At 39.0% G+C, this 243,793-nt stretch overlaps 2 protein-coding genes and 1 pseudogene across 2 annotated transcripts; 1 reads left to right on the top strand and 2 right to left on the bottom strand.

The window, feature by feature from the left end:
• The first annotated feature begins 277 nt into the window (after positions 1 to 277).
• On the top strand, positions 278 to 127,969 carry MYH15 (myosin heavy chain 15). Its single transcript, XM_033124141.1, is given in 53 exon segments — positions 278 to 335; positions 3,486 to 3,664; positions 9,540 to 9,638; positions 13,408 to 13,426; positions 13,429 to 13,550; positions 14,990 to 15,077; positions 15,080 to 15,145; positions 15,783 to 15,805; positions 18,012 to 18,251; positions 20,406 to 20,469; positions 20,562 to 20,654; positions 28,541 to 28,644; positions 30,081 to 30,218; positions 35,285 to 35,412; positions 39,914 to 40,055; positions 40,858 to 40,888; positions 40,891 to 41,027; positions 47,831 to 48,004; positions 49,230 to 49,362; positions 50,702 to 50,708; positions 52,030 to 52,090; positions 52,729 to 52,816; positions 55,669 to 55,786; positions 56,675 to 56,798; positions 58,383 to 58,519; positions 62,126 to 62,385; positions 65,695 to 65,936; positions 67,018 to 67,084; positions 67,087 to 67,189; positions 68,888 to 69,037; positions 71,721 to 71,832; positions 74,315 to 74,405; positions 74,408 to 74,533; positions 74,536 to 74,700; positions 80,763 to 80,890; positions 84,923 to 85,041; positions 87,466 to 87,535; positions 87,537 to 87,667; positions 90,841 to 91,187; positions 93,657 to 93,743; positions 93,746 to 93,771; positions 97,311 to 97,426; positions 103,032 to 103,163; positions 103,165 to 103,222; positions 103,761 to 103,787; positions 103,790 to 103,926; positions 103,928 to 103,964; positions 107,692 to 107,869; positions 110,015 to 110,184; positions 113,007 to 113,111; positions 123,849 to 123,944; positions 124,890 to 126,915; positions 127,146 to 127,969. Coding segments are annotated over 52 exon segments (6,051 nt in total). The 3' UTR covers positions 125,088 to 126,915; positions 127,146 to 127,969.
• A 7,573-nt stretch (positions 127,970 to 135,542) lies between these two features.
• On the bottom strand, positions 135,543 to 136,080 carry LOC117030990 (mediator of RNA polymerase II transcription subunit 28-like; annotated as a pseudogene).
• Positions 136,081 to 140,962: 4,882 nt separating this feature from the next.
• HHLA2 (HERV-H LTR-associating 2) lies at positions 140,963 to 147,741 on the bottom strand. The gene is given in 6 exon segments (XM_033124129.1): positions 140,963 to 141,214; positions 143,577 to 143,782; positions 143,785 to 143,934; positions 145,164 to 145,183; positions 145,185 to 145,250; positions 147,662 to 147,741. Coding segments are annotated over 6 exon segments (774 nt in total).
• Between the last annotated feature and the right edge of the window lie 96,052 nt (positions 147,742 to 243,793).

Here is a 243,793-nt window from a genome sequence, read left to right as displayed (position 1 = left end):
GGCTAAGATGAAAAGCTCACATCAGGCCTTCTCACCTCTTGTCTTTATCTTGTTAACAAGGTAACTAAACTACATTTACTTCTGGAAATTGCATCATATCAATGCAAATGGAAGAGTGGTGATTTATAGATTAATACTTATTCACCCAGTCCCTGAAAAAGTGAATGCTAGAACAGAACAGGAGGAGTTATTTGGCTGTACTACAGACATGAGTATCTAAGGCCTCTCCCTGAGTTCAACTTTCTGATGGTGATGCTCTCTCAGTACCCTGTGCATAATGGATGCAAGTAAGCTGGACGTTGTAGTTACCGAAAAGGTCCACCTTTATCGCCAATGTATGAATTATCATTCCAAGTCATGAATTCTCCTTTGAGTGGGTGTCCACCTGTCCCTATTTGCTTGGGAACAGTATCAGATTATGTCTGTTGCCCAGGTTTAATTGTTAATAACACCCCGTTTAACTCACAAAAGTGTCTAGGTATGAAAGAAATATGTCCAGGTTTGGATAATAAATAATACGGTCATCACACTTACGAGCTACGTGACTCCCAGAGTCTCATCATCCCAGTACAAGTTGACAAATCAAGCTCCTGAAGGCTCAGAGGGAGCCCTGGGCCCAGATGTGAGGCATTCACAGCAACGTGCCGTCAGTCCTCATCCTTATTCCTTCCTCTCCTCTGCCAGCATTTTAACCCTGCTCCCTTCTCTTTTCTGCCTCTTTAATATAGTATTTACCAGCAGATACAAGTTTACAGTAAGTCTCAGAATCTTTTGACAAAAAAAAGCCAAAATACCAGTCTCAAATTTAATTTCCTCTCAATATATAGATTCATTTTTTCCTTCTGAAAGAACTACCTTTAGGTCTGTATTCATGTATGTTTCTCTGTCATGATTAAAATATACTTCCTGTTTATTTTGCTTGCGAGGTTAATTTGTTTGCTTTTTTTTGGGAGTTTGGGCTCTTTCATTTCTATTTCAAGGTGTTGATATGACTGTGCTGTAAAAAGTATGTTATGCTATAAAGTTCTAAAGCCACGTGTGCAACTTGAAATGAAAGGGACCCAGAAGATGACAGGGGCCTTGAGTTAGGAGGCCACGGAGGAAGCAAAACTCTGATCCTTCCTTTGCTGTCAGGTGACTCATTCTCTTGGCCTCAGTTACCTTCCCAGACAATTTCCAGGTCCTCTGTACTCCTGGCATATGCAGTTTTCTCCCATCTAGTGCTGCTTTCTACATATACTATTTCCCGCATACCTTTAAATATGCTAAGTGGCCCAGACTAGCGAAGACATTTGCACAGCTGTGTGTTCGGTTTTGATGTGATCGTTCGTCCTTGAATGTTATAACAAGAACTACTTTTACAAATCTGTTAACTATGAAAACACATGTGCATGCCACACATTGTAATAGACCAGAATGGTACGAAGTGAAGGGTAACTGTCTCCTTCTCCCACGCGCATCCTGTTCCCACTCTCCAGGTCCCTGTTTCTTAGGGATTCTTCCAGAAAACTTGTACATGCACACGCGCACAGATGTGTATGAATATCTTCTATATCCAAAATCTACTTCCTGAGCCCTTCTGTCTACTGAGTGCAAGCCACCAGGAAGCCACATGTAGTGAAAGGAGAAGGATACAGCTTTGTTCTCCCCCAAATACAGACTCACAGCTTGTTTCCCTGACTACGGCTTCTCCCTGCTCCAATCCACCCCGAATTTGCTGTCAGAGACATTTTCCTAAAATACTGCTTTCTTCGGGTCGCTGCCCAGAGTCTACAATGTTTTCTGTAGAATGTTTCTAAATTTCTCTGCCTAAATTTCAGAACCTTCCTTTCTGTTGCTCCATTCTACCTATTCAAGTATAATTATTATTAGTAGTAGTAGTAGTGGTAGTAGTATTGTTATTCCTAACTCTGAATGCTCACCTTCAGGAATGTCCATTTTATCTTGTTCTCTAGGGAAATGCTACCCTCAGGGTCACGTCTGGGCTTTTGCTCCTGTGCTTCACTTGAGTAGTTTTCTTTCCCTTTCTACCTCGGGCAATGTCCCTATAGGTTATGACTAGTCCTTGCATTGTGTAGGTGAGGAAACTGAACATAGAGAGGTTAAGTGATTTCCTACAAGTCACATGCCTATTTTCTGGCAGAGCTAAAACTAACTCTTAGAATGGACCACTAGTCTTTGCTTTAAACCACACTCTTAAACCCCAGAGGTGGTATCACTGGACACACCCAAGTCACCATGAAGAAAAGAGTAGATTCAGTGCAGTAAAATACATTACTCTTTAGGTGTGTTCATTGTCACCCATGTGTGATACAGAAAGTGCTTACTGTTCATTTTGGAGGGGATATACCACGGTGCTGATCAGTCCTTGAGTGGGACACTGGAGCTAAGCAAACTTGGCAAGCCCTTCTCTACTTTCTTATCTGTAAAATGGGGCTAACAATATTTGCCATGCAAACTTAATCAGAGAGGAAAAGCCTAAGACTTTTTTTGTCAGTTAGAGTGAATGACCTCTCATTTTGGATCATGATGGCCCAGATGCTATTTCTTCTCCTCCATATTGTCTCAGGTAAAGTGTGAAGATTAAAGATGAAGTAAGTAAAGTTTTGGTATTGCGTGAATGCTCACTGAATTTAACCCTGATGATTTGCTCAAAAACCCAGTCCCTCCAAGACTGGAAACGTGTCCTGTTTGAGCTCAGGTTCTCCTTTACTCACACACCTGCTCACAACTTTCACCGCACAGCCTGCTTCCTGCCCCCAGCATGTGTTTCTGAACTGCTGTCCTAGGCCAGCTCCCTAAAGGTCTGTCTGGGGTTTGTATACCATCTGCTTCTAGACACTCGTCTCTGCCGAGATACTCACCTTTTTATTCCTTGACTCTCTAATGCTGAACATCTGTCTAAATAACTTCTCCCCCTGTCGCCGTCATCTGGCTATGATGTTCCATCTACCTGGAGGCACCCAGCTTTCTTCAAGCCCTTCCTCCATTCCTACCACGGTATATTGTGCCCACAACTCGACCTTTCCCCATCTGGACCATTCTCCTACCCGCCAAAGTCAGAACTCTGTGGTTTGGGGTTGCATTATGACTTTCATGGTTTCTAGGCACTTTTATATTGGTGGTCCCCATCCTTCACAAAAAATATTAAGGATCACATTTTATGAAAGTGTTGGTATAAAGACTAATTAGTATTACTCAGGCTTGATTCATTATCATATATATTCATGTTTTTCTTCTGATTTTAAAAGACAGTAAAATTAAAATATATTCCTGGGCCCTACTCACTGTGTATTCTGTGTCGAGTGGGTAAGTTGGCCCTTCCAGAGTCAGTTGTTCTTGAGTCCAATTTTGTCATAAATTTGAGACATGGCAGAGAGAAAGGAGGAATAGAGGTAGTTAAAAAGAAGACAACATTTTTCAGTCTACCTTGTATAGTCAATGGTTTCTCATTTTAGTGCCTGATGCCTCCTTTCCATTTTTAGTCCCTAAACCGATCTTCTGCAGAGTGAATCCTTTCAGCTCACTCCTAGGCCTAGGCCGATTTGGATGGATCACTTTAAGAAGGGTGGGTCTATCAGAGTTTGGAGAGGCTGCAGCCTTCCTCAGAACAAGTGAGGCTGAGCTGCTTTTGCTCCAGGTTTTGCCCTTGATGCTAAGACGTGTAGTGGCTGCTGGCTTCACTTTATTTTACTGCTTCCAGGTGGCAACTGAGATATTTGATTGGTTGAGAGGAGCCACCAGTTCTGGAGCCTAACTTATTTGCTTGGGGTATAACCCACCTCTAGGAACCTTTGACTGAGAGATTGAGGAATCAGAGTATCCAGGGTAGGGACGGAGGTTTGCAGAGAAGAGGAGGCGTGCGGGGAGGCATGCCAGGCTCAGGTCCTGCCTACTTGGCAGTGAGACAGGTTTTCTCTTCCAGGATGCGCTATTATAACACAGAAACCCCCAGGAGTAACCCAGATAAAGGCTTTCTCAGAAGCCTCTTAGTTGTCTGTCCGTGAATGCCAGAGCAGGGAGAGGAGGCTGCGATTTAGACTGCAGGTGTGGACTGCATGCTGTGAAGACGGAGAAAGGAAAGGACTCTGGAAGGCAGGACAAATAGAAGTTGCCTCTGGGCCTCTTCAGAATTGACTAATGTTGGAACTTTGCTCTCTGGCTGTCTTCTAGGTCAGCGGGGTCACTCAGCCAACACTAAACAAAAGATAATTGGGACACTAGCTCACCCTGTTTAATAATTTCTTGGTGGTTACAGGCAAAAACAAAGGTTAATGAGGATTTAGCCTTAAAATAATGGCTAAGTGCTATACAAAAAGCTCTAAATAAATGATATATTTTCCCTTCTCCCTTGACGTGTCTGGGCTGCATGGCCATCTTCTGAATTGCAGCCAGTTGGAGATTTGGAGTCAGAGTCGCCCTGTGATCTAGCATCAAGCCACCTACATATTTAATTTCAAAATTATTAAGCAATGCAACATAAATACTGAGTGAGTGTTGTTCTAGTTCTCAGAATTAGTCAACATTAGGCTTTAATATGACCAATTAGAATTCCAGCCAGTTATGTAGGATATTATATTTCCGTCACAGACCAGTCCTGGATCAGTTCCCAGTTTCTAGTCATTGGATTTCATTACTATGATTGCATTTTAGAGTAGCTAATTATAATCCATCAAATCAAATACAATAACAGAACTATCCCTGAGGCCAAAACTTGTCATGCAGAAGCTTATCGCAGGTAGTTCGATAACGAAGGACAAAACCATGGTAGTGCCAGGGAGAAAATGAAAATCGGGCCAAAGCATTAAAGATAATTGGATGATACATTTAGTAGACTCAGCACTGTAAATAATTACTTAAAATATAACAATCTCATAATTTTTAATTAATTTTTTTTTTTTTTTTGGCCAGACAATTTTTCCTCATAGAACTGCACTGGCAGCAAAAAGAAGAGAGTTTTAAATCCCCCTGGACTAGTAGACAATGGAGTTTGCTTTTTTGAACTCAGTCCAACTTAAAGCAGTGTGATTAGAGTATTTGGCATGTAGTCTTAGTTTCAAATTTTCTGTCCTTGACCCTCTCTAGCTGTGTAATTAGAGCAAATCACTTCTCCTTACTGTGCCTAGGTTTTCTCATCTGTCAAATGGGATAATAATTCTTCCTCTACCTAATCTTCCTCCATGAGAACCAAATGAGACAATAAATGTGGAAAACAAACACAACATATTATTATGATACTTGGGAAAGAAAACTAGAATTGTTGGGTGTCAGGGAGGAAATACGCTTTTCGAGATAAAGACAACACACCATTCAAATGTAAATGATTTTTATATAAGGACGTAAACGATCTACTTAAAAAAACTACAAAACTGAATATTTATTACTCCAATTTTGATCAATATCATAGAAAAAAGACTTGAAAGAGATGCTTCAGCTAGATAACAGTGGTCATGTCTGATATCCATCATGGGTGATTTAAAAAAATATTCTTTATACATTTCTCTACTTTTTAAGTTTTCTCCTTTATATTAGAAAAGATATGTAATTACCTAAAAATACATAATCATCTAGGCAAACCTCCTGAGTATACAGATGAGAAAACTAAAGCTCAAAGATGACACCATTCTTTACATCTTATTACTAGCACAGCCAGGACCAAAATCCTGGTGGCCTGACTCAAATCCATTTCTGTCTACATTTCCATCTCTGCAATTATTCATGAACTCAAAGAATTATAAGTTGACTGAGTTCATTTACTGCATCTTCAAAAACATCCTCATCAGGGACTGGGCCTCAGATAGGGAAAGGTTCCAAAAATTCTTCTCTCCCACTATTTCCAGGGATGATAAAAGAAGTCGCTTATCATGAGGTAGGTGATGAATCCAAACCTTGAGAGAAAAATTGGGGAAGAAAAAGCTAAGCATATAAGGTAGAGGAAGCATGTTGTAATTGAAGGGCTCTGATTTAGGAGGGAGGTGATTTAATTTCTAGAGTCATTATTCTAATGACTGCCACTAATTAGCTATGTGACTATGGACAACTCAATCTCTTTTCTTGGGTTGTTTTTCCAAACAAGCAAACAAAAAAATGTGGGGGGAGGAAATCTGTGCCAGGTGATATTTATGTTTTTTCAAATGATAATATTTGGTTTAAAATGCAGAGTATTTGCCTTAAATATACAAAGTAAATGTGAAATGGGTGCTTTTCATAAACAAACTTAGTTTCACAGATATAACACAAAGCAAATTCCATTTTTGCAAAAAGAGACCAAAAGAAGAAATACAATGTAAATACAGTATTTAAAAACACAAAAAACAAGTAGAAGCAAATGAAAAATCAAGTCAGATAGGAGTGGAAAAATCCTCTTCCCGAGCAATTTTAGTGGCAAATTGCAATCAGGGAAACGGGGCAACACTGTGTAGTTGGTGACGGCGAGAAAGTATTGAGCACCAGAATGCTTTGCAGAGACAAGCATGGTGGAAGAAGGGGTGAGTGCTGCCCAACTTCACCCCCTTCCTACACACTCTGTCCCCAAGTCTGCCTCTCCACCTCTGAGGAGAGCACCTGGTGAGGGCCCTGTCCTGAAGCAAGGAGGCCTCTCTAGCTTTTGTGAGTCCTGTGTTAGGGGCAGTGGTGGTGAAGGAGTTGGCATCACCACCAGTGGTATGGCTGCAGCGGGGTTTCACCAATGCACCCCCTAGCCAGGGTTTATATTCTTCCTCCTCCAGCAGAGGCTCTCCTCTTCCCTTCCCTCTATCTACTTGAGTTGCTTTGATGGGGGACTTTTGTGAGATTCTGGTAAGGCTCACTTTCCTTAGGATGGCCACGGGGTTTGAAAATTAATCTGGGGAACGTAATTTGGTGGTTACCAGAAGGTAAAGGGGTTGCGGGGGGGGATGAGGGTGAGGGGGATCAAATGTATGGTGATGGAAGGGGAGCTGACTCTGGGTGGTGAACACACAGTGTGACTTATGGATGATGTGATACAGAATTGCACACCTGAAATCTATGTAATTATACTAACAATTGTCACCCCAATAAATTAAAAATAAATTAAAAAAAAAAAAAAGTAGGTTTCTTATTCATCTTCCCTGGCTAGTTGCCTCAGGCAGGAGAGAACTTGAGAAGTTTCTGAGTGAGGCCAGAGAAGCGGCCTCAGGTATTCATATGAGTTCTAGCTCATTTCACCAGAAACCTCTCATTGGTTAATCACTTTGTGGAAGGCTGCTTTGCTTAGGGGTGGGTCATGGGCGTGAGGAGGCTGAGGAGAAAAAAATAACATATAGGGGAAAAAAGTATGAACCAGTTTTGCTGCATGACAAAAATAACTTATATATCTCTCTTCAATCCACCCCCATCCAATCCTACTATGTCATTCTCTGAGCAGGATTTCATTCCAAAATTTAAAATAAGGTCTAAAGAAACCCTGAGCGACAGACATGACCACTATCCTAAATTTTCACTTAGTTGTAACCAGACCTTTCTGAGTGAGGTGTTTTGGAAGGGAGCTGGGAAGGATCAGAGCGTCAGGACAACCACCCAGGACCTGGGGTAAGTAGGAGCTAAGTTTTGGGGTGAGGAGGAGTGGGTAAGGTTTGGGCAGGTAACTTTCTTGTAGTAAAATGGACTATGATGTTCCTAGCCTCTCCTTGCTGAAATATTTCTTGTTCCTACAGAGTCATTGTAGGATGACCTTGCGTGACGTTATCTAATTTTGCAATTACCTGTATTGGTGATCCCAAGTCAGCAAGTGATGTAGGATTTGCCAGCAGTTTCTGGGTGTAGGCTGGCATCATGTCTCTTGAGACAGAAGAATGGAAACCCTGACTCAGGCGAGGCAAAGAGTTGTAAAAGAAGATAGTTTATTAAAAGCAGGAGAAGAGGTTGCAGCTCCCAAGCGGGAAGGGGTACCCGAAACTGGGAAGCCCACTAGCTGAGGCAAAAGACTTTTACTTTTATACCTTCCCTTGCCTGCTTGGGGAAGGAGACTGGGGCCTTCTAATGGAATTCATCTATTAGGTTTGTCCTGTTTGCCCATGATGCTGAAGGGATTAACGAAATAACCTATTCCTACCTACTAGATCTGCTCCTTTGTTCTGCCAAAAGGGATTTGAGATAATTTATTAACCTCAAGGCGTATTCTCATATCTCTGTCCTGGAGTGAAGGAGACATTGCAGAACCTGGAGTTTCAGGATATGGCCGCTGTTTTGTTTATTCCACCAGGGACCCCCCATACACCCTGTCTACCTAACAACGTGCTAACTAACCTGTCTCAATCTCCCCTCTGAAAACGTAACCCTAACTGCTGTTAGGGGGTATGAGCGATGACCGCTCTGGCTACTTCAGGCTGAGGAGGGACGTAGAAAGAGACTGGCAGCTAGGGCTTGTCCAGAGGTCTATCTAAGGGTCCCCAGTAGAAGAGCAGATCCAGAGGAGGGTTTTGTTGCTTTGGAGGCCCTTGTAGCCAGCTAGCGAGTGGTGCACTAGCAGAGATGCACCGTAGGCAACAGCAAGCGGTGATTCCTATAATAATGAATAAGAGAAATACGAGAAAGGCTCCTGCTAAGCTAGCAAGCCAGGAAGTAAGGAAGGATAAATCTAAGCCAAAGACTTCTGTCTGTTGTTTAATATTGGAAACTATATTACGGATTTATTGTATCTTATCTTCTATTAAATGAGAATTATCAGAAAGATAGAAGCAGCATAATCCTTTACAATTTTCACATCCTTGATTGTGTTTGAGGAGTAGGTAGTCTATGGCAGCTCCGTTCTTGAGAACTGCTTCTTTGACTTGTCCTAACTCTTAGCCCAAGGCGTGTATAGCCTGTGAAGTAGCATTCAGGGCCTCTGCCATTGAACAAGCCATGTGGCTAGTTCCACATTTAAGGCTATGGTCATAGCAGGTACTGCAAAGAGCGATAAAGAAATATATTCAGCTGGACTAAATAAATGTATATCGCTGTCACAGCTGGGATCTAGAATGAGTTCTCTGCGATGTCTAACCCGACGAGGCTTTTGGGGTACGAAGACAGTTAACCTTCCGAGAGAGCAGGGTCCCCTGGTACTATAAGCTGGAACATAGGAGTAAGCCACCTTCCCACAGAGAAGGAACTATCCAGCGGGTAGTTTAACATGTGCATTGGCATAAATTGTAACAGTGATGGAGCTGCAGTTAGGGCCATCATCAGTCGAAAGAGCAGCACAATGGTTGGGGCAGCCGGTGAAAATAACACATTGATCAGCTGGAGTGACAGTTCTAACCTGTACAGAGAACACGCTCATGTTTTTTTGGATGATAGTGGGACCCCAGCTGTAGATATCGGAATAAGATATGGGCTTATCAATGTATTGAAGAGTGGTATAATTCTTTATACAACTTAAGGGGGTGCAGATTCCAACTAGACAAGAGGTAAAGGTTTGTTCAACACAAGCAGAATTAGCAGAAACCAGATCATATCTATCAGTATGAAAGTGTCCAATGTATATTGTGTACAACTATTATAGTTATAATCAATGTGTTTTCTCGATGGAGAAGAAGACATGCTGGACACGTGATGACAAGAACGCTTACGTTGAGGCCAAGGTTAAAGGGAGTGGCGATGATGGCAAAATAATTGTTGAGACAGCAGATGGACAGGTAAAGGAATCTTTATTTCATCTCAGGGATGACTAAGTTTTCAATTTAATCAAATAATTAAATGTTTTTTTCACTAATAGTTTAATTAAAGACCTGGGGTAGGAGATGCCACTGATATGCTCTGGAAATCTCATTCATCTATAAGAAACTCCTCCACTTGTTATCAAAGATTTAATGACCAACATTGAATAAATCAGTGTAAAATGATAGCCAGTGGTAAAGATCATTGAATCTAGAACTCACAACTTTTTCCACTGCTTTCATTAATGTTTCAGGTTTTTTTTTGAAAGGTCCCCCTGGAATGAACAATGACCTAAGGAGCAAATTGTTTGTAGGATCAACAAAGAGATGGATAATTTGAATAAGAATGGCACAGTGTCAGAGAAGCCAGGAGTTGAGGGAATGGCCAGTAAATGTCAAATGCTAGAGAAAAAGATTAAGGGCTTGGACAAAGCCTTGCATTTCATAATTAGGTCACTGATGACCTTTTAAGGAAAAGTTTAGGGCAAGTGTTGGGGCATAAGCTAGACTGTAAGGGGTCACAGAGGGACTGTGTACTGAGGTTGTAAAAGTCCCCAACCCCGACGCCCTGTCACCTAGGCATTCAGAGCAGCAGGGTGATACTGAGCAGAGGGCCCACTCTCAGAACCTTCACCTACATCACCGACCTCAGGTTGCCTGCCAGCCCCCGGCAGTGAGCTGGTTGTACTCCTGGCCTGGCTCGGATGAACACTTCCTTGTAGATTTCACAGATGATCCCCTGCCCATATTCACTTCTCCAGTCTCCTTCCAATTCTGTCCCAACTGCATAAGTTCCTACAGCATCCTATAACAGACAAGTAGAATCATTATCGGAAAGTTTGTCTTCTTCACACCCTTATCTTTGTATTTGGACAATTTATGATCTAAAGCTTTGCCACTTGAATTGTAAAATTCTGGAGGCCACTCATAAACTACTACTTATATAGTGTCTTGATATGCCTTCCTGGTAGTATCTGGACATAAAAACATCCCAAATTAGGTAGATTTTATATAACTGACTGATGGAATTAAGGGAGGAATTTGGGCCTTATCAGTAGGAACGTAAGTAGATAGGCAAGGGAAAATTCAGAATGTTCTACATAAGGAAAGAGAAGGACTTAGTTTGAGCCATTTAGTCTTGGGACAATCTCTTACTAAAAGGAAAAAAAAAGCAAAACAGATTTGAATGTCTCTTTTCCATCATTGTTCATACCAACTTTTTGAACAACTTTATTGAAATATACTTTAGATACCATATATCACCTCTTTAAAATATACAATTTAATGGTTTCTCAAATATTCAAAGAATTGTACAAATATCAGCATAATCTAATTTTAGAACATTTTCATCATCCCAAGAATAAATCTTACACCCATTAGCAGTCACTCCCCTATCTCTCCTCCCCGCGCCAGCCCCAGGCCACCACTGATCTACTTTCTTTCTCCACAGATTTGCCTATTCTGGCCTTTCAGATAAATGGGATCATACAGCATGTGATCTTTTGTGTCTGGCTTCTTTCCCTTAGTATATATAATGGTTTTGAGGTTCATTCATGTTGTACCATGTATCAGTGCTTCATTCTTTCTATAGCTGAATAATATTCCATAGTATGGATATACTATACTTGTTTATTCATTCATCAGTTAATAGGCATTGGGTGTTTTACATGTTTTGGCGATTATGAACAATGCTGCCGTGAACATTCATACGCAAGTTTTTGTGTGGACAAGTGTTTTAATTGATCTTAGGTATATATACCTAGGAGTGGAATTGCTGAGTCATATAGTAATTCATATGCGTAGCATTTTGAGGAACTGCCAAACTATTTTCTAAAGTAGCTGAATGATTTTACATTCCCCCCAGCAATGTCTAAGAGTTGTAATTTCTCTACATCCTCACCATCACATTATTATTTATCTTTCTAATAGCCATTCTAGTGGGTATGAAGTAGTATTTCAATGTGATTTTATTTGTATTTCACTAATAACAAATAATGTTGCATCTTTTCACATTCTTATTGGCCATTGGGTGTCTTCTCTAGAGAAATGTCTATTCAAACCCTTTTCCCATTTTTAATTGGTTTATTACTTTTTTGTTATTGAGTTGTAAGAATTCTTTATACATTCTGGACACAAATTCCTTTATCAGATATATGAGTTGCAAATATTTTCTCCCAGTCTGTGTGTTGTCTTTTCACTTTCTTGATGGTGTCCAACTCAATTTTATTAGACCTCCAGATGAGAGGCATGGTCTTCTGAGCACATCTCCAAAACAGCTACCCTGTTTCCCCGAAAATAAGACCTAGCCGGACAATCAGCTCTAATGCATCTTTTGGAGCAAAAATTAATATAAGACCCGGTCTTATATTTTATTATAAAAATAAGACCGGGTCTTATAAAAATAAGTAAAATAAGACTGGGTCTTACATTAATTTTTGCTCCAAAAGACGCATTAGAACTGATTGTCCGGCTAGGTCTTATTTTCGGGGAAACACGGTATCTTTCTACACTATTTAAGGTGATTTGTAAATATAATGTGGTTACAACTATGATTTTAAAAAGAAATCATAGGAAAAAGAGCATGAAAGCAAGAAGTTAATGATGTATAGAGGAGTCTAAAGGTGGTTTGTTTTGCCCTGTTTGGCCTTCCATCATATAATGGAGGTCCCGTGCCAGCAGCTCCACTCTGCATCTCCCTGGTTCCAGGCTTCCTCCTCCTGATATTAGAAGTGACTGTACTTCCAATCACTGTTGGTCCTTATAACATTAACAGAGGCAATCAAGCCAGTGGATGTAGAGTAATATTTATGGAAGAACATTGGTGATGTTCTACAGAAGAGAAGGAGTCCTTGAAATATGAAAATTGAAGGGACTCAAAAGAAAAGGGATTACTGTTGGAACAACAAGAATACAGAGAGTGTGAGAGCCTTGGAAGGAGAAGCCATCACCCACCAGGATTAAATGGAGCAACCAGTTGATGTCAATATTTATTAATTAAGGAAAAGGAGCTATAGGAAATGGTGTTAGGAAATTTTGAGAGGAACTCTAAGCTAAACTATTTGGTAGTAGTAATGCATCCACATTAATTAAGAGATCATATTTATTGAATACCCGCCATGATCCTAACATTGTGATAGGAGCTTTAATAAAGATAGAAGACAACATCAAAATTCCTTTTTAAGCTGCTTGTAATCTAGCTGGGAAACAGTGTAACATAGTCAATTATTAAAACATGCACGAGAACTAATAATGTCAAGATAGTACAGGTTGAATATATGGTAGAAGAATGTTAAAAATGAGCTGGGCAAGTTGGGGCAGATTTGGGAAAGAGGCTATGTTTGAACTAAGTCTACAAGGATGAGTCTGCCTCCTTGACCCTTCACTCCAGATTCCTTCTTCTAAACCTCCAGGATGTGTTGAGACATCGGGAGAGGGACCAGATCATGCATAAGAGGATGTGTATACTCTCAAAGGCAATCCGAGTCCGTGGGAAGCTACAAGATTAGGGCACTGCAATTTAGAAAATTTTGATTCAACAAATACACTGTTGTAAACATCATCTTCAGGCAGTGAGAAAACGTGGGCAGGAGGAACACCTGCTTCTTCCATTGAGGATGGTTTAACTTCTTCTGACTCCATCCTCTAATGGGCCATCTTTCTCTCAACTCGTTGAAAAATTCCCTTCAATGGCAAAATAAATGAGCATAGGAAAAATAGGGCAATAGATCTTATGTTTTTCTCTCTGCAGAGTCTGTGTGTCAAGGAGGAGGAATCCAGCAGAGGAATCCTCCAAAGTTTGAAGTGATTGAAGACGTGGCAATACTGACCCACCTCAACGAAGCACCTGTGCTGCAGACCCTGAAGAGGCGCTATGACCACTGGATAATCTATGTATCTATATATGCTATACTACTGAAATACCATGTTGGCACTCATGTCGGCGATGTCCCAGCCCTCTCCTGGGTGAAAAAGATATCATTGAATACAAGCATAGTCACATGGGGATAATCTTTGAAGAATGCCCCCTAGGAAGTGTCCTTATCTTAGCAATTTCCCCAGTTTTATTTTGTCAGTATTAATATCCCTTCCCACAAGTTGTCACACTAAAGTAAAGGCATGAAGTTTGGAGCCTGATAGACCAGTGTCTATATATCAGCTCTTGTCACTTACTAGCTAAGTTTTTTGTCTTCTTGAAGTCAGTTTATCAGTAAAGTGGGATACTAATGTCTGTCTCTCCAGTGTAGCTTGGAGGATTTAGTAAAAGAATCTAGATAAAGCACGTAGTTCAGTGCCTATTACCTAGTTAGTGCTCAACGAAAGGAATGTTTTTCCCCCATCATCGTTAAATTGGTGATGGTTGGTTGCTGAGACTTTGATTTATTCAGGACATATTCAGCAGAAGCAGCACTGAGTAGACTAGGATAAGATGATGGTATTTGGGACCCATGACAATAGAAACCTTGACGTGTAGCTAGCTTGCTCCTTGGCTCTCTGATTTACTGTGTGACCGTAGGAGTTTCTCTGGGATGGAGCAACACAATTACCACAAACTGGGAGGCTTAAAACAATAGAAATTTATTCTGTTACAGTTCTAGAGGTCAGAGTTTTAAGTCAAATCAGCAGAGTCAACCCCCCTCTGGAACCGCTAGGGGAGAATCCTTTCTGGCCCCTTTCAGTTTCTGGTGGCTATTAACACTACCTGTGTTTATAGCACTCCAACCTCTGCCTCCATCTTCACATCATCTTCTCCTCTGTGTGTTTCTTATGAGGACACTAGCCACTGGATTTAAGGCCCGCCCAGATGTCGTCTTGACATCCTTAACTTAATTACACCTGAAAAGATCCTTTCTCCAAATAAGATCATATTCACAGGGAATCTGGGAATTAGGACATAGACATATCTTTTGTGGCCCACCATTACGGTGACTGAGTGAGCCCACGTGAGTTATTCCCCTTCAGTGCCTTAAACGTCAGGTTTCTAATCTTACTGAGGCACAGATTCCCTCCTGGACTCAAATGCCCGATAGCTGGATCCTGAAATCTACAGGCCTACAGCTATCATCCTCTCTGTCTGAAAAGTGTGTGTATCAGACATGTCAGTAGTTAGCAGATCTCCCAGGGGAGAGGTAATCCCAAGTCCTGTTGTTCCTCTAACCTGGTTCTGTCTTTTCTTGTTAGAACTCCTTTGTCTGCAAGCATCCCAAATCTCTTCTCCTTTCAGTTCCTTTGTAAGTAAATATTCAAGCAAATGTTACCTGACAGTGAAAGAGCTGACACACCTAGAAGTATTTCTCACCAGTTTTCTGAAATCTTTTTGGAACTTCCCTCAGGCATATTTGGGTCTCTTTTGTGTGAGCATAAACCCTTACAAACGGCTTCCAGTGTATCAGAAAGAAGTCGTGGCTGCTTACAAAGGGAAGAGAGATCAGAGGCTCCCCCGCACATTTTCGCTGTTGCCAATACGGCCTTTCAGGATATGCTTCACAGCAAGTGGCTGCCCTACAAAATGAAAGGTAAAAATATCTGATCTACTTTTTCTCTGTGTCACTAAGTGGCACGTAGGTATTGTGAGCAGAGCTCGGCCTTTACAGTTACCTAATCACTTGAAGCCTCCTTTTCCTTCTGGATAAAACGTGAGCAAAATAGAGCCTTGCACTTAGGGTTATGAGGGTTATTAGCTCGTACATCAAATTAAGTGAGATAATGCTTTGAAACTGTTCAGCCCAGTGGCTGGCCCAGAGTAAGCCCCCTGTAGATGGCAGCTTTTATTATATAAAGTGCCCGCTAGACTTTCTGGCATAAAGTTTTTCTGTAGCTATTATGACACCATACTTTTTGAAAGATTTAGTATGGCAAAAATTGTCAACCATTAGCTGGTTGTTATTTGTATTTGGAGCAAGGAAATAGGCCTAGAATTTGTGTGTTCTTACGACTGGCACACATAGGGGCAGTAAAAATAATCTATTTTACTCTATTAAATGGTAATTTTTTCTAACTGTATACAGAGCAAATCCCGTCCTTGTGTATGACTTCAAATTGCAACAAAGAAATTTTGAATAAGTTCATGCCAATAGGTAGCAGCTTTGGCAGAAGAATAGCTGACATTTTCCTTTCTTTTTGTAGATCGAGAGAATCAGTCTATACTTTTCACATAAGTGTTTGCCTTGCTTTTTCTTTTTGGCCAGCAGTGAGAGTTTCAGTAGAAACAGACATCTACATTTCACTAGGAATAAAAGACAAATTCTCTGTCTATAAATCGTTTGATCTTTAGATATAGAATACATTCTAAGAAAGAATAAGTTACTCCAGAAATTTTCATAACATAAAGTGATTACTCCAAATATGGTGCCAGCTAGGCTGCCTCCACCATTTTAGGAGATACTTTAGAACGCACAAGTGCACAAGCTGGTCTTAATTACCTTCTTGATGGAGAGAGCTCCCTATCCAAATAATAATTTCCAAAGGTCTCTGGACTGGTTAATTAGGCAGATAGACTGAAAGTCCAATGGGGATGACCATGGAACAGATAACATGCTATTGTGCCAGCCAGATTGGGGCAGACTAAGGTATATTAAGTAGTGGGAACTCAAAAAATGGTGAGACTTAGAGGGACAGGACAGCGGGTGTAGAGGAAGGAAGGAAAAGTCTTCAATGATACCATCTTGTATATTAATTTTGATGGGAAAAGCATTGGCTGGCCAGGTGAACTGTCAGCATGGTGGCTGAGTGGATAGCTGAGACTCAAGAGTGAAGTGCTCAAGTCGTTGGTCTTCCTGTGCAATGGTGATGCCACCTCATGTGTTGAGCTCTCCACTGGCTTCAGACGTCCCAAGAAAAATAATAGGGCCTCAGAGTCTTAGAGCTTAGAACTCTTAGTTAGAGTTCAGCCCTTAGCAGAGGGGATAGACTATTTTTTGGAGTTTCATACAGGTTAAGGCAGGCCTTGATCCTATGATGCTTTGGGTGATGAGGCTATAAATTTACCACTGTGCTGTCCCCATTTTACAAAGTTAGCTTGTTATCAAAGTTAGAAAAGCCCATTTACCTGGTGAAATGATTGGTGGGCCCTCTGAGAATTAGTCACTTAAGGTCCAAACCACCTTCCCTAAAGGCTAGGGTCATCAGCACCTTGAATGGCCACTTTTAATATTTCCTAATCCCTTTGACTACCATGAGCTGGGAGACTCCCATAAATATGCACCAATAGAAGTCTGCTTCCTTTACCAATAATGTCTGGATCAAATTCCAAATGCCCGATGGATGTACCCTCAACCTTAATCACGTTTCAGGTTCTAAAGAACTTTATCTTCTCTCTATTTAATTATTTTTATCCTTGGTGATTTTAAATTTAGCTCACTTTGCTTAGCTCCATTAACAGGTTAATGGGTTTTATAATTTGAAGATAGCTAGACCATGAGAGTTTGTATGCAAAATAAAATTAGATAATCCGGAATGGAACTCAAAATCAGTGAGTTATTGGAGCTGTTAGAGCCTCTCATCTTTCCATGTCTGACATTGACATTTTGCTTTTTTCAATTCATTCCTGGATATTTCCTGCTGTTTTTGCAAAGTAAGAAGTGTAAAAAGCAATCTGGTCCGATTTTCAAAACATGGAAAGTTTCTTTTCCAATCATCATATTCCTGAATTTGATTGATTTCTTTAGATATCTGATGTGCATTTGTTTGTTTAATCTAGCCATTGAGCCTATGATAATGCATAACACAATACATAGTACATAAGACTTCTATAAAAATCTTTGCTCATATAGCCTTTTACTTATTTAAAGGAAAGTAGACCTATAATACTTACAAGCGATATAGTGTTTCTAAATCCATATAATTTTCTTCCATAAAAATGGGTTTTTGAGGCTGACTGGAAGACAAAAAGCCATGTTGCAAGTTGGGTGCTAAGTAGTCATTCAGACTCATGCTGCACAGATGACCTGCTGTGGTCCATGAACCTGAGCACACATGATTCAAATTCAAGACCAATACCATTGTAAGCCATTGCTTGATATGGATTTCTGGATTACTTAGGAATGATAGCAAACAAATATACAATTTAACAGTGCCAAGAGTCTGCTGTGTTATCTTAGGATAAAATTCAGATGTTAGGATTAGATGAGACGAGATGGTGATTAACAAGGGGGGAAAATAATATGGAATGAAGTTGAAAAATAGGCTGTGACATTTGTTGTTTATTTTGGTAACTATCCATTTTCTTTTCCCATTCAGGCCAATACCAACCAAAAGAGAAGCATTGCAAATAAGTGAGCTCTCACATATATTTATAGGGGCGTCATGTATTAAGTCAGTCTCTTGTCCATCTGTTTTTCTGAGTCCCCTTTCTAGAATAACATTTTATCACCAAATCTGGAAGCAGCTTTGGCTACTGGTTATCAAAGCAAAAATGGGTTTGACTTGGGGATGGAGGGCTTGCCACATTACAGAATTCTGCTAAAATCTTCATCAGCTGTACTTCTCTTACCTGTGTCTCCGGGGACTTTAGAAGAGCAAATCAAGCAAGTCAGTCTAATCCTGGAAGCATTTGGAAATGCCAAAACCCTGAGAAATGACAACTCCTCTTGTTTTGTAAGTGGTATGATTGAGCAGTCTCTCAGAGTCTTTATTTTTAAGCAAATGGTAAAATTCATGTCTGAACACATAGGTATGAAAAAATGTCTAGCACATCTAAGAAGGTCTTTGATTAAAGTATATAATATTCGATTCCTCAAAAAAAATTTTAACCAGTTTCATCATTAATACAATTAAAGATACATAAAAATATGTACCTGAGAATCTCCTATCTGTCAATTTTAGGAAGAACATATTTGTCATAATAATTCCAAATTCCTTTCCACTAATAATGTTTTATATTTTATTACATTTTAAATATTTGAAAGTACTTTCTCCTTTATAATTTTCTACACTCCTTACAACATGTCAATTTAATAAGCACTTCCTAATTCACTTATTACAATTATTGTTTCTATTCCTGCCTATGGCCCTCTCTACCCCTGTATAATTTTAACTGGGAATATTTTCTTATTGGGAGAAAGTATTTTTTAAAGTAGTTTTTCATAGCTAGCAATCCCATGATAGAGGAAGAATTTGGATTTCAAACCCTAGTTTCACAAATCCATTTTATGCCAAGAATGAGTGTGGCAGGGAGCCACTGTATAATTTATAACGAAATTTACAGAAGGTTTCCTGTTTGAATCTCTGGGCATAATTAAGTAATAGCCTCCTGCTGATTTGGCTAGTTTCCCTCTAAGGCTTTAGATGTACTTGCAATGTCTGGCTGCATAGCAGGTGCTAATGTTGGACCATAAAAACGACTGCTAGATTTGGATTTGTTAAAATGTGAAGGGATTTTTCTGCTGAAATATGAAAAAAAGAAAGCCAGAAAAAAAAAAAGAAAGAAAAACAATAGGAAAGAAAAGGAAGAAAGCAAGGAAGGGAGGGGGAGAAAGATGAGAAGGAAGAATAAAAGAAAGGAAAGAGAATAAAAGAAAAAGAAAGACTATCGAGATAAAGAAAGATAAATAAGAGGGAAAGAAAGCAATTGAAAAGAAGAACAAGAAAAATGTTGGAAGGATGGAAGGCAATAACGAAGTAGAGAAGAAAACTAAACAAAAATAGATGAATGCAAGAAGGAAGGGAGGAGAGAAAGGACAAGAGAGAAAAGGGGGTTCAAAAAATCCAGGTTAAATTTTTTCAATTAATACTGTGTGTGTGTGTGTGTGTGTGTGTGTGTGTCCTATTATCCTGCCTTTTTTTTAACTTACCGGCTCAATCCCCCCGAGCAGCCACTCTCCTTCCCTTGCCAGGCTGCTGTCCTGCTCTGATTCCTTCCTTGCAGGGGCAGGCCTCCTCCAGCCTGCCCTGCCCAGCACCCACGTGTCATCCACAGGCTCTAGCTGCCACTGGCCTGTCTTCTTGGCTGTGTCTGGCGTTCTGCTGCAGGCTCTTTCACCTCTGGGCAGTCTTTCTTCCCCACTAGATCCTGTCTTTGACTTTTCATTGAGAAGGAAGGAAGGGAGCCCCATCTATTATTTTTGCCAAAGTGGTGTTTCAAAACATAAATCATATCACATTACTCCTCTGTTTAAAACCACCCAGTGTTTCCTGAGCACACATATAACAGAACCCTTCTCCTGTCTGGGCCTACATGGCTTCCGTAATACAGTGCCTGGTGCCTGTCTCCTTCTCAGGCTCCGTTTTTCTGCCCTGCCCCCTTTTCTCTTACATGCTAAACTCAGGCACAATTGCCTTTTCTTTAAAGACATGCCTTATGTTCCTGTGTTAGAGCCCTTGCATTAGCTGCTTATACCTAGAATCTGGAAGAGTAGGGACCACATCTGTTTTCCTAATGTGGTATTTCTAATGCCTAGCAGGTTTCCTGGATCCTAGTAGATGCTCAATTAAAGTTTGTTGAATAAACGAAAGAATACGCTAAGCAGATATTATTTTCCTCATTTGGAGATAAGAACACTGAGGCCCAGAGAGAGTCAGTAGTGCACACAGGGACACACGGCTAGCAATTAGCAAGTCTGAGACTAGAATCCAGGACCCCTGCTAGTCCTGATGATTATTCTGGCTGTCTCGACATTGTTACCTCAGACCCATGTTGCCTATTTTTTTCTTAACTTTTAGGAAAGTAGTCACTTTGTGAGTGATGTGTATAGTGAAGCCATTGCAACTGTTTGGAATGTTTCAATAGCAGACTGTTCTGTGTCCCCTTAGAGCAAATTCATCAGGATGCACTTTTGTGCCAGAGGCAAGCTGTCATCTGCAGACACTGACATCTGAAAGTGGTCAATGCACTCACTGTCTGATCACTTTTCTTCTAGGTTTTGCAAGAACACCTAAGTATGTATCTATCCATTTCTCATTCAACAAATTTGCTTGAAAAGTCCCAGGTGATTTTCCAGAAACCTGGAGAGAGGAAATACTACATATTCTATCAAATTCTGTCTGGAAAGAAAGAACACGGTAAATGAATTATTCTGGAGCTGAGGGTCATTGTAAAACAGGAGACAGAAGTCAGATTGTCATACCTGGCAAATGCTATTTGATAAGTCTTTTCTTCTTTAGAGCTCAGTTTATTTACCCTAAAATGTAGGGAATTGAACCAATTATAGAACCGATGTTCTATAATTTTGTATAGGTAGAGAATAAATGATAACACTTTTTTTTCCCAATTTGGTAGTGTTTGGAGGTGAGTAGGATGCCTAGCAAAGTTAAATGAATGAGTGAGTGAGTGTGTGTGTGTGTGTGTGTGTGTGTGTGTGTGTGTTGTAGAGGTGGGGATGGGGTAATAGGAGATCATGATTTCTTGAAGGCAACGGTTGTTATGCTAGTATGAGGAGCAGGATGCACTGGAGGCAGAAATAGTGGAAGGAAGTAACTGTTATAGTCCTGGTATGAAATGACAAGACAGTTGTCTAAGGCAGTGTCTGTGGGAACGAGCGGGGGAGGGGGTAGGTTCATGGAGGACTGTAAAGGTCTTGTCAATGACTGAATATAGGAATGAGAGAGTGATGAGTCAAAAATACTCCCAAATTCTGTAATTTGACTAGAATAAAGGTAGTGCCATGAACAGAAATAGAAAAGAAACTTGTGGGGTGCAAGAATGAATTTCATGTATTCATTCAACATTTATTGTGACACTGACATAGGTATACCAGGCACTGCTTTTTTAAATATGGAGGACAGAAAAGTATCTAAGACAAACAGGTCCCTGCTCTCGTGAGCTTACATTCTACTATGGAAGACAGGTAGCAAATAAGTAAATAAACAAATATATAATTTCAGTGAATAGTAGGTCTACAAAGAAAAAAGTAGGGTGAGGGGACAGAGTGAACTGGAGTTTGGTAGGATAGTGGTGGTTATATTTTAGATAGAATGATTAGGCACAATCTTTCCGAGAAGGCAATATTTTTGCAAATACCTGAATGAGTGAGGGAGCAAGTAGACAAAGATTTTTCAGGAATAAAGTTCAAGGAGGAGGGAATGGTGAGTGCAAAGGCCCTGAGGCAGAGTGCATTTGGTTTACTTGTATTCTTGCAATAGCAAAATGGCCATTGTGGGCAGTGGAGTGGATAGGGTGATATAGGGGAAGATAGGCAGGGCCAGAACACACAGTATCTTGCAGGCTATGGCAGAGTTTACATTTTAAGTGATGTGGGGTGTCATTGGAAGGGCAGAATGACAAGCTGATTGTATTTCAAAGGGGTTGCATATGAGGTAAGCCATTGTAGACAACCGTGTTCCCCCAGGAGTGGATGTGGGGTGAAATCGAAAATCCAGGTGAGCAAATTGATGAGGAACCATTCCCCCAGCCCGTTATGCTTAGGTTAAGTATGGCATAAATCTGGCAATATTTTGACTGCACGGTCATGAACTCCAAAGTGCCCTTACCAGGTGGGAAAAGCTCTGCAAGCTGGACAATTATTTTCACCACGGGTGTAATTAGTGATATAAAACAACCAGCAGCTATTCTCCTTCCCACCTTCCTTCCCCCTAAACCCGGCACAGATTTGTTTTGGGCCTTCCTTTGATTAACCCTGCCAAATCAGAGATTCTTAACACACATTTCTATGTAGTGCAGGATGTTTGACACATAAGGTTCAATGTGAGTACCGGCAGTGACTGCAAGATATTTTGGTGTTTACTAAACTTTTCCTGTTTACTAATACAACCACCTGAAAACTGGGTTACTGTGGAAAATGCATACCTCCCCTGCATTCATCTGTCTTGTTGAATCTTCGCGGGCTGCTAGATTGATTACTGCACAAAGACTGACATCTGCTGGTCCAAACTGAGGATTGTCGATTCACCTGTTTTCAACATGAATTGTCATCGTGTGGGACATTTTTAAATTTAGAACACTTTCTACTTATGTATGCCAAAAGAAAAACTTCAGAGGGTCCTGAGGACTGATACAAGAGGGCACAACTTAGTAATATGAGCATTATGCCCAAATTTCCTAAAGAGTAGCATTTGTGTGCTACGAAAGAGGTAGGTACGGATAATCACAGCATAGAGGCTGGCCACCCATGGAAGGAGCAGAGGAAATGGGGTCATGTGTGACCCCAGAGCCAGCCTCCACCTAGTCTCTACATGACTTGGATCATCGCTTCCCTCCTTTCCTTTCAGTTAAGGTTGACTTCTGTTCTAGGCGTGGCTAAACCCACTTCCTCAGTCCCCTCAGATATGGCTTCTCAAAATCCTTTTCTTTTTAATGTCACCTGTACAGCCTGGTCCTGCACATATCTTCCTTCTTTCCTTTCTTTGGTTTTTTTCTTTCTATTTATTTATTGTACTCATTCTTGCTATTCAACCAGTATATACCCTTCAGGAGGAGAGGTCAGGAATCATGTCCTTGCCTCTTGGAATCCTTGACACTTTGCGTAGTGCCCCCTGAGTCCGTCTACTCATGGCCTGAATGCTCTGGAGAATGAAATTGTCAGCATCTGGACCTCCTATTCTGGAGCATATTCAATTGCACCCCCTTCACCCATTAGGTCTCTCTTCAACTTGTCTATCTTTACTCCCTTTCTCCCCACTGGTCATTAGGTGGCACAAGATGTGTGTACGGTTGTGCAGATGGTGCACTGCCCAACTCCAGAGAATGCTATTTGAACTGCAGACTATGGGAATGACTCTCTCTGGAGGTGAGCAGTGCACTACCTCTTCAGCTGTACACACACATGTAAGGAACAGGTAGTGATGGGAGATATGACATAGAGGCACTAGCTCCAGATGTTCGTTTGTTAATGATCCTAAATCGTTTGGGCCCAATATCGGCTTTGTTGCTTTTCATGGTGACCACAGCTGAGTCTCAGAGAACGTTCACCCATGTAGAAAGGAAAATGTAATGTCAGGATGACAAAACAAAACCTCAAATGATAAAATACTCTTAATGAACTCTCTGCATCTCCTACTGGAGAGTGGCGTCTCAAAATGAACCTGTACAAAGGTTGAGGCCTGCACTTTTAGAAATTATGAAGCAATCAACTTTTGCCTTTAGCGTTCTATCATCCCTTTTCTCTGTGCTATCCACCTCTACCCCTCCTGACAAGGTCCTCATTCCATGTGCCAATAGTCAATTCCATGGTCAACAGTCTTCTGTGTGGGCTCTCACTGGCCTACACAATCTCTCTGGCCCTCATGGTGTCTCATAAAAATGAATTCACTTTGTTTTTCATTCTCTCAGGGCCATTTCTCTTGGTAGAAAGGAAATTAATTAAATAAAGTAATTCCTGTTTACACGGTACTCCTTTGAGATGACCTCAATCCTCAATCCAATTAAAATTTATTTCTCCTTGAAAATAAAATTTTATAAGGCCCAGTGGGGACAATGGTTTCAGCTAAAGGCCTTTCCGAGTTTCTTAAACACTCAGGCATTTAGTCTGTACATTATTTAGAACAGCCACTGCCTACTGAGCGCAGCTGCTCCAGCGAATGGTTAGACTGGGACAGCAGCCATAGTTCTGGTGGTAAGGAAATGGAAGAAAAGTCCATTAGGTGTGCCTAATGACTTCTAGAAAGGATACAGCTGAGGCAGGCAGGTGCTCAGGGAGAAGTGTATAATAAACAGCACTTGGGCCCATCTTTCTGCCTTGCTACTATAACTGTAGGCCAGCTCCAACTGGTCCAACACCAGGGTCTTTAACAAGACCTGGAACCAAAATATACACAAGTCATGAGTAACACTTGTGAACCCTTGAACTGCTACCCCCTGAAAACCCCACCACCGACCCTAGGTCAGTAGGACAGATTTGAGCCTTGCCTCCTGGCTTCTTGCTAGTGGGCTTGCAAATAAAGCATCTTTCTTTTCTCAAAAACCGGTACACAGCATAGGCTTCTGTGCATGTGGGGTCGCAAGCCCTTGCTAGGTAACAATTTTGGTAACTAAAAGGGATTTCCTGCGTTAGTCACTGTAGCCCCTGACGGAATGTGGGCCCTTGCAGGTGACGCTGAGTGGCTACCTAAACCGGTTGGTGTAGATGCTGCTGCTGAGTTTCTGCCTCCCCAGACACCACCTTGGTGCTCCAGCCTCCTCTGTGTTTTCACTTCTGAGAAAACAAACAGCTCCTGGGTCACGTGTCTTGTCTTTTTGGATGAGTGACCTTGTTAAAATGCACTTGTATCTAAATTGTTGGAAAAATCTCTTGAGGACTGTGGATGCGAGTCCTACCCCCAGAGACTTGGGTTAGAGGCCCAGGGCTAGGATTGTGGGTTTGAGTCCCACCTTAGGGAGATAATTGGAGGAAAGGTAACAACCGCTGAGGTCCTTACAGGTCAGGTTTGAGTTTCGAACCTTGGGTTAGAGTCCTAGGGTGTTGGATTTCTTTGTCTGAAAGAATACTCAATCTACTGTATTATATATGTGTGTAGGTCTTGTTTTATGTGTGCTTTGTTTTAAATTAAAAGTACCGTACCCCCCGACACATTAATTGACTTAAACGTGTGACATAATTCACCAGGTCATCTTAACCTAAGTACTGCAGTTTTGCTAACATTAGGTAGCCTATCTTTTATTGTCACTGTGGGTAAATGAATCATAGTGATATATGATCTTTTTGGTCAAGTATGTTTGACAAACATCCCAGGGTTTAGGTTTTAAAAGGACACTTTTTGTTAACCCGGACATGGTTTTGGGTTATTTCAGTGGGCTCTGGAATGCCCCAAAGATTTGTTCTTTCTCTCCTTATAATAAGAGAAAGTTTAATTAGGAAATTAAAATTACATGGGAGGTTGTCAACTAGAGATAATTTTAGTTATCTTAAAATGTTAAATATTATTGTAATACATATTACAGAAAAACAAATTTCTTTGTCAATTGCATTATAATCAGATTTATAACCATGTAATATCATGAGGAATATTATACCTGACTGTATTCCTTTAGGATGTATTCTTCAAAATTGCTCAATATTTAGCAAAATGGTTTTCTTTTGTAACACTGCCTGGCCTGTATAAACCTAAATTCTTACTGTAGTTGCTATTGCTCCTCTTTGTGATATTCGCTTGTATAGTTCTAGTGTTCTACTTTCTAATGCTGCCTTGCATTTTTCCTTACTTTGTCTCTTTATCAGCAGGAAGTAACTAGAGTGGTCATCCCATATTCCCCAAGACTGAGAAATGAACAACCAAAAAGGTTGTTCAGTACAAACTGGTCCTATCCAGTTTAACAAGACCCGGAACCAAAGTTTGCACCGCTCATAAGTAACACTTGTGAACCCTTAAACCTCTACGCCTTACAGCCCTGCACCAAACCTAGGATCAGTACGACAGATTTGAATCTTACCTCCCGTATACTTGCCAGTCAATTTGCAAACCACGCTCTCTTTCTTCGAAAGCTGAAGCCACATTATTGGCTTCTATGGACATCAGATAGCGAGCCCTTGCTGGGTAACAAACACTACCAGCCCCCTCCTGAATTGTGACTCCTTCCTCTTCCTGGCCCTGTAGACCACAGCCACAGTGTGCTCCCCTCACCTGCTCTGTCTCCCTCAGTGGTTATCCAAATGAGCCTGTTTGGATGGAAGCAACACCCTCCTGTCTAGGACAAAGGAGGAAATGGAATCCTATTATAGTAGGAGGGTGGCGTAGTCTAACAAATACTAAAGACCATTTTAAATTCAATTCATCATTAACTGGTTCTGGCAAGTAGTGAGTCTTTCTAGTCTTCTATTTTCCTATATTTAACATAGAGAAAATGTCAAATATAGCACTTTGATTATTAGGACCAGAATGAAAATGATCAAAAATGACACAAAATGAAGAGTATTTAAAGGTCACAATTTAGAATGATCTAAAAGGTAATTCGTGGCAAAGTAATCTTGGAAAGTAGATTTTTTTTTTTTTTAAATGAATCAGCCAACTGATAGATGCCCCCACCCTAAAAACACACAGCAGCATTTCCTGCACTGTTTAGGCGTGTGATTCCTCTAGCCACCTTGAAGAAAAGGATTATATTATTTTTGTATCCTTACCTCCTCCCATAGCAAAGATGAAATCAGTGCATTGATTTGGAAGACATGGAAATGTTTGTATTTGAGCTATGATGGAAGTGAAGGGACAGGACATCATGGCACCAAGGTGTCTGGCCTGGGTAGGGTGGGGACATTCACTGACATAAGGAAACACTTGAGCTACTTATGGCTCTACACTGACATGTCCAATGGCAAGTTGGAGTTCTAGGTCTGGAGCTCAGAAAATAAATACATATTTGGGAGCCATCAGTAAAGCCACTATGAGTGAAGCTTGCAGAAGACTATATAGAGATATTCTTGACTTTTAGAGTGTTACAGTATTTGACATCACTGAGTAGTCCCTCCTTAAAAATCTCTCTCCTTAGCTTCCAGTAGACCTTCCTCCCTTGTTTCTTTCCTAAATCTCTGGGCATTTCTTTGTGAGTGGGTTCCTCTCTTTCATCTAGGCCATGACTTTAGAGTGTCCTGTGGCTCAATGCTTGAATCTATTCGTGGTGATAGAAATGATCTTTAATGCCATCAATCTAGATGATCTATCTGTTGGCTCCCAAACTTGGCTATGAGTCCAAACTTCTCTCCAGTATTCTCGATTTATAGCTAATTGATTCTTTTATATCTCCACTTGGTTTGGGGAAGGACCAAATTATATGAATGTTTTACAATGAAATTTACTTGTTAGTGTTTTTTTGTTGTTCTGTTGTATCACTATTTTTTTATGGTTTTGCACAAAGTAAAATGACATAGTCATAGATGGCTATGGTTTAGGCTGTACATACAGTAAAAACTATGAGTTTTAAATGGGGAAATTTCTCTGGACGAAGAGAGACATGAAGAAGAACTTCTAACAAGGTTCATGTGCATGCCCAAGATCTTTTGAGATTTCAGTGAGTAAATCTCCTTTAGCTTACACAAAAATAAAATAAAGAATTCTTTTCTAGAATTTTATAAGATGGTTTCCTACTCTTTTTTTGGTCTGGCTTAAATTTCACTCAGCATAACTATTTTGAGTAATAATCCATTATATGGATACACAATAGTTTAGCTATTGATGGACATTTGGGTTGTTTCCAAATAGAGCCTCTATGAACATTTGCATAGTAGCCCAATTTCTTTGTTTCTGAGATGTAAGGTTCAGGATAACAGAACTTCATTTTCATTGACTGATGAACAGAAATATCAGATCAGCTCAAAAAAACTTCCCTGTCAGAGAGTGTTAGGAATTAAGAGGTTAACGTGATGTGGTCAAGTCAGTTGCTGATACGCTCCCGACAGCCTGCCTTGGCTCTGGCCCCCATCATGTTTCCTGACTAAGTGAATCATGTCAGGAGTCTTAGACACATCAGAGGTGCAGCGATGAACACACTAGCTGATTATGGGTCCCTTGGAATATGGACTCAGCCTTCTCATGGGGAGGATGAGCTGTGACAGGATACTACTGCTAATGTTCCCTGAGCACTGACCCCGAGGTCTCCCTGCTTCCTAGCCTTTGAAGCTCAGGCCTATTATACTTATAATTTCGCAAAACATTTTTTGTTCTTCCATCCTCAACCACGCATCTAGTCCAAATTCCTGTTTTCAACTTTTTGCCAACACACATTATCTGTTTTCTTCCACACCAATTCAAGCGGCTACAATTGAATTTGCTTTCAGATTTGGCCTGCCTGGTCTTCTCTTGGGAGGCATGAATGCATGACTGACGAGTTAATAGAGGGAAGTAATTGATTGCAGAGGTTTGGGTATTGAATATGGATTTTATTTTGGCTTGTTTACAAATATGCTATCAGCTGTAAGAGTAAACTGTGAATATTGGTCAATTATTTTCCAAGGCTTTATGGGTTTCTTTAAGCTGTTTAACTGGTGGGTTTCCCACTGCAGATATGCTCCTGGTATCTGAAAATCCTTCTGACTTTCACTTTTGCTCTCATGGAGTAGGTGTTGTGGAGTGCTCGGATGGTGCTGAAGAATTGCTGGCCACAGATGTGAGGCTTGTTAGTTATCAAAGCAAAGTCTGGTAATGAGAATGAGAAAGGAAAGAAAGCATCTTAGATTTTCATTCTACCAAAGGGTCCTGGAGAAATGACCTTCCTTCCTGGAGGGTTGCGGGGAAGGGAAAAGAGTGGAAGGAGTCCCTCCAGGACTGCTTCTGTACAAAGTTTACTTATTGATTTTAAAAGTGCATGTTGTCAGTATAGTAATTTTGGGACATATGAAAAAATAGGAAGATGTTTCAATTCAATGGCAACCACTGTTTACTTTGGTATATACCGGGGATGACAAAAAAATGTGTACACATGACTTGTATTCATCTTTTGCTATTGGCATATATTGAGTATTACAATTTTAATACAGGTTTTTCCTTTCTTGAAATGTGTATACATTTTTTGACATATGTATGTATATATATATATATATATATATATATCTTTATAGTCTATTTTTTTCTCTCAGGTTGCTCTTATATAGTTTTTGTTTTTGTTTTTAGTAAAAACATACTGCATATACTATTTAGTAAAAACATACTGCATATACTATTTGATATATTCAGTTTGCTTTTCATGTAATGTTATAAACATTTTCAGTATTATTACAAACTCTTCATAAACATTTACATTGATACATAATATTTTATCAGGCGTTTGTTCTGTAGTTTATTTATCTATTCTCCTATTGTTAGACTCAAGGTTTTTTGTTTGTTTATTGTTTTGTTTTTCTAGTGTGGTGAATGCCTTTGTAGATAAATGCTTCTTCTGTATATCAGATTCACCTTATGTTAGCTTCCTAAAAGTGAAATGACTAGTGAAGGAATATAAATTTTTTATAGTTCGTACATATTCTAAATTCACCACAAGAAAGATTGTACCAATTTCCACCTTCTACTCTATTAACATCTTATTGTGTGCAGTGGCTTCTTAGGATGCAGTTCTTTGATGACATGATTTTTCTTAAACACTTCCTTTTGCTCGCCTTTGAAATGTATCTGCTCTGGAATAAAGTTGGGAGAACATATGGAATCCCAGAAATAAGCAACCCATCAGATATGGAGCTATTTTTTGCCATAACCATGAAAAGCAAAATAATTTACCTCATACAGACCGTTGATGATTGATTGCTGGAAGGGAGAGGAGGGACATAGGACATCATGGAAACATCTAAAATGACTTGGAATCAAATAAGCTAAGTCTGATGTCTTCCTAATTCTTTTTTAAAGGGATAAGTAGACATGGGTGACCAAGTGCCAACAGAGCCGATTTGCATTGCTTTAAACAGAGCTGTCACACCTCCTGGCTGTGGTGATCTGTCTCATTCCCTTCTGGAGCCCACAGAGTGTAGGGAGGTGTGACACATAGTGGGGGTGAGGTGCTTACTGCAGCCATTAGGCAAATGAAGACACTACCATCTGTTTCTCGTTTTATAGCAAGCCACGGACATCTTGGGCTTTTTTCCTGAAGAGAAGCATGGATCCTATAAACTCAATGCAGTGATCATGCACTTTGGAAACATGAAATTTAAACAGACACCCAGAGAAGAGCAAGTGGAAGCAGATGGCACAGAAAGTAAGAATTACTTTGATGACAAGGCATATATTCTCTTCAAATCCCTGATCCCAGACCGACTCCCCTTTTCTTTGCAGATGACCTCTCCTCTTGGTTTTTGGAAAGTGTTGAAATTAATCAGCAATCTCCCTCAATTGCTATTCCTCAAATTATTCTTTGAACCACCATTCTGATGTAGAATCCTTGTATGTCAGAATAAAAAGCATTTCTTAATTAATTATTGAGGATACCAGTGAATTTGCTCAACTGGGATGATGTAGGATTGACTAGAACATAGCCAGCCTTCAGCACATACGTAGTCTATTGAGAAAAACCAAGAAAGAAGCAGATGAAATGTATTAAGTGACATAATGGAGGTGTGAACAAAGATCTTTAGAATCCCAAAGGTGAAGTTTTCACTGGACTGAGACCACAATGACTTCATTTCCCTTTGTTTTTTATTCACATTTTACAAATCTATAGTCTTGCCTTATTACTAAAAAGATTTGAGGCATTTTACAATGAATGATCTGTCTAGAATCATTAAAATAGAAAATCACAGTTATGAAAAGAAGAAAGCATAGCTGTTATAGTTATTTAATATTAAAATTCCTGGCCACTGAAACAAAAAGAGAAAACATTCAAATCCTTCAACAAATATTTTATATTTTAAATTGTGGTAAAATATACATAACACAAAATTTGCCATTATAACCATTTTAAATTTAATGCCATTTTACAGTTTAGTGGTAGTAAGCACCTTCATATTGTTGTGCAACCGTCACCACTATGCATCTCCAGAAATGTTTCATCTTTCTAATCTGAAACTCTATACCTATTAAACAATAAATCCCCATTTCCCCCTTCCCCAGCCTCTCGCAACCATTATCCTACTTTCTGTGTCTATTCTAGGTACCTCGTGTAAGTGGAATCATACAATATTTGTTCTTTTGTATCTGACTTTTTCCACTTAGAGAAATGTCTTTAAGATTCATCCATGTTGTGTGTGTCAGAATTTTATTTCCTTTTAAGTGTGAGTAATATTCCATTATATGTATATACCACATTTTATTTCATCCATCGATGGACACTTGAGTTACTTCCACTTTTCACTACTGTGAGGGATCTCTCCCTATTTCAAACTTTTATAATACTTGATTTCTTTATTTCTTCTGTAGTTGTCTTCCTGACTTGCTTGCTATTTTTGCTTGTGTTCTATTTACTCTCCTAGATTATAAGCTCCTTGATGCTGAAGATTTTTTCCTTATCTCTCTTCTTACTATAGTGTCTAGAACCAGGCCTGGTACATATCAAGTGCGCAGTTCTATAAAGTAATGAAATGTGAACAGCATGGAAATCATATTCCAACCTCTCATTAGACTATTCAATGTCATTATCATAACCCCTCTTTCAGATTAGCCAGGTTGTGGATTGACAAAACTAGGTTTTGTTCCTTTCTTCATATCTGGTAATTTACATATTATACTCAACTGAAATAAAATTGTGAAGTTGGAAAGAACTGCCTTTTATTTTTCTCGACCTTCTTACCTATTTTTAGGTGAAATCAGACTTTGTTCTCTCTATCTTCTTGACTTCAAAATGTACCTATCTAACCCAGCTACCGTTCTCTAGACAGTACTTTTCAAACTTGGATTTATATCTGAATTAGCTGGGGAGTTTTTAAATTTTTGAAGTTCAGGCCTCACCCAGACCAAAGAAAACTGATCCCCTGGGGGTGGGTGCAGACATCAGTGTTTTTTTTACAACTTGCCAGATGACCCCAATGTGTAGTGAAGGTTGAGGACCACTGGGATAAGGACTTTGTTCTCCAGGCTTCATGTATATGAATTTGGAGAATGTAATACAAATAAGCCCAAACCCTAACCTCCTTCAGCGAGTCAGTCCTTTGTTTCTGTATTAACTCTCCATTATTCTGACTCACACCAGTGTTTGAGAACCCCTGCTATTTATATGTAACCCCTCCCAGGTAAGATTATACAACCTAATTCAAATCTGTGAGTTTATTTATAAGGTCCTGAGGGAATGTTTATTGGTGGGAATTTTATTAAGCCTCTTTTAGGACCCTGTCAGGTGACATGATGAAAATGTGTTTATAGACATTGCTATGTTTGCAATAGCATTTTCTGAATGTCATATGGACATTGATTCACAGATTTAAACTATTTTCATCTTGGTTGTAAAACTGTAAAATTTGAGTGAAGTACTTTATTTTTTGGAAAATGACAACCACTCTTTTCTGTCAAAAAAGAACATGTGTAATGTATAATGTACCCCTCTGGGATAAATCCAAGGCATGCTATTCCTCTGTTAATACTTGACTGTCTCTGGAGTGGGTGAGAAATAATCCTGAATTGTTGGATGGTATTTGTTAGAGTTTAAGGTGGGATACTGTACAGAAAATTGGGGCTTCCTTTGTTGGTGGATAAAATAAACTCAAAGGACTGTTCTTTTTTATTTATTTTTTTTCCCCTTCTTCCACCGCTCCCACCACACCCCACCCCCACTCCAGTTCAAGCTGTTGTTTCTCAGTCTAGTTGTGTAGGACACAGCTCCCTGGCCCAGGAAACTGTGTCCTTGAGGTCCCCCCGGGCTGAGGCAGTCAGTCACTGGCAGTAGGTCTGCTGCTCACAGCGGCTCACGACCTCCGGTTGCTCAGGGCAGCGCAGCTCCAGGGAGAGCCATTGTTCACAATCTTAGCTGTAGAGGGTGCAGCTCACTGGCCCATGTGGGAATCAAACCAGCAACCTTGGCGCTAGGAGCATGGCGTTCCAACCACCTGAGCCCCCGGGTCGGCCCTCAAAGGACTGTTCTTAACACTGGAAAATGGATATATGAACTTGAGACTATTATTACCTTTAATGTCCGTCTGAATGCTCCCAAAGCTTAGACCAAACTCCTGTCTTTATTTCCTGGACAGATAATTTGGAATTGTTCATTTTTCACATTGTCAGTTATTAGCCATCTCCCCTCAGATTCATCAGGCATGTTGCATTTTCCCCTTTCTTTTAACTATTTTCATGTTGGGTTAGATGGTCTCTAAAGTTTCTTCCAATCCAAACAACTTATGGTTCTGACCCACTGGAGTTTCACCTTGAAACAATCAGGCTTTTTTTTTTTTTTTAATCTTCAAACATGGCACTCTTCTAGCAGGCATATCTCGGCATAAGTAAGCATGTCTGCTCTACTTTTGATTTTTCCATTTATTTTCCCAAACAGTCTTTGCATTTTGAAAGGTTTCATAGCAACTGAGTACCTAGACTATTATCACTGACATAGAGTAGGTATATAGCTTGCAGAAATGTGTGCATAATGTATATTGAGTTTAGTTAACAAGCAAATCAAACATGTCAAGCTTTTTAAGCCTTTGTGAAAAATTTAAAGACCCACAAAAAGCAAAGGGATATTGTTAATACAAATAGCATATAGTTCTCTAATTGTTTTTTGTTTGTTTGTCTGTTTTTGTTTTTAACTTTACCCCGTTTGTGGTTATTGCTCATGAAATTTCGTACTTCTTAGTGAAGTAAGGAAAGACCGCGTTTCCTTCTATTGTAAGACAGTATTTTACAGAGTGACTACACCATATATACAAATATATCTCAGGATTCATTTAAAACGGAAGATGTAGCAGGGAGGTTTCAAATGAGTGAAATGTTCCTTTTGTTTGATAACTGAAGAAATCTACAATTTGAAATGTGCTTATAACTTCTTTCCTGTGGCATTCTTTTGTATTATTTTTTAACACCTAAAGTGGTATGTGCCTATTTACTTTTCTTCTGATAACACTATTCTTTTCCACTTCTTTCCTTAAAAAATGGAAGAACTGTTTTATGAGTGCAATTGTGTGGGTTGCAAGTATTCTTCAGGGGCAGCAGAGGGCACTATTGCACAAACAGACTTCACAGGAGAAGGAAAGGTTTTTGATAGATAGTGGGCAAGTGTCTGGGCTTCTGTTGATTGCTGGTTGTCTTGAATTAACAAATTACAAATCCATGTTTCATTGAAAGAAGCTACAATATATACAGAGAAGGGAAAAATAGGCAAATAATAAAAATGAGATATTCCATGTCTTTCAAATAAATATTTTTTAGAAAGAACCAATATCAAGAAATAGATTCTTTTTAAAATTAAGCTGTAATTCACACACCACAAAATTCACCCTTTAAAAGTATACAGTTCAGTGAGATTTAGTGTATTCATAGGTTGTATGACTGTCACCACTATCTAATTCCAGAACATTTCATTACTCCGAAAAGTAACCCTGTACCCTTCAGTAGTTACTCCCTGTTCCCGTCTCTCCCTAGCCCCTGGCAATCCACATCTACTTTTTGTCTCTGGATTTGCCTATTCTGGACAGTTCATATAAATGGAATCATATAATAAGTGGCCTTTTGTATCTGGCTTTTTCATGTACCATAACATTTTCAAGTTTCATCCATGTTGTAAGATGTATCAGTACTTTGTTTCTTTTTATGGCTGAAAAATATTCCATTGTATTTATATACCATGTTTTGTTTTTTCATCAGTTGATGAACATTTGGGTTTTTCCATTTTTTGACTATTATGAGCAATGCCGCTAGGAACATTTGTGTACTGTTTGGTTTTTTTTGTATGAACATATGTTTTCATTTCTATTGATTTTATACCTGGAGTAGAATTTCTGGGTACTAGAGTAACTCTGCTTAACTTTTGAGTAGCTACCAAATTATTTTTCACAGCAGTTGTGCTATGTACGTTCTAAGCAGCAATGTATGAGTGTTCCAATTTTTCCACCTCTTCACCAACACTTATTCTGTCTTTTTGATTATAGCCATTCTAGTAGGTGTGCAGTGGCATTTCATGTGGTTTTGATTTTGCATTTCCAAGAAATAGTCTTTAAACATTTAGGATTGAGGTATCTATTTCAAAACTACAATCTACCTTGCTACTTTGGTTCAAACATACCATCTTTCCATCCTTTGGGTAGTCTGTTTGGTTATAAAGGAATAAATTTTAACAGTGTTTTTTCTTCCTCTCTTCCCCTGTCTCTCCCTCCTTCCCTCCTCCTTTCCCTTCCTTCTTCTGACGCAGTGCTGACAAAGCTGCTTTCCTCCTGGGCATTAAATCCTCTGAGTGGGTGAAGGGCTTGATCCATCCTAGAATCAAAGTTGGTAATGAATATGTTACTAGAGCTCAAACTGTAGAACAGGTAAGGTGATATTTTCAGAGCATTATGATTCTATGAAGTTGTAATAATTGTATACACATTGTACTTGTATATTTTTCAATTTATGGTGTCTGCAAAGAGAGCTTCTATAAAAAAAGCGGAAAAAAAGGGGGAGGAGGACTACTGTGATGAATATTCCAAATCTTTTCACTTACAATGCACACCACAGTGAATGCTCTTGTGTTAAGAGTCTTTTTAGTCAGAAATATACCATTTTGTTAATTTTCCATCTGCAAAAAAAAAAAAAAAAAAAATCTCTTTGCAGATGCAGGCAAGCCCTTTACGTTTTGTGATCAACATCTTTGTTGTCCAGCTAAGAAGCTTTCAAAGCTGTTGATTTCTGACATGAATCAAATTTGCAAATTGGCATCCCTGATCTATTTGAAATATTGACTTTTTAGAGTAACAGACACATGGTGACACAGTTAAGAAAGGATTTCAGAATAATGCTGAAGTTAGTGTGTGAAGGCAGGGGAATTATGAACACAAATAAAAGATGAAAGGTCATGTAGGGTTTGTTCAGCATCCAGGAGAATGTTTTTCACGATAGAATAACAAGTGCTGTGAGGCTTTACCAGAATACAGTAGATACTCCCAGGGCTTCTGGCTAATAAGATCATCTAACTATACTAGTGCATTTCAAAATAATAATTTAATGTGTATTAGTTAGACAAGCATGTTGTAGTAACACATGCTAAAATTTCAGTGACAATACAATAAACATTTATTTCTTACTCTCACCACGTCCAATAAACATTGGATAGCCTTCTTCCATTTTGTAGTTAGGCCATCTGGAACACATGGCCTCCAAAGTTGCTGCATAAAGGAAAAGGATAATTTGTGGAGAAGGCACAACCCACCTTAACTGCTTGGGGCTAGAAGTGATATCACTTTCACTAATATTCTACTGGTGAGAATTAGTCATATTATCCACTTAGCTAAAGGAGGGCTGAGAAATGTAGTCTTCCTGGAAAGAGAAAATGATATAATCACATATAATATGTATTAAGCATTCATAGTTGTTATTTCCTCCCATTCTTACAATACTCAGAGATAAGGAAGGAGGACAGGAATACTTAATGTTTTTCCAGCAGAGTAAGCTAAGGATTAGGGAACATAAGTAACATTCCAAAGGACACATAGGTAGTATTCAGGTGACACTTGGATTGTTTTACTCCATGCAATCTGAAAATGAGAGATAAATGTACACATTTGTGATAGAATACCATTATTTTGACTGCAGTAAACTATATTTCTTTTGATATATTAAGGTATCTGGTATGACTCTGTTATGTAAAATATTTCAACAACTAGTCAAAATTAATTTCCTAGTTTCACTTAGCCTATAAATCAATAATTCTTCCTCTACCATAATACTAACTATACCGAAACAATTGGCTTATATTTTTGTCTGCCCTGGTAACCTGAGCTCCCTGAGGCCATGGACTGTGTCTAATTCATCTTAATATCCTCAGCATTTAGCACAGTCCCTGCAAGCAGTAGGTGCTCCATAAATATTAAACTAAATATTGAGCTGAACTTGAACCATGATCATCAGGACAAGTAGTTGAACTATTTTTTAGCAGTGAGTTTAGAGGCACTTGGCAGTTTCTTGCTTTTTAAGACATTCACCACAACCTGCCTGCATGCCATGCTATGATTACAGAACAAGTCCTCGCTCTGTATAAAACTAATAAGCCCATAGGAGGACTGAAATCAGCCCTGTGCCTCTTTAATATTGTGCTCTCAGGGACTGAGTTACCATACCAGCCTTTACTATAATAGAACCAGTGAAGCAAGCTAATTTATTATTCAACATTAAAAGAAAAAGAAAAAAAAAACCCTCATCCTCTACCCTCCTTCTGTCTCTTCCTTCCTCTCCTGGAGACAGAGTAAGAAAGCACACTGTAAGGCTTTTCCTAGGAATTTTACTGACTTTATAGAGACAATTGGCCACTGCTAAGAATAGAGATGTATGTATACGCTCAGTTGATGACAATTGCAAAAGATGGCAAAAATTCTTGCAGTGCTAACATTCTACAGAGTTTAGTTCTAGCGCACTACAAAATTTAGTTCTAGCTCTTATGCTAACTGACTCTGGGATACTGATCAAATATCATCATCTCTCTGAGCACCCCACAGAAGAGATTGAATTCCTTTGTGTGTTTCAATGGAGGAGTGATTGGCATCTAAATAGGACAATGAGAGTGTTCAGCAAATTGTAGGAGGTTTTACACTCCTGCTCCCAGGGGCTAATTGCCAGTAGCACACTCAATCATGACAATCAGAAAATGCCCTCCCTGTTCCCTCAAGCATTACTCCTTTGGGGGAGGTACCAGCCTGAGCTGAGAGCCACTCACTATACACGATTATCGAGAACTAAGGTTCCTCAGGACTAATATTTTGTTATTCTACGAGAGTTCTAACTATGCCTACTAGAAATAAGTTACTGTAACTGAACAAAGCTTGATGATGATAAAAATAATAAAAATCAGTAGCCACTGGGTGCTGACTGTGGGTGCTGCGCTAAGTGCTTTGTAGGGATAGATCATTCGATCGAATAACAAGCCCGCAAAGTTGGTCTTATTTATATTTCCATTTTATAGTGAAAGACAGTGAACCTTAGAAAGATTCGCTGCTCAAGGTGACACAAGTAAATACTGGAGTGAGGATGAGGAAGAGATAAAAGAGGAAAAGGGAGGGGAAAGGGGGAACTAACACTTATTGGACACTAAGTGCCAAGTATTGTGCTACGTATATTCACATCCTCTGTAACATTGACTTTCTCCCAACAACCTTGAGATATGCGCATTTTAATATTTTTATTTTACAGATGAGAAAGGCAGGGGTCAAGGTGATTAAAACTATGGCCGACGCCATCTTTTTTTGTTTTTGTTCTTGCTATCATGCATTATTGCCCCCCGTAATCAAAGTCTTCTGCAAGATTATTTTAAGAAGAGCTCATTTCGTCCATTTCATCCCTGAGAAGTGGAAGTGTAGGTTTAGCTGCCTAATTCCTCTGTCATCGGACAGAACACGATGAAATGATTGATTAATGTTCCACACGTCGGTTTATTGGTTTCATTAATTCATTCCGCAGACATCATACCACCTGTTTCTTCCTCTGCCAACACCTTCAGACTTTCTTCCAGTATTTTTCACTACTCCCTACGCCTGTCCAGCTTTTCTCCTACCCCCACTCCTCAAGTATTTATGGAATTAAAAGGAGGTGAGCAAGTTAGTCATGTTCTTTTTAGAGTTTCAAAGTGACTGCTGTAGACAGAGTGATTTCCTCAGTGCTCCAGAGGATAAAAATTATTCTTCATTCTTTATCTGTGAGGGTGTGCTCTTGACGCTGGTAATAAAAAAAGCTGTGATGCCATCCGGCGTATGGATTACTGTGGAAATGACTCAAGATAACTGATCAGAGAGTGGGTGACTCAGAACTAAATCACCACCAGACACCAACTGGCTCCTGTTGCGTGCTCTCTCCTGTGCAGCTGAAGGATGGATGTGATAGGCCTATTTTAAATGTTAAGTGGTTGAAGCACATTCTACTTCCAGGCTTGGAACACGTCCAGCTGAAATTCACTCCTACTTGGAATCTGTCAGAAACCTGCTACTGCACCAGTGCCTTTGCATCATGGAAGTAGGACCTGCATTTGCACAGCATCATCCAGGCACAGAGGTTGGAACTCTCCCCAGTAGGTTATGTTAGAGCCTTTGCCACACACTACAAGGGAGGGGAACACAGCCTGAGTTTTACAGTAGGAGACTATGAGTCAGAATGATACACTAAATTGCCGTTCTCCCTACGGGGAGTTGAGAGCAGTCCTGGGAACTAATATCATGAAGAAGGTGGAAGCAGAGGCTAGAAAGAACCTTCAAGAACATTATTCAGATGAAGATACTGCAGCCCAGAGAGGTTAGGTCACTTGCCAAAGGTTACACAATTCATTAGCAGCTACAACAGCAGCTGTAGGACAAGGGCTAGGGATTCCAGATTCTTCACCTACTCTACCAGTACTTTTCAAACGTATGAATCAGCAGTGAATTGCGTTTGAGTGCAAATTCTGATTCATAGGTCTGGGACTGGAGCTGTCATCTTTGACAAGCTCCCAGGTGGTGCTGATACTGCAAGTCTTGGGACAACACTTTGAACAGCAAGGCTTTAGAACTCATGGCCACCTCAGCCCAGGATATTTGGTTCTTCAGTAACAGGAGTATCATTTCTCTCACAGGAGTGTTGGGTAAAGAAGCACCAGGGTAACTCACCTTCTTCCCCCTTTCTTTCTTCCCTTTTCCCATTCCTTCCTTCCTTTTCTCCCACTATATTGTATTTCCTCTCAAGCATCATCTTAGCAGCATGCTAGAGAGTCAATAAATGTATCCTGATTTTACTAGAAGGCAGTTACTGATAGAGAATGCCCAGGATTAAAATGAACACTGCTCTCAGATGGAGAGCTTCCAATATGATCCCGGGATGACCTATGCTGTCGGTGCCCTGTCCAAGTCAATATATGAAAGGATGTTTAAGTGGCCGGTGGCACGTATCAACAGGGCCCTGGATGCCAAGCTGTCAGGGCAATTCTTCATTGGCATTCTTGACATCACTGGTTTTGAAATCCTCGATGTAAGTATATCTGGTAAGAATGAAGTCAATGCATATTTACAAGGAGGTTAGAAAACGTGACTAGAACATCAGCAAATTGAACATAGTCAAAGCATGATGAGATTCATTCTGTGCAAACCTTATAAGCTACTTTGGTTGGAAAAGAGCCATTGTTAATATTAAAAAATAATTATAATTAATAGGATTAAGAAATTAAGTCAACTTAAGTAAAGGTAAATAGAAATAAAGGAGTATTTTATGGTTTTGAATTGCAATATCATTAAGTATTATTGTCATAATCTTTAGTTTATGGGTATATCTGAACGAGGTAAGAATTTAATTGAACATTTGTTATTTACTGGGTCCATTTGCCACCATATACCATGTTTCCCTGAAAATAAGACCTAGCCGGACAATCAGCTCTAATGCGTCTTTTGGAGCAAAAATTAATACAATACAATATGATATAATACAATAAAATATAATATAATATAATACCGGGTCTTATATTAATTTTTGCTCCAAAAGACGCATTAGAGCTGATTGTCCGGCTAAGTCTTATTTTCGAGGAAACACGGTAATAGTGGTTATGGTTTTCTGTACAGTTCTCCAAGTGGATGTCAATTTTTATTTTTTTAATGAGGTATATTTGACAATTAAAACTATAGATATTTAAGTGTACAATTTGATGATTCGGTACCGGTATGCATTGTGAAATAATCACCACAGTCAAGTTAATCAACATATTCATTACCTCAAATAGATAACTATTTTATCAATTTTATTTTTATCTCTCTTTTCCTACCGAATCACATCTTTGAAGCATAACAGCCTTGAGCAACTTTGCATTAACTTTCCAATGAAAAACTACAACAGTTCTTCAATGAGCACGTGTTTGTTTTGGAGCAAGAGGAATACAGGAAAGAAGGCATTGACTGAGCGTCCCTTGACTTTGGTCTGGATCTGCAAGCCTGCATAGATCTTGTTGAGAAGGTAATGCATGTTTTTTCTCCTTGTTCATTTTTATTTAAGGAGAATTGTCCCTGCTTGCCATGTTGATCCATGTCAGGACTCAGGCTCTGTCAGGGGATGGGAAATGGGCCAGGAAAGCTCTGCACATTTTCCCTTAATGGTCTCTGTGTGCAGCACCCATGACATCCTAACTAAACTCTCACATCAGTTACCCTCTTCCATCATCTGCAACACAGACTGTCCTGTCACTATGCATTTGCTGCTTACTCATGGCCTCCACTGTTAATGTGTGAGCAAACTTGTCGAGATTAAAAATGGTCATGCTCTTGACTGGAAAAGCAGACCTGAAAATATGTGCACTGCAGGGCCTGACTGATTAACATAAGGTGAAGGAGGAGACCCAGAGCAGCTAAACGAAATTTGGCAAATTAGCATGCAAACAAACAACTGCCATAAATCCTCAAGGCCACTGCCTTGCAGGATGTAGTTTATTCATTTAATTGGACAAGTACCAGTTAGTTTAAGTAATTTATGACAATACTTCATGGCTTATTAGTAAATTAGAGGCAGTGTATGGTTTCTGAATTCAGTGGTGCTCCTGGACTCTGACTTTTTTCCATGTGCTCTGGGAAAGATTAAGCGGGTTTGCTCGAGGAGTTCGTGATGGCCTTTTTCTGTGGCTTTGTCCATGGGAGCAAGTGGCATGTTAGCAGTTACTTGCCCCTTATGTTTTGCTATAACTGTGGATCGCAGTGAATTCTGGAGACAGATCTGGGCGGGCCAAGGCCTAGTGATTTTAACTTTCTCAACTTTCTCTTTAGCTACGCTGTCACATTTGATTCTCAGCAACCCTGTCAGGAAGGGTCTAAGGTGACTGACTTATCACTGTTTTTTTGTGGGCCTCAGACTTTATCAATCAGTGTCCCATCAAGTTTATTTATTAGGCTTTAGATGAAACTAAATCGTCCTTGAAAATGGCCATTATTTCTAACAGGGGTGGACATCACATTGATTTTATTTCTTTTCTAACCCGTGAACTTCCTGGAGGGAGGATAGGTTGATTAAAAAAAAAAGGTAATGACCAACCTGTGAGCTGATTGAAAATAACAATAATAATAATAATAATTAATAATAACCCAATCATGGTCAGGTCAATGTTTGCTGGCATTATTAAAGCTGTAGTTTTCTGATTAGAAATGAAACAAAAGAACTGGAGCTTCTCAAAGGGATAGATTTAGCTTCTGGCAATTGTCACCTATAATATCTCCTTACTCTGATTATGTGAATTGAGCTGTTTTCAGGTAGGAAGATGGGACATACACATGATTCAGATCCTGATAGTCCTCATTTTCAGTTGATCTGAAGTCTATTGTCTCATGTATGCCAGTCTTAGTTATTCAAATAACACACTAGCAACATGGATGTAATTTCCTGTTGTATTTTCTACTGATACGATACATGAGAAAAAGAAAACTGACCAGGTGATAGAAGGAAAAGATAAGTCTTTGGCTTCCTATAAACAGTTTCAAAGGTATCCAGCTCAGGCAAATGAGGAATAAGAAAACCTTCTTAAATGATTCTATATTTTAAAAAGATTCATTGTGTTGGCTCAGGCTGTGTGGAGAAAATTTGTAGTAAATATTAATGATCAGACTTACTCCTTGAAACAGAATAAATGGTGGTGAGTTTTCAAAATTCAGAACTAAAATACATCAATATGTGCAAAATGTCTTATAGTATGCATCTGTGTATGTATATAAAGAAAACGGATTTTCATACATAAAAGTTTAAAATGTTTATGTTTACTAAAATGTTTATGTCAAACTAACAAAAATGTATTTTACTACCAGCTTTAATTGTTAATTTGGTTTTCAAACACACAATGATCTCCTTCTATATACATGCAGTGAAAAAAATCTATTATAGGATTTGCTCACACTTATTTCATTACTTGAAATATTCTAGTTTAAAATTTGAGCATCTATCATATATTAAAGTATTAACATATAATTACATATTTGGTTTTACACAGATATTGGTTTTACATAGGTATTGGTAAAGAGATTATTTCTATTATTTTTTAAACAAATAAATCCAAAATTATACATTTAAAAACATGTTGCCCCTTCATTGTAGTCACCTTGAGAGAGTACTTCCATCTTGCAATAATTAGCCCTTTTGGAAAAAGTCTGTCACAGAATGGCGATTAGGAGAACATTTTAGAATGTTACCGGCTTTGAGAGAAAATTAGCTTCAATACTAATCATCTTACCAGTTCTTGAGTCCAAACTGTATTACTTAGCCTGATCACATTATTCACCTTATTTGCCTGACTAGGCCTGTAGCTTTTGATTGTTTTTATAAAATGATACACTATCAGACAACAAGAAATGTCCATGTGCCAGTAGTTAATGGTGTCAGATATCCCAAAGAAATTTCTAAAATATTTTAAATCCCGGTAGTATCTTGGCGATAGTGTTGTTGCCTCCCAAGGGGAGGTTTTAGGGTGTGCAAATTCTCATGTTTTTATTATAAGAGGAATCACATTAACTCTAATTTTCTTTTGTATGCACAAGAATAATTTCTTTAAACATATAGCTTTATGCTTTTTTGTTTGCAACTCAGTTTATGCCTGTCTATTATCCACAGCAAAGCAGCCCAGCCCCCAAAGCTCAAACCTGTATATCTGAGTGTTCATCTGCTGATTAACAACTTAATTGGCTGAGGACTTAATATTTTTTAGTCACCTTGGAACTTCCTATGCTAAGGGTTCTGAGAAATGCAAACCAGAGGCGTCATCCTAGCACTCAAGAACATAGGGTGTAATCAGAATGATGTCTTAATACAAAAACTATTACTGTTTTTTGTTTGTTTGTTTTTAATTAAACAAGTAAATTTATTTAGTAACTAACTTGTTTGATCACTTCCTTGTCACCCCACTGGTGAGGGGATTTCTGCCCTAGAGTTATGGGGATGGCTAAACATAGGACACCTGACACTGGACAGATGAGATTGACAGCAGCTTATTAGTCACATATACTCACAGCCTGGGGGAGGAGGACTTTGCGTGCCAAGCAGGGCTACATGATGGTTGCACTTGGGAACAGAATGAATAAGCAGGGGTTGTGGAAGCCAGGCTTTATAGTAAGAACAGGGTGACGTGACCCTTGGTTCCTATTGGAGGATGTGATTGGCTCATTTGAATAATTCCATGGGCTGTCAGGGAACTGAAACCCATTTCTCAAAGACAAGCAGGCACTCTGCCTTGTCCCATGATGAGGAGGGTTGTTTCGATGGGGACCTTACGCACTGGAGCAAAATTGGGAGGGAAACTTGTGATTAGGTCATCTGAGGTCCTCCTGGTTTTCCCCTAATGTAAAGGCACACATAATGTTGGGCCTTAATTTTAGGCCTAATACCACGCTACTGTGTAGAAGACTGAATTAAATGCTAGAGAAAACTTAAGGGTTTGTTATAAATAGCACTTGCCCTTAGGAAGTATGCAGTCAAGTAGGAGGTTTGTAAGTCTAATAAATGTAAAAATATGTGTCATGTCAGTATAAATGCAGTAAAGGCACTGACAAAGATCCACAGAGCTCAGAAGAACAGGGGTCACCTCTATGTGCAGAAATCTAGGAAGGCCTGGTGGGAAGGGGGTACAATTTCAGCTGGTTCTTAAGGGATGGATATAATTTCAGCAGGTAAAGAGAGGAAGTTAGGAGGTGAAGGGACTGGCAAAAGCAAAGGCGTAGAGACATGATGTCTCTATGTTTCAAAATGTTAGGTGGTCTAATTAGAACTTCGAATACACAGACTGGAGTAGCTAGAAGTTAAAAAGGAGGGCAGTAGAGCTGCTTGTGTTTAATCGGGTGGGTTTGTGTATGGTGTTTGGAATGAAAGGAAAGGCTATAGTTATGACATTTAGGAAGCTGTTGTAGTAGTCCAGGTGAGTAATAGACAGGTCCTGAAATGGCAACAGTGACAGACATAAAAGAGAGGAAGGCAGAATTGATTATATTTGAAGTTGGAGAGGTTTAAGCACTAATCTTCTGAGTTAGGGCTCCTGGCTCAAACCCTTTACTGTGCAATACAGGACAACTGATGCTATGGGATGGAACATAAAGACTGATTTCTTTTGATCTGTTTGGAAATTATTTTGCTGGAGGACCTCATATTTATTAGAAGCTTTATACCTCCTGAGTCCTGGAGAAGTGGAGAAGACTCTGAAGAGTGTTTTTCCATCCTCAGTGGTTTAGTTCTTATGAGTTGTGACACCTACTTGTTTCATGTAAAACTTCCATCACCCCCAAATGGAAGTTGGCTTCAGCGGAGTCCCAGGGAAATGGCAGTTCTCATGCATGGAAGGTGACTCTGCGTGAAATAGGGGCTGCCACTTCTTGCGAGTTTGCCACCACCCTCTTGTTAAGAGTCACCGTCCCTGGAGATGCTTAAATATTTTAAGGACTAATTCCAGTTTTCACTGGGGATTGACTACAGGCATGAGGGGAAAATACATGGTACAAGATGGAGTCCATGCCTCCCAGAGCTTGTTACCAGTGAATCCACTGTTTCATTTATCATTCTCCCTTGTGTTTTCCTCCTCCTCTTCCTCCTCTTCCTCTTTCTCATTTCTCACTTTTCCAAGAACCCACAAAGTCAGTGCAACACCAAAGACAGGTGTTGGTTTCACTTAGAATACTTTGTCCCCACTTAGGACAGTTCATATATTCACTCGCTACATCACTCCCCACGTAGGTGCTTGAAATGAAGGACGATGTCCCAGGACTGTTCAGTACAAGAGTTATTGGTGGAATGTTGTTCAGTACATTTTCTATAAAATGTTGGTTCTATATCTATGAGAATAAACAAGAGATAGAGAAACATAGTCCATGTATTATTAGAATGACAGGTAGATCCAAAACATGTTCTTCAAATATCTGATGATCTACTGAAGAAGAATTAGTCCCATTTGTATCAGCTCCAGTGGATTAATTTCGAACAAAAGATTCTGAATTGCAAACAGGTTTTATCTTAGTATGTCACCCATCCAGAGTTTTGACTTGAAGTTGGTGTATTCTCTCTCTATGGAAATATTCAAGCATAAGCTAATCTTATTTTTAGAAGGGAATTCAAGTTGTTATTAGGTGATTGGGCTAGATCTTTAGTGTCTCTCCCAAACCTGACAGCCTATGATTCTTAGGTACAAAGGGTTGGTAGAGAATCATGAAATTTATGTTGTTGTGTCAAGATGTCATGTTCTGTCTTGGAATTATCATGACATTTTATCTGTACTTCTCTTTTGTCTACTTTGTAGTCTACACATTATGTATGTCTTGTCTTCTTGACTAAATGCTCTGGAACCAGAACCCATGTCTGATTCCTCCTTTAATAACCCAGAGTGTTTCGTACCGTGATTTGTTCATGAAGGGACTTAAAAATATTGATGGAGTAGACAAATGAATAAGCAAATATACAAAAACATATGCAAACATAAAAATCCTTGATTCCTCCCCCACACCCCAGTCCCCAAACCTGGCTTTCCCAATGGTTATGTACTCTATATTGGTTAACAGAAGCATCCATTACCCATTTGATCAAACCAAAAACCTGGTCATCCTTCTTCCCATCATGCTCTACATTCTATCCATTGGCAAGTTGTGACCCAGCTCTAATTTCAACTAATATCACATTTCAATGACTTATCACAACCTCCAACACTAACACTAGTCTAGACCAGGAGTCAGCAAAGTACAGCCTTGTAGGCCAAATCCAGCCTGCAGCCTGTTTTTGTAAATAGTTTTAAAGGGACATTGTCACACTCATTGTATTTACATATTGTCAATTTCTCCTTTCAGGGCTGAAAGGGCTGAGTCGATGGCAGAGGTGTACAGAGACTATATGGCCACAAAGTCTAAAATATTTACTATATGGCCCTATAGAGAGAAAGTTTGCTGACAGGAATTATCAGGTTTTCTATCACATATCCTGTTTTTGTTTTTATAACGCTTTAAAAATGCAAAAGTCATTATTAGCTGGCTTTCCAACACAGGCCACGTACCAAATTTGGCCCATAGGCTGTATGTCCTTCACCAACCTCTGTTCTAAGCAAACGATCCTTTTCAAACATAAATCAAATCATGTCATTTCATGTTAAAAATCTCCAAAGGTATCCAATTACATTTAAAATCCAAATATCTTACCACGGCCTGTAAGAACTTTGGGATCCAATACGATCCTCTCGGACTTGTAGTCACGTGCTCCATTCGATTAGCTTTGCTCTGTCCACTCTTGACTCTGGCAAGACCCCCACCTTGCCAAGTGTGCCACTGCCTGAGGACTGTGCACTCGTCGTCTCCCTGCCCAAAGTTTTCATATAGATCTTAGGATTCGCTCTGCTCATTCAGGTCACAAGGTTTTACCCCACTAGCCTACCAAAATAGCTCTTATTCAGCCCTCTCCTCCCCCTGGTCATTCTCTATCTCTTTACTTTGCATGATTTCTTCAGATCACTTGTGTAAAACTAAGTCATTAATCTTTTTGTGTACTTGTCTCTTGTCTGTCTGCTCCAGTAGAATGTGAACATCCTGAGGACAGAAACTTTGTGGATGTGGCTTAAGGCCACATGGCCAGCTCCTACTGGTGCCGGGCCCCTAACAGGTATCTAATCAATGTTTGTTGAATGAATGATTGTTGTTTATATGTAGTGACTATCTCTTCCCTTTGGCAACTGATTAGATTCCTGGAAAGAATTTACACCGACCTTCTACTGAAAGGACTGTGTACTGGTGTTTTTTTCATCTGCTGTTCATGTATATCTTCAAAAGCCAATGGGAATCTTTTCCATCCTTGAAGAGGAATGTATGTGTCCTCAGGCTACAGATGTGACTTTCGAGACCAAACTCTTTGACAACCATTTTGAAAGGTCAGTTTATTTCCAGAAGCCTAAGCCTGATAAGAAGGAATAGGAAGCTCACTTTGAACCTGGCCATTATGCAGGAGTGCTAAGTTACCTCTAGACCTTCACACACACACACACACACACACACACACACACACACACACACACATATACACATACACATATACGTATATATATTTCCCCCCTTTCTTCCGCTTCCCCTCCCCTCACCCCATCCCCCCAACTCCTGGCCCCTCCAGCTGCTCCTGGCAGCCCAGCTCCAGGGAAAGCCATTATTCACAATTTTAGCTGTAGAGGGTGCAGGTCACTGGGCCCATGTGGGAATTGAACTAGTGACCTCGGCATTAGGAGCATGGCACTCCAACCACCTGAGCCACTGGACTGGCCCTGAAATACCTACGTTATGATAGTATTTCATGTGCGCAGAGGTCAAAAATCTCAAAATAGACAGTCACCCAACTCAAAGTAAGAAATTCAGAACGTCATGGAGACCATGAAAGTTATGGGTTTTTCCTTATTTATCCTTTCTTTTAACTTAACATTGTATGAATGAGTGATTTCAATTGATCTTTTTATTGAAGTTTGTTTTTTTTTCTAATTCTCTCATAAAGAAGTAGTCACTGTGAAGTAATGGTCTCCAACCTATGGCCAACGAAGGTTTCTGATGACCCTCACTGCCTCTTCTCATTTCCCCACAGGGGTGTGTGTGTGTGTGTGTGTGTGTGTGTGTGTCCCTTTTTTTTTTTTCTCCTCCTTTTGTGTTTCTAGTCAGTGACTCTGGGTGGAACAGAAAGAGAACTGATAAAAGGTAAAATAATACTTCAACCGAAAAATGACCTGCCAACTGTACAGACATGCTTGTAATCCTCTTCTTTGATATTCTTGAATATTAATTATGACATTTACGGTAAAATGCCAGTATACTCGCGGATATTTCGTTCTCAGTGCTTACCGTGTGTCAGGCACAACTGGATTACTCCACCTGTCCTTGCCTATAAAGCAGTGCTGATGTGAGTTGTTTTCATTGGAAATACCATCCACTTCTTCCCCTCTAGCCTCCCTCCTCCTTTTCCCCCCTTCCTCCCTTCCCGTTCTCTTTCTTTCTTTCTGAAACGTAAAGCCAGAGAATCTCTTTGAGTTGAACAATGGACTTCTGGAGTATTATTCAGTATTGTTATATCAAACTGATTTAAAGTTAAAGGACCCATATAATTCGTGACTTTTTTTTTTAAGGAATGCACAATTTGCTATGTTAATTTATGTATTCCTTTCTTTTGTCACCTAACCTGCATGTCTTTCCAAAGGTGCCTTAGAGCATCAGTGGCTGGGTTGACAAGAACAAAGACCTTCTTAATGAAACAGGGGTGGCTGTATTTCAGAAGTCATCTAACAGACTCCTGGCAAACCTTTTTGAAAATTACATCAGTACAGACAGTGGTGAGTCAAAAAACCTTCCCTCATTTTTCAGCCTCAGAATGGAACCCATGGCTGCCTCAGCGTTTACAACAATCCTTGCTTCTTTCCTGTGATAGCTGTGTCTGCTCCCTGTGGTCTGACTCATCCTCTCTTATTAGCCTTCCTGTGCTCAGGCTGGTGGTTCTCCAGGGAAATGGTGCTCGAACATAGATTTATTTCAAGGAGGCTGCTCTGGCCTGCTTTTACTGTCTACTCTACCCAGCTGCAAAGAGAAAACAGCAAACCATATTTTGATAAGTGATTTTGGGGAAATAACAAGTCCCTTTAATATATATTACCCAAACATCTTGGAATTCTCTTTCACAGTGCTTTTATATTATAACAACATGGTGGCTATTCTAAGCTTCATGAAGGCAGGGATTATGTCTGATTTGTTCAATTGTAGCCTCCAATATGTAGGAAATGCCTGTTTAGCAGGTACTCCATAAATTTTATTGACTAACTAATAACTAATCTTGTTTAGTAGTTAGTGATTTACAAAGCCCTTCTGATGCATTATCTTACTCAATCCTTGCCATGACCGTTTCAGGTACATATAGAGAGAAATCTCTCCCTATTTTACAAGAACAAGTCTAGAAAAATTAAGCAGTGTCCCAGTTTCACAATTCTAAATGGAAAAGCCATTTCTGAAATGTAGAAAGCAGGACTTCTGCTACCTCATCAGGTGCCTATTCCACTCTCACTGTCTCCCGGTAACAAAACAGAGAGATGGACAGACTACTCATATTTAGTATGCAATTCAGACTTCTGCATCATGATACAAAGGATTTGAAGATACTGAGCCCAAGTTACTAACATCAGCTTCACAACTGGACTTAATGCTAGCTACAGAGGGAAACTCCATGATTCATATCAAAAGTCACAGACTGGCAGCCCCTGAGCAGAACCTGGCCTTCAAACATGGTTGTGTTTGGTCCACACAGGTTAAAAAAATCAGAAGATTTCACATACATATTTGGATTTCCTTTAAAAAAAATTTGTTTTTTGGTTTTTTTTTTTTGGAAATTATGAGAAAATGGAAAATCTGGCCAGCCTGGGTTCAGATGTCCCCATGGTAACCGGACAGAGTATACTAGCTGTTCTTTAAGTGGGGTGTGTATTCTCAGCTCCTAACATTCTCACCCTCCTATTATCTTACACCCAGCTTCAAGTTAACGCCCAACCCCCATCAGCTGATTGACCTGGTCAGGGAATGGAGAGAGAATTTACTTTTCCTGGTTTCATCACTACATAGTGACATAATTCAGGAGAGTACCGAAATCCTGTGGGACTGCTTCGAGAGGAAGTTGAGAAATGGAAGCTATTGTGTGTGGACCCTGATCATCTTCAGGCAGTGCATTTGCCCGATTCGAATAGCTTCTCAAGTACCACTGAGGGGTCTGTGAGATAGTGGTCACATTGCTTATGAGTAATTTTCTGATCAGAAGAGATCAGAGAGTGGTTTGGGCAGAGAATTAGAGAGGAAACCATCTTCTGACTCTTCAGGTTGTGCTATGTTCTTTGGAAATAGGAAAGAATCATCCAGAATGTCCTTTTTCATAATCCTTTAAGCACCCTCTGAAACTACTTGCCTCTAAGTTTCTGACCCCAAACATCAAATTACCTATTGTAACTTTACTGTTTCTAGGAAACCAAGTACTTGAAACCAGTTATAATTTAAAGCAGAAAAGTAATGGAAGGTAGTAGTGTTTCTTTTCCATGTATGGAGAAACTTAAGTACAAAGAAGTCAAGTGATTCACTTGGAGGGCCTGGGGCATGTCAATAGGACTATCCTAATTAAACTTTGTGACATCTGCCTCAGCACAGTTGCTACTCAGGCAGAAAGAATATTTTATTAGTTTTCCATACTGATAGCTGGTCTATTTTCTCCAGATTGCCTTTGGATTTTGTTGTTGTTCGTCTTTGTGAGTTAGTACTTACTATACAGATGTTTGTAAAACAATTTGGCTTAGCATAAGTTCTTTTGCTTCAAGAAAATGGAAATAGATTGTTTTTTATAAATTATAAAAGTAATATATGAGTGCTACCAAAAACACAGACAATACAGAAAAACTAAAATGAGGAACATAAAAATTATGTATATTCTCACATAGATAACAACTGCTAACATTTTTATGTATACTCTTCCCAACATTTTTTATGTATATAGCCACCCATAATACAAAGACTCTTGAAAACATGTGTATACACTCAGGATCATAATATACAAACTATTTGGTAACCTCCTTTTTCTCTTAAGGTAAATCCTAGAAATCTTTCCATGGCACTTATATGGATCCACATAATCATTTAAAAGGTTGAAGTGTTTCATTGTATGCCTACTCTTTCATAATTTAACCAATCTCCTATTGATGGACATTTGTTGATAATTTTATTTTTTGCATATTTCTTTTGTAATGACTAAACAATGCTGCATTGAGTGTCTTTATACAGTTGCCTCATTATTTCCTTAAGGAAAAGCTCTAGAAATAGACTTTTTGTTTTGAGACATAAGTATTTTTAAAGCTTCTGTAGATATTGCCATATTGCTTCTAGAACTTTGACAAATTTATGCTTTCATCAGCAGGGTATGGTAATGTGACAAAAAAGAGCTTTCTAAATGTTTTTTTCTTTTTTTAGCTCTACAGTTTGGGAAGAAAAAAACGCAAGAAAGTAGCTTCATTCCGAACGGTTGCATCTCTGCATAAAGTAATTTTTAATTGCATCTATTCATATATTACCTGCTTCACAATCTTCATGTTATTACTTATTTGAAATTTCACATCTTCAAATAAGAATATAAAGTCTCTGAAGTTAGTCATGTTGCAAAAGTTGAAGTTTATTTTAATATTGATTGGCTTTACTGGACACTGTTAACTTTAATGAGAATATTGGCTCCTAACAACTCACAGTTGCCAAAATTGCCGTTGGCCAAATGGAAAGCTAAGCTGTCTCCCTACCCTCAGCTACAGACTCTGGCCCCTCCCCTGCCTCAAAGTGGGACTAAGCAGAGTCTATGTGGTAAAGATTTTTCAGACAGAAAACTTGAGAAACAATTTCTTTCTTCAAGCCATTTTATTGCCCAGCCATAAATTATTGCTATCAAATTCAAAACAGGTAGATATGATTTACAGCAGAACCATGTCTGTCAGATAAATATTGACTTGCCACAGGAAAGAAATCATGTATTTTGGTAAACAGGGAAGAATCTTGAATTCATTGTTTTATTGTTGGTAAGCATCTTGGCTTTAAGATTAAGTTGATAGAATTGAAGACACTTGTGAGGTGCATTAATTTTTTTAGTGATTTACAAAGTGATTTTGTGTTTGTTACGATGTCTATTTTAGGAAAATCTAAGTAAATTGATGACTAACCTGAAATCAACAGCACCCCATTTTGTGAGATGCATAAATCCTAATGTAAACAAAATGCCAGGTAAGAACTAGACTTCTTTGTAATCCGTACTAGGGCATACATTTGATTTAAGCTTTGTGGAATGTCCTTTTAAGAAACATTTACCAGTCCCTTTATATAAGGGTTGATTTTCAGATTTAAAAAAAATGAAAGTTAGTTAAAAGTGAGGTCTTTAGAAACTCCACAAGATTGCCTTTGAATTGAGATTCAAGTGGATTTACAGAAGGATTTCACAAAGCAGGCTCAATTGCGTAACATTAGAATGCTGGATATTACCATTTAAATTTCTTCTTGAATTTCATGCTAAAATGTGGATGAGCTTCTGTGCCATTGTCTACAAGGGCAACATATAATAAAAAGGGTTTGAATAGTCAATTGGAGGATTAAGATAGATATATCAGCATTAAGAAAATTATTTGGTCTGAATTATCTAAATTGACCATAAAGACAGTTCCTAAATCCATTTCTAATTGTTAAGAACTCCCTCTAGTCTTCCTTCCCAGGGCTAATATCTTCCCTCTCCCTAATAGTACCCATCTCTTTAGGTATGTATTTCTGGGCAGTGGATACTTTTTTTTCGTTTTTGTTTTTTTGTGTTTCTTCCCCCACCCCCTGCCGTTTTATTAAGATATAATTGACAGGCAGCACTATATACGTTTAATGTGTATAGTGTAATGATTTGACTTATAGATATCATGGAATGATTGCCACAGCTTAGTTAACATCCATCATCTCATTTAGATACAAAAAAAAAAATAAGGAAAAAAGTTATTTTCTTATGATGAGAACTCTTAGAATTTACCCTCTTAATAATTTTCATATATACCATAGAAGAGTGTTAGCTATAGTCATTATGTTGTATATGTACCCCTAGTATTTATCTATTTTATAGCTGAAAGTTTGTACTTTTGGGCCACCTTCTTCCAGTTTTTCAGCATCCCAATCCCCACCAGTGGTAACTATAAATCTTGTCTCTTTTTTTATGAGTTTGGTGGTGTATTTTTTCTCTTTTTAAGATTCCACATATAAGTGATGTCATATGGTATTTGTCTTTCTCTGACTTATTTTACTTAGCACAATGCCCGTCCATGTTGTTATATATGGCAGGATTTCCTCCTTTTTATGGCTGAGTAATATTCCACTGAATATATATATATATATATATATATATATATATATATATATACACACATATATATATACTACAACTTCTTTATCCATTCATCTGTTGATGGACACTTAGGTTGTTCACATGTCGTGGCTTATTGTAGTGGATACTTTTTGATGAGTAGATTGTTTTTGATGAATAGAGGAATGATGAGATAGGTAGGTGGTGGTGAATTATTATTTGTATTTATGCCTTTAATTGTCAAAACAAAGTTTTTACTGACATTACTTACATGGCTTGCTTTTCCTATATCATGGGTTTAGACATTCCTAGCCTTCTGGCTGGAATTACAAGTTTCTGTTGAGCTTGGTTGGAGGTTGTCAGCCTCAAAGTTGTGTATTTGACAAGCACTTATGTCTTCAGAGCACTAATCACCCTTGAAATATATAGCCAGATGTTGCTGATTCTGATTCCCAAGGTTCTGTAGTATCTTGCATTTTTATTAACCTCCTATAATTAAGGCCCCCGATCTTGACAGTCTGTGACCTATTTTAGGAAAGTGTGATGCTAAACAATGATGCTGCAGTTTGAGGTTTCGCAAAGCAAACATTTCGTGCTCATTCATGCTGTATATTTTTGCCTCATTGTTTCTTATCAGCTGGGTTTCTGAATGCATCTAGGGACATTGTTTCCATCTAGCAAGGAATCTAATTAGCTGCCTCTATTTTGGAGTAATTCTGGTACCTATTAGAGTTGCCTCCCATGGAGTCAGCTCTGATTTCAGCAGGACTTTGTTTTCTGTTTTCTTAAGTCACAAGACAAAATTATAAGAAAAACTTCATGATCTAGTCAAAACAGCTCTTCACATGTACTTAAAGGGAATGAGTGTGCTTGATTTTTAAAGCGTCATAGGACCTCACTTTTGCCACTTCTTATGTATCATGTTTCTGTTTACGAAAGGGATTGGAGTACAGGAATATGTGTGTATGGCTTAGAGTTTATTGCTGGGACTCTGGGCACAGGCAGAGTCATCTTATTTCCGTTTTTCTTATAACACTAAAGTAGGGCTTTGTGTTAGGGAGAACGCTGCTTGAATTCTTCCAGAAACCTTGCTGACAGCCAGATTCAGTGGCTCCTTCGATGGTTTTTCAAAGGCTTCTATTAGAGATTACTGCTATAGTGGTGCTTCTTTTGATAAAAGAGGAGGTGATAGGAGGAAGCTTATACTATAGAATAAAACTTAGGTGCTGAATATAGGCTGGAACGTTGTCCAGTCCTTCCTAAGGCAATCGAGTAAATGGAATTTTGTTGTTGTGCCATCTTATTCTTCCTTTTAATTCCTCCTTTTTGTAATCCCTTTCCCCTACTTAGAGGTGGCAGTTTCCTTTTGAATTCTTATTTCTCTCTCTAGCTGGTGTTTGGCTGGTGAATAAATATGATACCAGCCATTTGCATTCTAGCAAAACTGTATTTTTTTTTCTTCTTCCAGGAGTATTTGCTTATAAAACCTTGACTAACAGTGAACTAAAGGGTTTGTTCCCTGTTGAAGGAATTTCAAGTACATTCTATTTGAAGACTCTCACATAAGATGACGGGTACTGTGAGTGCCGCCAGGCTGGGAATGAGTGGACTATTTAGTGCCTATCATGTAGAACACACAAATTCTAACTCTTTGAATCAAAAGATGCAGCAATTAGGACAAAATAAAAACCTTAAGGTAATAATTTTTTTCTGACACAGATTCAAAGTGACCTTTTTTCTTCAGGTATAATGGACCCTTACTTGGTTCTACAGCAACTGCACTGTAATGGTGCCTTGGAAGGGATTAGAATATGCCGTGAAGGTTTTCCAAACCAACTACTGTATGCTGATGTTAAACAAAGGTAAACACACATCTCGGGATCCATGAAGCCTGAGACACTCCATTCTGTTTTCCTCTCTTTCTGAGTGTTTAAGCATGTATTGTTTGGTTGATGTCCTCTAGAATACAAACCGATGTGATTTGGTGGTGATGATATATATGATGACAGAGTTCCATTATTATTTCCTCTTAAATTCAACATCCATGTAGCTGTAATATCTTTAAATCTCTACTAATGGATAATAGATCCACAAGTAGAAGAAATATATACAGAAGAAAGATATGGAGGCTGAATTGAATCTCTGAAATGGTGTATGTGTATACTTAATTGTAGCTGCCATCCAAGTACGCTTTTGCTTAACCAGCAAACATGTGAAAGGAAGGAAGCCAGCAGAGTTTGTGGCAGGAAAAAGGAGAGGCATCTTTGCTTTCTACTTCCTGAATTCTAAAAAGATAAATTATAGGTCATCAAGCAAATGTGAGCAAACTATGGTAGTGTAAATAGAGTACCTGTCCCAGAATTAAGAGGCATATTTCTAGTTTTCCACTGGCTTACCACTGGGTGAAGGAATCTTGGAATTTATAGTCTCTGCTTTTCATTTTCTTATCTGTACAATAGACACTTAAGCCTTCCTCTCCCTCTCTTGCAGCTCCCAATCTCTCCCTCCCTAAACGATCAGAGAGGCAAATGAGGTTGTTGCTAAAATACTATGAAAAGTGTAAATTATTTTTCCAAACTAAGAAATTACTGCATGTATCCTCATTATTATTGCCAAAAGTTTTGTGAAAATTGAACATTTGGTTGGAGATAGAAGTCTGTACCTTCTTTTACCTTATTTGACCAGATTACTCTTTATTTGAATCATATGACCCCGACCCAAGAATTTATTTGTTACCTATTTTAAATTAGGTACTGCATTCTGAACCTGAAGGCCTGTCCAAGGAGCAAGTTTATGAGCAGCAGAAAAGCAGCTGAAGAATTACTTGGCTCCTTGGAGATAGACCATACCCAGTACCGCTTGGGAATCACCAAGGTAACCAGAACACTACAAAGAACGCATGTGGAGAAGAGTGGGAAGAAAGAATGTGTATCTTAAAATACCTATGAAAAGTTCAATTATAAGGTATGTTACAGCCCTTGTGACCACAAACAATACAAAAGAGCTCAATTGAAAGTAGAAACTTCCACGCTATTTGAGAGAGAAAATTCAGTGCTTCTTAAACCTCAGTCTTGACTACATTTACATTTTTATAATTATTCATCTATGCAAGTTTCTGCCTAGATATAAAATACTGAATCAGCGTTAGTGTGCTAAAAAATGTTTATATATACCAGAGCTAGAAAAAGGTGAATCAATTTGCTGGAGTGAACTTGTCTGTATGTGATCTGATTCAGTCACAAGTACTATTTTAGGGCATTAATTCTAGAAAATTATCTGAGTAATTAAAAACTTTAAGGTCAACCTCACTGTCCAAAAATTAATCCACAGTGTGATTTATGGATGATGTGATACAGAATTGCACACCTGAAATCTATGTAATTTTACTAACAATTGTCACCCCAATAAATTAAAAATAAATTAATAAAAAAAAAATTAATCCAAAGTTAACTTCCTCAAATGGGATTCTGCTTCTTCTTTGATGATCTTGGTAGGAACCACGTATTTTGGGAAACTTCTGACTAATAGATTTGGTTTTATCAGGTTGTTCCTGATAACAATTTAAGAACTAAATGATTTGGAGAATTGGAAGGCCTTGGATGAAGAGCTTATAGGAAAAGAACTCTGTAGGATGCAATTACAACATGTTGTTTTTCTTCCACACAGTCCGTTTTCACTGTTTGTTGTTTCTGCTGATTTTCACTACTGGTGCCTTGCTTCCTTGTTTAGTTATTTTTGTGTATATTACTCATCTAGGTCAGGATTAGCACAAGGTGAATGAGTCTCCTCATGCACAAAATTTAAGAAGGCACTCTTAGCATTATGCAAGTGCTGACTTAACAGCCCCAAGAGTGATGGCCTTCTTAAAATTTGTGCCTTAGGTACTTCACTCACCTCATCTTGGCCATTCCTAATGATTATCAAATCCTTTAATGCCTAGCCAAAAATGTCTTTCTCTAGACCAGAGGTCAGCAAACTGTGGACTAAGGGCCATCTCTATGGCCTATTTTTTTTTTTATATGACCCACTTGCTGAAAATGGTTTTCCATTTTTAAAGGGCTGTTTAAGAAAAAGAAGAAGAGTCTATGAAGACTCTATGTGGCCCATAAAGTCTAAAAATATTTACTATCTGGTTATTTACAGAAAAAGTTTGTGGAACCCTGCCTGGGCCTATCTTAAAACTTAAACCAAATTCCCGAGACAACCTAGACATTATCAATAGATAAGGGAGCAGATAGTCTAAGTTCTTAAGGAACCAATAAAACCGAAGCATTAAATAAAATGTTTTGTAATCTTAAAACTTATGAAACCAAACTTTCTAAAATGTACATCTTACACATAATATTCAAAAAAAAGTAAGAAATAGAACTGATAAATCAATTGCTCATAGAATCATTCAACAGACATTTACTGAATACCCATTGTGACTGGAGCTAACATCTGACTTATTTCTTTTAGATGTTTTCAAAAGCTGGCTTTCTGGGCCAACTGGAAGCAATGAAAGATGAAAGACTATCTAAAGTCTTCCCATTGTTCCAAGCCAGAGGACCGGGCAAACTGATGCAAATCAAATTCCAGAGGATTCTGGCAGAGAGGTATGGTACCCCTTTCCTGCATCCCTTTGCTAGGTTAACGGTGCGCCTCAGTCAGTGTCATCTTACCTCATTGCCTCATCAAGGTAAAGAGCTGCCTCCTCTGCTTAGGCTCAGACTTAACTTAAAAAAGTTGAAATCATGGAACACCAGAGCACAAAGGGTTTTTATTGCCTTATCCAACCAAGTATAAGCATAATTCATATATTTCTTGCATTGTTTCTAAGCTTTCCCTTTGGAAGAATTCCTTACAATCAAAGAAGTCTGGATCTCTGAGGGTGACGTGACTCCCAACACCTAACAGAAGCAGACCTGGAAGGGTCTGCATGCATCCCCTAGCAACCTCTCTGTGGGAAAGTTTGCAGCCAAGTGCGGAGGTGTTCTGACCACTTCACAACTTCCCCTGGGTCAGAAACTGTGGCTCTTGGTGACATGTAACCATAATTCTCTCACTTCATTCGGGCAGGTTCTCTAGGGACATTTATCATCACATTTGGACACGTAGGTGTAGGTTTTGTTCTGTTCTTTAACAGATTCATTCAAAGCAAGCTAATAAAAGCTCCAAACAAAGGGGCTGTGAGCAAGAGACTCTGCAGTTATGATATGTACTTTTTCTGTAGCATAGTTTACCTTCAGGAGAGAGGTCCAGAGACCTTAGTATAACTTGCTTAATAAACAATCTGTTAATTCCTTCTGTTAATCTGAAGAAGAAAAAGATCATTACATGATGATGTCAGAGATATTAGAACAACATCTCTGAGTCTTCTGTGACTCTCACATAGTGCTCAGTGTGGTATGGGAGTTTATGGGAATTTGGGGATCAGGGGATATGGCTTCTAGCTTGGGTAAGCTATATAACTTGGATAAGACCCTTAATTTCTCCATACTTCACATTCTTTATCTGTAAACTATCCATTCTTTCTAAATCATATGATGACTTCTAAAAATTATTATGAAGTATTTCAAACACAAAAATACAGAAAATATTGTCACATGCACTCAAAGAGCTATCATCAAAGTATATTAATTCTTAACAATTTTTCTGTAATTGCTCACAACTTAAAAAAATAAATTAACAAAGGTGAAACCCCTTGCATATTTCTCCCTTGATCCAAGTTCTGTAAAGATATGGAGATATACAGCTATGCAGATATCCTTAAAAGGTGACTTGCTTTTTCATGTTTTTAGTTTTCACATACATAATATTCTCTATGTATTATCCTGAAATTTGTTCTTTACATTCAGTATTAGCTTTGAATTTTATTAATGCTAATAAATCTAGTGCTAGGTTATTGATTTTAACTGCTGTATTTTATTCCATTGCATGAATATATAGCAATTTCTCCAGTTTCCATTTCAAGTAAATTTGCAGTTTTTTTCTATTACAAACAGTTCTGCAGTGACAGTTTTGTAAATGTCTCCCCCTGAACATATGTAAGTTTCCTAAAGATACTGTTACTCAAAATGCTGGTCCATGCTGATACTTTGTGAATAGCAGTTTTAGGCTATACACACCTTCAATATTATGAAATATTATCAAAATGCTTTCCAATTTACTCTTCTCATTGCTCTGTTTCCCACCAACATGTGGTATTTCATACTTCAAAATCTTTTGCCAAACTTTGTCATATTTCTGACTTTGGGGAAAGCTATCATTTCCCTAAAATGATGTTTTCTATAGTTTGTTCTTTGTTTGTTTCTAGATACAATATATTATGTGGAGGACATTGCTTCCATCTTATTTTTACCAGGAAATGGTTGAATTTTTTTCTGCATCAACTGAAATAATCAATGTTTTTTTTTCCATTAACCTATAAATATGTTGAATTATATTAATGGATTTTTGTTTATGAAATGGCTACTTGTTTATGAAATATTATCTTTTCCATACACTGATAATATTATCATGAGGATGTTTACATCAATGTTTATGAGTAAGTTTGGCTTGTAATTTTCTTTTCTCTTGCTGTGTTATCTGACTTTGGATCAACGTTACCTTAACCTAGTAAAAGAGTTGAAGAATGTTTCATCTTTTCAAAACATGAAACAATTCATTGTGATTATTCTTTGAATGTTCGGTAAAATTTCTATAAAACAATCAAGACCTGGTGTTTCTTTTGTGATATTTTACAATTTTAATTCAATTTATTTAATAGTTCTAGATGTATAGAGATTTATTTATTCTTGAATGAGTTTAGATAGTTTCATTTTTTTTTAAAAAGGAACTTTACATTTTTTTTAACTTTCCAATTTACTAGAGTATGATTTTTAACCTCCAACGTACCTATGATTTTTTTCTAGAGCACAATTCTAGATTATTATAATCCTAGAGTATTATCATTTCTAGTATTGTTTATTTGTGCCTTCTTTTTATTCATCATTTACGTCAGATGTTTAGTATATTTAATAACGACTTTTTTCATTTTCTTTCTTTTTTTTTTTTGTTGTTTTCTACTTTGCTAGTTTCTGATCTCATTGTTATTCTTACCTTTCTTCCACTTTCTTTGGGTTTATTCTTTTCTCAATTCACAATTTTTTTTTTAGTGTGTCTAATCAGCTGCTTAATTCTTCTACTGAGTGTTTAATTTCAGTGACCATACTTTTCAGTTTAGACACTTTATTTGGTCCTCTTTCAAATCTATCGGCCCTTTTATCATTGTGGATTATTTTTTTCTTGCTTTTCAATTTTTTCCTTTATGCCTTTAATACTTTTTAACAATTATTTCATGGTTTCCACAAGATTGTTCCATTATCTGAAATTCTTGGGAATTTAATCACATTTTTATTATAGGTGCTCACCCTCACTGATGGATGATTTTTTAAATATGGTTTATAATTTTGAATTATACGCTCATCATCAGAGGGGATTTATCTAAGAGAATCTCTGGTGCTTGATATTAGGGTGTTTCCTTCAGTGCAATTTTATGTTGTCCCCCAAGGGCCCTAAGGGTATTTATTACCAGTGTAAAAAAAGATCATGCTAATTCCTTGTGTATTTCTGTACTAATCAGGTAATATAAACTTCAAACATTCCAGTGGTGCTGGTTCATGTTTCAAAAAACAAAAATTCCTACAGTAGGATGTTTTTCTTCACCCTAAGCTCAGAACAAATCAGATGTACTTCACTTTGACATTTCTCTGTGCCAGTGGGTGAATTTTTTAATTTTTATTTTCATTAAAGGTAAAATTCTTTGACGATCTCAGCCTGTCTCTTTATCCATGTGGATTTAAAAATGCAAACTCCTACAACACCAAGACTATCCTCTATTTTTCCATGAAGATGGCCAAGCTGTACATGCATTCACTTATTGCTCAGAATTTTAGCTCACTCATTATTTCTCACTCCTTTTCAGGCTCAGCTCTCATTTAAAGGCTATTTATGATGAGAGCGTTTTCAGGATATCTAATCCACAATGTTGCCAGCCTCAGAAGTCCCACATCGGGCTTTTGTCAGAATCAAATGAGAGCCCAGATGTAGAAGTGCTTTGAAGACTAATGGGAATTCATAAGGACTCCTAAAATGATGTGCTTATTAAGAATCTTAATTTGGAAAATAACTCTCTTATTGTCTGGGTTAACTTGCTTTTCTTTTTGTCTCTCTTGATGTAGGGACATACTTCTTTTGATCCAGTGGAATATAAGAGCTTTCATGGCTGTGAAGGACTGGCCCTGGATGAGGCTTTTCTTCAAGATCAAGCCTCTTGTTAAATCTGCCAGGATGGGAAAGGAGGTAGTTGGGCTGAAGGAAGAATGTGTGCAACTGCAAACAGCCTTGGAGAAATCCAAATCTAAGAAGGAGGAACTGAAAGCAAAGCAAGTCTCCCTTATTTGGGAAAAGAATGACCTGCTTCTTCAGCTGCAGGCTGTGAGTGGCCCCACCATTTGTTCTTCAAATCAAGTTTTTAATTAGATTCCCTGTTTTTCAGGCAGGGTTGACTTGAAAAAAATAGAACATGTGCTTTTCAAATACTATAGAATTTCATCAAGCATAGACAATGGAAACACTTAAAGGGACACCCTGTTTCACAGAGAAGTGATTTCATTGACAGGATGTCTTTGAAAAAGAGACAAATTCTTAGATGGCTTTAACTATATTAAAGCACCATAATCTATCATGGGTTCCAGGAAGCTCTGGGTTTTAATTTAAATTCTGTATCTAGCCCATGATGCGTTAGCAAATCAGAGCACAGGATTTTAATAAGTCCTGAGAAAAGCTTTACTGAGATCTTCAAGTTTATTGTAGTACTCTCCTGGTTGGTTTACCTGATTTTGGTTTCCCTACTTCCTCCTTCCCTTGTCCAAATCAACATTCCTAATCAGTTTAGTTCTCAAAACAGCAGTTCTCAACTTTGGATTTGCATCAAAATCATTTAGGAAGCATTAAAATAAACAGAAAGATTCCTAGATCCCACGCTCAGATACGTTGATTAAGCAGACTCTGTGTGGGTCCAAATAACCTGTAGGGCAGATTCGGACATCCAGTCCGTTTGGAGAACCATTGTCTCAGACAAACATCATGTTGCTGCCCTGCTAACAAGCTTCAGATCCTGCAGTATGTGCATTATAAGCTCCAAACCCTTGGCCTTCGTGTTCGAATCTCCATCTCCAATCTGATGCCAATGTACCATTTCTCACTCCTTTCCACATTCCTTCTCTCTAGTCACCAGGACTGCTGTTATCCCCAAACATCCCAAAGGCATGCATGGGATTGTATCTACCTTTATTTTGTTCTTCAACAACTTAGAACACTGCTAAGTTAAAAAATACTGGGCTCAAGTAAAATTATATAAATAAAACAGTTTTCCTGCTTTCTGAATGTATTGAAAACAGAAAATTTAGTAATTTCAGACTGGCCCAAGTTATTTTATTTTGGGTTGTGCTGTCCATCAGTGTTCCAGGAGGCCATATTTTACATAAGAATTTACACCCAGACACACATTTCTGACACATATTTAACATAGCAGTGATTCTAGAACTTTAGAATATGTAGAATGTTTAGACTATATCAGCTTTCTGGGATGCTTGTTAGAAATACAAATTTCTGGGCCCCCCTCCAAACCTACTTTAAGATCCATACTGTGAGAATCACAGTTTGTAATGTCATATGTTATGTGGCTTAGGGGAGAGATAGTTTTGGATGAGACCTGGCCTCCCAGTTTTCATCATTCTTTCTATTGACAGAGAGAGTGGCCAGTGCTACCTGGGGTGACATGGGAGACAGACGTGGACCCAACCTGTGCAGAGGGTGGTGGGTCAAAGCCTAGGATACAGGATCAAACATTAGTGTGGCGAACATGGGAAACATGCAGAAGCCAATCCCAGAGCAAACCCAGGAAGGGTGAGATGAGTTCAAACTGTAACAGTGATTTAAAATGTTGACAGAGCTATGAAATATTTTATCATTTATTTTTAAGGGACACAACACAGTAGGGATCAAGGAAACAGGATCCTTTTAAAATCATTCACTTAAAATACCAACAGAACTCAGAACCTATTCCAATTAACACTGTGAGTACATGAGAGAATAACTACCATTGAGGACAGGATGTTTCTTCAACTGCCACACCATTGCTCAATTGGTCCCCAAGTCCGGCCATCACATTTCATGAAGGGATCAAGGATTGTCAATTTGACTATCTATTCAGTGATGGGGACAAGTCCTGTACACATGCTGAATGGAATAGAGCAAATAACTGTTCTGCTTATCACCCTGGGGTGAACGAAGATCAGATGTGCCCATTATTTCCCAAACATTGGAAGTTTCTCTGATTTGTGTGGATCCTTCCTGCTTTGACATTTTTGTTTGTTTTTAATTTACTCCTTCTCTTTTAGTCCTCAGTGATGTTGGGGATTTCCTATACTATACCTCCCTTATCTCTGCCTTTCTGAGCCCCATTTGTTGGGCTACTCTTTGCCAGGAGTTAGCCATGAACAAACAGCCTGGAGTTTTGCCCTTTTCTGCTCTTAATCTAAGTAGCTAAAACAACTTAAACAAAGCAAATAGATACATAGTTAATAAATTGCCCAAACTAGTATATTTCAGATGATGAATAAGGTCTAGAGATGGAAGATGGAGCTGTGTGTGAAGCTGTGTTGTGACAAGACCTACAGTAATTAAGAACTTGCTCACAAATGAGAGGTCTCATTTACCGTGTTTCCTCAAAAATAAGGCCTAGCCAGATCATTAGCTCTAATGTTTCTTGTGGAGCAAAAATTAATATAAGACCCGGTCTTATTTTACTATAATATAAGACCAGGTATTATATAATATAAAATATAATATAATATAATACCTGGTCTTATATTAATTTTTTCTCCAAAAGACACATTAAAGCTGATGGTCCAGCTAGGTCTTATTTTAGGGGAAACATTGTAGCTTCTAGTGGAGACAAGTGAGAGGGGTTCAAAGTTATAAAAGGTGCTTCTGTAGCAAAAAAATAAATTGACCCCTTCATTTTTTACTTGACCCATAACACAGGAGCAATGGGTCACTCAGTGAAAGTTGGAGATAGTACATTTGAAAGGAGAAAAGGAAAGAGTATTTTATGCTCTTAGTGTATAACTTGTGGAATTTGCTGCTGGCAGAATCACTGAGGAAAAGATTTTAGATGGAAATAATAGTGAAATTTAGTTAGTGACTTGCAAGTAAACTTATGAATTCTAAATTCAGCCGATGAATAAAAAATCTACAGTTCAGCTCTCTTTATTAGAAGAGAGATATATATTAACCAAATACATCATGGTGATTATAATGTATTCTGTTGTCTGAGGGAACACTGCTTTCTTAAAAGACCATATTCCAAGCAGGTATAAACTTCAAACTCTATGCCCACGTGGATGCTTCCAGAAGCTGTGATTTAGCAGTGCAGGCCTGATTTTTGGAGGCCTGTTAGCTCTTTCAGGCCCCCAGGATTCTATTAAGTGCCTTAGAAGAGGTAATCTAATCTGCTGAATGGCCTGAAAGATCGAAAGCACCTCAAACACAAGTACCTCCTCTACTGATCAACAATAGGATCAGAGAACTGGGAATATTATTTCAACAGTTTAGGAAAGAAGGTAGGTGAAAGTGCTGGGCAAAGGGCAGACAATTATCTCTTTGCTAGTGTTAAGCAGCATTTTCGCCTAGCTGATAAATTACTTCCAGCTGTTGGCAACAATTTTCTCCTCATCATGGCAAGAGCAAGAGACCCTGGCAAATGTTGAAGAGCAGTGCGAATCGCTGATTAAATCCAAGATCCAGCTGGAGGCCAAAGTCAAGGCGCTGTCTGTGTGGGTGGAGGAAGAAGAGGAGATAAATTCTGAGCTGACTGCCAGGGGGCGGAAACTCGAAGATGAATGTTCTGAGTTGAAGAAAGAAATCGATGACCTGGAAACAATATTCGCGAAGTCAGAGAAGGAGAAGCATGCTGCAGAGCACAGGGTACTTCTTCTGTAATGTTAGGAAAGCCTAGATGTCTGAATGCTGCTCCCAATCTGGCTTCAGTACCAGACTGGCTCTTTTTAAATTTACTAACACAGTGGTCTGCAAACTTGACAGCACTGGGGAGTCAGAAATAGCCTGAAATGAAGGGTCTGATGAACTGTGCTGTCCCAATTCAAATTTCCAACTCGATTTATGCAACCCCACTTAATCTCCCAAATGAAACATTTTCATTTGTTCTAATCTTATCGCATTGGAAATCTAATAGAGCAAAATGGTTTCATTGGGCCTCTAAGTGTCCCTCTTTTGGAAGGAGAGTGAGCATGATGCAGTTTACCGAAAGGTAATTTGGGATGTGTCTGAATCTCCAGTTCTGTCATTGATGTGGAGTTTGACCTTGAAGATGTCACTTTAATTCCAGTGAAGGACTTTGACACTCTGCTCGTTTTAGCTGAGGGTGTTAACTTGCATTTCTGTGTATGGATTGAAGTTAGCTGAAGAGTCTGTATCAGACTTCTGATAAACAACTAGTCTCCAGAATAACACTAATTAATTTTGTAATTTTGGCAGATGATTAAATAGCCACTCTTGTGCCATTGGTTCCCTTTCAGGAAAAGCAAGGGGGCCTGAGATAGCCAGCTTTCATTTTTGCATATTTCATCAGCTGGAAGTCTTTAACCTCAAATTTCTTGGGATATGAGGCACAACATGATTAACAACATGTGCTCTCTGAATACTCAAAAGAAGGCTAAATTACCTTCAGTGGTAGTCTTGTTATATGATAATATGACACTCTACACATTGGCCATCCAATGAGCTATACTGATGATATTTGATTAACCGGAATATCCCATTCCCTGACCATGACAGATAACAGATCGCTTTGTGTGTGCGGAAGAAAAAGTGACTTCAGAGTTTTTAAAAATATATCAAGAATTTGGCTAAATTTGGTTCTTCATGACCAAATTGGATAGCTCATTCGATGTTTTCTGTGCTAGAAAAGAGAGATGATGGCCCATAGTGTTACACCCAATCTTCCAATGGTAGCTCTAATGAAGCTGCTGTTGTCTCCTTCCCACAGGTCAAGAACTTGACTGAGGAAGTAGAGTCTCTAAATCAGGATATCAGCAACCTGAACAGAACGGCCAGGCTTTGCAGGAGGCCCATCGGCAGACCCGAGATGACCTGAACACAGAGGAGGAGAAACTCAGCAACCTGAGCAAAGCCAAGTTGAAACTGGAACAGCATGTGGATTTGGTAAGTAATATGTTTAGGTGCTTAGCTATCAGTCTACACATGTACAAATCTCTAATTTTTATTTAGGTAATTTATCTTGACAGTTTCAGGAAAACTTAGTAACATGGTTTGTTTCCCTCATTACTTAGAAATAGAGAGTTTTTTTCCTTCAATGCACATTGAACCACTGTAGTATAGAGAAGCCTCAGCACATAATCTGTCAGATTTTAAATGCAACGTTCATACAACCCTGGGCAGTGGGAGGAGAACATTGGGAAGAATCATAAAGGGTTAGAGTTCTAAGTGGCTGACTCTTCCCCACAGAACCTGGTATTTGCCCCACGGAAATGTTGGTACTCTATCTGACTCTGCTGTTGGAAGATTGGTTTAGGGGCCTGTTGTGTCTCCACTGGTGAGCTGAGGTTCATTTATACTTGAAAGATATGAAAGTCGCATGCAGTGTTCTACATACACTATTGGGGAATACTTGTAAGAGTCTAAAGATGCTACCCCTGTTCTGCCTCCAAACACCCTGTGAAATAAAGACATTTCAGACCAGCCTCAATGGATAGCTTCATTGTTCTTCCTTTGCCCTCCCCAGCTGACATAGTACATGCATTCATTTTCTTATTAATCCCAAAAGCCCTTATAAAATTGCTGACAATGGTCATGCCTATCAGTTTCCCCTATTACCTATTATTTGCCTCAGTTTTCTTCTTATTTCCACTAATTAAGTACCTCACAAAGCCTCCATATGAGGACTTATTGGTGTATGTGTGTGTGTGTGTGTGTACACGTACACGAGCGCACACACATACTCTTTCTCTCTTGGAGTTCATCTACTTCTAGCTTTTTACATACACCTTCTAGAAATTCTCCCTATTCCCCCATTTAAATTTCATATATTTTGCTCTTTACTAGGAAATAGTTTCTATTGCTAAAAAGTAAACACAACAATGTGAAAAATAGCCACATTGTAACTGTTATCAAGCCTCCTGTTCAACTAACCTTGATATCATTGTTGGCAACAGTATGTCTAGGTGGTTAGCTATAGCTGTCTACATATGTACAAATCTCTAATTTTTATTTAGTTAATTCAGACAAAACTGGAATGTTCTGACCACCTTGGTGGGATACTAGAGTGTGACATGATGTTATAGACTAGAAAAGGTTACCAAAGGGATGAAGGAGAGATGCAAAACATGCCTTGTGAGATGTGTTTGTTGGAAAGGGTCCGTACTGAGTTGGGAGATTCAGGACAGCTGTGGAGACAGATTTGCGTGTTGCTACAGGGAACAGAGCTTGGACTTGTGGGAAGAATTTCCAGAGAACATCTCAGCTTCTTATGAAGAAGCACTCCCGAGTAAATGGATTTATCCACCCATGAAATGAGCTGCCATGTGAAAAGTGAGCGCCCCGTCACTGGAAAGCAATCAAATAAGGCCTCACTGGCCGTTTGTTATTGGTTTCTTCCCTAGGACAGAATGCGTATTCCTTAATCTCTAAAGTTTTCTTCCATCACTGTGATTTCTAGATTCATTTTTGTTACCCTATTTGTGCATACAATATTTATTTTAAAATACCTACATAGCTGGGCATCATTTACAGAACCTGTGCTTCTATTTTTCTTTATTTTTCCAGAAGGTAAGTAGTTAATAAACACATCTAGTGAAGTATAAACTTTCCCTATTTGTTTATCTAAATATCTCCTTTTGTCATCTGGAGGGTGCCCTTGAGCAGGAGAGAAAAGCGAAAATGAACTGTGAACGGGAAAAGCTCAAACTGGAGGGCGAGTTAAAGCTGAACCAGGAGAGTTTGGCATATCTGGAGAGCAGCCAGCTGCAGCTTGCTGAAAAGCTGAGAAAGTAAGCTACCTTTGCGTTGAAAGGAGATTCTCAGAGACCTTATATTGGAAGGAACAGCTTTCTCATGTTAATTGTCCCCATGATTCCAGGGCCAGATCTCAAAACCTGAAGGGGAGGATACCAACCCTAGAAAATGGAATTTTCTTTTTTCTTCTTCTTCTTCTTCTTTTTTTTTTTTTTTTTTGCTGGACTTTATTATATAGTTGTGAAAAGAGAGTGAATGCATATTCTAAGAATATAACTGAGAAGGCATCTGACTAGCGAATGAAAGCTGTAAGGCATATGAGATGTGAATTATTGGAATTTGAGGCTACAAGTCAAAAAATAAAAATGGCTCACTTCTTTTACTTATGACGAGACCAATGGTGTAAAAGTAAAAACGGCAAAATAAAAAATTGACCCTAATGTGAATGACGTTTGATACACTTTCTGATCACTTAAAAAAATACTTGATTGCCAGGTATAACTTTATTCACATTTATATAACTATTTTTGTCAAATAATTTCTATATAAATATTAAACCTTAAAATCTAAAGCAAAACATAACATAATCAAAATTAGTGGAACTTCAGTTCACATGGATGCCTAAGGAACTCAGGGCAAGGTGGCCCTCTCAGTTTAGTTTCACAACTCAGAGAAATGGATGTTTCTCACCTTGTCCATTTTGTCTTCCCCTGTTTAGCTAGAATTCCTTCTAACCATTAGGGATTTTCAAGTTATTTGGAATATATCAAATAAGAGGGAAACCAGTGAGGTCTAAGAATACCATAAGGAAAAGTTGAAGTTGGGAGAATATTGGTCATTTGGCCCCACAGTGAAAATGGAGAGAGTCAAGTGAGCTTCTGGTTTTCCTGTTTGTGCACGAGTTCCCATTATACATGCTTGTGGTCAGATTTGATTAATATTCTACTAATAAGTTTCTGAACTTGACAGGTGTTTGGAAAAGATGAAATAAGTAACCTTATGAACGTAATGGAACAGTGAAAGGCAAAATGATGATAGATTTTCCTTAGTCTTTAATTTTGAAGATTATGTTTAAGCTCAGCAAAGTGAAAATGATACTCCATATTCTTATAGGCCACAGGTCAAAGAGCTCTAGCGTTTCAGAGATCCATATTTTCAGGAAGTTATAACTTTATTGTAAAACCTTTTCTCTAAATCGGCCTATGTGTATATGGAAACTTAGGACATGATGAAGATGGCATTTCAAAATATTGATGACTAGACAGCATACACTTAATAAATGGTGCTGAGATTATTAGCTATTCGTTTTCTGAGGTAAAAGTTAAATTTCTACCTCACTCTATGCATACACACAAAATCCATTTGCATAAAGAAAAAACAAAGCTATAAAACCATTAGAAGCTGTAGCATTATTCACAATAGTCAAGATTTGTAAACAACTTAAATGCCCATTGATGGATGAATAGATAAAGAAAATGTGTTGTTTATATATAATGGAATATTATTTAGCCTCTAAAAAGGAAATCCTGCCATATGTGACAACATGGATGAACCTGGAGGACATTATGCTAAATAAAATAAGACAGTCACAGAAGGACAAAGACTACATGATTCCACTTATATGAGGCATCTGAAATATGAGTAGTCAAACTCACAGAGAGTAGAATGGGGGTAGCCAGGGGCTGGAGGGAGAGGAAAGTGGAGTTGCTGTTCAATGGGTATAGAATTTCATTTATGCAAGATGAGTAAGTTCTGGAGATCTGCTGTACAACGTTGTACCTGTAGTTAACGATGCTGTATTGTGGACTTACATATTTAAGAAGGTAGATGTGTTAACTGTTCTTACTGCAATAATAACACAAACCATTAAAAGACACTATACTAGGGGAAAAGTCTTAGGAAATTGGCAGGTCAAATCTTGAATAAGTCACAAAAAAGACATAAAGGGAATATCTTAATAAATTTGACTACATCAAAATTTTAAACATTTATGTGGCAAAAGCCAGCGTATATGAAATTGGGACAAATTATAAGTGGGAGAAATAGTTGCAACAGATATCAAAAATTACCAAGAATGTTAAAAGAAATCTATAATTCAATAGTTAGATAAACAACCTAATAGAAAAATGGGCAAGGGACACAGGCACCAGGCTTCTCATTTGGTTTATTGCACATTTTTAAATCCATAGGTGATAAGATGATGTCATCACTAATAAGCAAGAACATTCCAAATCAAATAGCGGCACACTAACCTATTCTCTCAGATTAGAAAAATGTAGAAGTATGCTAATATTAAGCATAAATGTAGAGAAATAATCTCATACGGCTATTGGAGGTCAAAGGGCAGGGTTGTATATTTTAAAGCACATACTGCCTTTACCTGACCCAGCAATTCGCTGCTCAGTATCCATTCTAGAGAAACACTCACTTGTACACAATGGGCCATGTGTATGAACAGCATTATTTGTAAAAGCAAAATATTGGGAAAACCTAAGTGCTTATTAAAGGGGAAATGGATAAATAAAACACCAGATGTCTAAATCATGGACTTGTATGTCACAATTAGTTTTTAAATGAAGCAATTTGGGAGAAGTTTCCAATGTATTATTGAGTAAAAAAAAAAGTTGTAGAACTGTTATACAAATGTATACAATATTATACCTGTCCCAGCAAAAAATAAAAAAATAAAAATTCCACTTGTTACCTTTTTCCAAATAGAAAAGAATTAGAAACAAGTCAGATGAACTCCAAGGGGGAGAAGGAGAAAGATCTGGTGGCTCAGCTTCAGAAGATGGTTAAAGAGTTTCAGATAATCATTTATCAAACACCTGTGAGTAGCTGTATTTACATGCATGGGTTGTATTGGTCCTTTAGTGACAAATGCTCTGCTGGGGCCTCCATACCCTGAGCCAATTACAGATGGAGGTAGAAAAGAGCAGTGGTTGAAAAGTTGTAGAACTGGCATTCCACAGATATGTAAATCTGGGGAAAATTACTTTTTTTAAGCTTAAGTTTTCTTATTATGAAGATAATAAAAACAAATAGCTGATTTGTTGAATGTTTGCCATGAATCAGGCATTGTGCTAAAACCCTGGACATATAGTTTTTCACTTGTTAATCCTCTTGACAACCTTTGAGCTGATATTATTAAGTGCAACAACAGTACATATAAGTGGTAAGCAAGGTGCCTGATCCATAGTAAGCATTCAGTGTTAACTATTTCATTTTTTATGATGATTAATCTTTGTACTTAGAAGGCAGTTATGCTGCAAATTTGTTTTGTAGATATGCGTAGCCTCCAAACATTGATAATGGGTAGCCATTTATAAGTTTTAGACTATGTGACTGTTTTACACTATATGACCATGTTATAAAATAATATAAATACTATACATGTATACTTTTAAATGCTCACATATGCATACAAATGGATGTTTTTCCTTTGGAACTACATATTTTTCTCAGTAATTAACCATTACTCAAAATAATTTTGCAACCATGTTCTGATAATTTCTTCTGAGACATTTTGAGCCAAATAAGAAAATCGCTACATGGGCACGCTTTCAGAAACAACATGTATCTCCAAGGAATTATGTATCCTATTCAGCAGGCTTGTCTTCAAATGACACTTGACTTTATCAAAAGTAAAAAGAAAAAAACACCCCAAATTTCAATTTATCCAAAAGACTGATTTTCTTACCTCGATGATAAAAACAAATGCTCTGAAGATTACTTCTGAAGAAATGTTTTAAAAATGTTTGGTCCAATAACAGCATTGTTTGGGATAAAGATTTCAGATCCCAAGATAACTACTTGGAAGAAGATCATGTTTACTTGGATGTGGAAATTATAAATTTTTTTAGTACTTACTCTGTCAGAACTCACTACAGATCTGATAGCCTACATATTTGGTATGATCGAGAAATTAACTTCCTTTAAGCCATGGTATTCTCATTTAATGGAAAGGAAACATGTTTTAAAATAGATTCTGCTTTTTCCCCTACTCTAATTTATGCCTAATTATTTAAAGTGATGCTAATGAACATCAGTGAGTTCAATGTAATACAATGATGCTATCAAGATTTGTAGAGCTATTTGCCCCTACACTAAAAGAATTTGGGGCTGTCTGTGTCCTTCTCACTACTTTGTCTAATAATTCTGCCTTTATTGGTATCAGATTATCATCCACTTTAGTAGTCCCTATTCCTCCACCAGTTCTAATTTGTCACTTCACATGTACTGCTACTTAAAATTGCCTGCAGAGGGGCTGGCAGGGTGGCTCAGGCAGTTAGAGCTCCATGCTCCTAACTCCGAAGGCTGCCGGTTCGATTCCCACATGGGCCAGTGGGCTCTCAACCACAAGGTTGCCAGTTCAACTCCTCGAGTCCCACAAGGGATGGTGGGCAGTGCCCCCTGCAACTAAGATTGAACACGGCACCTTGAGCTGAGCTGCTGCTGAGCTCCTGGATGGCTCAGTTGGTTAGAGTGCGTCCTCTCAACCACAAGGTTGCCGGTTCGACTCCCGCAAGGGATGGTGGGCTGTGCCCCCTGCAACTAGAAAATGGCCACTGGACCTGGAGCTGAGATGCATTCTCTATAACTAAGACTGAAAGGACAACAACTTGAAGCTGAACGGCACTCTCCACAACTAAGATTGAAAGGACAACTTGACTTGGAAAAAAGGCCTGGAAGTACACACTGTTCCCCAATAAAGTCCTGTTCCCCTTCCCCAATTAAAAATCTTAAAAAAAAAAAAAATTGCCTGCAGAGTAAGAAACCAAATATCCAAGTTTGCTAAAATTGTGTATAAAATTAAATTGATATTGTTTCTTACGAGTAAGTTGCTTGAACTCAGAGATATTTATTCCATTGATTAGATTTTTGCCCGAGTTCCCAATAGTTTAAATTGTCAGGTAAAGAAATTCCAGATGACTGAGGTATTATATATAAAATTCATCGTTATTTTTTATAAGCTCTCTTAAAATTTTTTTTCTTGTTAGGTGGAAGGTGTTTCTGATTCCTTTGGAAAACACTCTTTACTAAGAATTCCCCTTTATGTATATAACTTCAGTTGCTCGTCACCAAGGGCTGGGAGAGCTGGAGAAACTGCAGCTTGTAGTTCTGGTCTTGCTACTGATTTGGAGCAAATCACTTAATTTCTGGGTATTCTATCTTCTTTAACTATTAAATGGGAACCAAGGTGTTATGCTACCTTTCTTAGGGGTGAGAAATTTATGTATGTAGAGTAAAGCTCTTGAATATAAAATATACTACAAGTGGTTAGTAAAAGGCAACATTATTTATTGCTATAGACTCAAATACAATATTTGAAAGAGGAACTGGAAGCTGAAAGGACCACTCGAGCCAAGGTGGAGAGGGAGAGAGCTGACCTCACCCAAGAACTGAAGACTTGAATAAAAGGCTGGAGGAGACAGGAGGGGCTAGTTTGACTAAGCTGGAGATAACTAAGAAACAGGAAACAAAATTCCAGAAGCTTTGCTGAGATATGGAAGAGGCCACACTGCACTTTGAGCAACTTCTGCCTCTTTGAAGAAGAGACATGCAGACAGCCTGGCTGAGCTTGAAGGCCAGGTAGAAGATCTACAACAGGTCAAGCAGAAATTGGGAAAAGACAAGAGTGACTTGCAGCTAGAAATGGATGACCTTCTGAGCCATGTTGAGCAGATGACCCGAGCTAAGCTAATAAACATTCCCCAGACCTCCTTGTGACTTAGAACATGGAATTAGGTAAAGAAGGGAAAGGAAAAGAAAAATAAACCAGATTAGTGACTTGTGGTATTTGCTAATGGAGGCTATAGTTCTTCAGATTGACTAGACCAGGTCTAAATTCAGAGGTCATTATCATTGTTAAGGTCATATGGCTGTCACCTAAAGGTAGACTGACTGTGGGTTCCGGCTCTATTGAAATTCCCATTCACGTTCTCTGTGGTTGTTTCTGGTGATGGCATAAGTGAGTATGCTGGAAAAGTGAAACCACTAGCCATTCAAGGGGTACGTTTCTCTTGAAAAATTGCTTTGTGTCGGGAGCACTCTTGAGGGTGGCCCAGATATTTCTAGAGTCTGTCTGCACGAATGGTGGACATAAACAGCTTTGCTGAGAGGACAGAATTTTTTCTCTCTCATGTCCTTTAGCATCTCTTTAACTAGCCAGCAAGCTGTTCTTTCTTCACTGAACCTGTTAATCTATACACTGCAAGCTGTCATCTCAAATGACTCGAATCAGACAGATCACAGGTCACAACCACCCTACTTTCTGGCAGTTGAGAGGAGGCTTGTTTTAGGTCAAGCAGAGCAAAGAGCTAGTGCCAAATTCTTGGGAGCAGAATTTGTCAAGTAATCTGGGAAAGAGACAAACCGGCAGCAAGTCTTGATCTTCATGGATCATGGTCAGAAAAATATAGAAGAATTTCTTCATAGATATTGAGCCGCTCCTAAAATGCTTAGCATTAATTCCCTTTAAAGACCACACTGAGTAGAAAGAAACAGTCACTTTGCTTTCCCTCCACCTCTCTTTCTCTTCGCTATTCCTGCCATCCCACACCAACAATCTTAGAACATAAATGTAGTGAGCGCTTGGATCCCCTCTTTCTCCTCTGTCTCATGTATTTTGCATTTTACATGGATTCTATCTTTTACTTAGCAATGAAAACATTTTCTCTCCATGCACTGTGGGCTTTATTTACCTTCCTCAGATCAAATGAGGTCATAGAAGACCTTACTCTCACCATATTCTCTTGCTCCTATGCATCTTGTTTTTCTTCAGGAACACTTCTGTTTCTGCACAGGAACATGCAATCATAAAAGTATTGATAGGGTCACCATAAGTCATTAGGTATGAATTTTATACTTTCCAACTTCCTCTAAAATTTAATTGCTGTTTGGAAGTTTTTTTTTATTAAAATTTACTTTGTTTTATTTTAAAACAAAATCCTTCCTCAGATTCTAATCCTGCTTTTTTGAACACTTCTTTTCAATAAATGATAAGATCTAACTGATACCATCAAGATCATTTCGTAAAACTTCTTTCTCCACTGTGTAAGTTAGTTTTTCTTTTCACTTGTCGATTTCTTTCCTTCTTGTTCCAAAGAACAAAACATTCTTCCACATAACTATTATTCACACGTGCTCCCCACCAAAACAAAACAAACAAACAAAAAAACTAAAAATAAAGACCTTTCTTTGGGTACCAGTGATTAGATTTTGAGAGGAAAGCAAAGTCTTTCCATACCTACCTTAACATGTCTCTTTGACCAATGAATAGTATTCTACATATCTATTGCTGTTAACAAATCACCCCCAAATCTTATAGCTTAATACAACAATTTATGATTATGTCTCTTGTTTCTGGGGATAGACAGGCTTAGCTCAGATGGTGTTTGCGACTGGAGTCATTTGAAGGTTTATTCACCCACATGTCTGGCTCCTGGGCTGGGATAGCTAGAACAGCTGGGGGCTGGTTGGAAACCTCTCTCTCCATGTGACCTCTCCACGTGGCTAGCTTGGGGTTCCTTCAAGTTTGGCAGCCCCTGGGGAGTTGGACTTCTTCCATGGCAATTGAAGGCACTAAGACTAAGTACGTACTCCAAGAGACCAAGATAGAATCTGCAAAGATTCTTGTGAGGTAGATTTACAATGCAGTGAGTGACTCTGTATGACTCCCATTGGTTATGAGTCACAGGGTATGAATACCAGAGAGTGTGGCTCATTAAGGGGTCATCTTTGTAGACTAGCTCCCACAAGTAGGTATATACCTCTCTACCTCCTCACTCCTTTAACCCCTGCAAAGCCTTTTATTTCCCCTACTTTTCTTAATAGTATTCCCTTAAATTATTCAAAGACAAGTAATCATTTCTTTTTCTCAAAACAGCATGCCTGAAACCAAACTTACCACCTTCTCCTGAAGCTGGTGTTTCTTCCGGACATTTTTGTAACTGGCACTCTGATTCTTCCCATTACCCAGGCTCTAAGGCCATACTTGATTACTTGTTTCCTCTCTTGTTCTTTGCTTTTCAGTCCATTATTACAGCAGGTCAATTCTGCACTGGTTTATAGCTTTCCATTCCACTCCCACTCACATGTAGCCTTTTCATTACCTTTTAACTGGACTATTGCAGTGGTTTCCTAAATTATCTTTTTTGCTTCTGGTCTTCTTTTTTCCAATCCATCCTATACAGTATCCATATTAATATTCTTAGACATGGCTTTATTAAAGCATGTCCTGGCTTAAAAGTGAACTCTGAACTTCTGCCTTTTCCAAGGTAAATGTGCCTTTTCCAAACTAAATCTTCTCCATGGAATGCTCAATTTCAACTTCCCATATTAAAATTTATGTTTCTAAATTCCTGCAGCACTTCTGGGTTCCCTCTTGCCCTGCTGCATTATATAGTCTTTTAATTTTGCTTAAATAGAAAGCATCTCTAAGGCAGAAACTAGGTCTTATTTTACTCATGTTTACCACATGCTGTGCATAATCCGTGCATTCAGTTATCAGCATTAACTTTTTACACAAGCCTCTTGGGAATTCTGTGGCTCATAGGTTCAGTTACCTGCCCAATGTCACACAGTTATATGGCAGACATGGGACACAACTCCAAATCCTGTATGTATCTGTGGGTAACCACATTCTGCTGCTGTCTTAAATATTCGTTGGTGGGATAAATTGATTCTGTTCACTCTCATAGGCATATACATTATGCTGAACTTTTTTTTTTTGGATTGTTTACTTCATCTTTTCTCGAATTATGATGCCAGAAATGCCAATACTCAATGGTACATTGGAAACGGAAGCATTTTCAAAAGCATATTATGCTGACAGAGAGGCCCAGGGAAATTTAGAACTTACAGGCAATCTCACAATTATTTTGATTATTTTGAATTCCCATTGGTTCCTGCATTTCTGGGAGGCAGCATTTTTTTATGTATCATTTTAAGAACCAGCTTTAAAATGAATGTGCATTATTCCATTAACCTCTTCTTTCCTGGTGTTCATGTCTATATTTACATTTGAAGTTCTTTCAAAGCTACAACCTCTTTGAATGTCATATTCCTATACAGGCTACCTTTAAACAAACAATCCCGTGGCCCTTCACAGATCCTGCTTACAAAAACACTTTGTAAATTGAAAACACTTTACCAGTGGTTAGCAGTACCCATGGATACTTACCACTTAAAGCTATGTCTAAGGGCAAGTACCTTTTCTGTCTGCCCAGGTGGCTGCCTACTCTGCAGATATGAACAGCCCAGCTGGGCTTTACTACACAGTCTTCTCTTGAAAACTGGGGATTCTCTGGCTCTTTTTTTTTGCCATTTCCACACACCACTGACTAGGTTGTCTTATAGAGAGAGACCTGTGTTCTTTCACTCTCAGCAAACAGGTGCCTAGCATAGCATATTCAGGGCCATAAACAGAAGTGCCATTACTCACACCTGGATGTGTTCCTCCTGGCACAGTTAATGGGTCATTTATTATCGGAGACAACAAAAAATAAAGATGGTTCATATAGTCATCATATTTTTATCCAGTTTCCTCTATGACCCAGGATTCATGACAATTTGAGCCAACTAGGATATTAGGAATCTAGTATTTGATCTCTTTTTTTTTTTTTTTTTTTTTTTTTTTTGCATCTGAACAGGCAGTTATCAGTTCAAAGCTTAATTCCAACCCTTCCTAGCTATGTGAATTTGGGCAAGGTATTTAGCATCTCTAACTCTTTTCTCATTTATAAAACAATCTGAACTCGTGAGGGCTATTGTGAGGAAAACAATGAGTGTGCCAACTTTCAAAAGTGAGAACTAACATATTCAACATTCAAAATATGATTACAAATTTCAGACTATCTAAACACTGTTAGATTTATCACTAATATAACTTTCTTCTAGTGGCATCAAAGAGTATGGATAAATGAGTCTGCTTGGCATTTAACATCAGTGCTCTAACTTATGTGACGCTGATGGCATTGGATGAGTTCTGGGCACGGAATCTCTGCCAGGTCTGGTTTCACCACCACCAAGCCTGGGTGTCTTATGGAACATCTGTGAGCTAGAACTATATGAGTTTTCTCATCAGCCTCCAAATAGGCATGCACCTGATTTGGTTCTTCACTTGTTTGCTGATGTGTGAATAATATGCTGACCAACTTAAAAAAAAAAAAAAAAAACAAATTTAGGGTTTGGGGTTTATAAGGAAACTTGACTATGACCTCTAAGTAAACTTTAGTGGATATGATGGCCAGCCTCTCACTAAAGTCTGCAATCATTTGAGTGTCTTAGACACTTATTGTTTATTTTGTGTCAAGCATTGTATTTGGCCTTGGGGATATAAGAAGATGAAATCTAGTAGTCTTTCATAAGGAGGTTAGAATAGTCACTAGTGTAAGCTTAAGGAAAACAGTGTTCAACACAGAGTAGACTCCAGATGGAGATCTCCAAGACTTACTGATTCAGAAGTGTCCCAGAGGACCAAACCTGGCATCATCTTTTAAATGTTCCTGGTCCTTGGCCATTGTTATATCATAAGAATTAGGATAACATTGAGACAATTAGTTTTACCACCAAATTTCACCCTTTTCTTAACTGCCATTAATATGATCCCTTCTTTGCCTTGATATCCTTCCATTTCCACGGCACTATTTGTTTGTAGAGGCAAGTCTCACAAGGCTATTGTATGAATTGATATTTAATACATATAAAGAGGAAAACATGCATGAGATTTCAAGATGGCAGAATAGTTGACTTCCTTTAAGAAAAAAAGAGCAAAACACAAAACCAGCTATGTAAAATCTACAGAATTGTGGATCTGTAGAACCAATAATATCATATTACCATGTTTGACCATGTTAATGACAACAATACAAATTATAGCCAGGTAAAGAGGATACCAACATCTTACATTTGGCAGCTCTTGGTCCTGAGAAAATTGGGTTTCAAAGTCACTAGCATTAGTTTTCAGTGTGTGGCAAGAATCTATTGATCGGATTGGTTATCTAAACCAGGTAGAAGTGCAAAGGCTGAATGGTATCTCCTTTTTTCCAACCATGAAAAACCAAGTCTGAGATGTTGCAGTTTGGAATAGAGTTATCTTGAGCCTGAGACCTTAGTCATCAGAAGGATGATGTTGCTTTGACAGTTCAAATTTCTGTTATTAAATGATTGCTGCTCAGATCCATCTACTTTCTCCCATACTGGTTGGTCAGCCCTTTGGATATCCTTCCTTGTTCTCCTATTCCCTCCTGTCTTTCCCTCCCTTCCTTTTGCACCTACACCCTGTTTATTGAGCTCCTAGTATGTGCTAGGCACTATTATAGACACTGGAGGTATATCTGTGATCAAACAGAATCTTTACCCTTATGAAAAACAGCTAGTTTTTTTATTCTAGTGGTACATAAAGATGGTTAAATATATATAATTTCAGGAAGTGGTTATGTACTTCATCAGTGTTTGACATGTCCCCTTCTTCAGAAGAACAAAGAATTCTGAAGAGGTTCCCAATACACAAATAGTTGGGTTTCTCTATTGACACCTATAGCCTGAGAAGTTGTTTGAACCTCTTAGAGACCCAGACTCTGAGTTTACTATGTTTGCTTAAATTAGAAGATGTGCTTTCCCAATACTGGCTGTGGTCTTCAGGACAGAAGAGAGCACAAGGGTCCCAGGAACCATCCTTCCTCTACCCTCCCTCCTTATGAAGCTAATTCAGTATAGATTCTATGAGTCACATTCAGCCCTTTTTTCTCAATTCATAGGCTGATGCTGAGAAGCTCTGTAATCTGTATAAAGAGCACTTGAATGAAGCAAATGTAAAACTGGATGAAATGACTCAGTTGGCAAATGACCTGACAGCACAGAAGACAAAGCTATGGAGTGAGAATGATAAGTAAATATTCTCTTTCACTTATGAATGAATTTCAATCCCAGCAGACTGGTGGAGGGGACAGCTGAGATAATGAACGAACCACTGAGCCTGAGTGGGCATTTAGATTCTAGGGGATGAATGAGGCCTCTGATACACCCTTGTCTACAAACATAATCTTGTCTGAAAAGGATTACCTCTATGCCACGTTGGGAGGCCCTGCCTAGCTCTCTTCCATGAAAGGGAAAACCAATATGCAGTTGGCTGAAACAATACTCAAGATCAAAAGATGGTAGAGGCTGTTCCCACAGTCTACAAGACATGACATTTTATAATGTCTACCTCATTGAAATAGGCTTTTTTTTTTTTCTCTTTCTCAATCGTGAGCACTTCCCTTCTGGTTTTCTTTTTTTACACTCAGAAAAAGCCATAGTGTGTACAATGGCCTATAAGGGCCGTATTGTTGGGCCCCTGATTACCTCTCTGCCCTCTGCCACTACTTTCCCTTTTCTCATTCTCCCTTGGCCACATTGAGCTCCTTGCTGTTGTTTTCAGCACACCAGGCACAATCACACCCTAGAGTCTTGCCCTAGCTATTTCCTCTGTGTGGAATACCCTCTTCATTCTGCAGAGACTTGAAGATGAGGGTTAATCAGTTACCTGGGGGAAGTTAGGACATGCTGTACTGGGAAGGGGACATTTGAGCACTCTCAACCTGCTTTCTCCATGTGCTTCTTTTTCCCCACAGTATTTAATACCTTAAAGCAAACTACTTGCTTGACATAATAAATATGATTATTTGTCTCTCTCCATCTGCCAGAATGAAAGCTTTGTGAAGGTGGGGGGGTCTTTGTTTTGTTCACTGACGTGTGTCAATTATCTAGAACAATATGTACTCCTTGTTGGTGCTCCACAAACATTTGATAAATAAATTAAAAGTAGAAAAATATCCCATGGTTTACTCTCTACTATCAACCACTATTGATAGTTGTATGTTTTGGGGGTTGATTTTTTAAAAAATATTTTTTCCAATCTTTTACATTGTGGCAATTGTCAACATAAGAAACATTGAAACCTGTAGAGAATTTTATGAATTTACTTGAGTCAAACTGATGACAATTGCTAGGAAGCAAAATCTCAACAGATTGAGAAAATGCTCCAGAGAATGGCAGTTTTACAGCTTATTTTATGTATTACAATAAAAGGAGGAGACCTAAGGAGGGTTACATGAAATCCACTGGTGCTAGATTAAGAGGGTCGAAGAAAGCAAAGTGGGTGAATTTCTGGGACTGGATAGAAAGCAAAATGGAGAGACATTTATTTTACATTGGTATGGACAGGATAGTTAACCTTGTACAGCACAGAGATGGTATGCGGGCAACAAGGTAACAACAAGGGGTTCTGTGGTCTTATGCTCTGGTGGCTGTGCTTTGATGGGTCTGGAAAAGAAGATTACTGTGACATTCTGAGGGTATGTTATCTTAGATGCAAAAAGAAAACAGACAGGCTCAGTTAAGGTAACGATTGATCTTTGTCAAGAAAGCTTTGTCATGACTACCTGCCATGACTTTCTTTCAGTTAGGAATTTTAATTTTCATACCATCCTCTGTGGTTACTTTCAGTCTCTGAGTTTTTTTTTTTTTATTTAAATTTATTGGGGTGACAATTGTTAGTAAAATTACATAGATTTCAGGTGTGCAATTCTGTATCACATCATCTATAAATTACATTGTGTGTTCACCACCCAGAGTCAGTTCTCCTTCCATCACCGTATATTTGATCCCCCTTACCCTCATCTCCCACCCCCCAACCCCCTTACCCTCTGGTAACCACTAAATTACGTTCCCCAGATTAATTTTCATACCCCGTGGCCATCCTGTGGTCACCGACTGCCCTTCAATCCCTTCACCCGTTCCCCCACCCCCACCCCCACCCCCACCCCCCGCCCATCTAGCAATCCTCAGTTGAGTTTTTAAGGACGGCCATGCAGGCCTCCCCTGAGGTTGTCAGGTTTAGAATGTGGCCTCTTTTTCATTCACGTAATCTAATTGGAGTTCTTATTACATCTTGACCTGGAGTATATATCTTTTTAATATTCTGTATGACACAACCAGAAGTATGAATAAAGCACTTCTGTTTCATACTGAAGTACAACATGTGATTAAGTTCTGAGCTGAACTAAAGACTTTTTTCAGAGTATCACATTTACTTGAACAATTGAAAAACACACTATTCTTAGATATTTGGCAGATAGTTTTTAGAAAATAATGTTAGCCTGCACTTCATAGAAATAACTGTCAATATTCACTGCCAATCATAAAATTGGAGTTTTTAGGCAAAAATTTAGATTTTGGAACACATTATGTGCCATCATGAGCTTGATGGTTCTCAAGTCTTAAAGACTTTTCTGATGAGACCAGTGGTGATGTTAACAAATATGATTTTTTAATATTGTATAATGAAATCTCTCAACATTTGGAAGATCTGCATAAGGCAGTGAACATATATTTTTCAAATCACTATTGTATGATGTTACAAAATCGTGTGTGGGTAGAAGATACAATCAAAGTTTGAGATAAACCTATGAATTTTAATGTAACAGAAAACAAGTTCATTGATATGGTTTATTCTATATTGCAACTAAACCTTAAGAAACTTGTATTTCTTGACTTTTGGTGTAGTATCAAATAATGGTCACAAATTATCCGAAAAGACTATGAAAATATCTTTTTTGTTTTTAACTACATATCAATGACAGGCTGGATTTTTTTTCATATACTTCAACAAAAATGATATACAACAAAAGATTGAAATCAGAAGCAAATTTGAGAATCCAGCTGTATTTTATTAAGACAAATTTTTTAAAAATGTGAAACAATGCTATTTTTCGCCCTAATTTTTTTTTTTTTGGAGACTATAGTATTTTTTCCCTTAAAAAAGTGTTTTTTATGTTAGCATGTTAACACAGCATTAAAATTTTTATTACCATTTTTAAATTAACTAATACACACCTTAAATTCCTCTTTTACATTCTAATACATTATCTATTAATATAAAACCCACATAAACAAAATCTCCTTGGGGTCCTCAATCATTTTTAAGCATACGAAGTGTTCCTTAGACCAAAAAGTTTGGGAATTGCTACTTTAGCCCACACAGCTGCTTCCTTATAATGGTAAGAGTTTTAGAATTATTTTGTAGTAAGAGGGGTAAACATGGAGCTTCATTGTTACACTAAGTGTACTACAGAAGCAATGGCCTTTGCCCAGGATTGGCTCAGCTTTTAGTACCATTTCTAATAACCAAGGCATTTCTGTCCTATCATTAATGAAATAAGCTAATCAGAGAGGGTAGACTGGAGTGTAATAGAATTTCCCCTCTCATGGCCACATTCTCTACTATTTAATGACTACTTCTAACATTTATTTAGCAATTAGTCTACAAAATACATCCATACTCATTTAATTTTCATTAACAATCTTTTATTGTTATCTTCATTTTACAAGTGAAGCCAAGAAGTGTAATTATGTAAAAATTATATGGTCAGAAATTGGTAGCGCCACACATAATAAACAAGAGGGCAGGCATAGAAGAAAGAATGTGTTCTGCAGAGTTCAAAACTTAATTTGAATCTACCTTCACCAATTACTGGCTATGCATATTGATGTCTCAATCACATTTAAGTAAGCTGCCCTGTTTCTCCCTTCGCAAAATGGGTAATACAATACCTATGTTATCAAGGAGTTATGAGAATTAAACTAGATAATATGCATAAAATACCTATTGCATAGAACAGTCTCATAATTGGTAGCTAATATTATCTGTTATTAACTAATGCTATTAAAAATCAGTTCTTTATTAGGGCTCTCTTATGAGTCCTAGGAAGGATCATTGCCATAATTTTGCTGATAACTGGACTCCCAGACCCTTTCTAAATATCAGAATGTGTGGGTAGGAGTCATTTTATTTGCCCTTAAGGTCAACATGTTAAATCCGGGAGGCAGTATATGAGCGAGACCCTGATCAATTTACTTTGTGAACTTTTTCTGTAGGCGAGTTCCTAAGGAGGCTGGAAGAAAAGGAGGCTCTGATAAACCAAGTTTCCAGGGAGAAGAGCACTTTCACTCAGCAAACTGAAGAACTGAAAGGGCAGCTGGAAGAGAAGACCAAAGTAATGTATCTATTTTTTTCTCATCAGTAGCTTGACCATATGTTAGAAAAAAAATCCTTGATGGGTCAGCCTGAATATCTTCTCATATAAAAGAAGAAATGAAAGTGCCCTAGAAGTTATGGGAAAGCTTGTTGGACCTTCTATGTATCGGAAAGGACCCTGATCACTGAAGGATCTTCCTCAGTGATTCAAACTGCGTCTTTAGTTTGTCAGATTTAGAGCAAGCAAAGTATATGTTTCCATTTTACATTATTACTTGAACAGAAATTCAGCAAGGCTCTTTATGGATCTTTGATTTTGAATTGCAACAAGAAGTGGAATTAAATCAAAGACCAGAATGAAATCAATGGGCCTGGCTTAGCTCAAGATCACTTTTAAATTGTCAATAAATTATAGATATTAGTCATTTCCAAAGTGAATATATAATGTCGCTAGCAGGTGACCCCAGTGAAAGTGGTTCTTTAAAGTGAAAGCATAATGACTATCATGAGAGATGAATTCTATGAGCCCTGGTATTTCAAGCTAATTCTTAGTTCCCATTCAAGGGATCTTGTGTCTAAGACCCCGCAGTGCCTCACTGGTGTATGAGCTCCCTGCAAAGGCATCTCCTCTGAGGGTGAGGTCATCAAGTCTTCACACTTCTGTTTTTCAATATTTTATTCTCTTCCCCCTACTTTTCTTATTTTCTATATTCTCTATAAAGCTTGAAATGACTACCATGGTTTGTGCATCCGGCATTACGCTAGATACTTCACTCATGTTATCTCAATCTTCATAGAAGTCATATAAAGCAGGTAGGATTATATCTTTATATGTGCAGAAACCAAACTCTGAGATGACAAATAACTTGCCCAAGGTCGTACAGGCCGTAGTAGACTATGAGAGAATTTCAGCACGTAGTGAAGTGATTTGATTTATATTTTAGAACAGCGTTCTGGCTGCCTTCCCAGTGGCTTCCAATTGGCCTACAAAGCCCCCTTGCTCTGGCTCCAGCCTCCTTCTGCACCTTAGGTCGTACATCTGCTTCCCTCATTTACTCCCCTCCAGTCGCCCTGGCCTCCTCTTTGCCTCTTAAACAGCCACCATCTTTCCTGCCCTAGGACTTTTATAGCTGCTGTTCCCACTGCTTGAAGGCCCTTCCCCAAGGTCTTTGGAGATGACAAGGAGCCAAACACTCTACACCGTGTCAATCTGTTGTATTGCCTTAGTATGGTTAGCTATTTTATTTATAGTATATTATATTACTTGGGTTACATATTTCCTTTGTGTTTCCTCTCACTCCTTTTTGGCTCCTTAGTGCAAAGACTTTGTCTTTGTCCCATTTATTTCTGAAACATTAATGCCTAGACAGGTGCTCAATAAATATATATATTAAATAAGAGGGAGGGTCCCCATTTGAAGCCACGTTTACCAGGTTCCAAAGCCTGCGCCCTCTCAAGGCCACTAGGTATAGTTGTCCCTCATCCCCCACCCAAGGGTATCTGGCTGAGGCTGCTATTAACTAAGCTTGGGCTCACAGAGCTGTATCTAGCAAAGAATATGCCTTTTTCTAAGGTGCATAAAGGACACATGAGGACTGGCGGAGACCCCGGTTCTTCCCACTAGACTAGGTTATCTCCTGGGAACTAGGATGCTAGCTTAACCAGACTACCATGTTAGTGATAGAAATGTTCGCTAAACTCAGCTCTCTTGTCCAATAAGTACAGTAGCCATTACTCTACTACAGGGAGCTACTTAAATTTAAATCGATGCTACTTAAAATTTAATAAAATTAAAATTCAGTTTTGCCCACACATTGTACTGGGGATATTTTCAGTGTTCAGTAAGTACATGTGGCTAATGGTTACCATATCGGACAGTGTACACTATGTATAGAATATACTCATAACTATAGAAAGTTCTATTGGATAATGCTGTTTTAAAGTGATGCAATAAAGTTTTCCGAGATTTACTTGTGAAACAAAAGATTTTGTTTTTCTTATCAATGGAATGAAAAGGCTAGACTAAATCTCAGTGGTCCTTTCTCGTCCAAACAAGATCTGAGTCTTATATATTGCTAAATATAAATCCTATTGCCTAAATGAAGGGAATATTCTCCTTGCTCCTTTTTCACTCTCCACTATTTCCAGAACTCCACGTCTGTCTATTGTTGAAGCCCACATAGTCAGGCTGGCATTTTCCTGAATAGAGCGCTCTTTCTTGTTTTAACAGCAGCAATTAGATACTCTGTCCTTTCTCTTCTTGTCCCAAATTCTCTTCCTGATATTATCTTACTAGGTTCAGGTTCAGCTTAAATGTGTGGCAGGTTGTTATTAACCTTATCTGAAAAAAAGAAAAAAGAAAAAAAGATGATGTCACCTCCAGGCCTTTTGTTGTTAATGGTGGTGGAGCCTTTTTTTCCAATGTGTGTTGTGCCCCATATCGTCCCAGAGTGCCCTGGCCCAGGCCCTGCAGTCAGCCAAGTGTGACTGTGACCTTCTACAATCTGAGAGCAAATGAGGAAGAGTAAGAGGCCAAGGCTGAGCTGCACTGGGCCCTCCCCAAAGGCAATGCCGAAATGGTGCAGTGGAGAATGAAGTATGAAGACGATGCCATCCAGAGAGCTGAAGACGTGGGGGATGCCAAGTGCATGAGTCGGGCCAGGCTACCCTGGACCTGGAGTTAGTTACACAGAGGAGTATGAGAATAGCGACTGTGTCTTTAAGACCTCATGTGTGCATCTAACAAATACTTGCCAAGTGCATGAATAAGCCTGAGAGCAAAGCTAACACAGCCACCACTGGCAAGAAGCACATGCTCTAGAGTGGATAAAAAATAAATGTGATTATACAAAAGGATAAAGACTAGAGAGAGGTCCTGGGGAAAGAAAGGATGCTCTTTCCAGGGACACAAGGGAAGTCTTCACAGAAGATGTGACTATGAGCTACGGTTTAAGAACGGGCTAGCACTTAAAATTCTATATTTCACTTGTAACATCAAAGTAATTGAATCCATGCATGGAGGGGTCTCCATGCATGGAAGCCACTTGTCTCTGGCATACAATGTGTAGACTATGAAGTGGTCTGTGGACATGGACAGGGATACTTGGAAACATGGTAGGATCTGTCGTCATGCCTTATGGGGCAAAGGTTTCTTGAAACAAAATCATCCTCAGGTCACCTCTAGGGTTAGACTATCAAGTTCTTCTCAGGAACTACAGGAGTTTGGGAGCCCAAACGAATCAAGTCTTCGTATCAGGTTATAGTACTGGAGTGTTTTGCTCAGAAATCGAAGGACTGCGTATGTTGGAGAGAAAATGTCAAGCCAACCCCAGCTTGTAATCATTAAAGGTTTACTCAAAAGAATGTGTCCCAGGCTTGGTAGCCTGGCAAAAATCCAGGACAGATGAATACATTTCTTTTTAGCTTCAACCAAAAATATTGTTTCTCAGTTCTTCACTTAAATCTTTGAGATGTATTGCTATGCAGTTGTTGAACAGCTGCTGTGTTCTGTCCCAGAACGGGTACCAAGTAATCCATCTCTGTGGCCAAAGTAACTTAAAAAGGGCTTTGGGATGACAGACACTAAAAATACCTGTAGTAGATGTTTTACAAACTCTGGACCACAGAAAAGTGGAGCTTTCAAATGAAATGACTCTTTATATCTAAAATATGGCATTTGATTCTAAAGTAAGGATTTTTAGCCCTTCTAATGATTAAAGAATTTGGGTGAAAGTGCCTACCAGTCATTCTGTTTGATGGTCTTTTTTGAGGGGTAGAAAAAGTGCAAAAGTATATAGACTACTTTATGACCACAAGTATGTCTTGGAACTAACCAATTGTTGTTCTATTGTACATAGCAACTAAAGAAAAATAATTGCTAAGCATGGTAATAGCTGAAGACTATTTTCGCTTTAAACTTAAACATCAATTAAATTAAGCATTGTCTATATTATACTTTCCCTCTAAATCACCTCAAGGAGGCAGAGCCACACAAAAATTTCTAGGATTCTATTTATCTGTTGTTGTTGGAGGATTGAGGACTGGCGGCTTTGATTTCCATGATGAGTTAGTTTAGCAGAATGTAGCTCACCTGAGACCCAGTTTACTGCTTCTGAGTTCTAAGTGCCCCGAGGATAGAGATTTGGTTTCTTAATCTCCTGTGTCCCCTTGCATAGTTTATACAACTAAGTAGTTCCTTACAGTTGGTAAATTGAAGAGCAAACTGATAGTTGGTATTAAATGTAGCACATTATCAGTGAAATGAGGGTGACCAACTTGTCCAGTTTGCCCCAGATTATCCTGATTTTAGCACTGATAGTCCCATGCCCTGGTGAAACCCCTTAGTTCTGGACAAACCAGCCTGTTTAGTTACCCAAAGTAAAATTCCTATTCTCTGGTATCAATGGAGCATTTTTAAACTAGTTTAAATACATGTAATGATTTCACAAGACTCCTCTTTTAGGTGGGATACAACATCAGACTCTCCTCTTTTTTCCCCCAACTTTATTGAAATGTACTTGACCTAACATTGTGTAAGTTTAAGGTATACATGTGATGATTTGACACATGTACATATTGCAGAATCTTTGCTACAAAAGGTTAGGTAGCACATCCTCTACCCCCTATAATGACCTTTTTTGTTGTTGTTGTTATTGTTATGGTGAAAATATTAAAGCTCTATTCTCATAGCAACTTCCAAGTATATAATACAGTATTGTTAACTATGGCCAGCATGTGGTACATTAGAACCTCCTCTTAACAGATAAGGACATTGAAGCAAAGATGTGAAGTGACCAGGCTTAGAAAGCCAGGAAGCAAAAAAAAGTCGTTAGGGCACATTTCCTTCCTGGATGCTGAACACAGATTGGTTTTGGCAGGATTCCACCAAAAAGGGGCTTTGTGACCACATTGCTCTGTTGGGCTAGTTGTATGGCACATGTGAATTCCTGAGGACCTCCTTCTGTTTAATAACAGTGGCTCAGAATAAGTTTTGGTACACAGAGTGCCTTTCATCTAAGAAGTGCAATGAGTAAGAAGGGGACTGCCAGTGTCCCTGCAAGAGATGTGAGCACGAGACCTCATTTGATCCATTAGAAAGCTCCAAAGCACTGTATTGTGGGGGTGGAGGAAGAGGCACTTTAATAAACCACTCATCTGAGGGGATGCACGTGGGAGCTAAAGCACCCCCTTAAGGGCCAGGGGACCTGTTACGTGAGTGTAAGGATAGGATGGATTGGGGTATATATATTTGGGCAGAAGAGCTGAGGTGGAAAAAACATTCAGAGAAAAAAAAAAGAGTTTTGGCATGTTTAGGTGCCGCATGATAAGAGGAAGAGAGAACAAGCAGGAGAGAGCCAAAGAATGTTCCTTGGAAGCATGAAGCCAAGGAGCTCTTTAGAGAGTAGATGCGCCTAAGGATTTTTAACCGTTGCTTACTGTTGGTGGGGGGCTCAGTACAAACTTTCTCTTTCTCTCATTCCTTATGAAGTCATCAATTAAGTCTATATTGCTTATTTAAGGTAAGCAAATACTTACAGGAATTCAGAGATCCTGAGTTCCAAGCCCAGGTTGGCAAAGTGTAGGAGAAAATAAAGAGCCCATGGACACAGGAGCTAGAGTAAGGTGGTCAGTAGACATCTGGATTCTATAGGTACAAGGAGGTCATTTTCAGACACGCTGTACTTTTGCTGCATATTATTAAGACAACTTCAGGGGCCACCCTATTTTGTACCCAAGCACTATCTTTCATCAAGGACAAACTGCATGGACTCCCACAGGGCTGTGGCTTCACTCACCCTTTGTGTCTGCCCTCCTCAGGAAGAAGCTGGCAATTAGGTTGCAGGATGCTGCGGAAGCCATGGGGGTGGCCAATGTCAGAAATACCTCCCCAGAGAGGGCCAGGCACCAGCTGCAGCTTGAGCTGGGGGACGCCCTGTTGGACCTTGGAAAGGCCTGCTCTGTGGCAGCCGCACTGGAGCAGAAGCAGCGACACGTTGTTAAGAGCCTGGAGGACTGGAGGCAGAGGCTTGAGGAGTCCCAGGCGATGCTGGACGCCTCAGAAGGAGGCCGGGACCTCAGCACCCAGCTCCTCAGGCTCAGGCATGCCTATGAGGAGAGCACCAGGAGCCAGGAGACCCTCCAAAGGGGGAAAAAGAACCTTGAAGGTCCTCTGAGCCAGGCTGGGAGCCAGAGCTGGAGCAAGGAGCTCAGGGAGAGCCCAGATTCAAGGGCAAAGCTGCTGCCATGGCAGATGCCTCAACATGGGCATGGTCCCACTCAGGTTTTAACTTTTCCATTTCTAATACTTAAAAACAAAATTTTCACTACAAATATTACTTTTATTAAATTAATTCTAAACGTAAGACTACTTTTCTATCGTTAGCCCCAATTCCACTCTGTAAAGCAGGGGTGTCCAAACTGCGGCCCGCGGGCCAACTGCGGCCTGGGATCCACTGTTGATTGGCCCGCAGCAAATTCCAAAAATATATTTAGTTTACTTAAATAAACCAGGCGAGGCAATAGGTACTTCACCTCGAGTGAGTGGCCCGGCTGTTTGTGTATTTTACCGCATGTGGCCCTTGGTGAAAAACGTTGAAAAAAGTTTGGACACCCCTGCTGTAAAGGAAGCCACTATTAAGAATTGTTTTATATCCATAGCCTTACCAAGATATTCTATGCATAGATCCACGCGTGTATTTTTTAGTCAAATTATACATTATTCTACAGATTTTATTTTTTCATTTCTCAATGTATTTTCTAATTCAACAAATATTTCTATAGCCCATACTATGTGCCAGGCCCGGTTTTATCTACAACTAATCATTGTTTCATTCTCAGAACAGTCCTATGTGCTAGTTTCTTTATCTGTAAAATGCAGATTATATTGAGTCATGTAAGGTTAAGAACTTGTCTGAATTCACAGTCAATAGGTAGCAAATTTGAGATTTGACCCGAGCTACCTTGACTCCACCGGACACACTTAACTACCGGGCTTTGCCGCCTTCCCGTGTACCATGCACTTCTTTCATGGCTATCCATGGAGAACTCCACATTATTGTTAATAGCTACATAGTGTTTTATAATAAGGATGACTAACACTTATTTAAGTAAACCTTATTCATTTTAGATATGATTTTTCACAATTATAAATCTATATTATACATCCCCGTACATGTATTTGTGGACATGTAAAAAAATATTTCATTCAGTTAGAGTTCTAGAAATGAAATTGCTGGGTTAAAGGAATGCATTTTTAAATTTTGAGATACAGCCAAGCAGCCCTTCAAAGAGGCTGCCAACTTACACCAGCGCCAACAGTCATGTGCATTAAAACCCCGAGAGGCCCTGGGAGCAAGTTCATTACTGTTGGAGGCATAAATAAAACTTGCTTTCTATGTTGACCTACATACTCCATGATCAGGTCCCTAACTGGGCATGTGAGAGGTGCTATAAAAGTGGTTAGAAAACTTTAGTTGCATCTGAACCACGTGGAGGGCTGGCTAACATGCAGTTGGCTGTGCCCTACCCCCAGAGTTTCTGACTCAGTAGGTTTAGGAGGGGGCTCTGAGACTTTGCATTGCTAACAAGTTCCCACACAGGCCCGTGCTCTGGGTCTGCAGGTTAGGCCAGAGCTGCCAGTGTGGGGACCACGCTTGGCCTGGGATGGGATGTGGGCAGAGGTTTTTTCCCCCAAAAGCTCTCCAAGTGATTATAAGGTATGGTCAGATTAGAGAACCATTGTCCCGAGCTTTCTCTGGTGAACCCCTCTTCTGGAGAGGGCTTATCAGAGAAGGATTTGTTATTCACATGAGAATTGCCACCTAATGGGTTTGTTTCTGTAACTTTAAAAAAGTCTTGTCACATCACACTACAGCCTAGGGTCTCAGAGGTGCAGGCAAGCTCTTGAGCTCCTTCTACCACCTCTGGACTGTGGGTATGTCCCAGAGCTACTCGGCCCTCATCCACACCTTTTAGGTACTTGAGGTTTCCTTCATGAAGAGGCGTAACTGACGATAGCAATGTCAGGCGGTGGAGGTTTTCTCACTTCTGGATGCCCTATTCTGTCAAAGGTTTGTGCCCATGAGAGGCTAGACACAAACCCTCAGGTGCTTTGAGCGCCTTCTGATTCTTTGGGCTACCTGGGTGTGTTGTGTTGCCCTCGGGCAGACAATGACGCAGCTTATGGTTTAAGTTCCCATGCTGGTGTGGAGTGGACCCTGAGAACACAGCAGCCACTGCCATTGATAGCTAAGAATGTACACGGAATGTGTAAGGATTCCAGGTCTGTTTTTTAGAGTGCCCCCAGGTGAAATCTGTCCTGGCTCTTAGAAGCAGGACAACCAAGTACAGTTGTACAGATTGTTCATTGCACAATACTCTAAGAAATATCATCCTCACCAGTTGCTGTAGGCAACTTTCTGGCAGATGACAAAAGAATATTCATATATTGAAGAACAGATGCCTTTTTCTAATTCAAAGGTCCCATAGTGCCAGCAGTGGCCTTGCCATCAAGTTACCAGGAATGGCATGACCACAGTCCCAACGGGCTTCCGGAAATCGTCTGTTATGCCTGATAGCATAACAGGGCCTGACACTGATTCCTGTCACTAACCTTGCTTTTCTTCCCTTTCCAGAAGAGATTCCTAATCTGACAAATCAGGTGAGAGAAGGAAACAAGAACTTTGAAATGGAAAAGGTCGAGAAATGAATTGAACAAGAGAAGTCCAGGTGGCACTGGAAGAAGCAGAGGTAATACCTTCAGGGAGCAAGGAAGGTTTTTATCATTGTGACAAAGCAGAAGATCCGCATTCCAATAATAACAACAACTATAACCCAGTAATACTTATTCAAGTGTTACCTACATGCTCGGCACTATGCCCAGTGCTTCGTATGCATTATTTTACATAACCACCCGAGCAAACTATTGTCTCATTTTACAAATGAGGAAATCGAGGCTAAGAGAGCAGGCTACCAATACTAGATGCAAATCTCCTGATTGTAATGAAAACAGGAACCATGTCTACCTTGTTCACCGATTTATCCCCGGCACCTACACACTCACAGCTCCAAAGGTGGCCCAAGGACCATCCGCATGGGATCACCACGGAGCTTGTTAGAAATGTAGACTCTCAGGTCTTTTCCTAACTTCTTCCTCACTAAATAATCAGTCAAAACACTTTTTTTTTTTTTCCAAAAAATTGTAGGTAATTTGTTTCGGAAAGCTCATCTTTGTGTGGGTGTTTGACAGGAGTATTTTCAGTGTTATGGATTAAAAGTTCAGGGAAAATCTCTGATTTTATCCATTGGTGTGTGCTAGTGATGGACAGGACTACTGAAAAGACCTTTTGCCAGAGGGTGAGCTAAAATGTCATCATCCTGTCACAGTCAGTAAGTAGTTACCAAGCCCTTTAAAGCCTCTTTTCTCACAGCTGAGTTTCATTTTCTCGACCCACCCTTTGAATGAGTACCCAGTCACCTTAAAATACAGCCCCACCCATTTACCTTCCAATAGAGAAAATGATTTTTAGGAGGCACAGCAGTCAGTTGTAGGCCTTTTGGAAGTGTGATAATGGAAAATTAGATCCCAGAGGCCCACTTTGTACCAAGCAGTGTCTGTTAAATTTATCTCACTGCTGCATTTCTGTAAGAAGCCTGCCAGACATTAGCTGTGCCCATATTACCCTGCACGTAGAGTTGTCAAGTGGATAGCTCTTGACACCGGTCTTGCCTTTTTATGCATAATTGTTTTCCAAGGTGGAGAGGAGAAAAGGGCCACATACTAAACCTGACAAACTCAGGAGAGGCCTGCATAGCAGGCCCTACAAACTCAGAGACCAAAAGTAACCACAGAGGATGGTCTGAACATGAAAATTCCTAACTAAAAGCAAGTCATGGCGAGTAGTCACATCCTGGGCCTGTAGCTTCCTTGACAAAGGTCAGGTTTTACCTTATGTGAGCCTGTCTACTATCTTTAGCATCTAACATAACATACCTTTGAAATGTCAGAGTGATCTTCATTTCCAGACCCCTCAGGGCACAACCACCCCAGCAGAGCAGGAGACCACAGAACCCCTCATTGTTACCTTGTTTCCTACATACCATCTCTATGTGCTGTAAACCTTGTTTATTAACTATGCTGTACTCACCAATGTAAAAGAAGTATGTGTCTCTGTTTTACTTTTTATCCAATCCCAGAGATTTCCCCTTTGCTTTCTCTAACCCTCCTTACATCTCCTTTGATTATAATATAAAAATAAGCTGCAAAACTGCCATTCTCCCAAGCATTTTCTCAATCCATTGAGATTTTGCTTCCTGGTAATTGTCATCAGTTTGGCTCAAATAAACTCATAAAAATTCTCTACAGGTCTGGATGTTTCTTATGTTGACAAAGGTCTTCTACATTTTACATAGAATCCTTTTAATTAACAGTATGGTATCCCCTAGCAAGGCTTGTCACCTTGTTTGAGTTGGCAAACCTTGTCTCATTTACTTGTTTCCTTTTGGTCTCTGGCCATCCTAGCTGGGACTTTCTAAAGCTACCACCTTAACCCAATGAAGTAACTGCTGTGTTAGAAAATTTCAAGCACCATGACAATCCAATGTGAGATATGATTGGCCAGGGGTGATTTTAGACCTGTATAACATACCTGGGGTGCCAAAAAAATGTACAAAATTGGACACTTTGGTCAACGTTGCTCAAGCAGTAGTTTGCCCTAATCAGAAGTATCTGGACGCTCAATTTTCCATGGTAACCTCTTTGAGTACCTCTTGAATTGCAGAAGTCAAACATGACTTGTATTCATCTTTTGTTATCGGTATATATTGAGTATTACAATTTTAATACAATTTTCCTTTCTTAAAGTGTGTATACATTTTTTTGGCACCCTCTGCATAAGCATCTTTGTATATTAAGTTGACAGGCACTTACAATCAAAGGTGAGAATAAGCCCATAGCACTCATACTATTTAGTGCCACTAGATGGCATTCTATTCTATTTGAATTTTCTCAAGTTTTGTCTTCAGCCACATCCATAAATACTTCATCAACTTGGACATGTATTTGTAAAATTGGGTTATTTATTTTCCTGGGTGAGCCTTTATGAGAAACTTTATCAGATTATTTTTGAAGTCACAGAACTCAAATTATCCTAGGTCACCTTTTTCAAAGATTCACTTTCTCAATGCAATCTGGAGGGTGAGAGGTGACAGTTTCCCCCGAAGGGGAAGGAAGGGTACAATTCCCTAGGAGTAAATTGCTATCCAAGCATTTGGTTTTGATTTATTTTCGTTTATATTGAAGGGAGTGTTGAGAGAACAGCAGCAAAGCCTTAAGCCATATTAAAATTTCCGACATCTTTCTTATTTTTATTTTGAGATTGCTACTCAGTTTTACTTTTTACCTTTGGTGGTACGTGCTAAGCACTTCTCAGAAGAGGCTACTATAAAAATTACTCCTGCCCTCAGGACTGTCTGCCGATTGTTAACTGACCAATAGATTGTCATCACCCCTTGTTCCCTTTATAAACATCCTCTTCAGTATTCTCTAAATGTTTGTTTATTTAATTTCTTCTTCCATGTAAATTTTATCTTTGGAATAGGCTTTAAATATGTAATCAAACCTTCACTTTTAAACTTCAATGGCCTTTATAATGACCCTGGCAGTAATTGCCTTGCTTATTTTTAAATATTCAAAAAAGCAAGAAATCGTCCTTCCTGTCAAAGCAATCCATTTGAAGGAGTAGTAATAATCGTGATAATGGCTCTTACATGTTGAGTACATCCTAAATTCCTTTATTGTTTTTTTCATATGACAGTATTTGTCCTGTTTCTTGCTCTGAATGCTTTCAACTTTTTCTCTATCTCTCTGTGATATCCAGAATTAAAAGATTTCAGGTGGAATTATCATCTTCCTTGTTCTAGCTTTGACACTTTTATTGATTCCTCCCAAAGAAATTAATTGAAAAAAGTCAAGAGTAATAAATTTGAAAGTTTAGATATAGTCACAGACAAGATTGAAATTTTCTATTTCAAAAACGCTTTAGAACTATAGTTCTTGAACTATAGCTGAAAACCTTAAGCATGTCAAAACTATAAGTGATATGACAAACAAAAAGCAATCACTTATCTTCTCATTCTGTTCCAATCTTCAGGGAACTGATTTGAACTTAGATCTTTCCCAGCAAATCTAAAGAAAGCTACATTAGAGATATACATTTTGAAAAGAAGAAGAAAAAAAACTGTTGTCTAAAAGTGAACTTAATTTAGTGCTTTTCATTTATGTATTTCAGGGAGCTCTGGAACGTAATGAAAGCAAGATTCTTCGTTTCCAGTTTGAACTCTTGGAAACTAAAGCGGAACTTGAAAGAAAGCTTTCACAGAAAGATAAAGAAATAGAAACTTTTAGGTATTTAAGATTATTTTGATAAGAAACAGTTGCATGTTTCGCAACTCTTGACTAAACAGAACTTGATGTATTTGGCTATTTTTATGACCCCTGTTGGAACATTTGCAAACTTAGCCAGTCTAACCCTACTTTAGAATCTTTCTGGTACACTCACCACTGTTATTATCTAGGAATACCTCCACACAATTATGTTCAGCTTTTATGACTTTTTTTTTTTTTAACATTTGAGCAGCTTCTACTCTCATACAAAACTTTAAAAAAAAAACCTCACAAAAAGCACAATTAAGTGTGTAATTACTGTGTATACTGTCATGGTCGTTGTATAAAAAGTCTTTCTTGGGTATTCTAGAAACTGATAATGCTAAACAGTGGAGGAAAAGAGCTAAACATTTGATGCTGTGCATTCAAATTAATGTCAGATCAGAGTGAAAATTTCCCATACCCCCTGCCTGTACCTGTAGCCATTTGTTTGGAGAGGGGCAAGCCAAGAGCTAAGCGTGCTGATTGAATCCCTGTTGAAGCAGCTGAGTCCTAATAGTCAGGAAACTGAATTAGACAGGACTCATGGGTGGCAGGATCTTTTCTTAGCTTCATCATTACGAGCTGATGACTTTAGACATTCTACTTCTTAGCTTCTCAGTGAAGTGAGGGGATAAAAGCAGCCCTATCTATGTCACAGAAGGTGGTAAGGGAGATCAGTAAGCTGATGTTGGCAAAGCTTTCCCAGCCTATGGATCAAAGGCACAATTATAAACACATGGAATGAACCATGATTATATTATCTATCTGATCTCTTCCCTTAAGTCAATGCCATATGTCAGCAAAGAATATCATCGAACTCTGAGTTTCAATTGGCAACTTGCTTTCAATGTGTTTGTTAAGGAAAATTTTAAAACCTGTACAATTGGACTGGCCTCTTTCCCATAGCCCATTTTCAGACAAAACTCCCAGGGGGTCATTTTTTTTAATGAGGATGTCAAGCCAAATTTGGCCCTCTGTGTGCTTTGAGTTATCTTTGCTCTCACTCACAGGCACTTTTCCTCTCTAGGACTGACTGTGGTGATGCATTCTGGTCTACTTAAGAGGCTCTGAGTCAATGTCTAAAAGAATTTTTTTGATGAAGGGTGAAAACATTGGGCCTTGATATTTGCCCTACTTCTTCCACGAGGAACAAAAATGAATGTCTCCCTGTGCAGTTTAAAAAAAAGAAAAAAACTCATTTCAGGTAACGTCAAACTTGTGCCTATTAATAAACCTAGCTCAGGAAAAATGAATCCTCAGAGAATCTGCATCTCATCAGGTACATCTGAATGTCGTAGAGATGCTCACCAATTATAATAATCTTAGTGCAAAGGAAACTAGAGATCCAAACAGCTCGGGCTGGAGAAGAAAGAACGGAAGACTAGGCAGGAGCTGTGAAGGGGCTGAAAAAAGAAGGGGCTGGATGGAGGAGGGGTGAGCTATTCATGAGTTTTACAGTTAATGATTCATAATCACTATAATAGGTTTATCCGGAAAGGAAAGATGAGCATATCTTACAAAACATCACAAATAGCATCTCAGGCCCTTCCTGTGCAAGTGCTCTGTGTGAGTGCAGATTGTATCAGAACGCCTTGGTTTAATTTGATGGTTTCATCTGACTTCAGGGCTACGAGAAGAAGGGATGTTAAGGAAACTGAATAGAGTGCAAGGGGAAACTTCAAGCAAAGCATAAGATTTCAAGCAATCAAGGATAAGCCAGGTAAATCATGGAACTCAAGGGAAATATTGGACAAGATAAGGTTCAAGGTCCTATGTCCACATAAACCCTGGGAAACTCTACATAAATTAGAGGAGGCCCGTGAGACAGGACGTAGGAAGCAAAAGGGACCACAACAGGAGAGAGACTTGGAGGCAAAGGCAAAACCTTTTCCATGTTGCAAACTGGGTAACTCACTCAGCTCCTTCTCTGAGCTCGCTTTTCCACTCGGTGAGGACTAATCCTGAGTGAGCCGGGCCTGGAGGCCTATTGCTGGTGAAAAGGATGAGCAGCTGGTATGTGTGTCATGTTTCTCTTGTTCAATAGGTATTTGAGCACATAATGTTGGCCATACACTGTGCCTGATATTCTAGCCAAGGCTTTCTAAATTTTTGTGGATGATAGGGCCATTTTTTTTCTTTTAATTGCTCCAAATGTTATAATTAGCATAGTGTAGTCATTGATGGAAGGAGAGGAGGAGCTTTGGTGGCCGGCTTTGATCCTCTCCATCCTAGACTCAGGAAAGGAGGACTGACATCAGGGACCAGCTGAAACACCAGCTGGTGGCCGTAATTGCCATGTAAGTCCAGTCCTATCACAGGGCCCAAAACTGGGTAAAAAACAAGTTGGTCAGGTGTATCCTGAATCTTCAGGGATCACCAGCTCTATTCCTCCAACTCAGAGTATCCAAGGAAATGGTGAAATGTATGAGTCTTCTCACTGCCTAGGTCAGGGTGCACCTGGCCCATATTCTACTTTCCCAGACATACACAGAGAGATATTGTAGAAGGAGCTTTGGGGAATGAAGCACTGAAAGTCCTTACTCTATCAAAATGCATTTGTTTGCTTTGGTTTGATCACCTAGCAAACTTTCTCTGCCTCAGGTCAGGTAGGAAATATTTCTGGCATTGCAGGCCATAGGGGCTCTGTCACAACTACTCAGCTCGGCAGCTGTAGCTTGGAAGCAGCCATTGACGTTGGAGATCAAATGGGCACGGCTAGATTTGGTCCATAACCCATAGTGTGCCTTCCCCTGGCCTATAGCCTTAGGTATATAATAATGTTCCACCATCTTTTCCTTCCATATGGTCCACTCCTCTGAACTCAGTCATATCAAACTTTGCCACGTGGTCTTAGTTTATATGCACATCTGACTTAATTGTTTTTATTGTACGTACAAGTCTCCGCCAGAAGAATGTTTAAATCTCATTTCTAACTAAAATATTTTAGCATGTCTTCAAAAAGTAGTATCTCAAACTCAGACATGGTATTTAGTTAGTCAAATACCTTGTTAATCATTTTAAAGCTGAATCATGTGTACTGCAATTAGGGGCAATCTTACTTTTCTCTGATGCAGATGAGCAGTATTGCAAGAGGAAAAAAGAACCTATTGAATTGACAGTCCATAGCTTTTTCAAGTTTTACGTTTTTATTTATTTTTTTTCTTCTCACATTTGGTTTCTCAAAGTGTATTTCACATTTCAGGGGGGAAAAAAGGAACTTTTCACTATATTACTCTGGCCCTGAGTGCTTCATTTTTCTTAAAAAATGTACTTGGGGGAGTTTTCATTTTAAAGATATCTTGACTGTGCATGAATTGTGTTGACTGTCTAGCAGCCATTCTCTAGGTCGGTATCATATCCAAGCCTCTTAAACCACAGAACTTTCTACGTGTCTAGAGGCACTCATGAAGTTTCATAAACAACTGTGGGGAAAGGACAGTTTGAAACATTCAGTTTGTCTGCTTAAGTAGAATGTATTTCTCTGCAGAGGATTTTGACACCAGACTAGGCATGCTTTAGTGTTCCTGTGTAAGGAGAGTCAGCCGTGGCAAAAATGAGTTTTCCCTAATGGAAGACAGAGAAATGTCTTAAAGCTTTTAGTGATGTTGAGTGTGCATGTCCTTGTAAGAGTTATGGGTAGGATCGCTGTAACAAAATACATAGACTGGGAGGCTTAAACAACAGGAATTTATTTCCTCACAGTTTGGGAAGTTGCAAGTCCAAGGTCAAAGTGTAAGCAAATTAGTTTTCTCCTGCGGCCTCTTTCAGTGGCTTACAGATGGTCCCTCTCTTGCTGTGTCTTCACAGGGTCCTTTCTATGTGTGTACATCCCTGAGTCTCTGTGTGTCCAAATGTCCTCGTCTTATAAAAATACCAGTCAGATTAGACTTGGTCCTACCCTAATGGCCCCTTTTACCTTCATCACCTCTTCAAAAGGTTCTATCTCCAAGTACACTCACGTTCTGAGGTACTGGGGGTTAGGGCTTCAATATATGAATTGGGGTGTGGAAAGTGGGGCAGACGCATTCAGCCCATAACAGTCTCTATTAACTTTATTTACTGGCTTCCCTGTGGGATTCTGGTCTGGAACCTGAACAAAGGACCAGCACCCAAGAATGGGTATGAGAGGCTGACCTTAGCACTTCGGGGCCGGGGACATGGGGTTGGCAGAGGAGAGGTACTAGCTCTGGGCTCTGGAACCAGAAAGAGTTATTGCCATACATTTCCATCACTATTCTGAGACCTCCCCCCAACAATGGAGAGAAGAAGCGTGGTCGTGGAAAGTGATGCTTCCACCTGTCACCCAGTCAGAAACTCTGGCCACCGTCTTACTCCCTGGCAGGCTGTATGCTTTCCTGATTGGCTCAGAGCTCAGGACAAAGACTCAAAGACAATTCAGTGTGGAACCGAATTCTGACCCTAGATGAATATGTTTTCACTGTTTGACAGGCTCTGTGAGGAAGAGTATCTCTCTAGCACTAAGAATCTGTCTTATCTGTCCAGCGCTAGGCCCTGTTTCATAGCATGAGCTCAACAGGGCATGTATTAGTTATAGCATTTAAACTGTCCTGACTCACATTCACCAAATCTCGAGGACTTCAAAGTTGTTTTTGTTGTTGTTGTTTGCTCTAGTCAGAGTCCAATATGGGGTGGGATGGAGAGCAGGCCACTATTCTTCAAGATTATTCCCAGGTTTCTCCCATCTTGTGATGCCATAATCTTCCATATGTGGGCAGCAAGTTTGCCACAGATGGGGAAGAGAGAGTACAGAACCATACAAGAAAACAATTTGTTTTGGCAAGGCTTGTAGACTCTTCTGCCCATAGTCTATCAGCCAGAATTCAGCCACATCTTCCCAAACTCACAGCTCGAGGGCTGGGAAATGATTTCTGTGGGTTCCCCGAGTTTTTTCATTGCCTTCCTGAACACATTGTCCAAGCTTCTGTCACATTGCAAATGTGATTTCAGCATAGAGCTGTTATTGTTAGGAAGGAATATTGAAGTAGTTCAATATCACACAGCAGTTGGCTTCCTCAGCCAATCTTTGGTTGTGCTCTCAGTCTCCTGGAGAAACATAACCATGCTACTCTAGGAGAGTTACGTGTCTGCAGGCCATTGGAGTGTACTGCTGGAGCTCAGGACTTGTTCTAACCTGGGTGGCTCTTGCTTTATTCAGACATTTTTCATCATTGAAAGTGTTTTACATATTATGCCTGTCTGAAAGAGCATCCCTCCTTCAGCCTTCGCCTCTCTAGAAAATCCAGATATTTGCCCTAGACATTCCCATCAGAGGTCTCAAATAAGGCTAAGTCTGACCCACAAGAACCTCAGAAAGATTCTGATGCTTTCTTTGATTCTTCCGGGAAATCGTCCTGGGAATCTCAGTCTGTTATGATGGGCATATGCTCACTAACCTAACCCTTCAACATCTGTGTTTCTAAAATGAAAACCCTTTAGACTCATTTTGTTAATTACCCAGAATTTTAATGTTTTTCTGTTTCCTACAGTGTTATGTACACAGCAGGTAACCTTTCTTAATTTGGGTGCATGATATTTTCCCCGTTGAATGTTATTCTAAAATTAGGAGGAACCAGCAGTGTGCTATTGACTCCCTGCAGTGTCATCTGGATTCTGACACTAGGAGCGGGATTGAGGCTACCCAGCTGAAGAAGAACATGGAAGGGGACCCTAGTGAGATGGAACTCTGCTTAGCTTGCCAACCGGCAGGTGTCAGAGGTCACCAAATCCCTGGGTCAGCTTCAGACACAAATCAAGGTACAATTGACTCTTGCACAACAAAGGTTTGAACTGTGCAGATCCAACTACTTATACACTTTTTTTTCAATAAATACTGTAAGTGTATTTGATCTTATTATTTTCTTAATAACACTTTCTATTCTCTAACTTTATTGTAAGAATATAGTATATAATACATACAACATAAAAAAATAGTCAAAATTCTACCAATAACTTTTGACTCCCCCGAACGAAACTACCAATAGCCGACGGCTGACTGGAAGCCTTACTGATAACATAAATAGCTGACTAACACCATATTTTTTTTTTAATGTTGTATGTTGTTCAAGGGTAAAACTATAATATGGGGGTGGGGAATGCCTCTGCTTTTGGAAGCAAACCAAGCGACGGATCATATTGAGCTACAAAAGTGGGGACAACAAATCAAATCCTTCAAGAGAGCAGGAACATGCTTAAATTTAAACCGGTGGAGCTTTGTTCAGAGCATGTGTGAACAGCGGCACACCCCATTGAACTCAGAGGGATCTGTGCCCCAGGCCCATGTTTTCTCTTGCAGGACCTTCGGGTGCAGCTAGATGACAGCACACACACCTGAACAGTGAGCTGAAGGAGCAGGTGGCTATGGCTGAGCATCGCAACTCTCTGCTCCAGTCGGAACTAGAGGAACTGAGGTCCTTGCAAGAGCAGGCAGCACATGGGCGCAAGCTGGCGGAGGATGAGCTCTGAAGTCACAGAAAGAATCAATGTTTTCCATACCCAGGTGGGGCCCATAACTCTCCCCAGATGCATCAGCTGGTTGAAAGCAATGGTTTCCACACATGGGTCAGCCTGGGACCATACACAGTTGCCATGTCAAGCCTTGGGTGTGGCATGTGAAGGCAATAGGGGCAGCGCTTGGCAGCAGAGCTGTGATCACACTCCTCATTTATTCCCAAGTTTATTTGTTCCCGGGGACTGATGTCACAAAGTACCACGAGCTGGGTGGTTTCAAATAACAAATTTATTCTCTCACATTTTTGACAGCTGGAAGTCTGAAACCAAGGTGTTGGCAGGGCCACACTCTCTCTGAATCGCCTAGATAAATCCTTTCTTGCCTTTTCCTAGCTTCTGGTGATTTGCTGGCAATCTTTGGTCTTCCTTAGCTTACAGAAGCATCACTCCAGTCCTCGGCCTGTTCATGGCGTTCGCCCTGTGTGTCTTCGCGCCATCTTCCCTCTGTGAGTATGTCTCTCTCCAACGTTTTTCTTTTTATAAGGACACCAGTCATATTGGATTAGCACCTGCTCTAGTAACTTTGTATGACTTGATTGCCTCTGTGAAGACTCTGTTTCCAAAAAAGATAACACTCTGAAGTTTTGGAAAGTACGACTTCAACATATGTTTTTGGGTGAGAGACACAATTTGACTCAACGCGAAGCCTTCTGCCAGAAGAATGGACTGTCAGGGCATTCACAGCCAGGATGCTGGGGAGAAAGAGATGAACATTCCCTAGTGTTCCAGAACCACTTGCCTGCTTCTCCTGTGCCCTGTAAGCCACATGGTCCCCCCCAGCATTCCAGGATTAAAAACAAAAAACAGAAACAAACAAAAAAACTTATGCTTCAGAGCCAGAAGGTATCTAATAATTCTGAGTTGTTGCTGACAGCATGATCAGTTGTCAGGACTCGGGCTTCTCATGGAAGGTTACGCAAGTAACACAAAGCAAGAATTCTTAGAATCTTTGCTATTCTTATTCAGTAGAAACCATGGTGGTTAGGACAAATATGTAAATGGGTCATTCGACAAACATTTTTAGGGTCCTCACCATAACCTGGACAGTTATACATGGTATGGCTACAACATATCTCCATTGTCCTAAAAATGTGAAGATCTAAGTAAACAAATTGGAGCACTGCGGTGAGCATCATGGTAGTGCAAGCACACACTTTTGGATTCTCTGACAATCCTAGACGAGGTAGATGCACATATACTGACTCTGAGTCGTGAAGGACGTGTAAGAAGTCAGCCAGCTAGAAGAGTCAAGGACGGAGACATAGGGAGAAGAGGGAATTGGGAATGTTAAGGGAAATCGATATACTCGCTAGAGCATGAGGCTGGGGGTAGGAGAGATCAGCGGAAATGATGCTGAGTAAGAGCCAGGTCACCAGGGATCTTGAGTCTGGGACTGATGGAGTTTGCATGCTGTCTTGCAGCTAATGGGAGGTCTCCTGAAAATTTTCTGAAGGTGAACTTAAGAGATTTGCACTTTAGGAAGTTTACTCTCATGACTGTTATGGATGGATTAAAGCACTGGGGGCAGAACTGCCGTACTCTGGGATATTTAGAAAAGTCTTTGGGGTCATTTTGGTTGCCATGCTGACTGGCATGTGCCATTGACATTTATTGGGCACGGTCTAGAGATACTAATACTCCTGTAAGGGTTGGGATAATCCTACATCACAAAGAATTGTCCCACCCTGAATGCCAATTGTGTTCTCACTGAGAAAAAAAAGGACGTACAAACCAGAGCTGTACCAGCTGGAATGCATTGCAATTAGTTTGACTTTTGTGTCCATGTGCATGACACAATCCTATTTGAATACCATGTGATGTAGAACAAATGGGCGGCAGGTTATGTGCGATTCCCAGCAAGCTAACTCACATCAATGTTTTCTTTCTCAAGAAAGCTGATCTGAATACAATTAGTGGGATTCTTAGACAGTAGAATATTGAATTTTTAAAAAGCAAATCATTCACTATCTGCAGTACTTAATAGCTATCGGTACAAAATCATTTGCTATAAGTATCATAACTGATAATGCACCCATGGGTCTCAATATGACGAAACAACCATGAGCTGAGTGAGAGATGAGGCCATCAACCAGACATAGAGAGGAGATGGATCTGGGCGAAAAAATAAGCAGTTGAGACCTGGTCTCTAGGGCAGAGTTTCTGAAACGTTAGGTATATAAGAGAAACTTAACTCACACAAAAATGCATTCTCAGGTCTTGCCCCAGACCTGCTGAATCAGAACCTCTTCAGTAGGACCCAGGAATCAAGTGAGCTCTGAGGTGGAGCTGCTGGTCCAGAGACTACCCTTCGACCAGCTTATCTAGGACATATTATGTTGCTCCTAAGGACCTCTCCCCTACCTTAACCATACGGGGACACCTTGCAATTACTAAAAGACTTATCAATCTTTTGGTAACATAATGAATCTTTTATGGAACCTTCTTAGGCCCTTCTGAAGTCTCAGACTTCTAGCCCAGAATAAACAAATGAGGCCAAACTTAACCTTGGCTAATGACATGTGTCCTTTTTCAAACCTGAGCTGTGACAACCTAGATTACCCTTCCACACAATACCCCCTAACCCCTTTCTTCCCCAAAAGAACGAATTCAAGAGTCATTCAGCTTGAAAAAAGTTTTAACTATTATCTCCCTAACGGATTTTAAATGACTCTGTGTACAAACAAATCATTTGTATCTGTACCTTCCTTTACAAAGAGGAGTTTCTAAGGAGTTATGTGCAGTGAGCATCCAGAAAACACTCCAGGAAAATACTCTTAACCGCTCTCCCCCAGGCCATACCATGGCAGTGGAAAGCCTGGGGGTGCACAGAGCTTGGCTTTCCATAAGGGCAGAGGATGGCAGCCTTGAGGAAAATGCTTCATGCCATCAAGGAAGCAGGGTAGAACCTGTGAGGCTGAAATATCTTTCTGTTTCTAATGCTCAGTCCTGTCACCAAGGGAGGCACTAGCTACAGGAAACTGAAAGGACGATGAGGAGAAATAAAAAATAGAAAGCTCATGCCTTTTATACACACTCTCTATGCTCAGGTTTCACACCCTCAGAAAAGCTGTGCTTCAAACATGGACCAAATAGCAGTAAAAGGAGTGCCAGCCTCTTGTCACATCCCAGGAAGGAAAGAATTAGGGCAGCGCCAGCCACAGAACAAAGAATCCTCCAGCGTAGTGGGGTTTCTAAGGGCTAGGGGGGCAAGGCTCCTCTGAAGGACTCTTCCTACCCCCTCAATGCAAAGTTGGGTGGAAAAAAGATAAAAAGGAAGGGGTCTTTTTGTTGTTTTGTTTTTTATTTTTCCTGGAGCATCATGCTGGAAACTGATTTTTATTCACCAACCCCTGCTCCCCAAATGTCTACAGTTGACCCCAACTTATACTGTGGAACGTTTGCTTCTACCCTATCCAAAACAAAAAAAGGGGGGGGGCAGAAAAATCTATTGCTCAACAAACTGAACACCAAACACATGTTTGGGGCTTGTAGGTTATCTACATTCATCTCTCTGTTCTGATTCAGGCTACCATCTCTTTGATACTGAATGGTTGAAATCTCTTCCATTCAAATATGCCTTTGATGGAAAGGGGCTTTTCTAATGAAGTATTGCGTAGAATAAAACTCACTCCTGGCCATTGCATGTCCCAAACATACCAGCTTGTATTTGCACTGATGGTCTCAACTTACCTAACAAGACTGCTGCTTTTCCTTAGAATACAAGTCGGCTCAGCCAGAAGGAGAAACTGGAGGTTGACGTTGTCAGGATGCAGAAGGAAGTTGAAGACGCAGTGCAGGGGTTTCGAAATGCAGAAGAGAAGGCCAAGAAGACAGCCACTGAGGTGGGTCCATTGACTGCTTGCTCACTCCTGACCTCCAGAGTTGACTGGAGCAGTAGCCAAGGGGCAGAGGCCAATCTGCAGCCAAAAAGGATTCCATTGATTCTCCATACAGCCAGGAGGAGGTTCGCTCACCCCTCTGCTCTCTGTTCCTATTTTGAAAAATTAGGCCAATTAGCTCCTCTCCTCTAACCTCTTGAGGCAATGAAAAGGAGCAGTTAGATTTCTATAGGCAAAATCTTATAGATGCAAGATATTTTTTGTTTTAAAGTTAAGCCACTTTCCACTTGTGAATCAATATATCGTGTCTAGAAACAATTCTTCCTGTGTTTCCTTAAAATAGCTATTTTCCTAGAGTATGTAAATGGTTTGATGATGATGATCCGGAAATAATGCTTATTTCACTTACTTTTTCTAAGCCGTACAACTGCTCAGAGTAGCAGAATCAAGTTGGTCAAGAAGGGCTTCAAGGCTGGTGTGTACCTTCTTTATTTGCGCATTTAAAATTGTTGATAGAAGTATTTTTCCTAAATGACACTAAGCTCAGGGTTGGCCACCAGCCTTGACTGTACCTTTGTAGGAACTGGAGGAAGGCCATCTTCTAGGCACTCTCTGGGGGCAGATGCAGCACTTCGCTCAAAAGGTATGGCAAGCAGAAGGCAGTACTCAGAAAAACAACAACAACAACAACAAAAAAAAAACTTTGTGGAGGTGAAGGGAGTGAGGTGCAGGGAGACGGGTATGTGTGCAGAGGACCCAGCCTTGCTGAGGGGAGCTTGGGTTTGATTTTAGCCCCCATCCCCATCAAGTGATGTGTAGTCCACATGCACAACCATATGCAGCAGCCCTGACCTTGCTGTGTGAATGGAAGCTGATCGATCCTCTTGGTAAACAGGGTTTGGGAACTAGGGAGACAAGATATTTAGTTCAATTTCACATTAGTCATTTTGAAATTCAAAAGAAGGGAAGAGCTTGTGTCTATATTTCTCCAGGATATTTAGCACTTGGGAGCTAAACAAAACTTTTGCACCAAATCCTAGCTACTAGGTCACAGTAGAATCCAGAAGAATGGAGAAGCATGCTTATCCCTCAGCCATTTTGTATGAAGGCAGACACTTCTGCTCTCTGATGGCAAAGAGGTGTATGAAAGCTTGAAAATGTTTGGCCAAGGGAAAAATAATATGCTTAACATTTATGAAAATCGGCATAGATAGAAAGGAATAAAAATAGCTTCGAAGTCTGCTTGGTAAATTTATGTAGTCACACATTATGAAGACTCTATCTGCTTAACCTTGCCTTTATAAGGTTTCCTTGGCTATGTTGAAAAATAAACTCACTACCTCTTCTCCCTCCTCAAATTCTCCAATAGTTTAGCTCTGAGTCCCAACCCCACATAGCAGAGCCCAGAGTTGCCTCCATAATTCATTCTTTGCCCTCACCATCTGCACAGGCGTCTCACACTTAAATTATACAGATGGTTGGTAACTTGATAGACAAAGACACTTTGGCTGGGAGGGCAGTGTTCTTACATTTGATGCACTGAGAGTTTCATGAAACAGTTCTTAATAATTGCATCCAGACACCAAGCCCTTGATGCATAGCCAAAGACAAGAGCAAGCTTCACAAGCAAGAATTAACCTACCTTGTACCAGACTTTTGGCACTGACACCATCTGTTGCTGCCAAATTCCTAGATCCTAAACTTATTTGTAGTTGTGAATCACAGAATTATGTAAGTGTGATGTGAGAAAGATTTTCATAGGCACTCCTCCACACTCCTGCGGGTGCATGATGTTACAGGATATGTCCCGGTGCTTTATTCAATTAAAAATTGTTGCTTCAGTTGGTCATCTTACTTTCAGTACAGATGTTGTATAATAATGTTCATATGGTACTTCATCTTTGGTCTTTTTCCACCACCCCTCACCCTAATCTCTTCAGAAGCCCCTGCTACCTTTTTTTTTCTCTCTCTTTTTAGTTTCAGGTACACGAAACAATGCAATAGCCAGACATTTCACCCCCCACAAAGTGACAAACCCCGTCCCCAATCTACTGCCCCCCAGACATCATACATATCTACTATAATTCCATCGACTCTATTCCCTACGCTGAACTCCATATCCCGTGACTGAAGACTGTGGGTAGAAATGGTAAGATCAATTGGCTGCCAGATGTTCTCAGTCTCCTTCCTTCCTTTCTAGGTAGCAAACATGTCAGAGAACTAAAGAAGGAGCAAGATACCAATGCCCACTTGGAAAGGATGAAAAAGAATATGGTGCAGACAATTAAAGACTTACAGAAAAGGCTGGATGAAGCTGAACAGACAGCCCTGATGGAGAGTAGAAAGCAAATCCAGAAACTAGAATCTAGGGTAGGAGCTGGCCTGGGTAATCATGGGGTCTTGACAGCTCCCAATTCAAGGCTGGAAATCACACCAGATAGCCCTACCTCCCTCATCACTTTTGCTTGTAGCACTTTCAGATCTTTGAGAGGGTCAGGACTCAATGGATTCATTCATTCTTGCTTGACTTTGGGCTCCCTTTCTTGGACTAGATGAATCTACCTTCCCCCTTTCTGCTGTGTGAGAGGGTATCTCCTCCCCCTCAATCACCCCAGCTCTGTTGTCTTCACAGTTATGTCACCTGCTATTTCACTCGTTCCCTTACAATCTTCCTTCTGTGCCTTTGCTCCTGTTACTTCCTCTGCCCTTTTCCTAACAGCCAGAGAAAAGAGAACGGACATGACTAAATCAAGGATCAAAAAAGACTTAGTGAAGATATAGTAAGAGCTGACAGAAATGATGTAGTACTTGCCTTCAGGGAGCTTAAAAACAAATAGAAAGACCGATCTTGAAAATAGGATTTTTTAAATTATTGAATCAATTCCAGTGACTGTGTACAGGTCATGTGACAAATGCTACAGGATGGAAAGAATATTCGACAGGGATTTGATGGCTCAGGAGGACCTCTGAAAAATAAATTACTGTCTTTGCTCATTTATGGTATGTCCATACAACGGAATACCAATGTGCATTTGTACCTCATCCATATAGTCATGCTGATTAAAATGGAATGAGGGAGAACTCTATAATATGTTCTGGAGATCATGCCAGCAGTACAACGATAAAAGGTGCAGGCAGTACAATGATAAAAGATTGTGCAGATTTTTTGCACAATCTTCTGTGCAAAAAAAGCGGGGAAAATATAAAGACACATACACATTTGCTTATATTTTCAAAAAGAAATGGTGACAGGATAAAACAAAGACTAATAAAAGTAGCTAGTCATAGGTGGGGAACACAGAGATGAGAGTTAGACCTTCTGAATGCACCTTGTTTAGTTGTTTTGATTGCAAAATCATATAAAACATATGTTCTTGGTTAAAAAAAAAGTTTAAATCAAAGAGAAAAATAAAACAAGGTAATCCCTACAATTTTAACACAAATGGAAACATGTGAAGCTAACTATATGTCAAGCTGGGGGGCGGGGCATAAAACACAAAGAGCAATTCTTCCCAGTGACTTTTAAACATAGTGGTTTGTCTGTGCATCTCTCATGAAATATATCAAAGGACAAAGCAAAAAAGCAAACAAAGCAAACTGCATTTGTAGTTTGAAAATAATATTGCTGCTAGCAATAAAACTAACATAATTATCCAACAACATATATAAGAACCAAGATTTTTTTAGGATAAGAGAAAAAAAACAAATAACTTAAAATATGCCTTTGACCCCTAAAAATACATGAATACTACTAGTATTTCCAACTCAAATTTAAGATTACAAGATTCAATTTTATTTCCAATTGCTGTTTGTCCACTAGTATCGCCTAGAATCAATTATAACTCAGTAGCAGTGAGCTCCTAAATACCAGATGAAGCTAAGCAATTATGGGTAATTTTCTTAAAAACAAAAATCATACTACCATTATCTATTAGAATTACATAAAGAAATATTTACAGGTGAAATTATATGATGTCTAGGATTTGCTTTAATACAGTAAATTTTCCTTGAGGTATTTTAATCACTCAAGCAACACAACAAAATCTTAACAAGTACTTAAAGTAAAGGGGGAGAGGTTTTGTTAGTCTCATGTCTCAACTGACAGAACTATGTGTTACAATTTCCTGTGTGATAGGAATCCAGAAGATTTTTTTTTTTTTTTGTGATGGGCTTCATTCACAAGGAACTTGCACACCTGTTGACTCTCCCATCCCCATTGTACCTCTCTGAGAAAGAACAAGGGACAGTATGGCTGACGTGGAGAAAGGGAGGTGAGGGGAGTTAGAGATGGAGTCAGATATTCCAGGCACGTTCGTGTCAGGGCATTGGGCTTTGCAGTGTAAAGAGGGTGGTCAGGAAGGCCGCTTTGAGAATATGGCATTTGCTTCAAGAAGGCAGGGAGAAAACCCTGGATATGTAGGAGAAGAGAAGGAGCACAGAGTACCCTTCCCCCATCAGCCCCTTACCTCATTTTCTGGCTTATTTTACTCCAGATCATTTACCACCATCTAAAATAATCTATATTTTACTTTGTTTTGTTTGTGTTTCCCCTCATTATACAGGGGAGAGATTTTTGTTTGTTTTGGTCACTGGTGTATCCCTAGCCCTGGGGCCTGATGTGTAGTAGGCATCCGAATATTTGCTGACGGAATGCTATGTGAATCTTGTTTGTATAACTCTATAAGGCCACAAGCAGATGATTGGTCTGTACTATAGCTCTCCCACAAAGCAGGGCTGTGGGGCTGTGTGTGACACAGACTTGGTCTGAGTTTTAGACAATCAGAGCTGAACATGGAGAGCGAAGCTTAGAATTAGGTAGTACATTGACTGAATCCTCCAAGTATGCTATATATAGCTTATTCTCTCTATATACGTATATATCCACACATACGTGTGTGTGTAATTTTATCACCTAAGAAGGGAAGCTCATCACCTCTGCCTGGATTAGCCTTTCACATCCTTCATTGTCTAAACAGTCTTTTTATGAACTCACAGAGTTCATCCAACTCACTTTTGGAGGGACAGTTTTCCCAGAGAGGTTGCCCTGTTTAACCAAGGCCAGAAAGAGAGCGGTTACCATCTTCCCTCTATGGTTTTGCTCTCTTTCAAATGCTCATGCCAACTGGCAAATGTGATGCCATCTTGGCTTGTTCCCTGCCAGCCTGTGGTCTGAGATCATGGTTTGTTTACAGGGTCGGGAACTGGAAGGGGAGCTGGAGAGTGAAATCTGTCGCAGTGCAGAGGCACAGAGGGGAGCCTGCCAACTTGAGTGATGCCTCAAAGAGCTGACCTCTCAGGTATGCCAGGAAAGCACTGCCTGTTTGTCTGGGCTCCGCCCTGAGAAAATGGGCTCCTTCAAGCTGGAAAAGGCCTTGTAGGTCTCCTGCACTTCTGTCTCCATGTTTGCTCTCTCCCTCAGCAGTAGACATTGACTCACCCTTCCAGGGCCCCTGTGCTATTAGTGGTTTGGGTCGGTCCCTTTTCAGAGCTCTCAGGAAGCCAAATGTGAGCGGCAAATTGCAATTAGAAGTAAAAAGCTATTTATACTGTCCTTATTTTTTCACACATAATGTCTGCAGCACTTTCAGAAATATTCCTTCCTGTGAGAGGCTGTGTGGGAACAATGTGTAAATGAAGTGCCTGGCAGAGGCTTAGGTGGCTACTCAGCAGGTTACATGGGACACTGACTAAAATTGGAGCCGGGGGCAGTTGCACTCCTATTTTCGGGTCACACTAACACTCCAGGCCACCAAGGACTCTATTTGGTGCTGGTTGCAGGTGGAAACATAGTACATTGCTGACAAAAGTCCTCCAAGGCTTTCTGACTGTTTTACCGTTGGCTAACATTGGTCTCAAGCAAATAATTGAAAAGAAGTGGGCTGACTTCATACCATGAATTAAGCTATCGCTAAAGTAACAATCCAATCCTTCACTCATGTTTTCATTTTCTAACTTCTCTTCCCTTGTCTTCACATGGTGTAGATCAGAGAGTCCATGAGAGCAGAGGCTGTATTGGGTGCCACTCTGGGGCCTAGCATCTTTCTGGCACAGAGTAGGTGCACATATTTCAGTTACTGAAAACAGATGCCAGAGGTCACTTTCTAGCCCTCTCCCGCTGCACAATATAGCTTATTCCTGTGAAAAGGCAGATTCATTCTAGGATCTCACTTCTGCAGTAACTCCAGCAGTACCAATGCACTCTGGGCCATGGTCCTGATTCTGGTTCCTGTGGCTGCCTTGTTGTTAGAAACATCAGTCTTCTTCCCTTGCAGCAGGAAGGAGAGTGTTGATAAGAAAGCAGAGCACTTCAGAAGCATCGTCTTGGGCTAATTAAGATGAAATGAGCTGCTCACGCAGTTCTTCTTTACTGAATAAGATGAGTTAGTCTGATGCTTCTATAGACCATGCTAGGTATAACAGAGCCACTGAGAAGCCAGCCTATGGTTGTGTGGCTCAGGAAGCATGCACCTGGGGAACATAAGAGATGTGCTATTTTACTCTCCTTTTGAGGGGGCTGGGGAGGCCACCCAGGTGGAAGGAGTGAAATGCTACTTGTTAATAATATCTGGATTTTTCTTTTTTCATTTTCCTATGGGTTATTTTTACTTCTGTAAAAATAAGTTGTTTTCTTGTGTAAACAACTTCATTATAAAACAAACCACCAAAGCTATTTGGTTGTCATTGTCCCAAGGACTGTATTCTTGTTCTAGTGTGTTAGATCTTTGTTTCTTCATAGCAATAGTCTTTGTGTTTCCCAGGTACTAGTATGAAGGTGTATTTCTTAATTTCTTCCAAGTGTCTGCACAATGCTTAGAGTTTATCTATTCAATTATGCAATGATTTTCTGCCATCCAATCAGATAACACCTATTGAACACCTATTTTATGCAAATAATAGTCTAGACCCTGTAGGTTTAAAGAGGCATTAGAAAGCCCTCCACATTCCTAAATATCAATACCAGCTTTTAAAATATTCAGGATGGGTGCTGAGTCAGTTGAGTCTGTTCCTCCTTCGACATCAGAATAACCACCAGCACTATAAGCCAGTGAGTTTTGTGATATTTGAAACAGGCTTCAATATGGTTTTCCTTTCCTAGGAAAAATCCCCTGGGGAGATCCTACTACATTGGAAAGGGAATCAAGTGTGGCCCTATCCAGAACAGTTCTATGGCCAGTCCCCACGGAGCATTTATCTTCCCCCATATGTTCCTCTAACATTTGGAAACACCCTATTTTCTCTCTCTGGTGGCTAGAAAAATGTACTATAAAGTAGGACATAAGATTAGAAACTTATAATTGTTATGGAAGGTGAAGAAAGTGTTTCTGCGCCCACTCTCCATCCACCCGCTCTATTTACCTTTGACCACTTCCTATATTCAGGGATCTGTGTGCAGATGTTAGTTAATCCTTACAAATCTAATTGCAGATGTAGTATCTTCATTTATAGGGATAGGTAAACAAAACTTGGTCTTGGAAGGGTTCTCCAGGAACCAGATGTCAGGATGGAGTTAGAAGTACAAGAGATTTATTGGAAGTAACTCCTGGGAAAAAGAAAGGGGAGAGCAAGCAGGATCAGGCAGATAAAGCCTTCAGACCACAGGGCAAGTCTGACACCCAGGAAAGGCAAGGATGAAGGAAGGAGGGTCAGAAAGAAGCCTCAGATGGCAGTGCAGTTGCCAGCAAGTCCCGGGCACAGAGATTGCCCCTACAGGAGTCCCTGTAGGGCAGAAACGGCCAGACCCTAGTAAATCTGCTGTGCCCGGTTATTGGCAGGGGCTGCCTGGGGAGTTTGTGATCTCCGTGTAAATACTACAGCAGATCCCAAAGGTACTGCAGTTGGAGGTTTTCGGGAAGCTGTTCTCATCAGAGCTGAATGGCAAGTTTCTTGAAGGAAAATGTGAGCAGGGCACAGCTCTAGTTCCCACGTGACTTAATGCCTCCGAGCGGAGATGTGAACCGAGGCCTAACAAAGGCTTGTCATCCCGGTGGGAGGAACATTAACATCAGCAACCACTTCCCGCCTTTTCCATTTTCTTCTGCGTGGCCTCCTTTACCACACAGTAAATTTACTCGCTTCAGTAAATTGCTTTTAAGCAATTAATCCTCTGTTGGTTTTAGAACTTCCTATACACACGTCTATGAATCTTCTACCTGAGAGGCAGAGGGACAGGCAGATGAAAACAGAGATTTTATTTAAACAATAAGCTTGTCTCATTTTCCTAAGCAGGTTATTCCTTATATATTAGTCCATGCCTTAGTAAGCTTAAAATTAATAATTATCTACTGTCAGATTTACTCTAAGGTGGGGGTGGATGGAGAGTTCTAGGCAATAGAAAAAGCTTCATTGAAACCGCCTTTATTTGTTTGTTTATAGATATAATCAACATATAACATTGTATTAGTTTTGAATATATAGCATAATGATTTGATATGTTTACACTGAAAGGATTATAACAAGTTTAGTCAAGTAACATCCATCACCACACATAGTAGTTAGAAATTTTTTTTTCTTGCAATGAGAACTCTTAAGATTTAGTCTCTTAGCAACTTTCAAATATACAATGCAGTATTGTTAACTATAGTCACCAGGCGATACATTATATTCCCAGACTTATTCATCACATAACTGGAAGTTTGTGTCTTTTGACCATCTTCACCCATTTTTCCAACCTCACCCCATCTCCCCCATGCTGTCCCGTGCCTCTGGCAACCACCAATCTGTTCTCTTCCCTTAGTATGAGTTCAGTTTTTTTTTTAGATTTCACATATAGATGAGATCACATATTATTTGTCTTTCTCTGACTTACTTATTTCACTTAGCATAAAGCCCTCAAGTTCTGTCCATGTTGTTGCAAATGCAGGATTTCCTTCTTTTTTTTTTTTTTTTGACTGTATATATTCCATTGTATATACAAACTACATTTTCTTTATCTATTCACCCGTCAATGACACAGGTTGTTTCCACATCTTGGCGATTGCAAATAATACTGCCGTGGACATGAGGGTACAGATATCTTTTGGAGTCAGTGATTTTGTTTCCTTCAAATAAATACCCAGAAGTGAATTTCTGGATGATATGATAGTTCTATTTTTAATTTTTTGAGGACCCTCCATACTAGTTTTCCATAGTAGCTGTGCCAATTTGCAGTCTCATCGACAGTGCACAAGGATTCCCTTTTCTCCACATTCTCACCAACACTTCTTTCTTGTCTTTTTGATAAAAGCCGTTCTAACATGTGTGAGGCAATATCTCATTGTGGTTTTGATTTGCGTTTCTCTGATGATTAGTGATGTTGAGCACCTTTTCCTGTACTTGTTGGCCATTTGGATGTCTTCTTTGGAAGAATATTCAGATCTTCTGCCCATTTTTCAACCAGATTTTTTTGTTTGTTTGTTTCAGTTGTATGAATTCTTTATGTATTTTAGATATTTACCTCTTATCAGATATAATTTGCAAATATTTTCTCGCATTCTATAGGTTGCTTTTTCATTTTGTTGATGATTTCCTTTGCTGTATAGAAGTTTTTTAGTTTGATATAGGCCTACTTATTTAGTTTTGCTTCTGTTGCCTTTACTTTCGGTGTCAAATCCAACAAATTATTGCCAATATTAATGTCAAGGAGCTTATCCTCTATCATTTCTCCAAGAGTTTTATCAAACTGGATCAAATCTTTTATCAAGTGGATCAAATCTTTAATCCATTTGGAGTTAATTTTTGTGTATGGTATAAGATAGAGGTTCAGGCTTTTTTTTTTTTTTTTTTTTTTTTTTTTTTTTTTTTTTTTTGCGTATGGCTGTCCAGTTTTCCCAACACCATTTGTTGAAGAGATTGTCCTTTCTCAGTTGTATATTCTTGGCTCCTTTGTCATAAATTAATTGACCATAAATGTATGGCTTTATTTTGGGGCTCTCTATTCTGTTCCATTGATTTATATGTCTGGTTCTGGACTTTTGTTTGTTGGGAGGTTTTTGATTACTGACTCATTCTTCAATCTCCTTACTCTAATTGGTCTGTTCAGATTTTCTATTTCTTCATGATTCAGTCTTGGTAGGCTGTATATTTTCTATGTTCTAGGAATTTATCACTTTCTTCTAGGTTGTCCAATTTGTTGGCTATGATTGTTCATAGTAGTCTCTTATGGTCTTTTGTATTTCTGTGGTATCAGTTGTAATGTCTCCTCTTTCATTTCTGGTTTTATTTATTTAAGTCTTTTCTCTTTTTTTCTTGGTGTGTCAAGTTAAAATTTTGTCAACGTTGTTTATCTTTTTAAAAAATAATCTCTTAGTTTCATTGATCTTTTCTATTGTCTTTTTAATCCCTATTTCATTTATTTTCTCTATGATATTTCTTTCTTTCCTTCTACTGACTCTGGGCTTCATTTGTTCTTTTTTATCTAGTTCCTTGAGTTATCAAGTTAGGTTGTTTATTTGAGATATTTCTTTTTTTTTTAATGTGGACATTTATCAATATGAACTTTTCTTTTGAACTGCTTATGCTACATCCCAGAAGTTTTGCTATGTTGTAGTTCCATTTTCATTTTCTCAAGTTGTTTTTTATTTCTCCTTTGAGTTCTCCTTTGACCCATTGGTTATTCAGTAGCATGATGTTTAACTATATATTTGTGAATTTTTCAGTGTTTTTCTTGTAATTGATACCATTGTGGTTGGAAAAGACATTTGATGATTTTCAATCCTCTTAAATTTATTAAGACTTTTTTTGTGGCATAACATATAACCTATCCTGTAGAATATTCCATTTATACCTGAGAAGAATGTGTATTGTGTTTCTTTTAATGACATGTTCTGTATATGTCTATTAAACTCACCTGGTTTAATGTGTCAGTTAAGGTCATTGTTTCTTTAATGCTTTTCTGTCTGTATGAGCTATCCATTGAAGAAAGTAGGGTATTAAAGTCCCCTCCTATTATTGTATTGCTGTTTATTTTTACCTTTAGGTCTGTTAATATTTGCTTTATATATTTAGAGACTCCTATGCTGGTGTATAAATATTTACAAATGTTATATTCTCTTGTTGAATTGACCCCTTTATCATTATATAATGACCTTCTCTGTCTCTTATTACAGTCTGTCTTAAAATTTATTTTGTCTGATATAAGTAGAGCTACTCCACCTTTATTTTGGTTTCCATTTACATGGCATATCTTTTTCCATCCCTTCACTTTTATTCTGTGTGTATCATTACATCTGAAGGGAGTCTCTTGTAGGCAGCAGATAGATGCTTTTTGGTTTTTTTAAATCCATTCAGCCACTCTCTTTTGATTGAAGAATTTAGTCAATTTACATTTAAAGTAATTATTGATAGGTATGTACTTACTGCCACTTCATTAATTATTTCCTGACTGTTTTGTAATTCCTTTGTTCCTTTTTTCTTCTCTTGCTCTGCCTGTGATTTGATGATTTTCTGTAGTGGTTTACTTAGATTCCTTTCATTTTTTCTTTTGTGTATATATTATAGTTTTTTTACTTTGTGGTTACCATGACGCTTACATAAAACAACCTGTATTTATAATAGTCTATTTTAAGTTGATAACAACTTAAGTTTTAATGAATTCTTAAGCTTTACATTTTTACTCTAATCCCCCACTTACATTTTGTTTTTGATGTCACAATACACACTTTTATCTTGTGTATTCATTAACAAATTTTTATAATTATAGTTATTTTTACTATTTTTGTCTTTAAAATTTTATTTATAATTGATTTACTCACCACCATTACAATATTAGTTTATTCTGAATTTAAGTATATATTTATCTTTACCAGTGAGATTTATACTTTCATGTTTTCCCATTAGTAATTAGTGCCCTTTCATTTTAGCTTAAAGAAGTCCCTTTAACAACTTGTAGGGCTGATCTAGTGGTGCTGAATTCCTTCAGCATTTGCTTGTCTGGAAAACTGCTGCTCTCTCCTTCAATTCTGAAGGACAACTTTCTGGATATTCTTTGTTAGCAGTTTTTTTCTTTTTCTTTCTTTCTTTTTTTTTCTTTTCTTTTTTCCTTTTAGCAGTTTGGATATACTGTGCCATTCCCTTCTGGCCTGGAAAGTTTCTCCTGAATAAGCTGCTGGTGATCTTATGGGGGTTCCCTTATTATGTAAAAGTTATTGTTCTCTTGCTGATTTTAAGATTCTCTCCTTGTCTTTAACTTTTGACAATTTAGTTATAATTTGTCTTGGATTCATCTTATTTGGAACTCTCTGAGCTTCCTGGATCTGGATGTCTATTTCCTTACCTCGGCAGGGAAGTTTTCACCTATTATTTCGTCAATAAGTTTTCTGCCCCCTTCTCTTTCTCTTCTCCTGCTAGGACCTCTAGAATGGAAATGTTGGTCGACTTGATATTGTCTCATAAGTCCCTTAAGCTATCATCACTCTTTTTATTCTTTTTGCTGCTCTGATAAAATGAATTCCAATGCCGTGTCTTCAGGTCAACAGATTCTTCTTTCTGCTTTATCTAGTCTACTATTGAACCCCTCTATTGTATTTTTCAATTCAGTGATTGTATTCTTTTTATTGGTAACTTAGAATGCAAAGTATTCTATTTTTAAACTTCTGAATTTAAAAACAAGACATCCTAGGTTAAATAATAGTGTTCCAAAGCTGAATGTGCTTAGTTATTGTATTCTTCATCTCTGCTTTCTGTCTAGAACATTCTTTTTCTTTTTTTTTTTTTTTTAAAGATTTCATTGGGGAAGAAGTACAGGACTTTATTGGGGAACAGTGTGTACTTCTAGGACTTTTTTCCAAGTCAAGTTATTGTCCTTTCAATCTTAGTTGTGGAAGGTGCTGTTCAGCTTCAAGTTGTTGTCCTTTCAGTCTTAGTTGTGGAGGGCGCAGCTCAGCTCCAGGTCCCGTTGCCGTTGCTAGTTGCAGGGGGCGCAGCCCACCATCCCTTGCGGGAGTCGAACTGGCAACCTTGTGGTTAAGAGGACGCATTCCAACCAACTGAGCCATCCAGGAGCTCAGTGGCAGCTCAGCTCAAGGTGCCATGTTCAATCTTAGTTGCAGGGGGCACTACCCACCATCCCTTGTGGGAGTTGAGGAGTGGAACCAGCAACCTTGTGGTTGAGAGCCCACTGGCCCATGTGGGAATCGAACTGGTAGCCTTTGGAGTTAGGAGCACAGAGTTCCAACCAGCTGAGCCACCAGGCTGGCCCTGTCTAGTACATTCTTATATTTTCTAACTCTTTGCTGAAAATTTTACTTTGTACATTCATTCTTTTCTTGAGGTTGGTGAGCATCTTTATCACCATGATTTTGAACTCTACCAGGTAAATTATTTACCTTCCTCTTTTTGTGAGGTTTATTTTGTTCTTTCATTTGGAACATGTTCCTTTATCTCTTCATTTTTGTTGACTGTGTTGGATTCTATGCATGAAATAAACAGCTATTGCTCCCAATGTTCAATGAGTGGTCTTGTGTAGATGACTCTCACTGTTCAACCCTGCCCTAGCTCTTGGTTGTCTCCGAAGCGTTTGTGATTGTCCCAGCAGTATTCTTTGTTCTTACTGTGTTTCCCCGAAAATAAGCCCCAGTTAAGATCGTCAGCCAGACAGGCACATTTAGTACGTTATGATGATGTTCCGGAAGAAGATGACATGACTTTATTTGAATAAATGTAGATTGTTGTACATCAAAAAATAAGACATCCCCTGAAAATACACCCTAATGTATCTTTTGGAACAAACATTAATATAAGATCTGGTCTTATTTTCGGGGAAACACAGTAGTGGCTCCAAGACTTGAAAGAAGAAAGTATCTCAACTGGCTGATGGTCGTGATGCTGATTTCATCAAGACCTACCCCTGTTGCTCAAAATCTTTTTCTCCTGGCTCTTACCTATTCCAACTTCTTTGGTGGTTTTCATGGTCTCTCCACTTAACCTTCCACTGCTCTCCACAACCCCCCTCCACTCCAACCAGTTTCATCTCCTATTTTCCCACAGCTCCCTTTCTTATTTCCTTATCTGTAAATTTAACAAATATCCTCCCTCAGACACAACACAGAGGCAGCAGACAGAAACACCCATTCTTTCCATAAAAGATGTCTATTTCCTAATTTGAGTAGCTGTGGACTGAGGGGCAGGCTTCTAATTTAACACACCTGAAGGGGCCGGCTGCAGTCCTCCAAAGATGGGGAGGCTGGTTGGTGCAATCGTCACGCTCTCTATCTGCCCTGACTCAGATCACTGATGTCTGAGAAAGAAGCTTGTGCACATGTCTGGTGCCCTGGCTTTTATGGCTGTTGTGCAGAGGACACATCCCTTGATAGCCTGGTACTGGTGGCCAGCAAGGTTTGTGTTTATGGCTTCAACAGGATGGTAGCAAACAAGGAAAATGGTTCTTAATCGCTATCACCCCAAGGTTCAGTGCAGAGGAAACAGAAAGAAATTCCCATCTCCTAGTCTTCCCCTGAAAGAGGTATATTTGCACATTTTGAAATCTCCCTCCTGAGGGTCCAGCTTCCAATCAGCCTGCATCTAGGTACTGACAGAGATCCTCCCCTTTGGGACACTGACAGGTCTTTGACAAGTACTTTCTTCACAACCATCAGCCAGTTGAGATACTTTCGTCTTTTGGGAAGTTCAACAGCCCCACTGTGAAGATACTCTAGTTTAAAGGATGTGGGAAAGGAAAGGACATGTAGAGTTTTACCTGCCTGCCTGCCTCTCCCCTACTTTCTCCTTAGAATACCCAAGGCTTCACAGAACACAGTTAAGAAATACTATCTCATCTCACTAGATTCCCTTTCTCCAACCCAAGCTTGGATTGCAATGGAAGCAATGTGAATGCACACAACAAGGACCTCACAGCTTATGGAATTTTCCTCACTACTGCTGATGCCCATAGCAGAATTCTAGAAAACTTACCTTTCCTGTTCCGTTAACCAAAAGCCAAGTGTCAATTAGAAGGTTCACAAATTAATAACAGGTGTTGGAGAGGCTGTGGAGAAAAACGAACCCTCATACACCGTTGGTGGGAATGTGAATTGATGCAGCCTCTATGGAAGGCAGTTGTGAATCATTCCTCAAAAAATTAAGAATAGAATTACCATATGGCACAGCAATCCCTCTCCTGGGTATATACCAAAAAAATATGAAAACATTTATCTGTAAAGATGTATGTACGCCAATGTTCATTGCTGCTTGATTTATGGTGGCTAAGACATGGAAACAAGCAAAGTGTCCTCGGATGGATGGTTGGATAAAGAAAATGTGGTATATATACACAATGGAATACTACTCTGCCCATAAGAAAAGGTGAAATACTACCATTTGTGACAACATGGATGGATCTTGAGATTATTATGCTAAGTGAAATAAGTCAGCCAGGAAAAATTGAGAACGATATGATTTCACTGATATGGGGATATAAACTGAAAGTAACAAAGGAATAAGACAAACAAATGAAGAAACAAAAACTCAGAGACAGATAATAGTTTGGTGGTTACCAGAGGTTAGGGAGGATGGTAGAAGAGGGTAAAGAGGGTCAAAATATATGGTGATAGAAGGAGAACTGAGTCTGGATGGTGAACATACAATGCAATAGATAGATGATGTATTATGAATTGTACACTTGAAATCTATGTAATTTTACTAACCATTGTCACCCCAATAAATTTAATTTTAAAAAAAAAAACACCTAAAAACGAAAATGAAAAAAATAAAATAAAATTCGAAGGAAGAGATGGTTTGATTGCGGGGAGTGGGGACAAGCAGATGTAGTTTTGTTACAATGGGAGGGCTGAAGACCAAACTGAAACTAGTAGCTTTGACTTCCATTTTGGCAACAGCTGGGAGTTCTGTGGTGAATCAGGAGAAATGACTCTCACTGCTCAGAGCTGTATTTATTAATTCTTTGCAACTTTGGATGAGTAGAGTTAAACCCATTTTTCAAACCATAACTCTACTACGGTGTTGAACAAAGTTTCCTGTTTCGTTTCCTCACATGAGGCTACTTCCAATGTGGACTGCTGGATCCTTCAAATCACCTTCACATCCATACCTATGCATTTCAGGCAGAGGAAGACAAGAAAAATCTGACCAGGATGCAGACTCTGATGGATAATCTTCAGCTAAAAGTGCAAAGTTACAAGCAGCAAATTGAGGCAGTGGTAAGTGCCTGGGGCAGTTACAGCCTCATGGATTTCCCAGCCGTTGTTTTTGATTAATGGAGATGTGTGGCCCTGAGCTAGGTGAGCAGCTTGTCAGAGAGAACCAGCTCAGCTTAAAGTCTGCTCATTCTCTGTTTTTTCTCTCAAACTAGAATTATCACCCACGGTAAAAATTTGTGCTACTTTTCTCTTCAGGGAGCCAGAGCACTCTCCTTCAACCCTGTGATTACACCTAAACATGTTCACTGCACGAAATGAGCCAAGTTAAGAGCATGGTATCAAGTAGGGATGGCAAATTTGGGGTTGGGTAATCACCCCAGGGCCTTCATCACTCTGAAACCTTGAGTGAGCATAAATGCAATTCACAGTCCTTTTTTTTATGGTAAGCTTGGACAAGACTGTGCACAAAAACACCATCATTTGAAATGTATTTATCAATTTTGGATTAGTATCCATAGCTACGTACAATGTAATTAATAATTACCATGTATATTGGCTTATACCTAATAATATCTCTTGAGGGGTTTTGAATTATTTAAACGATTTGGGCTAAACCACTTATGTCTAATAATTACCCGTTGACCCATATAATTGTAAAGACAAGCCTCCTCTAACCAGAGGTAGAATAACATGTTGAACTGATTAGAAAAAAAATAACCGTGGTTATTGTATCATATACCAAATCTGTGAAAGCTGGACTATATCCAGTTGGTGGAAAGTGCCAACCATATTCTGAATTTCCGGGGCACAACAGTTATAAAAATAGATCTCGTGCCTGCTGGAAAGTCTGAATCCTGATATGTCATACTGAAACATATTCCACTCAATACACAGAAGTTTAGATTCCTTTCACACATTTTTCAACTTTCTCATGTCAGAGCAGAAAAAAAATATGACTGTGTAGGTATAGGGATTTCTTTTTTTTTTCATTTTTTACCTTTATAGGAAGCACAAGCCAATCAATATCTTACTAAGCATAAGAAGCAGCAACATGAGTTGAACGAAGCTAAGGAAAGGGCAGAGATAGCAGAATCTCACGTCAATAAACTCAAGATTAAAGCAAAAGAGTCTGGAAAACAAGGTATGTCAGACATTCAACTCTATTCTAACTTAAAGCTTGTGTATTTAGGGCTCATGACATGACATGGAGCAGTATAATAAGAAATTTCTTGTTTTTCTCTTTAAAGGTTTTTAAAAAACAAGCTCTAATAAAATCTTCCCATATTTACTAAATTCTCCTTGTCCCGGTAGTAGAAACTCCTAGGTATTTGAGTGGGATGCACACTGTATTTATACTTCTCAAATGCTAGGTTAATTCTAGATTAACTTGCAGACTCTGAGCTCCAGGGACTAGATTCATTTGCATAGAATAGTCAGGAGCTCAGGGAGTAAAGCTGCTTTAAAAAGCACAGATGGATCTGCTTGAAATTCTAAGTGAAGTGTTTCTATGGTAGACAAGTACTTGACTTTGTACCACATCAACATAGAAACCTGGGAGCACAAGTTTAAAATTGAGGCAGTGAAGGACCACAAATGCAAGAGTCCTGCTTTCTAGTTTTCTGCCCTACAACACAGAGAAAGGAACTTTCTACATTTCTGTGGTCCATGAAACTGCTGTTCTAATCCAATAGTAGAGGCTATGACCCTTATTTTGCTGGCAAAGGGACAGAGTGACAAAGAACACCGAACGGGAGGCTTGGCAGGGTCAGTGTCTTATTCTCTTCTGGCTGCTGTAACAGAATACCTGAGACTGGTTGTCTTATAAACAGCAACCATTGGTTTCTCACAGGTCTGGAGGCTGGGAAATCCAGGAACACGGCGCTGGTAGGTTGAATACCTGGTGTGAGGGCCACTTCCTCATAGGTGGGCTTCTCACTCTAACCTCACACAGTAGAAAGGGGGAACGAAGCTCTCTGGGGTTTTCTTTCTTTAAATAAGGGTACTAATACCATTCATGAGATCCCCAACCTCATGACCTAATCACTTCCTAAAGGCCCCACCTAATACCATCACCGTGGGTGTTAGGATTTTAACATATGAATTTGTGGGGGACATAAATAGTCAAGGCCATAGTAGTCAGGGTAACCTCAACTTCCTCACTGAGATTCTCCCACGAACACATAGTTTTTGAATGAGATCTGGCTTTAGGGGAAGCTAGGAATTAAAGATTGGATGCCCTTCCTAGAATGCCTGGAAAGGACTTAGCACACTGCCTAGCACAGATCCGCGCCATCATTGCATTTTTTAAAAATTTGCTATATGCCTGGGCCTCTTATTATAAATGAGTTACTCATAACCCTGCAAAAAAAGCTGATAGCGTTGCCAATAGCAAATGCTCCTTGAAGGGAGGTCCAAAGGATCTCTTTTACAGGAGAGACTAAAAGTTGGTATGCCGAATATATTTAGATCTAAATATGAGAAGCATGAGTCATCGGCAAACTCCAGAGACTTCTTCCTGATGCCTACATGGCTGCCTCAGGGATGAGGCCTATGTGGAGAGGTCCAGCTAAGCGGTTTGAACTCTGGCCTCAATTGGAGAAGGTTATGGCATTGGATTTGGGGTCTGCTGTGCACGGCCTGCCCAGCAACCCCATATAATGGATTGTTTAGGGAACTGCTTCATATGTGTTACAATTGCCCTCAGCTGCAGGAGGTTGAAGGGCCTCCAAAACAGATGTAAAGTATTAGACTTTGTCACAGTCATTTCCAACAAAGAATAAAATGAGCAAAGCAGAAATTGCTTCTGAGAGGCCAGAGATGAATAGGAAAAGTGTCCTTGGCAGTGCAGTGACTAATTGTTTCCCATTCACAGAAGGAAAGCCTGAAAATTTCTCAACTGCCATAAAGCAGAGAAAACGGTTTCCTGATAGAAATGTGTGTCAAGGCTGTGGAACAAATTGGTGATTTGGCTACAGAGACTTTCCCTCATAGGGTCTTCTGTAGAGGGCGCCGCCTGCACTGGCAAGACAAGGTAGGTGGACAACTGAGAGCGACGGAGCACGCCCTTGGGGTGAATTACTGGTGTATGTCTGTTTTCTATAATGCAAATCATTGTCCCAATTCTCTGTCTCCCTTTCAAGCTAATGAAGAGTTGGCTAAGTCCTGCTTATCTCTGGAAAGGACTGGACTTGGTTCTGGGCTTGTGTTCCACTGATGAAAGTCACAGACTCTCGCAGAACACACTGATATTCTGTTTTTCAGGCTCGTGAAGAATAAGCAGCCCTTGCTTATTAAAGACAGCGGCTGGAGAAGCACAAGGAGGATTCCATTTTATGACCAAAAAGTTAAGTTACATTTGAAACAAACACTGATAACAAACAAACAAAAACCATGTTGCTGTGGTGTGAAAAGCAGTTTAAACAAGGCGATTAGAAAAATGTAATAACTAAAGAGAATATCCTTGCTTCCAAGGTTAATGGGGATTTTTCGGTCCTCAAATACAAGTCAACATGTCACATGAAAGATTAAATAGATGCAAGGACCTTTTAAATTCTGAAGTTAACAAATGAATGAATACTTGTTCTTTGTCATATTGCCTCTTAATGAGTAACATTCATAGAATACATCCAGTTACAGTCTATGAGGACGAGAGCATGTTGGTAAACGGTTATTACTGAAGTTATGGACTTTGCTTGACTCATCCCTCATCCATGAGTCTGTGTTTTTAGCCACTAATGGTGAGAGTTGATCAGCTTTTCTCTTAGCACTGTGATTTACATAGTGTCACAGTTAAGCACTTTGAACTTGTAAGTAAAATCTTCCTAATCCGAACACATGTAGGCTACGTGCTGGTGCAGACTTTAAACACTGAAGCAGCTTCTCACACAGATGTTCAGGTAATGATACGTGGTATTAGGGCTTGGAATTGTGCCAGTTTCCCTAAGCTAGAAGTGCTTTTCCCAGAATTCCTTTCTCTGTGTGGTTCTGGATTAGAGTTGGTCACAGGAGCAATTTGTACCAGATCTGAGAGAGAAAAATGAAGGAGCAGCTGTTTATTTTGTTCTCATAAGGTCAGTGGACAGTCCCAGGCACTGTGATAGCTGGCAAATATTAGCCCAGGTCAAAAATGTGAGCTGGCAGAGAGATCAGCAGCAGCTCTCCGGGCCCTCAGCTCTTCCAGCTCCTGTTAGTTTCCCTCTTCAGCCTCAGAGTCTTGGCCAGGCATGTGTGCGGCTCCATGGCAACAGGCGCCAGCTTCCGTTGCAGGTCACCCACGGCGTGGACTTTGGACGCCCTGACACAGGCATGAATTCCAGCTGACCCACACTCCCTGGGCAGCCCTCCTTCCTGACCGCTGGCACAGCTGACCTAAAGTGACTTCAGGTCCAGCACCAGACACAGAGAGGACAGCCTGGCATAGACTTCTTCACCAGTACCACAATTGTGTAAGGTTGACTCCCTATAATAAATCCTTATTTTCTGTCATTCCCATCTGTCTGCCTCTCTGATCCAATCCCGACTCCTACAGGTGACTCTAAGATGAATTCGGGGCTCCACTGTGTTGAAGGACCCAAGTTCTTTCTTGTCTGATGTCTTCAACATGTTGGCTTTGGTCTTTAATTTGTCCTCCTCGTCATTGTAAGAGGACCACAGCAGTTCTGAGCCTTTCTCCTCCGTGTCCTGTGTTCCTTTTTAAAGGTTTTCTTTACAGTGGTGTCCTTAATATTTTACAGCTTATGAACACTTGTCACAACATTGTAGCAAGTAAGAGTCAATAAAACTATGTACAAGGTATGAGACTGTGAAGTTAAAGCCAGCTGACAGAGAAAACTGGATCAGGTGGCATTAACTCACAATTCAAAGTTGGTTTTCTCCTATAAACTGTAGGGTCAAAATTTGATTAAGTCATAAAAATCCTGGTTAGACTTTTTCTTTCTTACAAATTGATGATTAAAATTCAGGGAAATGTATCATCAAATCAGCTGGGCTATCCATTTTCTCTTTGCATAAAAATTTATATGGAAACCTAAATTTATTAGAAGACTGATGAACAATATGACAACTCTGCCAGAAGAATTAATCAAATTATCTTCAGAGCTAGGTTCACTCAGCTATGCAAAACTGGTATTGGAAGGTACAACCTACCTCCAGAGATGTCAATTCTTGAGTTAACAGGGCACTTTGTCATAGGCAGTCCTAGAGATAACTGACATTCTTGCTCTTTAGGGTGCTAGGACTCAGAACACCAAATCCAGTTGAATAAACTGATATAACCATTCATATAAAACTAGAGTGCAGTCCCTTAACAAATCAATTGCCGTGGTTTCCAAGCTCTGCTTTTTCAGCTTTTCACTAAGGTGGCTTCTGCTCCCATGTGCTCTCTCACCCATCACTAGTTGATCAGATTTTGATTCAGTTCTTAGTGATACACTTCTTCGAAGTTCTTGGTGGAAAACTTATTGTAGCATCCTGGGCTGATAGCAACAAGAATGTAAATGAATGAGACAGTCCTTCTCTGATTTAGAATCTTTAGCATCCAGGAATTTATAATCTTGAAGAGTGAATGTGATACTGAAAAAGAGAACATTTACGAGTCTTTGCAATGGTAGAAGTGTCTGGTCATGGCAAGTCATTGCTGGAATCCCAGTGAAGAAATGGGAGATGGAGTCACTGGATATAAGGGATGCTTGTGATGCGTTGTCACAGCCCTGTCTTCATTTTCTGCACTCGTGTGTGGTTGTGACAGAGCCTAGTACCAAGAAAAATGAAATGGACTCTACATGGCTGTTGTTCATGTCAGAATAACCATTTTTATCTTAAATATTTAATGATGGTAGCGTTTTGGTTTTTCAGAGGGGGGAGCTATAAGCTACAGTGGTACCTCGGTTTTCGAATGTAATCCGTTCTGGAAGACCGTTCGAGTTCTGAAACGTTTGAAATCAGCCCTCAGCTAGGCCTCAGGATCTTGCACTCAGCGGAAGCCGTGTGACATGTTTGACTTCCGAGGTGTGTTCAAAAACCGAAGCATTTACTTCCGGGTTTATGGCGTTTGTAAACCGAAATGTCCATCAATGGAGACGTTCGAAAACCAAGGTACTACTACTGTATTGTTTGCATCTATAATCAGAGATCCATGACACCATTATCAAATAAGTAGTTGTGAAGTCTGGGTCTTACCAGTCAGTCACCTTTAGTTTCCCTGCTAGAAGTTCCTGAGTTTTTACCAAGTGGAAAAACAAGTTTACCCCACTCTTGGCTCTTATTTATATTCTGATTAGTAGGACTCACAAATAATAACAGGTATACAACAAAAAGAAAGTACATAAGTAATTAAAAGTCTACAACAAAAAGGAAGTATACAAACTGCAATTCATAAGTGAATTATCAGTTCCCAAGGAATCTAGGAGTGGCTGGAAAGATATGAAAGGTCAGCAATCTGAGTCTGGGCAGAAACTGTAGTCTGCTTTTTATCTCTGTTATTTCTTTCCACTTCTATACAATCTCATGTTTCCATCAGAAGAATAAGTACATGGATGCACTGTTGTATGCATAGTGCCATTTGCAATCTCTACAAATAACAATAGGAAATGAGAAAAGCAGCCACTTATTTAAGCAAGTAGAGCCTGTTTACAAACATTGGGAAAAGCCTAATTGTATTTTTTTCCTGTTGTATTATTCTGCAATACTCCCGCCTTTTTTTCCTCTATAAAAGTCTTGAATGATAATATGTGAATCAGTCAAAACTTCAATTCCCTTTTTACAGTAGCATTTTTATAGTATAAATAGTTTGATAAAAGAAATGTGTTACCATGTTTTCTTCATTATCAGCATTGCTAGCTCTCTCAGTAGAGACAGAACTCCTTTCTACAGGAAAAAAGGAGAACAAACTTGAAAAAAAAAATTTCTTTGCAAACACTCAGTTTCTCCCTTGTTCCTACCTCATTATATAGGCATATCTCAGAGATACGGCGAGCTCTGTTCTAGACCACCACAATAAAGCAAATATTGCAATAAAGTGAGTCAATTTTGGGATTTCCCATACTAAAGTCTATTAAGTGTGCAATAGCATTAGATCTAAAAAATAATGTACATACCATAATTTACAAATACTTTATTGCTAAAAAATGTTAATCATCCCCTTAGCCTTTAAGCGAGTTATAATCTTTTTGCTGGTGAAGGGTCTTGCCCTAGTACCATCAAAGATCACTGACCACAGATCACCACAACAAATGCAATAATAATGAAAGAGTTTGAAATAGTGGAAGAATTACCAAAATATGACAGAGACATGCAGTGACCAAATGTTGTTGGAAAAATGGCACTGATTGCCTGATTTGACACAGGGTTACCACAAACCACTGATTTATAAAAAACAGTATCTGTGAAGCACAATAAAACAAGGTATGCCTGTAATTATTAGAATCACTTTAGTTACTCCCCCTTTCATATCTTACTTCTAACAAACAGCATTAAAAATGCATTCAGTATGGAAATACCTCATCAGAAATAAACAGTAGTAACTTCTTATGACTGATTCAGGTGCTCCAGGTGGCGATAAAGGCAATTTATCCAGGTCAGGAATTCCTGGCTCTTTGGGCTTGTTGGCCTGATTCCTACCTACTGTTAATGGAAAATAACAGCCAAGGAGGTCACAGTTAAGGAAAAAGGGGTACAGTGTCATTTCTCAAGAAAGGCCTTCCTTCTGAGCCTTGCTAAAATCTAGGATAATTTATACGTATCTCAGAATAAGGGTATTTTAAAACAGAATAATAATATCAAAGGAAATTTAAAAGGAATACAGTTGAACTATAATCATGTGAAAGCACAACCCAGGATCTGGAGGTAGGTCAGGTTTGTGGCTTTTAGTACAGCAGCTTGAAATATATTTTGATGATTTATTGGTTGAAAAAGATTACTAAGCCCATCTAACTACAGAACTAGAGAACATTCTGTTTTTCAAAAGTGGCCAATACCCTGACACTCTTTTGCTGTTATCTCCTGACTGCTCCTCCAGAATCAGAATCGATCCCGTTCTCTGTCTTGGGAAGCTGACCTGAATGGATTTCATTTGCAGGGCATCTCTTCCCTCTGGCTTCCAGCTGGGGCAGAGATCAGAGGGAGAGAAGAGCAAAATCAGTTACTTATTCTTCCAGCTCTTTCCCTGTAAGGTCACCTTGGTCTGGCTGTGTTCAAGTGAAGGTCACTCTCCTTACAAGATAGCCGATTCTATGTGACCCTCTCCTCCCAGGTTTTGGAATTTGCTCCTTCCTTCTTGTCCGCTGAAGTTTAGGTTTGCCAGTTAATCAGCTGCTTCAAGCTCTGGGGGAATGCACCATCTTCCGTGTTCCCCTTGGTACAGTTTTCGAGTGTGCAAGTATTTTCTGTTAGGACCTAACCGATGCACACTTCCAATACAGAAACTAAACCGTCATTCTTGAGCAGTATGTAGTGGCCCTCTCTCCTATAATTTAAACCTACTACAAGCACTAGTATCATTGTATTTAGTCAGGGGGTGCATTTGGGTCACTTGACTGCCTATGACCTCCCATCTTTTTCTACTTCTGGTTAAGTGACGAGTACTGAGTAGGGGATTAACCTGCCTATTAGTACAGTCACAGACCTAGAATTGGTACAACTCGCACTCACTGTCACCCTTAAAATCTTACCTTCAATAACGGTTTCTTCTATGACCGAATCCTTTAAATTCAGCAGGAACAATTAGCAGATATCAATGAGAAGAGACATGGGATCTATTTCAACCTCCCAAGATACTCAGAGCTTTTCAGGGGGATTATGGAATAAGAGCGAGCTTCTTGGGTAGCTTTCTCTCTGCCACTAGTTAGCTGGGTCATCTTAGGTGGCATCCATACCGTGTTTCCCTGAAAATAAGACCCAGCCGGACCATCAGCTCTAATGCATCTTTTGGAGCAAAAATTAATATAATATCCAGTCTTATAGTAAAATAACACCCAGTATTATTATATTATATCATATCATATCATATCATATTTTATTATAGTATATTTATTATATTATATTATACCCCGTCTTATAGTAAAATAAGACCATGTCTTATGTTAATTTTGGCTCCAAAAGATGCATTAGAGCTGATTGTCCGGCTAGGGCTTATTTTCGGTGAAACACCGTAAATTACTATAAGTAACAGGTTTATTGCAAAAGTTTTAGAAAACATTTTTAAAAAGTTAAAAAGGATTAAAATAAAATGGCCCATAAAAGACATGTGATTTCGAGCAGCAGTAACCATAAACAAAGGTCAAAGAAAGAGGAAACAGAGCCCAGGCACTGACAGAAGTCCAGGCATAATATAAGTACCTGGGCAAGTGAGTGGTGCAGAGGGACCAACATCTCTCCAAAAGCAACCATTTTTAAATCTTTGGCTCACTTCTTTTCAGCTATTTATCTTCCTTTCTTTCTTTTCTTTTTTTCTTGTTTTTTGACAGAACAACTTTGAATTTAATAAAGAAATGACAATAACTGATACATACATTAATTCAAAATATTTTCACTAAGCACCAAACTTTTTCACCAAGAATAGTTCCCAAACTTTTTCACCAAGAACCTCTTTATTACTGAAAGACTGCCTAAAACTTAATCAGTTTATTTAGATTTTTAATGAAGAAATCTAAAACTGCCAACAGAGCCTCTAATTAGCATGAGATGACCAAGTTAACAAACTTGAAGTCACATAATGTAAGAAAAATAATTTAAAAGCTTTGTTTAACCTGTACATTCTCCTTGAGGTGACCTGTTGGCCTCAACCTGTATACCATACAGACACAAACAAAAATGAGTAGTAAGTATCATGTATAAAAGATAAATAATACACGGTCCCTGTATATTCAGAGGAAAATAATGCCTAATTCTCATGAGAGGCAGAGAGACAGATACAAATTATTAACCCTCCAGGGAGAACCAAGCAAGGTTGGTAGGAGATGTGAAGTCCTCCTGTGTCCTGGGGGTGTGGCAGAGAGGGCATTCGGGGGTGGCAGAGACCAGGTGGCATCCAGGCCACACAGCACTGTGAGTGGATGTCATGCATGTGGGGAGAGGACTTCTACGCTGGAGAAAACAAAATAAGTCAAGGAACTCTGTTCAGGAGACAGTGGAGTGTTTGTTTTAGGTAAAGGGATGTAATCTAGTAAGAGACCGTAAACAACAGAGATGGGAAAACCCCATCCAGGGAGAGCCAGACACAATGCCAGTCTGTATTTGTCAGCAGCAGATCAATAGAGAACTCATGTTGGCCTGTGTGACCATCAAGAAGAGGCTCAAACGTCACCCCAAACTCTGCGGCTCTACATCCTTTTTGTGGAGGGTATGACACCAAGGGTCACCCTGCAGCCCACTCCGCGCCCCCCGCCCGCCCAGTCTCCATCCCGTGGAATCAACACTATCCACCAATAAGAAGCTTCCTTAATGGAAAATTTCTGCTCCAAAAAAGCAAAATGAAAACAACACAAGCAAACAAAACTCAGAACAGACAGAGACATCACAGTGACTTTTAACTCTCATACTTCACCTCTGCCCAAGTGGTGCTATGGAGAACAGGGTCTGCCCAGTTACTTAAACTGATTCATTAATGCAGAATGTAACAAAATTTAGCATATCACTGCTCCTACTACACCCCAATCCAAACAAGTAAACAAACATCACACAAAATATAAACTCACCCCAAATAGAAGTCAACATCAACTTAAGGTTCCCACTGTAATATTGTTACACTAACCTAGGGTATTACAATCCCATTTTCAAAATATCCTCATTCTGAGAGCTCTGAAGGGATTATAAACGTTGGTTGCATTAGATTTTTTCTTCTTGAAGTAGTTCAAAGTCTTGAAACAGCAAATTTACGTATTTGTACATATTACCACTGAGGGCTAATTAACATAAAAGGCCTACAACCAAAATCCTCACTCTCTGATTCACAGATCAGATCATACAAACTTCTTCCCTCAGATGACAAACTAAAACTAGACACAGAAACTAAGTTATACAAAAATTTAAACAATAAAAACAAGCAGGAAAACGAAACAAAAAGGAATCTGTAAGTGGCGTCACACTAAGTCTAAATTTTGCTAAAAACAGAAATATTTACTCGGTTTAACCAAAGCTATAGGCATTTTATAAAGTACTAAAGAAATAACAGCTTACAAAAATAGGGGGAAAATTTTAGATGGGAGCATGATACTAAAATCATCTCGTTCTCTGGCAAAGAGTTCTCCTAAAATGTAGTGTCTTCATCTTGTCTCATTAGGGAGACAAGCTCAGGGATGATGTAGATGCCTGATCACTGCACTGTACACATGAAGCTGAAGCTGAACAATAATGAATGTCAACTACAATTATATATATATATATAGTTACAAGAAGCGGAGTACAGCATTAGGAATAGAGACAGTGGAAATGTAATGGCTGTGTGCGATGTCAGAGGGGTAGTGGATGGGCGGAGGGGGGTTGACACAGTGTGAGGGATATAAATGATAAACGTCTAAGTATTACATTGTTTTGTGACCTGAAACTAATAAAAAAATAATAAATAAATAAATAAAATGTAGTGTCTTCAAGAAGTGATATTTGGCAAAAAACCCTGTGCTTAGGCTGCCTCATACGGCAGCCCCTGTTCAGGCCGGCTCTTCGTCAGGTTTGCTTCATAGATGCAGGGATGTTAGCCTGCTCCAGGTAGGCTAAGGAGCCCTGGGGGACATCAGCTGGCTTTTTATGCTGCGCGCTGATGTCCTCCAGCACCTGCTGCCAACGCGGCAGCTTTGACACACGCTTCTGAACCAGAGCCTCCTTCCGCTGTAATACGTGCCTTAGTTCCCCCACATCCTCTTTGATAATTTGCTCTGGTTTCTGAACAGATATGGGTAACTACAATCTTTTCTATAAAAAAGACTCTGTCTTACAATATATAGAAATTTCTGGATACACTGATCAACACCAGTTCATATTTCTTTCTGACCTGTGCCATGAAATAGTCCTGTCTCACTAGAGAAGCAAAGCAAGCCTCTAAAGATGACTCCAACTCATCCACCAAAGTACTCAGAGAAGATCTAGGAGCGCCTGGTGCCACCTGAAGAAGTGAAGCCTGGCCCGGGAGTCCTGGGGAGGGGTGTGTGTGTGTGGGGGGGACCGGGTGGTGCCTGGAGAATATAACTCCCAGCAGAGCCGCCATTTCTGAAATGGCAAGGAAAAGGCCCACTCTTTTCAGCTATTTTTCAATGCAAGATAATTGGGATTATCCTAGGTATTATTTTACTGCCAGATTTATTTTTTTTCTCTGTTTAGTAAAAACAGATAAATAACATGTGGTGCCCCATTAATTTAATTAATTCTCTATTATTTATTGAAATAGGAAAATTGGAAGAAATGGCAGTGTGCTGCAATAAATGTGCATAGATACGAAGTGTGATCAAACAATTTGGTGAATGTTTAAATTAAAAAAATATTATATTAAGAGACACATTGCCATGAATCCCCCTCAAAATACTCCCTCTTGCTTCCAACACTTATCCCATGTTCTTGCCACTTTCTGACGTAGTTCTGGAAGTCCTCTTTCATGAGTGTCTTTAGTTGGCTGTCATGGCTGCCTTGATGTCCTGAATCGTTTTGACTTTGGGGCAGAGCCAGAAGTCACACGGTGCCAGATCTGGTGAATAAGGTGGATAAGGACACATCATACTGTTTTTATTTGACAGAAATCGCCGTACACCAGAAGCGATGTGTGACACGGAGCGTTATCCTGATGAAGGATGATTTACGGCACACTTTAAAACACACCTTCTCTCAACTGTAGCTCACACCCGACTGACTGCACTGAACAAGTTGAAACTTGTCACACACTGTTAGTAAGGTCCCACATGTGGCTTCCCATATTGAAGATCCCTGCCTTTCTGTTGGATGGCATTTGGCAACAGCATTCACCGTACATTTTTTTTTCTTTGAGTGTGATCAGCAAACACAGTTGCTGCCTTTATTGCATTCCAAGGGGAACAGGCTAGCTCCAGACCCATCCCATCCGGGACCTCCAGGAAGGGCTCCCAGGAAGGGCCCAAGGTGCCAGGCACAGCAATTCCTTGGGAGCCCAAATATGAGGCCCCAGAGCTGGATCCCCAGGATCAGAGCTAATGGTTGGGGACAGGGGTCCTAAGTCCCTGGTAGAGCCACACCCTTCCACCCCAATGCATGGCTGGCTTACATGCTTCCTAGAACTCCCATGTTACTCCCATGTGGAGAAGAGTCCCTGTCCTCTATGTCTGATCAAGAGCGGATGTGAAATTCACATGACCCCACCTCTTTTCAGTATGGAGCACACGATCCCTCAAAGTCCATACCTTCCCTCTGGCCACAGATGCTAACACAATCCTCATGCCAGTTCTCACCTCATGGGCATAGTGCAGGGAGTAGAAGGGGAGGAGTAGACTGGGGTGGACTAGATTAGAGGCCAGAGGTTCTGCTCCTCACCTGGGTCCTGGTAGGAGGGTGCTGGGTCAGGCTAGGGAAGCCACCGGGCAAGGGGACAAGCAGCTTCAGTGAAGGGCAGGCAGCAGGCTGCACCTGCGCTCAAAGCCGGGGATGGGGCGCAAGGAAGCATGGGAAGCAGGTGAGTGCCTGAGTGATGGGGGAGAGAAGAGCAAGCACACACATCCCCAAAGGCCGCTGCACAAGGACATGACTGGTCCTGGAAGAGCCCTGGGCCCCATGGTGCAGAGTAAACTGGGAGGAAGGAGGCAAAGCAGCCAGAAGGAGAAGACAGATATGTGAAGCTCCATGACACACATCGCTTCAGGTGTGCAGCGATTTCTGTCAAATGAAAACATGACAGTGGGTCCTTATCCACCTTATTCACCGGATCTGGCACCATGTGACTTCTGGCTCTTCCCCGAAGTCAAAATGACCAAGAACGGTAAACGTTTTGAATCAATTCAGGACCGAGGCAGCCACGACGGTGCAACTAAAGTCCCTTCGTGAAAGAGGACTTCCAGAGCTGCTTCGGAAAGTGGCAGGAACGATGGGATACGAGTATTCGAAGAAAGGAGGAGTATTTTGAGGGGGGTTAATGGCAATGTGTCCTTTACTGTAATAACTTTTTTTTTTTTAATTTAAATATTCACCGTATTTTTGGATCATACTTCGTACAGCTTGGTGTGTCTCTGACCATTTAACACAGAATAAATTCCTAGAATTAGAATAGTTAGGTAGAAATGTGGGAGCATTTTAAAAGATTTCTGATAAGTTTCATGAGTGACTCTCCAGAAAATTCAGATCTGTTTACATGCCCAGAAGCAGGGTAGATGTATAGAGGGACAGAACGCAAGTCTTCCATGAGATGCTACCTCTGATGAAATGGATGTATCGTCTTAACTTGAAGACTTTGTTAAACATCACCACCAAAAGCACCAAAAGCACCGAAGGCAGAATTACCCAGAGAGGTATTCTTTCACTCAGTTCTAAATAAAACAGACAAAAAGTCTATAAGATGGAAGAAAAATTACCAAAAAATAAAAGAAAATGTGTGGGTGTGTGGGTAGAGTATGGTTACTATTTTTAAAACTAGTTTTTTGTTGTTGTTTTTTACCTTATGGGTGGCAGGCAAAAATCATATTAGTGAAAACACTTTTCATAATGAAAAGACCCATTAAAGAGCCCTATCTGGACCAGATAGTTTCTTATGAGCATAAATATTAATAATACCTCCCAGTCTCAATGTCTCTATTGTGGGAAACATGTGAAAGCTGTACTATTAACCAGTTTGGGGCTTACTGGGAGTGGGAATCAGGAGAGAAAGGGAGCTTGAAAACTTGAGAGGCAATGAGTCTATTATTATGCATTTTAAGGTCCTATAGTTTTATATTGTAATAAGAAAATTAACATACTTTTACAATGGAATAATTACAACTACAAACCAGCCTCAGCCCAGCATTCTCCTTGGGAGGTGAAGGGAAGGTGCAGGTCCCTTTGGTTTAGAGAAGACAGGGTACTAGAGAAATAGTGATAAGGAGTGCAGAGGGGATGAGAAGACTGAAGTAGGAGCCATGGTCTGGGGTGAGAGGTGACAGGTGCCCACAAGGATAATAGTGCTTGGAGCTCCTCTGGAAAACTGGAGAAGCCTAAACTTTACCCAGATTCTTGGTTGGAACTAGAATTGTAATTAGCATTAAAAGAAGTGGGGACCCTAGAAGGCGGAAACTTGGAGACTTTGAGTTACCAAAGTCAGAACCTGCTAATCTTGTGCTCTACGAGTATCTTCTACCAAAGAGAGGGGGCCAGCATTCGAGCACAAAGCCGAATTCAGGGTGAAAATGTTCATGGCTGTTCTTTAAAATGAACAGCTCAATTTATATGAACATACTCTTACCTAATAATGTTTCACAACCAATAAAACATTAATCTCTCCACATATTTGTGTCATTTTGAATTCTATACCCATATAAAGAAGGAGCAATTAAGTAGAAATACTGACTTTCTAAAGTGTTTTCATATGCATACTTTTTCCTCCTGAAGAAAATCCTGCAAGATATACCTTCTTCTTACTTTATCTGTGACCTTCAGTTCCCCCATCTGTAAAGAGATTTGCCCAAGGTCACATATTGATTCAGCAGCAAAATTTAACAAGAATTATTAAATCCATTCAATTCAGTGCAAACTTTATCAAGCAGATCTGGACTCTAAGAATCATAAACACACTTATCTGGGGCCTCCGTTTCAAATGTAGCTTTTCTTGGACAAGGCAGCAAGTAGAAAATTGCAATTCAGAATGAAAAACGAAGTTTCCTTGAAAGAGTGATGTCTAGGGTCCTGGGACTGGTGGTCCTGTTCTCGTGGCTGCTGGGGTAGTTCCTGTTACAGACCTCTTCCTGAGGGAAGTTTGAGTGGACCTTCCTCCAGTCTCAACAGGCCAGGGTTTGCTTAGGAATGAGAGGTTCTGAGAAGCTCCTTTTGTCCGAGAGGGAATGGTCCTGATGCTTCACTTTGGGTAAACTGAAAATTAGATCTCTGGTTAAAAAGATGGGCCATATGTGGTCTTCAGACTGTTTCTTCCTGATATTTTTCTACACTCCAAAATGAATCCAACATGAGGCAACATTTTTTAAAAATAGGATGCAAGCGTAAGTGTATTTTCCTTGAAACTGACACTCCTATTTTGGAGAAAAATATGAGCCTCAAATACATCCCCGTTTTCAGTACTCTCAAAGTGGCAGCTCTACAAAGGAAGTGTTATCACTTAGTGTCTAGAAGCATCTATGTATTTGAAGACTGCTTGACCTAAGGAGAACTCTGTGTTCTTATTTCCAAATCTCATTACATGGAATCACCGTATCTCCGAATCTGTTATTCCTCCTAATTTGCACAACTCGAATGATAGAAATATTTCTAAAACATATGTTCCAGTGACTCAAATATCTTTAATGAAGAATAAAAAGAGAGGTTCCATGGTCTCCCATCATGCCAAGTTGATAGTTTAAGGGTAAGGGAATCAACCAACCCACCTAGAAAATCAACTTCATGAGTGCACATTCTAGGACCCTATGGATAGTGGACTAGAAATATTTCAAATCATTAGTTTTGACATTTAGCTATCAATAGACATTTCTTAAAAATGAACTGAATCAGGTATGTATTTAGTGCTTCAAATGTCCTTTGGTGACTCTCTCCATGAGGTTCATAGACCGTTGTTCCCCAGCATCCAGCAGAGCCCCAATTCTAACTTCCTACTGTGCCTATAGCCTCAACTCCCAAACCCCAGACCCTCAGGCACATATTAGTCACAGTGGTAAGGAGGAATTGAAGATACTCAGCTCACAGAGTCACAAAACATGCATGTTCCCTCTTAATTTCTGAAGCCTTAAAACCCTGACAAGGAAATCTTATGGGAGAAATTTCTTTTTTTTTTTCTTTCCAATGCAGGACTTCTGTGTGGTTGAAGGAATGAGGTTGTCTATCATCTGGACCAGAAGTATCCCTATAGATAATATTTTCAAAAATACTAATCAAAGGTATTCTTTAAATGCCAACCTGATTTCCTTGTTTGATATTCATAATCTCTAGTGCTATACTCAAAACCCATTATTCAACCCTACTTGTAACTTAACTACATGCAGTGGTTGGAAGGTGACTAAGGTGTATACGCTTAAAGAAATATTGTATAATTATTCCCCACTGTCTGAAGAACTAAGATCCCTCAGAGTCAAAGAGAAGTCACTCTGATGACTTAAAAGTCAGTGTTTGTTGATACTTGTATTTTGTGAGAAGCTCAGAAAGTAAGCCAAGATGGGGGAAAGTTCCGCTTTCCACTCTGGACCAAATGACTACGAAGTAGAATAGTTTGCAAGTTTGCATGAGAGTGAAACATTTTCACTTTGCATTTTACAACGGCCACCTTATAGATGGAAAAGGAAACATCACTGAAAATAAAATTTTCAAATGAATTTTTAAAGTTACACTCTGAAACACATTTAGAAATACCTTTGAAAATAGTTTCTTGAAAAGCAATTCGATATTTGTACTGTAGAGGTTCTTAAAAGAAAAGCTTTATCACCACTATTTTGAAGTCTTCTACCAAGGTTAATCTAGGCCTTGAGGGCAAAGCTTGGGCCAGCTAGGAAGGTGACACACTGGGGTCTTAACTCCTAGAACCTGACAGTGGGCACTCAAGCGTGGGCACCCAATATTAACATTGCTACCGGTTACCAGCCTTTGAACTCACTGTTCTTTGTCTGTTGACTTCTCACATGCTGGTGTTTCCCAGGATGCCCCTCTTCTTACTCTACCCACACCCTAGTAGTCTCTGTTACTTTCATTGTCTCAACAACTTCTTACTTTCTCCTTTTGGATAGTCTCTTTCCTGCACATAAGAAGTACATTTCCAACTCTGTGCAGGTAATCCCCCACTGGACTGAGCTTGTTTAGAGCAGGGACTCTGCTGGGTATTCTTGGCTTGCCCCTCCAGGTCCAGCCCCATCTCGTCCTTCCTGTTCTGTAGTTCTGTAGGTTGACCTCTATGGACTACCATGGATTGTTTTCCCTGGCTCTAGACGCACTTTCCAGTGGTCCTGCAAAAGAGTGAGGCCAAAGCAAGCCATCTAAATGCAAGGCCAGGATCTCTCCAATGCTTGCAATCCTTATTTGGCTTCACTACCTCCAGGACCCCATTCAAGCTCCTTAGAAAGGTGTTAAAGGCCTTTCATAGGTTTTGCATTCCTCGCCATGCTTAGCTCTTGACATTTTAGCTTTACCATCAACCACTTCCTTAAATCCAGTAATATTTACTCCTCTATGCTTTTGCGTATGTGTTTTTTACCTGGAATCCCTATGTTCTCCTGGAATTTCCTACTACTCTTTAAGATTCTGCTGTTATACAACATCCTTAAGCATGTACTCTCTAACAACTCCACTCATACCCAATCACAGTGAACGGAATTAGTTGCTCCCTTTGTATGCTACCTTCCTGGTTTAGTTTTATTTTTATATGTTTATACTAGATGCTGTGGATCCAGAAAAAAGAGTTCACATTCGGAATTTCACAGTCTGAGAGCAACAACACTTGGCACATAATAGATCCTCAACAATACAAGGTGGCATGGAGCCTAAGGACCTGTTGGTGTTTCAGGATACTCAATTCTAAATAAACATGAGAAAGTACAACTTTCCATAGAAAATATTTACAATTTAATATTAATATTTTCAGCCATTTCCGTTATTTCCATTGCTATCTGGCTGATGAAAAGTGAAGAGGCAGTGCCCATGTCTTAGCACTTAAATCATATAAAGGTGGTAAATCACTTATACCAGGGGTGTCAAAACTTTTTTCAACGTTTTTTACAAAGGGCCATATGTGGTAAAACACACAAACAGCCGGGCCACTCACTCGAGGTGAAGTACGTATTGCCTCACCTGGTTTATTTAAGTAAACTAAATATATTTTTGGAATTTGCTGCGGGCCAATTAACAATGGATCATGGGCCGCAGTTGGCCCGCGGGCCGCAGTTTGGACACCCCTGGCTTATAATTTTAGTGTCTTGTTAGTGAGCATTTTTAGAATATGAAACTAGGGTGAAGAAAAGGCCAAAAAGGATAGCTAACCTCCACTTTCCCTACATAATGGAGATTCACGGAAAAATTTTGCTTCGCTTCTAATGAAATATAACACAATAATTTTTCTAGAAATAGGATGAGCAGTGTCAAAAAAATTTTCCTTCCCCTTAATCTTCTCTAAACAGTAGGTTATTGATATAGAGATTGATCAGAGTTTGGGTTTGTTCAAATAAATGAGAGGAAGGAGTGTTAAAAACTGCTCATGCAATGACAGAGGTGTTGATAAAGATTAATGGGCTAATACCACATGAAGAGACTAAAGAAAAGCAATACTACCAATTAGTAAATTTTTGTTCAGTTGAAAGATTGCAAGAATCAGAGGTTGTGACCTGATAATAGACAAGCATTCTTTCCTTCTCTGATCTTTTAAAGCACAATGCAGGTAGAAAAATCCTCTTTAGAGGATGAACCATAGAGAAACACAGCAATATGTTTCCCTTCAACTCAAACTCTTAGCAAGGTAAGAATGACTTCTATTTTATCAAAGAGAAACTAATGCTCAGAAGTAAAAATGACTGCTTAAGGTAATAGAGCCAATAAATATTAGAGCTGAAATGCCAGTCCTGGTCTTCTAACTGCTGCAGATGCATTTCCTTTCTTTTGTGTTCCTTTCTTTTCCTGTAACTCAATCCCCATTCCCTCCCACCCTCTGGTATAGCACATGTACACAGGAAGCCCCATGAAGCCTGTCCATGTTTGCCTCAGCACTGAATTTTTAATAGTACATTCATAAGATGAATTTGATCCTATAATATTTACTCTATTATTAATGTAAAAGGACCAAAAGACTAAATTTCTTCCATATTGCTTTTAGAAATCGGTTCATTGTCCACTTGACATGTGATAACTGGATGAGGGTAAACATTTAACATGCAACATGTTAAGAAGCTGTTTGTGTTCCTCTTTTCATACTTCATCACAGGTGTGACAGAAGCTATGAGGGAGAAAGAAGGGCACACGAGGAACTGTCATCATTAGCTTCTTTTTAGGCCATCTATGCAGAACGTTTATATTTTAATACCCATGAAATGAAAAGCTAAGCTTTGAGAGCAAAACCTGGCAGTTACTGAAAGGAAAAACAAAACAAAAACTCTGCAGAGTCTTAAGATATATATGGTTACCTACAAGGGGAAAAAAGAGCATTCATGGGTACATAGCAACTAGCAATCTCAATTCTCTAGAAAGAATTCTAGAAAAAAATCTAATGGCCTCACTGAGCAACCAAAATGGGTGTGTTGAAGTGCATAAACTAGAGCTCAGGCAGCACTCTATGCTCTTCGGGTACTGACTCAGAGCCTTTTTGACTCTGATTACATATAATTCTTAGATTTCCGAGTCAAAGTCTGAAGCAGCTAAATGAGAAAGAGGGAGAGGAACAAGTGCTGGATAAAACAGCCCATTCAAAAATGCCTTCCCCCAATAAATAAATGAATAGATAAATAAAGTTAATTTGGCAGGAGATCAGTACAGTTGATTCTTGAACCACGTGGGTTTCAACTGCAAGGGTCCACTTATGTGAGGCTATTTTTCAGTTGTCCTGTGCAGTTCAAACTCATGTTGCTCAAGGGTCAACTGGATGTTGGAAATCCATGTATGCAGAAGGCTGACTTAAGTTTTAGGCAGATTTTCAACCACATGCACGGTCTGCGTTCCTAACCCCTGAGTTGTTAAAGGATCAGATGTATATAAGTATTAAAATTAACTTCATTTAGAAAAAAGAAAAATGTAATTAAGTCAATAATTCAATATTTTTTAAGCTATCATATTGGCAGAAAATTTTAAGATTGATAATATTAAGTGTTGATAAGACTAAGGGGAAAATGGATACTCTTATACTGCTGGTGAAAGTCAGGTATAAAAATCTTACTTCTGATACTTTTCTTTCAGATCATTTCCCTGTGTTAAATGTAAGGATGTTCCTCACAACACTTTTTTTTTTTTTTGGTAATATAAATCACAAGAAATGTTTGAATATCTACCAATGGGATAATGGGTGTATCAATTATTTTATATCTATAAGGTACTATTCATTAAAAATTAGGTGGATTTGTATTTATTGACTTGGAAGGAAGCTCATAACACATTGAATTAAGAAAAGAGATTTCAGAAAAATATGGAATGGTACCGCTGTTATGTTTTATAAAACCTTGCGTGCATACTTACCTCCCACCTTTAGTACCACTTATAATTTTTCTAAATGTTGTTCCCACATAATACATGTAAGTTCCTTCATCCAGAAGGCTTAATCTTCTGAAAGATAGGGAGACATTCCCACTGTGAATTTTGTTGTGGAAGAGGGACGCCCTGTTTGTGTATCAGGGATTTGCTTTTCCAAATGGTCACTGTCTTTGTGGTACATGCAAACATTGTTATCTTGGTTTCTCCAGTTAATTACAACTTTGCACCCACTCTCAAATGAGCAAGGGAGAATTACATCTTCTTCAAATGTTCCAATGATTATTTGCTCACTCATTGTACTAATATGATTGAAGAAAGCTAGAAAGATTACATAAAATCAAGAGCAGTTATGAAGAGAATTAGTGATGGGTGCTTATCAAGGGCTATATTAGGAATACTTAGCAGCCTGGTCATTACAGACCATATCATCAAGAACACTTGCTAGTCAGATTATAAGACGCAAGCCATGAAACTCTGTGTTTGAGTTTCTGCAATTTTAACTGAATATATATTTGATTCATTAGCAACTATGAGAATTGGCAACAGCCTAAAGCATAGAAACACTAGTTTATTCCCTACTTGATCAATAGTCTCATCTCTCCTCTGATCCTGGCCTGCTACAGTTACTGGAAGTTATGTATATTATGTAATAAAACACTCCTGTTGATTTTTATTCCCTGAACGCATTTATTTTTAACACCTACTATAATAATAACAAATGAGTTTATCCAGCTATCTAGAGCCAGCAGACCCTAAAAGAATAAAACAAACTTAACTTGGTTGGGCTAAGAAATATTTGGAGCATGTAGATGATGCTGGGTTCAGAAATGTGTTAGGAATATTCAGACATTACTCTCAAGTCAGCTAGCACACGGGCAGGAGGAGTCCAACAGGGTGACTCATTTATTTTGGCTTTAGGATATAACTCTCAGAATATCCTATGAGTTAATCAAAACAAGTTAAGAAATATTATTCTGACTATAAATATGAAAGTCCAATCTTCCATATATGTGTGTGTGTGTATAGATCAAAACATACAGTGAATGTTTATATAAAAAAAGTTATTACACCAAAAGGCACATTGCCATTAATCCCCTTCAAAATATCCCCCCTTGCTTCAAACACACTTATCCTATCATTCTTGCCACTTTCTGAAGCAGTTCTGGAAGTCCTCTTTTGTGAGTATCTTTAGTTGCACTGTCGTGGCTGCCTCAATGTCCTGAATCGATTCACAACGTTCACCTTTCATGGTCGTTTTGACTTTGGGGAAGAGCCAGAAGTGGCACGGTGCCACATCTTGTGAATAATATGGATGAGGACACACCATAATGTTTGTATTTGACAGAAATTGCCATACTAGAAGCAATGTGTATCATGGAGCATTGTCGTGATGGAGGTTAAAGACTCACGAAAGAGGACTCCCAGAACTGCTTCAGAAAGTGGCAAAAACTATGGGGTAAGTGTGTTTGAAGCAAGGGGGAGTATCTTGAGGGGGATTAATGGTAATGTGTCTTTTACTGTAATAAATTTTTTAAATGGAAACATTCACCATATTTTGTGATCACATCTCGTATATATAATATATATGTAAATATATATGTATTAACAGTCTACTCCAGAAGTTGATTTTAAAAAGCAAATGGATTTATCATGATCAAGGTTTTTGAAAAGAAAATATACTTAGCCATTTCATAATCATTGAAGCCAGCATTCAGTTTCTTTGACCATTTCACAAAACATTTTAGGTAGATCGTGTGCCCTATCTATGAATTCAGTGATATTAGAACTGGAAAGGAGCTTATCTTACAGACAATGTAGTAAACTCCTTTGGACCTTAGCCAAGGCCACCCAAGATACGGGAATTGGGTGCTTATGTGGCTCTATCACCAAGTATGTTTTTCTCTGCCTCCTCTTCTGAGGCTCCTTCAACTCTGCCATGTCCCACTTCTCCCTCTCAGAGAGATTTTGTTTATTTCTGTACAAAGTGCTAGAGGGATGTGTTATTATGCCGAGAGAAAGACAAGAAAAGGTGGGATAGAAAAGGAGTGGTTTTGTTGACCTCCCTAATTGCTCTACTAAACACCTCCAATATTTTATCAGTTAATTAAAAATGCCTGTCACAGGAACTAGCAAAGCTGATAATGCCTTCTGTCAAGTGTTGAGTAAGCACCAAGCTTATACTTAAAAAAAAAAAACAACAAAAAATCAATCAACCAATCAATCAAACTTGCCTTTCTAGTGATTTTATATCTGGTAGCAGATAATAGATTAGAAAGAGCCTTAATCAGAGTAGACAGGAGAAAATATGATTTTTAATCTCCACGCAGACTTCCAGTTTGTTCCCTATTTCTCATTAACTGATCTTTCAGAAAGTTCACTAAGCTAAGGCTACAGAAAAAACAGCCACCTTGCACTGTGTGTGCTCATGTTCAAACCTAGTGATACAAATAAGTAACTCTCGGGTATAATATAAAGGAACTTACTTTGAGATTGGCTTAGAAATGTTATAGGAATGAGGAGGAAAGGCAGCACTGTGGGTGCCTTCATATCTTATGGAGGTCATGTCAGTTCCACTATCAGAGAGAAGCAAAATATGCATATTATGGATTTTACGTGCAAACAGGAATTGGAAGAGAAAGAATTAAAGTGGTTTGACTATAGTAGATTAGTCAAATAAACTATGGTACTTCCACACAAATAATTCTCCTGCAGCCATTAAAGGTGATATTGTAAAAGATACTTCAATACCATGGAGGGCAGTTCTTAATGTTATAAGAGAAAAATCAGATTACAATGTAACTTTTAAGTAGCATAGCCCCTTTTTAAAAGCACACTTGTTTCTGCACGTAAGAGACTGACATGATGTATCACTAAATATACACTAGAATGTTAACTCTGAAGAGGTTTCACATAGAAAGAAGCACCTGCTATATAGCAGGTTCTGAAAAATGGCTGTTGAATGAATAAAGATTTGGTATACATTCAACAGTGGTTCTTTGGATAATAGTTTTTGTCGGTTATTTTTAAAGCTTTCTACAATGGACATATATTGTTTTTATAGTAAATATACTAAAAACAAATTCAATTAAATATTAAATACCAATAATGTTAAATATAGTGTTAAGTATAATTACACATAAAAAAATTAAAACAAAACCTGGGAACATATTCTTAAATGTCCAATGATAGCGCAAATCATAGGGCAGACATTAAAATCATGATTTACAAAGAGTGTTTCTAAAACCTTAGAAAATTGAGAAAATGTAGATGGAAGAATGTATACACACAACACAATATAATTTCAAGTAAGTAAAGTATAACTGATTTTCTCTGGTGAGGGGATTATAGATAATTTTTACTCTTTAAAAAATAGTATGTTTAAAGAACAGCATATAGTAGTTTTAAAAACCTCTGAAAGAAAATTTTAAAGAAATCATTTGGGAGCTCTACCATTACGAGGCTGTGTTTTAAATGTTACAGGATATGAGATTTAAGAATGATTAAAACTACTCTAAAAAATGAAATTAGATTCCTTCATCACATTTGATAAAATTAAAACCTGGTAGATTAATAATTTATAGTTTCATTTTACATTCTAAATACTGGAAGAAAATAAATGAATATAGATCTTTGGAAGAGGACCTTTTAAACATGACTGTACATTTTCTATTATAGATAGAAAAATTGGAAAAGAAACAAAAACATATTAAAATAAAAATACATAGGGAAAACATTTGTAATATGACAAAGTTATCACTCCAATAGCTTCCATTTTTCTCAGAGCAACAGCTAAAATGCTTGGCAAAGTAAAAACTTATAAAATAATATGTTATGGAAATACGACCTTTATATTTCTTCCTATAGATGTATTTGCAAGTATAATATATGAAAAGATATATCACAATGATTATCTCTGAATAGTAAGATTATAAGTAATCATTAAACTCATTTGCGAATATATGTAAATATGTAACAATACTTTTTACCTTTATAGACTATTAAAACAAAACAACTTAAGATTTAATCACTCTCTTTCCAAGCAAAAATTAATTCAAATCCACTTGGTTTAATGTAAGGTTAGGGCAGAGGTGTCCAAACTGTGGCCCGCGGGCCAACTGCAGCCCGCAATCCATTGTTAATTGGCCCGCAGCAAATTCCAAAAATATATTTAGTTTACTTAAATAAACTAGGTGAGGCAATACGTATTTCACCTCGAGTGAGTGGCCCGGCTGTTTGTGTATTTTACGGAATGTGGCCCTTGGTGAAAAACGTTGAAAAAAGTTTGGACACCCCTGGGTTAGGGCATTCCATGTTCACTGCCTACGATAGGTTCACCTTCTCATTCTCCATAATGACTCCAGTATTTGCTACCTTTTCTTGAAACTTACCACATCCCATTTCCCATTTCCCTTTAAGCTGATGCTCTTGCTTCATTAATTAGTTACAATTAATTATGGACATGTCCTCCTCCACCTCATGAACAGTTGTGTCCACTCTTTCTGCCTCCTCTTCTCCTCTCAACCAAAGCCAAATCTTTTACTTTATTTGGCATCTTTTTTGCATTCAAGAAATGTGTCCCTCAATTATATCCCCTTCTACTGCATTGTCACGTTCTCTCTCTCTCCTAGATCAATTGCATGAGCATAAACATTCCAATATGTCCCACCCTAAGAACGTTAGAAAACACAACAGTCTCCTCTGACTCTTGATTAGCTATCCACCTATTTCTCAGCTCTATTAACTTCTTGAAATAATTGTCTAACTGACTACCCCCAGTTCCCCTTTACAATCTCCTCTCAGTCCACTCTGGGCCCCTATCTACATGACATGTCATAAACTGCCCATGTCAGTGTCACCAAGAAGTTCCATGTTGCCAAAAACAGTGGATATGATTTGTCCTCGTCTTATTCAATCTCATGCCAGGTTTTAACACAATCAGCTCTGACCTACCTCATGGAAGATTCTTCTCTTCATTTCTGGACCACTACATTCTCCTAGTTTTTCCTTCCTCGCTGCTGCTCCTCCTTAGTCCTTTCTTGGACCTCCTCCTCTGATATTTAGGTGAGTTCCTCTAGTCTATAGCTCTGAATGTCATCTGTATATCAAGGATTCTCAAACTTATCTACTGAGTCAAGGTCATATATTCAACTGCCCATGGACCCTGTTCATTTGGATGCCTTCCAAGCATCAGAGAATTAACATGAGTCCTTGTTTCTACCTCATTCCTTTTAACATTGTTCCCTGCCCCAACCCAAATAAGACAACAAGAACTACCCTATTCCTTCTCCAGTCTCCAACTCAACCATCATTACCAAATCCTCCCGGTTGTCTAGGCCAGAAACTTCTAAATCAACTTTGACTCTTCCTTTTCCTCAGGTTCCATATCTAATCCATTTACCAGCTGTTGTTTTTTTGTTTGGTTTTGTTTTTTTGTTTGTTTTGCTAATGGATTAGATAAAGCTCCATTATTTGTACACTTCTCTCCAACTCTACACTTACCATCCTATTCTAAAGCCACTATCATCTCTTACCTGAATATCTAAAATAGGTATCTGGCTGGTTACCGTCTTTCTATTCTTCCTTCCTCACAATCTGTCAACACAGGAGCCAGGAGTCATATTTTAAAACATAAATAATTCTAAGACATCCTCCTAATTAAATCCCTCCCGTGGCTTCCTACCACACTCAGATCCAAATGCTTAACTCTTACCTACCAAGCCTTTCGTACTTTGGCTCCTGGTACTGCCTGTTCCCTCTAGCCTCTCCCATAACAGCCCAAAACATGTATTCCAAAGATTTGTGGACATAAGTGCTTCAATTCAAGGGTCAGCATGAGTATAAGTATAAGCCGAAAATTAGGCTCTGGAGAACTATATAATTCATGTCTTCTGAATAAAATGACAAACTACAGTAACCCATTTATCATCTAAGATAAAGCACTACAAATAAAAAAATATACTCAACCTCTTCCACACAAATGCTTGATTTAGCACTGTTGAAATAATTTCAGCATTCAGCTAGATGAGGCAGTTAATGAGTATTTGGCCCTATTTTTATGCCTAAGTTTTATTTTTAGACATTGATGTTCTTCCCCCAAAGCAGCAGAACTCTTCCACCTTGGATTAAACTGAAGTTACCCAAGTTGCAATCAGCACCCTTACAAAAGGGCTCAAATGTTCGAAGCATCTTGTTCTGGTACACTTTGGCTGGATTCCAGACGTGGGGCAGAAAGGCAAAGAGAGGCAGCCTCGGTCATGGAATGCGGCAAACAGAAATCCAGATTCAAAGACCAATCAGACAGAAGAGAAAACTGAGGCCATTCTACAAGCGTAAAAGAAAGAGAACAGAACAGCTGCCCTGCAGCCATCATAACAGCTACAGACCAAACTGACTGCAGCCATCAGCACTGACTGGCAATGATGACAACGTCACTGTGTTCAGGCCACATTCTCCAGCCTGCATGTCAGTAACACTCATGACTAGTTTGGGCCTCGTAATTGCTGGCCTAGATGTGACAAGTCACTTCTCCTTTTGAAAAACAAGAATGTTTCACATCACTCACATCATGCCAGTTCACCTTACGAATTCCTTCAGGAAAAGCAGCTTCTGGGGAACTGCATTCTCCCTGCACCATTTTTTCAATTCAGTGCCTCTCCACAGCACTCCTGGCACTGAGCCCACTTGTGAGAGAAGTCATAACAAAAGGAAACCTCTTTGTGGCATCCTAGGGATTTCTCCTTAGCACCCACTTAGGTTTTAATAGGATTGGCTTTGTTTAGACAGAAAAAAGAACAAAAGAACAATTTTAGGATCATGCTCGCTTCACTTAAAAAAAAAAAAAAAGACTCCCTTGATGTTTTACAGTGAAAATCTGCCACTTGAGGATTTACGTATTGGGTAGAAACATTGAAATTCTAGGGACACTGTATTGGCTCCAGGCTCTGTTTATTTTATTGTTTATTTTTTGGCAGGGTGCAAGGGGGAGTTGTTTCTGGGTTCTATGTTTGGAACCAAGTTAAAAGGGGGGAGGTGTAGAGGTGCAGTTGCAGGACAGCAGGAGGGAAGGAAAAGGGGAAGTGAAACAAGAAACAATGAAAGCAGATGCTAGGTGGTGTTTGCCTCGCTGGCCAGAGCTTTGGAACAGAAAACAGCCACCAGCTCAGTCTCAGGGGATGATCTCCAAGCATCTACAGCATCTCCGAACTACAGCACCTCAGGACAACCATCAGAGGAAGAGAGCGCAAGGAATATATCTAGTGTTTTTTCCTTGCTCCAAGTTCTCCCCATGGGGCTCTAACTCCCAGGCTTTTCCTGGTTGTGTACCTGGTCTCTCGGGATAGCCACTAAGGAAGCCAGATGTCATGCCTTACAGTACGGCACTTTGAGTCTGGAAATACTGGCCCAGGTAAATCACCTCCTCTGCGAGTCTCCTTGGGTCACGTCTGAACTCTGCAGTCTGGACTCCCACTGAGGTGGGTGCAGTAGAGGATGTGCTGAAGTTGGCCTCCCCAAGGGAGGTAGGCTCAGCTGCTGACATTTGGAAATGAGGCGAAGGCACTGGCGCAGAGGCTGTCTTTGTCCAACCAGTCGAGGAGTCAGGAAATAGGTGAGGCCAAGGAAAACTAGGGAGAGTCATAAATTGGGTCCATCCAAAGTAGCTATTTCAAAAATGCTACACATTTAATATCAGATATTTTGTATATTAGCAGACCATTAATCCCCTGCAATCACTTTCATCAGTTCAATTATCACGCACACATTGCTCTGCTACTGGTACCTGGCTGCATAACTGCAACCTTCTTCAGAGGACGGCTCTTCGGTTATGGGACCTGTGGTTCTGGGAGTTCCATGCCTTCCCTATACTGTGCGCCTCAAAGACAAGTGACATTTTGTGGTCCCGAGGCCCCTGAGAATGAGGCTGAGACCTCACCTGAAGCCACATCCTCACTGACCTTCTATCTCTGCTCCATCCTGCTTCCCACATTTCCTTACAGGTTTCTCCCGAAAAACACTCTGTCATGACTTGCTTACAAATCCCCATGTGTGGTGGGGTTGGTCCCTAGAAGCAGAGCCCAAGACGAAGCACATACATAGGAAAGCACGGTACATAGGAACGGCCATGGCACTACTGTCCTGCCAAGGACCATTTTCCAATTTAGACTCCTATCACAAAATGTTTCTTCTTGCCAAAAGGGCAGATTAGAGTATCCTCCTCAATAGTGCTCTATACAAGAAAGAATATAGCTGGACAGAACGGGCTTTTTTGTTTTGTTTTTAGCAAGAACGCTCGTTACAAAGCCAAGAAAACCAGGATTAGCAAGGCAGACGGCAGGCATTTTGCCAAGTATATAAAGGCAGTGAGCAACTGCACAAGACTCCATTAAGGGAAGTGGGTTCTGAATGTGTGCAAATGTAAGGCCAACGCCTTCTGGAAATAGTCACTTCTCCCTGCGTAAAACATACCGCTACATGCCCACGGCACACCAAATGCCTCTGGGAAGCCAGTCTGCTGTGTCAGTGTACTTCTAGTCCCATCAGTTCAGTGGGTTAGCATCATTAAATAATTCAACTAAATGTTATGTTAATTGATTAACTGGGGAGACAAGATAAGCGTATTTCTCCAACAGCTAAGTTGAATGAGATGAATGCTTTGGAAAGGCTAAATAAAAGCAAGTCCAAAGAAGGAGGGAAGAAAAATCTGCTATTGGATTTGGTGTGGAAGAGCCAATAGTAAAAGGCTGAAAGCAAATTGTAAAGGTCTAGGAGGAGATGGGTCCTTTCTTTTGTAACAATCTGAATGCAAAGTTCTCTGGGTGCTTTCAAGAAACAAAAACTAGAAATACTGGATGATGCGCTATTGATTTAGTCTGTGTAAGAAAGATAATTCAGAAAATCAAACAGTGGGCCCCATAGGCCCTCCACTCAAAAAAGTAGAAAATGGACAGACATTTGTATATTTATATATTTTGAATGTTTTTAAAATTAAATTTGGATATCTATTCTTTTAAACCAGACCAACTACTGGGCCTGACTGTATCAGATGTAAGGATTTTGACTAAAATAATGAAAGCTCTGAAATGATATGATTTTCACCACAGATAATGGGAGACAAAGTTTGCGTAACACAGAGGAGCAGCAACAGTACATGGACTGCACTCACCTGCCACGGAGGGCTTCCTTCCTCATGTTGGTTTAGGCTCATCACCTAATTCTGATATCAGAATCCCAAGCTATGATGGTCACAGTTGCCACATGTAAATACCCTATTGTATAGTAACTGATATATCCAGTATTCCTCGTTCCCCAGTATGGAGATTAACCATTCCGACTCAATCCCTATGTCTTTCTTTCACATCCAGAAGTAAAGAACTCCTCTTTGTATCTACATATCAAGGTATTGGGGTTGAGTGACCTATAACAGAATATCAGAATCAAGGATTTGGTGTGAAAAATAGGCAACACCCAATCTCGACAAGACTTGCTTCTAGCAGCATACTGCTTAGCGCTTTCATTCATTAAGTGATGCTTTATAACAGATTGCTTTCTGGCAAGTGCTTGTGCCCATGTACACCTGAATTAGTCGCTTTCAGTTCTTAGAATTTAAAGCTATAGCTAACCTGACTAGCTGGTGCACAATCTAAAAAAAAAAAAAAAAGACTGCTGGCCTGGTTCTGTGTACATAGCTCAGTGGGGCATTTCAAAGTACAGCAGTTATTGGGTTAGCTTTGTACCAGGAAGTTTCTGTACAGCTCAGTTGGTTCTGCCAAATAACCTTTGTTTGTGAAGCACCATTGCTTCAGCCCATTCTCCTACTCACGTTCCTAAGTTAGAGTCAGAAAAACTTCCGAGAAACAAGAGAAAATGAAATACCTCAAATTTATCCTGACCTCCTAGGAAACAGGACTAGATCTTTTTTTGTAGGGGACCTCACTCTGTCACCCAGTAAGCTTACCATCTTTTCTGCCATTAAAAACGTGCAATTTGAACATCTTGTATGGGTCTCACACTGTACAGGGATGAAACAGTCCCTAATCTCAAAGATCTCAGTCTGGTACAAAAAGATAGATGGGTTATAATAAACAAAGAAATTATAATACAGAGGTGCAGGCAGCAATAAGGACTCCCACCAAATGCTCAAGGACAGAGGACAAATACTTAGGCTTCGTGGGTGCAGGGTGTTGAGGGAAGATTCTTGAAGCATCGGTTTTGAAAGGCCAAGGGAAACTGGCCCATAAGGAAGAGAAGAGGGAAGTGGAGGAGGGAAGAAATTCTAGGCAGACAATAAAAGAAAGTTACACGGCTGCTAGAGAGAAAATAAATACCAAGCAGGCCATGTGGAAGAGAAAATGCTGGAAAGGTGTGCAAGGGCTAAATCATGACGTTTCTTGCAAGCCACACGAAGGAGATCGGAAATCAATGATGAAGTCAGATGTGTGTTTTGGAAAGATCCAACTGGTGGGATGTTAGCAGATGAATAAGAGGAGCTAGCCTGTAACCGCCAACTAAGTAAATATGTCAGAAAACAATTTAAAAGCACCCTTTATGGTATGAAATGGATAACTTATAAAAGGACACTGTGACAGATACCGGTACTATCTTCTTCCTTCCTCACTAACAGGACTCTTTCTCTGCTCAGCCCTGTGTAGGACGTGACCCCCTCTAGTTTAAAGGAGAACTGAGGCAGGGTCCACAAAAGGGAGATGAGATGACCGTGATTTGGTCCAGCAAGGGAGTGGGCATCCCCTACATTTGGGAAAGAAGGAATTGGGGTGGTGACCATTGTGAAGAGTTGGGTTTGGGGAGGAGTGGAAGCCATTCAGAACTTTCCAATGTTCTTGGAAATTGAGAGTCCAGCAACTAACTGTGTTTACATGACTCTTGAGTATTGAACCCCAAATATGATGTCTGTATGTCTGCCTTTTCTTCCTTCTAACTCTGAGCCCAAGGGAGGTAGGAAAGCGTGGTCAGCCTCTTTGTGTCCAGGACTACTTTGTGTCCAGAATGAATTATAGGCATACCTTGTTTTATTGGGCTTTGCTCTATTGCACTTCATAGATGTTGGTTTTGTTTGTTTGTTTTTTCAAATCGAAGGCAAGACCTTCCACCAGCAAAAAGATTATGACTCATTTTGTTGTGATGGTCTGGAACCAAATCCGCAATATCTCCAAGGTATTCTTACACTAAAATCAAACTTAAAACAAAAACAAACAAACAAAAAAACCCAAACATTTTGAGACTGTTTTGGACAATGGGACATAACAGAGGCCTGTTGGGAGGATTTCTGTGAAAACCTCTGTGTCTTTAAAAGTGAGACAGAGGCAAGAGCAGAACTTGATGGCAAATACTTTCCCTCTACTTTTTGAGCATTGATGTGATGCCCGGAGCAGCAGCAGCCATCCTACAGGTATGAGGAAACAAGCATGAGGATTAAAAATTCAACATAACGAGAATGATAGAGCACAACGATAGAAAGATGGAAAGAATCTGGGTTTGTAGTGACATTTTGAGTCCCTGTACTTGCCTGCTTTGGATTCTCTACCTTTAGACTTCCTGTTAATTAAGTAATACAAACTGCTGTGAGTTGAACTTTCAAATGTCTCCAAACATTCCAAGTGACACAAAACAAAAATGACTCTTTTACCTGAAGAATCGCTACTGATACAGGAAGTAGGTTCCATTTTTGTCTATATAAATAAATCAAAGAAAAAAAATCTCTGCTCCCAACACAAAATATTAAAAGATGTCAGGTCATTTCTTTAACAGAGTAAAGTTAGAGACATGCATTTGCTTGCTAATAACAGAAAACCACTTTTAATCTTGAAGCTAAAACCAGCGTTAGTTATGAGCCATTGCAAGTTTGTAGTAAGTTTAATGTGCCTTATGTTTTTTATAACAAAAGATTTCTAACAGCAGAACCACATTAACCTTAGATTTCCTATTTCTTTTTAGTGTCAGCATTAAAAGAAAATACTGATTCTCAGCTGCAGCATTATCTTGCAAATGTGGAAGTTTTCCATTATATAACTAGAATAGAGCTATTTTACTCTCCAGAGCCCCTGTTCTTCCTTATTTTTTTCAAAGAAAAAAGAATAAATAGTTGTTTTCAAAGGGCCTTTAAACATAAGGCTATAAAGTAGTAAAGTAACTTCAGAGTATGCAACGAGGACTTGAATATTTGTAGAAAGAATGAATCCGACATGTCATGACATAATTGTGTGTACTACAATGTTATAAATTTAGTGTCGAATTTATAAAGTTAAGACCAAAGAAGGGACACTACACAAACTTCAAGTTGGTCTGTAGACCTTTCAAATGCAGAGCACAGGAGTTTGGCCCGTTCAGACACATGAGTGTATTAGCCCACTCACAGACCAAGCTGCCCAGATGCACCTGTTAGGTCAGCCTCTGCTCAGTTCTCTTCGTTTCTATAGCTAGAAATTATCCTAGGGTGTTTTCTGGGTTCAGTAAAGACACTGGTAAACTTAGACAGAGAGAGAGGGACACAAACCATGCTGATGGGAGGACTGTTTGAAAGTGAGGCATCTTTGCCCATGTCCTCAACTGTTCAGGCAGTGAGATGCAAGGCCAGCTCATTCACGATGGATGATGATTCTGCTTCTCCCTGCATTGGCTTTGAATCCTTAATGTCCATAGGTTAGCTACCACCTTCTTTGAGAAATATGAATATCATCTATTCTCCATTCGATAAAACCCATCTTCTGGTAATTCCTCCCTCTGTCAATTCTGTCTTCTCTAATCTTTCCCTAGACTCTAGCTCTTTTCCCAGCCCCCCACCTGCATCGCCTACTCTCTCTTCCCCATGCCTACAAACACACTGATAACATTCCTGGACCCTGTGATCCCCTCTAGTTATGATCCTAATTCCCAACTACCTTTATTTTCCGAGTTGTATCCGGGACCATATCTATTGCCGTTCCTTTCACTACATAGCGACTAAAGTCCTGTGAACCAGACGTTTCCATCTGCTAATTCTGAAATCATATTTGAAAGGTCCTAGTGACACAAGTGACAAACCCAAAGACATTTTTAAACCATGGGAGACAGTCAGCTGCTCCTTCCTTGCCACAAAATGCAGAGTATTAATATTTGTGGGGAGTCCTAGGGGAGGAATTGGCAGATCAGAAGAGCAGATTATGTGAGTAAATAAAGATGGATGAAAGAACCTATGGCATAAACAATGTTTACTAGGAGGTCCTATCAGTCGAACAAAAAATCTATAGTTTTCTCTTTTCTCCTGCATTTTATTCCCCTTTTGGTAGTATTGGCAAATAACATTTCAGAGCTACTAAGCATATAGTAATGTTATATAAACTGTAAATCTAAACACAATCCTGTAAAATGCTATAATTTCCATTTCACTGAGGTTTAGAGAGGTTAAGTAACTTGCTCAAGGTCACAGTTGTCAAATGGCAAAGTCAAGACTTTAAACTATGTCAGGTTCTTCACTTTGAGGCCTTCTGTTAACCATTCTACTATTGATATCAGTGGATTCACCAACCCAAGGTTATTCTCCTGAAAACCGACTATCAAGGAGCAAATGCTTTCTTCCTGTGTAGATGTAGCTGTTTTGTGAACATTGACCTGTTCATGAGTTTTGGCCCTGGATCCAAGAAGTTACTTTCTTGCAGCAAGTAGTTGATAATGATTGTAAAACCATGTATGATTTTACAACTATAAGCTACTGTTGGACCTTTATCACATCAGAAAAGAGGTTAGTGCAATAATTCCTAAGGACCCTCTGCCTCCACTGGCTCAGCTCTCCAAACAAGGCAAACAGGCACCCTATTATTAGTAGTCTCTTTCACTTTCAAAAGTGTCTTACTTTGGATGATAAATTATATGGTCACCCGACCTATGTACCACTGCCACCTTAGTCTTCTTCAAACATCAAATTCAACATGTGATCAATCTGCTCAAAACTTGAAAGCTCCTGCTACATGTGTATGGGACATCCCTGCCTGCCCAGCAACTGGGCCTTTGGGGGACACTTCCTCCCCATTTCATTTCATTCTAGGAGGACTGTTGGCCACCATTGGCCACAAGGTCCTGTCCTGCCATCACAACCAAGGATAGGCTAATACGGCAGGCATAGTGAATCATGGCAACCCATCCAAGGAATGGGTAAGTGATCCAAGAAAGGTCAAAAGCACAACTGAACGTTAAATGAGGAGATCTTTTTCTGCTAGGTTTGTAGGCTGGGAGAATGTATTTGGAACTACTGGCAGCAATAATTCCTGCCACATGAAGAGAACTGTTGGGCAAAAGTCAATCAATGGTGAGGAGTACAGAATGGGGAAAGTGTGATGGCAAGCAGGTGAGGACAGCAGAGAGGACATCAGTGCCCCCAATAAGCATGTCCTCGTGGCCTTGGTTCCCACACTTCTTAATTCTATAAACTACTCCAGAAACTTTCCATTTTATGTGTGCCAACAAAATCTCTTTTCTGCTTAAGGTAATTTGAATTTGGTTACTATAATTTGCATATAAGTGTCCTGACGCCTAATCTCACCCAAAATTCACTTCAATAATATTTGAAAATGTGGGAAAAATTCTAAATTAAGTCCCCATTTCCAACCTAGCATGATGACAAAGATATAGACAGACAGACGCATAGATACATAGATATCTACATACGTATAAACATTTAATATTCAGTTCAGGAAAAGATAGTTGGAAACATGGTGATGGTATACACTGACATACAACTTTCTGAAAAGCAATTTGGCAATAGTTATCAAAATGCCTTTACAACTGCAAGATCTTTTGTCATTTTAGGTGAGTTTAGTGACAAGATCATTTTAGGTGAGTTTAGTGACAAGCAACAGATTTAAAACTTGCGCAAGAAGAAAATTTATTAGAAGGACATTGGGGAACTCCAGAACTGGATGAAGAAGAACCAAGTTACAAAAAGAGCCAAGGTTCAGACAATTTCAGGAAAGTCAACAGCAGGAACCCTGGAGACTTCCTGGGTTCTGTTTTACAGTGACAGTTCCAGTCACCTTCTACCTGAGTAGGTCACTGTTCTACTGTCTAAATTGGAGCAACCAAGTATTGGTTATGAACTTCTACCTTTGGGAGAGTCAGCCATGGCATAGAAGGAAGAAAGGACAACAGGATACAAGCTACACACACAGTCAGCTTATCGGTATATTTCTATACAGGCACCTTTGGCTGCCCAACACATATACGTTCCCGTGTAGTCCAAGATGCTTCCACCTACCACTGCCCAAATACTCTATGAACAATGGCAAGCTTGCTCACTTCACAATGGGAAGTTGTCTAAAGTTACACACAGCTGCTGCAACCAAGGACAATAATAGATTTCACAAAGCCATTGCTCATAAAGATCGGTGATTCTCAACTCTCTGTAATAAAGAAACAGTAAATTTTTGTTTCTAATCTGTCATGGACAAATTCATTGGGAAAATGCAATAAAAATGAATTGCTAGAAAAATGAAATTAAAAAGAATATAAAAAGCAAGCCTCAATATTTTATTATTATATACAATAGGCAAAGAAATTTTGATATCAATTTGACAGAGTCATTTTAAATTCTCTGTTTCTACACTTTTTGCATCATGAACCAATAATAAATAGCTCACAGACTGGCACCAGCCTGCAGACCCCCCACTTTGAGCAGCTCTGCTATAGATGATATCCATTCCCCCTCAAATTCTGCTTCAATCTATGGTCCAAAAGGAATAGTTTACCAACAACACACTCTACATACAATATGGATAGCAAAGAACACATTTTGTTCTACGTCATGTCACAGCAAGCAAGGAAACAGGCTTTCTATCCTTCGGTTTTCAAAGTCTGCAAAACCTTTCTTTAAAATCTAAGAGCTTTTATTGCAATTCTATTAGGAATTGCCACAGGCACCATTCAGTGTCCAGATCTGCATCAGTCACTGTATTAATTTGCTCAAATGGGGATTCAACATATGGATAGCAGTTGCAAAGAGAATCACCATCTGATTAAAGAATAATATGTTGGGCAGCTTCTCTGGCAACAGTTCCATCTTGTCCATGCCTCAGGCTCCCAACAGGCCCTGCCAGGGTTCCAGCTTCTATGAGGTGACCTCATCCCTGGGATCCCAAAGCACTAATTCCCTCCACCATAGAAGTGACTTCTTACTGTTTCCTGAGTTCCTTACTAGCTTCCATTTGCTTTTCCTACTTCTCTATCACTTGGTTTCCTGCATTAAATTCTCTCCATTGTAAATACTTGACGTGGATGTTATTCTCCCAGATAGACTACCTGTGGGTCAACTAAGTTTGCTCACACTACTGGTCCCTGTGGGACTATAATTAACACCTTTTTTTTTTTTTTTTTTTTTTTTTTTTTTTTTAGTTTAATAGACTTTATTCCTTTAGTTAAACAACATCTACACACAAAGTAGGTGGTTTAAGATTTTTAAGTGGAAAGAAATTTAGGTCTCAAGAGGTTTTATGAGTCTGCTACATGTTTTCTGGAAATCATTTAACTGAGCCTTTTAAGACCCCTGAAGAAAATAGAAAAATTGGTTCAAGGAAAGCAGCAATTAGATTTTAGAATCAAACTACCTATTCTTAAGTCAGCAAACCCAGAATTGGAAATTGGGGCAATTCCTCTTCTGTATTTCCTACACACTATAATTCACTCTGGGAAAGAGAAACCTAGTGTATGTTTTAACATTAAGGTGGGCACAACGGAGAGCCTGGAAATTTTGTGGGAGTTAAGGATTTTGAGGGTAGTTTGAATAGGGATGAAAAAAGTAAGTAGACAATGCATACGGTTAGATTGGAAACCATGAACTTGTATTGACACCAACTACGTAACTTTTCTCAGTAGCCTTATGGGAATAATGAATAAAGTAGGTTGATCCAAGATGACGTTTAAGACTGACTGAACTAAGCCAATGAAGTGCTTTTAAATAGAGCCAACCATATTTTTTTTTCTCTACGGTGGCTAGAGGGTTCATAATGGTCACAAACTAACATTACAACCTTAAGGCTAATAATTCTCATTTACTTTATGTTCAATTTTCTTCAGTGTAATTATCACCAGTGTAATTACCATTACTGCTTTGCACAAAATTCAGTATTCTACAGATCCCATGGAGTCATGGGATTGAAACAGGAACCTCCACATTTTGTGAACTTCACTAGTATTGTGGAGACCAAGCCAACTTTGTGTAGGTTAACAGGGATTTGTTTCATTTGTAAGAGAACCCCCTTGCCACAGGATTGTTCAATTTTCCTAGTAACAGTGGCATTCTCTTAAACTTTTCTTCTTTCAGAACTAGCAGTTAATAAACAGAATATTGGTTTAAATCTAAAAATGTGAGTCCCATAGTCAACTTTCATTTTTCTGCATGATCCTGAGAATGGATGGGGATATCCTTCACATTTCCAAGCAAAATTCAATTTAAAATGTTTGTCCTTGCCAAACTCCAAAAATCAGCCCCATTGAGAGTAAACCAGCAAAGCATGCATTACCCCAATAAAGTTATAGGTTTAATCACAGGCACCAACAAATCTGCATGGCTAGTTCTGCATTACTTTTACAGATTTTACACCTGTAATACCAAACAGCATTTTTAACACTGACATAGCAACTCCCTAGTAAGATAAAGCAAAGAAAAAAGTATTTATCTTGTGAGAAACAAGATACACCATCATTTAGTTCAAACATTACTGCACTTTAACTTTCATATTTTGACAATGCATTCATGAAACAATCTGCAGACTAGTTTTAACAGACACATTAAAGAACACTTTTAAGCAGACATGACTGTCCTTAATTGTTGTTTACTAGGTAAGAATTTTACAAACATTACTCATATTAGCGGTAACAGTGGAGCTGGAGAGTACTGCGCCTTCTCCAAGCTGCACAGTGAGAACCACTAACAGAATGGTGGAACTTGTGGCCCTTTCCAAGGCCATGGCTCTTGCGGCCTGCAGATGTCAGCTTCGCATCTCCCTGTGCGTGTGGACTGGTTTAGTGACCAACTGGGTGTTAGGATCCCGTCTGATAGCTTTACGGAATGGATCAATGAGGATAACCTCAAAGGATTTGTTTATATGTGGAATCTTCACCAACCCAGTAAGAATTCAGGACTCTCGGAGCCCCACAGTGGCATCCAGCTTTCTCCCCCTGCAACACTGAAGGCGTCGAGCAAACTTTAGCTGCTTAACACCGTGATGGACTGGCTTGCCATAGGTCGCACCCTTGGGAACCGGGCGTTTGTGGCCCCCATGGTGCACACAAATCTGATATATGACATAAACTTGCTTGGCCTTGTATGCCAGCCAGCATGATTTATCAGGCTGGGTGGAGCGGAGGGCCTTGTGGAATGTGGAGAGCTGGCGGTACTGCCAGCAGTGCACCCTGAGAAGAAACTGCATTTTTCTCTGAGTATATAATAGGAATGTTTATCCCTCGCAACTTTTGGAATCCCCAAATTAGCTCTTTGACCTCTTTTGTAAAGGCTGCTTAGAGTAAGAGAGCCAACTGATAGCTATTTGCATACCCCATGCCTTCAAAATAGTTGATCAAAAGCAGTACCACATCCTAGGATATATTCAGACTTGAAAGATATGCATATTGGGTTTTATACCTATTCCCATCCGGTTTAGCAATTTCAAACGTTGATGACAATTGAAGAAAACTTTTTGCTTTTTATATCAAAAAAGTGAAAAAACAAACCAACCAACAAAAAACATAGACTTTAAAGGCTGGCTCATCAATATAGTTGCTGAAGATTCCATGCTTAATTTGAGCCAAAGATTTCTGTTTGTCTATTTCCTGAGCCCTGATTACTGCGCTGCCTTTGGATCTCTGACCACACCCACTTAGAGTCTCTAATCACTCGCCTTCAGCTTGATTTCTAACTGCTGAGTTTTGGGATCCCATTTTCATTGCATCTCACTTCTCTGCAGTCCTGGCCCACAAAAACAGTTAGCAATGTGCATTTTTAAAGGATTCTGCAGCCTGGCTCAGCATTCTGTTTCTTGTGGGAAAGAAGATTCTTCTGAGCTCCAGGAGCAGAACAAAATGAGAAGGAGGTACGCCATACATATACATATATATCCAAACTTATGTTTTTAGTTCTTGCAGAGTCTGAGAGTATGAAAAGTCCCTCAATGATAAAGAGGAAGGAATTCAATGTCACCTAGTGTAGGACAGCATTCAGCAATGGTCTGCACCCACCAGGCCATCAAACTTGAAATTAAGGCTGGCTGCCTAGGCGAGCTCATTGAATGCACACTACTCAGTGAGTCCTACACCAATGATTTCAGCAGATCTGAATTTCTGACATTTCCTCTGAAAATGTTTTCTTCACTGTGCCCTCTAAGCCATGCATGTGATAAATTTAAATTAATTTTTGCTCCTGAGAGCAAAAATGGAAGAGATATTGGATTGGGCCATGTACAGCTGCCAGATAAAATATAGGATATCTAGTTAAATTTGAACCGAGATAAACAACTAACAATATTTTAGTTTAAGTATGTCCTGGGCAATATTTGGGACATACTTACACAGAAAACAAACAAACAAAAAAATCCTTCATCCGTTACCTGGAATTGAAATTGGGAGTCTTGTGTTTTTATTTGCTATCTCTGGCAATTCTATAGGTGGGAACAGTTGGCATTCGCTTCTTTTCATATAAAGAAGCCCTAGTTGTATTTGGCAAGGGAGTATAAAGTAGTTAAGAATGTAGGCTGTGGACTGAGATTGCTAGGTTTGAATCATATCACCTCCACTTAATGACTGTGAGCCAGGTGTCTCACTGGCCTTCATTCTCTTCATTTGGCAACAGCTACCCAGACACCCAGGACTTCACCTCCAGGTAACACTCGGTTGCCTGAGGGTGAAAAGTTGATGAGATATCTGGCTACCACTTACCATGAGCTTTTACATTTGTCCAGAACACAGAAGTGAGCCTGACTGCCTTTCCCCCCAGGAAGATCCAATGGCTAATTCCAAGCACTACCTTTCTCTAGGTGTCTGTTGCATGTAATCAACATCAGTATCAGTTATTGGTTTTTTTTGGTAGCAACAAAAAGCAATAATAAGCAAAAAAGGACAATAAGCAAAACATGGATTTTGGGAAGGAGTCTAAAAGGTTGTTCACATGACTCAAACAAGGGCTGCCCAGAACAGTGTCAGAAAGGATGGGAGTAAAAGCAGGGCAATGCCAGACCAGGGCTGCAGAAGCATGAGGTCACTGCACTAGATCCCTACTTGAGATGACCCCATCTTTTCTGCTTCTGTCAGGTTTCCAAATCTTTTTGGGAAAAGGGGAGGGTGCAGCTTGAATCCAGGTGCTCTCTTCCTGGATCAGAATGATTAGGGGAAAAGGACTGAGAAAGATGTGGCACAGCCAGAGCCTCTGAGGGAATCGATGTGTGCTGGGCACACACCCCAGTTGGAGACTATTGTAAGCTTTGCTCCAGCAACCCTATTAGGAGTCTATTATAAGGAAATAATCAGATGTAATAGATGCACAGACAAAGCTGTTTGTTACAGTGAGGAAATGGAAGCAATTTGAATGTCCAACAATAGGGAGAAGATTAAAATAACAATGTAGGAGAATAAAATATGGTATGTAATTGCAATTATTTATGAGGTGAGTTTAAATGATGGACTGATATTTAATGTTATGGGAAGTTCTCATATGAAATTTACAATGCATGTCAGAATTTTACGATCCCTTTTTGCAAAAGACTGGCAAGAAGTACAAGAAAAATTAAAACTCACTAGTCTCACCACCCAGAGACATTTTTGCTGTCCACAGTTAAATAGCCTCCATTTTTCTAATGAGTCTGGAAATATTTTTTTAATTAAGATTTCTGATTGCTTATGAATCAAGCTGCAACATGCCTTTCAAAATGGCTGTTCTTTGTTTCTCGAACTAGCTACTCAAGAGAAACCAACTAACTTGGTTTCCCAAATGCCTCACACATATTCCTACAAGTTATTTTCCTAACAGTTAGCATCTGTGATTTCAGGATCCACAGTAGTGCCATGTCTTTCAAGAAACTTCAGTCAATTCCTAGTGATGTCACTTGCCACCACACTCCTCTACATTTTTCTTGTATCACTAAGAAAAATTACCGATTTCTGTGGTTAGTTTCAAAAGCATGGAAGTGTTCAAATATCACATTGTTTTTGCCTGGGTAGATGGAAGGAAGGGAGGTTAGGAGGAAGGAAGCAGAAGGAAAGAATTTTTAAAACTGTAGAAAAACATAGACTATTCTAGTTTAAAGACGCTAGAGAGCAAAAAAAAAACATTGATAACCAAAATGCAATGTGATCTTTGATTAGGTTTTCAATCAAAAAGTTGCTATGGATTTCTTAAATTGATGTGCATCAAATCACTGACTTCTTGTCAAAATACCGTGATGCTTAAGCTGTTGGTTTATGGATCAAATTTTAAGAAGCAATAATCCAAAGGGCATTTTGAGGACTATTAGAAAAAAACAATGACTGTATATTAGATAATACATCAATGTTTCATTTCTTCAGTGTGATAAGCGCATGTGATTCTACGAGATCACTTCATTTGTAGGAGATACGTGTAAAATCATATACAAAAATATGTAAGAAAAATACAGAAGATTGAGTAATATATTAACAATCAATGAATCTTGGTGAAAGGCATACAAATGTTCATTGTAGTTCACTTCAGCTTTTTTCTGATTTTGAAAATCTTCAAAATAAAAAGCTCAATGAAATGATAAATAAAAAAATGCATAGCCCTAAGGTCTACCCCACAGAGATTGAATCAACACATCTGGAGCAAGGCCTAGGAGCCTGTATTTTCACTAACACTCTAGAGAGTTCCATTACAAGAACTTACACAGACCACATTTTGAGAACAATGTTTTAGACATTAGCAAAGAATGTTGTTTGCTTGCGGATTCACATCCTTGAAATGACTAAGGCCCCCAGGTTTGAAATATTATTTAAAAAACTCTGAAGGCTAGCTTGGTCTTTCCATCACTCGTTTCTATAATAGCATCTTTCTTTCCTTGGGAATCTTCCTCTCAATTCACAATATGAGGAGAGATGAACAGAGATGACATCCACCTATCCCTTACCTTTCACAGGTAGGCACCTGTATTTGCTGAATAACAAATTATCACAAATTTAATAGCTAAAACCAACACACATGTATTATCTCATAATCTCTGTAGATCACGTGTCTAGGCACAGCTTAACTGCGTCTTGTGCTCAGGGTTTCACCAGGCTGCAATCAAGGTGGCAGTCAGGGCTGCTACCACATCCAAGGCCTGGAGTCCCCTTCCAGGCGGGGACTCACTGACCGTTGGAAGAATCTGTAGCATTAAGGCCCTCAGCAACTAGACACAACCCACCAATCCCTGGCACATGGCCATCTCAACAGCATGGCGGTTTGCTTCTTCAAGTCTCCATTGCTTCAAATCTCTGACCCTCTATTAAAAGAATCACTGCTTTGGTCAGGCCCACCCAGAATAGTCTCCCTTTTGATTACCTCAAAATCAACTGATCTGGAATCTGCAAGACATCTGCAAATTTTATTCACCTTTGTCATATAATGTAATATAATCAAGGCCATGACTATTCAATCATATTCACAGGCCCAGCCCACATTCAAGGGGAGAGAATTATATAGAGTGTGTACAACAGAAAGCAAGAATCCTGAGGCCACCTGAGAGATTTACTTATTACAGTACCTGCAGTAAGTAGCCAGCCTCTAAGATGGCCCTCAATGATCTCTCCACTTCCTGGTATTCAGATCCTTGTAGAGCCCTCTTCCACACTGTACCTGGGTTTGTCCGTGTAACCAATAGAATACAGCAGAAATGATATGTTACTTCTGAGATTAGGTTATAAAACGTACTGTGGCTTCCATTTTGGTTTCTTTTGCTCTCTCTGGGGGAGGCCACTCACTCTGGGGGAGGCCAGCTCCGATGCTGCATGAGCAGCCTTCTGGAGAGATTTACATATCAAGGAACTAAAGCCTTGCAACCAAAAGCCACATGAAACTGCATGGGAGCAATTTCTCCAGCCCCTTTAGATGATTGCAGCCTTAGCTAACACCTTACCTGCAACCCCATGAAAGACCCTGAGCCAGAACCATCCAGCTAAACTGCTTCCAGATTCCTGACCCTCAGAAAGTGAGATGATAAATGTGTTTTTGAACTGCTGGATATTGGGATGATTTGTTATACAGCAGTAGATAGCTGATACAATACTTTTCCCAGACCTGACTCATCAAGGAAGAGTGAAAGATACCTGTGTGACTCTTCCCTAATAACACAGGAGAAGCACATATGCAGGAATAGTTAATAAGCCCACAAGGAAAGGACCAGAGAACAAAGGCAGGCTGGATAGTACAAGGGCAGCAGTGGTATTTTTAAAGCCTCTGGATCCAGTCAAGTGTGATTCAGTGCCATGCTTATTATTCCCAGTATCATGAGCTAATACATTCCTTTTTCCCCCTCTTTAAGTTCAGTCTTCCAAAGTATAGTTTGGCCTGCTAAAAACATTTTGGTCCTCTCTCTAGCCAGCAAGTGTAAATTTATACTGATATGGAATACAGTCAGCCAAAGACAGTAATTTGTTCCTCTTCCTCTTCTTTTGATGGCTGTGATTAGGCTAATTTGAATCTGGTTTCTGTCACTTGCAACCAGGAGTTCTGACTCATAAAAGCCCTCTGTATGACTAATTTTATGTCTTATTCCAGTCATTTTCATTTTTTATTGCATCTTTTCCTTCAAGGTCATGTTGGCTGATCCTGAATCATATATTAGGTCATGCTTTACAGGTTCCCTGGAAGTTTTGTTTACTTGTGTTTCTAAGAATGTTCTTATGGCATTTTCTCCAGAGAAGCCTGAAGCCTTAGCATACTGAGAGTATAGCAATTTGACTAAATGATCTACGTTTATCCAGGGTATATTTCCAGTATAGTATATGGTATTTTGCTTCCTAACTTAGCTAATCAAACACTTTCTGGGTACCAAGCCAACTGTTCATGCTGAAGCAGTCTGAGCAGTCATTGTGAAAAGAAACACAAAAACAAATCTCACACATGAATCAAGCAAAGATTCCCAGTTCTAAGATGCAGCTTCTCCATACTTGCTGCTTTCAGTGCAAAGTAGTCTGTAGAGACCACACACTTAACCCACAATTCTGCTTCCTCTCAATTCTGAACCGCAACAGTGAGTTTACACAGATTGGGATCTCTGTCAGTGAATCTCCTTCTCATATAATAATTCCCTATATAATAATTCTATTGGAATTTTTCTCCTACACACCCAGCCCCACTGTCAAAATGACAGACAAACAATGCATTTGTAAATTTATAATTAGACAAATTTGAAAGTGCCACTCCTAACTGCCTTTCCCCATATAATTCCAAATTTTACCATTTCCCAGAAACATATAGTCCTAAAAGTCTAAATTCACCTTAGTAGCATTATCTCTTACCGAATCAATTTCTTTAAGTCTGGTGACCATTCATAAAACTTGCCCCTGGAAAAAAATCAAAGCTAAATAATCCTATTAATGGCATTTCCCTCTTGGTTCAATACATTCAACAGCGAGGAATTGAGCTATAGGAGCTCAGAGGAATTGGTATAAGTAATAACCTGCATTTTTCACCCTAAAGAATGTTCTCACTCTACCACATAGGTTAGGAACTAGATTACTTGGATTCAAAGCCCAGCTTCTTCATGTAAGGCCATGTACCATTGGCCAAATTACTTAACTCCTCTCTGCCTCAATTTTGTATCTGTAACACAGGGATAATAGCAATATCCATCCCAGAATAATTGTTATAAGAATTATCTTAATGATATTTGGAAATCACTTAAAATACTACCAGGTGCACAGTGTTAAATAAATAGCCATCACAGATCATACTGAAATCTGATTGTATATCTCCTCACTTAGCATACGAGGTACTTCAGCATCACTCAAAAGAAGCATCACCATCGTATCTCGTGTAGCATTAGTAGCCTTTGACATGTTGTGTGGATGAAATTATATTAAGGTGCTCCCAGTGTATTAGTTCCCCATATGACTAAAAAAATAATAATAATAAAACATAAATCCTCTTTGTGAGAAGACATTATCCCAAGCTGAAAACAATTTCTACAATAGTTTTTGTAAAAACAATGTCTGGCACATAATAAAAAAAATAACCAGGAACTGAGACAAGATACCAATCAAACAGGCAGAAATAACCGAAAATAAAACTCACAAGCACTTCAGATGGCGTTATTAGACATAGACTTTAAAATAATCATACTTAGGAGATAAGATAGAGAATTTTGGTAGAAAATTGAAAACCATAATAAAGTGGCAAACAGAAAGTACAAGAACTGGGAAATAATAACTGAAATTAGGAACAATTTAATAGATAGATTGAACAGCTGTTTAGATAAACAGAATTAGTAGCCTGGAATATTGATTGGTCAGAAAGAACTATCCAAAACGAAACAAAGAGAGACAAAAGAATTAGAAAGGAAGGTAAGAAATAGAAGATATAGTGACAAGGTTCAATATATGTAAAACACTAGGGGAAAAAAAGAGAGAGAGAATGGGTAGAAGAATTATCTGAAGAAATAAAGGAGAAAAATTTTCCAAAACTGAAAGACATTAACTTTCAGATTTAAGAAGCCCATAAACTCAAAACAGAATAAAGAGAAAACACCCGGTACCTCAGTAAAATGTTAAAAAACAAAGAAAATCTTAAAGCAGTTGGAAATCACAAAACAGGCAGATTGCCTTCACAAGAGCAACAATTAGGTAGATAGCTGACCTTTTCAACAGTTAATAGAAGTCAGAAGACCAAAAACATAAATAAATAATAAAAAAATTTCAAAGAGCTAAAATAAGTCTCAACTCAGAATTACAATCAGGCAAAAATATATTTCAAGAATAAAGTTAAACAAACAATTTTAAGACACTCAGAACAGACTTTACATCTGATAGATATGCACTAAAAGAAATATTAGGTTGGTGCAAAAGTAATTGTGGTTTTTGCAATTTTTTTTTAAACTTTTTTTTTTTTAATTTATGGGGTGGCAATTGTTAGTAAAATTACATAGATTTCAGGTGTACAATTCTGTATCACATCATCTATAAATCCCAATGTGTGTTCACCACCCACAGTCAGTTCTCCTTCCATCACCATACATTTGATCCCCCTTACCCTCATCTCCCACCCCCCTCCCCCCTTCCCCTCTGGTAACCACTGAACTATTGTCTTTTTAAAGCGCAAATACTTTTGCAGTAAACTAGTAGTAAAGGCATATTCTGCAGGCAAAAGGAAAATGCTACCAGGTGGAAGCTCAGATTCAGGAAAGAATGAAAATCAATGAAAAGGTGAATATGGGGCAAATCTAAATAGCAAACTGATGATGATGATGATGACGATGACAATGAATGAGGATGAGGATTGCAATGATAATGTTTAAAATAGAATTAAAGGACATAACAATGACAGCTTAAAAGTTTAGAGGGGATTAAAAGGAGTTGAAGCAACTAAAAGGAATCTCAGGTCATTTCCCTGCCCACAAAGACGGTAAAATACCAATTAATATAAGGTTTTAAGAACAAAAACTGTATGTCCATCATCTCATGATTAACCAATAAAAGAACTAGAAAAGAATGTGTAACTTCCAAGGTAGTAGAGGAGAAAAATAGAATGATGAATTTCCAGTAACGGCCACACAGAAAAAAATGTTGGAAGAAAAAATACGTAAAATAAATGGGACACATAGACAACATTGAGTAAGCCAGACATGAAACCATTCATATTGCATGATTCCAATTGCCTGAAATTCTAACACAGGCAAAAAATTCTGAACAGGTAAGACCAAACCATAAGGTTTAAGGATGCATATTTAGGTAGTAAAATTAAAGAAAAGTAGGAAAAGGGTGATCATCAAAGCTCAGAAGAGGTTCCCTTAGAGGGAGAAAGAGATGGCAGTAATTTAGAGGGGACATGAGGGTTAGGAACGTTCCACACCTTGGCTAACCAGGTAGTCACCTGATGGGCTTTTGTTTGGTGCTGATTCACTTAACTGTATGTATTTTGTGCAGGTCCACTTTTTTATTCTATTTCCACAATAAAATAAAATAAAATAAAATAAAATAAAAGTATAAGGGGGATCTAAATGAGCTGATATAGTATAATCTTCAGAAATATATGGTTAAATAAAATAGAGAACAGCAAAAATAATATGCTCTTGTTTGTATTATATTTAAAAAGCTCACCCTTGTATCCACACAAATCATTTTTCAAGACACACATAATAAATTTAATCTGGCCCCCTACCTCTAATAGGGGAGACTAGGGCTTGTATTTCTGGAAAGGAGGGGATAATTTTATCTACATGCTTGTACTGTGAAAATAATTTTAAATTATATTTTTAATAATAAAAAGTTTGCTTTTTTGGCTATAAAGCTGCTTCCTAGTCGTGGGGAAAGGAGCTATCTTAAAAAAGTAGACATTTTCATTAAAATAAAGTTCTACCAAAAAAGTAAAAAGAAAAAAGAAACTTCACCAACCTCTAAATCAACTTAGAAAACAAAATAAGGTTACCATTTGATGAAATCACTATTTTCAAATTAACAACTGCATTTTGAAATCAATTTAAATCTGGCAGTAATAACCAAGAATTTTAAATCTTACTAAATTTGCTCAAAAGATAGATCAACTTTTCATAACCAAGGAGAGAAAAGTGGTTTTTATTTTAAACAGACACCCATGAATCTATTGTCTTTCCATTTGCCTCACACAAATGGAATAGAGATAGGTATAGATAATTCATTTTCATTTCAACTTGCTTCAGGAATATTGGTAGAAGCCTTCCCATATGCATTACAATGAAATACTACTAAAAATAGGAAGAAATCTTAGTATAAACTGAATGGGTGAATTGAAGAATCTGCCATAAAACAGGAAATTGTACTTTAGGCTCTTAGTCATATATACAGTGGACCATATCAGAATCTAGTAACATGGATAATCTGAGTTTTCAGAACAATTAGAACTAAATGCAGTATACATTTTAGGAATTCAGCAATAAATAAAAAGCTAACACCCACTGTTAATAAGGTGTGAAGAAATGAGCCACCCAGGACTTCTGGATTAAGAAAGCAGCTTGAACGCATGTTTCTAATTTTGGGTCTTACCTCAAGTCAATTAAAATTTAGGGACAACATTTTCAGGGAAGAGAAAAATACAAATCAGAAAAACAGGAGAAGAAAGAAAAATCAGCAAAATTTTGGAAACTAGAGAAAGATGGGCAAGTACTAACTGATACAGGCCAAGAAAACTAATGTCTAGCTAGTACTGGGGAAATCTGAGAGCCAACTGACTTACAGTGTTCTTAAGGCAAAGGAATTGTCTTTGGAACAGGTGGTGAAAGGAAGACCAAGATAAGAAAGTCTTCTGTGAAAGCTATTTGTTATAGCCATCCAACGTGGATGGTCTGGACTCTTGGTATTATAGACTGCATGTTTGTGCCCCTCTGCCCCCTACCAATTCATACGCTGAAATCCTAATACCCAGTGCAATGGGGCCCTTGTGATTAGATTAGTGCCCTTTTAAGAAGAAGAGAAAATGCCTCTCTCTCTCTCTCTCTCTCTCTCTCTCTCTCTCTCTCTCTCTCTCTCTCTCTCTCTGCTGTCCATCATGTAAGAATGTAATGAGAAGATGGCCATCTGCAAACCAGGAAGAGTGCCCTCACCAGACATTGGACCTGCCATCACCTTGATCTTAGACTTCCAAGCCTCCAAAACTGTAAGAAATAAATGTTTGCTATTTAAAGCACCTAGTCAATGGTACTTTGTTATAGCTGCCCAAATGTAGTAAGACACCCTCCCAGTGAAAGGTGGGATGTGCAGACTGATGACATCATGTACACACTGAGAGGAAAGAAAAAAATTGTATTACTCACATCATGAAACTTTTTTGGGCAGAACAGGACAGCACCCAAGCTGGTCTGAAATTGGCTTGAGTGTCTTAAGAAAGAGTGAAAGTAAGTTGTTCTGGGTTTCGGCAATCCCACTCCTAGGTATCTACCCCAAAAATCTGAAAACATTTATCAATAAAGACACGTGTGCTCCAATGTTCATTGCAGCTTTGTTTACAGTGGCCGAGACATGGAAACAACCAAAATGTCCTTCGATAGATGAATGGATAAAGAAGTTGTGGTATATATACACAATGGAATACTATTCGGCGGTAAGAAAAGATGAAATAGGACCATTTGTGACAACATGGATGGATCTTGAGAATATAATGCTAAGTGAAATAAGTCAGACAGAAAAAGCAGAGAACCATATGATTTCACCAATATGTGGTATATGAACCAAAAACAACAAAATAACAAGACAAACAAATGAGAAACAAAAACTCATAGACACAGACAATAGTTTGGTGGTTACCAGAGGGTAAGGGGGGAGAGGGGTGGTGGATGAGGGTAAGGGGGATCAAATATATGGTGATGGAAGGAGAACTGACTCTGGGTGGTGAACACATAATGGGATTTATAGATGATGTATTACAGAATTGTACACCTGAAATCTATGTAACTTTACTAACAATTGTCACCCCAATAAACTATAATTAAAAAAAAAAAAGTTGTTCTGGGTTTTATCATGATTAAGGAGTGAGATTACAGAAGAATTCACTCCTGGAATGGTTTGAACCTGTCTCTGGTGCCAAAGGAGTGAGTGCCTTGGCTTTCTTATCAACTTGCCCAAAGAAGGGGCAGAAGGGCAAGGGATAATAAACTGGGTCTCAAGAGAGGAGAGGAGAATCATCAAAACCCAATGAAATAAAAGTATTATTATATTCTCAGAGAAATAAGAAAATGCTGCATCCATAAAACAGGATGCCAAAAAAATTAATAGAACAGAAAAGAGGTCTTGGAATTGAGAACATAACAGTAGAAGTGAAGTCATTAGAAGTTTAGAAGATAAAGTAGAGGACATCTAGAAAGTAGAACATAAAGAGAAAGAGGCAGGAAATAGGAGAAAAGGAGATGAGAAAATTGGATAACAACTCCAGAAAAATCTAGAAAAAAAGAGAGAGAGAGAGAAAACAGAACAGAAAACAAAATTATTCAAGAAAACTTCCCAGAATGATAGGAGGTAAACTGCTATTACTGAAAAAAGCTTACTGAATAGATAGAAGTAGATGAAAATACCTATACAGAGATATTTACACCTTCAGAACATTACAGAAATAAAAGATTCTACCAACATCTAAGAAGAAAAGCTGGATCAGAAAGGATCAGGAATCATAATGGCTTTAGACTGCAACAACATCACTACAAGCAATTAAAAAATGGAGAAAGGTCCAGAATTCTAAAGGGAAATTACTTGTAACTTACAATTATTCGTCAACTTCTCAAACTTTGTAAGGGTAGAATGATATTTTCAGACATTCATGGTCTCAAAAAAATAAATTTACTACCCATCCTCTCTTTCTCAAGAAGCTACTGGAAATGTGCTCCACCAAAATGTAAGCATAAACTACGAAAAAGGAATATATCAAACTACAAAGATTTTGCATAGCAAAGGAAACTAGCAATAAAACATAAAGGCAACAATCTGAATGGGAGAAGATATTTGCAAATGATACATCTGATAAGGGGTTAATATGCAAAATATACTCCTATAAAGAAATCATGTAACTCAACATTAAAACAAACAAACAAAAACAATCAAATTCACAAATAGGCAGAGGATCTTAATAGAGGATCTTTCTCTGAAGACATACAGATGGCCAACAGACACATGAAAAGATGCTCAATATCACTAATCATCAGGGAAATGCAAATCAAAACCGCAATGAGATAACACCTCACACCTGTCAGAGAGGCTATTATCAAAAAGACAACAAAGAAAAACTTTTGGGGAGGATGTGGAGAAAGGAGAAACTTTGGGCACTGTTGGTAAGATTGCAAATTGGTGCAGTCACTATGGAAAACAGTATGAAAATTCCTCAGAAAATTAAAAATAGAATTACCTTATAACTCAGCAATTCTATTCCTGGGTATTTATCCAAAGAAAACAAAAGCACTAATTTGAAAAGATATATGTACACCTATGTTTATTGCAGCATTTGTTTTTTACAATAGCCAAGATATGGAAGCAACCTAGGTATCCATGGATAGATGAATAAATGGATAAAAAAATGTGGTATATACAGTCAATGGAATACTACTCAGCCACAAAAGAATGAAATCTTGCCACTTGTGACAACATGGATGGACCTAGAGGGTATTATTCTAAGTGAAATATGTCAGACAGAGAAAGACAGATACCATATGATTTCACTTATATGTTGACTCTAAAAAATGAAACAAATGAACCAACAAAATACAACAGAATAGATTCATGTATACAGAGAACAAACTGATGGTTGCCAGAGGGGAAAGAGTAGAAGGATGGGTAAAAAAAAGGTGAAGGGAGTAAGAGGTACAAACTTCTAGTTATAAAATAAATCACGGGGATATACTGTACAGTATATGGAATATAGCTAATAATATAACTTTGTACAGTGCTAGATGGTTACTAGACTTATGATGATCATTTCATAAGATACATAAATGTCAAATCACTCTTATATACGAGAAACTAATATATTGTATGTCAACTATAATTTAAAAAGAAATTAATTTAAAAAAAAGACATGGTACAGGAAACATGAGTCCCAAATAGGAGAGTGGTGCACAAGGGATTTCTAGGAAGATAGTGAACATACATCATGAGATGCCAGCTGGAAACTAGACCAGATTGGAGCAGTGTACATCTACACCAGGGGTGCGGCCCGCGGGCCAACTGCAGTCTGCAATCCATTGTTAATTGGCCCGCAGCAAATTCCAAAAATATATTTAGTTTACTTAAATAAACCAGGTGAGGCAATACGTACTTCACCTCGAGTGAGTGGCCCGGCTGTTTGTGTATTTTACCGCATGTGGCCCTTTGTAAAAAACGTTGAAAAAAGTTTTGACACCCCTGCTTTAGACAGACAAACAAACATGCTGCAAGACATATGAGTGGTATAGTTTTTTTTTCTTTTTTTAATAAAAAACTCTTGAAAACCCTGGGGAGCCCTGCCCAGATAGAAATGTGATGATCTTGACAATTTGCCAATAAATTTCCTACTCTTTCTACCAGGTCTTGCTGCCTAAATTGGCTGTGGACGTTTATTTCATCCCACCAAAGTTGTTTGCTGTGATTTAACTCTGCAAGCTGAAACAGGGCCATAGTGAGCTTAGAAGCAAGAAAGCAGTTCACGTCACTCCTGCTGTTCATGTGTTTAGTACCCGTTTTATAGTACAACCCTTCCAAAGTCATAGGCCGTGGTGAGCCTCAGATTTCCCAGAACTCATGCCTGGAGTCTCCCACTGAATACCCCAGAAGGTCCTCTTGAAAACTCTCGGGAAGTAGAAGCCTACGACCCAGAAACTACTGAGTTTATTTTGTCCTGGAGTCCCTCACAGCCCGTGGGAGTGGAGGGAGGCATGGAGACGAATGCTGAAAAGCAGCAAACACAAGAGGATCTGAAGTTCTATTTCATAACTTTGGTGAAGGACACAAAGATTTTCTTTGAATTGTGTTTTGGATTAAGCACTTATATTTTACATATAATTACACATGCAGAAAATAAAGAGAAAAGGCAATAAGCCTACTCACACGGTAATGGTTGGACTGTAACTTGGAACAAACTTCCCAAATGACTTTTTGGCAATGAATATCAAAAACCTTAACACTGGGCACGCTTTTTGACCCGATAATCCTACTTCTAAAAAAATATTCTATGAAAAGTTGGACAATGCCCAAAGTATACAGAAAGGCTTTGCTACATCAGAAACTAACAGTTAAAAATTAGGAACCCAAACCACCCGCGCTTGTAGAATTGATTAAAGTTAAGTGGGTTATTCACACAATTGACCCTTATGCAATCATTAGATACAGTGCATTTACTGACATGGGTAAAGTCCACATTTCACTGTAATTTACTTTTAAATACTTAAGCATAGACCACGCGATCTGTGTATTCACTGGTTTTAATCTACGCCGCAGGGGTGATTAGTTAATATTTGTAGAACCCTGTTCAGTGCATACGCTCCAGGCATCGGTACTTTAGAAACAGCTACTGCAAGTGCTTCATAACAACTAACTCCATTAGCACTGGGAGATTTTCTAACATGCATAAGAGATGCTCAAAATATTTATTCATTGGGCAAAAAACACAAGCACATCTGCTCTTGCATGAACAGAAATCTACTCGTATGCCCATAAAAGTGGTCAGCACTAGAATATTTCAGTGTCTGCCTCTAGTAAACTTGTCAGGCAAGGAACTTCAAGTACAAGGCGTGGGAGCTCGTGCCCCAAGCTCGCATGAATAGGTTTTAGGACTCTTTATGGTCTCTTGTTAAATGTGTGTACTATTTTCAGTGCTTCGGAGAAGCAGAAGCCAAGACAGGATTATTGCAGATTTACTGGGGGACGTACACATGAAGGAAAAGAGTAGAAAGCTGCAGAAGGCAAGGAGGACCTTTAGACCGATGAAGGTCTGGTATGTGAAGGCAGCAAGGGGGAAATTACAGTGGGGTTCCAAGAAAGTTTCAGCCAGTCAGATGGAGCGTCCTTATGCCCAAGTCAGCCATCCGGAATAGTCGCGCAGGTTGCAGCAAAGGTCCTGCATGAATACCCCCAACTGTGCTCAGCCATGGGAAGCATGACATCAGTGTGAGCGGGTTGGTAGGTTCAGGAGCAGCAGCAGCTGGCTCTGCCAGTCCGGGATGCTCCCCACAGCAGGAGACCTGAGTGTTTTCATCATGGCTGCCACAATGTGCGTGGTGGCTTTCAGACCGAGACAAACCACCTAGCAGAGAGATTCTGAGTGCTCTCACCAATAATCTAACCATTGGAAATAACAGATAAGTAGGAAAAAAGAATTTGATGGCTGTACAACAGCCAAATTAGCTGGAATCTATTCTTAACAATATAAGTGTGCTCATGTGGGTTTCGATGTGAAGATAGTATGGCCCCATTCTTTGTTTTTAAGTGAATTACATTATATTTATTTTTTTAATAAATTAATTTTATTAAATAAAGTGGGTGATATTTTTAAAAATTATTTTCCTAGTTACCACTAGAATTCCTTTTAGGGCCTTTGCCTCCTTCCCACTCACAGGCCCTCAGGTCCTAAATCCCCCAAGAAACCATCTCATCGAGACCTTTTCCTAAGGTACCGCGAATAAGAAATAAGGGAGAATCTGGGGTGTGGGAAAACATGAAGAAGAGCAAAGGAACAGAGAAAGAGCAAAGTAACAATGTGTTCTGAGGCCAAATGACTTTACGCTGCCTTGGGAATGACAGTGTTTTGGGGACAATGAAGAAAAGGAGCTATATGCCACACGGCGATAAGGGAACATCTGCATGATGAAGAAAGAAATGATAACTAAGGTTGACAAACTCCCTGAGCAATTCCAGAAATCTTAGGGCATGCACTCAACTTCCCACATGACTTGGGTACGGGGAGAGGGGTAGAGTGGGGAGTAAAAGCTGATTTGAGGTAGATCCTTGTAAGAGGTAGGGTCACTACAACTGACATTTTAGTTACAAATATACACAAACACAAAATATATGTAAATAGAAAATATTTGACAGCACGAATAAAATGCTAAGATTGTTTCTTTAGAGGACGGCGTTCTAAATGATGTTTTTTCTTGTCCTTATTTTTCAATTTTTCTATAGTGAACATGAATTGGTAAACTATAAAGAAAAAGATGTTGAAATAAAAAAGGAAATAATTAGGGTAATTGCTTACTTCCAGGAATTAGGCTAAACATTAGTTAAATAAAGTCACTATTCTCCACACAGTCACCAACATAATTGGTCAGTTAAAAAAACAAACAAACAACAAAAACTGTATAGAACAGGTCAATTTACCCTGCACCCCATGCATGCATTTTTCAGCTAATTCATCCTGGGAAGTATATTTAGCAGGACACGTTAGGCAAAGTAGACCTTTTAGTTTGGTTTTTCCCCATGTTTGTTGATGATAACTGGCTATACCCTCTCTGAAAAGCTTTTGACCAGACTCATCGTTTCTTTATAATGAGGTGTTAAGAAAAATATTGCTCCAGTAAGGAATAAATTCAAAACTGACTATAGTTAAAGCTAATACTTTTCTGCAGAAGCAATCTCCCCAGATTACAGGCTACCTTCACCCTTTCAAGGACATGACTCATCAGAATTCTACTGGTAAACTCTTATGTAAAATAATAAAGTACCTGTCTTAATGACCGGGACATGAAGATATCCCCTTCTTTCTTTACTGCTACTATTAACATTTCCATTTGCCAGCTTAATTTTTAAAACACACAGATCTGTCATTAATTAGCATTAGCTAGCTCTTTAGACCTCTATTAGAGGGTACTGAAGAACAGCTGTATCCATTAAAATATACCCGGCTGAAAGAATGTCGGACATTCTAACTGCATGCCATATATCCAGTCCTACTGGCTTGTTAAGTTCCATCCTCGGATTAAGTACACCACTGGAAGATGAAGTGTGTTGTCGCTGGCTACAGTATCTTCCTATAAAAAAAGGCTCCCTTTCTTCCAGGCAGACCCTTCCATACACTAGGGTACATGGTTTGATGGAGGAACGAGGACCAGATTTCAATCTCCACTCACCTTATGAGCCGGGTGCTCTGGTACATTGTTCAAACTGCGTAACTGTCCAGGGCAGCTATGGCTTATGTGCTTACAGGACATGACCTTCGTCCTATGAGGAAATCCTGTTACTAAGTCATGCTTCAGCTCTAAACCTTTATTATCCTTGTGTCTCTCCAGCTCTATTTGTATAGGTTCCTATGTAAACCAGTACTTCCCAGCTTTTTCAATTTCATGGACCAATTAAATTCCCTCCCCTGGCCCCACTAAAAAACCAAAAAAAAACACAAAGGTTTTTTTGGAAGTTGAGACAGAGTTGCCATGTTTTATTTGAAAATAATAAGATGACTTAAAGTGTGTTGTTTACTGAGCATAGTAATTTTAAAATCAAAGGCCAATATTTCTCAACAAATAAGAGCTATCTACTTAGACCCCCAGTTTTACTTTGATAACATAACACTTCATCAGTGTGTTGGGTGCCCTAGTCATTACTACCTGCCTTTCCCATCTCCTCTGTACTGCTCTCCTCTGGCCACACTGGCTCTCTTCAGGTCCTCCAGCCCAGCTGGTCACTTCTTCTGTTCTCTTAATCTGGTTTTTGCCTGCTTTTGCGAGTTTCAGACTGGGGAGACAGGCACAGATTCTAAACCAGAGACATTAAAGAAAATTTTGGAATTGTTAGGGTTTCAATAAGTAATACCAAAGTATCCTAGGTAGCATATCAATAGGTTTAATATTTATCATGCCTACAGACTATGAGCTGAATTCAGGAGAAGAGCACTCATACCCACTAGTAGGTTTTGCCTCTAACACCTGACACAGATCTGGCTACATAAGTGCTTAAGGATTTGTTGAATGGATTAAAGCAGCATCCCTTAGATAACGGCTCTATGAGATCTGAACTTTGAACTTTGAAGAATTTGTTCTCTTCTCTGACTGTTAAAGATTATATAATTTGTTTCTTGCCCTTGCTCCATTTCTAAGAATCTTAGACACAGGTTTATATTCCATCACAGCAATAATATTGACTCTTCTGGCTGGAATATTGACTCTGTTTCCTCTTTCATATTTTTCTTATTATTTTACCCTTTATTATAAGCTGTTCTAAGCTGTTTCAAATTCCTCTTCAGAAAGATGCAGGGTGTAAATAAGTAAATAAAAGCCTTATAGTGTGTTCACTCATCTGTTCCTGAAATAAAATGCTGACATTTCAAATGTGCCTTATTGTAAAGGTTAGATGATTAAATATATTCCTCTTCTGCTACCTGAGATTACCCAAACATCAACCACATACAAACCACACAAATAGATCAGACTTTTGAATGGAGGTAGTTCTAAGGGACAGATAGATATTTGAAGATCAAAGGAAAAGAAAATGCAAGGTATAGCATTCTAGTTTAAAAACAACCAACCTTAAGAAAACTGCCACATATATTTCTATTTATGCTTATTATATGCTCTTTTAAAATATCAAGAAAAGCCAGCAGCCAGCTGACGTATTTTCCGAAGATTTTGAAGAAGTATCGAGCTTCTTTTCTTCCATGAAAACAAGCTTATGTAGGTCTGCTCTTAACATTCAAAATGATCAGACTAGCTATCTTTAGTTTGCTAATCAGTATTTAAAATGGTGCCAAATATCAATTAAACTTCTAATTCTGCATTATTTTTTAATAAAAAGGATTTAACACAAAATATACATAGGTTAATAATCCCTAATTGGCTTAATTACTCATCTAAGTTGTATATCTCCTGGAGTGTCTGGCAGAGATTTATTATCTCAGAGAAAAGCTCTGTGTGTTTTCAGAAGAGGGAGTTCCTGCCATAAGATAAATCATCTTAGTTTATCTACTAGCTCACCTACCGAAACAGATCAAAATCCTCAAGGTAGAGAGCCTCTTGGAATTAGCCGTCCTCATCCTCTCACGTGATGTGAAACAAACTGAGGCAGAAGTTAACCAACTTGCCTAAGGCCATGCAGAGCCGGAGCAGGAGCAGCGGTGAGGCCTCAGTGCCCCTGCGGCCTCTGCAGGGAGTGCTGACTGCGGGGGGATCCCCTGAAGGAGTGAAGTGGCACAGGAGAGCTTAAGGAAGCCCACTGAAGTGTACCCTGGGCTCATGCTGAAGCTCCAAGAAACTCTGACCCCCATTAGGTAACCAGAGGCCATGTTCTCGCTGCTGTATCTGAGGATTCTCTACCTGCCTGCGTTCCTGTCTCCAGAGCCACAGAATACACTCAGTCAGTGTGCACAGCCCTTTTAGGGGACACCCAGGGCCTGGTTTGGGAGTCATGGCTCTCCTGAGGGCAGGAGGGCAAGAGAGTGTACTCCTGGCACACACTTCATGAGCCACATCGAGTTTAATCTAATTCAACAGGGTGAGAGCCTCTAATGAAAAGCTTAACGTGAGTATAAAAGCACCATTTCCGACCCATCTCGGAAAATAAGGGCATTTGTCTTTTTGAAGAGCTGAAAAGAAGGTTTGGCACAGAGCCTGGTATGTATCTTGGTAGGCATAGCAACCCTTGTATTCAGGTGAGTAGGGGGGAAAAGTCCCAACTCAGAGTGGAAGGCTCTTTTTATGGTGGGGACACCTGAGACTTGTTGTCAAGACCAGGAGGTGTTTTAGCAGGAGTCAGGCAAGAGCGCAGCCTCTGGAATCAGGCTGGCTTTTTACTTCCAGCTCCAGCATTTACAAGTTATATGACTTTATAATAGGATAAGCTAATATCTTTAAGCTATTTCCTCACCTGTAAAATGGAGGTTGGGAGTAGGAGTGAATACAAATAGTTCTTTAACCCTCAAAACTTGATGAAGTAAAATGCCTAGCTCTGTAATAGGTACACAAATATTTTTTTCACGTTCTACAAACCACTCCTTAGCTTCTATTGTCTTCCCTTATTTTCTTCTGAGAGGAGACATGGAGAAAGGAGCTGCGGGTATAGGCAGGCCCACCCCTAGGGCATCGGGTCAGAGAAAGCTCCACCGCTAGGAACAATGGATTCTCAGAAGAGAAGGTGATGATAGCACCTCTGTGGAGCCACTCACATTCCCTCAAAGATAATATTTGGATTGTGCCTTGCAAATTAAGGAGGATTTAGTTGAGGGCTCGGGAGAAAAGGGAGGGCTCTCATACAGTCATTTTAACCCTACAAGGGGTATGATGGGAGGTCACTCTCTAAACACCCTCAGCTTCAATTTCTGCACTAGTAAATTAGGACTGACCTGCCCACAGTCACAGAGATTAATTTCAGGTGGCGAAGAGCCAGCTCTTACCCCAGATCAAGTCTTTTTGCTGCTCTGTGGCTGTCCCTCATCCTACACGTAGCAGCCTGTATGGATACTTTAATCCACTTGTAAACCTCTTACTCTGGTCATGTTGCAGCAACCTCTGCAGAGGCTTCAACCAGCTGACTGCACATGTAGCCTGGGCACCTTGCCTTGAGACCTAACCATTGCGTAGACATTTGGAAATGGGACATGAGAGAATCACGGGATTTCTCTCATTATGTTTCTGCACTCACACACGCAATCTAGACATATAAGTAATGTCCACGGGAGGACAGCAGAGGATGGGTAAGTGATACTGGTTCTCAAACACATTTCCTAATGTTCCTCAGAAGATCCCAAAGGATTGAACACAATCATAGCAGGTGGTGACCTAATCAGTAATGCACTACTGGTTTGACCTTCTTTGGTGCCTGGTTTTACTCCCCCTGAACTACGGTGCTGCTCCCTGCACTATCCTTTGTTACCCTGAAAGCAGAGCCTGAGACAGTCACTCTCAAGATTTCGTCCTTCCACCGTGTTTTGCCTACAACATTCTCCCACCCCTCCTGGTATAAGGATGTGTTCTCCATGGTCTATAAGTCACTTAAGAACTTCATTTTCATTTTTGTGATAAAATGACTCATATTCCGGGTTTCCTGGATGACCACTTTAAAAAGCTGCCACACAATTTCAGTGTTGCCTTTGTTTAGCATTAAGTTGTACGATTTTTTTCCATGTTAATAAGGACAGGGGCAGACTTACGTAAGTAAAATTTTTTTCATCAACTGAAGGCCAAATGGTATACCACCTGGAAGGTAACACCAGTGGCTCAAAAAAAACAAAAGTACATTCGTACTAAAAATTATTTACATCAATGCTGGGGATACAAGAGAATATTTTTTCTAAAAATGAATTATGTATTATTTGAGTCTAAGAAAAACTGCCTTATATAATTGTCTAACAGAGTTTATAATTCTAGTCTTAGATCATACTTGCATTTCTAATCACCCCCAGGTAATTTTACTCTTGAAAACTGGGGGCTTCAGACTCAATTAAGAAGCACAATACCATCTTTTTGCCATGACATCTAGCCTTTCTAAACGTCTTCATTTTATAAGGTGCTATTTTTCTGGATAGTAAAACGTTGAGTTCTCCAAAAACTGTAGATTCCTCAAAGATGTTAAGCTGTTGCTTTTTTCATTCTCACCATTACCACCCTCACTGTTGGGATCTGTAATTGAAGCTCTGTTCACAATTTCCATTTAACCATATCACCAGAGGAACCAATTCTCTCCATTTCTTCTATAAAATATACATTCTTAGGTCAGGTTCCCTAGAAGCAGAGCCACGGATGGGGATTCTCACACACCTGATTTTCTGAGGCTGCACTTTCAAGAGAAAGTCATAAGGAAGTGAGGGAAGTAGGACAGAGAAGGGAAAGAAACAAGCACGGATGAGCTTGATTGAAATCTGGTCTCTGAGCGATGGCACAGAGAGAGCACCGAAGCATGAATGGCACTCTAGCCTTGTTCATCCTTGAGGTAAAGGGTTAAGTTTTCTATCCTCAAGTCAATCAGTCCTTAGCCACGAGCCAGTCCGATAGGGCACACTGCCTCCCAAGCGTCTCTGGGCAGGACAGTTCTCTGGAGAAAAGTGCCATTAGCATGTGAACACTCAGCCATTAGCAGCCAACACTCAGCACCTAGAGGTTGGGTGCACCTGCCCAGCAAACAGGATCTCGGCAGGACATAAAAAGAGGCTACTGCTCATACTGACATGCATCCATCCACACAGCTGGTAGACTATGAGGTCCAGCCAGGAAACAGCGACAACCATAGATCTTTTATAAAGAAACTAATTATGGGAAATTGGCCACATGGGTGATGGGAAGCAACAGGGGTGAGTGAGGCAAGCCAGTGATTAACAGTAACGAGAAGTTGCTATTATACAACTCCTCAGGCTGGAGGGCAGGAAGAAGGCGGTGGTAGCAGTCAGGGCTGTCTAGAAGGAGCTAGAATCCTTGGGTGCATGCAGATGAGACATCTCAGGAAGAAAGGAGGGGAAAATAACCTGGCTGTCCCCCTCCCCTCCAGCCTTCTGCCTGTGCCTCCCGTTGGCTAAACCTACAAAGAAGCCAGAAGGATGGGACCAGATAGATATAGCTCCTTGTGATGCACAGCAGAGTAAGGAAAAGGCAGAAAAAGAACAAGAGCCAATAGGCAGGTGACTGACACAGTCGCTATAGCACATCTGTACTCTCCTGTTCACACTAAGTGAGATCTGTGGTTACCAAAACAGCTGTGTGTCATTTTCTCCATTATACAGAATAAGCTACTGTGTTTTCCTGAAAATAAGACCTAGCCGGACCATCAGCTCTAATGCGTCTTTTGGAGCAAAAATTAATATAAGACCCGATCTTATTTTACTATAATATAAGACTGGGTATAATATAATTACATTATATTATATTATATTACATTACATTATATTACATTATATTAATTTTTGCTCCAAAGGACGCATTAGAGCTGATGGTCTGACTAGGTCTTATTTTCAGGGAAACCTGGTAGTGGGGGGACATAGATATCTCTTTAGATTAAAACAGAAGTTATCAAATTTATGCCAGGTCTTAGTTAACTCAATGAAATGGATATATACCATGTGTCATTTTTTTATGCTCAGTCCCTAGCTTTCAAACTGAGGTAGAGACCAACAGTGAAAGCTACACTCCTCTTTGTGCCCATCCCTAACCCAAATTTAATCTAGGCAAAGAAATAAGAAAAAGGTGGAGGATGTTTAAGGTAACAGTAACAATTGAGTTCTATTTCTTGAGATTATTATGCTGAGTGAAAACAAGTCAGACAGAAAAAGTAGAGAACCATATGATTTCACTGATATGTGGTATATAAAACTGAAAACAACAAAAGAACAAGACAAAGAAACAAAAACTCATAGACACAGTCAATAGTTTAGTGGTTACCAGATGGTAAGGCGGGAGAGGGGTGATAGATGAGGGTAAAGGGGATCAAACATATGGTGATGGAAGGAGAACTGACTCTGGGTGGTGAGCACACAATGTGATATATAGATGATGTGATACAGAATTGTACACCTGAAACCTATGTAACTTTATTAACAATTGTCACCCCAATAAACTTTAATTAAAAAAAAAAGAATTGAGTTCCATTCTATTAATAATTTTGGCACAGGCTGACTTGGCAGGACCTACCCTTTGCTTGAATTTCCATTTTCTCCTTCAGATATCTGGGTAAATAATACTTAATATTTGATATTTTCAAAATATTAGTCATCACCTGAAATGTTTCACCACTCACTAAATAATGTAATTAAGCATTAACCATAGATCCAAATTTAGTGGGCACTTTTTCATGTGTCTTTAATTATTTGATGTATGTCAGTACTTGGGACTCCTTAAGAGACAGTTTATACTATGGCTGCCCCAAGGGGCTTAACAAGTGATTACAGGCTTATTAGAAAACACAGAGAGACAGGCCTCCCAAGTATTGTTCTCTACCAATTGCAAATCAAAAAGCTGGAAAGGAAAAAAAATACAGGTTGGCTAGGAATGGAACAATTTTTCAAGTATATATACTACATGCAGACACACAGACTGGTTTCCATTTAGTAAGCAGAGGAAAATAAATAATAGAATTCTGTAAGTGTTCTCAACGCCATATTTCTTTAAAACAACTTAGAAGACTTGTGAGTTATAACCTTCTACTAACTCCGTAGTACATTTTGGTGAGCGATAAAATCTAAAAATCTAATGCAAGAAATCGTATTTATGTGTGGGTATATTAATACACAGTTGCCAACGCTTCATTTCTTAAAAAGAAAAAAATATGACTGAATATGCTTGCTAAATGTTGAATTCAAAAAAAGTTTCTGCCTTCAAAGAACTTATATACTGGGGTAAATGACATAGTCAAATATTTATAATACACCAAATATTCACATCTTTACTAAATCCGAATTTTAAACGGTCTCTCAAGCTTCCAAATCAGTCTTGAGAAGCACAGAACGATATTCAGTTCTATATTTGCTGAGATGAGAAATCAAATCCATAATCATAACACACAAGCAAATTCATTCCAACTGCCAATATGGATGTGGGATGCAGTTAATTTTCAGTGATTAACAACTTTGAGGATCAGGATTCAGACCATTATACTATAAAATTTCTCTTGATAATTCAAATGAATTACTCTGACTTGCCAAGAAATTTTTTTAAAAAAGGAACAATTAAGACAGCTGATTTTTTCCCCAAACTATTAGGAAGAGAACAATATGCCATTAACTCCAACAGAATATGACTGATGAGAATAATGCAACTGTATTAACTGACATTTTTAAGGAATTTTGTATTTTTTGGACCTTTTTCTCCTGAAAGCAATATATAAAATATGTAACTGCTTTATTTCCATGTAAGACTTATTTTTCCTATAAATAAATATAAAAAATTGGAGAGAAAATAATAGTTATTATTTTAGCCTAGAATTTCTCTCTAGAAAAATATATTTGCTCTAGTCTGGATAAATATGAGTGGTATGGGAATACAAATTTGGGGAATGATCAAGGAGGGAAAAAAGTGACAATTTAAAGAACAAAGTTGGGGATGTCTACAGTACGCGGGCATTAACCTCAAAGAGTGCCTAATGGCCAAAGCTGGGAACTTTAATCAACAAAATAAATGCCAACATTCGATTATAATATTGAATTACAACACAAAGAATTTTTAAAAACCCATGAGTCCATACTGATATAAATGGTTGAATAAGCAACTTTTTCTTTACCAAAGAATGTTTGTGCATATCATACATACCACCCACCCTAGGAGACAGAGCTTAATCCCCCTTCCCCTGAGAGTGAGATGGACTTTGTCACTCGCTTCCAAAACATAGACTATGAAAAGTGGGAAAATAGTCATGTTACAATGGAAAAACCAGGCAGAGATTACCTTAACCAAGTGACCACGGTTAATGTAATCAATAAGTCATGTTGCTATCATGTACCCCCAATACGATGAGAAGAGTAATTTATTGTGTAGTGTTTTCAACAAAACCCACCACCCCAATCTCATCAGGAGACAAACAACAAAGCCAGCTTGAGAGATGGTCTACAAAATATCTGACCATTACCCCTCAAAACTGTCCAAGTCACCAAAACCAAGGAAAGACTGAGAAATTGTTGCAGATAAGAAAAGACTAAGGGGACATAACTATTAAATGTGATGTGGTATTCTGGGTTGGGTGGAACAGAAAATAGAAATTAGTGGATAAACTGGTGAAATGCAAATAAAATCTGTAATTTAGTTAATAGTCTATTACCATTGCTGATTTCTCAGTTTTGACAAATGAACCATGGTTATATAAGATGTTAACATAAGGAAAGCTGGGTAAAAGTAAACAGGAACTCTCTGTAAAATTCTGGCAACTGTTCTGTAATTCTACTCCAAAATAACAAAAAAAGTAATTACAAACAAAATAAAAAAGACAATATATAAAAAACAAAATAAACAAAAGAATAAGATGAAAATGGGATTGCAGATCTAAGGAAACAAAACAACATTAAAATTTCTACAAAGAACAAATAATATAGAGCTAGCTAGCTAACTACAGAAGAGATACTACTGAAAGCCAATGACCATATATATGCTTTTTAAAAACCTATAGTTCACCTCTTGTGTGTCGTCTTTACTACTCTGGTCACCAAATGTGTGCTCACTTGAGATAACTGGGGACAGGGTGAGAAATACAGTTGACCTCAGTTGTAGTGGGAGAAAAATATGGGGAAAGAATTTTGAGTTGAATAGGAGGTACCTTAAGAAAAAAAGACTGCAAGAAGATAACTGTAGAAGAAAGCAAATGCCTCAGAAAACAACAGATGTGTTTGGAATCTTCAGAAAAAGGAAATGAATAAAAGTGAGAAAATAGAGCAACTGTAGACATGGAATTTAATCATCGACTTCTGCTGTCACATCTCTGGAATTCATGAGAAAGACAAAAGGATGGTTAAAAGCCCTTCAGAGACAACTTGCAGAACTATATCAGAGCATGCAACATTAAAAGAACAACAACGTACGAGAATTAGAAATGTAATCTATGAAGCACATGTAGGATATAAAATTGTTTTGCATATAAAATAAAAAGTTGAATTCAATGGGGAAGATGGGTTTAGAGGGCCGAGGTCTCTTCCCTCTCAACTTTTAAAAAGACCAACTCCAAGACCAGAAGACATAAATTAGAAGAGATAATTCATAAATGTATAATCTCCTTTTTCTTTTCCAATGGGAAATGACATTTGCTTCCAGTATTTTAATTATAATACTGTGAAAAAAATTCAGCTAAACTGAAATATTTAATGTCATTACTCATTTTTGATTACTCTCACTCCCTAGATTAAAGCCCATTTAGGTAAATATGATAAAATTCTTAAAAATAAAGTGTTTGAGAATTTCCAAGTCTGTTGCAAGCAGTAACAACAAAAACAACAAAATCCTGAAACAAATTGGCTTAGACGGCAAAGGAAATTTACTGAGAAACATAACTGAAGATTCTGGGAGCCTCAAGCCAGTTTGATCCAAGACTCATCTTACCAGGTCCCATGTCTCTGCTTCGGCTTCTCTGCGTCTGCTCCATACACAATCTGGCTCCACTTATGGTAACAAAGTGACTGCAGAAGTGTTAGGCCTGACATCTTCACACCACCAAACCCCGATGAAAAGCAGTTCAAACCAGCGCCTTTTGATGAGAAGTTTATTTCCCAGAAGCCCAAGCAAACAACTTTTTGCATGTTAGTGGCTCAGCTGGGTTATGTTCTCATCCCACCCATCACACTGGCTTCCCCCACTCCCTCACTGGTTTCTCCTGGGAGCACGATTTTCATAAATCATTTGCACCTAAATCTTTGGCTAAGCAGCTGCTTGTAGTAAAATCTTCCCTGGGACACAAACGAAGGCACTGAAACCCCCTGGCGAGTTATCCTCGAAAGCCCTGAGCTGTTCCTTTCCACCCTCACATCTCTGCAAAGGTTGGCTTTTCACGCTGTGAACAAGACACTCATCTTCTCACAGACCCCCTTTCCCAGGTCTTTGCTGCTTCTCTTCTGACCCCGCCTCCTACTTCTACAACTCACATCTCTTCCATGAGCCCTCTGTAAACATCATTCCACGATAAACTACCCTTTACCCATAATCTGCTTCCATTTCTGCCATTTGCCAGTCTATTTGCCTTTCTTCTCCTTTTTCTTAAGAAAGTGTGACTCATCTTCCTATCTTTTCTCACACTGGAATCTGGAAATAAAGCTGCCAATCTCCTTGCACAACAATGTTCTTTCCAAACCATCACTTCCATATCTTTAGGATATCTTGATCTCACTGTGAGAATCTGAATTTCTTCTGAAGTGCCTTGTCCCTACACAGGAGGGTACCTAGGGAGTGTCAACTCTATTTAAGCTGGATGGGGTATATATGGTTGTTATATATGGTTAGGTTACAGTATTCTTTACATCTTTTATAGGAATGAAATGTTTGAACGAATGCTTGTGGTGTGGTGTTGTCTGTCTTGGCTTTCCTATGCCCCTCCCTCATTTATTATCTACCAAATCCTGATCAGGTCCCATAGATTTTGAAAACTAGCATCAAAATGCAGTCTCCCTCTTTGTCCCCAGTGTTAACAATATTCTGGTGATTTTGATGCCCATGTGACGATAAATCCAAAACTCTTGAGGAAAAAAAATCAAGAACTCCAAAACTTGGCGTTTCTCCACTTAACCTATCACTTCCGTAGATGGATTCCTGCCCTTATCGCCCAGAACTGTCTCATTCCAGAAATCTCAAGCTCAGAATATCCTACCCCTTAAAATTATCACAAGAAGAAAAATTTTGTAACTATGTATGGTGATGGATATTAACAGGACTCATTGAGGTGATCATTTCGCAATATATACAAATATTGAATCATTGTGTTGTGCACCTGAAACTAACATGATGTTATATGTAAATTTATAACTCAATAAAAATAAAAATGTTAATTTAAAAAGATTATATCATTTGAAAAAAATAAAAAAAGAACAGCTTACCCTGATACAACTATCATTCTAACACTCACCTCCTTCTTCCCTCCCACAAAATTAACAGTCTTAAAATTTCCAAGCCCTGGCCCCATCAATTGTTTCCATTTTCACTTAGGCTATTATATACTTCCTAAGTCTTATTAAAAAATTTAGCTTGTTAAAAAAAAAAAAGACTAAACAAATAGGTTTTTTTTTCCATGTTGTCAAGTTGATTTTGATAGCTACAGAGCTGCTAGCTTAGATTACATATAATTAGATGGGTAATTTAATTTGTCGATTTGCAAATCTCTAAGAGCAATGTTTAGCAATTGATGTGGTTACTTTAGAAGAAATTTAGATTCTCACAGTGAGACTAGTCATGAGGACAAGAAAAAACATTAGGTACAGTATTCTTTGATTTCAGTAAGGCATGGGGTTTTCTCTTTCCCCAAAAGATAAAAAGGCCCACAGTTCCCAATTAGCACGTAATACAACCACAGATGAAATGAATGGTAAACCGACATCCCTAAAGAAATTTATCTTACAATTAACATTAGTATTTATTATTTAAAATTCTATGAGGAGATTCAAAAGAAGTCCTTTCAATTAGGAACATTAAGTTCATATCCTCTTAAAAAGAGTGGAGGAAAGAAAGCTCCCCACACCCCCTCGCAACACCCACTTACTTTCTACTATGTGCATTTTAAATTGAAGATCAATCCAGTTCTCACTGGCATTTAAACACTTGAGCAACTGAAGCAAGTGGGCTCCTATTGATACCATCTGTCCAGTTCTTTCTCCAAGAAATTCTAGGATGTTTTTGCTTGAATGGGCTACATAGTCCTGAAGTCAAAGAGAGCAAACTGGTCTCATTTCCATAGTCAGCATTCCTAAACCACACAACACATTCATGGCAGGAAACCAGTTCTGGAAACAGCTACCTATTACTTGTTAAAGTGAAAGTACCTTTCTGAGGTTGGGAAACTAGTCAAAGTTCTCAATGGCTTTCCAGGACCTCAAAGATTTGCATAATGAGTGTGAACCCACAATTACTAGGGAAACTGAGAAAGGCTGGAGGAAAGTATTGAGTGAGGCAGGATTACTTCTGGTTAATAGCAATTCCCAGGAAAGCATGTCTGTGTTCAAAAAGAAAGAAACAAGAATTCTCAGAACTACCTGTGTAGAGCAAGAAGCTCTTGACAACTGCTTTGAACTGATTCTGTAGAAGCCATTGATCTGTCCCCGCCCTTCAACAGTACCACAAGCCCTAGTACATGGGGAACACATTATTCCCCTGCAAACTGGACAATTCATCCATGTACATCTTCAGAGGCATAATTCTTATCTATTCCTTGAGCCAAGCTGTCATATTTTTTTCCACCAGGCCCCTATTCTAGTGAAATGTGTAATATTTTATATGCTCTGTATATACCATATGCTAGGTCATTGCTGTCCTCCACAGATACTGATTTTAAATTGGCTAGGGAATAGAAGTACATTTCTGATAGTCATCCTAAGATGAAGAGGTTAGGTATAAAACGATAAGAACAAGTGCAGAGGAACATGTAGTTTTGGATTTAAAACAATACTGCCAACTCAGTTTAGGGAGGAAGGTAGAGGTTAAGGTTATTTCATTATATTGACCAAAGGGTGAACAGTGAAAGAAGAAACAAGATGCTAAGTAGGCAGGATTCAAAAATATGATTATAATAAACTCATCAATTACGTATCATTTTCTCTCTTTAGGAAAATCTATGGAAGAGTAAGAAAATTTTTTCCTTCCCAGAAATCCCTTTCTCCTCTTTAGTTTGCAGGGCTAATGGGGTATAAACTAGAAAAGGAAAAAAAAAAAAATTCAATTAAAACACCTATAGTGAGAGCCTCAAAAAAATGAGGAGTGAAAACAGCCTTCTCTACAGAGGTGTGCTTTGAAAGATGTTAAAAGGCTGGATAATTAATTATGAGCTATAATAGTCTCCACTTAAGTTCCTGTTTGAACTCCACTCAAATGAGAAAATAGAGGTTTAGAGAGTAAGTAAATTGCTCAAAGTCACAAAGATACATAAGCAGTAGACCTGAGTCCCATTCCAAAGCCCATCCCCCTTCTACTTCTATTTGATGCTACTGTGTACAGCATCAAGAGGCTGAGGAGCCAATTATCTTTTGGGCATGTCCAGGTGTGACCATTTCAGTCACACATCTTAGGTGAGATGTGGTTTCTAGATAGTCTTGCCTTCAAAGTGGTCACTAGACCCAGGAGTATAAAGTAAATAAAGTCAATAACCAAAAATTGATCTTAGAACTCACTCTCGTTCTTTTGCTGCCCACAAGATGACTTAAGTAGTTTCAGAGGAGATCCAAGATGGCGGAGTAGATAAACGCTGTGATTGCCTCATCCCATGAACACATCAAAATTACAACTAAATTATAGAACAATCAACCTGGAGAACCATCGGAAGTCTAGCTGAACAGGAATTTTACAACTAAGGATATAAAGAAAAAGCCAAGTCGAGACTGGTAGGAGGGGTGGAGATACAAAACGGGCTGGTCCCACACCAATGTGTGGCAGTTGAAAATTGGGAGGGATATCTCAACCACAGAGGTTCCCCACGAAGGAGTGAGGGACCCCAGCCCCCATATCAGGCTCCCCAGCCCAGAGTACTGGTGCTGAGAAGACGAGCCCACACAACTTCTGGCTGTGAAAAACAGTGGGGATTCTGACCATCCAGGTGGGATGGAAGGCTCCAAGAAACCCAGACATCCTCTTAAATGGTCGGCGCAGGCACTCACCTGGGCTCCGGTGGAGGGACGGTGACTCTGGGGGCATCGGAGACATACAGGGAGAGACTGAGTTGTGCAATTTCAGAGTGAGGACTGAAGGGATAGTCCCCATTTCCCCTGTGTGGGGCTCTCTTCCTGTGCAACTGGCTGGTGGACACCATCTTTCCTGTGTTGAGCTGGCACCCACAGGCCAAATCTGAATCTGATTGACCGGGTGAGCTCTGCCAGTCCACTCTGCTGACTCACTGAGACGCTGCCTCACCCAACTTGCCAACCACAGGCTTTATCAGCAGCTGAACCTTACAGAAGCCAGTAGGTGGCAGCAGGCCTCAGAATGTCCTAGCTTTTTGTGGAGCTACCCCAGAGTGGAGTATGTCAGACGCAAAAAGACAGATGCAATGTGATTTCGCTTATATGTAGAATCTAAAGAACAAAATAAACAAGCAAAACAGAAACAAACTCACAGATATAGAGAACATTTTGACGGTTGCCAGATGAGAGGAGGGTCGGGCGCGAGTGAAAAATGGGAAGGGATTAAGAAATACAAATTGGTTTTTACAAAGTAATCATGGGGATATAGGGTATAACATAAGGAACATAGTGAATAATACTGTAATAACTATGTATGGTGTCAGATGGGTACTAGATTTGTTGGAGTGATAGATGGGAAAGGGTTGGGGGTGCTGGGTGAAAAAGATGAAGGAATAAAGAAGTACAAATTGGTAGTTACAAAATAGTCATGGGGATGTAAAGTAAAGCATAGGAAATATAGTTAATGATATGGTCATAACTATGTATAGTGCCCGCTGAGTACTAGACTAGTCAGGAGGATCGCTTCTTAAATTATATGAATGCCTAACCACTATGCTGTACACCTGAAACTAGTATAAAATAATATTGAATGTCAAAATAAATAAGTGTAAAAAAAAACCCAATAAAATAAATACATACATACATAAAAGTTGTACCGTACATCCCTAGTCTTCCTACAATCCAGGATTCTGGTTATAGTCACATGCCTGTCTCTTTACCATGCCCCGGGCTCAGCCCATGCTTCTTCCTTCACCTGGATGTCCTTTATGTCAACATCTCCCTGTCAAAACCCTTTCTATCTTTCCACACATAAGCTCCATGTCTTCCATAAAGTTTTCTGAGATCCTCCTCCAGTCCACTTTCCTTTATACTCCCATAGCAATGTCATCTCTTTTATTGTGACATTTATCATGCCTGGCTTCTCATAAGTTATTAGATGAAGCCCACAGCTAACTGAGACTCTCTTTTCTTTACACACACACTTATATGCACTCATGCACACTCCACCTAGTAGGTGTGACAGGCAACCTGTAAGATGACCCCAGTGACCTGCCTCCTGGAATTCACACCCTTATGTAATTCCATCCCCCTTGAATCTAAGCCAGACCTAGCAGCTCACTTCTAACAAATATAGAATATAGCAGAAGTGAGATACCTCTTCCAGGCTTAGGTTACAAAAAGATTGATTTCCATCTTCGTTGCTCATTTGCTCTCGTGTTCTGAGGGAGCCAGCTGCCATGCTGTGAGCTGCCCTATGCAGAGGTCCACATGGCACAGAACCGAGGGAGGCCTCTTGCCCATACCAGCAATGAACTAAGGTGCTCAAGACCAACAGCCCACAATAAAGCTAGTCCTTCTAAAAACCATGTGTGTGAACTCGAAGTAAATCCTGCTGCTATCATGCCTTCAGATGAGACTGCACCCTTGCTGACACACTCACTGCAATCTCTTGAGAGGCCTTGAGCCGGGGCACTCAGCTAAGTTGTATACGTATTCCTGACCTACAGAAATTATGAGTTAACTGCTTTTTTTTTTTTTTAAGGTACTGCATTTTGGGTTAATTTGCTGCACAATAATAGATAACTAAAACAGTAAGTATGCAAAGTGTGAATTATATTTTAGGATACACAGAGGTAATAAAAGGGATAGCCATCCCCAAAGAAGTACAAAATCTTTACTCATGTCAAATGTAAAAGCCATATATATATATATATATATATATATAGCTATGAATACTTTGGTTTATAATTCAAAAGAATTAAACTGTCTTTTTGCCAGAAATTTATAACCAGAGCGAGTTCTAGAAAAGACACATTTCTGAATGTTCACTATTAAAAGGGAGCTATCCATTCCAGGTACCTAACACTATTCATGACAAATGGTGTAGAGAATATGGACACAAACAGTCAAAGCCCTACTCTACAGAAGGTCTGTAAGTTCAGATAGAAGTTAGAATCCTTGTTTGACAAGGTGTAAGACTAATGTTCAAATACTACTTCACATAGTACACATGCCACCTGTCTTTGAATTAAGCACAGTATAATACCATTCTGCTGCAAAGAGAAAGAACAAAACGGCCTGTTCACTGGAGAGACTTATAAAAAAGATAATCACATTGTTTGCAAGACATCCTATTGAACACAGATAGTCACTGTTGTAGACTTTAGAAAAAACTAACTTCTAAACATTTCCAAAGATTTATCTATGATTTCATGATGGAACTCCCTAAAGTGAAAAGTGACACAATGAATTAATTCACTCAAACTCAATACAAATAATAGTATCACGAATAATCCTCTGTCCCACAAACAAAGGATAGAAAAGCCAAGGAAACTTTGTGACTGAAAAAGTTTCCCTAAAGTCAGATTTTAAAAAGAGAATAGCCAAATTTAGAAAGGTATTATCAAGGATGAATCCAAAATTAGAATAGTCGCAGGCTTTAATTAAAATATCAGAAAAGACAAATTCCACTTTGAGGTAAGGCTAGTGAGAAGAGTTAAGAATGAGAGAGGACTCTGCAAAGCCACATTTGGAGCTTGTACTGGAGGAAGGATGGGCTCTACTGCTTAGTATCTGTTTAACAGTTAACAGACAGTAGAATTCTTATTTTGTTTGCATTTTCCTATTAAAAAAATGGTTCTTTAAGGTGAAAGTGATAGAACCAAAAATGTCTAAGTGTAAACTGATAGCCCAAGTTGAGTGAGAATCTTTAATTCCTGGGCCCAGATGAAATAATACAAGATGTAAAAAGAACTTGCTTTGTAATTGTGATTATGGCGATCTTGTCAAATACCTCAAGGTTACTCCCATAGTCAACCTTTATACATAATGTACCTTGCTAGCAATAAACTTAGCTGCTAATTTTCTCGACTCACACAGACATCCCTGGGCAAGTTAGTTATGGAGTGGATTGATACCCAGTCACTTTACATCCATGTGATCTTACTGGGTTTTTAATGCTGGGTGCATTCTGATTGAGTGGTGTCTCTAAAGGCTGGCTAGTGCCCCAGCCTTAAGAGTTGATAAGTATTTTGAAGATACTTTCACTCATGGACAAATATTAAATCCATGACTGTGTAGATGAAAGCTAATCCTAGCATTTAAATGAATAATTACAGCAACTAAGAGAGTATAGTATAGACCATAGCTATCTATATTTGACAACATCTGGGCAGAAAGGAATATCAGCATACCATAATTGATCTTGTTGAGAAAGACCGATAAAGAATGACTATTGGGATATAGATCCTGGCTCTTATGTCTGTGCACTGGAAAACAATGGGGATAAAACCCTTTGGGTGGTTTGGAGGATTAAACAAATTCACACGTATAAAAGTGCTTAGAACAATGTCTGGCATATAGTACATACACAATAAATTTTAATTATTATAAAAGCTTTGGAACCTCTTGCTAATAATGGAGGACCTCTTACCAATAATTACCAGAAGTTGCCAGAAGCTTTTTGCCTTGTAACCAAAAGGGGTAAAAGGCTTGGTAATAAAAAATGTTCATATTTTTATTGTCTACAGGTCCCACAGGCAAATAATGTGCCTCAGATGAAAAAACTTAACCTATAGCATCTTAGCCCTTAAGACTTTAATGCATTACACCCACCAGGTGATGGTCTTTCCAGTAACCTAGTAAGTCTAAAAATAGGGTACTTTCTATATTATGTCTCAGCGGTTTACAAATTTGAAATTGACTGTAGAATTACACATGTTCTATATTTACTGAGATTTTGCTTTTAAGAAAGGTTTTTAAATATACACTGCTACTAGCCATATTTGGAAGTCTTGCCATCCCTCAAGATCACCAGCATTATTTTACATATTTTGCTAATAAAAGGGGCATCTTTTTCTTGTATGAATTCGCCTTCATAATTTTTTAAACAAATGAGACAGCTTTACTAAATATTTTATCTTATTGCCTATGTTCCTTAGAAACAGCCTAAGGGAGTGGGGGTGGGGTTGCAATTATATTAAAGTTTAAATAAAAGTTGCTCACATAATTATAAGTAAATGATTGTTAAATGTTTTAGGTTTTTAAAAAATATAGCACAGCTATTAAAAGGTATAACCAATTCTTTAGAGAGTCAGATAATTAAATGAAGCGGTTCAAAGACTACATAAATGAAGGAAGTCTATTTAGCTATGGGGAAATTTTTATAAAAATACCTTAAATGCAGACTGAGGTGGGGATTGGGTGGACTGGAAGTGCATGGAAGGGAAGGCCCAGTTTAACCACAGTCAATTTAAAAGAAGAAATAATATGCCTAAGGTCGTCCCAAAACAATGAGTAAAATTTTAAATGTGTAACTGAGAACAGAATGTTCAATGAAGTACTGGATTTTGTATAAGACAGTGGTATTTTCCAAGAAAAGGAATACTTAGTTCTCTGATTTGAAATGATGTTATTCATAAATCTTACCATCCTATAGATAGAAACATTACCAAAGTCAGTCTTGGTAACATCGATGTTATATAGTTGACAGGACATTCTAGTGATTACAGCGAAGGGAGCTAGAGGACGGGACAGAAAGAAAAGACAAGAAGGTTTTTTCTCTTCAGAAGGCAGTCTGAATGCCTCTATCTAGATTAAATTAGATAAAAAGGACCCCATTTGTCAAAGATAGAGTGTAGGACAAAACGTGGGTGGCTGTGGAAAAGCTATCCCACATGAAGCAGAAAGTATTAAAGTAATAAAGCTGTAAGCATACATTTGCATATCTTCAGTTTGTATCTTAATATCTTATTGGTCGGGGATTAGCAGTTTAAATGACGGATAAGGAGTGATGTACAAGTAAATACTACTAGACTCTAAGATCAAGAGCAAAGGAGGACAACCCCCATTACTCAGAATTTAAAAGTAAGCCTCTGAAGAGATATTTAACAGTTTTTACAGAGAAAAATTCTGAAAGAGATGATAAGAAGCTACACCTGACAGACACGTCTTACTCTTCGACGGAGAGGGATGCAGTGGAGTGAGTCACCTCAGAGACCTGCGGCGAATGAACATCCAGAGTGAAGAAAGCCTTCAAGGGTAAGGTCTATCTCAAAAGAAAGACATACACGTATTGGCAAAGATCATGGAGTAAAAGAGGACCTACGACATGTATTGGGAACTTCAATTTGGGCTAAATCAGAGGGATTTTTAATACATAAATACCACAACCGAATACCAATGAAAGATATGCATAGGTCAGAAAGATAGTATTGTGTTGGAAAGGAGAACCCAAAGTTAAACAAAACCAGAATCGCATGATTTTTAGAATGACATATGTTTTTAGCTCCAATGAAGTGGAAATGAACTTGGACCTTAGTAATGTCTGGAAGACAGGTCAGAGTCCTGGAGAGTGTACCCAAGGGCAGGTTTCAGCTGGGAGAAGTTGAGAAAGACTGGGTTTTTGCTGAATAGGCAGTTTGATCTTCCCAGAGCTTAAAATAAATCAGGAAGTAACTGGGCTCTTTGGTAGCCCCTGGACAGCTGCTGGGGAGCCTTTGAGAGAAGAGATATTCATTCCCACTAGGTGGGGGGGAATGTTTACATGTCTAAGGTTAGCAGTCATTTACAGATAATTCATGCAAAGTCTTAAAGAGGAAGGTGCTGTTCTAACAGTTTCCACTCCTTGGTAGGTTTTGGGAATTTAGAGTTGATTGACAGCCACCAGAGAGAAAACACCTGTGATGCCTTACTGTACAATGTATACCTGGTCACTGACCACAGCAAGGAGGAGCCGCCCAGGACCCCCAGTTATTGATAAAAATATTCCTACAGCTGTGATCTTCTCTAAGTGTCTGGAGGAAAGATAAATCCAGGATCAGTCCCTTCCCCTGCACAGGCTGACTGACAGCACGTTGTTAGGCCACACGCTGAAACTGGGCACATCCTTCATCCACGAACTTTTGTTTCCTTTGAGAACCACCAACTTTCAGGACAGTCATTATTATTATTATAGGTAGCATAATATAATGTGAGTAGGAAATTATTTGACTTTTACATCTGTATTCTGAAATAATAATAATCAATATTTATTAAACACTTTCTACACACCAGGCATGTTGCTAAGCACTTTAATACATTTATTTAATCTTCGCAACAAACCTATTTAACCTTCACAACAAACCTACTCCATTTTACAGATTAGGAAACTAGGCTCAGGGGAAAAGATACAAGTTCCTGGCGTAGAACTGCTCAATGACTTTTATGTCCAGAGCAAACCTCTCTAGTTTGCTGCAGAGTAGTAAAAAAAAAAAAAAAAAAAAGTGTGCTCCTAGATGCTGTGGGAGCTGAGACAGCTATGAACAAGGACCACAACCTTTTACAAAGTCAGAGTTTATCCACACCTACAATTCCCATCACAATTCTGCTTGCTAGAATACTCAAGCTTAACAAACTCAGCCTCAGAGAAAAGCCTTCTTTGTAAACACTTCCCTGAACTCCGTGGGGGAGAGCGTAGCAATACCTCTCTTTTATGTTATCATATCACACACTGTTATTATAATTATTAGGTGTTTCCTCTCTCTTTCTCTCTCTCTCTCTCTGTCACACATGTACATATGTAAGGTAGGTATTAGGAACCATGCTGTACTCACTCTGTATCCCCAACAACTAGCATTGTACCTACTACATATTAGCACATAGTAGGTGGTCAATACTACAATACTATGTGCTAATACTACATATTAGCGGTGGTCAATATTTGCTTGTTGAACGCACAGAAACAAAATTTAAACAAAAAGATATTTCATGAGGATAATGGACTCTTCAACAGGACTCCTACTGGACCCTTCATTCTGGATCAAAGGATATCCCCAACTCCTTAACAGGGCTCACAAAGCCCCTGATTATCCGGCTCTGCCTAGCTTTCTAGCCTTCCTGCATTACTCTCTCCTCCTGCCACGTGCGGACACTTGGAAGAGGAGGCACGGTCCCTTTGGGGGACTCCTCCCTCTTCTTTCCCCTCTCTTTCTTACCCTCCTTCTCCTACTCAGGAGTAATCTTTGGTGAGCCTTTTACACCCACTGGAAGCTGAGGTTCCTGCCCTCCTCCCAGCATCCCCAAACTCACCCATGCCAATTTTTATTATTATTTAATAAGATCCATTAGGAAATAAGATAAAACTGGGGCTTCCTTTAAAGATGCAGGCAGTCCCAGCTTTTAACTCTGAATCCCTAGGGCCATGTAGTTCCTCGTACATCACAGCCACTCTAATGTTAGTTTAAGGAAATAGCTAAGGTCTTAACGCATGTTCTCCACGGGGAGAACAAACTTTCACGGAATCTCAAAATAGAAGACCTAGATTTTCTTTGAATATTTTTTGATGTTGTAGGATGAAATGCCATATATACACAAAAAGATTGCTCAAGCTGAAGTAAAAATAGAATTGAGCTTTTCAAAAATATCAATGGCTGAGAGATAAGGGATGCTCTGAAGTTTATGTCACAGAGAAAGTTACTACAACATTCATACCCCTATTGAAGGCTAGAGCAACAGTTTTAGGTTATGGACATTTTCCTTGCAATGTTGTCATGACCTCTCCCAGAAGGGGTACCTGAAAGGAAGTAGGATGAGCCATTAGGACCCTAGGTTAGGGAAGCCCGTAGGGTGTTTCCTTCACTGCTTCCAGAGGTTCAACTGTTGGGCTTTGAGATCTGATACCACTTCAAAGACCCGTTTGGGCTCTCCTCCACAAAGCTCCCTCACAGGGTCTTCAAGCTGCTGGGAGGAGAGACGGCATAGAGGACAGACCTTGGTTATATGTATAATGCATAAGCACCTATACTAAGGCTCAGAGGAGAATCTAGAGTAATGTTGGCATTTAACACTTACTAACTTTGCAAAAGTTCTCAAGAAATAAAAGTATCTGTCATGTACTTGAGGATGAGGGAGTGAGTAGCTAGCTACTGGCTGAATCCTCAGAGATCAAATAGGGCCGAAATTAATAATCCAATTGAAATCTTTCAAGTGTCAAAACACTGCTAAAGAAAGTGACTTTGAGCTCTAAAACTGAGGGGTAGACAGGACTAACGTGGAGATTAAATGGGTCTGAGAGGCAGAGCAGGCATGATAGTCTTCATATAACAGGCATTTGCTAAATCAATTCAATGTTTATTTCTAACAAGAAACAATCTCCTAAATTCCAAGCTAGTAGATATTTTGATCTGTTAAATTCACACATTTATTTTCGAAGATGCTAAATATATTTGTCTTCATTTGTGCGTGTCTGCCTTTCCTGGTCCATCGTCGCTACAAAGCTGTCACATAATATGCAAGGGCTTATCATGGCCTTCTAGATTCTTTCTGTGACCTCCTCTTGGCTCTCTATTTTCTCTGTATTTCTATATGTCTCAGGTCTAGAATATTCCCAACGACTTTCAGTTTTGTAGTGAGTTATCCTTTAAATTGCTTCCAAGTGCTTTTACACATCTGTAACAATCACTCTGGGGAACAGGCAGGGTAGGTTACCCCCTGCCTCTTTTGAGATATGGAAACAGGTGCTAAGAGTCAACAGTGATGCAACTAATGAGTAAGTGTCAAAGGTAGGCATCACATGAGCCATTCGCCATTCCCCTCGCATATCCATTAGCCCACATTTTGTCTCTGGCCATTGCTGAGTCAACCATAAGCTGTGCACGGGTGTTCTTGATGATACCTCATCTCAGCTATATTGTATGTCTGTCTTCCTGGGATTCTCTTCTTTCTAGTGAGAATCCGGAAGGAGAGAAAATTAATGCCCTCCAGTGTTAATTTTCGTCTGTGGCATACAGGTTGCTCCTCTCTTTTGAGTCTCTGTTTGACAGTTCTGAAGTATCTTCTACCTGGTTCCTTAAAGCATCCCCACCAAGACTAAGCCCCAATTACCCAGAGGGATGGACGACTCAACAACACACCCTTGTGTTAGTTCTCCCTCCTTCCCCATTTCACTCTCCTCAGGGTCTCCTCCTTATTCCCTGAGTTTACTTCCCCAAATCAACTACTTGCAAAAAAGACTTACTTGAGGCTCTGCTTCTTGGAGGAACCTAAGTTACACACATTCTTTTGATTTTCTGGTTTATTCTTCTTACCCTATATGTCACCAGGCCTAGAATTCAATACTCATCTTCCTACCCCACCCCCACCCCCATTTATAATCACCTCTTTAAGCTCTGTGGAGCTTTGCACACATTCGGAGCTTAATGTGGAAAATTTTGGTTACCTTTAAGGTTGAGATTGCTTAAGAAGAATGATGCCTATGTAAACATGAAGAAAAATACGTAAGTTGCCCGTCTACAGATAACTTCAGAGAGCTGGAAGTAGCTCTCTTTACTCTATAGCACTTCTAGAATCAGTCTATAAAGGCTCCACATCTGTAAAGCTTCCTGGCTGGCTCCTTTTCATCCTATGTTGTCTAATAAAAAGTAAAATTTTTATTTTTATGGCTTTTTATTTTAGGCTTACTGTATTGATGGCTTACTTTAAACAGTCTCACTGAATGAAGAAAACAGGATGATACCTTTATAGCTTTGAGGTTTATAATAGCAACAATATCAATACTCACCCATTGTAATGATACAAACATATATGTATTAATGGAGGTTTGCCTTTCATGAATTTCATAAAGGTGGAATATGGTCATTCGTATTTGTTTGTTTCTGGTACAAAAAATAAATGAAATCTCTTGAATGAAGTACCATACTCCTGTCATCATCACATAGCAGCACAAGATTAAGAAAACAACTGCTAATGTCAGACTATTCTTGATTTAGAAAGAACAAATCCAAGTACAAAAAATAACAGTACAAAAAAAACAATTCTACTCAGCTTGTGCAGACTGTCAGATCACTTGGCCACACTGCTTCTGATTTAAGAGCCAACAAAGATCGTTTTATAATATTTGACAGATATCAGAAATCAAGCAGTCTGAATATAAACATTGCTGTGATTTCTTGTCACTAAAGATTGAGATGCAGTGCGTTAAGTTATAAATATGAAGAAAAGAAACTAAGACCCACCTTCTGGATCTCCTATTGGTTGAAACATCCATCACTGTGGAACAATTGAGTTTTTTCCATGTCTCTCCTAAGAAACATATATAGATTGGCCAAGGAATCCACTTCTCTGAAAGCATAAAGTAGAGACAGCTATAAAAATTTGATCAGTTATTATTTTAAGGTCCGAACACCAGAATTATCCACATGATTAATAACTTAATAAAATTATCAAAGAAAATTTAAATTGTAGTTTGTTTGAAGATAAACAATAATAATAGGTCATTTCAGTTGAAAAAATAAAGAAGTGATATCTGTTTCCATAATTGCTCTTAATTCCTCAAGGAAAAAAAATGCATACCCTTGATTTAAAAAAATTCTTAAAGCTCTGTGAGATTTACTCTTTAGTCAGGAAGTGAAACACTTTTGTTTCAATAAGCCTATTCTTTGACTTCATATTTCACTAGAATATAAGTTCTTGTGGGTACATTACTATAGGTTTCCCTATTCCCCAATATTATTGTCAAAATTAGATTCATATTTACATGACTACCGGTAAAAACAAAGTTATGAAAGTATTCTAATTAATTCTGCTTAAAATCTTATATGTTGACATGGCAATAAATATTAGCAGGATATATTCAGAAAAGAGCCAGGAATTCATAAAAAATAACAATGATTGCAAAATAGTAGACATCAGATATGGCCACAATGGGTGGTCACCTTTTAATGGTGCAGACGGGCAATAAGATTGAATAATATCCAACGGGACCAACAGCAGAAAAATCTTTTTTAAGCCCTTGGGAACACTAAGGCATCAACTAGTAGCAGACAGGATGGACTTTATTGGGTATGCATTATGAAGTCTTCACTCTGTAGGAAATTACATACTTGCTCTGGAAATGGGGCAATTATGTGAAATGTTAATGAATACTTTCAGACAAAAGAAGTGTCAAAATAGCAAAGTGGGATTGGATTTTATGAGGAGGTTAATTTCGAAAGTCAGCATATAAAGCAAAACACTCACAAAGTCAAAATTACCTCTGAAAATTCCTTATGAAAATCTCTTACCACATAAGAAACAGACAGAAGCATCCCAAGTTCATCAGTTTGTGTCTTTTGCATTTTTGTTTTTTAAGCATGGAAACAGACGACTGTTTCTTTAGTTCAGATCACTGCTTTTCATTTGAGAGCCCAACATAGCTGGCTTGCATGGGGGCTATGTGGTACCAAAAATATCTATTTAAAAGCAGTATGTTCTTAATCACTATGAAATAATAGCTGTCTATGATTTCACTGATATGTAGGATATAAAACTGAAAGCAACAAAGGAACAAGACAAACAAACAAAGATACAAAAACTGATAGACATAGACAATAGTGTAGTGGTTACCAGAGGGTAAGCGGGGAGTGGGGTGGTAGATGAGGGTAAACGGGATCAAATATATGGTGATGGAAGGAGAACTGACTCTGGGTGGTGCACACATAATGTGATATATAGATGATGTATTACAGAATGGTACACTTGAAACCTATGTAATGTTGCTAACCGTTGTCAGCCCAATAAACTTTAATTTAAAAAAAAGAGAGAGAGTTGTGAAATTACACAGTATGACTTTTGGAAAGTCACAGAACACTGTGTGGTGTCAATTACCCATAAGACTGCAACCGCGTTTGAGGTGATTCCTTATTTAGGCTCTGAGTCTGAGAGATAGGGTCATTTCTATGTGGAAAAAAGTACTGATCCACAAGAAAGAACATCAGAAAACCCCATAATAAAATGCTATGTTTTTGAGCTGTGACCACTAAGGCACTACATCAGCAACCATGCCAATCACATAAACCTGAATTTTGACTCAACCTCAGAATTGAAGGTCCTCTGACATGGGACTGATTCAAAAGTTTGGGTCAATTTTCACCATTAGCACCAGAGAGACCTTCATTTGAACCTCAGAACCACTTTTTTTTCAAACTTTTAATTTTGAGACAATTGTGGATTCACATGAAGTTGTAAGAAATAATACAAGGAGATTTCATGTACCCTTCACCCTTGGGTGTCCTTGAAAGGTGACATCCTTGAAAGTGTCCTTGAAAGGTAACATCTCGTAAAACTGTGGTACAATGTTATAACCAGTGTATCGCCATAACCAAGGGCAGCCATGGCTATCACAAGCTAGGTGACTTGAAGAACAGAAATGTATTTCCTCATAATTCTGGAGGCTGGAATTCTAATATCGAGGTGTTGTTAGGGTCGGTTTTTTTCGAGGCCTCTTGGCCTCCGAAGCTGAAGTTCAGGGGAGATGAACGCGTCAAGGGGTTGGCAGGGTGGGTTCCGGTTGGTTAGTAGATGGCGGTCTTCTTTCTGTGTCTTCACAGCATCTTCCCTCTGTATGTGTCTGCGTCCAAATTTTCTCTTATAAGGAAACCAGTCATGCTGGATTACGGCCCACCCTAATGTCCTATTTTCACTTACTTACCACTTTAAAGACCCTATCTCCAAATATAGTCACATTCTGAGGTCCTGGAAGTTAAGACATAGATATATGAATTGGTGTATGTGGGGGGCACAATTCAGTCCGTAACAACTAGAATATTAATATTGAGACAGTCAAGATATAGAACATTTCCATCACCATCAGGATCCCTGATATTGACCTCTTATAGCCACGTTCACCTTCCTCCTCTCACCCCAATTAACCCCTGCCTTCACCAACCTTTATTCCATCTCTAATTTTGTCATTTTAACAGTGCCTTATAAATGGTGTCAGACAGTATATAACCTACTGGGGTTAGCGTTTTTAACTCAGCATAATGCTCTTGAGAGTCATCCAGATTGTTGCATGTATCAGTAATTCATTCCTTCTTGTTGCTGAGCACTATGCCATGGTATGGGTATATTACAATTTGTTTTAGCGTCTAGTGGTTGGAGGACATCAGGGCTAGCTTCAGTTTTTGGCTGTTATGAATAAAGCCTCCATAAATATCTATGTGCAGGTTTCTGAGTGAGCATAGGTGTTCATTGCTCTGAGATAAATGCCCAGGAGTGCAATTGCTAGATGTTTCGGTTTTTTTTAAGAAATTGCCTAACTGCGCCATTTATATTCCCTCCAGCAATATGAGTCATTCACTATATGACAGCTATATGACTGATTCAGTTTTTCTAAATCCTCACCAGTATTTGGTCTTATAACTATTATTTTACCAGCATTTTGGTGCTGTCACTATTTTGCCATTCTGATACATGTATAGTAATATCTTGTGATTTAATTTTATTTTATTTTATTACATTTGTTGGGGTGACATTGGTTAGTAAAATTACATAGGTTTCAAGGATACAATTCTATAATACATCATCTATATATTGCAGTGTGTTCACCACCCAGAATCAGTTCTTCTTCCATCAATATATATTTGACCCTTGACCCTCTTCTACCCCTCTCCCCCTTACCCTCTGGTAACCACTAAACTGTTGTCTGTGTCTATGAGTTTTTGTTTCTTTGTCTTATTTTTTTGTTGCCTTCAGTTTTGTATCTCACATATGACAGAAGTCATATGGTTCTCGACTTTGCATTTCCCTAATGTCTAATAACATTGCATATCTTTTTCTTGTTCTTATTTACCAAATACACACACACACACACACACACACACACACACTCACACTCACAGTACCAAAAAAATATATACACATTTTAAAAAAGGAAAAAACTGTATTAAAATTGTAATACTCAGCATGTACCGATAACAAAAGATAAATACAAGCCATATTTGACTTCTGCAATTACAAGAGATGCTCAACGTGGTGATTTTAATACAGTTTTCTTAAAATGTGTATACATTTTTTTTGGAGGTATGTCATTTTGGGAGAAATGTCTATTCATGTTTTCGTTTATTTTCTAATTGGATTTTTGAGTTTTGAGAGTACTTTATACATTCTAGATACCAGTCCTTTGTCAGATCTGAGGTTTGCAATGCTTTCTCTCAGTCCATGGCTTGTCTTTTCATCCTCTTAACAGAGACTTTTACAGAACAAAAATTTTGAATTGATGACATTGTGGATTATATTTCTATATTGTATTTTAGTTGGCTTTTTCTGACTCAGCTCCAGCAGGGAACACAGAGGTGTCACTCCAGTACTACAGACTGGGGGTTGCTAGTCCAGGCTCCCCACGTAGTCTTCACCATCACCCTGAGAGTCAAGTTTCTCCTCACGGCCTAGGACAAATGAAAGTCCCAGTTTCCTACGTAGCCTGTGTGACACCATCCCAGTGGGAGGGTGTGGCCCTTCCTTACCATCTCCAGAAGATGGAAGTCTAACCTCGCCACCATAGTTTTTCTGTGATGTTGGCATGAGTAGAGAGGTTACTGTCTTGCTAGGTTCCCCCTTCCTGGTCTCTCTAGTAGGGAGGGAAAACTTTTTGGTGGGGCCTTTTTGGTCTATGCCTGTTGGCATTTTCGGGTTGCCAGGCTCTTTATCTCCAAGTCTGGGATATATGAAGCTAAAAGAAAACACGGGGAACTTTCCACAGTATCACTCCTTGCGTCCTGGGGTTCCGAGTCTGTTGGCTTTCTTCTCTCTACCTTTCAGAGGATTACATTTATTTAATATGTTATGTCTAAAGTTTTCACTGTATAGTCGGAAGAAAAGAGGTAAGTACTTTTACTTGGTATTCCTGGAAGAAGTCCTTCATTATCACTTTAGCTATTTGATCTTTATACAGCAGATTTTATCTGTGAAATATGGAAAACATCTACCTCATAGGGTGGTATAGAAGATTAAACAAGTACATATGTAAGGTGCTTGACTCATTGGAGATAAGGAAACATTAGATGGCTTCTGTTTGAAATGAAACTATGTAACCAATCAACTGATCTTTCAACTGCATATTACAAGACTTCCTCTGACTCCTCTAGGTCCAGGGAGGCTCAACCTCTGCCGGACTCTCATATCCTCTCAATACCATTAGAACTATTCTTGACTTGACTGGTGATTTAGGAATGTTATTTCTTTAACAAGCCCCTAGCATATAGTAGACACTTAAATGTCTACTCAAATGCAAGTTCTTCCTAAGCTATTGTGGTTTTACAATGTGTCTCAGCAACATGGCCATTTTCTCAGTAACAAATGGGGATGAAACCTGACATCTATCTCATAGGAACAAAGTTGTTACATATGTAAATGGTATCTTTTGAATGATACCTTCACCTTTAACAACAACAAAAAGGGGACATACTACTGCAATAACGTAATACCATTCCACCATTATCACCACCAGTCTTGTCCCTCTTTAGTCCCAGTTTCCCATTGTTTTATAGCAGAATGAAGGAGAATTATAGTGAGGACAGCGGAACAGAGGTGGAGACAGTTGTCAACAGAGAGAAAAACTCAGGACTCCATTTTAGTAGTCACAGATCTGGCTTTACTTTACTATAAAACAGCAATATAGGTACATAATTAGTATAATGTACAGATATAGAGTCTTATTTCTCCTGTGTTAAATTTTTGGGTGAGAGCTATGCATGAGCAACTCTAAACACTAAAATTCCAAAAGCATGTAACTTATTGGGTGAAGAACACTAACTTTTCATTAATTTTAGACCTTTATAACAACAGAGTACATAACGATAGATTCTTTTTTTTTTTTTTTCCATTGGGGAATATTGGAGGACAGTGTGTTTCTCCAGGGCCCATCAGCTCCAAGTCGTTGTCCTTCAATCTAGTTGTGGAGGGCGCAGCTCAACTCCAAGTCCAGTCACCGTTTTCAATCTTTAGTTGCAGGGGGCACAGCCCACCATCCCACACGGGAATTGAACCAGCAACCTTGTTGTTGAGCGCTCGTGCTATAACCAACTGAGCCATCTGGCCGCCCCTCCTGAAGCTCAGTGGCAGCTCATTGTCTTCAATCTAGTTGTGGAGGGCCCAGCTCACTGGCCCATGTGGGAATCAAACTGGCAACCCTGTTGCTCAGAGCTTGTGCTTTAACTAACTGAGCCATGCGGCCACCCCAGTGATAGATTCTGTAAGTTATTAAATAGTTCAAAGTTTTAGAGCTGGAGATAATTATAAGGTATACAGTAACAACTCTGAGGTTAATTGGTTCAGCTTCTACAGAGGATGCCAAAAAAAATGTATACACATTTTAAGAAAGGAAAAAACCGTATTAGCATTGTAATACTGAATATATACCGATAACAAAAGATGAATACAAGCCATGTGTATACATTTTTTTGGCACCCCTGGTATATTCTAACAAGTCAAGTAAACTGAAGGTGAAGATTCTTTCATGCGTTTTGAGAAACCTCCAATATGGTGATTTGATTGCCATGTCAGTAGTCTGTTTCAAATATTTAAATTTCCTGAAACACAATAAATGATTCCATCTAACTTCCACATACACATTTTTCTTTATCTTTCCGTAAATATAAATTTGCCAGAATCTCCTTTCCTATTTTGGAAGGGAGTCAAAGAATAAGATTCCTTAAGAGCAGCCTATTTTATGTGAAGACCAGATGTTTTCCTCTGTGGAAATGTATTTTGTCTCTACCTGTTATAAAAGGAACGCTCATTCCTCAAAACATAGGATTGCCATCTCCACATGAATCAAATGCATCTTTGTATTCTTTTCTCCTATTCATCTGTAGAGGCCAAGTTTACCCAAACTTAAATTCTATTTTTTCAGTTACCAGGGAATCTGAAGAATGTCTCAAATCATAGGAGAACCATTTACTTCTCTAACGGCCTCCTTGAAGACAGGGTTTATATTTATTCACCTTTGTCACCCTAACACCCAGGCTACTCATTTCCTGGTAACTAATAAGCAGTTATTGAATGAAAAGGATGTGAAAAGAGAAAAACAAACAAACAAAAGGAGTCAGCTCAAGCATTGGCTCAAGGTTGCAACATGATGAGTGGTCAAGTTGAATGTTCTAGGGGGAGTAAGACACTTAAAGATTTTATAGGCTATATTAAGGAAGATCAAATTTTACTGTTCAAATTCTTGAAAAGTATGGGGAAATTGTGGTTGTGTTCATCACAGGACAAGACGCAGGGACAACAAGATTGGGGTCATGATTGAGCAGCGATTGGTGGACCACTGGGTTTAGTGATAGAGGTGAACATTTGGGACTAAGGTCTTGCAGGGATCAGTGGAAAATTTGTAGTCGTTCAGCATCTTTCACAGGAATATAAATATAGAAATGCATGTTCTACTATCTAATGGATTGAAAGCTGCCCATACAAAAGAGCATTAAAAACAGAACCTGGAATTTTGACTCTAGGTGGAGTGGAAAGGAGCAGAGGAGAGAAGATGGAGGCTCTGCAAGTAGAATAGAGTATCAGTAAATCAGAAGGGGATAAACATTTTGTTACCATCAAGATTGTATTAGGTAACAAAGGTAAGCCAGTTGTCTTTAAAAAGTACCTTTTGGTGACAAAACAGGTTCTTCTTCCTGGACTATGTTAACTTTTTTCCTTCTCCTCAGCAAGGAGTATCTTTGGGGAAGTTAGATTTTTATTGAAAATTGGTTTTATTTAAAATATGCAATTACCAAAATATGCAATTTTACTTTCCACTAAGAAACTGTCATAGGGGGAAAATTATGTTTTTCCATGAAAAACATAACACATAAAGAGCTATGAGTATTTATCTTTTCAGAAGTATGGTGGATTACATATCCTCACCAACACTTCCCAACTGAATTTTAGAGAATGAATAGAAATATAAAGTATCTTTTATAAAGAGTCAATAGGCTGGTACAAACTTAAAGAATATGAAAAATTCCCCAAATTATTTAAAGCCAGGAATTCTGGATGATAAGGCAGGCACCAAATCAGTCTCTTAAACTGTCAGTGTCTGCTAAACCCTGGAGATTCCTGAGCGGCTTCTTTGTGAGCTAATATGAAGAAGGAAAACTAAATCCTTTGGCTTATCAGTTAGGGAATCTAATAAGATATTGCTATATAAAATTCTGACTCCTTTCGAATAAAAGCAGAAGCAAAGGAAGAAGGTGAAGGAGAAGAGTGAGGAGGAAAAGGAAGGGGCTCCGAGGGGGAGGGAGAGGAAAAGAAGACGGAGGAGGAGGAGAAGAAGAAGCAGAAGGAGAGTGCCAAAAAATACGACAAGGAAACATGCCTTCTCAAACTTGGTGCTAAATGAAGAGAAAAGAAAATAAATTCTTCCCCGAAAACACACAAACATAAACTAGTCCTAAAGTTTACTGTCTACATTCAATTACCCGTGAGGTCCACAGAAACCCCAAGTACAGAATTTAATTTACAAGTTGTCCTGGATTAATCATACCTCCAGGATACGGAGAAAACAAACATCAATCCTCTCTGAGAAACAAAACAACAACCCAGCACTCTAAGAATTCCCACAGATAAAACTCCTAGGAAATTGAGCATCTCCATACATATAACAAAATACAAATCACAAAATAGTAATGAAAACAGATGAGAAAGAACTGGTAGGAGTAGATCCACAAGCATTTCAAATATTAGAATTATCAATCAGAAGAAAAAAAACAAGTATTTTTAAAGAAATGAGATCCTTGAGAATGAGCTGGGAACAAGATATTTTTAAAAAGAAGAACCAAAAGATTTAAAATATAACCAAATAGAATATGTAGAAAAAAAAATACAGTGCATAAAATGTAAACTTCAGAGTATGAATTTAAAAACTGATTAATTTTATTTTGCTCTGTCTACACTGAAAGTATAATTTGAAGAAAATTTCCAAAATGCATCCCAGAAGGATTGCTATATAAATAAAGAAGCAGTCAAGAGACATGGAGAGTAGAATGAAAAGCCTAAACATGCCTAACTGGAGTTCCAGGAGGATTTGAGAGCCTAAGGAAGAGACAGATAGTGGCTGATATTATTTTTGTATAATTATTAAAAAGCCAAGACTCCCAAGAAATCCAAAGCAATAAAAGTAAAAATAAAACCACACATTGACACATTATAAATATTGAAGAAAGACAGCAATTAGAATGAGGGTTGAACTCTTAAGGGTATCATGGAAGGTAGAAGACAGTGAAATGATAAGATGGAGAAAAAGATAACATTCTAGACCTAGAGGCATTCTTAAAAGAAGGGGCATTAACTTTATTTATTATTATTATTTTTTACAACAGGAATAACTTCACTAAGTAAATTCTAATGAATGTTATTGAAACAGAAAGTAAATGATCCCAGATAAAGGGCTGAAATGAAAACGTAATGCCAGCCTCTCGCCCATACCTAACTTGGCAGCATAAAAGCACAAAAGTTCGCCCCTTCAAGGGACAACCTGTAATGAGGAGTACAGTCTACTGACAGCCTCTAGCTATATCATCTTCAGGATCTGTTGCTGTGTTTGAACTAAGCACAACTCTCCCCAGACTGCTCCTAGCCAATGACTTAGGAAAACAGCGATACTATGGTGGGGTTATTTCTGGCCAATGCAAGCCTCCTGTGATAGGCAATCTTTGCTCTGGAGCTCTCTGTCAGGCTCACCAAGACTCTCTAAGCTGCACGTCAGCCTCATGCTCTTTCCTACACAACCCCCCTTCCTTACCTGCCTTATTTCGTAAGTGTCAGACCTGCATCACAGCCTGAAAGGCTATCATTATTCCTGCTTACTTTCTCCTTTATGTTTCACAGCCATGACCAGCAATAAAACTTGTGTTTTTCTATCTCTGTCCTGCCGACTGTTTCCTGAAAGACACAACTGAACGCAATTGATACCTGGAGGGGTCCAAGAAAGCAGGTGGTAAGAAGGGTTTAGGGACTAGGTTGGTCACCGGATGGGTGGTAAGAAAGACTCCATCCTAAGTGGTAGGTGAGGCAAAGCTACTCCCTGGTACAAGGTGGCGGCCCAATTGCTAAAAATTTCACTTGTTAGGACAAGAAAAACATTTTCATGGGGGTATATTCTTGCCAGTGAAACAATTCAGGCATTTAAAAAATAATAAGGGAAATAATACATACAAGAAAGGTAGAATTAGCTGGTTATTGCTAACTCCTTAATGAACTGCAGAGGGGAAATGAGACACTGTAGGATAGTTAAAAGTTCAGAACAAAGTGTGAGAACCAGAGGGTCTGTTCGGTAGCTTATAAAGAGACCCTATATTCCGCGGAAGGAGGGGAGGTACAACTAAGGAACAAACTCCAATCTGATAGTTTCAGTTGGGAAGGTTCAAGACAGGGTCTGCTATGCTAAGGACAGGGTCTTGCTTGGAAAAACATGGCAGGAGGGTGTCTGCACTGGTGTCCGTGAAGACTGTGGCTCTGTGGACACCCTGAACCAGAGCCTTAAAAGGTGGCCAAACCCTCTTCATTAAAGGCTAACATTGACCTCATACAGGAGAACACTTCGAAGGGCTCTTCTTTACAAGGCATCAGATGCCCACATCAGGAAATGCTTCCATTTTGTCTCCTGGTTTTAAGGCTTATTTGACTAGAATTAGATCCCAGCATACGCCAGCTGGGGTTTTGCCAGGCTTGTTATGAGAGGATAGAGTTCAGATCCCCAAGGAACTGCAAGAATTAGCTAGCTCGTACTGGCAGGAACAAGGGGAGTACCCATCATAATAGATGATGAGAGTGTTTGAGCAAGTGTGCCAGGCTGGATAAATGAAGGTTATTGACTTCAGCGGGGGGCACTTAATGGGATATGGCAAGGATCCTACGGCTGAAGCGAATATGCTACTGGAATGTTTCTTAGAACCCTAGGGAAATGCTGGCTTACACTGTGCAAAGTAAAAATAAATGCCTGAGTTGCTGAGACAGACAGTGGTGAAAGGGATTAAAAGAGAAGTGGGCTTGCTGGAATGGATACATTATGTGAGGCTAGAATACCTGTAATAGGATCAGGATCTACTAGAGGGCCCAGAAAATGCACCATTCAACACAGCCGTTAGGAATGTGCTGGAGAGAAGGTTGTTCAGTATTTGTTCTCCTCTTCAGACCAGAGCTAAGAATAGACAAGGTGGTATCAGACTTTGGCCCATTAATAGTAATGAGATTAATGGGGAATAATAGGGACACGTGGTAATGCTAAAATGTAACAAACCAGAGAACGAAAACTACCTTCACAACCAGCGAGGTTGGAGGGGCAGCAAAGGGGGCTTAGCCTGCAGGGAGTTGCAGTGTACAAGGTTGGACAAGTAGGTGTGCAAACTCACCCTAGAAAAAGTGCTACACACCTCATTGCTGAATATCACTACAGTCACCTTCGAAGTACTCCCCTTGGGAAGCTATGCACTGATGCCAGCTCCTAGTCCACCTTTCAAAGCAATTTTGGAACTCTTTTCTGGAATGGCCATCAGAGCTGTCCTCATATTACCCTTGATGTCCTGAATGTCGTCAAAATGTCTTCCTTTCAATGTTTCCTTTATCTTTGAGTAAAGAAAGAAGTCATTGGGGGCCAGATCAGGTGAGTAGGGAGGGTGTTCCAATACAATTATTTGTTTACTGACTAAAAACTCCCTCACAGACAGTGCCGTGTGAGCTGGTGCATTGTCGTGATGCAAGAGCCATGAATTGTTGACAAAAAGTTCAGGTCGTCTAACGTTTTCACGCAGCGTTTTCAGCACTTCCAGATAGTAAACTTGGTTAACTGTTTGTCCAGTTGGTATGAATTCATAATGAATAATCTCTCTGATATCAAAAAAGGTGAGTAACATCGTTGCAACAAGTTTGCGAACTTAATTATCAGACCTCATGTCTGGAGACAAAACAGATTACCAGTTAATGAGGGTACTGCTCAATACATACAAAACAAGGCAAGAATGGAAGAGCAGGAGGTCAAAGGTGGTCATTTCATTTAAGAGTCACATATTTTGTTTAGTCCCTGGACTTGAGCAGTTTTAAGACCTGGAACTCAATGACCAAAGAGGTGGCTGGGTGCTCAGGAGGGAGTACTCTGCAAAAGCATGGGAAGTATCTACTGTAATGATTTCACTAGTCTTTTCCCGAAGAAATGGATGGCTATTTACTCAGACATAGTGGAAATGGGAATGCCCAGACAGTTCAAGGACTTTGGGATGTAAGTTCTTTATTGACATGGATACCCATGGAACAGAATAATCAGTGGAATCCATAAATCCGTGGAGTCCAGTTATTACCTTGTCTTTGCATGTCTCACGCTAACAAGGCGCCCCTGTTAGAGTGGGACATGCAAAGACCAGGTAATAACTGGATTCCACTGATTTACAGTACATCCACTTGGTCTGCAGAATTACTCAGTCATTATTTCCCTAGTCCTCAAATGTATAATTAGAATTGACATCCTTGTCAGCTGGCCTAACCCTCACATTGGGTCTTTCTCTTATCAGTGGGAGCTATCAGAGTGAGGAAGGCAAGTGGAAGTCTCTGAAATACCCCCACCCCAGATAAGATAGTGTATATAAAACAATATCGCATTCCAAATAGGATGCAAGGGTGGGGGTCCCTAGCATAACTCCATTTAATTTGCCACTCTGGCCCTAGAGAAACTGGGAGATTCCTGGAGAATGACTGTAGACCACTGCGACCTCAACCAACAAGCAGCCTCTGTCACAGCTGCGGTGCTGAAAGTAGTAGTATTGCCAGAGCCGATTAATAAGGCCTCAGGTCTATGGTAGGCAACCATGGATTTAACAAGTGTTTTGTTTTCTGTTCCCATCATGAATGAGAATCAGAACACTTGCATTCACATGGAACAGGCAAAAATCCTTTACAATTCTGCCTTGTGGACAGTTAATTCTCCGGTCCTCTGTCATAATATCGTCCAGAGAGATCTGGACTGTCAGCTTGTACTCATCATATCAGTTACCGCCCCAAGACCAATTACGATGGCAAAGCTGTGGTCATTCCTACCAACCTCCCACTCTAAGTCCCCACTCAAGAAGAGTGAAGCCATGGGAGTTGCTTCCTGAACTTGCGTGGGCACATGGATAGTGCAAGAGTGGACTGTGACGGCAATGTTATGTTCCATTAGGATCTCCTATGAAGAGAAAACCTGACATAAGGAGTGCAGTTAACTGACACCCTCCAAGGGCTGTGCTTTTGAGATGTGTAACAGTGTTCGAGCCAAGAGCACAATCTCCCCAGCAGATTGCGCTCAGTCACTCTGGTATAAAGTCTTGGCCATTTGTCCCAACATGGAACTTCTTTAAAAAACAATCTTTGCTCTGGAGCTCTCTAAGGAGTTGACCAAATGACTTTCTCTGACATTTACTTCAGTTTGAGGTGCTTCATTCTCAATTTTCCTTTCTTGTCTTCTTTCACAAATATCAGCCCTGCATCACAGTCCAAGGACTTTACCTGACCACTCCTCTTTCCCTCTCACAGTTGTATTTCACACATTGTTTCTTCCAATAAAACTCTTACAAGTCTAACTTGTTTTTGACATTTGTTTTTCCAGAGATCCTGAATTAACATGATCATCACATGTCGGATGGTCTCACATCTAGTACAGTTCCTATTACTAACTGAAAATATTTAGCATTTTTCTGTTGAGGCTGAAATATTTTGAGATACTGTTATTTTCTCCTCTTCATATTCCTTCCCTCTGATTTAATATTCTTAGCCCAGCAACATGATTACCCTTACCTATTGAAAGAGAATCTCATGGTTCTTTTTCTATACTTTGAGGAGTGTCCATTCTAGAACAGATAATTTGGACATATCCATACCAGATTCTGACTTGTTTCTTATTGATGGGTTTTATCTTAAAAGCAAAAAGTAATAATATCAGGAAGGACATACAATAACTACTCTAGACTCTCTTGTAGACCCCAATCCCTTACCAGAAGCCAAACCAGCTCAAGTGGTTGAACTTACAGTCTCGCAAAGGACATGATAAATTGCCAATAATGATACATACACACACACATATCACTGATATGTTTTCGGAGTAGTTCAATAGTTCATGACTTTGAAATGCTATAGAACACAAAGGTTTTTACCCAAAAACGTTTCTGTCATCAAGACAGAGGCCTACAGTAAAAGAGGTAGCAATAGTAGATCACGATGTTAAACGTATTGCTTTGACTAAATTTCTAATACAAATACGTTCTTCCATAACCGAAAGGAAAAATCCACAGAGAAGTTCAAGGAGTCCATAATAGAAGCATAAAAATATACCCTGAATACTGGGCAAAAATGAAAATCATGAAGTTTTAAAATTCATAAAGATAAGATATCTTGAATCCAGAAGTGTCATCAGATAATTTCAATGGACCTTGAAATCCACCAAGATACAATTCATTACAATTGGAACAAATTGCCTCTGATATTAAATATTAACGGGGCAACTTTTCAAGATTAAAAAAAGATATAAACAGTTCATGCCTCATCTGTAATTAAAATAATGCTGAAAAAATCGTAATGGAAATAACAGACTAAAACCACAAATGACAGGATTGGTTGAGCATTTCCAAATAAATTTTATAAAATTGTCTGCCTCCATCGGTGAATATGTAGTAGTAATAGAACATGTGTTTTCTGGATGGGTTGAAACCATAGCAATCGCAGTGGCATAATTTGGAAAAGAGGGACTCTAAGACGCCATGATTTCCACCCAGGCCACCCTAACATACCTACCCTATTCATTGATAGGGAAAGACATTTTACTGGCACGATCATTCATGTTTCATGAAAGGCTTTGTTCTTTACTCAGAAACTTCACTGTCCTTATTAATTCCCCATCCTCTGGAAAAGTGGAAAGATGCCTAACAGATTTTGAAAGTTACAGCCATTAAGAGACCTTAAAATGGCATTCAATTGTAAGTCAACTGCTGACTCAAGATCCCCAGAGGAAGCAGACAACTGAGTAGAGTAGACATTTCTGTCCTAAATCATCCAAACGAGATACTCAGAAGCATTAATTACCATATTCTCCATTGCCCAGGGATAGGGCAAGCAAAGGGTAACTGGATAGACTGGGGACCTACCAGGACCGAATCGTTTCCAGATGCACCTATGACAGACCCTTGACAGAGTTCTTGCCTATCCCATGGGGGGAAGATTGCTATGACAATAACTCATCTCTGAGAAATGGCTGGTTCAAGTCTTTCTGAAGACTCCCAGGTCACCCCAAAAGTATAGTATTGCTGGACACCGGGCCAAGAGATAAAATCCAAGTCCAATTTAAGTCTCCTTATGTCCAATTTTAAGGTACTCCAAAGGCAGGGGGCAAGAGGACCTGGGCTGCCTCAGAATGCATGACAGCAACAACCATCAGGAAGTTCATGTAAACACACTCTCTCAACAGCCATACACCAGCCCTGAGGTTCCTGTGTGTCTTAGCCCTGAAGAGTCCTGAGGGCCAACCAGGTTTATACCACCATGTACCAGACTCGCTCAAACCCTGTCCAATCCTGCTGACACATGCCTTCTAGTAGAATGAAAAGGTACCAGGCAAACCTTCAATAAGACCTTCAAAAGGAGAGATGTAAAGACCAAAGGCATATGGACTAGGACTTCTGAAAACCAAAGGAGAATTATTGTGCAAGAGCTGTGATTAAAAGTGTTTAACTGCCCCATAGGTGGGCATGATTAGTACTATTTCTTAGTCCAAAACATCCAACGCATTCAAAAAGCCCTTTCTAAATATCAGCTCCAGACTTGAGGACTTCTTTGTAGGATCTTCCCATCAGGAATCACAAAGAGCAAGCATGAGGGTCATTTTGAAATTGATTTTTATAATTGAACTTTTAACATATTTTAACACCTGAATGTTTCCCATAATCAGAACTAATTTTCCCATTTTTTTGGTAGCCTAGTGTTGATTTTTTTTTTCTAATCAAGTAAATTTTGATTGCATCTTTCAGTGAATTTGGTATTGTCAGAATTGGTTTGAAAAGTACCCAATTTTCAAAGTTTAGAAAATTTTTCTAAGAAATAAACTATTTAAAAATTATATCTTCCTCACACCCGTTAGAATGGCTATTATCAAAAAGACCAAAAAAAATAACAAGTATTGGTGAGGATGTAGAGAAAAGGGAACACTCATACACTGTTGGTGAGAATGTACATTGAAGCAGCCACTATGGAAAACAGTATGGAGGTTCCTCAAAAACTTAAAAATAGAACTACCATATACTCCAGCTATTCTACTTCTGGGTATGCATTCAAGAAGGATATAAACACTAATTTAAAAATATATGTGCTCCTTTATGTTCATTGCAGCATTATTTATAATAGGCAAGAGATGGAAACAATGTAAGTATTCATCAATGGGTGAATGAATAAAGAAGATGTCACACACACACACACACACACACACACACACACACACAATGGAAGACTACTCAGCCATAAAAAATAAAGAAATCTTGGCATTTGTGACAACATGATGGACCTTGAGGGCATTATGCTAAGTGAAATAAGACAGAGAAAGACAAATACTGCAAGATTTCACTTACATGTGGAATCTAAAAAACAAAACACAACTTACTGGTACAGAACAAAGATTGGTGGTTATCACAGGAGAAGGGTTTGGGGGCGTGAAACTGGTGAAGGGAGTCAATTGTATGGTGACAGATAGCAACTAGACTTATTATGGTGATCACTTTTACTATATACAAATATCAAATTATTATGTTGTACACTTGAAACTAATAAAATGTTTTATACCAATTTTACCACAAAAATAACAAATATTGCATCTTATTACCTTTGTATAAAATGGTTAAAAATAATTGAGGATTCCAAGATAAATAATTATATCTGTTATCAGAGGTTTGGATATACATAAAGAGGAGCATAAATGCTGTGTTCACAGACTAAAAGAGGTGTAGAATGTGCAGTGTGCAAACCTGACAGCTCAAAGTGACAATGGCAGAGAGACGTATGTTTATTGCCTCTAATATTCACTGCTGGTTGTTCCAACATCTTTGTAAACTAGATATAGACTTGAAAGTCAATTGGAAAAAACATAATTGAAACTCTATCGCTATAACAAATTTCATCTGAGCTCTGGAGCCCCACTTCTGCTCAGCAGTAGAAAAGTGGTCTAATTCAATTAATTATTTCCAAAATCATTTAACTACATTCCTGTTTAAAGATTCTTTTTGGGGCTTCCGCTTCATCCTTGCTCAGACGTTATATCTACTCAGCTGTGGGGAGAAAGGGCATATCCACATCTTTCCATGCATAACTGCTGGTGCTGAGGAATTTAGTATTTTACCACAGACAATGACTAATAAGGACTCCATCATATGGCATGAGTTTTTCCTGCAGATGTCCCCTCACTACCCTTGTGGTCCTACAGAAATTGGCCAAATTCCTCTCCACCAGGGATTGGCAAACTGCAGTCCTTGGACCAAATGTAGTCTGCAGCTTGATACTGTATGATCCAGGAACTAAGAATGGTTTTACATTTTTAAAGAGCTGTAGAAGAAGGAGGAGGAAGAAAAGAAGTAGAACTAAAAGAAGGAGGAGGGAGGCTGAGGAGAGGTGGGGCGAGGAAAAGGTGAAAAAGAACATGTGACAGAGATCACATTGGCCTGCAAAGCCTAAAAATATTTACTATCTGGCCCTTTAGAGGAAATTTTTACCAACCTCTTCTAATACAGATTTCATGAGTTGGCCTACGTTTCTCTTTGATGCTGTTACTTCCTCCGCCTGCCAATCCCATGGCGTTGGTACTCTGGTGCCCAGTGATCAGTTGTTAACCACCTGGGTTCATGGGGAGATTGATGCTTCCTGGTGCTGAACTTAGTGGTGTGCGTGTGGTTAATATGGGGTTGTCTTGACCCTCCCTAACCTGTCGAGATGACTATCATCTCCAACCACCTCTGATGCCTGGAAATGATGGCTAGAGGTCTGAGACCTACTGCTGAACAAACTGTAAATATGAAACTGACATCAGCTCCCTCAATCCTTATGGGAAAATCTGTTGCCCACCCCAACCCCCAGGGTAGAGGAGTATCATTCATTTTTTTACCTTCCCTAAATCTGTACTCCAATACATTAATGTCTAAAATTACTCAAGGATCCCTTGAAAGAACAAACTCACAAAGCTGGAGATTGAGTAGTCTCAATTCAATTCCTTGAAACTTTCTGATCATGCAAACATTTTTTGACAAAAGGCAGGTATTACCAACTCATTTATTCTTTATACGAGTGTGAAAGTGTCAAGCAAGAAGGCAAACCATATGAACCATATCTTCAAAATTGCTATAATTGTAGCAAGGGGGGAAAGAGATATTCAATATATTAGTTTTAGATACTGATGCTTTAGATTTTGTATTCATTTAATGGTACTTTAACATGCTATATTTGGTAACCGGCTTAGAATACAGAGGGTGCCAAAAAAACGTATACACATTCTAAGAAAGAAAAACTTTATTAAAATTGTAACACTCAATACATACCGATAACAAAAGATGAATACAAGTCACATTTGACTTCTGCAATTATAAGAGGTGCTCAAAGTGGTTACCATCAGCGTCCAGACACTTCTGATGACAGCGAACTACTGCTTGAGCAACGCTGACCAAAGTGTCCACTTGTATACATTTTTTTGGCACCTCCGATATTGGACCTTACCAGAAAATGAACCAGTTAATTGTCTTGTTCTCTTAACTCAGTAACACAGGAGAAGATAGTCCAGTAAGCAACAGGACTTCACAGTTACCTGTTACGTTAATCACACACCTTGGAGAGAAGAATATTTAGATCATTATGCAAATAAGTACTTAGAAAAGGAGGTGTCACCATAACAAAAATCTCAAATTATTTGGCTTGGGGGCTAGGTAGCAAGAAAAATAAATTCTGAGGGCTGGAAAAACAACAATCTATGTTACACAGTGGTTAAGCACTTGGTAAAATTGTAACCTGTCACACTTTGGAAGGTATGCATGTGTATATGTTTAATAAACTTGCATCTCTGAGGAAGGAGCATGGAAAAGAGAATTTTAGTTACCATTGGCTATATTTGTCAACAAACAAAAATTAGATTAAGTCAGGAAAGAACTGGCTGGTTTAGAAGCAAGAGTGAAAGAGAACAGAAAGGGTTCAGAAAATCTAAGACTTACAAGGTTGGGACAGGCACTGCTTCTCATCCCCAACTTGTAAAAGATAAAAATGAGAAGGCTCCTGGGCCAAAAAGGCTTATTAGAATTCAGCCTTATGGCAAGAAACAAATCAAAGGCATGGCTGTAACTTAAAACTTCTGAATGGTTTCAGTTATCTCAGAGCGCAGATCTAGTGAAGGTTATAGTACCCACTACATCATGTTAAGAGGACCAAATTGCTCAGTGAAAAGAGACAAAGGCTATGATTTTCCCACCAAATCTTGCAGGTTCAAGCTGGGCACCTAACTGGCCTTAGCTCAGTCTTGAAAATAATGGTGGGTTCTTTTGACACATGTTACTGATTAGAATCAAACAGATGAGAACCCAATTATATTTGTAATTATAGTCCAAAGAACCACAAGACAAGACCAAAATTTGGTGACTATTTGAAATTTAAAATGACCCAGGAGCCCTACAGAACAAGCCGAGAAAGCGTCTCAAGCTCTGTGGAGGATATATATTCTCCAAAGCCCTCCTCAAATGTAGCCAAGGAAGACATAGAGGAAGGAGAAGCACCCCAAGGCTGAAGCCACGCACCTCAGAAAACATGGACTTGGAAGTCCCTCCCAGGTAGCAGAATTGAGCCCTAATTAGAAATATCCCCCACCCACAGTATAAAGGACCCTCACAACACATGCCCAGGGTGATTTTAAAATCTCTATTGACTCCCAAGTGTCCCATTCTTTCCCAATCTAAATGACATTGTTTGTCTCAGTTATCCTTTCCTTATTCCACCAATGTATATTAGGTGTGTGAGAAGTTGGTGACTTGTCATCTTAATTCATTAGTTATCAGATAATAAAGAATCACACCTGGACCTGATATAAAGAATTCTATGTATCAGTGAGAGATGCTGGGGTTAGAGTTTGATGCATTATTGGAAATGACTTTTGGGTTGTATCTCTGAAGAAAAGTCAAGTGTTTGGGCTGCAGGAGAGTAAGTGGTGACCTGCATATTTGGTGGCCAAAAGGGCATATATCAATGATTTTTGCTATTTGCATCTCTACCTTCTTGTAAAATGACAGGATTGTACTTTCTTCCCCTCTTGGAAATGGATAGGTCACATGACTACTCCTGACCAATGAGTTGTGGACAACAAGGGTCACTCCCAAGCATTCAATTGCTGGTGCTAGACCTCCAGAATTCTCTCTTTCCTTTTGTCTTGGCAACCAGCAGGACTTAATGTGGTGGCTGATCCATAAGTCCCTGAGTGATTGTGACAAGCAGAACCCCTCTGCTGATCCACAGTTGACATTCATTTCTCACTTAGGCAAGCTGCCTGTTTTTAAGCCACAAAGATATAGGGGGTATTTAGTACTGCAACATAATCTAATCTATCTTAAACAATAGGTAGAGTGGAGAACAAAGTAATCGGTGAGCACACTTTTATTCTTGGCACACTATCACCAAAAAATATGGAATTATGAGCCTCTAGTTTTAGGGCCTGGATATTAAGTACTTAAATTTGTTCCCGAAAGAAACTGGCAGGATTTGAAATTCACAAAAAAACAATATCTAAAATATCTAAAGGGCCAGGCAAGAAGGTAAATCATATGAAGCATATCTTCAAAATTGCTACAACTGTAGCAGGGGTGGGTGGGTGGGGAAGAGATATTCAACATATTAGTTTTAGATACTAAGAGACAGAAACATCATGGAGACAAAGTTGTGCAAAGTGTATTAACAGGCCATTTATGGAAAAGACAATCCAAAATGCTGGCAAGTATATATAACAAGATGCTCTTTAGTAATCAAAGAAAGGTATATTAAGGAAAGACATCACTTTACACCTATTAGCCTGGAAGTAGAAAGGTAGCGCTAATTATCCAGTATTGGTAAGAATGTGAGAACATGGGAATCCAAAAGCGTGGTTGATGGAAAGTGACTGATGAAGTCTTTCCAAAGGACAACTGGTTACAACATAGTCAACTTAAGAGTCCATAAAACTAATTCTGGGTATAAAAGGTATGACATGGAATAAATAGAGTGAGATAAACTATTTCTGAAAGTTAATATATGTATGCAGAACAGTATGCATTTTAGAAGAACATATACATAAGTATAAACATTTTATTGATTAGAATGCAATGTCAGCAGAGGGCAATGGCAATATAGAATGAGGATAAATGGAAATAATAAAAGCCTTAATGAGACACAAATTGATTTACATCACCATCTGCACTAAAGAGCTTTCCTCAAATAAGTAACTTTGTTACTTTCTTCATCCCAGTTGAAAGTGGGTTATGGCAAAGGAGCAAATAATTTTTTCAGTAGTTGCTAAATAACCAATGATTTTAAGCCTTAAAAAGATACTGTGAGAAATTCAAAATCCCTTGAGCACCAATAAATGCCAATGACCACAGCGAACAATTTTATGACCTTTACACTGCTGTATGCTGTATACTGATCAATGTTGAACAATTGATTCTAGGATGGGGGAGTAGGAGTTTGACTTGCAGGGTTTGCTGATTTCTGTGACGTAAATATCCCCATTGGGGCTCATTTCAAACTATCAACGATTTCACAAACAGTTGGCAAAACTCCTAAAAAAATGTAACAATTGGTCCTAATGAGCCATGTTCCAGTGCCCTGCCTTGGAGACTTCAGAATTAAAGCACAAGACCCACTGATTTAAATATAGATCGTGCCAAGCAAGGGTGGTACATAAAGGAAACACTTAAAAGTTTTCTGTCTGTTATCTCTCAAAGTAACTCATTTCTTTGAATCTGTAATCTGAGCTAAGGGGAACTGCTACCATCTTTCAATTTGAAATGTTTAAATATCACACAAACACAGACCCCAGTATTTAATGGGGTCTTGGCCACAGCTACACCAGAACCAAAAGGCTAAACCTTGGGTGGTGCATTTTGTTCCCACCCATAGGGTATATCAGGTTAGGAGGTACAGAGTGCCTGGACCTACCGTTGTATAAAGGCTTTCTATTTCTTCCCAAATATGACATCTTTCACCTAATACGCATACGTGCCGGTTCAACAGCATGATTATTCCAATACATTCTATTTCCAACATCCGACTTCCTACTTGTTCCTCTTTTTGGCAGATTCTGTTTTTAAACAGAGGTAGGGAAAGTTACATAATTTCTCAGACTCTCAGTTTCCTCTATAATTAAGTGAGGATTAAATGAGAACAGAACAACTTCCTCAGAGTTTTTAAGAAGATTAGATTTGGAAGTATCAATAGTGGTCTTCGCACATGGTACATGCTGGTATATTAGTTTCCTTTCCTTCTTGGTTCCCTAACCCAGTTTTATGGGCTAATAAACAACAACAACAACAACCTGAGAGCAAAATCAGCTTCTGAACTAGCTTTCTTCTTTGCTAATAGTCAGCGTTCTCCTCAAGGGCAATTTCACACCCACCTTTGCAATATCTGACATTCATCATTTCAGCTCAGCTTCACAACTCCCATTCCAGGAAACACACGATGGCCTCTCCGGTCACCAGGAAATCATTACAGAATCTGTTTGTCCATACTTCACTCTCCAGGCTCAAATAGCTGAAATTTATAATACTCCTCATAAAAGGGCAGAAACCACTTAGCTGAGGTTCTCAACAAAGCAGGTCCTGTAGCCTAAGGGTACATCTTGGAAACACTGGAGCGTTTTTGCTTGTCTGAGGACTGGAGTCTGAGTCATCTAATGGTTAATGTCCAGAGACGTTAAACATTCTAAACACATAAAAACAATCCCACACAAAAAGTATCTTCTTGAACAACTTTTTTTAATATCCCAGGGTACCAGACCCACTATGAGTATAAACTAATGATACTTGAGTAGAGGAGATACTGAAAAGAGTTTACATGTTTATATAAAAAGTCAACATAATTTAAGAGAAGCATGCTATAGAAAGAAAAGCTTAAGTAGATAAAGACTATTTTAAAACCATTGAATGATTTACTTTCTCTCTACTTTCTATCAATGTTGTATAGTATTTTCAAGTGCATATTAGTTAAAAAGGATTTCAGTGCAGCAGGCAATTACAGTACTGAAAAAACAACAAGGCAGATTCCAACTACATAATAGTTTTGGGACTCCTTTTAAGATACTTGATGCCAAATATTATTATATTAGCAGAACATATGGGAACCTTACTACATTTCATTATAAAAATGTTTTTAAAATTTCACATTCTTACCATCATATATTATTTTTATAGCGCAAGGATAAAAACTTACATTGTGAAAATAGCATAATGAGTTTGCCTGTTCTCAGCTCTTCCTACAATATTGTCCCTAATGGTTCATCACATAATTTCTCTGTAGCCTCTCATTTTATAGTTTCCAATCCTTCCTACAGTCCCATTGCTTATTGGAGAATATAGCCTCACAGGCCTTTTTAGCTGAGACTGAACATATGGTCTAACATGTAATGGGATTTCAAATAGGAGGAGATGTGACACTTGTCACTATGACATCCTATGTCGTAATATAAGGAATTTTAATACCATACTTATAATGCTGAGCTCATTTGTAAGAATCACAACAGTCTGTACTTTACCTTGGCATGTTATTCCTACTTCAAACTGGGTTGTTCCCTCTTAATATATACAAATAAGCTCTATTTCTCTTATACACAAGAGTAATATTAGAATGTATTCTATTATCCACCCATACCACTGCTTTAATTTGCCTAAATGCCTTGTATGAAAAGGCTTCTGATCTTCTCACTTACTTATTCAAGAAGAAGGTACTAATACCTGACTACTTCATTGTCTTTTAATGTACTTATGACTGAACATTTAGATGCTGTAATATATAATCTATTTTAAATTTTTAAAATTTCTCCTTTATGTAACTGGGCATTATATTTATTTTTTAAAAAACTATGTAGTTAGGTTATATTGCTGATCAATTTGATTTTGCATAGAAAAGAAGGCATTGCAAACATTTGTTGCAAAAATTCATTGGGTCTGATGGGGTTAAGAACCACGGATTTAAGAGAATGTTTACAAACAGGGGCTCTCCTGGGTCTTGAAGGAAATTCCTTAGCAGTAAGGCCACTCCTCATTTTGTGAGGAGGAGGCAGAGCCAGTGGTTATTGGTATCTGTGAACAATATCACTGCTTTCAAATAACTCTTCTGTATTGCAAAATGCCCTGTTTTCCAGAATGTTTTTTAAGAATAAAAATATAATTGACTACTACACATCTATTATAACAGCTAAATTTTTTTTTTTAAACTGACACTACTAATTGCTGGTGAAGATACAGAGCAACGGGAACTCTCATTCATTGCTGATGGGAATGCAAAAAGGTTTAGAAGACAGTTTGAAAGTTCTTACAAAGCCAAACATATAGTCTTACCATATAATCCAGCAAGCATACACCTAGATATTTACTTGATTGATTTGAAATGTATGTCCACACAAAAATCTGCACATGAATGCATATTGCAGTTTTATTCAGTCACAAAAAAACAAAAACAAAAACAAAAAATCTGAAAACAACCAAGATGGCCCTAAATAAGTGAATGGATAAACAAGCTGTGGTACAACCATACAGTGCAATATTATTCAGCTTTAAAAAAAGGAAAGAAACAATCAAACCAAGTAAAGACATGGATTAATCCTTTTTTTAAATGTATATATATATTTTTAATTTTCAATTACTGTTGACATACAATGTAATACAACCTAATATATTAGTTTCAGGTGCATGCCTTAGTGATTAGACATTTATATAACTTACAAAGTGATAAATCTAGTGCCTATCTGACACCACACATAGTTATTACAATATTACTATGTTACCTATGCTGCACTTTACATCCTTGTGACTATTTTGTAACTATCAACTGTACTTCTTAATCTATTCCCCTTCTTCACCTAGCCCCCAACTTCCCTTCCTATCTGGCTACTATCAAAATGTTCTCTGTATCTATGAGTTTGTTTCTATGAGTTTGTTTCTGTTTTGTTTGTTCATTTATTATTATTTTTATTTTAGATTTCACATATAAGTAAAATCATATGGTATTTGTCTTTTTATGTCTGACTTATTTCACTCAGCATAATATGCTCTAGGTCTATTCATGTGGTTGCAGATGGCAATATTTCTTTTTTATGGCTGAGTAATGTTCCATTGCATATATGTACCACTTCTTTATCCATTCATCTATTGGTGGACAATTAGGTTACTTCCAAATCTTGGTTATTGTAAATAAAGCTGCAATGAACATATAGATGCATATGTCTTTTTGAATTAGTGTTTTGAGTTTCTCTGGATATATACCCAGAAGTAGAATTACTGGGTCCTTCTTTGTCTCTTGTTATAGCCTTTGTTTTAAAGTCCTTTTTGTCTGGTATAAGTATTAGTACCTCAGCTTTTTTTCTTTGTATTTCCATTTTCATAAGATAACTTTTCCATCCCTTCACTTTCAGTCTGTGTATGTATTTTGATCTGAAGTGAGTCTCTTGTAGGCAGTATATGTAAGGGTCTTGTTTTCTTATCCAATAACTACATATCTATCAACAATTATTTTAAATGTAAATCGATTAAATGTTCCAGTCAAAAGACATAGGATGGCTGAATGGACATGGATTCATCTTAAATGTATATTACAAAGTGAAAGGAGCTAGTATGAAAAGGCTATATACTGTATGATTCCAATCATACATTCTGGAAAAGACATAGAGTTCATAGAGAGATCAGTGGTTGCAAGGGAGGAGGGAGGAAAGGGAAGGTGGAATAGGTGAAGTACAGGGGATATTTTTAAGGCATGCATTACGTATTATAATCTAATTGTGAATACATAAAATCACAGATTTGTCAAAACCCATAGAGCTTCATAGCACAAAGAGTAAACCTTAATCTGTGCAAATTAAAAACAAAATTATTTAGAAGATCCAGGGATTCCAGGATGGAATGCAAACTGTGACAAAACAATATAATTGTACTACAAATGTATTATTAAACAACTACACTGAAGGGAGGGCTGGGAAAGGTTGCTGATTTAAGTAACTGGAAATGAGTAGAGAGTCTCTAACACTAAAGCAAGAGAAACTGTGCATAAGAATTGTACTCTAGTTGTTAAAGGTGTTTCCCACTTGGGTACAGATGAACAATTCTGACACTGCCATGCATGTATACTGAAACTGAACAATTAAGTAAATACATGCCTGATGATGGATTCCGGATTCTCACTGCTGGGAATTTACAGTTATAAGCAAAGGAAGGATGCTAGAATAACCCATATGTGAGTGGATTAGAGTTGGAGACATCAACATGAACTCAGGTTTAGCTTAATATAGATACAGATGATTACATATAAAAACACTTATAGATATGTACGTGAAAATTTTAATACACGGATTAGTGTAACACATATTTCCTTGCTCTGTAATCTGAAAGGACCTAAAATCAATGACACTCCAGTAACAAGTACACCTAGTACCTAGATATTGGTTTCTAATACCATTCTCCAATAAAAGGAACCAGGGCTCTTTGGAGAAATGGTAGATTCTAGAACTGAGGCAGGAAATATCTTAGAATGGTTGCTTTCAGGATTGAAGCAGGAAATGAGCCTAGATGTATATATAAAATGTAAAACTGTAAAACTTTCAGAAAAACATGTAAGAGAAAATTTTCAGGAACTAGGGCTAGGCAAAAAGTTTTGAGATTTGACATTAAAAGTATGATTCATAAAAGGAAAAAATTTAAACTTGACTTCATCAAAATGTTAAACTTGTGTGTTACAAAAGATCCTTTTAAGAGAATGAAAGACAAGCTCAGACTGAGAGAAAATATTTGTAAATCACATCTCTGGCAAAGGAGTTGTATCTAGAATACATACAGCATTTTCAAAGCTCAACAGTAAAAAAGCAAAGAGGGGGCCGGCCCTGCCCAGTGGCTCAGGCAGTTGGAGCTCCATGCTCCTAATTCCGAAGGCTGCAGGTTCGATTCCCACATGGGCCAGTGGGCTCTCAACCACAAGACTGCCAGTTTAATTTCTTGAGTCCCGCAAGGGATGGTGGGCAGCACCCCCCGCAACTAGCAACGGCAACTGGACCTGGAGCTGAGCTGCGCCCTCCACAACTAAGACTGAAAGAACAACAACTTGACTTGGAAAAAAGTCCTGGAAGTACACATTGTTCCTCAAAAAAAAAAAAAAAAAAAAAAAAGTCCTGTTCCCCTTCCTCAATAAAATCTTTAAAAAAAGCAAAGAATTCATGAGAAAATAGACAAAAAACATGAAGAAACATTGCATCCAAGTTTATATAGATAGCAAACAAGTACATGAAAAGATGTTCAACATGATTAGATATTAGGGAAAGCCAAATTAAAACTACAATGAGATAAGCACTATCCGCTATCACAATAAAAAATGAAGAAAATTTAAAATAAAATAAAAATAATAAAATTTAAAAATAATGACAATGAAAATGTAAAAAAAAATAAAGACAACACCAAACACTGGTGAAGATGTGGAGGAATGAGTCACTCATACTTTGCTAATGGGACATGAAATGGGAGAGCCAGTTTGGAAAATACTAGTTTGGCAGTTTCTTTAAAAACTAAACATGCAACTACCATATGACTCAGCAATTGCATGCCTGTACATTTATCCCAGAGAATGAAAACTTAGATTTGCACAAAACCCTGAACAGTAGTTCCCAGACAAGATGAAGCTGAAAGAATTCCTCACCACTGAACCAGTATTACAAAAAGTGTTAAAGGAAGAAGAAGAAGAAGAGGAGGAGGAAGAAGAGGAGGAGGAGGAGGAGGAAGAAGAAGAAAGAGGAGGAGGAGGCAGAGGAGAAGGAGGAGGAGGAGGAGGAGGAGGAGGAGGAGGAGAAGAAAGAAGAAAATAAAAAGAAAAAATTCTCACTAAAAAGGCAAACACATAATAAAAGCTGTGGATTAACCAACACTATAACTAGTACAAAGGTTAAAAGGCAAAAGTACGAAGATAATGTGTAATTACAACAGTAAATCAAGGGATACACTCAAACACATACACAGAAGAAGTAAAAATGACAAAGCATAAATGTGGAGGAGGTGAGTAAAAATGGTAATGATTTTAGAACATGTTGAACTTTAGCGACCATCAACTCAAAATAGACTGCTATAAACACAGCTTGGTATATATGAAGCACATGGTAACCACAAACCAAAAATCTGCAAGAGCTATAAAGAAATAGAGAAAGGAATCTAAACACAACATTACAGAAAGCCATCCACATATAAGAGAAGAGAGCAAGAGAGTAAGAAAGGAATAGAGAAGTACAAAAACAATCAGAAAACAACTAATAAAATAGCAATAACGACATACTTGTCAATAATTACTTTAAATGTAAATTGAGCAAATGTTCCAATCAAAAGACAAATGGATAAAGAAGAGGTGGTACTTATATACAATGGAATATTACTCGAATGTAAAAAAGAATGAAATCTTACCATTTACAACATGGATGGACGTAGAGGGTATTATGCGAAGTGAAATAAGTCAGAGAAAGACAAATGACATGTGATTTCACTTATATATGGAATCTAAAAACCAAAATAAACAAACAAAACAGAAACAAACTCATAGATACAGAGAACAAACCGATGATTGCCAGATGGGAGTGGGTTGAGGGGCACAGTGAAAAAGGTAAAGGGATTAAGAAGCACAAATTGGCAGTTACAAAATAGGCACAGAGATGTAAGTACAGCATAGGGAATATAGTCAATGATATTGTAATAACTAGGTATAATGTCAAGTGGCTACAAGACTTATAGGAATGATCACTTCATAAGTTATGTAATCGTCTAACCACTATGCTGCCCACCTGAAACTAATATAATATTAAATGTCAACAGTAATTGAAAAAAAATTTAATTTAGAAAACATGAACAGTAATGTTTATAGCAGCTTTTGTATGTAATTGTAAAAAAATGGAAACAACCAGATATGTTTCAAACAGGTAAATGGTTAAACAAACTGTGGTATATGTATTCCATAGAATACTACTCAGCAATAAAAAGGAACTATTCATCCATACAATGACCTGGATGACTCTCTAGAGAACTATGCTGAGTGTACAAAGCTAATCCCAAAAGGTTATATACTGCTTGATTCTATTTATATAGTATTCTTGAAATGACAGCTTACACAGAGAACAGTTCAGCGGCTATCAGGGGTTCAGTGAGTAGAGCGGAAGATGGGTGTGGCCACAGAAGGTCAATGTGAGGGATCCTTGTGTGATGTTTCTTGACTGTATCAATGTCAATATCCTCATGGTGATACTGTCCCGTAGTTTTACAAGATGTTACCATTGGGGTATTCTACGTAAAGGTACATAGGACCTCTCTCTATCATTTCTTACAATTGCATGCGAATCCACAATTATCTCAAAATAAAAAGTTTAATTTAATAAAAACATCTAACTGAGGAGCTGGGTAATAAAGAAGTTTTATTGTATATATAAATAATTCTGTTAGGGGCTGCTATATTATCCAAATACTGTGGAAAGATTATATGGAAGCCTGGTAATGTTTACTTTATAATGGAAAGATTATTAGTTTTAGTCAAATATAGCTTGCCGATTATCACTTGTGTGACCTTGGACAGTCAGAGCTTCAGTGTCCTCGTATATAAAACACCAGATCTCTCTTGAGGCTTAAATGAGGTAGTGCCTAAATTAGATACATAAAACACTGCGTACATCCCACCCCTGGCACTGTGCCTAGCACACAGTAAGTACTCAAATGCTAGCTATCATAAAGGAGAAAGAAATCAGAACTTTCTTCAGCAAGCAACTCTTTCCTCTGTCCCTGTATTGCACTTGATAAGTGATTATTAAACAGATTATAAAACAAGATGTGAAAGTGATAGAAAACCCCAACAAGGCAGACATCCATTAACAGGCATACATGTATGATAAAAAATGGTCTAATAACTTTTCCTTATTTTTACAGTAGTACAGCATTATAGAGACTTTGGAAAATTAAAAGCAGAACAGATAATGAAATCATTACAAAATAACTTTTGTTAATATGATGGTTAATCTTATTTTATATGCATATATTTTTAGAATACTGATATTGTACTGTATATATGCAATTTTGCAAACCTACTTTTTGGTTGCATGAGTATTTTTCCATGTCATTAAATATCTTAAAACATCTTTTTTTGATATTGCCCAAATTAGAGCCCATATATACAATGGAATATTAACTATGTACCACTGGACATGTTAGTTGATTCATTTTTTTTTCTATTGTGGAAACTAATAGAAAAATTCTATTTACATAAAACTTTGAGATCCTATACTATTGGTATAGGAGTGCCTCCTATAGAGTGGGTATTGAGAAAAATATATTCTAAAAATTCTTGATTTGCCTGACAAATCCTTCTGAAAGGATGAAGCAGGATGTTTAAGAAGGGGCTTTTCTGGAAGAAAGTATTTGCTTCCCTTGAATTAATTTCACTCTAACCAACACAAATTAAAGCTTTTTAAAGTAAAAGTAATAGAAACTTTGGGAGAAAGTGAAAACACCTCAGAATCTATTACAACCAAAGAAAAGAGCATCAAGCACATGGTGAACGGTTTGCCAGATATTATTAGAAAGGTTTATTTCAAAGCATTTAGAAGCATTCAAATGCCAGACAGTTATTGTGAATGACAGTTCAGGCCTGATGGGAGGCTCAAACTAAACTCTGAATCATTTGGGAGATAAGAGAGGAAAGAAAAAGGGAAGGATGTACATAAATTCAACAACTCAGATTATAGTTTCAGGGGACAGGCATATAACCCAAAACAGTAACGATTGCATCAGGAAGTCGAAATTAGATTTGCAAAAGAAGAAAGCAATAAAGACTGGATAGACCTCAGTGCCTGAAAAATATGATTAAAAAATATATATATCATCCAGTGTAAGGATGCAAAACTGCTTAATTTTGGTTTTATTTCTTCATAAAGGAGAAAAATCTTCATTGTAAGGTGGAACAGTATTAATAGGAAGTTGAAGCCCAAGATGGATGGAGTGAAGTGATAACTAAGGAAGGAAAATTCACATTGCAAAATGTCATAGGGTGGTCTAGTTAATCAGATAAGCAGTATTTCATGGAAAAGAAAGAAGGTAGTTCTGAATTTTTATCCATAGCAACCTGATGCAAAATAGAAACAGTAACTTCCCTGGGAGGGTGATATAACCACTTTCTGCATTTCAGGTTCATCTGTGGAGATTTTAAACAAATAGGTGTACAAACTCCATCAAATTGCAGTTAAGTCAAACATCCTTGCTGGTGGGGGACAGGCGTCTTCAGAGCAGCTGCATAACTGCTACCTGCTGTTCAGTGAACTAGTTTTTAGTATATCAGGATCACATACATCACACATTTTAAAAGATTCCCATCAAATGTTAGTTGTGGTATCTAAAAGGATTAATCCTCAGTTAATTACCTTGATTTTATAGGTGGACACTACCAATGACAAATAAGTATCACAAAATACATATATGAGTGATGCATATGGAATAATTATGTTCTCTTAAGACTCCAGTAAGTTCAATTAATTTCTCAAACTAAAGAATCTTCTCTTTAGTTTGTAGCCTTAATTGATGTCCAATATAGGTGCCTCACTTGCCCTCTTTTCATAACTCCTAGAATTGGTTTCTAATCAGGATGTACCTACCCAATCATATCTTTCTGGACTCATTCTGTAGTTTTCACTATTATTTTTAGCTTTCAATTCAGTAAAGTTGATGCTAAAATGAAGTTAAAGAGCCATCACTCATCTCTACATCATATTCACCTGCCAGAAGGAGACAGGGAGACCGTGGAGAAAGCAGTCTCCTTTGCTCTATTCTTGTCTGACTACAAAAACCAAGGAGGATACAAGAAAGATAAAGGTGTAATCCCACCAATCTTCAAGAAAGAAACCCAAGTCCAATAATTAGAGTCTACGGAATTCAAAGTAAACCTACTCTTTTATCAGATCAATGATGAAAAGCATGGGTTGTTTAAAAAAAGCTGTTTTTCTAATTTCAATGGATTTTTGTTTTCTCCTTAACATTCTGTAAATTTCTTAAGTTATCAAGCTACGCAAATTTTCACAGGCAAAATCCAAATTATAAATAAATGATATCTAATTGCTGCACCACACTGAAATGGGAATTTTATATTTACTGATAGGTCAAAGCTAAGTTTCCAATAAGGATTTCATTTGTAATATAGCTTTATACGGAGTTTTACTTAGTCCCTGAGCCAATTTATTTTAAATGGTAGATTTCTTATCTTCCCAAATCATTTTAGTCTGGAAAAACTGCCTTCACTCTGACACCTCTGAGTTCTCCAAACAATATCATAGAATAGCTGGCTCTTCATATATAAAATCACATAGAGATTAACAAACTCAAGGGTAATTTGACACACAGACATAGCTGCATTTTAGTTCGGTCTCGTTCATTTCCCTCTTGCTTTTTCTGCTCTTTTACATTTTAACCAGTGTGCAGATAAAGTTTAAATACATTTTATTATCTAATATTAATAGTTTTCATTTATTTTTTGGTAACATTTTTAAAGGGATGTATGAGCAGGGAAAGGTTAAAGAATTGTTCTGAATGTCCTTCAGGACAAAATGCTGTCGTTCTCTTATAGTTTTCTTACAGTGGTAAACACATTGCCCTTGAATAGACTGAGGACATACTTAAGAAGTCATTAATTACTTATTAAGTCATTTAACTGCCCTTGGATAAGAACTCATCTCCCAAATTCCCAGTTTCAAAAGGCCATTTCAGGAGGCAAGTTAGGATTTTATTATTTCACAATTATATGTCAGACTGTAGTTGAAATACTTATCAACCACCTCAGAAACAGAAAGACTCCTGAAATTGCTCTGTATAGTTTGCTATTTGGATAATTCCTGGTTTTCAACTTGGATTTAATTCAGAGGAAGGATCAAAGAAAACGTAACTCTTATGGTACTACTTGAACCACATGAACTTGTCATTTTCTTGGCCTACATTGTATACTATTGTATATGTAAGTTTTGCTCCCAAAGCAGATTTCAGGAAGGAACAGTTCATCGATTGCCTGTTAAGCACCTGGGTGCCAGATGCAGGGCACAAGAAAGACTGAAACAGAAGTAAACAGGCAATTACAATTAAAGTTGAAGAGTGTTATGATGGAAGCCCGCAGTGGCAACTACATAAGTAAGCTGCAGGTTTGCTGCAGTCTTCCTTACAGAAACCTGTTGTGGTGGTTTAAAAAAAAAAAAAATACAAAATTATGTCACTCATCCCATCAAAATGTGTGGAGGGCTTCCCCCGCCCCATGAAACTGGGCGGGCTTCTGACTGCTTTGACCAATACCGTACAGTAGAGGCTGGATCATAAAAGGTGTTCCTTGTTCACCAGAACTCTTACACTTGGAGCCCAATTCCACCCCATAAGAAGTCTGACTACCTTGAGACAGTCACTTTGTGAGGAAGCCAGGCCACACAGTGAGGCCATGTGCAGGCACTGTGGGAAGCCCTAATCCTTACCCATCACAGCCCAGGTGCCTATTATGAATAAATAACCCTTCAGAGGGGTCCAGCCCCAACCCAGAGTTCGTCTTCTTAGCTGAGGCCCTAAGCACGACAGAGCAAAGACAAGCCATGCTTGATACTTGTATGCTCTATTTGAGTTCCTGACCCATAGAATCTACTGTCCAAAGAAAATTCAGAGAGCTTTACTTGATATATTTTATTGAGCAAGAAACAAACTGTTGCAAACAGGGTGATTTCAAAACCAAAATCAGTATGAAGCTCAGGTCTCAGCAGTTAGAGCTTAGTTTACAAAGCCTGAATGAGAAAGTACATTGTTTTCTATTGTGATTGGTTACTAGAAACTTGCATTCTTTTAGGGTAGTAACACTATATAAGCTTACTTATTTATAGCTGTTGGTTAGGAGGCCGGAAAGCCACAGTGACATGAAGAAAGCTTAAGTTTGGTTTAACATCATAATCAGCATTTCAGGGAAATCAGGACAGTTTGAATTTTGGTTACATGACTATGAGTGTTTGGTCTGGGGTGTACTCAAACTGTGGTCTCCAATTTGGTTTTTCTTTAACAGCACAAATGTAATAGAATGGTGTCAAGCTGCTAAGCCTTGGTGTATATTGTGATGCGTTAATAGTAACTAGAACACTGAGTAAGCTGTGCTGGCCATGAGAATGACTGGAATAGACCAGAGGCCCTCATTGTTGCCATATGAAAAACCATCGCCCTGTTTGTGCAGAGGCAGTGGCTGAGCGCTGTGGAGACATGGAACTCCTCGGATGGTTGATCTTGGTTTGAGGACTTCCTTGGCAGCCTTGCTAAGCCGCCCCTAGATTGTAAAGACACGCTTCCACTCAACCCTCTTCCATCTCTTCCTTACCCAGGTCAGACTTGCCCGTGATCTGTCAGCTCTTCCAGCCTTTTTCATCTACCCCATCATTTTTTCTCACACAGGCATCTTCTCTAATAAAATCCTTTTATATGGAACCCAGTCTTGGTTTCTTATTATAATAGGACCCAGACAAACACCAGTGGTACCAGGAGTGGTCCAAAACACAGGCAGCAAGATGGGGGGTTGGTCCTGGCTCACCCACTACGAGGCAGACAGAGGGCATTGTCCTGCTTGGTAGGTGGAACACACCAAGTTTCTGACAGAATGTAGTGACTAAATGATTAGATTTCAGTGACCTCTCATCTGTGCATTCTTGGTGGCCTTGGTGAATGGTGTGCTTTCTGGAAAACATTCCAGTGGAGGTGAATGCTGGCATTTCAAAACTCTGGGGGGAACAATGCTTACAAAGGTAGGGGAGTTGGCTGGTTACTGCAAAGTTGTATTAACACCCTGCAGAGGGGTAACGGGAGATGAGGGCTGCAAACAAGCAATTAGAAGCTAAATATGAGACCAGAGAGCCTAGGTGGTAGCTTACAAAGATGCCCATTGGCTGGGAGGCCAGACACAGTTGAGCAGCAGGTGGATGACTTGATTGTCAAAGTCCCAGAGCATGGTATGGTTGATAGACAAATTAATATAGCGTCAGGTACACAATATACAGCCATTAATCCAGTGAACATATTTTATTCAACCACAATCAGGAAAGATCAAAAACAGTTTGCATTCACCTGGATGAACAACAACATCCATTTAAATTTTTTCCTCAGGGCTATGTTAATGCTTCTGCCTTCTGTCATAGTGTTGCGGAAGAATGATAGTCCAAAGAGATCTACACCTTCAGGACATCCCACAGAACATGACACCATCCATTACATCCATGACACAGTGGTGACTGAGCAGAAGCAAGAGGTGGGTTGTGTGCTGGAGGCCTCAGTAAGATGCATGCTACTCTAGAGGTTGACAGATCAAAAATTCTGGTGCCAGTCCCTTCCTTCAGCCAAGTTTTGAGAACTCACTGATCAGAGCATGCTGGGGCATGTTCCCAAGTAAAAGACAAATTACTGTATCTTGCATTCCCTATACATAGAAGGAAGCAAAGCATTTGGAAAGCCTCTTCGGCATCTGGAGGCCACGTACTGCAAACCTGGGAATATTCTTCCCACCCACATACTGGGTGATACAGAAAGCTGCCAGCTTTGAGTGGGACGCTCAGACTGCACAGCAGTGTGGAATGAACTCTTCCTTCTCTTTATTCTTCACTTGGGGTCAGTCTTGCACCAAGCTCTGATTGCTGACCCAGCCTTTGCCAGCTGCCTTCCCATTTTCCATCCTAGGCATATAGCTTAATAAAATTCTTGCATGTCTAATCCCATTTCGGCCTCTGGAGAAAAGTCACCTAAATAATAAGGAAATCAGTACCATCTTTAAAGAGAGGCTCTAGAGGAAACAAAAGGGAGGAACTGAATTTACAGAGTGAGAAGAAGATGGCTATATGGAAAAAGTAAGAGCGTATATGTAGCAGTTCTCATCCTCCCACCCTCTCCAGTCTCAACTGAGGAGAAACCAGAACCACTGCGGTTTCAGCCAGACAGGAAGACTGTTAAATAATTCAACCAGGTAGTGAAAGTTTAGTGAAAGAAGTTAGTTATTACCAGGTAGAGTTGCAATCTCAAATCACAGGGAAGTAATTTAACTAACTTTCTTTAATTCAGTAATTTAAGGATCAAACTTGAACCTATTTGAAACCAACCTCGTCTGAAAACTGTGGGCTTAATATTCTCTTTATTGTAGTGACTACAAAAAAGGCTCAGCATATCTGTCTCCTGTTAGGAAGAACCATCCTGGCCATAAGGTAGCCAATTGATTTTTTTTTTTTTTAAACTAAAGGATTTATTTAGTTAGAATTTTTTTTGTTTTTTTTTTTAAATTCATTGGGGTGACAATTGTTAGTAAAATTACATAGATTTCAGGTGTGCAATTCTGTATCACATCATCTATAAATTACATTATGTGTTCACCATCCAGAGTCAGTTCTCCTTCCATCACCATATATTTGATCCCCCTTACTCTCATCTCCCACCCCCCAACCCCCTTACCCTCTGGTAACCACTAAATTACATTCCCCAGATTAATTTTCAAAACCCCATGGCCATCTTGTGGTTACTGATTGTTTTCAAATCCCTTCACCTTCCCCCTTACTCCCACCCACCCACCCCCGTCCATCTAGCAACCCTCAGTTTTTCCTCTTTGTCTCCAAAACTGTTTCTGATTAGTTCATTCACTTATTCTTTTCTTTAGATTCCGCATATAAGTGAGATCATATGGTACTTATCTTTCTCTGTCTGACTTATTTCACTTAACATAATGTTCTCTAGGTCCATCCATGTTGTTGCAAATGGTAAGATTTCTTTTTTCTTTATGGCTGCATAATACTCCGTTGTATAAATGTACCACAGTTTCTTAATCCAGTCATCTACCGATGGGCATTTCGGTTGTTTCCATGTCTTAGCTATTGTGTATAGTGCTGCAATAAACATAGGAGTGCATAAAGATTTTTGAATTGGAGTTTTGGATTTCTCCGGATAGATACCTAGGAGTGGAATTGCTGGATCATAAGGTAGCTCCATTTTCAGATTTTTGAGATACCTCCATACTGTTTTCCATAGTGGCTGCACCAATCTGCAATCCCACCAACAGTGTACAAGCGTTCCCTTTTCTCCACATCCACGCCAGCACTTGTTGTTTGTTGATTTATTGATGATAGCCATTTTGACTGAGGTGAAGTGGTATCTCATTGTGGTTTCTATTTGCATTTCTCTGATGGTTAGTGAGGTTGAGCATTTCTTCATGTGTTTGCCATCGCCAATTGATTTTTGCGTTTTAGTCAGAGATCTCTAGGTATAGGGGGTCAGACTACAACACACTAAAATATGCCACTTTGGCAGCATAAGGATTACATTGAGCTGAAGACAACTGAGAAATAGCAAACATCCCTCCCCCCACAAATATCTCTGCCCTCCCCTACATTTGCCTACAATTAAACATTGGCTCTTAGTTACCAGAGATTCTTATCAGCCCAGGCATAACAGGAGGAATCCACATAACATGCCTTACCAAAACAACCCTTGTCTTCCGTGAGTTTCCCCCATATATTTATTTTGGAAGCCTAACACCCTTTTCCTTTGTCTTATCACGGTCTCTAAATTTATTTTTCTTTGTTAAGATGTCATGCTGTATTAGCCCAAATTCTAACCACCCCTTTGAGTTACTACTTATCACAGAGTTTTCCACACATATAATCTTGCTGCACATGTTAATAAACTCCGTTTGTTTTTCTCTTGTTAATCTGTCTTTTGTCAGTCTAATTTGCAGGGCCTGAGCCAGAGAATCTAGAAGGGTAGAGGCAAAAGGTGTTTTTGTTTTTTTAACTTCAGCTGGTAGGATACTTTACCTTGGTCATTATTTACTGACCCAAGAACCTCATCTCATTTGCAATGATAAAACAATTCCCTTAGTAGAGGCAGATAACCAAGAAATTAGTGAAATTTATGTTCTAGGAAGCCTCACTTGTGTTGTCCCTTTGAAGGCCCTGCAGCTGATTTTGAATTCAAAATTTTATATTTATTTTTATTTGAAAGGACCCCCATCCCCAATTGCATAATATTCAGGTCCCATAAAGTCTGAATCTGTCTCTAGCTTGTGTAGCAGGATAAAAAATTTGGAAGTTTTCCCAAAGGTAGGATCTATGTATGGATGTCAGGTAGGCCAGTGACATGTCCATATTTGCATTTTAGAAAGATTACTCTGGGAACAATGAAGACAAAGGCATGAAAGAGGACCAGATCTACAGAGAAAACTAGAAGGAAACTGTCATTGTATTCCTAGCAAGAATAAAGACTGTTTTCTTTTTATTTCATAAAAGGACTTCTGCTTCCTTTGAAAGAGCAAGATCTTCTGGGGCATTTTTAATTTTATAAAAGTTTCCTGCCTCCCATTTCAGAAATATTATTCTTCCTCCAAGAATCCCAGGAGATTCAAATCTTTTGCAATGTAACCATCTGTCCTTTTCTTCAGAAAGTAAAGTAGG

Source organism: Rhinolophus ferrumequinum, chromosome 2 (assembly GCF_004115265.2).
Source record: "Rhinolophus ferrumequinum isolate MPI-CBG mRhiFer1 chromosome 2, mRhiFer1_v1.p, whole genome shotgun sequence".
Lineage (NCBI taxonomy): Eukaryota > Metazoa > Chordata > Mammalia > Chiroptera > Rhinolophidae > Rhinolophus > Rhinolophus ferrumequinum.
This window is presented reverse-complemented; position numbering and strand designations above follow the sequence as displayed.